This window comes from Delphinus delphis, chromosome 19 (assembly GCF_949987515.2).
Source record: "Delphinus delphis chromosome 19, mDelDel1.2, whole genome shotgun sequence".
NCBI classification, from domain to species: Eukaryota; Metazoa; Chordata; class Mammalia; order Artiodactyla; family Delphinidae; genus Delphinus; species Delphinus delphis.
The window spans coordinates 25,692,462-25,936,720 of record NC_082701.1 but is presented as its reverse complement, the minus strand read 5'-3'; the positions used below and the strand labels follow the sequence as shown (position 1 = coordinate 25,936,720).

The following is a 244,259-nucleotide window of genomic DNA, read 5'->3' as shown; positions in this document are numbered from 1 at the left end:
GCGGACTCCCAACCACTGTGCCACCAGGGAAGTCCCTTTTCCTCTTTTTGAATTTTTTTAAAATTAGACTATTTTAAAAGATGGATATACAAAAAGTGTTGCTCATCATCAACCCCTTAAGTTTGTACCACCGTTCATTCATGCATTCTTCACTCAGCTGCCATCTCCTGAGGTCTACTAGGTGTCAGGCCCTGGAAGACCTAGAAATAGAGAAACAGAAAGCAGGATGGCTCCTGCCCTCCAGGAAGGGCCTTCTCATAACAGGGACAATACAAACCTATGATTCCAATAAACTACTGAACATGCTAGAATTGGAGGGTGCAGAGGGTGGTCTGAAAACACAGAGGAAGAGCACGTAGCCTACATGAAGGGTAGAAGGGTTATTAAGGAAGTCTTCCTGCAGGAGATGCCTCCTAAACCGAGCTTTGAAGAAAGAACAGGAGTTAGCCGGGGGAGTGTATATCGGGAACAGCATGCTCCAGGCAGCAAGGGCTGTATTTGCAGAGACCGGGAGAGAAGAGGGTTCTGGGAGTTTTTAGTGATTCAGTCTGGCTGGTCTGTGGAGTTGCAGGGGTGGGGAATGGTGAGAAGTGAAAGAAGTAGGCAGAAGCCACATTTTGAAAATCCTTGTGTGCCTTGTGGAGGAGTTTGGATGTTAAATTTAAAACAATAGAGAACTTCTGAGGAATCTAATCAAAGGAGTGACATTTAGTTTTTTATATCCATTATCTCTTTTAATCTGGACAGCCCTGTGAAATAGATATTGCTGTTATCCACATTTTGTAGATTGAACACTGAAGCATGGGGAGGTGAAATTCTTTACCATGTTCACGCAGCCAACTAGGGACAGAAACAGAGCTCACAACCAGGCCTTTGGGCCAAGCCCCGTGTTCTTTTTGCAGTGTCTGTGGTCTCCCAAACTTGAAACAGAGAACTCCCAGGTCTGCGTTGTTCTGGGGCTTCTTTCCAAGGGTCCTTCTCTACCACAAACTGACTCCAGATTGACTCCTGTGCCCTCCTGCCTTCCAGGCTTTTGCGAGGATGATTATCTGCCACAAACTTTAACCCTCACTCTATGTATTTAGGGAAGACAGCAGGTACTTTTCATACATCAGCTTTAGCAGAATGCATCTGGGAAGGTCTTAGTAGTGGGTCTGTTTGCCCCTGATCCATTCCTCGGGTCCTCACTTGGGGAGCTGACCCCTGCAAGCTGGTTTCAATTTCATCGATTCCCTTAGGCGGTAGCTTCCAGCTAGAATGGCCAGGGAGCATCTCAGTGGGAAATTAGGTGGTAGAAGAAAGGGAGGATCAAGGGTTATTTCTCCTCCCCCACCACCCCCGCCCTCTGTCTGCCACAGGAGGTGTCTCAGGCAGCACCTGTCTTCTCCAGAGACCCAGTTTCACTTGGTGACCCTGGTTCTTGGGCTCCAGAACCCTACCCCTCCCTTCATCCCTCCAGCCTATGGTTGGTAGAGTCTTCTCGCTGTTGATCATTTCTGAGTTGCCTCCACCCTGTTTGGCTTCCCAACTCTTCCACCACTGGTGTAGGGCCTTGTAGGACACCGCAAGGACTGTGAATTTACTCAGAATGAGAAGGGAAACCAGTAGAGGGAGCCATTTAGCAGAGCGCCAATAGGATCTGAGCTATTTTACCAGGATTACTCTGGCTGCTAGCTTGAGAACAGATTGTAGGGGGCAGGGAGAGGTTATTACTCCCACCACAGTAGAAACCAGCCCCCAGTGATCTTTTGCCTCTTTCAAAATCCTGTGGAACTCACAATTGGACCACATAATTCAGGGCTTGCCTACCTGCTTAGAGACCAATTTGTTCTGTAGTTGGGTTGCATCATTCATCTCTGAACCCCCCAGTGCCTCATACAGCACCTGAAATACAGTAGGCACTGAAAAAAGGGGGTGGGGGGGACTTAAATGAATGAATAAATAAATGATGAAAAAAATGGCATGACTTGTCTAGAAACTCCTCAAGCTCAAAAACCTCGTCCAGGACTTCCCTATGTCTCCCATGGGGCACAGAGTAAGTGTTTGGTGAGTATTTGTTGAACACTGTAGGCCTGCTCTGTGCCAGGTGCCCTCATCACCCACCCGCACCCCACAGAGGGGTCCCTGGAGCCCCACACCTCCAGCCTTCGTAGAGAGCAAGCCTCCCACGGGGGTGAGACTGACACTCCGCTGCGGCAGGGCGGGAGGAGGCTCCTTGTGAGTGACCTGCTCAGGCACTTCCTGTTTGGGGTGGAAAGGAACCAGACACTTTCCTGTTAGCAGGTCTTTTAAGCAAAGCCACAGATGCTGAACAGGTCCTGGCCCGGCCTTTCAGGCCAGATGCCTGGAGGTTAGACGGCCTTTATGTAGAAGGGAAGTGGGGCACAGGGCCAGATTGGCCAGCCTTTTATTGTGTTCCTGGCAAGTCCCCTGGGTCCTGGTGTGAGTAAAAAACAAACCAGAAGAGGCTGACGCCCTGCAAGCTGTGATGAGGGTTAGGGTTGATGGGGCAGCTCTGAGCCAGAAAGCATTGTTTGGGATGAGGTAGGTGTTCATGCAATTGTCCTGGGGCAGGACAGGCTTGTGTATGTCGTGTGGATCTGAGTGCATTTGAGTGTGAAACCCACGTGAAGAATACATGCAAGTCGCTTATGTCTGTGCACACAATCCCCAGCACTTGATAAGACTGAACAGTAATTGTCTAGCTTGCTCCCCATAGCAAATCGGGGTAGTAGAAAAGGCAGGAATTATTATTGTCCCATTTTAGACGGCAGACACAGAGAGGTTAGTTGACTTGTAAGGGTCAACAGAGTGTGAAAAAGGCAAGATTCAAACGCAGGTCTGTGTTGCTCCAAATTTCTTGCTTCTTCCAGTCCCCTAGGAACGTGGCAGGTGTGTATGTACAGGGTGGTAGAAAGGGAGGTATACTTGTGAGTGTGACCCAGGCTGATGAGACCACATCCACCTGTTCTGGAGAGAGGAGATCTCTCTTCCAGAAGTGGAGGTGTTTGCTAGAAAGTTAGGGCTTCCAAAATTGAATCACAGCTTAAAATGCACAGAGGTTATGGTCAATAATAATCCAGATTATCACAGCTAAAGTCCTCGCATCTCTGGAGAAAGCCTCCTCGTCAGCCCTCCCAAACTAATCTCACATCCTCATTATTCCTCTGATTATTCCTATCATTGTGGTTTTCAGAGGTTGATCATTCCATTAGTGCTTTTCTCCAGAGCTCAGAATTCCTTCTGATAACATCTACTTTGTGTTCTGCACATTTCCTGGGGTGAAGGAAGGGGCAGAAACAAAGCTGATTGTTTCTCATATTATGAAGAGAGAAACTGAGGCCCAGAGGGGCCTTGTCCAGGTCCACACATCCTGACTGATTCAAGGGGTCCTGGTCAGGAAGAGGACTCAACGGCCAGCTGTTGCCTTCTATCAGGCAGGAACGGATGACTGGGCAGCTGCCAACTATTCCCCTGGGCAGGCAACTTGCCCAGCCCCTGGCACAAGTTCCTCAGAAGTTCTGTCCACTCTGGGAGGGCTGGGAGGCACTGTGGATCTAAACCGAGCCCCAGTCCAGGAGGAGGGAGGGAGGGGAAGCAGCTCTCTTTGAAGAGGAGCTATGGAGAGGACTGCGGGCTAGTTGGGTCAGGAACCTGCTAAGCCAATATGTGGAGGGAGAGAAGGAGAGAGCCAGAGTTTCCTAAAGGAAAACCTAGACCTATTTTCCTCTTAAACTTTTTTTCATAAATGTATTTACTTCTTATTTATTTATTTTTGGCTGGCTTGGGTCTTCGTTGCTGCCCGCGGGCTTTCTCTAGTTGCAGCGAACAGGAGCTACTCTTTGTTGCGGGCTTCTCATTGCGGTGGCTTGCCTGTCTTTGCTGCGGAGCACCGGCTCTAGGCCCACGGGCTTCAGTAGTTGTGGCTTGCGGGCTTAGTTGCTCCGCGGTATGTGGGATCTTCCCGGGCCAAGGCTCGAACCCATGTCCCCTGCATTGGCAGGCGGATTCTTAATCACTGCACCACCAGGGAAGTCCCTCCTCTTCAACATTGGTATCTAGTATTTAGTGATCCAGCAGGTCTGGAGTGGGACTCAGGAATCTGAATTTTTAACAAGTGTCTCCAGGTGATTCAGTGCAGGTGTCCAAGAATCACATTTTTTAAAAATGAAATCTACAATTGACTTTAATGTACGTCCCTAAGTAAGAACTTTTTCTTTTTCTTTTCTTTTCTTTTTTTTGGCCGTGAGTCATGCGGGATCTCAGTTCTCTGACTAGGGATCAAATCCATGCCCCTCAATTTCCTCATCTGTAAAATAAGGATGCTTATAATAGTAGCTTTCTCATAAGGAAACTGCAAAGATACAATAACATGATTTATGTGAAGCACATAGCACATACATGGTGCATGTTAATTCCTCAGCAAGTATTAACCATTATTATTTGTTCCAATTCCTCCTTCCCACCTCCACCCCCACTCCCACCAGAGGAAGATACAAGTCCCTATTGGATTAATATAGGGACTTGTCACCACAGTATTGTTTTGGTTGTGGGCAGTCTTTGGACCTTGCTTTGAGGATTCCTGCTCCAAAGCCGTTCTCCTCCCATCACTCTTCTGATACCCTTGCTGTGGATAATGTCTTTCCAACAAACTACCCTGCCTTTCTCATCTCTCTTTCCTGCTCAGTCTCCCCGCCAATGGCAAACAGCCCTCCTTCACATCATCCAAAGTGATTTGGCTCGGGATGTGTCCTGGAAAGTAAAAACATACAGCACGTCAGTTGTGGAGCTGCAGGTAGGCCCCAGGATTCCTGAAGATCACAGAATTTGGTGCTCTGGGACTTATGAGTAAGCTTCATAGGCGGTCAGGGAACTGAATCCCCCTGCTCCCCTCATTCTAACCATGGATACACACTGTCTTTTTGGGAAATAGACATATCCTGTACAGAGGTATGGTTGAAGCCCAGGGTGGGTGTGTGGGCAAAGAAAGCTCTGTTCTGCATAAACTCTTGCAGGCACTCGCAAGCAGAAATGGAGTGGGGAGAGGTGAGGATGAGATGAAATAATCCAACCAAGGACACAAAGGGAAAGCAGAGGAAGTCAACTTTCGAACACAATAGTGGTGCTAGTTTTCAGGTTCCTGGACCAGGGCTAACCTCGGATGCAGAGAAAGGCAGGGTCAGTTCTCTGGGTGGCTGAGCCTGTCTCCTTCCAGACACTCAGCCCTCCAGAGGACCCCTGCTTCCTGCCTTCCCCTGTCCTCCCAGTGCAGCTGAAATGGAGAAACCCCAGGGATGTGCTGGAGGAAGGGATGGCAAGATTCTCCCTGGAGAACAAATTGGCACACCTGGGTTTGACTCCAACTTGGCCCACGGTGTCCTTACCAACTGGTGCTCCTCAGAGCTTCCTGCCCCAAAGCAGAGCCACATCTGACCTATCAAAATCCATCTATTAGTCAAGGGCACCATGTGCCATGTCGTAACTGCAACCTTCTGACACTGTCCCCCACACACATACATGCACTCTCTAGGATTGCCAGATAAAACAGAGGATGACCAGTTAAACCTGAATTTCAGATAAACGATGAATAACTTTTTAGTATAAGTATGTCCCAAATATTGCATTGACACATACTTATACTTAAAAATTATTTGTTGTCAATCTGATATTCAAGCTACCGTACTAGATTTAGCAACCCTTCTCGATGCTCAGCCCTTCAGCATCTCCCTCCCCCAGGCTCACTGCAGGACTTCGCCTGAATCTGTAGCTGTGTCCATCTGTTCTGTCCTTAGCTGAGAACCTTGGTCACAGTCTGCCGCTACACTGAAAGCTCTCTGAGGGTAAGACCCAGGCCTTGTCCACCGTCTCCATTCCAGGCAGAGATGCTCCCTATAGATGTGCACAAGGGCACCGGCAGAGAGGGGGCATGAATTTACAAAGAAACCCTCCCTCAACTCTGCCCGCAGCGGAGCCCTTGCCGGATTGTGTCTGAGCCCTTGAAGGGCGCCTTTTTCTCATTGATCTGCCCAAACGAGCGCCTGTTTCTAATTGGTTCGCCCAGAATGAGTGTCCCCTTTTCATTGGCTAGTTGTGAGGTGAGCGTGGCCTATTTCCAAACAGTCCGCCCCAGGAACGCCTATTTCTGAGAAGTCCAATCAAAGAGGCGCCTTTTTAAAATTCCTCTGTCCAAGTAGCGCCTTTCTCTAGCAACACAAAAACATCTTGTGCACTACTAAGGCCCTAAGACTTCGGATAAGAACACTGCGTTACATTTGCTTAGCGCTTTATAGATTCCAGATTACCTTTACACACATTAACTCATCGAAACCCCACATCGACCCCCACAGGTGGGTATCATTGTGCCATTTGCCTTTTACAGGTTAGCAAACTGAGCCTGGAAGAGAGACAGCAAGCCGTCTGCAGTCACTAAGGCGGATAATGAAAACAGTTTACTTTTGCTCAGTACGAGTTTGACTAAGCTTTTCACGTAAATCATCTGTCCACCCTTACTAGGACTGTGTGGGATATATAAAGCCAGGCACTTTACACTCATTTTCTCAATCTTCATGCAACTCTGGAAACTAAATATGATTCACTATCATTTCATTGATGAGGAAATTGACGCTCGAAGTAAATTCTTTGCCAAAGGTCACACAGCTGCTGTCTACCTTTTACTGATATAAAATGCGGAGTGCATGATGCCAGGTACGGTGCTCAGTTATTTACAGGCATTCTCTCATTAAATATTCCCTATTATCACTTGATGTCGGTATTCTATTATCCCCATTCACTGCTGAGAAAAATAGGTTCAGAGAGGGTGAGTGACTTGCCCAAGACCACACAGCCAGCAGGTGGCTGAGACAGGATTCACACGGCTAGCAAAGAAGCAGATCAGGAGCTCAAATTCAATTCTTCTGACCCCAGCCCAGGGCTCCTTCTCTCACACCTCAGGGCCTCGGTCCCTGCCAGCCCGGCTGAAACCATCAATGACCCTCGGGTAGGCCAGAATCCCTCTTCATCGAAGCCTTAGGTAGCCACAACCGCCAGGAGAAGACGTTTCCTCCCCTGTCCTCCCCACAGAGATCCGGATCGACGGGAGGTGGCGGACTAGAGGACGGGTTCGCAAGACGACTGGCGCGGGGCGAGGCCACACAGCCTGCGGAAGAGGCTCTGGCACCGCCGCTTGTTCCAGGAGCCGAGGCGTGTGGGTGGGGCCGGAGTGCCGGGGTCCCGCCTCCTCCTCTCTCTTTCCCCTCCCTCCCTCGCCTCTAGGTCCTGGGCCGGCGGACCCGCGGGCAGGCACTACCGGGCTGGACGACCTCGACCCGGCTCCCGGCGAAGCGCCGCGGAGGAGCTGCCCGGCGCGGAGCCCGGGTACGGGCGAGCCCCTGCAGCCTTCCCCTCGGCGCTGGGCCGGCGCAGAGCTGGAGCATCCGCGGGGGCCCGGGCACGGAGGACCGACGGCCGGCTGCCCCGCGCCCTGTGCCCCGCGCCCAGCTGCAGGGGCGGCGGCGACATGTACGCGCGTGTCGGCCTCCTGCTGCGCGCCCTGCCGCTGCTGCTGTGGGGCGGCCTGGACGCCCAGCTCGCCCAGCGCGTAGGCCAGGAGCTGCGCAGGGAGGCGGAGGTACGCGGTGTGTGGGGGGCGGAGAGGGTCCGCGTGCTGGAGACCCGCCCGAACTTTGCAGTCAGGCCACCCAGCCGCCGCATCTGAGCTGACCATCGGCGTGACCCTCCCTTGTCCTCCTCACCCTTCGCACTTGCACACAAAGAGCCTGGGGCAGCATTCTCTCCCCTCCCACCCCATCACCCTACCCCACCCCCGAACACCAAGCCAGGGCTGGAACCACACGGGCAGGCGGATCTGCACTGATTTCCCAGGACAAGGGGAAGGGGCAGCGAAAAGATAGGATAGACATGCAAGAACTGAGGGAGAGGGAACCCCTACACCCCAGTTTAGCGGGGAGCCTCTGTCCCTCAACGCCTAGTCTGGGAGACTTAGCAGTTCATTCATCACGCGCCCTCCCCAAGTGTCGGACGCTGCGGAGACTCCCAGATTGCTGGCGAGAGCGTACTGCTGTCTGGCCCTGGCCGGGGACACAGGGAACAGCTCTGGCTTCCTGGGGCGGTGCTGCCCCTGACCAGCTGGGGCTAGTGAGCGCCCAAGCTCAGAACTTTCTGCATCTGTAAAATGGGTGAGAGTAGCACACACACACTCTCTCTCTCCCTTTTTTTTTTTTTTTTTGGCTGTGCTGTGCGGCTTGTGGGGTTTTAGTTCCCCGACCAGGGTTTGAAGCCATGCCCCCTTGCAGTGACAGCGCAAAGCCCTAACCACTGGACCGCCAGGGAATTCCCAAGAGTAGCATACTCTTAAGAGTTGCTTCTAAGGAGCTTTAAACAGTGCTTCAGGACTGAACTGGAGAAAAGGGGGTGGGGAAGTGGAGGTGAACCTTAAAGATTTCCCATTTCATTTTCCTCCTTTGGACTCAACTGCTTGGTGTAGGTTGCACAAGGGGAATTTTTGTGAGGTGGGGTTAGAGGTGAACTTGGAACGTCTACTTTCTAGATATAGGTGATTGTAATAATATACCAGTTTCATTTCTTTCTTCCCCAAAGGAACATCACTGTCTGTGTTCTTATCTCTTCTCTGGATTAGAAACTGGGGTCACCACTATTTTAAGGAGAAGGGAGGCAAATAAGTTTTAAATGACTGAGCCCAGCACTTTGCCCTGAGACTCTTAACAGAGCATCTTTCCTGCTGTAAAACTGCCAGTTGTGAGCTTCTCAGTATCCCCACTCCCCTCCCCTAGAAGAGGGAGACATGCTGAATTTAAGAACCCTGCAAAATGAGGAGGACTGCCGCTGAACCACTCTTCCTTCCACCAGCCCTTTCCCATTACTGCTCTGGAATATTTGGAAATGACCCTGCTTCCACAAGGGGGTCCTCTCTCCAACTCCTTCACTCCCTCCCATCCAAGCACTGGTCTCTTGCTCTGTGCTCTCTGCTTTTGCACATTCGGGAATCCCTTTGTTTCTCTGAGTTTAGAGTCTTACAACATCAAGTGCAGAGTCCTCCTGGCCCCAGGAGAAGGCTTCTGTGTACCAAGCCAAGTCTTGTTAAGAGTTCCATCCCACCTCCCCCCAGGTCTGGGTCCCAGGCAATCCTTGGCGAGAGAACAGAGACCCTATCTCTGCCGCCCATGCCTGCGGTGGCCCCAGATGGAGAGAATTTCATCTTGGGGTGTGCTTGGGAAATGTAATATCTAGCCGATTAAGTCTCTTTCCATCTATTTAACATAACTGGGGGAAGGGGATTTTTTTACCTCTGAGAGCAGGGAATATTTTAAAAGCATAAAGAACTCTGGAAATGTGTAATGGGGGTGTGTCCCTATATGCATAGATATATATGCAAATTGTGTCTGTGTCGGTATGTCTATGTGTGTTTCTGTATATGGTCAATTGCATGGGCTTCAGTGTCAGGCAGACCTGTGTGCAAACCATCAGTAAATTATTTAACCTCTCTGAGCCTCAGTTTTCTTCTCTGTGCTATGGGGGTTAGTAATGCTATTTTACAAGATTTGGGTGTGGTTTCATGAGATAACGTATGTGAAATACATTCTAGGCTTAGCATGGTACCTAGTATGTAGAAAGCAGTCTAACAAAGGAAGTTGCTCTCAATGTTGTTCTTGTTATTTTAGAAAACAGACCTTCAAATTAAAGTCCTGGCTTGGTGACTAGCTCTCCTAGAACAATAATACAGGACAAAATATGTAAGACAACAATTTTCAGCATTTGACAACAGGGCTATAATTCTTAAGAGATGGTGTTGCAGTTACTATGGCTACATTAAAATTACTTCAAAATGCAGTGAAGTAAAAGAACCACGTATTATGTCCATAGATATTGTGGGTTAGAATTTCAAACAGGGCACAGCAAGGCAGCTTGTCTCTGCTCTGCAGTGTCTGGGGATGGAACCATCTGAAGGCTGTTTACTCACCTCTCTGGCAGTTGACACTGGCTGTCAGCTGGGGGCCTAAGTTCTTCTCCATGTGGGCCTATCCACATGGTGTCTGCATGTGGGCTAGTTTGGCCTGCCTCCAAACATGGTGGTTGTGTCTCCAAGCTGAGAGCTGAGAGAGAAAGAAAAGAGAGTGAGAGATGCAGAAGTTGTATCTCTTTGTGACTTAGACTAGGAAGTTGCATAGCCTCACTTCTGCTGTACTCCACTGTCTGGAGTCACAAACTCCAGGTCAAGGGGTGGGAACACAGACCCCACAGTTGGTGGGAGGAGTGCTGACGTCACATCGTAAGGAGAGCATGAGGATGAGAGATGTTGGGATCATTTAGGGAAATACAACCATCCACAGAAAGGAACCTGCACAAAGTGAGCCCCCTGATCACCCTGGCTCTTTGCTCCGGTTCATTTCCCTGACCGCAGTGCAGGGAGCCAGACCCCCAACAAAGCACAGCAGTCCTGCTGAGCTCATAGACAAAGGTCAAAGTTCAGGAGATGGAAAGAAAGAAATAGTAAAACAGCTGTGTGATCTTAAGCTTGTCTTTTCCCTTCTCCAGTCAGCAGATTCCTCTTCTGTAAAATAAGGGAGTTAAATTTCTTAAATGATTTTTAAGATTCTCTCCAGCACTAACATTCTTTAACTTTGGTATGTTTGTACGCCTTTGCCTCTGTGTGTATGTGTGTACACATTTCATCTACGTATGTCCGTGTCTATCTATCTGGATGTCTCTGTGTGTATTCCTGTGCCCTGCATGCATGGCTCTATGTGTCCCCTGTGTGCACACAAAGAAATAAAATCGAGGGCTTTCCAGAGTGGGCTTTGCCTTGCAGGGGACTGACTGCTTACAAAGCTGCATTGTGAACAAGTTCATTGTTGCCCACTTAGGAAGACTAGAGCTGCTCACAACATTAGTGAATACTGAGTTGCAAGATTGAGAGTTAATGAATGACATCATCACCCTGGCCCCCCTCCCATTCCCAGCCAGGCCCTATCCTGTTCTTGGGCAACACAGACTGTCCCGAGAGATCTATCTACCATGCATTGCCTGGACCTTCTTTAGCACACCCCGGCAATGTGTCCAGGACCTGCCCTCCACTCAGTAATCATGCATAACTGCACGGCTATTCCCAGTGTGCCAGTGCAACAGGAAACTGGGTAGTTTGTTTCTCCAGGGAGACACTGGAGCTTCTGTGGAGTATCCACCACCAGGTGCAGTGTCTGTTTCTCATACCACAGATCCATTCGTTTTATTTTGTGTGAGTCAGAAACCCAGAAGCCCGGGCATGGAAACCTTTCCCAAGAGCTCAGCTCAGTGATTCATAGGGGGCAGACGAGGCTCTGAAGTGTCCCAGAGGACCACAAGTTGATGGAAAAGCAATTGCCAAGCCAGTCTGAAAACCAAGACATCTATTAATAGGAAAAGCTGGATGGTGGAAGCAGGGACATAGAAGGGAGAGATTGTTGGACAACTCCTGCTAAACACAATCTTGGTTAGGGCATTATTTTGTGCCTTAAACTTCGCCCCACACCCAGTGAGGACTATGGGTCCATACAGTCTGGTTATTTGGCATTAGAAAAAAATACAAGATGGGATCTGGATGGAGACTAGCCAGCTAATGTTCTCCAACTTCCTTAAGGATGGAAAATGAAAGAAGGCACGGGGATTACAGGAAGAGGTATCTAAGTTATACCTAGACAGAACTTTGTGAATATGGGACCAGGGACAAGGGAAAGGAGGAGAAGAGGAAGGGAGTCAGACAGAAGGGAAGGGGAGGTCTTTGCCCAAAATAAAGGAAAGGGGCGGAGCTTGTCCCACTGCCCTGAGAACTTCAGTAGGTTTCAGAAGTCAGAGAGCAAAAGCAATGCTTTCTGGAAGCAGACGTTTGTCTTTGTGAAGAACACACTTGGGTGCTGTTGAATACCTGTGGCTTGTCATGGGAGATGTGATCCTAGTCTCTTTGGAGTCCCCTGCCTGAGCAGGTTCTTCCCTCTGCTCCACCCCTGGGCCTGCTCGTGGAGGAGACAGAAGGGATCCAGCTAGAAACACCCCCAGTTTTACCTTTTTTATATTTGAGGGCCATCTCCCAGTGGTGAGAGCAGCTTGGACCCTGCTCCTTCGGTTTGAAAACCTCTGAGTCACTTGCCTATTAGGTGTCAGAGGATTTAGATTCAAGTATGAAGCACTACACTCCCTTGAGATTTACCTTCCTCATCTTTAAAATGGGAAGAACAACACGTGTCCTGCCTATGTTCTTGGAAGGTAATTGTGAAGCTCAAAGAAGGTGAGATACCCCGAAAAGCTTTACAATAGGCAAGAGCTCACTGTGCTCCTGACTACCGGAAAACGTTTTTATTTATGGGACATGGCAAGGCGGAACACCAGCTGCCATCCCCTGCGTCTTGACTTGGCTAATAATGCCACAGGTGTATCAGATGATAAACACGATCACACAGAGTCACTACAGAGAGAGTAGACTCATAATGAAACATAACATGAGAAGTAATAGATCGTAGGTGAAGCAACACGGTTTCTGCATGAGCTTGCAATTCTTTCATTCTTGGTTTCATTTTTTGCTGCTGCAATTCTTTGATATGGAGGATGTCACGGCCACTCTGTGGACAGGAGACTGGAAGCTGACCCCTCCTAGACTAATCTACCAAAGGTCCCTTCCAGCAATGAGGCTCCGCGACTATATATGGAAAAATAACGTTTTTAATGGAGCAACTATCATAAAGCTTTCCCAGAGCTGCTTCTTGCTGGATTGTCACGACACTCCTGTGAGAAACATAAAGCAGTAGTCCCGCCCCCATTTTATATTTGAGGCACAGCTTTATATATATATAAAATTTTATATATATATATAATTATAGCTTTGCCATAGTTCACATAGCTAATCAGTTGCAGAAACAAGGCTACAATAAGAGAAGGAGCTGGAGTAGATCTTAGCTCTAATCCAACCCCCCCCAATTTTATAAAAGAGGAAACTGAGGCCCAGAGAGGCACAGGACTTGCTTAAGGGCACACAGTTCACAGCAGCACCAAGAATAAAACTCAAGACACTCAGTCCAGGGCTCTTGCCCTGCCGGGTTAGTGACTCAGAGCTCCGGGGTTCATTTTGCTACACCTCATTGCTAGTCTAGCCCTGCTCAGTAATGTCCAGAATTTCCCCTTCCTTCAGGCACTGAACGGGCTGGGCTCTACACACACTCCCAGGACAAGTCAGGACGGATGAAGGACTAGAGCCCCTGGAATTCTGATGCCTCTCAGCTTTCTGGGTCTGGGGAGAACCGGCTTCATTTTCCCCAAACACCACAGCCACCCCCAGGGCTTTGCAGAGGCGACTCCCCAGGGAAGTGGCCCCAGCCCTGACCGAGTGGGTGAGGCAGGTTGGCGCAAGCTTTCAGACCTGAGCGAGGTGAATCACTGGGGGGCACAGCCCTCCAGCTTCCTCTCCATGCAGCTCCAGCCCTGGGCTCCGTGGGAGAGAGGATGGGTGGAGGACAGGGCAGAGAGAAAACCTGATGTTTGAACTGTGAGGCAAAGAGGAGCAGCCTGGGCACGGCTTCCATGAAGGGGGACAGCGGCGATCCCAGGTGGAGCTCGGAGAGCCCCCGAGAGAGCACAGGACACCCTCCCGATCCTGCATCTTCTCCTGGGATCCCTCTGCCACACTGTCACCTGCCCTACACCCCTGCTCTTTCTCCCAGGCAGACGAGCATTTCTCTAACCTTCGCAGGGGAAAACAGGCACGGCAAATGGGCAAGCAGAAGAGGGTTAGGGAGGCCTGCAGGAGCAGAGGGCATCTCAACCCTGCCTCCTCGTCACCCCGGGATGTGGGTCTCCCTCCACTCAACAGAACTTCAGGACACTCAGTATTAAGGGCCCCCTTCCTGTAATTAAAAATGTTTTAAGATATGTGCATAGTAAACATAGAATAAGTATAAGGGAGTTCTTAAGTCCTGATAACCCCCATTATAGCACTTCGTTGCTTTTATGGAAATATTAAGTGTCAAATTCTTAACATTTCTTTTACTCATTCTTTTGGTGTCTTTTGGCTGGTGTCCTGGATACTTGCTTACTCTGCCTTCTGGAAATTCAGCTCTGCCTTGAAACCCACAGGTCAGCCCAGGACTTCCCCTCTGATGGACCCCTGAAAAAAGCCTCCACCCCCATCCTGCCCTCCACCTACCTTGCCTGCCAAAGTCCCAGGCACGGCAGCCCAGCCAGGAAACAGGAGACGCCGCTAGTCAGTTTCCCCCGTCCTCCCCCCTCTGTCCAAGGCTTCCAAGTTCCTGAACGGGAGCCAAGTCCCTGATAAGGGCTGGGTGGGTTTGGGGGGAGAGGCACAGGGAGGGCCAGCCTGTTAGCCTGTGACCCAGTCTCTCCCAAGTCACTCACTCAGCAAAACTGCTTCTAAGGAAACAATTCGCTGACTTCCTTTAGAAAGCCACTCTGTCCATCGTCACCAAGGGAGAGGGAGGAGGCATGGAAGAGAACCAGGCACCTGGCTGGGGTGAGGCAAGTCTGAGATAAAGCACCTAGAATAACAGAGGTGTAACTGCCTTGTTCAAAGCACTTCCCGTCTTATAGATGGGGTGCATTCCAAAAGCCTCTTGTTAATTTCCCCACTAAGGTAAATCAACCTGATCAACTGTTTATTGAGCATTTACTATATACCAGACAACTATGCTAGATGTACATTGCTATATTTAATCCTTCTGAGAATCCTGTGGGGTTATTTCTGTTCTCACATTGTGAGTGAAGAAATGGAGGCTCAGAGAGGTTAAGTAGTTTGTCTCTGGCCATCCAGCAGGGTCATGGTTGGGAACAGATTCTTGATTCCAAGACCTGTGGCTATTCTATGATGCCACACTATGTTGAGCAGTAAAGAGTCTTCCAGATTAAGTCCCTAGAACTCCTTTAATCGATTTTGCATCCCCAAATGGTATACCTATGCAAAGGGAAAGAAGAAAACAATAGTGCTGAAATACTAATAAGTCAGCGCAGGAAAACAATAAAATGGACTTGGAAAGAGTTTGTCTAGAATAAGCGTTCCTTATGGAAAGTGACTTTATTGAGAAGAGGATGTGGAGGTCTCTGGAGACAGATATAACGAAATCCAGAAAAAGGAGGCGGGATACTTGCAAAGGTTTAGAGGCTTGCCGGTCCTGGCTCTTAGTGTCTGGCTTCATTCCCAACTTGTGCCTTTTCCTTGACGCAGCAGCTATGATTGGAGTTGATCTGAGTTAAGAAATACAGCAAAGAAGAGAACAAGGAAGACAGAAAATTATTTCTGGATAGGTAACACAGCACGGAGGGGTAAAAATGAAGAGTCGATGTGTGTCGCTATAAGAATTCAGCAGCCGAGGTGATTTTTTTAATCCATTGGTGGGGTTTATGGGTGAGAAGTGCAAGCAGGGAGCTGAGTGCATCATTCCCCTGAAGGGCAGGACTGCTGATAGGGATGGGCAGTGAGTCACACACTTCCTTCCACTGGCTTCCAAGAACTATATCCAGCTGATCTGTTGTTGGCCTGGAACTGAGTCCAGGTTCTGACTTTGATGCCAGGACTCCTTCTGCTATAGCTCATAGACCTTGTTGGGAAAAGGGATGAGCCTGGGCGTGATGTATGTGACATGGGCCCTCGGAGACCCAGGGAGGGGAAAGGGTGCCACACCGTGGGAAAGCTGACCTTTCTCTCTCCCCCAGGCATTCCTGGAGAAGTACGGGTATCTCAGTGAACCCGTCCCCAGTAGTCCCGCCTCCACGCGATTCAGCAATGCCATCAGGTAAGACAGAGGGATGTGGAGGACTTGGTGGTGCTGGAGTGCAAAGCTCCGGTCACCTCCTCCCTCCTATTAGAAGGCTGGTCTCCCACGTGTGCCCAGGGGGTCACACTCCATTGCTCCCTCCCTTGCCCCCAGCATCCTGCTGTCTCCAGGGAAGCTCCCTGCATTCATCCCCACCAGCCAGCCTTGCACTGTGGTCCTTTATCTCAATTCCTCCTAACAGGGAGTTCCAGTGGGTGTCCCAGCTGCCCATGAGCGGGATGCTGGATGCCGCCACGCTGCGCCAGATGAGGCAGCCCCGCTGTGGGGTGGCAGATACCGACAGCCAGGTGGCCTGGACCAAGAGAGTCAGTGCCCTATTTACTGGACGTCGGGCCAAAATGAGGCGAAAGAAACGCTTTGCCAGGCAAGGTGAGCACTGTTAAAATCTAGCTGGTCTGGGATTCCCCAGCGTCCTGAAGCCCCATGGCCAGAAAAATACGTCTCATCCTCGGACTGGGCTCTGTGAATAACCTCGCTCCCCTAGGGTGGGTGAATAGGACCTCTCAACCCAAGGACCATCTTTGTGAACACAGATATTTAAGTCAGAATTATGCCTGAATTGATGAATTTTCTTTTTTTTTAATTTTTCTTTATTTTTTCATTTAAAAAAATATTTATTTATTTAGTTTTTGGCTGCGTTGGGTCTTCGTTGCTGCGCATGGGCTTTCTCTAGTTGTGGCGAGCAGGAGCTCTCTTTGTTGTGGTGCGCGGGCTTCTCATTGTGGTGGCTTCTCTTGTTGTGGAGCATGGGCTCTAGGCCTGCGGGCTTCAGTAGTTACAGCACGGGGGCTCAGTAGTTGTGTCTCGTGGGCTCTAGAGCGTAGGCTCAGTAGTTGTGGTGCACGGGCTTAGTTGTGCCATGGCATGTGGGATCTTCCCGGACCAGGGCTCGAACCCATATCCCCTGCACTGGCAGGCGGACTTCTAACCACTGCACCACCAGGGAAGTCCCTAAATTGATAAATTTTCATGGTGCAAGTATTTTCCAGAGCAAACCCCATCAAACCCACTTAATGCCTTGATCAATTTGCTATGTAGGGCAGTTAAACCATTGCCAACATTTTCCTTTATATTTGACTGAAGTCATTTTCATCAGAATCGATGTTTTTTTCAAAAGCATTATTCAACAAAGATGGGATTCATCGATCAGTTTTATTTTGACCACAGCACATTTTTTAACAGCGTTATGGAAATACAATTCACATACCGTAAAATTTACTCAAAGTGTACGACTCAGTGATTTTTAGTATATCCACGGCATTGGGCAACCATCAGCACAATCTAATTCCAGAACGGTTTCATCACCTCAAGAAGAAACCCCATGCCCCGAATGAAACGGTCACTCCCACTCTCCCTCTTCCCAGCCCCAGGCAACCGCTAATCAGTCTCCTCTCTGACTCTGCAGATTTGCTTATTCTAGACATCTTCACACTACAGTTTCTGCCATTGTGATTTTCCTTGTGTAGTTTTGGGTTTTTCCTTCCCTTCCCCTCCTCCACTTCCTCCTTCTTTGTCCAAATCCAATCTTCCAGGATCAGATGTTACAGATCTACGATTTATGAAGGAGATTTGATTCTTCTGTCAATTCTTCATCAATGACAAGTTTAACTGTGTGTGATTTTTTAAAAATTTATTTATTTTATTTTTATTTATTTTTGGCTGCATTGGGTCTTTGTTGCTGCAGGCGGGCTTTCTCTAGTTGCGGCCAGCGGGGGCTACTCTTCGTTGCGGTGCACGGGCTTCTCATTACAGTGGCTTCTCTTGCTGTGGAGCATGGGCTCTAGGCACGCGGGCTTCAGTAGTTGCAGCACGTGGGCTCAGTAGTTGTGGCTCACGGACTCTAGAGCACAGGTTCAGTAGTTGTGGCCCACGGGCTTAGTTGCTCCGCGGCATGTGGGATCTTTCCAGACCAGGGATCGAACCTGTGTCCCCTGCATTGGCAGGTGGATTCTTAACCACTGCACCACCAGGGAAGCCCTAACTGTGTGTAATTTTAACATCTTGTTTGTACTAAGTCTAGTTTTCTCTGCTCAGTTTTCACAGTTTTCAAGATTCCTAACAAGGAATTGTTAGGGTTGCTCAGTCAGGTTCTCATCTCATTCATTTTACTGTGAGCGCTTAGGGCCATTGCCTCTTTTAATTTGCATTAACTACTCTGGCTGACAATACCCATTATGGACAGAATAAGTGGCACACTGTTTTTATTTCTTAGCTAATTCGTAAGGAAATTGTGACCTGTTCCCCTCAGCTGTTGGGGGATGTCTGTTTCCAGGTACTTGCCAATCCAGTTCCACTGTGTCTACACCCAGCCACTCTGGGTCCCCAGTACTGTATGACCGCATTCTGATAAAACAAGGAGGAGCGATGGGGTCCAGACTCTGGGCTCAAGATGTCCTTGGTGTCAACATGTTCTGCATCCCCCAGTGTTTCTGGATGGCAGAGGGGAAGGACAAGGTAGAATGGGGGAGCGGTGTGAACTGGAGCAGTGTCCCTGGATCCAGAGCTCTGAGTTTAGCTGTGTGACCCGGGCCATGTCACTTCGCTCTGTTTCCTCATCGGAAACAGCTCGTTCAGGTTGCAAAGGAGAGGCGCTGATTACTAAGGGGAAGGGCTTGTTGTGAGAATATGGTGGAAACTGGGGCAGCCCCGGATAGTCTCAATAGCGACACTTCCAGCCTAGAGTCCGTGTCCCAGAGAATTGAGACGATGCTTCCTGGGCACTCAGGACATGACCTGAGCATGAGAGATGTTTCCTCCAGGCAGCATCTCTTCTTCTCATGCCCTAAGGGAGGAACTGATGGAGTCCGTTTGTCACTGTCCAATTTGGAGCATCCCTTTTGGACGGAAATTCATGCAAAGGCACCTCCCTCTCCATCTCATTATCTGACACTGACCCCTGGTCCAGACAGCAGTGGCCAGACTAGACAGAGAATTTCTCTCTCATTCACAACATGAACCACAGCAGCTTGAATTCTTTCCCTCCTGGGTGGGAAGACATTCCCTAGAAAAGAGCTGCGAGCTTGGCAGGCACCAAGCACTTCCTATGCCTTAGGAAAGAAAATGTAATAATAACATTTAATACATACTGAGCCTTTATGATCGTGCCAAGCACGGTTCTGAATGGATTAACTCATTTAATCCAATAACAACCCAATGAGATGGGTACCATTAGTATCCTCATTTACAGATGGGGAAAATGAGGGACAAACGGCTCGAGCAACTTTCCCAGGGCCACATAGCCAGAGCGTGGCCAAGCCTTCTTTTCACTGGGAGGACTGTGTGATTGCCGGATGTGAAAAAACCCAGAACGTGGGTAGGGGCTTAAAACGGGATGTGGATTTCTAGGCCAGTGACTTTCCATTATGTGGGTCAATGCTATACCGATGAAATTGGGTTCCAGGTTTGCCAGATAAAATACAGGATGCCCAGTTAAATTTGAATTTCAGATGAACAACGTAACTGTTTTGTTTTCACACACTTATACTACAAAAAGTATTTGTTGTTTATCTGAAACTCACATTGAGCTAGGCGTTCTACGTTTTCATTTGCTAAAGCTGGCAGCCTCATTCCAAGCACCAGCTCGGGACTCTGCCTGCAGGGCTGATCTTCAAGGTCCCTGCTCCCTCACACAGCTGGTGGAGGTGGGGAGCCCCGGGGCGGGGAGGGGGGGTGTATCTGGATGGAAAACGAAGGAGCAGGGATATTTATTGAGCACCCACCACATGCCAAGCAGCTTTGTGCTGCCTTTTCATTTGCTGTTTCACTTTTACCAGGAGGTGAGTCTTACCAACCCCACTTTGCAAGTAAGGAAACTGAGGCTTGGAGAGAGTCTGTAATTTGATACGCGAGGTTGTAAGCAAAGGGGCTGGGATTTCAACCCACGTTCTCTCCACAATATCAGTTGCCTTTTGGGAGTCAGGATCCCAGGGTCACGCCCCCCGACCCCAGGCAAGAGTCTAGCTCTCTACCCTTCCCCATCTCCTTTTCCTTCCCTCTTCCCTTTTGAATTTTGGAGCAAGGGTGTGGTGGCTGCAGTGCCAGGTGCTGCTGTGGCCTGAGGGTTGCCATGGAAACCAGCCCTGCCTGGTCGGGAGTTTGGGACGGGGGCCTGAAGTGACCAGCCTGCTCCAAGGACACAGACCTACAAGAAGACAGGGATGAGGGCTCAGGCTGCTGGCCAGGCGGTTCCTTTCTCACCAGCAGCCCCACCAAGGACCCCCCCCATCCAGCTCTACTCTCAAAGAAAATTAGTCTCTCAATACCAGTCCTATCTGTCCTCCCTAGCCTCCCCACTTCTTGCCCATGGAGTGAGGGGCCTCCCTAGCTGCAAAGAGGCAGAAGGAGCTGCCTCACACTTTTCTAGAAGCTTGAAGGTTTTGTGGGGGGTGGGGGAGAGTCTGAGAGTTGGTCACCCATAGCAGGGTGTGAAAGAGCCCAGCGCCAGCCTGCCCTGTGCCTGGTGAAACTTACGATTCAATGAGAAGTGTTATTGGTACCTCGGGAACCCTCAGGCGGCGCCTCTGGCCTTCCTCCAGGCTTTCCTCCTCTGCCTTCCTTAGAATCCTTCCCTTTTCCCTCCCTGAGGGTTGGTCACTGGCTGGGAGGGGTTGGGTGGCTGCCAGGCCCAAAGGGGTGAGAGAAGGGACACCCCCAACCCCACTTCCATGGAGGATGGAGGGGGAGGGAAAGTGTGCTGAGCTCTTCTGCCAGCTGGAGAATTCAGGAGAATTTCAGCTTGCGCAGAGCCCCTGCTTTGACCCAGAGGAGGGACGTTTAGGCAAATTTATAAGCCTTGAGTCTTAGCAAACGGGCCTGCTTATCTGTGTGGTACAGTGGCCGGCGCACTGGATTTGGTGTCAGGGCCCGGGCTCAGGGCCTAGCCCCGCCACTCACTCGTTCTGAGGCCCTTCCTCCTGGCCTCAATTTCAGCAAACTAGAGCAGAGAGATGGATAAGGCGGTGGCCAAACGTCCGTGACGACACTCCTCCTGCCTGGTTCAGGCAAGGGTACCCCCAGGACAAAAAGGCAGGAGATCTGAACCTTCACCTGCCCCCCAAGGGGAGAGGGGGCCCTGTCCTCTGGCCTGGCCTCCTAGCACAGCCAGGCCTGCCCTGCCCACTCATCACCCACGCTCCAGGGACTCTGGTCCATTTGGGAAACTGAGACCCAAAGGCAGCATGATTCTCGGCTGCTCACGGGAGTCCTGCCTCCAGAGCTGTAAGTCTTCCACAGTTTCAGCCCCTGAGCTTGCAGGGCTCAGAAATAGCCCACGAAAAACTCTGGGATCTGGACCTTCTGAGCACCCTGGTCCTGGGTGCAAGGCGAGCTGCAGAGGGACACGGCTGACCTGGGGCTCGGGCAAGAGGCCAGAGTCTCAGGCCTCAGGGAGGAACTGCAGTTTGAGGCAAAGGAATAGGAACTCTTAACTAAGTGGAGATGGAAAAATCTCTCTCGGTCAGTGACAGACACACCCTTTGTTCTTATTTGTTTTCACCTCAGAGCTCTGCAGAGTCCCTGAGGAAGTGAGGGGGAGGGCCAGAGGTCAGAGAAGGACCTCGAATAAATGGGCCTGTGGTCTTTGGTCAGCAGCAGGCCCAGGGCACGGGAAAGGGAGCTGGCAGGAGCGTGTGAGGGGTGGAGAGGAGGAAGGGGGAGAGGGCAGGCATGGCTGTGGCCCCCGTGGCTCCACTCCGACACGGTAGACAGGGGCTGGGATTCGCTGCCAGCAAGAGACGCAGCACGGTTTTCCAGCTCAGCCCAGATTGTAGGGAGGACGGCCCCAGACCCAAGACTCCTTCAGGTTGGGGACTCTTCCTGGGTAGAGGCTGCTTATCCCCTGTCATACTGGGACCTCGCCAGGTCGAGCCACTGGAGTAGGGACCGTGCAGGACAAGCGTAGTCTTGTCAGTCTGAGAGCAGTGTCTCCACAGCCAAACAGGGGACTTCCCATTTGGGCTGTGGTTCCTCCGTCACATCAGGGACTTCCTGGAGGAGGACCTATCTCCCCATCAAAAGAGTCCGCAGGGAGCAGCCCCAGGCTCTGCAGCAGGTGTGACTGATGCGGCCTCTCTGGGTGGCAGGCAACAAATGGTACAAGCGGCATCTCTCCTACCGCCTGGTGAACTGGCCCCAGCACCTGCCTGAGCCGGCAGTTCGGGGGGCCGTGCGCGCTGCCTTCCAGCTGTGGAGCAACGTCTCGGCGCTGGAGTTCTGGGAGGCCCCGGCCACAGGCCCCGCTGACATCCGCCTCACCTTCTTCCAAGGGGACCACAACGACGGGCTGAGCAACGCCTTCGATGGCCCAGGTGCTGACACAGAGCCTCTCTCCCACACGGCAGGAGGGAAACCCAACTAGGAGAGGCAGTCTGGGGAGGGCAGTAGAGCCTTCACTCCCTCTTTGGCCTTGGCCAAGCTGCAGCCCCCTCTGAAGAACCTTCAGTCTTCCCATCTGTAGAATGGGAACAGTGGTCCCTGCCCTATTAGGTGCCTCATGGCTGAAGGGACGGTCACATGAGGTTCTCCATGAAAAGTGCTTTGCAAACTCTAAAGAGTATTATCTCTTTTGGGAGAACCTTCTGGGGTCTTGTCACCCATCCCCTGCCTCTAGTCAGGCCTGTGCCTCTCTTGTTCTCCAGGAGTGAATGTTCTCCAGACCAAGGCTCTAAAAACATCCAGAGGCCACCACAACCCCACTCCCGCCCTCCCACCACCCACTGCACAGTCACTGCCACAGGGCAAGAGGCCTTCTACCCTCTCCCTGCCACCTGCTTCACACACCCACAGCCCAGACTGTCCGCCCCTGACCTAAAGGCTTACGGCTGCAATGTAAACCGCTCTCCTCCCCTTCTGCCCAACACTAGCCTTCACAACCTGAATGCAGGCCATCTGTGCATCTCCTCCCCACTAGTGAGGTGAGGAGACCTGATCAGGCCCCTTCAGGGTGGGGACTTAAGCCCTTGTGTCCCCTGGGTACTTGGGGCCCACCTCCCCTGCAGTCTCCTGCTTTCCATCAAGCCCACTCAGAGCAAAGCCCACTTCCAAGCCCTGCTGCTGAGACCCAGGGTAGGACTGGGAGAGATTTAGGCTCTTCAAGAATCCACATGTAGCACCCACACGTGCTTGCCTGTAACTCACTTCACCCACAATATCTCCATGAGACATTGATATCCATACCCAGGTCCCCAGGTGGAGTCTGGTCACTAAGACGGCACTGGACTGGGAGTCAGCTCTCTGATTTGAGAGAGGTGTTTTGTCTGAGTTCATGTCTTCTCCCTTCGAAACCTGCCCATCTGTCTCCCAGGATTATTGTGAGGGTTAAACAGAAAGGGCTTACATGGCTCGAAACAGCTTGGGGCATATTCAAAATTAGAAGCATGTATTCCTCCTACAAGTGACCAGCTCTCCACGCCCCAGAAGGCTCCCTTTAAAGGCAGCCTCCCAACTTTTGTCAGTCCCCTCTGGCCTGGGCTCCAAGAAGGCAACGCCAGAAGGAACTTCAGGGCTTCTAGGCCAGCATCATTGCAGTGCTGTCTGCCGACTCCTGCAGAAAGTGAATTGTGAGGGGGTAGGACCCTAGAAACTGCAGAATTGCATCTGGGGCCCACTACCAGCTTGAGAATCGCTGATCCAGCCCATCTCCCTCTGCTCACTCCTATTACAAGCAGGGAAGCAGGGAAGTAGAGACCCACACAGGACCCTGGCAGAGGGAAGGCAAGAGTAAAAGAACGCAAGAATATATAGACTTTTTTTTTTGCCCCGCTGCGTGGCATGCGGGATCTTAGTTTCCTGACCAGGAATCCAACCCATGCCCCCTGCAGTAGACGTGCAGAGTCCTAACCACAGGACCGCCAGGGAAGTCCCCTACATACGCTTCTCTCTCTTTTTTTTTTTTTTTATAAATTTATTTATTTTTGACTGCGTTGGGTCTTCGTTGCTGCACGCAGGTTTTCTCTAGTTGCGGCGAGCGGGGGCTACTCTTCGTTGCCGTGCGCGGGCTTCTTATCGCAGTGGCTTCTCTTGTTGCAGAGCATGGGTTCTAGGCACGCAGGCTTCAGTAGTTGTGGTGTGCGGGCTCAGTAGCTGTGGCTCGCTGGCTCTAGAGCTCAGGCTCAGTAGTTGTGGCGCACGGGCTTAGTTGCTCCGCGGCATGTGGGATCTTCCTGGACCAGGGCTCGAACCCGTGTCCCCTGCATTGGCAGGCGGATTCTTAACCACTGTGCCACCAGGGACGTCCCCCCTATATGTACTTACTAATAAATAAGCTATACCTACCCATAAATACACTCAGCACCCAGATCAAGAAACAACATTACCAACACCCCAGAAGTCTCATTAAGCCCCCTTCGGGGGTAACCACTGTCCCTACTCCTAGATCTCTTCGAAAGTAAGTAATGGTTAGTACCTGCGGTAGACACTAAGTATTACATGTAACATACACAAGTACACACATCCGTTTTTAATACTCAGAACAACCCCGTGAGGAGCAACTTCCTTATCAACATGCCCATTTTTCAGATCTAAAATCTAAAAGCTAAGACACAGAGAGGTTAAGCTATCTGTCCAAGGTCACACAGCTAGTAAGGGGATAAAACCGGGATTGGAAGCTAGGCAGTTTGGCCCCGTGCTCTTTGTACACCACGCTCCCTCTTAGGCTTCCAGGCCCCATAGCCTAGTCATCTGTTCATTGCTCCACACTTCAGCTTCTGCCAGACTTAATTAGGAGGGAAATTACTCATCAAAAACGCAGCCATACACACGCCAATGGCATTTGCGCCGGGCGGTGGGAAGTTGGGGGGTGTCGCGGGCTGCGGCTCCGCCTGACCTCCTCGCCGCCTGTAGGCGGCGCCCTGGCGCACGCCTTCCTCCCCCGCCGCGGCGAAGCGCACTTCGACCGCGACGAGCGCTGGTCCCTGAGCCGCCGCCGCGGGCGCAACCTGTTCGTGGTGCTGGCGCATGAGATCGGCCACACGCTCGGCCTGACCCACTCGGCCGCGCCGCGCGCGCTCATGGCGCCCTACTACAAGAGGCTGGGCCGCGACGCGCTGCTCAGCTGGGACGACGTGCTGGCCGTGCAGAGCCTGTATGGTGAGCCCCCGGCGCGCTCGCCACTGCGCTCTCCCTTGTCCCCTGCGCCCCGGGATCCCCAGGGCTCGGACACCGGCTTTTCAAATAGGATCCCCCATCCTAAGCGCAGGAAGCTGGCCTCCCCATCACAGGTCCTTCCCGATACTGAAGCTTCGGGCTCCCCTCAAATCTTGAGAAACCTCATCTCCTGCTGTGCTTCACCCGCATGCCTGGCCTCTATCATCCCAACCAATTCCTGGGCACAGCCCTCCTCTGCGTTCCAGTTGCTGATTCCTGCCCGACCAGGGCTGCGCAATTCCTCGCATATCCCTGCCCCATCATCCAGACCCAGTCCTCGGTCCCACCCAGACCCCAGAGCCCTCATTCCTGCTCCCAGCTCCAGTGGCTCTCCCCCAACATTTCCCTCTCCGTGAGCTGATGCCCACTTTTCCCCCAAGCCTGGGCCTCTGCCTGGCGGTGGACTTAGACAAGGTCTTCTCCCGCAGAATGAACGACTGGTGCTTCCCAGAGATTTATCTGGACCCCAGCCCGGGGCTGTGACCCTGAGTACCTGGTGTGGTGGGCAGGGCCAGGATCCCTAGGAACAAGTACCATTCCATCGGGGTCAGCAGTTGCTCTTGGGCAAAGCACTTCCCCTTTTAGAGTCGTCGGTTTTATCTTCTGGGGGAAATAAAAGGTGGGGGGGATAATAATTGAGGCCCTGCTTACCTCCCAGGGTTGTTGTTCTGGTGGATATGAACATGCTTTGTAGTCTAAGAGACCTACACAAAGGTAATAATAATAGCTGCTATTTCACGAGTGTCTACCATGGGCCAGACACTTAACACACCCATGAGGTATCTTTTTATCCACAAATGAGGAGGATGGGGCTCAGAGACATTAGATAACTTGTCCAAGGTCACCCAGCTAGGAAGGTGCAGACCAGGATTCAGGAGCTGGTGCCGAATTCTAAGCTTGGTGGACTCTGCCTCATTCTCATAAGTGAAGTATAGTGACGTCATTATTATAACTGCTGTAATTATCACAGCCCAGGCCCCTGAACTCTGCCCTCACGCCATCTGCATTGTCCAGGACTCAGGGAAGAGGACCCTCTGCCCTTTTTAGTTCCAAACCCTTGTTTGGTTCCCCCACTCCGATTTTACCCTTTTCCAGACTGTTCGGCAGGAAAGAGGACTTCTGAGTTTGGTGCTATGGTTATAACACCAACAACCAAGGACAACTCTTAACCCCCCACCCCTGCCCTCCTTCCCTGCCCCTCATGTCAGATAATGAAACGAACCAAGGGGGAGGTCTCGAGCACTCAACACACCCCCAACCAGTGTGCGTTCTCTCCCGCTTCCCTCCTTCCCTGTGAAGGGAAGCCCCAGGGCGGCTCAGGGGCCATCCAGCTCCCTGGAAAGCTATTCACGGACTTTGAGGCCTGGGACCCCCACAGACTCCAAGGAAGGCGCCCCGAAACCCGAGGTCCTAAATATTGCCACTCTTCCTTCGATGCAATCACTGTAGGTAAGATGGTCCCGCTGGTTCCTTGCTTCCTTCTTCCCTCCTCCTCCTCCACATCTCCAGGGGTCTCCGGAGCTGGAGTACAAGGTTGGGGGATGAATTATAAAATCCAGAAATCCCAAGTCACAAGCATTCTGCAGGGCAGCAAGCCCACGCCAAGCAAAACGCTGCTTCCTGCTGCACTTTCCCCTCTGCCCCAGCTGTGCCTGCTGTATCCTCCCTGCCGCATCCTCTCTCGTCAGTTTGGGAAGCTGGGTTCTAGGGAAGCACCTTCCCTGGAAAGAAGGCAGGAGGCCGATGGTCACTCCTCAACTTTCTCTTGTCTCTGGGCAGATGGGCAACATCGACTGTACATATTTCAAGGGAACCAGTTCTGGGAGGTGACAGCTGATGGCAACGTCTCAGAGCCCCACCCACTACAGAAAAGGTGGGCAGGGCTGCCCCCCCATATTGAGGCTGCCGCGGTGTCATTGGAGGATGGAGACTTCTACTTCTTCAAAGGTACCAGCCCTGGGGCAGATGAGAAAATTGAAGCCTAGAGAGGGGAGGAGTCTGCCCAAGGTCAAAAGAGGGGAGGAGTCTCAATTCCATTCTGAACCTGTGGCCCCAGCAACTCTCCCAGGAGATTCCTTTAGTGATGGATTGGGGGGCACAGGTGTCACGGTTGTCCCAGAGAGAGCGCGGGTGGGAGAGTTTCAGAGAAGAGTCTAGAGGGAAGCAGAGGGTGGCTCTGAGCTCTGCAATGCAGCAGAAGGAAAAACCTTCCTTGGACTCCTGGCTGTGTGAGTCTGGGCCTGTCACTTAACTCTTGGAGCTTGAATTTGTTGAACGGGGAAAATAATCCCTCAGGCTTGTTGGGGAAGGAGGATTAAAAGAACATAATGTCTGAGGAATGTGCAGTATGAGAAAATTGTGTTCATTCATTGATTCAACAAATATTGAGTGCCTTCTACAAACTCGGCTGGAGGTGTTGGGATACAGTAGTGATCAAAACAAAATTCCCTGCCCTCACGGAACTGTTGGTAGTAATGGCCGTGGAGAAAGCCCCTGGACTTCCCTGAAGTCTACCACTCCCCTGGGAGGGCGCATGCTTCCTGCCTTGGTTGGGGAGGTTCCTTCAGAGCAACCTGCCCTCTGCGGACACCTGCTGGAAGTGGAGGCCACAAGAGTCCCTCCTCTACTGTTTACAACTGATCTATTTTGATTATCACAAATACTGACCACCTTGGACTCCAACATGAAGGGGAGTAGGAATATGGGGGGACAGAGGTGGGGTAGAGGACCAAAGGGCGAGCGCACCAACTCACGCTGGCTCTGCCGATGTCCCACAGGGAGTCGATGCTGGAGGTTCCAGGGCCCCAAGCCGGTGTGGGGCTCCCCACAGCTGTGCCGGGCAGGGGGCCTGCCCCCCCACCCGGATGCTGCCCTCTACTTCCCTCCTCTGAGTCGCCTCATCCTCTTCAAGGGCGCCCGCTACTACGTGCTGGCCCGAGGGGGGCTGCAGGTGGAGCCCTACTACCCCCGAGGCCTGCAGGACTGGGGCGGTGTCCCTGAGGAGGTCAGCGGCGCTCTGCCCAGGCCCGACGGCTCCATCATCTTCTTCAGAGACGACCGCTACTGGCGCCTCGACCAGGCCAAACTTCGAGCAACGCCCTCGGGCCGCTGGGCCACAGAGCTGGCCTGGATGGGCTGCTGGCATGCCAACTCGGGGGGCACCCTGTTCTGAAGATGCCCCCACCTCTTAGTGAATTGCTGGCGCGCTCTCGTGGCCAACGTGTATCCCCAGCCCCAAGGGCAGACCCTGTCTGGAAGCCTCTGAGCCTCCCTGCAGAAGTCCAGGCAGGAAAGTTCATCTGCATTTGTTCCCTGGAGAATGTCTTTGTGCTGTCAAGACATTGATCTTTGTGGGATCAATTCAACGAGAAGCCGAAAAGGATCCCAGACCCCACGGCCCTTTCCCCAAAGACTCATTCCTCCCCAGGCCTTGGGGATTTTGTTTCTTCCCCTAAAGGTGCAGTTCCTGTCCATGAGGCCACAGCACTGGGCAACCAGGAAGGATGCAAAACTCAATGGAGAAGTTGGGACCACTTTGCAAGACTGTCCCTTCCCCTCAGGGCCTCCCGGCTCTGTCCTTGGAGGATTGTGTCTTATTTAATCAGAGGCCCCACCCCCAGGAAGACTGAATGGATTGAGTACAAGGGTCTCCAACCTCAGGGGTCTCAGGACCCAGAACAAGAAGGAGGCCGATGCAGGCCTGCCGGGCCCTGTTTCTTTCAGGGGTTGGGGGGAAGGCTGGAATAAAGAGGTGCTCCCAGCTGGGGGGCCTGGAGGGGGGAAGCAGCCTTCCTTGGACACGTTTCCAGTGAGAGCAGGTGGGTGCGGATGCTACGGAGGCTGCAACCATGTTCTTCCGGTCAAAGCCGGGACCAGTGAGTTGTGCGTGTGTGTAGTTGTGATAGGGAGAGGGGCCCTGCCTCTCTCCTCAAAGATCAAAATATCCTTCGTCCACCTCATCCCCCAGGCCAGATGAAGGACCCTGTGTGGCAGGAGGAGGACAGGGGCCTCCCTGGAGGTCTGCGCAGCTGCAGTCGCTGGGGCCTCTGCAGGCCGGGAGAGCTTCGTGCTCACAATGGCCCCATTCTCCTGGCCACACACGAAGCATTCCAGGAGCTCCCGCTGGCCGGCCGAGAATAGCTGGGATTCCTGGAGAAGGACCCAGCTCTCCGGCCTTCCAGTCTTCTGTCTCAGCGGCTTCTGGGGCCGGTTCTCTAGTCCTGCCCCCTGCACACCTGCCAGTGCCTCCTCTGCACACACACTGACCTCAGCCAGACCGGGCTTCCCGCGGGAGGGGAGGAAGGTCCGGCCAGCTTCAGCCCTCAGCTGCCCGTGGGCATTCCTGGCCCGGCAGCTTCATTTTCTTCTCTGCGCGGTGGGGAGAATGGCCTTTGACTGCCCTTGGCTGCAAGTGCTTTGTTCCGCCCTCTCCGGGGGGAGTTGCAGGGAGGAGGTTCTCCGCCTGCCCTTTTCCCTCTGGCTTGAACCCAGGGGAAGGGGAGGAGGGTCGATCTTTATCCCACGCCCCACCTCAAGGCACTGACACTTTGATTAGGGGCTTTATTGAATGATTTGAGGGAAGGGGCAAGTTTCCCAGAGGGGTTATTTTCTCTAGGCGACGCCTCTGCTCACCGGGCCCGAAGGACGTGAAATACCCCAGAGATGAGCGTGAGGCTGTACCAGGGGGCGCGAGTCAGGTGGGCGGTGGGCACTGCGTGCTGACCCGGGCGCTGGGGCCCTCGGGAGGCGCTGTTGGAGGAATGGAGCTCCAGGTGATGTTGGGCTCCGCATTGATGACAGGTGGGCCCGGTCATCAGCGGTGGGCCTGCTGGGCTGCTCGGAGTGGGGCGCTCCGGGAAGGCGGCTCTCAGGTACGTATTGGAGAGCGCTCCGCGTCGGGGCGGGGGAGGAGAGGGTGGCGGGGAATTTGGAGTCAGGCGAGGATGGAGGGCCACAGAGACCGGGGATTGGGGGGCGCTCAAAGGCCCACGGCAGCCCCCGCGCCTCCAGAAGCCCGCGCCTCCGGCAGATCTGGGTGCTCCAGAAGGCAGTGCGCCACGTAGCTCTGCGAGCTGTGCAGGTTCCTGCACTTCTTGCAGAAAAGGATCTCGCAGCGCGCGCAGCCCCCGCCGCGCAGCCGCCGCCGCCGCGTCTCCAGCACGCACGGCTCCTCCGGGGGGATCCGCTTCCTGCGGGAGGGGGCCGGGGCGCTCAGGGCACCGCGCCGCCAGCTCCCGCCCGGGGCCCTGGCGCCAGTACATCCCGCCCCCGCCGAGCGGCGCGCCCTCACCTGTTGGCGGGAGGGGCCAGGCCGCCGAGCAGTGCTAAGGGGCTGAACCAGCCCCAGAAGCCGCTGTCCGCGCGCCGCAGCAGCGCCACCTGCAGGATGCTGGACTCCTGGCTCAGCGGATAGTACGACACGGAGCCCCGCTCCCGGCCCTCGCCGCCCTCCGCCTCCCCGCCCTCCGCCTCGCTCTCGGCCGCGCGTTCCTCCAGCAGCCTCTCCTCGTCCTCCTCCGGCGCCCCCTCCGCAGCCTCCGCCTCCGCCTCTGCCTCTCTGGTCCCGGGCTGCTCCAGCTCCTTCTTCCACAAGGGGATCTTCACGCCTGCGGGGGCGGGGGGCGGGGAGGAGGTCAGTGAAGGGCCTGGGTACCCTGGTACCCTGACTGTTGCCCACAGCCCGACCGCCCGCCCCCCCCCCCCCAAAAAAATAGGCAGGCGTTCGAACGACGGTGCGCACGAGATGCCCGGAGCCAGCAGGATTCCAAGAGAGGGTTACAGAGTGTGCAGGATTTCCTGGGCAAAGGAAGGCCTGGTTTCCTAGGTCCCCGCACTTCCTAGCTGAAGACTCGGGGCAAATCACGTCGCTTCTGTCACCTCCGTTCCCCTATCTGTAAAATGGGAAAAAGTAGTGCCTATCCCAAGGATTACTGTAAGGCAGGTATCAGATCGAGTGTGTTTGAAGCGCCTGGCTCAGGGGCCGCCGGAAGCCATCAACAAACAGGTGCAATGAGCCTTGCGAACCCGGAGGAGATGGCGGTTCATCACCACCTTCCTTCTAATTGGCTCCGGGGTGGGGACTGATCTCTGTGCAGGCTGTCAATAAACATTAAGTGCACTGATTGGAATTTTAATAGGTGGTTTATATTTTGTTTTCTGGATGGAACGGGATTTCCGTCTTCAAAGTGGGCCATACCTTAAGAAAGCCCAGCAACACCTGCGGCGGGGTGGGCAGGCAGGTGGGCACACAGCGCCTCTGCACTGTTAGAAATGGACGCCTCTGATGAGCAAAACAGGAAAAGTGCCCCTTATGAGCGGACTAAATAGAAGTTTTCTTGCCCTCCCACCCCATGGGCAGACCGATTAGGAAAAGGCTGCCCTAGGGGGGAGCCAATTAGGAAAAGACGTCTATTCCTCCTTCTAGGCTTGACCCGAACCGCCAGCTGGATTTCAGCCACAACTGTCCCCCTTGCTGGTGTTCAGGACACAAACTCCACAGCCCCAAGCAGCAGTCCTGGCAGGCGGGAAGTTCTTGGACTGATGTGAAAGTAACACGGCCGCCGCCGGTAGGTGTCCACCACTCACTCAGCAAACACTGACCCAGCCCCACCATGTGCCCTGCTGGCTGCTCGATCTGGGAAGCTAGACTTGTAATGAAAAAAAGGGGGAGTAGGGCAGGGAAGACACAATTCCTGGGGTTTGCGCTGGAAAGGTCTAGAAATTTTTCTATTGATCCCTGCCCATCATGATTAAAGAGGTTGGAGACAAAGCGGAATGATAATATAGTGTTCCAGCCCACATGTATTGAGCACCAACTGCACGTAGTCACCGGGCTAACCTCTTCATACATCATGCCCCTTCATCTTCCCGACCCTCTCAGGCAGGTGACGTGGTAGGTAACAGAGGGGCCTCTGAATTTCAAGACTTTTGAAACCTTTCAAGAAAAGTTGTTTCAAACATTCTGCCAGTTCTTGGTATTGCTAAATGTGGAGAACCAAGATCCAGTGTACTTTTTTTTTTTTTTTTTTTGGCCACGCCGCGTGGCATGTGGGATCTTAGTTCCCCAACCAGGGATCGAACCTGTACCCCCCTGAAGTGGAAGCCCAGAGTCCTAACCACTGGACCACCAGGGAATTCCCAAGGTCCACTGTACTTTTATTTAGGAAAACACATGAAGGAGCCTTCTGGTTGTGAAAGGCCAGACATAGTGCACAGCCAGAAAAGCGTGCTGGGAACATTTGGGGAGGATGAGGAATTGGAAAGGAAGGTTGGGATTTGGGGGCCCAGACTATGGAGTTTATAGACTGTCCTTCAGCAGTGGGGAGCCACTGAACGTTTTGACACAGGGATGTACTCAGAGCCATCCTTTAGGATGTTCCCTCTGACAGAAGGAGACAGAGAGACCTACTTAGGAGTCATTACAGTGGTCCAGGCCAGAGAAAAGATCTGAACAGCAGCAGGTGAAGATGAGAGAGCAGATGTCAAGAATATTCAGGAAAGAGAGAGAAGAGGGCTTGTACATGGATGGGTAACTGAGAAAAGGTTGGGCTTCTACTCTGGGATTGCCATGGTGATGTGTTGATTGGTCCACCCTGGAGTCAAGAGACCCTGCCCTCCGGCCCCACTCACCGTGTTTATCCATTCTTCCCAAAGCTGTGCTGCCCTCTTCCCTTGACCAGGCCCTGGGATGAGAGGGAGTTCCCACAGAACTTGGTCTGGTCTCTAGGGCCTCTGTTGGATTATGAGGGGGCGGGGCTAGAACCCCACCTGCCCATAGGGTTCCACCCCAGAATAGTTGCCTTTTCTAGAGCTTCCAAAAGCACCCCCAAACAGTACCTTTTCTCTTGGGAAGGTATTAAAGGGATAGAGAGCAACTTTGGTCCCCAATAGACTGGGGTCAAATCCCAGCTTTACCACATAAACATAAAAGCTATTAGCATATTACCTTTCTGACCCTCAGTCTCTTTATCTGTAAGTCAGAGATGGCAGTGCGGTACCAGACTTTACCTGGCCCACAGAAAACACTTAAAGCATTATGTTTATTTGCATCACATTTCCTCTTTCTGTTCTATCCGTGTCCTTCCTCACCCTTGCTCCCCAGCCTACCGACTTCCAGCACATTGCTTTAGCTCCGAGAAGCAGAGGACATGGTGTGAAGTCCTGTAGGAAGCAGAACTCGGGCAAGAGCTGGGTGTAGCTCCTGGATGTTCTGTATGTGTGTGAGAGAGCTGGGGCTGGGGAAGGGAATAAAATCATAGAAACTTGGGAGACTCCTTCTTTTCCTGGCCTGACAGTGGGGTGTGTTGGCAGAGTCAGGGGCATGGAGAGGGGCAGAGGATGCAAACCCAGATGTGGAGAGTCTCAGTCTGATGGCATACAGTTGCTGGAGTCAAGGAGATACCAGTCTGATAGGGGAACATGATATGGTCCTCCATCCAGGTCTGAAGCGGGGCGATGGGGTCTCTTCCTTCAGGCATCTCCTAGTTTGGTGGAGCCAGTTTGATGGGAGGTAGAACAAAGTGGGCAGACCAGTCCCCAGGAATCTCATGGGGGCAACACTGTCAAGAACTGTAAAGAGTCTAAAACTTTACCCTACTTGCAAGTTAGCCTGCTGTACTTTCATGGGTGCTGCCAAAAAAACATGAGACTCCTGGGTTGGAGAGAAAGGACCTCATTACTCAAGGCACAGCAGCATCAGCATACCTGTGTCATCTCCTCTTGGCCCACTGTCCCATGGGTGCTATGGGGATGGGTGCCAGGGAATACCTGCATATGCAGTCATTTGCATTATAAGAGAAACCCTGAGCTTAGGGAACCCTAATCTTTCATGCTGGGCAGTAACCAAACCTCTTCTTTGCTCCAGAAAAAGACACTATCTCTACTTCCAAGGTTGTTCACTATATAAACACCCTTGAAAAGTCAGTACCTCTGCTTGCAAGACATGCAAAAATAGGAAAGACCCATGCAGAATTGTCTCCCCTACAAAACCCCATTTTCCTTACATTTACTAAAAGAGCCTATAGCCACCTTGGCTCTTTTTTTTCTCAAATAATTTGGTAGCATGCACATTACTTTTTTTTTGAATTTTATTTTATTTTTTTATACAGCAGGTTCTTATTAGTCATCAATTTTATACACATCAGTGTATACATGTCAAACCCAATCACCCAATACATCACACCACCACCCCCAGCCCCCGCCACTTTCCCCCCTTGGTGTCCATACGTTTGTTCTCTACATCTGTGTCTCAATTTCTGCCCTGCAAACCGGTTCATCTGTACTATTTTTCTAGGTTCCACATATATGCGTTAATATACGATATTTGTTTTTCTCTTTCTGACTTACTTCACTCTGTATGACAGTCTCTAGATCCATCCACATCTCAACAAATGACCCAATTTCGTTCCTTTTTATGGTTGAGTAATATTCCATTGTATATATGTACCACAGCTTTATCCATTCATCTGTCGATGGGCATTTAGGTTGCTTCCACAACCTAGCTATTGTAAATAGTGCTGCAATGAACATTGGGGTGCATGTGTCTTTTGGGATTATGGTTTTCTCTGGGTATATGCCCAGTAGTGGGATTGCTGGATCATATGGTAATTCTATTTTTAGTTTTTTAAGGAACCTCCATACTGTTCTCCATAGTGGCTGTATCAATTTACATTCCCACCAACAGTGCAAGAGTGTTCCCTTTTCTCCCCACCCTCCCCAGCATTTGTTGTTTGTAGATTTTCTGATGATGCCCATTCTAACTGGTGTGAGGTGATACCTCATTGTAGTTTTGATTTGCATTTCTCTAATAATTAGTGATGTTGAGCAGCTTTTCATGTGCTTCTTGGCCATCTGCATGTCTTCTTTGGAGAAGTGTCTATTTAGGTCTTCTGCCCATTTTTGGATTGGGTTGTTTGTTTTTTTAATATTGAGCTGCATGAGCTGTTTATATATTTTGGAGATTAATCCTTTGTCCGTTGATTCGTTTGCAAATATTTTCTCCCATTCTGAGGGTTGTCTTTTTGTCTTATGTTTTCCTTTGCTGTGCAAAAGCTTTGAAGTTTCATTAGGTCCCTTTTTTTTTTTTTTTTTTTTTGTGGTACGCGGGCCTCTCACTGCTGTGGCATCTCCCGTTGCGGAGCACAGGCTCCGGACGCGCAGGCTCAGCGGCCGTGGCTCACGAGTCTAGCCACTCCGCGGCATGTGGGATCTTCCCGGACCGGGGTACAAACCCGTGTCCCCTGCATCAGCAGACAGACTCTCAACCACTGCGCCACCAGGGAAGCCCCCCATTTGTTTATTTTTGTTTTTATTTCCATTACTCTAGGAGGTGGATCAAAAAAGATCTTGCTGTGATTTATGTCAGAGTGTTCTTCCTATGTTTTCCTCTAAGAGTTTCATAGTGTCCAGTCTTACATTTAGGTCTCGAATCCATTTTGAGTTTATTTTTGTGTATGGTGTTAGGGAGTGTTCTAATTTCATTCTTTTACATGTAGCTGTCCAGTTCTCCCAGCACCACTTATTGAACAGACTGTCTTTTCTCCATTGTATATCCTTGCCTGCTTTCTCATAGATTAGCTGACCATAGGTGCGTGGGCTTATCTCTGGGCTTTCTATCTTGTTCCATTGATCTATATTTCTGTTTTTGTGCCAATACCATATTGTCTTGATTACTGTAGCTTTGTAGTACAGTCTGAAGTCAGGTAGTCTGATTCCTCCAGCTCTGCTTTTTTTCCCTCAAGACTGCTTTGGCTATTCGGGGTCTTTTGTGTCTCCATACAAATTATAAGATTTTTTTGTTCTAGCTCTGTAAAAAATGCCTTTGGTAATTTGATAGGGATTGCACTGAATCTGTAGATTGCTGTGGGTAGTAGAGTCATTTTCACAATATTGATTCTTCCAATCCAAGAACATGGTATATCTCTCCATCTGTTGGTATCATCTTTAATTTCTTTCATCAGTGTCTTATAGTTTTCTGCATACAGGTCTTTTGTCTCCCTAGGTAGGTTTATTCCTAGGTGTTTTATTCTTTTTGTTGCAATGGTAAGTGGGAGTGTTTCCTTAATTTCTCTTTCAGATTTTTCATCATTAGAATATAGGAATGCAAGAGATTTCTGTGCATTAATTTTGTATCCTGCAAATTTACCGAATTCATTGATTAGCTCTGTAGTTTTCTGGTGGCATGTTTAGGATTCTCCATGTATAGTATCATGTCATCTGCAAACAGTGACAGTTTTATTTCCTCTTTTCCTATTTGTATTCCTTTTATTTCTTTTACTTCTCTGATTGCCGTGGCTAGGGCTTCCAATACTATGTTGAATAATAGTGGTGAGAGTGGGCATCCTTGTCTTGTTCCTGATCTTAGAGGAAATGCTTTCAGTTTTTCACCATTGAGAATGATGTTTGCTGTGGGTGTGTCGTATATGGCCTTTATTATGTTGAGGTAGGTTCCCCCTATGCCCACTTTCTGGAGAGTTTTTATCATAAATGCGTGTTGAATTTTGTCAAAAAGCTTTTTCTGCATCTATTGAGATGATCACACGGTTTTTCTTCTTCAGTTTGTTAATATGGTGTATCACATTGATTGACTTGCATATATTGAAGAATCCTTGCATCCCTGGGATAAATCCCACTTGATCATGGTGTGTGATCCTTTTAATGTGTTGCTGGATTCTGTTTGCTAGTGTTTTGTTAAGGATTTTTGCATCTATATTCATCAGTGATATTGGTCTGTAATTTTCTTTTTTTATAGTATCTTTGTCTGGTTTTGGTATCAGGGTGATGGTGGCCTCTTAGAATGAGTTTGGGAGTGTTCCTTCCTCCGTAATTTTTTGGAAGAGTTTGAGAAGGATGGGTGTTAGCTCTTCTCTAAATGTTTGATAGAATTCACCTGTGAAGCCATCTGGTCCTGGACTTTTGTTTCTTGGAAGATTTTAAATCACAGTTTCAATTTCACTACTTGTGATTGGTCTGTTCATATTTTCTATTTCTTCCCGGTTCAGTCTTGGAAGGTTATACTTGTCTAAGAATTTGTCCATTTCTTCCAGGTTGCCCATTTTATTGGCATAGAGTTTCTTGTAGTAGTCTCTTAGGATGCTTTGTATTTCTGCGGTGTCTGTTGTAACTTCTCCTATTTCATTTTTAATTTTATTGACTTGAGTTCTCTCCCTCTTTTTCTTGATGAGTCTGGCTAATGGTTTATCAATTTTGTTTATCTTAAAGAACCAGCTTTTAGTTTTATTGATCTTTGCTATTGTTTTCTTTGTTTCTATTTCATTTATTTCTGCTCTGATCTTTATGATTTCTTTCCTTCTGCTAACTTTGGGTTTTGTTTGTTCTTATTTCTCTAGTTCCTTTAGGTGTAAGGTTAGATTGTTTGAGATTTTTCTTGTTTCTTGAGGTAGGATTGTATTGCTATAAACTTCCGTCTTAGAACTGCTTTTGCTGCATCCCATAGGTTTTGGATCGTCGTGTTTTCATTGTCATTTGTCTCTAGGTATTTTTTGATTTCCTCTTTGATTTCTTTAGTGATCTCTTGGTTATTTAGTAACGTATTGTTTAGCCTCCAAACGTGTTTGTGTTTTTTACGTTTTTTTCCCTGTCATTCATTTCTAATCTCATAGCATTGTGGTCAGAAAAGATGCTTGATATGATTTCAATTTTCTTAAGTTTACTGAGGCTTCATTTGTGACCCAAGATGTGATCTATCCTGGAGGATGTTCCGTGAGCACTTGAGAAGAAAGTGTAATCTGCTGTTTTTGGATGGAATATCCTATAAATATCAATTAAATCTATGTGGTCTATTGTGTCATTTAAAGCTTCTGTTTCCTTATTTATTTTCATTTTGGATGACCTGTCCATTGGTGTAAGTGAGGTGTTAAAGTCCCCCACTATTATTGTGTTTCTGTTGACTTCCTCTTTTATAGCTGTTAGCAGTTGCCTGATGTATTGAGGTGCTCCTGTGTTGGGTGCATATATATTTATAGTTGTTATATCTTCTTCTTGGATTGATCCCTTGATCATTATGTAGTGTCCTTCCTTGTTTCTTGTAACATTCTTTATTTTAAAGTCTATTTTATCTGATATGAGTATTGCTACTCCAGCTTTCTTTTGATTTCCGTTTGCATGGAATATCTTTTTCCATCCCCTCACTTTCAGTCTGTATGTGTCCCTAGGTCTGAAGTGGGTCTCTTGTAGACAACATATATATGGGTCTTGTTTTTGTATCCATTCAGCAAGCCTGTGTCTTTTGGTTGGAGCATTTAATCCATTCACGTTTAAGGTAATTATAGATATGTATGTTCCTGTGACCATTCTCTTAATTGTTTTGGGTTTGTTTTTGTAGGTCCTTTTCTTCTCTTGTGTTTCCCACTTAGAGAAGTTCCTTTAGCATTTGTTGTAGAGCTGGTTTGGTGGTGCTGAATTCTCTTAGCTTTTGCTTGTCTGTAAAACTTTTGATTTCTCCATCGAATCTGAATGAGATCCTTGCCGGGTAGAGTAATCTTGGTTGTAGGTTCTTCCCTTTCATCACTTTCAGTATATCGTGCCACTCCCTTCTGGCTTGTAGAGTTTCTGCTGAGAAATCAGCTGTTAACCTTATGGGAGTTCCCTTGTATGTTATTTGTCATTTTTCCCTTGCTGCTTTCAATAATTTTTCTTTGTCTTTAATTTTTGCCATTTGATTATTACGTTTCTCAGCATGTTTCTCCTTGGGTTTATCCTGTATGGGACTCTCTGCACTTCCTGGACTTGGGTGGCTATTTCCTTTCCCATGTTAGGGAAGTTTTCGACTATAATCTCTTCAAATATTTTCTCGGTGCTTTCTCTCTCTCTTCTCCTTCTGGGACGCGTGTAATTCGAGTGTTGTTGCGTTTAATGTTGTCCCAGAGGTCTCTTAGGCTGTCTTCATTTCTTTTCCTTCTTTTTTCTTTATTCTGTTCAGCAGCAGTGAACTCCACCATTCTGTCTTCCAGGTCACTTATCCGTTCTTCTGCCTCAGTTATTCTGCTATTGATTCATTCTAGTGTATTTTTCATTTCAGTTATTGTATTGTTCATCTCTGTTTGTTTGTTCTTTAATTTTTCTAGGTCTTTGTTAAACATTTCTTGCATCTTCTCGACCTTTGCCTCCATTCTTTTTCGAGGTCCTGGATCATCTTCACTATCATTATTCTGAATTCTTTTTCTGGAAGGTTGCCTATCTCCACTTCATTTAGTTGTTTTTCTGGGGTTTTATCTTGTTCCTTCATCTGGTTCACAGCCCTCTGCCTTTTCATCTTGTCTATCTTTCTGTGAATGCAGTTTTTGTTCCACTGGCTGCAGGACTGTAGTTCTTCTTGCTTCTGCTGTCTGCCCTCTGGTGGATGAGGCTATCTAAGAGGCTTGTCCAAGTTTCCTGATGGGAGGGACTGGTGGTGGGTAGAGCTGGCTGTTGCTCTGGTGGGCAGAGCTCAGTAGAACTTTAATTCGCTTGACTGCTAATGGGTGGGGCTGGGTTCCCTCCCTGTTGGTTGTTTGGCCTGAGACCACCCAACACTTGAGCCTGCAGGCTCTTTGGTGGGGCTAATGGCAGCCTCCGGGAGGGCTCATGCTAAGGAGTACTTCTCAGAACTTCTGCTGCCAGTGTCCTTGTCCTCATGGTGAGCCACAGCCACCCACCGCCTCTGCAGGAGACCCTCCAACACTAGCAGGTAGGTCTAGTTCAGTCTCCCCTGGGGTCACTGCTCCTTCCCCTGGGTCCCGACGTGCACACTACTTTGTGTGTTCCTTCCAAGAGTGGAGTCTCTGTTTCCCCCAGTCCTGTCAGAGTCCTGCAATCAAATCCCACTAGCCTTCAAAGTCTGATTCTCTAGGAATTCCTCCTCCCGTTGCCGGACCCTCAGGTTCGGAAGCCTGAAGTGGGGCTCAGAACCTTCACTCCAGTGGGTGGACTTCTGTGGTATAAGTGTTCTCCAGTCTGTGAGTCACCCACCCAGCAGTTATGGGATTTGATTTTATTGTGATTGTGCCCCTCGTACCGTCTCATTGTGGCTTCTCCTTTGTCTTTGGATGTGGGGTAACGTTTTTGGTGAGTTCCAGTGTCTTCCTGTCAACGATTGTTCAGCAGTTAGTTGTGATTCTGGTGTTCTCACAAGAGGGAGTGAGAGCACATCCTTCTACTCCGCCATCTTGGTTCAGGCTCCTACTTATTTTTTTAAATTAATTAATTAATTATTTTGGCTGCGTTGGGTCTTCGTTGCTGAGCACGGGCTTTCTGTAGTTGCAGCAAGCGGGGGTTACTCTTCATTGCGGTGCGTGGGCTTCTCATTGCGGTGGCTTCTCTTGTTGTGGAGCACGGGCTCTAGGCGTGCGGGTGTCAGTAGTTGTGGCATGTGGGCTCAGTAGTTGTGGCTCGTGGGCTCTAGGGTGCAGGCTCAGCAACTGTGGCACACGGGCTTAGTTGCTCTGCGGCATGTGGGATCGTCCTGGACCAGGGCTCAAACCCGTGTCCCCTGCATTGGCAGGCAGATTCTTAAACACTGCACCACCAGGGAAGTCCCAACCACCTTGGTTCCTGATTGCAAAATTCAAAAGTTTACTCTGGCTAATTTAAAGAAAAAAAATAGAGCTCAGAGAATGGCTGGAAGACTTGACAATTGGAAGTCAGGTTCTCCCTCTGGGGCTGGGCTCATCTTCCCTAATTTCAAGAAAGCCCTACCTAATACCTGAAAATAGGATTTTATTAGCAAGAATGGAAAAGAAATAGCTCCTCTGTATTGGGGTAACCAGTCTCTAGAATGGCTCCCAATGACCCTTGTCTCCTGGTAGTCACACTCTAATGTAGACCCTTCCCAAATGAAATAAGGCCAACCTGGGTAATTGATAGGATATTGTGGAAATGACAGAGTGTGACTTTCAAGGCTAGGTAATAAAAGACCCTGTGGCTTCTGTCTTGCTCTCTCACTCTAGAGAAAGCCAGTTGCCATGTCTTCAGCACACTCAAGCAACCCTATGGAGAGGTTCATTACACTGAGGAACTCAGGCCTCCTGCCAGCTTCAGTTTTCTTGTTTCCTCATCCATAAATGGGTACAACAGTCACCATCTTGATGCCTTTAAAAGGTAATTGAGGGCCTTCCCTGGTGGTCCAGTGGTTAAGACTCTGCGCTCCCAATGCAGAGGTCCCGGATTCTATCTCTGGTCAGGGAACTAGATCCCACATGAATGCTGCAACTAAGACCCGATGCAGTGGAAGGGAGGGAGGAAGGGAGGGAGGGAGGGAGGGAGGGAGGAAGGAAGGAAGGAAGGAAGGGCAGGAGAGAGAGAGAGAAAGAAAGAGAGAGAGAGAGGGGGAGAGAGATAGACAGAAAGAAAGAACGAAAGAAAGAAAGAAATTGAAAGAAAATTACCTTCCAAAAGGTAAAGAAAAGCCCTGCATAATCTGAGGCCCCATTTCCTCTCTTCCTCAGAGCCTACCTGTCACTGCTATTCCTGGGATATGCTAACCATCCCCCTGCCTAGAGTGTTTTTATTTTTTCGGCTGAGCCACATGGCTTGCGAGATTTTATTTCCGCAACCAGGGACTGAACCCAGGCCACGGCAGTGAAAGCGCTGAGTCCTAACCACTGGACCTCTGGGAAATTCCCCTGCCTGGAGCTTTGGCACTGACTGTTCCCTCTGCCCGAGTACCCTTCCCGAAGATATGCTTCCTCACTTCTCTTAGGTCCCTGCTCAATCATCACCGTATCAGTGAGGCCTTTCCTGACCCCCTTATAGAAAATACCTCCCCCTTCTCCTTTAGTCCTTTAGTTTTCTCCCTGGTGTTTATCACCGTGTGACTTACTATAGACTTGTAAGTTTGTTATCTGTCATCCAACACCCACCAACATATAAGCAGCCTCCATGAGGTCAGGGACTTCATTTATAGCTACACCCTCAGGGCCATAATAGTGCGTGGCACACAGTAGGTACTCAGGAAATATTTGTTGAATGAATGCATTGCTGTGGCCATGGGGTGAGGTACTATGATTGACAGCCCACTCTGGAGGAAGCACGTGGGTAGAGTGGGAGGGGTTCTCCAGAGAACTTAGGGAGCATGGTGCACAAACAAGGCTGCTGGGAGAATCAGTGAGAGCTGGGACCCCCCCAGTCTTAATAGTCTGATACTTCCCACATTCGCGATTCCTCTATTCTTCACAACACCCTGGAGAGGTAGATATTATTATTCCCATTTTATAATTGATGCAACTAAGGCACAGAGAGGCTAGGCAGTATGTGAAGGCCACAGAGGGCTTCAGGAAAGGGTCCAAGGCCAAACTCATGTGTATGGACTCTGTCGCTGCATCTATTTCATCCCTATCCTACGGTGCTCACTAAACACCAAGGGGCATGGCATCCCTGGCCCTGCTTCTCGCCCTCATTTCCCAAAAGCCCCCACCAGTGTCAACCAAGTGAGAGAAGCCAGCCCCAGCCTTCCTCTGCTCCCCAGGCTCCAGGGCGGGCAATGCCAGGAAGCGTTAACAAGGAGTGTTTGTAGCAGCCACTGTCTCCAAGGAGAGGAAAGCAGAGTGGAGAGGCCGCCAGCCAGACTCCAGGCTGGCCGGTGGTGGGCGGGATGCAGCCAGCACAGCCTGTCCAGCCCTGGGGGGAGAAAGGAGTATCCTCACCTCCATCTGTCCTGGGAGGTGGCGACCTCTGAGCGGACTGGGCAGCTGGGGTGTGAGGTCGCTGCAGGGCTACCGAGTAGGAAAGTTCTGGCAGGGACTGAGGAATGGGGCGGGGGAGGGGGCAGGCCTGGCCCAGCCCAGTGGCGGCAGTGACAGTGGCTGAAGCCAGCGGCAAGTAGCAGAGCCGTCCTGGACTCTCGGAGGACAAGGGGAACCCCTGAGTCAGGGAGAACCCAGCAGGTGGTAGGAGTGAAGACACAGCTGTGGGAGAGAGGAGACAGCTGCCCCTTCCCCGGCTGGTGGTCCAGCCATGGCCCAGCCTGGGGTTGGCAGGAGGAGGCCTGGGACCCCGAGGCCTCCGGTGAGCAGCATCCGGCCCTTTAAGTCCAGCGAGCAGTACCTGGAAGCCATGAAGGAGGACCTGGCCGAGTGGCTTCGGGATCTCTACGGGCTGGACATCGACGCGGCTAACTTCCTGCAGGCGCTGGAGACGGGCCTGGCGCTGTGCCAGCATGCCAACGCCGTCACTGAGGCCGCCCTGGCCTTCCTGGCTGAGGCACCTGCCCGAGCCCAAAGCATGCCCCTGCCCCGGGCCGGGGTTTCCTGCAATGCGGCCGCCCAGCCAGGCACCTTCCAGGCCCGGGACAACATCTCCAACTTCATCCAATGGTGCCGCAAGGAGATGGGTATCCAAGGTAAGCACCCTGGCCCCCCCCTCCCCAGACCCTTATCTTGTCAGGCGTCAATCTCCTCTCTAAGGCTCAGGCTGCATCAGGGGTCAGGAGCCACGGTCCTCCTTCCAGATTTGCCTTGGGCCAGCTCATTCCTTTTCATGCCTCAGTTTCCCAATCTCATAGGAAATCCCCAATAAATAAATGTGTTGATTGGATGATTCGAGCACCTATCTCCTTTGGGTAGAGCGTCGTGCTGGGCACCGAGCGCTAAGAGGGCTGAGAACAAGTGCCAAGAAGTTTGTGGCCCAGGGAAGAGAGACAGCTGAGAAGATGCATAAATTATAGCCCAACGTGGTAGAAGCTCAAGGAGAGGCATCTGTGCTGGGGAGACAGAGGCGGAAACAGCCACCTGATGGGCCTGGAAAGACCATATAGTGGATGGAGATTTGAGCTGAGTCTTGGAGAATAAAAAGAAGTTTGGCGGACAGGGAGTTCTAGGCAGGGGGGCACAAAGAAGGCGTGTGTTTGGGCTACAGTGGGGTGGGGAGGGGACAGGGGAGGAGGCAAGTGGATGTTAGGGAGGGGCCAGCCGTGTTTGGGCCTTCCAAGACTCTAGGACTGATATCAGGCTCCCTCATCTCCTTGGCCTTGGACCCAGCAGCGGGGATGAAGCTGGGTGCCGCACCATCCTTCAGACCAAAGGCAGTGGGGGTGTGGCAGAGGGAGGGGTCAGGCCTGGCCTACCGGCCAGTCGGTGGCAACACAATATGGAACAGGACTGGAGGGTTGATAAAGGCCAGTGTTTTATCGGGCACTTACCATGTGCCAGACATTGCCTGCAAACACATAGCTATCCCTACAACAACCCCATGAAACAGACTACTTTCCCGTTTTACAGAAGAGGAGACTGAAGCTGGGACTAGCCCAAGGTCATACGTCCGGTGGGTGGGAGCGTCAGGGTTCCAAAGCTGGCAGTCAGGCTCCAGAGCCTGTACTCACCCCAGCCTGGTTATGTGTGGGCTGGGAGTTGAGTCTGGGGTGCCTGGTGGTTACTGGAGGTGAGAGGCGCGGATGGGAAGCAGCACAGACTGCTTCTTGCTCCTGGACCCATCCTGGCAAACAGAGCGGGGAGAAGGGCTGGTGGAGTTAGGCTCCTTAGCTTGGCTGTGTCCCCTCTTCTCCCCGCCACCCTGCCCCGCCATAAGGCAGCCACCTCGTCTTGCACTCAGTACCTGAGCAATTCTGTCCAGATCCTCCTAGGGGCTGGCTTGCCGCCAAGAACCTGAGACGCAACCCCCTATCCCCCATGCCTGCGTCCGCGCCCTGGTCCAGGATGGCCCCAGGGCTATCCCACCTGTTCCGCTTGCTTGCTCCGGGCAGGTCAGCAGGGATCTCAGGCTGCCTACCCTCCTCTCCCCTCTCCTGCCCCGGCCAGAGGTGCTGATGTTCGAGACGGATGACCTGGTGCTGCGCAAGAACGTGAAGAACGTGGTGTTGTGCCTGCTGGAGCTGGGCCGCCGGGCCCGGCGCTTCGGCGTCGCGGCGCCCAGCCTGGTGCGGCTGGAGGAGGACATCGACCAGGAACTGCGGCTGGAGCTGGCCCTGCCCCCGCCGCCGCCCGAGCCCCCCACGCGCCCGCCCTGCCACTTCCGCAACCTGGACCAGTTGGTGAGGGCTCCGGACACGCCCTCGGCCCCGCCTTCCTTCGCCCCGCCTCCCTCTCCACCTCCGAATCCGGCCCCTCTGAGCCACCCCCTTCTTCAGCCCCAGTCCCCTCCTCGACACTCTCTCACCGCGTGGTTGTTAAGAAGGTCGTGTGCACTTGGAGCCTCGATGCTCATCGTTTTCTTTATGAATCCAGCACCCTACGCCTCCCTCGTTTAAACCCCGTGGGACGGTTGTTAAGAACGCAGAACCTTTTCTGACTGCTTGGTTTAAGTCTTAGTTCCACTGCTTTGCAGCCGTGTGACTGGGCAAATTATTTGCCCTCTCTGTGCCTCAGCTCCCTTATCTGTACTGTGGGGATGTAACCGTGCCTACCTTCCACGACGGCGGTGGCTGTTAGATGAGCCAGCGCACGTGAAGCGCTCAGCCAGTGTCTGGCACAGAGGGTCCTGTCCTGGGAGTTAGCTCTGACTGTGACTAGGAATCACTTCTACCACCAAGGAATCGAGCTCAGGGAGGTTTCTTACCTTGCCCAAGGCCTATAGTGCGGTGGAGGCAGGATCCCCACCCAAACCTGTCAGGTTCCAAGGTCCACCTTAACCATCACACTCCACGGCCTCTGTTAGCTGACTCACGAGGGTGCTGGGCCATAGGTGCCACTCAAGGTCTTGTTCTCGTTGAGCCATTAAAAGCCTTCTGTACTTGCTTCTCAGCCCCCAGCCCTGACTTGGCAGAAGCCTTGGGTCTGGGGGGCAGGCAGGCCGCCCGTTGGGCTTGACCCAGCGTGCAGGGGGAGCTTGGCTACCTGGGCAGAGGGGAGGGCTGAACCCATTGCCCACTGCCCGCAGGTTCAGAGCCTGGTGAGCCGCTGCACGTGCCCGGTTCAGTTCTCCATGGTCAAGGTGTCTGAGGGGAAGTACCGCGTGGGAGACTCCAACACCCTCATCTTCATCCGGGTAAGTCCCTGGTCGGGGGTGGAGGGCCCTCTCTGGGGTCGGCAGAATCAGGTTTCCTTCCGTGGGACTTTGCCCAGGCCTGAAGGCAAGGACAGGAAATCACCATTCATCGCCAGTTATCAGGCCTTGGGGCTTTCCTTCTCTCCCTTGGAGAATTCCAGAAGATTCCTGACAAAGTTGGCAAGCATGTCCCCTCCTTCCATGAGGGCAGCCAGAACCAGAACCCCCCCCCATCTGCCTCCACCTTAGTTTTCAGAAGGGGGTCTCCCCAGTCAGAAGTGAGGATGAAGCATACTCCCACTTTTCCACCCACAGGCTTGGTCACAGCAAGGGGCCTGAGACCCCGTTCCCCGCCCTCCCCGCCCAGTTTGTGTTCCCCGCAGGGCCCAGCCACATCAAGCCCGCGGTCCGCGGCTCACATGCCCAGCTTGGTGCCTTCTGAGCGGCAGTACAAGTCTGAACTGTGCCTCCCGCTACTCCCCACTCCCCACCCCCTCCACCGCGCCCCATGCCTGGCCACCTGGCCAGAAACAGTCTGCACCTGGGGGTGTGGCCAGCGGCTCAGGGGCACAGCTAAGCCTTCTTCTCCTTGGGTCGGGCCACACCTGGAGGCAGAGCCAGCTCCCTGGGCCCTCACCCAGAGCCTGAGCCAAGAGCTCTGTGAAGCAGGTGGGGATGGATTGTGGCGCCCCGTTTCCACTAAGGAAGTGGACGCCTGGAGAGGCTACGTGACCTGGAGTGGAGTCGGGCCAGGACTCCTGCGGGTCCTTTAACACACACACCACGAGGGCAAAGCCAGCGCCCCCCGTTTCTGATACAAACGTGCGCAGGCGTCAACCGCTTCCCAGCGAAGGGAGAGGAGGGAGTCGGGAGGTAGACTACACAGTGCTTGGGAGATCCCTTGTCTCGCCGAGGGGCAACTTGCTGTATGTCAGCTTGGCCTCCACCCTTGACAACATGTGCTCTCTGATGCCAGTCCTGCAGGGGACTCAGGCTGCAACATAGGCACGCTCCCAACTACACGTGTGCATGTGTACGTGGATGGGAGCAAGGGCTGAAGGCCTGCAGGCTGGTCCATGGAGAGGGGACTCCCTCACCTTGCCCTCCACCTCACCCTTGCCCCCTGCAGATCCTCCGGAACCACGTGATGGTGCGTGTGGGGGGCGGCTGGGACACACTCGGTCACTATCTGGACAAACATGACCCCTGCCGGTGCACATCCCTCTGTAAGTCCCCTGAGAGTCCCTTCCCTATGACTCCGGGTCGGGAGGCCGGAAGCAGACGCGGGAGGTAGGCCTGATCTCCAGGGGCAAGAGGTGTGCAGGGGATGGAGGAAGGAAGATACTGTAGAAGGTACAGGTGTGGGTGGCCTCTCAGTTCTAGGCGGAAAGCGGGCCAGCCACGGTGCAGTACCAACTTGAGCCACAAGGTGGCGCCAAATACACAGAGAATCAGCATTTGGTCATGAGGGCATGTGGGCAGGGCTTAGGTCTGGCTCTGATGGAGGCGCCAAGCATGATTTGGAAGGTCTTTAGTCTTCCCGTAACGTCCATCAGCACCTCAAGCCACCCCAAATAAGCATGCAATCTAAGCTAAAGACGTGGACTTGCAGCTTTAAACAAGTCCCCCAGCCAGGCCCTCTGACCAGATTTCATCCCCTAACCCCTCCCTTGAGGAAATTCTGGTGCTGTCACTGTCACAGTAGGTCCCACTGTCTCTAATGCGGGATTCAGGGTGTGGGACAGCTGGGGGAGGGAACGGTGGACCCCATCAGCAGGAGTTTAACCCTTTCCTCCTCTCCTGTCTCTGGGGGGCTGTGTTGGTAGCACACAAGACGGGCAGCTTCCTGAAGCCCCCTGTCCCACTGGTGCAGCATGAAGTGAGGGTGGACGATGGGCCCTCACAGCCCCAGCCTACGATGACCATCAGCCGCTCCCAGAGCCCCCTGCCCTCCGTGGACTGGACGACATATACCTCTTCGGGTCGAAAGCAGAGGCCCCCTGCCGCCTCCTCCCCTACACCCCACCGTGAACGGAGAGCAGGAGCAGGGATCCTCAGAGAGACAGCACCATTCCCGAGGTACTGGGGAGGGACAGGGCAGGGCCTCTTCCTGCTTTGGAGTCTACATTCTCAGAGGCCACCCCACCCCAAGATAAGGGGAGCAGGTCTCCCAGCAGTGCCCCTATCCCAGCAAGACCTCAGGTGTTCAGAACCAAAAAACACCCAGTACCTTTAGGATCATCTAGTTAACTTCATACACCCTCCCATTTCACAGATGAGGAGGCTGAGGCCCATAAAGGGAACAGATTTACCCACGGTCCCTCTGCCATTTCATGGTAGAGCAGAAACTAAGACCCTCCCCACCCAAGACTGGTGACCTGTAGCTGTGGGATCTGAAGCAACCTGGGGTCCAGACCAGGCTGCTTTCTATCTGCTACACAAGGAATGGGGGAGGACACACTTAAGCAGTATCTGCTGTAAGGAAGAGTCTCTGGCAGGCACGGGGGAGAGAGAGCATCTGCTTCCTTCAACATGAAGTCTGACCCCCTGGGAGTTCTGGCTGGGGAAAGGCCATCCCTTCGCAGAGCCAGGGGACTGGGAGCCAGGGGACTGGATCAGATAGCCCTGCCGATAACCTATGATTCTCCCTTTCAGGTGCCAGGAGAAGTCACTCGCCCTGTGTTGGAGGCAGCTGCCAGATGGGGACAGCCCCCCGAGCCCCCAGTCCTCACCTACTCCCAGGGGCCAAGGCACACAGTGCACCTCCTCAGGGAAGAGGGAGGACAGATACCCCCCTGAACTCCCCAGGAGAAGGACTCCCACATCTTGGGTTCATGAGGAGACAGACAGCTGGGGAACTCGTGCCAGGACCCCCATCCCCCAGGGACTCCAAGCCCCTGAGGCCACTACCACAGGGACACCAGTAGGAGGAGCATCTCCCCTGCCTTGTTCCTCCAGCCCAGCCAAGCCTGTGGGCCCCAGGCCACCCCCCGGGGATGAGGCCGAGGGTGCCTCCTCCCAGCTTAGGGAGACAGCATCTGTCCATTCTCCATCCCCTGTTAAAGGACCCACCAAGATCCTGGTCCGGTTGCCCCCAGCTTGCCCCCCGACTCTGGGAAGAAGCTTTCCAGGGACTGCAAGTGGAGGTCCCAGGACAGAACTGGGGAGAGGGCCCATTCCATTAAGGGCCGTCACTGGGGACCTGTCTGGGTCCAGACCTGGGGACTGCTCTGTGGAAGAGAGGCAAGAGGACCAGAAGCTGGATGTCCAGGTGACAGCAGAGGCCGGAGAGCCCTGGGGCCTGGGCCCACAGCACCAGGAGGGGAGGTGCACTCCCCTGCCCTCGGGTGGGATCAAGGAGCAAGCCATCCACCACAGCCTTGGGGAGCAGCTTTTGGCCAGCATGAAGCTGCTAGAGGTGGCCGCTGTCTGCCCCCAGGGCGCAGCGTCTGGAGTCGTTCCTCGCAGTGGAGTCTACGTGCCCAGCCTGGGTGGGCGGTGGCCTGAGCCTGGGGGTCCTTATGACAAAGTCATCCAAGAACTGGCTCAGGGCCCCCCACCCCTCCTTAAGGTGGACCTGGGAGCCTGGAAGGCAGCCCCTACAGGCTGCCCTAAGCCGGCTGTAAGTGCAGGCCCAGGAAGCCCAAAACGGAAACTGGGAGCCGAAGAGAGTGGGCTGAGGACGAAAGCAAGCCCAAGTGCCAAGGGTGCCGGGACAACGAAGGTCCCGGCTCAAAGGGGGCAGGACTGCTCAGCCCCTGCTGTGTCTGCCACCCCAGAGTCCTCCACACCTTCGCCCTCCGCCCCCAGTTCTGATAAAGCCAAGGCATGTCCAGGCAAGGGCAAGAGAACACTCCGGAAGCCCCGGAGAGTCCCATCCATCTACAAGCTGAAGCTCAGGCACAGGATTCGGCCCCGGAGAGACCACAGGCCCGAGAAGCAGCCTTCACGAATTCCCAAGCCGTTGACCTGCCTCCACCTGGGTCCAGCCAAGGCACCCCCCAGGGGCAGGCTGGTGAGAGCAGTGCTGGGCAGCAATGGAGGGAAGGCAGCCCTGGGGGCTGGAGCCTCGGCAGGGGAGAAGGAGGAGGGAGAGGAGAGGAAGGGGCCAGCTGCACCCCTGGAGAGCAGCTCCCCGCCTTTGGAGGGCCAGGGGCCTCAGCAGCTTGATCAAGCCCCCGCCTCACCTGAGGAGGAGTCTTGGGTGTGAGAAGGCGCTTCTCCCCCCCCCCCCCACCCCCAGCCTGTGGGTATAGAGGAGGAGGGAAGTGAAAAGATGCCCGTGTATTCGTTGCATTCCCAACTGCAGGAACAGAAAGGAAGGTCCCTCACCTCAATACAGGGCCTTGGCCAGGAGAGTTCAGAAGACAAACAGAGACGCCATCTGGTCGGTTGAGCAGGAGGGCAACCCGTGAGTCCCAGTCCAATTCCAGGGTGGTAGGGCTACTGTCTCCCAGAACAGCTCCCCAAATTCCTGTGCTCTGTCCTCCGGCCATGCCCATTTCCACAGCTCTTATAAGTTATTAAACATGAGTGGGTCTGTCCCTGAGCCCCCAGCTCTTGAGTCCTTCACTCTACCACGGTGCAGGAAGGTGTGGCAGCATTTTCCCGCCGGAGGGGAGGAGGGGGAGGGAGCTGGGGTGAGAGAGGTTTCCCCTCTGCAGCCCCAGCCGACCTTGCCAGACAGCCCTTCTCTCCTGGAAGAGGCTGCTGCCTCAGCATCACGGACAGGGACAAGGTCGCCCCACACGGGCTCCTGCAGGACTTCAAAACTTTGCTCTGGGGGCTGGGAACTGAGATCACCGAGTCAAGAGGGATGGCTGAGAGCATTCCTTAACACATCGACACGCCTGGAGTTATGATGGGTGTGGGCCAGCGGCGGGGGGGGGGGGGGGGGGGGGGGCAGTGCTGCAGAGCCTCGGCCATGAGTGGGAGGAAGACACAAAGGCAGAAGCTGGGATTGTGTCCACTTCTGAAAGTCTTCCCAAGAAAGTGGCAGAGGGAGATGTTATGCTTCTCTTCTGAATGGTTTTGATCACCTGGCGGGGTAGGTGGAGAGGAGATGAGTCCCCAGCTCTCTCCCCTTCCCTTCATTCTCCTGGTGGGCCTGGGCTTTAGGACTCAGGCCACCTCATCGCCCAGACTGTCTGTCCCTCCAGAGCTCAGCAGGCAGAAACCCTGCAGGGAGTCCCTTCCTTCCCACGGCAGGAACTGAGCCAACACCTTGGTACAGAAACGAGGGAAAACACTCCCTGATTTTTAATCTGACTTCTGATCACAGCGCAGTGGGCGTCACACACACTTCCAGACCCTGTGGTGGGAAACCCTGGGGAAGGGAGGGCAGGGTGAAGGACAGACACTCAGAACGGGGGCGGAAGGAATCAAAATCAAAGATCTGGGGTGAAGTGGGGGTGAGAGGGTGGGTGAAGGGGGCCAGCCAGGCAATACATTCCAACGGCTCCCACAGGGGGCAGCCGGAGGCCTGGGTCCCTCACTCTCACCTCAGGTGCCTCAGAGCTGGGGGGTGACAGTGATGGGGCAGGTGAGATGCTGTCACCACTCACCCCATCCCCCTGGTGAGTCAGGGGGCAGCCCCTCTTCCTTACCCTCCCAGCCACTCCAAGGTGTGGGGGGGAGGGGAGCCACCTCCTCTGCTTCAGGGGGAGGCTCAGAGAGGGCGGGTCACTTGCCCAAAGTCATGCAGCACAGCAGGGACCAGAACCCCAAAATACTGGACTGCCCAAGGTCAGGGCAGTCACTGTCGGGCTGCGTCACCCGCAGTGAGCAGAGTGGGAATCACCTGGGGAAGCAGAAGAGAACATCGAAGCTTCCCTCTCACGCGGGATCTGGATGAGAAGTTTGCCACCCATGACGCCTCCCCCAGACTCCTCTCCATCACCACCCGAGCTACCTGGTTTCCTGGTCTATACGCCACAGCTTGGCTACATCGAGGCTAGGCTCTTCTCTCCGTCTCTCTTCTAACAAGGGACCTCGCTATCCTCCCACCAGAGAAGGGCTGAGGGCTCAGCCTCAGGGAGAACTTGGCAAGGCGGCCGGGGACTCGCACCATTTCTCCCGCCCTCCAAATCCCCCAGTAATCCCGCAGGTCACTCCTAGTATCTTCATTACTTTTGTTATTTCTAAATCGGTACAAAACTGACAGTGATCAGCTCCGGTGACAAGAGGTAGAAACTGGCCAGGCAGCCGGAGAAAATGGGGCGGAGTGAGTCAAGGCATGGGGCCAACTGGTGTCGGGACGAGGGGGCGTCAGATCCTGAGGGCCTCCATCCAGGGGTGGGGATGCCGGTATATCTCCCCCAAGCATAGGGGTTCCCATAATTCTTTTCCCGGCTCTGCCCCTCCCCAGATTAATCGGGGTAATCTGAGATTCAAGGCGGGCAAGGTCTGGGGCAGTCAGCTTGGGGTCAGATGGGGAGAAAAAGTCTTCCCTGGCACGACCTGACTGCCTCCCTCCACACCCCGCCCACCACCAGACACCCCCACTCCCCCCCAAACATCCTCCAGTTTGGCAGACCACTGGACGCTGGCATCATGGAAATAAATCTATCATTTGTGGGCAATCCCTCTCCACACTCGGTCAAGAAAAAAATGTTGAACCCAGGGGGTGATCTGACTTTAGGGTCAGGAAGTGGGAGAGGGGCACCCGGCAGGGACGGACCATCGAGTTAAGGCTGGAAGGTAGCTTGTTGCGTCTATTGGGGCTGTTGGGCAGGGAGGTCTCCCTGGAAGCAGGGGGAGCTCTGCCTCCTCCCCCTGACTGATCCAGGACTTCAACCCTCGGACCCCGGTTGTGGGCCCTGGGCCACCCGCATCGCCCCGCCCCGTGCCGGTGGGGCTGACGGTCAGAAGGCTGGCCTCACGAAGAGGTGCTGCCGGGACCTGCGACAGGGGGTGGATAAAATGAGAGCCCTGTGAACGAAGCTGGAGGTGGCGAGGGTGGGTAAGACAGCTGAGGACCAACTGACGCTTGGGCAGACAGACAGACACGGGAGAAGAAGACGCGGAACAATGACAGCCACACTCTCTGGAGGTGACGGGTGCGGGCCCGGTCAACAATGCACCTCTCCACCCCCGCCCTCCGTGTCACGCGCTCACCCCCAACCCCCAGGGGCGACGGCGCTCCTAGGGGCCCGGCCGCGGTCTGCACGAACTACAGCACTAAAGGCGGCCGTCCCAGGAAGACAGACTGGGGAGAGGGGGGAGGACGGGGCAGCTAAGGGGAAGCTCCCTCTCGCCCTCCGCCTCTCCCGGGGAGGGCGCGGCTGCGGGGGCGGTCCAGGAGTTCTCTTCCTGCCCCTCCCCGCCCAGGCCTGCCGGGGCTGCGGCCCGTGGGGCGCGGCGTCACATGATGGCGCAGCGGTTGCGGCGCAGCGCGCCCTGGAAGCGCAGGGCGGCGTGCACGTGCTTGCAGCGTGCGCAGCCGACGCTCTTGAGCAGCTCGCTGAAGAGCAGCAGGATGTGCCAGTTGTACTTGGCCGAGCACTCCACGTAGCCGCACTTCCAGGTCTTGCGCACCAGATGTGACACGTTCCAGCGCGGGATCACGCGTCCGCGCTGCAGGTCCCTCTTGTTGCCCACGATGATGATGGGCGTCTCCGAGGTGCCGATCACCCTGCTGGGCGAGGTGGGAATCTCAGAACCCCACAGTCTAGTCTCACAACCTCCCCCCCGCCCCGGACTTCAAGAAGGGCGGGCTGTGCCTGGTCAATACTACTACTACCATCCATCTGTTCCAGGCGCAGCGCTGTAACTGACGCAACTGATGCAAAAGGTGGGTGTTAATGTTCTCCCCATTGTACAGATGAGGAACCTGAGCCTGGCTTAAAGTCATGCGGCTGAGGCGCCCTGGAAGTCTCCTTCCCCTAGCCTCTGCTCTTTACTGCACTAGACTAGCCACCCCATGGTAAGGGTCCCCAAATGAGTTAACAGAAACGGGGACGGCAAAATGTCGTGAGTGTGTGTTTGAGTATGTGTGGGAACCAGAGGCACGTGATCTGTTTCCCTCCCACTGCACCCTTTTCACGGGAAGTGGCCAGCACAGGGGCATCCACTGAGGTGGCAGTGGAGTGTATCCTGGCCCCTCACCTCGTCTCTAGGATCTGCTGGCGGATGGTCTTGACGTACTCAAAGCTGTCAAAGCAGCAGATGTCGTAGACCAGGATGTAGGCGTGGACGCTCCGGAGTCCCCTGCAGCAGGCGTCTGCCCACTCCTGCAACACCCCCAGCCAGCACCAAGGTCAGAGCAGCCATAAGGGCTCCCCGTGCCCCCAGCCACCTCCCGCCATACACAGCACTCTCACCTGCCACTGCACCCTAAGCCTTGCACACTCGCCAATCCCCAGGAGGCCAGGCCCAGGGCACAACGGCAGAGTTCAGGTGTGGCTTCCCCACCTCCAAGCCAGGATGGGGCAGGGCCGCTGTCTGTCTTGTGCACTCCTGGAGCTGAGATCTGCCTTGTCCCATTTTGTCCCCCAATCCATCCATCCAGTCCTTTGTTCGATTACATTTATTAAGCGCCTCTACGAGCCCAGCCCTGAGCTAGTTGTTGGACCTGTTGAAATCTTCTCTATCTTCCCAGGCCTCAGCTCAGATGCCTCTTCCTCCTCTAAGAAGCCTTCCCGCAAGCAGGGGACTATTCCCTTCATCTTCTGTGTTCTAAGAACAGTTCAATTATACCTTGGTCAGAGCTGTTTCCATTCCCAGGTCCCCACTTCTGCTGTGAGCTCCTGAGAGGACCAGAGTCCAGCCTTCCTCATTTTTACATACCTCCTCCTCCTAGGCTCTTTAATTGCACTACCTAGGCTGGTGAACTCTCCACGGTCCTGGATCCCACCTGGTCCGTGCTGGAATCAACCCAATTCCTGCCTGTAACACAGCCCTTAGATTGCTACCTGAGGTACCCCTTCTGTTTGCTTCACTCTGCCCTCAAAGTTGAGAAGAAGAGGCCTGAGGAGAAAAAGGTTGAGACTGGATGCCTAATGGGGGCTGATGTTGAGCAGGGCCCCAGGGCAGCTCCAGGGAGATGGAACTTCCTGAATGCCAGTGGCAAATTCTCTGGGAAGGGCCCGGGCTCAAGCTGAACAGGCCCCAGGCAAACCTGAGTGCACCAAAGAGAAGATTGCTTAAGAGATGAGTTAGCTAATTAACCTGCCAGCAGATGAGAATTGCAAGGGCAGCGGCAGAAAGCAGCCAGAGTGTGGAAAGACGGGCCTCCCAGGACAAGGGGAACTAGGGTTTTCTCTAGGAACTAGAGCCCCGGCAAAAGACTAGAGGGAGAGGCAGGCATATCTCCTGTGCCAGCTTAGGAGCTGAATTGGGGTAGGGATCAGGCATGGAGGACTACAGCTGGTTCTACACTGCAGAGAAGGATTAAAAGGGGAAAGACTTGGGCCACAGTGGTGGAGCGTTAAGTCCGACTCCAGAAAAGCACTTCCCGATTCAAAGGCTTCGAAGCTGCTGCAGTGGATTTCTCCAGGGAGATGATGTGGCATCTTTTCTTTGTGCTGAGTTTTAACTTTGGTGCAGGGGGAAGATGCTGAGGACAAATCTAAAATCATAGAAAACCATGAACTGGTTTCTCAGGCCAGGAAAGACTGTATTGCACTGGACACAGGACCTCTGGGAGCTTGGGGCCCCAGAGCGTACGCTGTTCCTCCTCCATTCCATGCATGGAGCGGAGATCAGCAGGAGTGGGAGGGATGGGGAAATAGGCAGAGAGGCTCCCATATTCCTCCAGCTCTCTGCTGGGGAGAGGGAACAGCTGCCAGCCTTCGAGGGGGACAGCCCCACCTCTCTCCCAACATGCTACCTCCTCAAGGGGGCCTCCAGGCTGCCTCCCACCCACTCCTCTCTGGGGGCTCCTAAAAGGGAGAGAAAGAAGGCTCCCGATTGGCTGGGTTGCCCCTTTACCCCTGATTGAAGGGAGGGAGTAAGAAAGCTCAGCTTGCCTTCCAGCTAGCTCCATGCAGAATTCCAGATGGTAAAAGACCATCTTGGAGCTGTATCAAGACAGAGAAGGAGCAATGGAAACTGAGTCCAGTTCCGAGGACACAGGAGCTGAGGGAGCCTCAGCCACCTGGGTGCCAACCATGCATTTGCTGCTTGTTCCTTGGGTGGGTTGCACACGCCCTCTGACATTAGCTTCCTTCTCTGATAGGAGGAGAGAGGCTGCAGAAGCAAGAGCTGAGACGACCCTAGAAACGCCGCTCTCCTGGGCTGGATCTCATCTGGCTTTGGGGAAGAATGTATTCTTATTTTCAGACAGTAACCAGTGGGATTCTACTATTTGATCTTTGGGGCATGCAGGATCCTGTCTCAGCATTTCTTTGCCCAAAGTCCCTTTCTTGTGCTTCAGGGGTGACGTCTTGGACATCCTTGTAGAGTCCAAAACTCAGGGTCAATCAGGAAGAAAAGGCCAATGATCCAACAGGAAGATGGGCAAAGGCATTAATAGTTTTCAGAAAAAGAAAGGCAAAGGCCCTCAAACATATGAAAAGATGCTCGACTTCACTCATAAGCAGAGATGTAAATAAAAAGTACACTGAGATTATCCTATCTCATCTATCAGACTGTCAAAAATCCAAAAGTTTGACAATACACTCTGATGGCTTTAGGGAAACAAGCACTCATGTAACATCCCTCACAGGAGCACAAACTATGCACCTTAATGGAGGGGTGTGTGGAATCTGGCACCTTCCAAACTCCAGTTGCATTTATCCTTTGACCTAGCAATGCCATTTCCAGAAATCGATCCCACAGATATGCCTTCCTGTGTACAAAATGACTATTACAAGGCTATTCACTGTGGCATTGTTTTGAAGCAAAAGTTTGGAAACAACCCACTTGTCCAACAAGAGGGGACTTCATAGTACATCTTTCCAATGGAATACAGTGTAGCCATGAAAAAAGAATGAAGACCTCTAGATACTGACATGGAAAGACCTACAGGTTAAAATGTCAAGCCAAATAAACAAAGAAAAAACCCAAACAAACAAACAAAAGGTGCAGACAGTTTTGTTTTTGTTTTTGTTTTTAATGCAAGAAGGGAAGTGGAATAAGAATACATTTTCTTATTTAGGTAAAGAAAAACTGGAAGTGTGAATAAAAAAACCAATGAGAATGGCTATAGAATGGGACAAGAACTGGGGTAAAGGGAGCAGGGGTGGGACTGAGATTTCTTTGGGTGTACTTTTTGTTTGTTTGTTTTAACAAAATTTGGGCTTTTAAATTGTATCTTCCCGATTCCAAAACCGAAATTACAATTTAAACACACAACAAAATGTGAAAAATAAACCCAGCTCAATGCACAGGACCAGAGCGGGATCTGAGCATCCACTCAGGCTACCGTTAGTCTCCTCTGGAGGAGAAATAGAACACCTGACCTTGGACCCACTGCCCTGACCTCACTGTTTCCAAGGTGTGATGTGTGGATCAGGCTTTTGTCTTTGGTGCTGATGCTCCCACACCTAGGATGGGAGAGACAGGTGTCCCCGAGGTTGGGCGAAGGTCCTCGTGCCCGGAGTTGCTGACACAGTGCTGAGCCTGAGCCCTTCCCCAGCCCCCAGCTCCACCCGAGAGATTGCTCTATTTGCACAGTTACAACTGGCCAAGCGGTGGCCCGTGCCCTCCGGGCCTCCACCGTGCCTAGCCTTCCTGGAGCAACTCTGCGCTCTGGTCAGGGGCTTCTTTGGTGAGCCAACATGTCTAGGGCTCAGCTTCCCCCTGCACCCGACTCCCGCTCAAGCCAGAGGTAGAGAGCAGGAAGAAGGACCCGGTCCTGCAGGCTGGACCCTGTAAGCCAGGGCACTGGGGGCATCTGAATCCAACCCCTGCAGGAAAGGCCGCCCCGAGGGCCAGTCCTGAGGTCAGGGGACAAAGCATCACTTAAGAGAAAAGGCCCTTGGGCAAGAGATCTGATTGGGGTCTCCAGTCTCTGAGAACACACCTTTCCCAGGTCCCAGCCTTTTCTTCTGTTGTCCCTTCTACAGATGACATGGGTCTGAGGCCATGGGAGGCAGCGCCCAGAATATTAACAGGCATCCGGCGCTCTATGCCTTTCTCTTCACTGACCCTTACCTGCCCAGATCCTACCTAGCTGAGACATCACCTCCTGTGACCCCCACCCTCACACACCTTCGTGGGGCAGATGCCCCTTCAGGGCTGTCTTAGTTCCCGCATCCCCTGCAATCATGACACTCATGGAACTACGTAATAGCTGACTGTTTGTCTTCTAACCAGGCTATGAGTTCCTCGAGAGCAAACTGCTCTGTCTTGAGCACCATTCTATCCCAGTGCCCACCACAGGGCCTGGTACACATCAGACGTTCGTCAAATATTTGTTGAATAAACCAGTGCACAAATGAATGGATTCCTGGCACGGCTCTAAGTAGGGCGGCCCGTGGTGCAGCGCGGAGTTCTCAAAGCCAGCAATAGGGCCGGAGCCAGGAGAGGGTTGGGGTCCAGGCTGTCCTCCACCCTGTCCCCCACCCCCACCCCCCTACCTGCAGCGTATTGACAGGGAAGGCGCTGATGGGCGGGAAGTCGAGGATCTGGAGGTCGTGCACGTGGCCGTTCATGACGACAGCAGGCAGGTAGAGGCGGCGGGCGGTGGTGGGCACGCAGACCTCGCTGAACTCGTTGTACAGGAACTGGCGCACGATGGCACTCTTGCCCACGCCTCGCGCCCCCAGCACGGCCACCCGGTAGGTGGAGACCATGCCTCCCGCCCCGCTCCGCCACCTCGTCCTCGCCGCTGCCTGGGGCTCCCCCGGGCTGCATATTCCAGGGGCTGGGGGCTCAGCCACCGTCAGGACCAATCATCGCTGCCCCTGCTCGCCCTGGGCCCTCTGCGGCCTCCACCTGGACTGTGGAAACAAGAGGTGGGCTCGGTGGGGCTGGCTTCTCCTTGGACAGATCCTGTACTTTTCTACCTTGGGGAATGTCACTGGAGCTGTTACTACTGCCACTTGGGATGCCTTCCCTTCCCCAGAGCCCCTATCCCATCTATCCAGAACCTCCCCATCCTTCCTTCTCCATTCTCCCTGCCGTCCATCCCATCAGTGGGAATCCATCTTTCTTGACTTGTATTATGACCTGACTTTCGGCCGGTCTGACTCCCAGACCCAGGCAGGCCACAGAGCGGAGTGGAAAGAGCACTAGACTTGGCTTCAAGTCCCAGCCTTCCCACTGAGCCCGGGGCAAGACAGCAACGCCTCGCAGCCTTGGTCTCCTGGTCCTCAGGAGTGAGACCAGGCCAGTGCGTCTCCGTGGAGGCAGTCCTGGCATTTTGTGGAGAGAGAATTCTTTATCGAGCAGGGCATTTCACATCCCCAGCTGCCTGGAGGTACTTGCCAGCAGCAGCCTCTAGTGACCATGATGACCCAAAATGCACTCCCCCCACCTTCCCAAGCACCCCCTGCTGAGAATCCCTGGATTGGCCGATGACCTTGGCTCTGTGGAGCGTGACACCTGTGGAGCAGTTACTCTAAGTCAGCATGCCCACGTGGTTATCCTTAGTCGATACAGTATCCCCAGGTAATAGGTATTCCCACTTTGGAGAGAAGACCCAGAGGGAGGGAGACACGAGCCCAGGCACACAGCTGGGAAAGGCGGGCTACTCCTTTCTACAACGTTGCATTACTTCAGCTTCCAAGTTTAGGGATTCTAGCTGGCGTAGGCCACAGGCCAAGGGCTGGGTCTGATTATCTGGCAACCCCCTGAGCTCAGAGGACCTGGCATGCAGCAGGTGCCCGGGAAAGGGCTGCTACAGGATTGAACCTTGACATGGATTCGTTAGCTCATTCTTGCTCAGTTTCAATGACTTTAGAGCATGGGTATAAATCCAGCTCTGATGTTCCCTGGCTGTGGATCTGAGCCACATTCTGCACACTTACAAAGAAGGATCATTAGCCTCTACTCCTGAGATAATCCAAGTAAGCCTCTTAGCCAGGTGCCTTCTCTTTCTGTTGAGGATGGTGACCAGGGAGGCTGGTACATGCCTGAGACCTCCTGTTTGGGGACTATTCCCAGGAGGGTGACACCAGTGCCTGCTAAATGGGTCCAAGGCAGATGGGTTCGCTGGGTTTGGATGGGGCCATGCTCTCCAGCACATATGCATGTTTTCTCTGTGGATGCATGCCCTTTCCACATATGCACAGCTCACAGCACAATGTCCCTCAGTCCAGTCCGTCCTGGTTCACAGGACCCAATCCACATGTGCACATGCAGCATAGTAAACCAATGGCAGGATCTGGAGTGAGGTCCACCGGCATTGGATTCTCCGCTCTGCCGCTCACCTAAAGTGTGATCTTCGGCAAGGAACGTCATAGGGTGTTGTGAGGCCGGAGTAGGTGTTCAATAAACAGTGGCCATTGTTATGCACAGGGGTCCTTCACTCATCGATCACAATGGGACCTCCTAGCCATCCCAGATGGGTCACTCTGCACTACTGCACTGTTGCTCATGTACATGTAGTGTGTGTGTGTGTGTGTGCAATTCTCCCCATTTTATTGAAGGTAAAAACAAAACCAAAAAAACCCCCACAGATTTAGGGATGTGAAGACCACATAGCCAGTTGAGCTGTCAACTAAGACTAGGACTCTCATCTCCTTCTTGTCCCATGCAGTGTCCCTTCCCAACAAGTGCTTCTCTATTTCTGTGAGCTCCCAACTGGGAGAAGTACCAGCCCCTCCTCCCCATAAATCCCTCCAGGGCCCTGGGCTTCTCAGGCATCCCTGGACACTGTCAGCATGGCAGAGAGCCTCAGCTGGGTTAATTACATAACCAGCACAAGCAGGTGGGGAGGGGGCACCTTAGGGGAGGAAGAGAAGGCAAAGAATGCCAGAAGTGTCCTGGCCTCCCCCTGGGTGTGGCAACTTAGAGGGATCTAGGATGTAGCCTACCTGCAGATTCTCCTGGATAACCCATTCCCTGCCCTGAAATCAACCCTTTCTGGGGGAATAGCTGGGAAATAAAAGCGGGGCACAGCGCTAGAGCCAGGGAGGGGGTGCCAGAGAGGCCCCTAGTCTGGGGACAGCCTCCTGGAAGTCACCAGGCCCTGACTCAGAGGTGACTGGTGCCCCCTCCCGCTTCCCAGGCGGGGGTCCTGGGTCTAAGTGTTTGTTAATGCAACATCCCCAGCTGGGTGGGGGTGGAAGAGGGCTGTCCGGAGAGGCAGGGCCCAGGCCCCTGAGCCTCCCTCCCCAAGGCCTGTGCTCTGCAGTGAGTCTGCAGACAGCGCCCGGGGACATACACTGGGGCCAAAGCCTGCTTCTGGTTCCTCTTCCCTGGACCTGGACGCCTGAGTCCCAGCCCCAGACTGAGGGCGGGGGCTTTGCAGGTCCCGTGGGCCGAGTCACACGTCTGCCCGCTGTCTGTCCCCATCACATTCATGTGGGAGTGGGTGGGTGCGGGCGTCGGAGGATGCTGAGCTCCCTATGACCTGATTGGTGGGAGTTCTGGGTGAGGGGGATGCCGGAGCCCAGCCTGCTCTCCGCCTCCAGCACCTCGCAGGCAACCCCCCTCACCACCCCGCCAGCACCAGCTCTCACGTGGCCGCCCCGCGCCACTTCCCCGCCAGTCCGCCGGCCCCCACCTCCCTCCTCGCCCCCGTCGCGCCCCCCCATTCCCCCACCGACCCACCCCGGCCCCGGCCCGCCCGCTCGCCCAGCCTCCCGCCGCTTACCCGGGGCCGTCCTAGCTACCCCCAGCCCGGGCCGGCCGGCCGGTGGGGCCGCGCTCCCCCCGGGCTCCGGTGCTGCCCCCCGGCTCCCCGGCCCGGGGGGAGAGAGGTGGGAGCGCCCCCGGCTGCGCAGTCTGGGCGGGCTCAGGGCGGGCGCGGGGGGAGCAGGTGCTGGCCGCCGAGTGGGTAGGACACCTCCAGCCCGGTTCTCCCTCCGGAGCGCGCCGCCCGCTCGCGCTGGGAGGAGGAGGAGGCGGGAGCGGGGCGGGGGGCGGGGGGCGGGGGGGGGCGTGCCCCGCTGGCGTTCTGCTGGGTCCCTGAGCCTGCCATATTCACTTGGGAAGCCCTGGACAAATTCTTTAATCCCGAGCCTCGACCTTCACCCCTCCCGACTCTCCCTGCGGTATTTTTAGCTCTAACCTGGAGGGCTGGGAGAAAGGGACCGGAGAGGCCCTAAAGCCTTTGGCTTCACTCCATATCCCACCCCCGCCACACACCCCAGGTTCCCTCTCTAGGTCTCTTCTGACCCTTCCCAGTTCAGTCATTGGACGGTCGCCCACTGTGTGCCTCGCACCGTGTGCTAGAGAGGCATCCAGACTCCTCTCCGCCACCGCACCGGAGGACTGCGAAGGGCGGTCATTTTCACCCGTCACTGCAGCAGGGAAAGAAGAGCAGAGCAGGCTGGCAAAGCAAAGCTCATCCCAGGCCAACGAATGACCTCCATCCCCTGAAACGACTGCTCCCCTCCCCTCTCCTCTCCAGAGGGGGTGATGCCAGCATTTGCCAGGGGAGAGGGCAGAATCGCCCGTGTATTTACTCTAAAACAGTCGTGGTCAGTGTCATTCCTCACGGGTAGCTAACATTTAATGAGTATGTGCCAGGCCATGTGCTCTCAGCTTTGCCTGCATCTTCAGAGTTAACGCTCACAATACTATGAGGTAGATTCTGTTTCCCCCGTTTTACAGATGAGATAGTTGAGGCTGAGAGAGGTTGAGTGACTGGTCTTACTGAAGTGTAAAATGCGGAAGACAAAAATCGGGAGTCTCTAGAGGGGCAGCCACTGACGAACTTGGCCAGGGGCCCACAGTTCATCAGGGAGGCCAGAAGCACCCACGTGGCGCGAATATGTGATGTGCGCAGAGTCAAGGTTCTGGGGAAGGGTAGAGGGAGCAGGCCAACTAGGGAGAGGAGTCAGTGGAGGCTTCGGAAGAGGCAACTTTCAAGGAAGAAACCTTGAAAGAAGTGGATTTCGGGTGCCAGGGTCGGGGAGGGTGTGGAAGAGGAGGGTTCAGATGAGAGAAGTTGGGAGCAATTACAGGGGTTTGAGAAGGGGGTCCAGGACACACACAGGCATGGCAATGGGGGCGGGGGGCTGGAAGCACAGGGAGAGGAGGCTGAGAGGTTGGTGGAGGTGAAGTCACGAAGGCCTTGACTGCCGAGGAAGGAGTTGGGATCTAGCCCTGTTTGGCTGGGATAGCCTGTAAGCGTTTTGAAGCAGGGCAGCAACCTGGTCAGTGGTGCAGGGAGGAGGAGGGGGAAGCTGGGAGAGATCTCCCAAGTGCTTTTACCCCTGGACCCAGCATCCCGCACTGCACTGTGACTTCCTTCCTATTCTTTCTAGTACTAGCAGGCTGAGCACCCTCCCGGTCACTCCCCTTCCCTCTCCCGTCCAGACAGAGAGTACAGTGGTTACGAGCCTGGGCTTCAGAATCAAGCAGATCTGGATTTAGGTCCTGGCCCTACCACTTACTACGCGACTGAAGGCAAATTACTTGAACGCTCCGAACTCTATGCCTTATTTGTAAAATGAAGAGGTGATCAGTTGTCCCCACAGCATAAATGAGCCTGTGGTGTGTAGAGTCTGTAACGCAGTGCCTGGCGTGGAGTCTCACTGTGTGGCCTTTCGTTTTTCTTTTCTGTTTTAGAGACACAGCCATTCAGAGGGAAGGTTGAACATGACCTTGGGAAAGCGTTTCCATTTCCATTTATGCTAAGACGCCTCCCGGGTGCTGGGTAGGGCTTTGCAGAGAAGGGCCAGGGCAGCTAGAAGCAAATGGAGGGCTGAGAAGGAGACAGGGGGCCCCCTCCTGGAGTGCCACTTTTGTTCTGGAGACATCAGATTTACTGGCCCTGTGGAAATGCAACGGTCAACCAAGTCAACCAAGAGACTCCTAAACTTGATTAAATCATCCAGGGCACTACCAATCCCCCCACTGTATTTGAAAATCTTTCATCCTTACCCCGCCCAAGGATCCCAGAATTTATGTCTACTCCCCCAGGCTATGGCCCGCCAGTCTGGTTCTATTTCAGCCCAAGGGAGACCAGAAACGAGAAATCATGCAATGCTCACACACACCTTGCGGCCAGGCTTCTCAGAATTCTCAACTTAGCTATACTAGGAGAACACAAAGCCACAGGTTCATTAAGGGGCCTCACACTGGCTTGCAGTGATGGGTCATTTAAAGCATTATATCTTACATAAAAAAACAAACCCATAATATTAACATAAAATGCAAAATGTGCCTGAATTTAAGACTCGGTTAAATCATCTTGGTTCGCTGAGAGTCACTTTGGTCTAAGGATGTACGCCCCTAGGAGCCTATTCACTGTCTTCTATGATTAGGATTACCTTGGTGAAAAAGCCTGAGAGGCTCTGTCCTTAGTCTGTGGCTCTGGTTCAGCTGAGGACGCCTGAGGTTTAAGGGCATGGAATGCATGGGTCCACCTGCAGCATCTGAAGCCCAGACACGGAGCGGGACAGAGAGGACGAGGACCCAAACCTGCCACTCCGCCGCCCTTGCTCCACCGTAGCCGAGGATCCCACTGGCTTTCAGAAGCTGGCTAGCCAGATCCTGGGGCCTTTGACCATAAGTGGAGAGTGAATGAAACAAGGGAGGGAAAGCCAGAGGCTAGGCTAGACTAGAATATCCTCCTCTAATACCTACCCAGTGGGAGAAGGCGGGTAGTGGAGTTCTCTCAGTCCCAGAGTATTGGGGCAGTCCTGTCTCAAAAGGATAATTCCGGAAATGAAGTCCATCTGGGTCTAAGCAATCCCTAAATTAGTCTTCCTCTTGTTGGCAGCATCAAGAACAGCAGGGCAAAAGCTAAATGGGAAACTGAGATGGCAAGTTTGGAGCCAACTCGGAAACTTTTCAAGAAACATTCTTGTTGCTAATAACATGTCTGGGGGCTGGTGGGGATTCTAGGATTAGTGTTCAGGAGACAGAAATGGGTAACGACGGGGGAGGTGTGATCTTTCCCAAGTGCCACACCAGGTATTAAAATAAACAGGCTCTTGCCTCCTGGAGCTGGGGGTGGCAGGAAAAGAAATCTGGGTCCAGGCAAAACCAGAAAAAGCATCAGTGCATGAGGTGGGAGTAGGAAGGCTCCAACCCGGGAGTCCTCAGCTGTTTTCTGGCCTCAGAAACAATGTACCTGAGATCTCTGGTGGCGGGGGGGGGGGGGGGGGGGGGGGGGGGGGGGGCAGAGAAGGATGGTGCAATCTCAGGTGGAGGTCTGGGGGCCAGTATACCCTGCTTTTGGAGACTGAACACACTGGGACCTCAGGAGCTTAGCAAGGCTGGCTTTTGGCCTGGTGGCACAGATGAAGGGAAGCTGTAGTAGTTAAGGACAGAGGGAATCAGAAGACGTGGCTTTGCCTTCTCTCACCTGAAAAACGGGGATAACGCTCTCCATTCACGAATGGGCAGGCATCTCGCGCGTCTTGTGCATGAAAGTGCTTTACCGTTTTTCAACTGCCACAAGAGCACCATTACTGCAGGAGAGGCAGGAGGCAGACAAGTGTGAGTCTTTCTCTGGCAGTGAGTCTCAATCCAGCACTTCTAGAAACATCTGAGGAGTCTTCTGAAATGCAGATTGCCCCAGGCCCCACCCGACTGGCCAAGAATCATCAGCCTTTTGTGAAAGCTCTTGGGTGATATCGATGTGCACCCAAGAGTTGGAAGTTTCTGTCCTAAGGATTTTCTGGGCCAAAATTGACACTCTCAGCTGGTGAACCCAATGAGACCTCAGTAAGGCCCCTCCCTCTTCATATCTCTGACTCTGACCCCACACCACCCTAAGTGTTACTCCAATTAGAGCGCAGCCTAACTGCAGCCAGCCCGTGGAGACAACCAAGAGCTCCGAGAGTTCCTAGCTGCCAAAGGCAGTTTGTTCACGGTGTCTGGACATCCACGTAATAAAAGCAGTTACTCTGCCAAGCATGGTGCAAAGCACCTTACCTACACTCACTCTACTGGTGAGAGAGGCTCAGGGCATCTGGGCATTGGATCCCTCAGCCTCCTTCCCCCACTCCAGGCTGTGGGAGACTTCAGACGCTGTCCACTCATCACAACCAGGGGCAGGGCCTCTAGCTTGACCACACCTGGCTCACGTGTCCCCCCGCAACACAAATGCAGGTGATTAGATATGAACTCCTTGGGAAGTTTGCTTGAAAGCAGCATTAATTCTATCCACTTGGGAACATGCAGGCCCTGAGTGCAGATCTGAGACGCTTTTATAAATTCATTAGTGGAACGTCCTGGGTAAGAGGACACTGACGAGAAGCTCTGCTGTGCTCCTTCTGCCCCTGTGCCTGGCTGGCTGCCTGCCCCTGGACCATCTGCTTTGGGTCCTAGCAGGGGACCTGCCAGGGAAGACGGATGGGCTCCTGCGAACACTCCCTGCCTGCGGCGAAATGCCTGTGTGGTGATGGTGATGGGGGCTTGGTTAAGAGGAGCCTCTGAGACATATGATCCTTCCTCAGGCCAATCTTAATTTCATCTGGCTAAATCCCTGGGAGGGTTAGGACAGCCAAAAGGCAAGTTCTAATAGAATGCTTATTAATGCCCATCCCTCCCTTGGCCAGCTGTGTCTTGTCCTAGATTGTCACTCTGGGAACAAAGTACATAGGCACAAACTTCATTTTATGTAAATGAGAGTTTATTGACGAAGACAAAGTCAAGCTTCCCCTGACCCCCACCCTCCCCAAGAACAGATCCCAACAACAAAAGAATGATAAGCCTTCACTGGGCAACGTTTACCACTCCCCCCCCACCCCCTTCTCTCCAGAGTCCCAAGGTTCACAACACAGACACACAAAATGGGCTCGGGCGAGGACAGACACTCAGGGAATCTCTGACCAGCAAGAGTTCTGGGTGTGTGTGTGTGTTTCCCTTGCCCTTTGTAAGACACCAGCTGACGTTACAAAGACATACTGAGGCAGAGGAGAGGGGAATGCAGGGCAATCTCCACTCCGATCCCCAGTTTGGCCAGGCTTGAGATGGGCCCAAAGGGAAGCTGTGGTGGAGGCAACAGGCTTTGTCTCCTCAGGAGAGAGGTCCTTTCCGTGGAACAGAATCCCTCCCTAACTGCTCAGGGGCAAACCGGGAGGCAGCCTCTCCAAGGAGTGAAGAGTTCGCACGCGGATTGGCTCAGTCAGGTCAGCTGAGAACAGCAGCTGTTTCCCCTCACTGCCGGGGAGGCTGAGAGAAGCCTGGTTTCAGGGGTGGAGGAACGTATCTTGGTGCAAAATTGTCTTGTCTGCTTACCCTGACACACGCTCTTCCTTCTGGAACTGCAGTTTGCTTTGAGATGAGAACACTGCATTTGTAGTGTGGACCTTCTTCACTGCTTGTATCCAACTGACTCCACGAGTGATTTCCCAAAAAGGGGACTTTACCCACCTGCTTTTCTACCCCACCTGTCACCAACTGACCCACCTCCCACACGCAATCCTGTGCTACTTCCTGATCTCCACGTGCCCGAGGGGTGGTGAGCGCAGGACATGGCTCCTGACCCTCACCCCAGAAATTCTTCTCTCGGAGATTCTCAAGGTTTAAGAAGCTGCTTTGGGGGACCTGCACCCCCAAACTTTGCAACTGGTATGAATCACAGTCATTTCACTTGCGACAGGGTTGGGGGGTAGTTTCTGCTCTTGTTTTCTATGATTCCTCCTTCTCTTGGACTCACTCTTAGGTCTGGGTCCTACATGAGGCCTTTGGACCCAAGTGCCTCTGATTTGAGCAGGGGCATCTGAGAAGCAGTCTTGGTCATGGACCCTGAATCCTGGGCACTGGTCGGCACAGGTGCCCACAGATGAAACAGTGTGAACTCTGCTAAACAGACTGGTGTTCCAGGCATGAAGCATTCTTTGACAGATCACACCCAATGTGTCCAGGGGGCAGGGGGTCCTCACATCTCCCAATCTTTTGAGAGATGAAAAGAACCGCTTGGCCCTCTAGGTGATCTCAATTGCCTTGGAGCCTAAGCAATACAAGTAAAGAGCAGATAGAGAACTGAAGGATCAAGTGAATCTGTGGCATCCCGAAGCTCACTTCATCCCTGCACCCATCCTGCTGGCCTCAAGAACTGCGGCTCCAGGAGACTATTAGCTACTCCTTCATTCTGGCATCAGGATTTACCTTCAAGTCCCTGGAAAGATACTCTGCTGCTACCGGATGCCAATGAATGGAGTGCCAAAATCTGTATGAAGTATGAGAAGAGCCACAAAGAAGCAGGCACAGAAAAGGTAAAAGAAAGGCATTGAAGGAAGAAAGTCATGGAGCCAGTCCTGCAGTGAAGACAACACTGATGAGGACTTCGGAGACCCACTCCCCCACCTCTGCTACTGATCATTAACAGGTCTTAGGCAATAACACCCTGTTTGTCTTTTATCTTTTTCCTTTTTAGAAAAAAAAGGTTGGGTAAGTTATTACTTAAAGTCTGTTTCAACTCTAAAACTAAGATTTTAGATCTGAATTGGACCTGAGAGTTAAAATAAATCCAGAGCGGGAGATGGGGGAAGGGCATTTTGGTTCCTGTTTCCCATCTCTATTCAAATTCCTTAATCAGTGTTATTAATAGATTAGATCAGTGGAAAGGAATGTAGTAAGTTCTCATTTTTCTCAGCCTCAATGCTGACAGGTCCTATTTCCTGCACCCTGCAGCACCATTCAAGAAAGACCACCATTCCTAACTGCAGAGCATCAGAGGAGATGATAATACGGGGCAGGGGGAATCACAAGGAAAAGGAGTTTGGAGAGAAAAAAAAGTGATCAGGGACAAGGCTGCCACAGACAAAAATCCCCTGATGGGGTGGGCAAGAAACTGCGTCTCTTCCTCCAGGACTGTGTGGTTGTTTTAACACTTTTTATCAGTTACACACTATTCCCTCAATTTCTCATATGTACAAAAATATAAAACAATAAAGTGCAGTTTACGTTTCAGTGACACTTTTCCTTGCTTTAATTTTTTTTTGTCTTTTTCTGCTTTTGAAACGGGCTCTCGATCACAAAATATCGAACTACACTCAAAAATGCCAGCCACTGGTACAGGATGGAGAGGCCCACAAGTAAGGACAGATAGCAGCAGGTGGCACGAGGTGGGAAGTGATTGAAGCAGTGGTTACAAATGGTCACAGGAAGCTAAAACTATCCAACAGGTTGTGCCCTAATGTTAGCACAGGTTAGACTAGTCACTACCTTGGTGGGTGGCCTCAGTGTGTTTGGGTTCAGATTCTACACGGCAATACAATTTTCTTCCAGTTAAGAGTTCTTGGCTTGCACCGATCACAGGGTGGCCAGAGGGCACCGGACCAGTCTATTAGTTTTTCAAAATGCTGTCGTAGACCTGATAGATGTACTGGGAGACTTCAGGAGCTCTACACTTCAGCGACAGCTGTTCGGAGGAAAAGGAGAAGGAAGGTTAGCACAGAGGCTGGCATTAACTCGAAAGGTATCCAAGTTCTCAGTACAAGGACACCTCTTCCTGATAAAAGGGGAGAAGAGCTTCTACCACTGAGTAGCCAAACAAAGAGATCCTGTTAATAGGTTACATGGGTTTTAGAATTTCGGTTTAATCAATGTCAAGCTGTGCTGTGTTTCTAACGACATTCTATGTGGGTCTACGAGGTTAGGAAATAATCCATATGAAAAAATGTACAGGAAAAGATGCTCTACTGCTTTCCTAAGAGTCATAGGGACTACTGCCAAATGAAAAGGGAAGGGTTAAAACCCTTAACGTGGTCGTCATTTCAGCTGCCTCCTCCAGTTTCTGTCTGACAAGGATGGTTATCTCGGTCCCAATTCAGGAGGATGTATATTCAAGTAAAATAAAAGCGTAAGCTAGATACTAGCTCCAATGGTACTAGCCTTTCCTGTATTACACTGAGGAGAGCATACACTGTTAAGGAGGGAAAACAAGAACCAACACAAAAAGACATTTACTGAGTGTAACTGTACAGCCATTTATGCCAACAGCATAATCTTCCATTTTCGGCCTGTTATTCAGGCCTATCAGGTACTGCTGATACTACTCTACTTCTCTACCACCACCTCTTCTTCTAGTCTAACAATTACCAAATTAAAATTAAAATGTTAAAAAGATTTCAATGTTGAACACTGAGATTTTCACTTTGTGGGTCAACAAGTGCAAAATTTAAACCCATATTTGGACTCCTGAATTGTACGAGATTAGGCAAAACACTATTAACAATAACATAACAGCAAAACCATGCAAACTGCATTTAGAACCAGAAAATTTAATACTTGCTTTTTGTATTACTGACATCATTGCTCTTGACTATTAAGGTAGACTAACAAAAGTTGTCTTTAACGATATATCACCATGAGATTTTAGATTACTTCCTTATTCTCTTATTAGAGACTCTGGATGATTTAACAAAGTACAAAAGGTGAGAATATTTTTGGCAAAAATGTCAAGAAGATGATTGGTCAACCCTGAACTTGAGAAAACTCACATCCTCAAAACTTAGTGATATTTTAAAAATGCAAAACGAAACAAAACCAAGCCAAACAAAAGAATATCAAAAGAGGCTCTATTTATTTGCAGCTTTAATATTCAGTCTCTAAGGCATTTCCAAAATTGCTGCTTGACATGAATCAGGAAGATAATTCTGATAAATGCAGAACAAAACAAATGAACAACTAATTTAAGAATATAAATACGAATAGAGGACTTCCCTGGTGGTGCAGTGGTTAAGAATCCGCCTGCCAATGCAGGGGACATGGGTTCAATCCCTGGTCCAGGAAGATCCCACATGCGGCGGAGCAACTAAGCCCACGAGCCACAACTACTGAGCCTTCATGCCACAACTACTGAAGCCCACGTGCCTAGAGCCCATGCTCCACAAGAGAAGCCATCGCAATGAGAAGCCCACGGACTGCAACAAAGAGTAGCCCCCGCTCACCGTAACTAGAGAAAGCCCACGTGCAGCAACGAAGACCCAACACAGCCATAAATAAATAAAGTAAAAAAACAAAACAAAACAAAACAAAACAATAACGAGCAGAAAACAGCTCCCTTCTTTGGTCAAAGTTGCAGCTATAGGCATTTCCCTGACTTTCAAGCTCCCTGTAGAGGCAATCTGTACCTCCTCCTCCACAGCCTCTTCACTGTCAGTGTTGTAGAAAATTCTCGTGGGAGAGTATGTGGGTTCAGAAAAGGAGGAGGAGAGGAAGCTAAAAAGAGTTAAGAACTGCCTAAGGGAGTTAACTCCCAGGCTAAAGAGAGGGTAGTTCCTCCCCTTCAAAATACTGTCCTGTATTTTTTCACATCTTGTAGCAATACTGGAACTTCCAACCAGCTGGAAATCCACTTCTTCGTTCACGAGTGATAAGGAAATGTTGCCTTCCTCAATAAAAGCCCTATCTGCCAAGGTTGGCACTGGCAGGGGTCATGGACTGACCACGCCTGGACCCTGAGAGTTTCAGCTGCTCTTTGGAGGGGGAAGGAGGGAGGCGAAGGAAGAGAAGGAAGAACCTCTCTTTCTGGACTGTTCTATCACCTCCCTCCCCCAGACATCCCAGCCTTTAACAAATGGTTAAGTTTAGACTTAAACCCATTCCTTGCTTTCCAACTAGTACAGCTAAAACACGCCAAATTTTAAAAAAAAAAAAAGATTTTTTTTTGTTGTTGTTGCTAATTCCTAAAGAAAGCAAAAGGGAAACATACATAAAGAACAAAGAGGCTAAAAAATCTCACTTAGGACTCTGGGTCTCATTTTACATGGCTCCTCAGGGAAAAGAGGCCTTACCAGGATTTTAACTTTTGAACCGCTAGCCTGCTTATGTGTGTGACACATCTTTAACACCAACCACTCAGGAATGCCACCCACCTAGACTCACCCCCCCCACCCACCCCCGCCTAGGTAAGCCAAGGACTTACACATCCACTTCTGGTTTATAGCCTGGAACACAGACTTCTTCACCTGGGACAAGTTATCTTCCCAGGTGAGATAGAGCTCCTTAGAGATATGAGGCCTCTTCCTCATGGGATAAACATACTTTCTTAATGAAATACAGTAAGGGGTTGGGGGAAGTGATTTATCATGTAGTGCACCACTACTTGGTCATAAAAAAAACACATGCAACGACTTAGATAGATGTCAAGGGTATTATGTTAAGTGAAAAAAAAAGTCTCAAAAGGATACAGGCTGTAGGAATTGAATTTATATAACACTCTTGAAATGAGAAAATTACAGTAATGGAGAACAAACATACCAGTGGTTGCCATGGGTTAGGGCTAGGGTGAATGTCTAACTATAAAGAGATAGCGAGAAGGAGTTTTTTTGTGGTGATGGAACAGTTCTGTATCCTGACCGTGGTGGTGATTATACAAATCTATATGTGTGATAAGATTTCATAGTACTGTACACTCCTTAACTAAATAAAATAAAGTAAGAGTAATGATGTAGAAACTGGTGAAATCTGAATAAGGTCTGTAGCTTAGTTAATAGTATTGTGCCAATATCAATTTCCTGCTTGAAAATGTACTATGGTTGTAACATGTTCTCAATGAGGAAAACTGGGTGAAAGATACATGGGAACTCTATGTACCATTTTTAAAACTTTCTGTGAGTCTTAAATTCTGTGAGTCTTAAACTTTCTGTGAGTCTTAAATAAAAAGTTTTTAAAAATTTTAAACAAACTATGCTGTTACTAAGAGGTCCTTCTCAAAATTCTCACTATCTTTATAATGAATAGAAAGAATATGGTAGGAAGTGTTGAGATACCTGAGTTCTACACACGACTCAGCTACCAACAACTTATATGATCTCGAACAAGTCACTAATCATTCTTAACCTTGGTTTCCTTACCTGCAAACTGGGGGTAATCATGCTTCTTTAACCTAGCTGAGATGGAATACTATATACAATAAAATAATGGATGATAAAAAATAAAACACACACAAATATATATACTTTGAAGAAATTTCTGGGGAAGCAAATGGAGTTATTTTACAAGACCTTGATTTTACAGTGAAAACCTGTCCCTCCAGGAAGAGTACAGAGGAGTTTTCCTTTCTTAGGGAGCTCAAGGAAAATGACAGAGTAGTTTCTTACAAAAAAGACAAGGCACTGGTCATGGAGGAGGTGGGTGGGAGGAGCATACACTTTATGAGGGAAGCCTGAAGTGTCTCAGCTCACAAATGCTTGGACAAACATCTAGCTTGGTGGAACTCAGTAGCTCACACACACACATGCTAGTCCAGTTTACTTCAAGGGAGGGAACTAGTGGGGAGACACCAAGAATTTTTAGTTCTGGTGGTATTATTTCCTTAATGTATGCTAATGAAAACAGACTTCCCTTAAAATTAAGGAAAGGAGTCACAGACTTTTCTCAGCTACATGGCTAAAAAGCTCCCTTAATCTACTGAATATGAAGCTTCCTCAGAGTTATTCAATTCAAAAGCCTTAAACATAACAGAAGAATAAGATATTTCCCCCATCGCAAGGGTTTTTCTTGTACTTGACAAAATGCAGATGACAAGCAGCATCCTATTGGGAGACTGCATTTCACAACAGCAAACAAACACTGAGTGCCTAGGTATTAAAGCTTTGTTGTTTAACAAAGCAACTGGCTCCTCCCCTAAAAATACTGCCAGGATTCCAATTTTAGTCCAGTGTGGTAATGAATGAAGTTTTCTAAACTAAAGTCCCCTTACAGGCTGTGAAAGGTATGTCCCATTTTGCTTTAACTTTTCAACCACCATTTAGGCCACACAACACAGCTAAAAAGGCTCATATGTCTGGGATTCTGATATCCTAAGAAAAGCAGGAATGAGCTTGAAATGAGCTACGAAAACAATCCTCTTAGCAGCTTGTTACGGTACCACATGCATAGATATGCTAGGTTAAGTATTAACCAATACTGATGAAGTTTTGTGAGCAGCTCTGTATATACCAGGAGGAGTCTGAGACTCGTGCTGGGAGGCACTGTGCCTGCTGGATGGGGCAGACACTACAGACAGAAGGTCTTCTAAGGAGGCAACTGGGGACTTCTTTACTGACTGCTTGTTTTGGATACCTGGTGTCTGAAGCACCTCTACCAGGTCTTTCCTGGATGCTGAGAAAAAATGAAAGGACTCTTACCCACCTCCTTGAACCCAACTCACCCATTCTGAGAAAGGCCTTACCGTGTAATTGGGGTTTCCTGGCTGGATACGTAGCTCAGCCAAAATCCAAATGCCATTAGTGAGCTTCAGGGATTGGTACAGCATGTCCTGCCCTTCCACATTCCTCTTGGCAATAGTATAAACATTGTTGTTTTGCAACTTGCTGGAAACAGTGTCTAGAAACACAGATTCAAAATCCAACACCTTCAGTTAAAATATCAAACAAATGTGCTATGAGCTATGTGTGCTCAAGTCTCCTGAGAAGCACTGTTACATGCATACATGCACATTTCAGAAAGCTCTTCTCCCACAAGAGCGAAGGATAAGGAAGAAGCTCCTGAAGTGCCTGTCCATCACATTCCAGGACAGAAAACAGAATAAGGTGCAAATAAGCATTAGTGTAAGAATTACCTGTGGAGATTATGGTGGGTCTAAGGAGTTGGTAATCTTAAACTAGGTGTTAGACACGTAAAAATGCACTGACGAGGACAAAGACAGAAACAGGTACATGGGTGTGCCACAGTGACTGCCACGTCAGATTCATTTCTCCAACGCTAGTCCCAGATTCACGGGGATACAAAACTGACACTCAAATGCACAACACTGCCTCGCAAGTTGCTACTACTTCACCGTAAGCCATTCTGGTCTCAAGTGCCAGGATCAGAAAAGCACCCAGGTGCAGAAATCCTGCAAGTCAAATTTATTAATCTGGATGTTTAAGATTTTTTTTAAAAGCAGGCAAATGATTTCTTAGGTCTTAAATTAAATTATTAATTTGGGGGAATACCATGCCCCAAATTAATAATGAAACAAACTGTCTCAACAAAAGACTCTGAGGAAGACTGAAGTTGTGCAAAGATGATTGCTCCAAGGCCATGTAAGCCCGGCTGCCGTTGCTGGTCAGAGTGGAGGACTTCATAGTCACCAACACAGGGTAAGAACAGGTTGGTGTCTGGGGTTTTCCTTGTGACTACAGCATCAGAGAGACATGACATTCTAGAATTAAAGGTAATTTCCCTCTCCTTGTTCTCTGACTGCTAGCATGAGATGCTGCAGCATCACAGAAAGAGAAACTTTAAAAACACAGATGATAAACACTACTTCTTTGTTGATAGTTTATTATGTTCATTTCTGATGAGAATTCAAATTACTCAGGGACTAAATTCTCTCCACATAAAATCCTGTCATGTTCTATTGTGCTCTCTAGGAAAAGGCTGTTGTGATGGACAGTCTTTCTGTTCTCCAAGACAGTAAGTAAGCTCTCTGAGCATAGGGATCCTAGAGTTTTTCATCACTGTATTTCCCACAGTATCTGGGACACAGTGGATACCTGCCATCAATACCTGTGAATAAGCCTCTGACTCAGGTGTTGGAGACGCTGATATGTACATAATGCCATAGGCATTAAAAAACATCTATTTAAGACACTTCTCCAAAGAAGAAATACAGATTACCAATAGGCAAATGAAAAGATGCTCAACATTTCTAATCGTTAGAGAAATGCAAATCAAAACTACAATGAGGTACCACCTCACACCAGTCAGAATGGCCATCATTAAAAAGTTTACAAACAATAAATGCTGGGACTTCCCTGGTGGCACGGTGGTTAAGAATCCGCCTGCCAATGCAGGGGACACGGGTTCGAGCCCTGGTCCGGGAAGATCCCACATGCCGTGGAGCAACTAAGCCCGTGTGCCACAACTACTGAGCCCACGTGCTGCAACTACTAAAGCCCACGTGCCTGGATCCCGTGCTCCAGAACGAGAAGCCACTGCAATGAGAAGCCCGCGCACCTCAACGAAGAGTAGCCCCCACTCGCTGCAAGTAGAAAAAGCCCACGCAGCAATGAAAATCAAATGCAGCCAAAAAATAAATAAGTAAACAAATTTATTAAAAAAACAAACAAACAAGTAATAAATGCTGGAGAGGGTGTGGAGAAAAGGGAACCCTCCTACGCTGTTGGTGGGAATGTAAGTTGGTGCAGCCACTATGAAAAACAGCACACAGTAGATTCCTCAAAAAACTAAAAACAGAACTACCATATGATCCAGCAATCCCACTCCCGGGCGTATATCCAGAAAAAACTATAATCCAACAAGACACACGCACCCCCACATTCACAGCAGCAGAGACATGGAAACAACCTAAACGTCCATCGACAGATGAAGGGACAAAGAAGATGTGGCACATATATACACAATGGAATACTACTCAGCCATAAAAAACAATGAAATAATGCCATTTGTAGCAACATGAATGGAACTAGAGATTATCATACTAAGTGAAGTCAGAAAGACAAATACCATATGATATCACTTATATGTGCAATCTAAAATATGACACAAATGAACAAACCTATGAAACAGAAACAGACTCACAGACACAGAGAACAGACCTGTGGTTGCCAAGAGGGTGGGGTGGGAGAGGAATGGAGTGGGAAGTTTGGGTTAGCAGATGCAAACTATTATATACAGAATGGATAAACAACAAGGTCCTACTGTACAGTACAGGGAGCTATATTTAATATCCTGTGATAAACCATAATGGAAAAGAATATAAAAAGAATGTATATATGTGTATAACTGAATCACTTTGCAGTATAGTAGAAATTAACACAACACTGTAAATCAACGACACTTCAGTAAAAAAAATCTCTGCTAAGAAAAAAACCCTTTATTTATTTATTTATTGGAAGTATAGTTGATTTACAATATTGTGTTAGTTTCAGGTGTACAGCAAAGTGATCTGGATATATATACATATATATGTATACACATACACACACACTTTTTCAGGTTCTTTTCCATTATAGGTTATTACAAGATACTGAATATGGTTTCCTGTGCTATACGATATATCCTTTTTGTTTATCTGTTTTACATACAGTAGTATGTATCTGTTAATCCAATACTCCTAATTTATCCCTCCCCCACTTTTCCCCTTTGGTAACAGTAATCTTGTTTTCTGTTTGTGAGTCTAAAAACCACCTATTTAGAAGTGGTCTAATTTTAGAGGTAGTTTTTTTTTTTAATTTTTATTGGAGTATAGTTGATTTACAATGTTGTGTTAGTTTCTGCTGTACAGCAAAGTGAATCAGTTATACATATACATCTATCCACTCTTTTTTTAGATTCTTTTCCCATATAGGTCACTACAGAAAACTGAGCAGAGTTCCCTTTGCTATATCGTATTGATAGGTCCCTATTGGTTATCTATTTTATATATAGTAGTGTGTATATGTCAATCCCAATCCCCCTTGGAGGCAGCTCTTGCCCTGATGTCTTTCTTCCACATTCAAACCAGTGAGAGCTCAAGCGAGGAGGCACTCAAGCCCATTCATTAAACAACTGCACCACACTTATATGACTTAATTTCCCTCCTTTTATTTCCAAGGTTTTCACTAACACCAAGCAGAGTAGTTAAAACTCAAGAATTGCTTCTCTTTGGGGAGCTAAAAAGTATATCTCAAGGTTGTTATATGCAAGACTGCTGAAGGAGAGGGCCTCAGTATGCTTTTTAATCACCTTTTGGAGGTTCAGGCAGTTCTGGCTGTCACCTTGGTTCCCACAATGAAGGGCTCTTGCAGCTCAGACTGGGTTGCCAGGCAACATCACCAGCTGGAGTTTGGCTAATGCCTTTTGACAGGACTGTCTTAAATACAAAGGAGGGGGGGGTGGCTTCCCTGGTGGCACAGTGGTTAAGAATCTGCCTGCCAATGCAGGGGACACGGGTTCGAGCCCTGGTCCAGGAAGATCCCACGTGCCGCAGAGCAACTAAGTCCGTGCACCACAACTACTGAGCCTGCGCTCTAGAGCCCGCGAGCCACAGCTACTGAGCCTGTGTGTCACAACTACTGAGCCCACACGCCACAACTACTGAAGCCCATGTGCCTAGCAGGAGCTTTTGTTGAAGATCTACCTTGTTGCATAGGCCCATGTTCTAGACAATATACACAGCAAGGCCCAGATGCCTACAGATGTCTCGTGATTTTACCACCTAAGTAAGAGATAATAGGCTAAGAAAAGGAAGCACACAGACACACATACACACTCGCCCCTTCCAGAATTAGAAAATGTGGCAAACAGCCAGGTAGAATAAGCAAGTTGAATGGATGTAACTTTACTGTGTTTGGAAGCATTCCAGTTAGGAACCTGGCTCTGCTCCTACTAAATGGCTGTTATCGTGATTTCTATCAGAAGACTGAATGGAGGGAGGAGGGTTCTATAACATAAGTATGTGTGAGTCAATTTTCATAAACCTTCGCTATCAGGTTTGAGTTAGAGGGTATGTAGATGGCAGGATAATCAGACTCTGCTAAATGAACCTATTAAGAATGGCAATGCGAGCCAATGTTAAGGAGGCTTCCTTGTCAGCCTGGGATAGACTTCTTTACAAGATGTCAGTTTTTTGCAGTTGTCGTTGTTGTTGTTTTAAATATACCTGAACTCCTGGGAAACATGATGGAATCTTACAGTTGTGAGACTTTGAGAATGACAATGCAATGTTAAGACACTGAGATTTTCCCTAAAGGACAGAATTTTACAAGATGGTCAAATATGGTTACAAGTGCATCAAGGTGTGATTTCTTTTGGTTCATTTGTCTCCTACCTCAAACCTGGCTTTGGGCCTGAGGCCTGAAGTCTGAGAAGGTGTGAATGTGGTCTTCCCTTCTTCATTTTCCTACTTCAGCTAAGGTCACATCTCTTCCAGCAGCCATAAGAGTGACGATACTCAGTGAGTGGGAAGGGGGAATCTGTACAGGGGTCCCAGCTGTGGTACATACTCATCAGCAAGTTCAAAACCATTATGCTTGCTGAAAAGGATACTTTCTACCATGTGAACAACCAAACTATATTTAAGTGCTGGCTGGCAAAGCATTTGCATTTATGAAATGTTCCGAGGGATGGGGAGAACCACGACAAAACAAAGAAACAGAATTCATCCTCACCTAGTCCCTGTGGCAGGAGAAATATTTGTCCCTTACTAGAGAGCCCAACTAGTGAATATAGATACAACATGTCTCTGAGCTCTTCACAGTATAATAAACACTTAATTTAAAAAACAGGTTTGTAGATTGCTTGCCAGAAAGATTCCTTTCTGGATATGGGTGGAGATGCAACTACTTCTTGTATACTTAAGATAGTGGTCCCAGACATGTACTAAGCCCAAATACAGCTATAATATAAGCTGTAAAACAGATTCATACAGACTGCTTGACGCCAGTAGAGATGACCAGTGCTAGGAAGCAGGGAGACCCAAACATTGGTGCCTTTCTGATCTAATATTTTCTAGTATTTACACAACTAGTGGCACCATAAGCACCCCATCATATACACCTTTCTATTAAGAACTGATAAATGATTAAGGCTTAGGAAGAGGGTTTCTTTTCTTCTTTCATCTCTAGAAGACATGGAAGAGCAAAAGTAAAAGCTCAACGCTAGGTGGTCAGCCCTTTAAGCCTGCGACTTCCTGTTGCCCTCAGTGTTAGCTCCATCTGTCAAATGTCTACTCTGGCACAAAAAAGCTATTTAAAGGGTTGGTGCTATTGTGATTAGGACAGATCAGCTGGGAAGGATGGTATTTTTAGCTCTCAGCTAGACCCAGGGTGTTGAATCAGAAGGCACTAAACCCAAAAATGTTCATGTTAATAGAGCCCTCAGACTGGACGGAAATGTAAAGGCCAGGGTACTCCAGACCTTGGGGTGGCGGCAGAGGAAAAGCTAGAAAGGATTAGTTGCAGGAAGTGGTCTTGTAAGCGATTAGCAATGATTCAGTGTGGGAAATGATGGCCTCGGGCTCCTGGAGAAAACGAAGTGGCTGTTTTTCCCTCTGCTCCATGTGCCGCACTGTGTGTCACTGGAAAACTGATTCGCTGGTATTTGGAGCACCCGAGGCAGGGAGGAACTGGCATGAGGCCATGGCAGAACTGATCAAAACTGAATTTGCTTTGGGAAACTGTTCCAGTTTACATCAGAAGCCAAAGACCCTTTGGGAGCAAGACCAGACACCCCTTCTTTGGGCAAGATCACAAATGTACACCAAGGTTCAATAAGGGTTCAGAACCCCAATCTGGAAGCAGGGGGATCTTTTCTATAACTCTGACAGGCCACAGTAAAGCCCTCAATCATCCAAACTTCCATTTTCTTTTTTGAAAAAGCATGTCCCTTTCACACCAGACCTCTGAAACCAAATCTGCTTTCCAATTACTCTGGCCTTTCTCTGCTCTCTATAGGCCAGAGTTTCCCAGATCGTGCATGTTCAAGGAACACCGGTGTTCCATAAGACGTTAATAATAAGCATTTTGTGACTTTAAATTCCACAGTGAAAAAATTCAGTTAATGTTGAGTTAAACTGGTTTCCCCGATGCAGGAAGCCTCAGCTTCTAGTGTGCTCATGTGCAATGGCAACACCCAAGAGAGGCACATCATACACTGTATTTTCCAAGTTTTTTGACCACAGAACCCTTTTCTGAGGGACAAGTGTTCTCAGGAGCATAATAAATGAAATGCCCTGGGACTGACTACACAAGGGTGACTATAACTCTCGCCATGAACCACTGCAGTTCTGCACCTGGAGCTTCCTGAAAAACAGCTTACACAATGGAAGACTGCCCGACCTCCCAACTCATCAAATGAGGCTTGTGGTAACTAACCAGTGAGCCTAGCACAGAGATAACACCGTCACCTACCTAGAATACGGCATAAAAAGCAGCTCAATTTAAGTATGACTTTTTTGTGAAAACTCAGCAAAAATCTGGTTTTGTTTAATAACTACATAACCAGTCAGGCTGAAAAACCCAGACCAAGAATATGTTCAAAAGAAGGTAGATATGTGGTATTCCTGAAGAGAATCGACAAACTAGTAGCGACAGTGGACATTACAGAAAACTATCTCCTCAAACACCTCTCCAAGGGCTCAGGAGAAGTCTATAAGAAAAGACTTGTCTGAACACAGAGGATGAATGCATCATAGAGCACTCCCACTCCCCGCAAAAAAACTTTTTAAAGAACAAGTTGAACTGAGAAGACAGTGAGTTGTTTTTTTTTTTTTTCTTTTTCTTTCTGTACTGCTATACTGCCTCTTTCCCCCACTCAATGCTCCAGCTACAGTGGGAGGGCGGCAGCCAGAAGGAGGAAAGGACGGGTGAATGAAGAAAAGAGGAAAAGAGGCGGCACCCAACAGCACCAAGGCTCACTTTCATTAAAACGCCTTTCATTTCATAAGGCCTTATACTAACCTCAAAGAGAGACTGGAACAAAGGCAAGACCCTGAACAGCTGAAGGCTCCTTCCACTCCTGAGGATGCTTCAGTGAAACAAAGCCCTAGGCACTGTCAGCTGCTATTGTTTCTCCTCCTGGGCTCCCCAGTTTGATGTTCTAGTACAGTAATAAAACTAACTACTAAGGGGGCTGGAGCTTTTTCATGGTGATTAAAGAGGTCAGTATAACCATATGAAAGCTGACACAAGGCAAGAAAGAAAAAGGCTACCAACTAGGCTTTAATCAACTATGATGTAGTCTTATTTAATAGTAAACACAGGATTCCAAATAAGGATCTCGGAAAGAGTCACTACTGAAGGCTGATGTAAAATGACAAACAGTCCTTTTAATTTTTAGGAGAGTGCATATCTTCAAGTGCCACTTCAATTACCTAATGCTTAGAATGTTCAAGTAACATGACTCATACATGTTCAACTACTAGAGAATTGGGTGGGTGGATCCATTCTAGTTCTCTTCTTAAATCTGTTAGTTTGTGAGTAATCTAGTACCTACATCAAAACATCCCAACTTTTTAAAGAGAAGTTTGCAAAGTAATACCATATACTCACTAGAAATAAGGTAGGTGTGAAAAGGTAGGTAAAGAAAAGACAACATTTTCAAATATCTAATATAATACACTAAGATGAAAATGAAATTTAGACTCATCACTCACCAGCATTTAAATGACATTCCTTAATCTGAAACTGAAGTTCATTTTCATTGGGAATATCCTTCCATGTTGCAAGGAAGACCTGGCGCTCTGTATGGGGAAGCAGAGGGAAAGGAAGGATGTGCACAATCTGTCAATATTCTGACATCTAAGCCCTTGTACCATTTCTCCTTTGGAGTGCTGGTTCTAGCAATACAGCCAGCAGTAGCCTGGGACTGGAGTCAACTCCTAGCTATGCAGAGGTGCTACACTCCAGGTCAATTAATCCCTCATGAGTAGCACTAAGATACACTGGAAAAAAGTCAACATCTAGGGTTTAGTTTTGCCTCCACTGTTTTCCTATTTGGGTGACTTTGGTAAGTCTTGTGATCTTTCTGATCCTTAATTTCATCATATATTATTACATCTGCCTACCCTACCCAAAGAGCTACTGTAAGAATGAAACCAATGTTAAGTGCCAATACAACTTCATATGTATCAATACAAGCTAGTTTTATTAGATGGTGGTTTCCTAAGTAAGGGAAGAGAGAAATATCAACAACCACAAGGGGAATACCAATAAATTTATCACAAATTATTGAATTCTTATCTTGAGACAGTAAGAACTCAGGACAGGGCTAAATGCTGAATTTCCATGTATTATCTCAAGTCATTATAAAAACGATTTCTGCTTTGGAAACTGAAACTCAAAAAAATTAAGCACCTTGCTACAGTCACATAGCTGGTAAATAGCCAAGCTGAGATTCAAATCCACATCTACTTGTCACCAAGCCACTTACTCTGTATGCTGTGGTGACTGGCTTATTTGGACAATAGGCATTGTGACTTGGAGACCAACAGCAAAGCAAGATCAACTGTGACTCAGGAGAATATATAATTAGCAATTATTAGAGCTTTAGAATAGCCTTCCTCCATTTTTTTAAACCTCAAAATAGCTTGTCCTTCCGGGGCTATGCTCTGCCTGACACATTCAGAGAAAGAGCAAAGGTATATTTGCAGGACAGGAGGACATACTTACCCATTTTGCCATCTTCTACAAAAAGCACGTTGAGTGGGATGAGGCAGCTGAAGTAGAAGACATCAATATTGTTTTTCACAGCCACCTGCCAGTAAAGTAGCAAGGGAAAATTAGGACATCATAAGAAGCCAGGTAGGAGGGAAAGAACAGTTATGTGTCTAGAAATAAATCACCCAATTTCCTTCCTATTTATTTTTAAATATTTATTTATTTATTTGGTTGCGCTGGGTCTTAGTTAGTTGCGGCACATGGGATCTAGTTCCCTGACCAGGGATCAAAGCTGGGCCCCCTGCATTGGGAGCACGGAGCCTTAGCCACTGGACCACCAGGGAAGTCCCAAAAATCTGTTATTTATTTATTTAGCCTCACTGCACGGCATGTGGGATTTTAGTTCTCCGACCAGGGAATAAACCTGCGCCCCTTGCATTGGAAGCGCAGAGCCTTAACCACTGTACGGCCAGGGAAGTCCCTCCTTCCTCTTTTAGACAGGTTAGGAAACCCCAAATCAAGACATACCAGCCCATACACTGCAAAGCATGTCCTTATTCACTCCACTGTCAAGAGCACCGTGGACAGCCTGCAACTCTGCCTTGCTCCAGGAGGGGCCCCAGGAGGAATGAATTCAAGGCACAATTCTATACCTGCGATATCCAGTCAGTTGTTTTAATAGTAGTTTCTGCTACCACTTACTAAGTACCTATTAATGAGAATATTTCTAATCCTCATTATACCTACCCCAAACAAAGTACTGTTACTACCCTCTCATTTTACAGATGAGGAACTGAGGTTCAGAAAGATTAAGTAACATCCAGTATCACACTGTCAGTACACAGAAGAACCAGGATTCAAATGCAAAATTGACTCTAAACCTTGTTTTTTTTCTCTCCACAATAACTGGTGGCATACTGCCCCTTATCTTTTTTCAGGTATCAGTTTTAAAGCTCTTTCTTTTATAAAATCTTACTTTCCTAAGTCACATGGCTGGAAAAGCTTGCTGGGTCAAACACTCGTAAATCTGATGACTCTCGGAAGGAAAAGCCTTTGAACAAATGAAGAAATGAGTTTTCTTCTCACAATACAAACTTCTGGATTTGGGCAGGCTGTGATTCTACCATGGCCCATTCAATCCAGGGCACGCTGTTCATATTTTTTAAAAAGCTATAATAAGTACCTGTGTTCAGGGGCAACACTGATTGGTGTCTCTATTCAGAAACAGGCAGACTCCACCGTGGCAGATTATAAGAGCCATATAGTGTAAGAGGGGAGAGTAGGAGAAGAACTGCTCGAAACTACCACTTCCCACTGGTTCCTGTCACTGGTGACTTTCCTATCTATGCTCTTGGCACTGCAGAAAACCATTTCTCTGGGTGAGTTTTATAATCAGTAACCAAGTCTATTTCTCTCTAAGAAAATAAAGGTAAAAAGTGCTTATCTAGCACCACTATTCTCTCCCTGCCCCTTCTTGGGGCAAATGCCTATAACTTCAACAGCATATTGAGATTGAAATATCCTCTTTCCGAAGTACTTCCAGTTCTTTTACATTTGTTATCAACTCATCTTCCCCACCTTTTTTTCTTTTGTCTGCATTGGGTCTTCGTTCCTGCGCATGGGCTTTCTTCGTTGTGGTGGGTGGGCTTCTCATTGCATTGGCTTTTCGTTGTGGTGGGTGGGCTTCTCATTGCGTTGGCTTCTCTTTGTTGCGGAGCATGGGCTCTAGGCACGTGGGCTCTAGAGCGCAGGCTCAGTAGTTGTGGTGCATGGGCTTAGATGCTCCGTGGCATGTGGGATCTTCCCAGACCAGGGCTCGAACCCGTGTCCCCGGCATTGGCAGGCGGATTCTTAACCACTAAGCCACCAGGGAAGTCCCTTCCCCACCTTAAATAGTACCTTTATTTCACCCTCCATAATCTGGTTTGGGTATGTCTACTTGATATCTTTCTGCCCTCTTTCCTATAAGAATTCATCAAATTACTTTCCTTGTAACTTGTACATTTAACCTTTCAATGACCCACACCCAGGAGTTTCTGACCTATATCACATAATCAGATGCCCAAAATGCTGAGACAGCAGGAGTCTCAAAAAGCTTGAGTCTGGTGAATACAAGCAGAGTAACTAACCTCAGGAAAGAGGGACCTTAGACATTCTTTAAGATGTACTAGAGCACCACTTCAAAAGATCTATACCAGCTGTGGGCTTCTGGGAAGGAGGTATTTTCTAATTCATCTGGTACTCAGCAATGAGAGAACGGGAACTCTTATTTCAAATAAGGGCACCAAGAAGACCTTGAGGGAGTGCCAGGCTCTGTAAAGGTCATTTAGAAGTGAAAACTGGAAGTGGTTCAAGTGGGCTAGCATGGGTCATATGTCCTCCAAGAGGTAATATTAGCGGTTCTCAACCAAAGACTTATATTAGAATCATCTGGAGAGATTTCTCAAAACAGAATCCGGGACTCCATCCTGTATTAAAAAAACAGCAATCCCTAAATCTGGGACCTGGAACATGTATTTTGGAAAAAGTTCCTAGGAAGATCAATCAGACAAGTAATTAATTTACAACAATGTTACCTAAGAAGTCTGTGTGGGCTTATAAATAGATTGTTCATCTGAGGGAATCCTTATTCCAACTGAAGCCCTTTAACAATGGAAAAGACATGAAAATCTCTTCTAGGTCAGCAGTGCTAAAACCATTCTGCCCCAAGGACCCTTTTGACAAACAGATGAAAGTCAGGGACCTTCTTTCTGAAAACCGTACATGCAATGTTTCCACAAAAACTTCAGGGGTTTCAGGACACCCTGAAGACTATCCCTGGACTTCTGCTCTAGAATAATTCTCTGAGAAGCTGGGACACCCAAATCAGAGGCAGCAGACACAGTGGCTCTGAACACGGACTTGGGAACCAGACCAGACCACCTGATTTCAAATGCTGACTCTGTTACTTACTAGCTGTGTGACTTTAGGCAGTAGTACTCAGCTCAGTCTCCGGTCTGAAGGATGGAGATAACAAACAGGACCAAATGCATGGGGTTGTTATGAGGCTAACGAGTAAATGTTTGCAAAGCACTTACAATGGTGCCTGACTTACAATTAAGTACTATTAACAAATGTTTCTCAAAGAAAAGTTCCCTCTTCTTTCACCATTTTCTGCTTTACCTTTTTACTCAGAATTTTTCATAATTAAGGATAACCACATTAGGCTTATGTGACATCTTACACATGCTCAAATGTAGTACTACAACTATGCTAACAAGAGCTCAGTGAGGAAGCGTTTCATCTCTTTTACATTAGATTTTCAAAATCTGCATCTTGCAGCTCTCAAACTTTTACTCTTGGTTATTTTTTTAGGACCACATTTATTTCAAATGTATATGGTTCCCTTGGATCTGGGCCCTGCCTACCTCTCCAGCCTATTTCCTTAACTTCAAGCACATCAGAATTACTTCTTGCTCCCCAAACACTGAAACTGACACGCTGTTTCTTGTCAGATGTTGTTCTTTCTGCTTAATATGTTCTTCTCCTAAAACTTTATCTGTCTGGAAAATATCTATTTAATCTGAAGATTCAGTTCAAGCTTGACAAGGATTTCTCAGGAAGGCTCTAGTTCCTCTCCATAGCACCCAATCCATGCACCTCTATATAGAATAAATAATTGTTTATCTCTGCCTCACCCACAACACAATGATCTCTCTCTCAGTGCAGGGGCTCTCATCTTCATTCGCATTCTAGTGACTCAATAAGTATTTGCTGCATGAAATTTAAGGGGAAGAAGTTGAGCAAATGAAATGAAAAACTGGTTTCTCAACCTTTTTTTTTTTTCCTTTTTAACCTGTACATCGTTCATATGCAGAACATAATTTCAGGGACTTCCTTGGTGGCACAGTGGTTAAGAATCCGCCTGCCAACGCAGGGGACACGGGTTCAAGCCCTGGTCCGGGAAGATCCCACATGCCATGGAGCAACTAAGCCCATGTGCCACAACTACTGAGCCTGCGCTCTAGAGCCCGCGAGCCACAACTACTGAAGCCCGTGTGCCACAACTACTGAGCCCATGTGCCACAACTACTGAAGCCCATGTGCCTAGAGCCCGTGCCCTGCAACAAGAAAAGCCACCGGAATAAGCCTGCGCACCGCAACGAAGAGTAGCCCCCACTCGATGCAATTAGAGAAAGCCTGTGCCGCAGCAACAAAGACCCAACGCAGCCATAAATAAATAAATAAATTTATTTTAAAACCCCCATAATTTCACCAGTAACATGGCTCATTAGGCACACAGATACTTCATGAGGCAAGGATGGGGGGATAGAATGATACGTGGGTTCTTCTGGTTTCAAATACACTGGGCTAAAATAATATTTAGATGTTGAGGAAGAATAACATAGGCAGTAGATCACAACCCAAAGAATATTAGTTTCTCCAAGGATATGCCAATAGCTCTTCAGGAGTCTCAGCAAAAAAGATTCAAGGAAAACACAGTATGAAGCCAGTCCAATTCCAATCCAGACGGCAGCTCTCTCTCTTTTTAAATTTTTATTTATTTATTTTGGGCTGCGTTGGGTCTTCCTTGCTGCGCGCAGGCTTTCTCCAGTTGTGGCAAGCCGGGGCTACTCTTCGTTGCGGTGCGCAGGCTTCTCACTACAGTGGCTTCTCTTATTGCAGGGCACGGACTCTAGGTGCGCAGGCTTCAGTAGTTGTGGCACGTGGGCTCAGTAGCTGTGGCTCGCAGGCTCTAGAGCACAGGCTCGGTAGTTGTGGTGCACGGGCTTAGCTGCTCCACAGCATGTGGGACCTTCCCAGACCAGGGCTCGAACCCATGTCCCCTGCATTGGCAGGAGGATTCTTAACCACTGCGCCACCAGCGAAGTTCCCAGAAGGCAGCTCTCTTAAACAGAATTGAGTAAACCTTAGAGTATGATATTGACTGCTTCAGCGGGAGAGAGGGGAGTTCTTTGTTTTCTTATTTTGAAATTCACCATCCCAACAGGTACAGAACAGAAAGACACAATCCAGACAAGGTGGAGAAGTATTTTCCAAGAGCTTTAACATCAACGTCTAGCTTGCCTATGGCAAATCAATTATCACATATATATCCAACTGCCTACTTGGTATCTCTACTTGGATAACTAACAGATATCTGAAAATGAACATGTCTAAAACCAAATTCTTGATCTCCCCATCTCATCCCTAAATGGACCCTCCTGCTGACTTTCCAAACTCAGTATATGAAACCCCGCCAAGCTTTTTATGGTGTCCCTGGTTCTGCACTTGTCTCTCCCCACCCTCCCCACCTAGCTTCCCAGTCTACTGTCAACAAGGCAGAGTGATCTTAAAATGTAGATCAATTCATAAATACTTCCCTGCTCAAACTTCCAATGACTTCCCAAACTTACAACTGCCTATAGTTGGATGTCTCTTACCTCTCTGTCGTCATATGCTATGACTCTCCCGTCAGCCACAGGAGCTGCTGTTGTGCCCTGCACATACCAGGCATACTCCTATCTCATAGTTTTTTGCCTTTGTTGTTTCTTCTGCTTGAAATTCTCTTCCACCAGAAATGTGCAAGGCTCATTCTGGCCTCCTTTAGGTCTTTGCTTTAAATCAAATATTATCTTCTCACGTAGGTCTTCCATGACCAACATATTTATAAAATTATACCACCCAACCTCCAACTCTAGGACTCCCTATCCCAACCTCTGCTTTGTTTTTCTCCATCGCTCTTACCTGACATATTATTTTCCTTATTTGTTGGTGCACTGCCTGTCCCTGTGCCACATAATCCACCTCGAGTAAAATGTAAGTTTCACAAGGGAAGGGATTTTTGTCTCTTGTTCACTACTGTATTCTCAGTTTCTAAAACAGTGACTGGCACAGAGTAAGGGCTCAATAAGAATAATGACTGTAAAATACACTACTCAAAGTTCCTGACAGCCATTTGGGTTTAGACAAGATATGAACTTGGTCTAAAGTTTCCAAAAGGACAGGACTTCTCAAGTTTTTTCCAGTGTACTTCCCTTAACAGAGGAGGAAAGAATGGACATATATAGTGGTGTGGAGGTAGGGGTAAGGATCAGGATTAGGGGCATAATATGAAGTAGCCCATCATGAGAACAAAATTTCTTTGAAGTTCCATGCTATTCCATAATGAATCCAGGTGTTCTAATATGAAAATGTGTTTCTCCATTTTCCTTTAAATAAAACTGATGCTCCAGGCGAACACACCGTGTGTATTCTTCAGCCTCACGTACCTCCTAACATGGTGGTTTTAAAACCGGTGTTTTGGGGGTTTTTTTGGCAGTATGCGGGCCTGTCACTGTTGTGGCCTCACCCGTTGTGGAGCACAGGCTCTGGACGCGCAGGCTCAGCGGCCATGGCTCACGGGCCCAGCTGCTCGGCGGCATGTGGGATCTTCCCAGACCGGGGCACGAACCCGTGTCCCCTGCATCAGCAGGCGGACTCTCAACCACTGCGCCACCAGGGAAGCCCCTAAAACTGGTGTTTCTTAAAATTAATTTAGTGGGATGAAACTGGCATAAAAAATAGAATAGAAAATGTCATAGTGTGTCTCACGAAGAGTCAGTAATGTTTCCTGAAACTTTCAGTTTTATGTATTGTGTGTATACACTATGTAAAATGTATCTCTTACTGTAAATTGCAGTCAAAAAAGTATAACAACCATAATACTCATACACCAAATTAAAAAGGAAGCAGTGAGGAAATGGGCTCAGTGAGCTTAGGAACAGAGTGCACACCTCAGTTTCTGCTTTGAGGATGCCTAAAGCAGATCACAGATGGTACCAAGGAGCTGATTACCTAATCCTCTGTTCCTCTGGTCTGTCACGTGTGACATGCGGACATAACAATATTAACTTGCCTCTCAGGGACATCAATAAGAAGAGCAAATAGAAATGATTATAAGGCACTTGGAAAACACAAAAGCGGGCTATAAATGCTTAATAATAATAATGATTCTTAAGAGTTACTTTCAGTGGCTGCTGGGGAAAGAGCAGCCTGTCAGCTTCAGCCTGTAACTAGCAATTAGTTTCTTTCCACAGTATAGGAAGCCTGCTGCAGGAGCTGCAGCCTCTTTATGGTGGCACAGCTGGAGAGGAGCAGACTGAATTAATATTCTAACCTTGTTTCAGTGTGCTCAAAAGTACTATAAAAAGGTACGAGATGAACTCAGTGTGAACTCCGGCAAATGCGGCCTCTCCCCACAGATCACCACAGGAGGCACTGCCACAAGAAAATTCAAGCCAAGTGGTATACAGCTCACCTTTGACAGTATATCATCTACTCTTCCGTGACGTCACTTGTGACCTTTCCAAGTGTCTGAGAATTTTTTTTTTCCTCCTCTCCATTTAGCTTTTAGAAAGATTATTTGCAGGCTGGTCCAAGCCAGGACCAGGCAGTGACGCCAACCATCGCCAGTTGTCTGAGGAATGATGATTCAGATGTGTGTTAAGCACCACACCACCTAGTCAACAGAGCCTAGGGGAATGGCTCTGAGTGACAGGTTTATAATGACACTGACTCCAACTGTGTGATATGTCATCTGAGACTCAAGCAGAAGAGGCTCTCTGCTAGCTGCTGGAGTTAAATCTACCTGTAGTTCTGCATTCCTAGTCAATGCCAAAAAATATCTACCATCTTTAGTTTAAATATGGTCTTCCATTTCAAACCCTATTGACTGATACATTATCTGAGACTTCTCAGAGACGTCCTGACAAATCAGGGCTATCTATAATATTTGACAATGTCTGAATACACTTAAAAATATAGCAGAAATAGTCATGCAACCCACCATAGAAAATGTCAATTTACTTTCCTTCCGATGCTAATTACATTTTAACTTGAACAGCCATCTTTAGTTTACTTCCAGGGCTAAGACTCAAACAAGAAGCCTCTATTTTCTTTTTTAGTTCACCCAATAGATCAGATGGACTGCACGGCAGCTGAGCAGCCCTCAAACACTGCCAATCTGCTGTCATTATAGATAAAAGCCACACTCGTTGATTTTCATTGTTAAGAGCATGTGGACGGTGGAGCCTCTTACAGGGAAAACTTGACAGGTTCCTCTCTTCCTGATAAAAGCAGTAGCTCCATGTCCCTAAGCTAATTTCTCCTTGGGCAACAACATGCACTTCAGCATCTGAAATTTCCATGTTAAAGTGGCTCTCAGAATGGAAAGGAAAGCTCTGAACAGACCCTCAGATAGATGATCTCTTAAACTTAAATCTTCTAGTGGTACACATGATTACTGGGTTTTAGAATGGCAATGAGGGGGCTTTCCCTGCTGGTCCAGTGGGTAAGACTCTGCGCTCCCAATACAGGGGGGCCGGATTTGATCCCTGGTCAGGGAACTAGATCCCACATGCATGCCACAACTAAGAAGTCCACATGCCACAACTAAGAAGCCCGAGCCTGCATGCCGCAATGAAGATCCTGCATGCCTCAATTAAGACACGGCGCGGCCAAAAGTATATATATAATAATAAATATTAAAAAAAAAAAAAAGAATGGCAATGAGAACCTAAGAGACAAGCTCTCTTGGTGGGCCCTGGTTTGAAAGGCAAAGAGAAACCAAAAGATACTGAAACTGATATAACTATGACTCCTCCTGGAGTCCCCATTCGGTCATGCAGTTTTGCTTAATCTCAATCTCAGAAGCCTCCCACAGAGTTAACACCATGAATTAGAATGTAGGCAGATTAAATCTCCAGAACAGCAATGAGAAGACTAACATTGTAAAGTGGTATATATACACAGACATTAGTTTAGAAGAGGAAGGAGTATATCAGAATGATAGTCTCCAAGGCTGTACACTGGAAGAACCCTAAAGCACAGGAGGGTTAGAACTACTGGAATCAAATTCTGTAATTCTTCTGCAACTTAAGCTAGACTCTCAAGTATTGCTTTAAAAAGGAATTCCCCCTCTCCGTCAAAGCCATTTGGAAAAGAAGTGGAAAGGTCACAATTTTCATGAAAGACTGCCTCTGTGGACAGAGGCAGTCTTTCATGAAGCTTCTTTTTGAAGCCCACCCATAGCCACCACTAAAGCCATCTGAACTGCAGAGTCAGCCTGAACTCACACCCTTAAAGTCCCAGCACAACCTCCAGTGCCAGCATTGTGACACCTCACCCCAGAGTGAATTTCAGTTTAGGAGTCCCACCCTTTTTACTGCTTACCTCTGAACTTATAAACAATCACACCCATTCCCACCAAAGCAAACTCTTCTGATAGGAAGGGTGGAAAAACCTGGAACTGGGATGTGCTAGACCATTACCTTTTTAAATAAAAAAAATTTTTTTTCCCTTTTAAAGGCAAAAGTTAGACTGTTTTGAGTATTATTTGAAAAAACTGTTTTCTGAAAGCAAAGAACTGAGCGACAAGATACAATGATCATCTACTGGCAGAAGGCAAACCCTTTTGCCCTTCCTTTTAAAGCTTGCCTTCTCATCACTTCATATCCATCAGAATTAGAAAAAAGTCAGGCTTCTTTCTGGTCTCATAGAAAAAGGGGCTTGCTCGGCTCCATTTCCTGTCAGACAGCTAAGTGATTCTGGTTTTCCCTGGGGCTCCAAGACACACACAGAGCATCCTTAAGCTTCCAAATTTACTCTGAGAATATGATACAAAATAGTCGGAGGGAATTAGGATAATGGCTTAATAGTTGTGTGGTGACAAGTTGTTTTTATTTTGAAGTGGCACACAGACATAGGTTAGTAACAGAAAAAGTTCCCCAGATGTTAGAATAGTCACATGTTCTATTTTCCTAGTTATCGCCAGCCTTGGAAATAGGGTCCATTAACATGTTGTGATCTTGCCTTTTCAAATATCAATGAACAGAGTAATGGAAGCAGCAGCTTCTGTTTGTTCCGCCCATTTGAGAGAAAATGAATCTGTGACTGTAGGTCCTCAGATTAAACTTGGGATCAGGACCAGACCCACCCAGGTAAAAGGGTATTGAAACAGGGGCAGGGGGTAGACTGCAAAGCCACTAAGAAACAACTGGCAGACAGAGTGTTTAGGGATACCCTGTTTGCTAAGATGAGGAGATGCCCTTGCTGAGTTTGGTCAAGAACCAGATGCACCTGATATTTGTAAACACTTTCTTAAATGAAAGCAAAAAGGGTCATTCAACAACAAATATTTATTAAGCACCTATTGTGTGCCAGGTATTGTTCCAGGCACTAGGAGATAAATCAGTGCAGGAAAAAAACGAAGACAAAAACTGTTGCCCTTTTGGAGTTTGCAGTCCAGTGACGGGGGTGGGGTGGGGTGGGGTGGGGGGGTGGGGGTGGGGTGGGGGTGGGGGGGGTGGGCAGGAGAGTAAGAACAATAAACAGTATTTAAAATGGGTAAGTGCTCTGGGGGAGAGTAAGGGTAAAGGGGATCAAGAATACTGGGAGTAGAGTGAGGTGGCCTTATCAAAAAGGTCCTACTTTAGCAAAACCCTGAAGGAGGCAATGAGTCATGCAGATATGGCAATTGGGAGAAAGAACATTCCAGACATGGGAAACAGCCAATTGAAAGGCCCTGAGGGGGCAGCATACCTGTTTGAGGATCCATGAGGAAGCCAGTGTGGCTACAGTGGAGTGAGGGGAGGAGAAGGAGATAAAGTCAATGAGGTAAGGGGGAGGCAGAAGGCATGGCTAGATCACACAGGGACTTGTAGACCATTGTTAGGACTTGGGCTTTTCCGCTTAGAAAAAATATCAATGCAAGTTGTTCCACACTGGCGATGTAAACCCATGTATAACAGGGCAGTGGTACAGCAAGAATTAAGCAACTGCCACAACTCTGATAGGACCATACCTAGGTAGAGAGGGTCACTGGCAGCTGTGTGCCTCAAAAGGAACACAGGGTCAAGGGAAAATAATGCTAAGATATACTGCATCCATTCCTGCTCCAGGCAGCTTCCTCCAAGTTTTACATGTTAGGCAAAATAAATCAGAAACTTACAGCAAAAAGCGTACTTGATCTCTTTCTGTCAATACAGAACCCACCTGCCGTGCTATACTGACCAATCTGGTTACTACCCGTAAGTAAACAAATGCTAACCAAATTAATCACAAGCCCCTAATGCTCTCCTCCAGCAGCCTACAACAGAATTACTCTATGCAGTTTCAGCTGCCAGAAAGAGCCAGCAATATTTTCACAGGCCTTTCAGCCTGACAGACAGATAAGTTCCCCAAACCCAAGGTCTTACCTTAAACAGGTTCCGCCCGACCTACATAGGCTCTCACCCTAAAGGCACGATCTTTCTTTTTCCCTTTAATGACAGATTTGTGCACCTTGCTAGGACTGGGTGACGTGCCCCTGGTTGCAGCTGTTGCACCATAGAATACTATGAATACACAGAATACGAGTACACAGAATACATCAACAGCACGAACTATTTGCTATGCAGGGCTTACTGTTAAACTTTAAAATACATTTCGTACATACAGTACTGAATCACAAAATGGTGAAGGCAGGACTAATAAACTATCAGTTAAAGTTATCAGCTATTCCACACCCCAGTCTGGTATATCATGGGACTGAAGACCCAGTAAAAACTCAACAGAAGAACAGACTTCAGTAATGAGAATGAATGAATATTATTCATTTTTAAAATCCTGAGGTGAAATTGATCTAGAATCTAATCTAGGTTCTAGGTGGTAAACACACAGATTAGTTCATAGGAAGTTAGAAATCAAGAGAGTTCACAGGTGTGCCTATGTACTGCCCACTATATTATTTAACCTCAACATGGACAAAAAGGCAGGCAAAGGTGGCTGTCAAGATGACTGGGTACATGGGTAGCCCACTGTGCACAGATGCTACCTCTGGGCAGTTTTACTGGGGAATCAGGCCATATACAGAAGGGGCAGAAACTATTGTCAGAAGCACAGCATGAGCTATGGAATTGAGAAGTTTGGTGCTTTCATAGTTGGAGTATCTGCCTTCCATCTCCTTCAGTGGCTCCTGGAAAGGATTGTTGCCACTAAGCTGAGGACCACCATTCATTCACACACTTTTCAAAAATAATTAAATAATGATTTCCTTTGTCTCCAAACTGTAACTGAGTCTAAGTACATTTACCAGTGTCTCCACTTCTTTCTTTCTTTTTTTAAAAAATATCATTTATTTATTTATTTATTTAGGCTGCATTGGGTCTTCGTTGCTGCACACGGGCTTTCTCTAGTTGCGGTGAGTGGGGGCTACTCTTCGTTGCAGCGTGCAGGCCTATTGCGGTGGCTTCTCTTGTTGTGGAGCACGTGCTCTAGGCACGCAGGCTTCAGCAGTTGTGGCTCGTGGGCTCAGTAGTTGTGGTTCACGGACTCTAGAGCACAGGCTCAGTTGCTGTGGCTCACAGGCTTAGTTGCTCCGCGGCATGTGGGATCTTCCCGGACCAGGGCTTGAACCCACGTCCCCTGCACTGGCAGGCGGATTCTTAACCACTGCACCACCAGGGAAGCCCAGTGTCTCCACCTCTAACCGTTTTTTTTTTTTTTTTAATTAGAACAATAAAACTGATATCTATTTGCAGAACACACAAACATATGTCCTTCCATAAATTTAGGCCTTCCTGAACTGGAATAAAAGGGAAAATGAATTCAGACTGAGTATATTTTCATTATAGGCCCACCTGACTGATTTTCAGGCCCTATGAACCTTGATTCAGAGAGAAACTTGTTCTATAAAACCTCAAACTGTAGAATTAGGATCTACAGATAGAATTTAAAGACACATAAATTTTAGTTCAATATAAATAACTTCCTAAGAGAGTTTCAGGAAGATGGAATGGGCCATTTTAGGGTAGTAAATCACTAGTAGTATTCATGTAGATGCTGAGGCTCCAATCACAGCTAATACAAGGCAAATTCCATCAGAAATAGGGTTTGAAACAGACAATATTAAAGGTCATCCTTACAACCAGGAGATTTTACATTCTTTCTGTCTGCACACTCATACAGCTCAAAGCTTTTCTCAAGTTTTATTTTCAACATGTATGAACCTCAATACCTATGTATAACCTCTATATTAAAAAATTGTGAATAAAAGAAATTCTTTTCCTATCTCACTGAACATGACACCATAGCAAAATAGCAATATAAAGAGAACAACATGAATGAGGGCAAGATATGGCTCTCAAGTGGGCTTCAATCCAGCTTAGGAAAATCCCAGGGTGTTTCCTTTAATTCCAACCTATAATACACCCTAAGGCTTTGCGTAAAAATTATTAGCCATAATGAGAACATAAGTACTAGAAACAAGTACCGACTTTTTATTCAGAATTTAAAGTCCCCTACTGCAAAAAAGATCACATGATTCAATCTATTTTCTAATCATTTATCAAACCAGAAATACAAAACTAATTCCATTTTTCATCATCAACTCCTGACTTACTATCATGATATAAAGATGGCTGAGATTTTAATAGACGAAAATGCACAAATCACTTCTATTACCCTGTAGAACTACTTTGTGAAATTTATTACCATTTGCTCAAGATTCTCAGCATGGACTTCTGTTACTTGAGTAACCTTAGCTCACAGGCTCTTTTCAATGAGAGATTAGCTCCCAAGCTTGGGTGTCCTACGAACTGAATTCTGGGTTTCAGGAACAACCCGCACCCCCTGCAGTGATAGCACAGAGTCTTAACCACTGGACTGCCAGGGAAGTCCCTTAGAATACAGAATTCTTATCTACTGCTTATGTGTGGTTATTCAAGCAGGGCCGTCGCTATTAACAAACATATTCCTGGGACTTCCCTGCTGGCGCAGTGAAAAACAATCCGCCTGCCAATGCAGGGGACACAGGTTCAGTCCCTGGTCCAGGAAGATGCCACATGCTGAGGAGCAACTAAGCCCGTGTGCCACAACTACTGAGCCTGTGCTCTAGAGCCTGCAGGCCACAACTATTGAGTCTGCTGCTACAACTACTGAAGCCTGTGCGCCTAGAGCCCATGCTCCACAACAAAGAGAAGCCACCGCAAGGAGAAATCTGTGCATTACAACGAAGAGTAGCCCCCGCTCGCCACAACTAGAGAAAGCCCACGTGCAGCAACGAAGACCCAACGCAGCCTAAATAAATAAATAAATAAAAATTAAAAAACAAACATATCCTAAAAGAGAGTCCCAGAAGCCAGTAGTTGAGTTCCGGTTATAGAAAGACAAAAGATACTGTCTAGCAGAATCCTGATTATCCAGACAAAAAGGATAAAGAGGGTTCTTACTAAGGCCAACCTAGTGAAAAAGGAACATCTAGTATATAAGATACCCTATTTCTCAGATGAGATTAAAAGAAACATTTATAGTCCTGATGTGACATGAAAAATATATCAAATTTGAAGCAGCAATCAGAAAAAAACAATTTTTCCTTTGGTGGTAAAATATTTTCATCTTTCATAACCAAGATCTTTCATAACCATTACCTACATACTGCTAATGGAATATTTCAGATTCTGTCCTGTCTACAGGGGTTATTTTCAGCATTGGATCTATCTGTGACCTGGGAATCTCTTATAGTTCTCCTAAGATCCACCACTTCAAGGACTCAACGTCTATTCAAGCAGCATGTGGTTCCATAAAAGCAATCAGAGTGCACTGTCCTCAACGGTGGATCCCGGAAGACCAAAGGAGGCTTTAATACTGAGGTTGTTTGGCTTTGCACAACAGTCAAGAAAAGTCAGTAAATGCCAAGCTGGTTTGCTTCCTTTCATGGAAGCTGCTGAAAAGGTCTTCCGTTTGGAAGCATTTACCAGTTTTTCTGGTACAATAGCTACAGCTGTGGGCTTTCTGAGTGTGAACAGACATATGGAAGACATGAAATATTAGGGACAGGCACCATCTGCAACTGATTGTCTCACAGGCTGGGACTGCAATATAGGAGTAGCAAGGGACACACTTTTCTAAGGGCCATACACTGGCAAAAAAAAAAAAAAAAAATTGGGGGGACTTCCCTGATGGTCCAGTGGTTAAGAATCCGCCTTCCAAAGCAGGGGATGCGGGTTTGATCCCTGGTCAGGGAACTAAGATCCCACATGCTGTGGGGCAACTAATCCCGCACTCTAGCGCCCGGGTGCCGCAACTAAGACCTGATGCAGCCAAACAAACAAAAAAACCCTTTTGGCTGACAAAGATCTTAAAGATATGAATAAATGGGATTGTAAGACTGTGTCCTTTGCCGCTAGCATCCTCAGCACTTCCTGCCCTAATCATTCAAAGGTTAAATGAACACAGTTGATGAATACTGCCTTGTTTTAGAAGAGACATTTAAAGAAAAAAACAAGACATTATGGCTTTTCCCTAATTAATATCCATCCTCTTATTAAACAACACTTATGTGGGGTATCAAGGGCATACAAAGATAGATAATAAAAATCATATACACTAAAGGACCAATTCTTCATCCATAGGTTAACCTCTAACCATAAAGTAGTATAGAAGGAAAGAAGAATTTTTATGAAGGGGCCATCAGGCTTTCAGGTAAAGATAGTAGACTGAAAATCCCATTTAAATTTTCTTTCTCTTGGAAGAAATTCTGCCATAATTAAAGGGAAAAAATTTAAAGGTATAAATTCATAAAGACGGGGAAGAGAATATACAACTGCAACAAAATCTCAGTAACTGTGAAACAAATGGTGTTAGCAAAAATACCACAGAATTCTCAAAGGCTTAGGACTGGTAGCGCCTCTGGAACTGTATGGAGGGGAAATGGGGGGAGGGGATGTTAAAAAAAAGAGGATCAAGAAACTGTTACAGCCCTAGATCCCCCCACCATTCTAAGCTACCTCAGCCCCTCAGCCCCTGAATAAAACTGAAAGATTGATTCTTTCAGAGAAAATAAGATAGATGGCACTTTGGGACTTCCCTGGTGGCGCAGTGGTTAAGAATCTGCCTGCCAATGCAGGGGACGTGGGTTTGAGCCCTGGTCCAGGAAGATCCCACATGCCGCGGAGCAACTAAGCCCACGTGCCCCAACTACTGAGCCCACGTGCCACAACTACTGAAGCCTGTGCGCCTAGAGCCTGTGCTCCACAACAAGAGAAGCCACCACAATGAGAAGCCCGTGCACTCCAACAAAGAGTAGCCCCCGCTCGCCACAACTAAAGAAAGCCTGTGCGCAGCAATGAAGACCCAATGCAGCCAAAAATAAATAAATATATAAAAAATAAAATAAATAAAATAGTAAGATAGATGGCACTTTGAAGGGGATGCCAGGCATGGCTGAGGGGTGGTGAAGGAAGTGAATTTATGCATATACTGAATGCTGAGACTCTCCAGCCCTCTTTCCCAATTTAGCTCCCAGGAGGCTGGTAGACACTCTTTATATTCTAAACAGGAGAGGCAAGGATAATTTTTTGAAAAATTAAGCCAGCCCCTAAAGAAAGACATGAAAGTACTGACATAGAGGATTCTAGCTACCCTCGGTGATGGGTAACTGGAGCTCCTAACCTGGCCCTCATGGTTTAGAGGGCCATACTCTGATCTTCCTCTGGCCTCCTCAGAACCGCTGTATAGAAGAATCCACACGGCCAAAGAGACATGCCCAGGTAGAACACATAGAATTTCCTGGCTAAAAAGCCCTAACACTGTTTCCAGGGCCTTCTTGAAATACTTCTACTGGTCACTTTTCCTGAGGGTCAGTAAGCATATCCGTAGGCCCAAGGGATGGCCAAAGGGTGGAAGTTGAATAAAGGAAGAGTAGGCTGTGAAACAGGGTTCTTCAGTTGCACTCCTGAGTGAACAGATGGGGAATTTTAGTAAAGAATCAAATGGAAGTCCTAGAACTGAAAAGTACAGTATCTGTTGTTGTTTGTATTTTTTTTTTTTGGCCGTGCCGTGCGGCCTGTGGGATCTTAGTTCCCAGACCAGGGCCTGAACCTGTGCCCCCTGCAGTGGAAGTGCAGAGTCTTAACCACTGGACTGCCAGGGAAGTTCCGAAAAGTACAATATCTGAAATGAAAGTTATACTGAATGGATGTAACAGAACACTGTAGCCTATAAAAGGAGAGTCTGTATACTTGAAGACAGATCAACAGGAATCACCCCATCTGAAGAACAGAAAGGAAGAAACCAATAACAACTAAAAACCACCCTTAGTGATCTGAGGGACAATATCGAGTGGTTACACATATGTGTAAGTGGAGGTCTGAAAGGAGGGAACAGGGATGCTGAGGCAGAAAAAAATTTAAAGAAATAATGGAAAAAAAAATTCCCCAAATTTGGCAGAAACTATCAATTTACAGATCCAAGCTCAGTGAACCCGAAGCCAGATAAATACAATGAAAACACCTAGGTACATAACAGTCAAGCTGCTGAAAGCCAGATAAATACAATGAAAACACCTAGGTACATAACAGTCAAGCTGCTGAAAGCCAAACATAAAAGAAAAAGAGAGGGTGCCCATAGATCAGCACTGTCCAACAGAACTTTCTGTAATGATGGAAATGTTCTACTTCTGCACTGCCCAATCTAGTAACCACCAGCCATGTGAACATCTGAAATGTGGCTGACGCAACTGAGGAAGTGAATTTTTAATTTTATTTTATTTTAATTAATTTCAATTTATACAGCTATAAGTGGCTAGTGGCTATCATACTGAACAGTGTAGCTAAGAAGCCTTATGAGATATCAACCCATCATAATATGTGCACTTTACTGATTCAAACCAACAGTAATAATAAAAACAAACAAAAAGTTTAAGATATGGAGATAATTAAAAACTTGAGAACTGACTGGATATTTGATGTTAACGAATTCATTAATTTTTTAATGTGCACATAATTATTGTGGTCATGTTTTTAATAAGACACCATCTGTTTTAAACATATATATTGAAATATTTACAGATGAAATGATATAAATGTCTAATATTCACGTCAAAACAATATGCTGCGGACAGGGGTATAGATGAAACAATATTAACTATGGGCTGATAATTATTGAAGCTAGATGATGGGCACACAGGGACTCATTACACTATTTTGTTTACTTTTGTAGAGTTAAAAATTTTTCATAAAATGTTTCTAATTAGAAAGTAGAGCAAAAGGAGAAAGAGATGGAGAACAGGACAAAAAAAAGGGAGATCGGTCCAGGAGGGTCAACATTCAAATAGCAAGACTTCCAATAAGAGAGACAGAGAAAATGGAGGGACATCTATAAAAAAGAAAAACTCCCAGAACTGAAGGATACAAGTTTCTACATTGAAAGAGCCCAAAAAGTACCTAGTAAAATGTGTGAAAAGAGACACACACACCAAGGCACATCACTGTGAAATTTCACAACATGGAGGATAAAGAAAGGATCGTACAAGCTTTCACTGAGAAAGAACATGGCATAGAAAAGGATCAACAATCAGAATGGCTTCAGACTAGGAAGCAAATTATTTTCCTAACCTAGAATGATATACAGAAACCATCAGACAAGTGTGAAGATAAAAAAGACATTTTAAAACATGTGAAGTCTCAAAAACTTTATTCTCTACATACTTATTCTTAGGAAGCTACTAGAGGATGTTTTTCATCAAAATGAAGGAGTAAACCAAGGAGAGAAAAATACAATAGGAGACCCAACATACCAGACAGGCAAAGGGAATGAATCCCCAAGGCTATTATGAAGGGAGATCCCAGGATGACAGTTCCAGGTGTTGAAGGAAGTCAGTTCAGACTGACACAGTCAAAAGACTCCAAAAGGAGACTATAAGAAAGTGAAACCGATTAAGACTATCTTGAAGGGTCTGATCTCACTGCAATTTGGGAATGAATTACAGTTAACACAAAAAATTAAACAAACAAGAGCGGCCAAGCAGTGCCAGGCCAGGTGGGTACGTCTGTCGGTCCTGCCATGCCTGCACCGGAGACCAGCCCTGGAGGTGGCCTGGGCCCGTCCTGTGGCCGGCACCGTGAAGCAGGAGTTGGCAGCCCAGAACACCCCACCCCCCAGGACGACGGCGGCCCCCAAGCGCTGTGGATTTCCGGGTATGGCTCCCTGGTGTGGAGGCCCGACTTCACCTACAGCGACAGCTGTGTGGGCTTCATGCACTGCTACAGCGGCCGCCTCTGACGGGGAGACACCTTCCATTGGGGCAGCGACAAGATGCCTGGTCGTGTGGTGACCCTCCCTGAAGATCGTGAGGGCTGCACTTGGGGTGTGGCGTACCAGGTGCAAGGTGAGCAGGTCAATGAGGCCCTGAAGTACTTGAACGTGTGGGAGGCAGTGCTTGGTAGCTATGATACCAAGGAGGTCACCTTCTGCCCTCAAGATGCCCCTGACCAACCACTCAAGGCACTGGCCTACGTGGCCACCCCGCAGAACCCTGGTTACCTGGGCCCTGCGCCTGAGGAGGCCATCGCTACGCAGATCCTGGCCTGCCGAGGCTTCTCTGGCCACAGCCTTGAGTACTTGCTGCGCCTGGCAGACTTCAGGCAGCTCTTTGGGCCCCAGGCACAGGACGAGCACCTGGCAGCCATCGTGGATGCTGTAGGCACCATGCTGCCCTGCTTCTGCCCCACTGAGCAGGCTTTGGCACTGGTCTGAAGGGCTGAGCCCCTACGTGGACACAGGGGCCAGGTCCCTACTCCAGTGCACACAGACAGACTTGATATAGCTGGAGCCCACTGAGAACACTTGGTGGGCCGACTGGGGCCTCTCTCAAGGCCCTGCCTGTCTGCCAGCCCCCAGATCTCCTACCTGACACTGACTTACTACTTGAAACTTTATTTCTTGCACCATGTTGGTGTGGTGGGCAGGGTGGGGGGCCTGCCCTAGATACAGGGGCCCTGCTGAGCGGTGCCCCACCCCAGGCGCCTGTTGCCTGATCAGATTCCCCCCAGTGCTGCTGCTATCCCCATACTACCCAGGCTTCCACCTCCCCAGGGAGCCTCCAAGAGCCTTGACCCTCTGCCCCTGACTCCAGACCAACCATTCCCTAGCCCCAGAAACAACACCCGTCAAAGGTCCCAGCCTGCTGGTGAGGGTAGGAGAGAGTGAGGAGAGGGGGCCCTACAAGAACTGAGGCCCCTGCCAGCCGTGCTCATCCCCCAGGTCCCCAGGGCAGAGCTGGATCTGGAGGCCAGACACAGCTGCTGAGGCTGGGCCTAGGCCTCTTACCCATTTGGCTTTGTTTCCCTGTCCTTCTGTCTGGGCTACTCCTGTCTGTTTGTTGGTCTATTCCTGGGAAGCTCATCACTATAGGTCCTGGCACCTTCCCAATCTGTCCCATACTATAATCCATAAACTGATCTCATTAAAAAAAAAAAATTAAACAAAAAGACAGGTATTAATGTGTAAATATCTAATTACTTATAAAAATTTTATGGAGAAAAAAATAATCACACTATATAGCTCAGCTATGAGGAGTATATATAATCATAACAACATAAACAATGAACACTGATGAAAGCAAATTCTAAGACAGCTCTATCAGGAAAACAGGAGGATTGGAAATATGTATGTAGATGACGGCCGTAAGTGGTGAGAGAAGGCTGGGGACTGCGTTTTTCTTTAACTACAGAACTAGTTGACTCTAAATTGTATTTTTATAATCCCGATAAAATTAAAATTTGAAAGAACGGTGCTATCCATTTTCTCACAAGAGTTTATAGCCTGGTGAAAAAGGAGGCCAAGCAGCTGTGAGAACACTACAGCATCTATACAAAGATTGGGATGAACACGTGTTATATCATTGTTATACTGTCTTTTTGCAGACACTGACTTGAAGAAGCAGTCAGCTGCCAGGTAGCAAGTTTGAAGGAGTATATTGGGAAAATGTTTCTAAGCAACTGACACAGATGATATGAAAAACGAGGATATCAAAGTTGGAGAAAACTCAGAGAAAATTCATTTAGACATTTGTTAAGGTTTTTGTTTTATTTAAATAGAGGGGATCAATTCTCTTTTCTTTTTAAGGAATATAATTATATGATATAAATAAACTCAAGAGAAGCTCCCAACGGAGGCAAGCTAAGCTTTACTTTGTGTAATATTGTTACGTTGAATTCACAAAGGCTTTTACAACCAACATTATTAGTACAGCTGAAAAAATTTTCTAGGTTCAAATTTCTAGTAAGTATCTAAGGTATAACCTATTTTACATTTTAAGAGGGAACAGTGTCTTTCAATAATGTTTCAAAAAGACTATAAGCCAATAAGTAGTTTGACTATGTTTTTAATGAAAAGTTTTTGTACTAAATGTTACATTACAGTTTTGGCGACTAGGTTTGATTTATCTGTCCTACGTTGATATCAATTTAGCCAAAAGAGCTAAAACTCACACTGCTTTCAAAATTTCATTTCCTAAACCCCCATTTTTTCTTTCCTGATTTTATGGTCTGGAGTACTAGAAAAGTACTAATTTTTCCTGCATGAGCTCTTGAATTTAAACATTATGTTTACATAACATTTAAATGCCAATCAATCTTTACCTGGCTTTATCTGGATCTTTATGGTCTAAGCTTGTTGAAGTTAAGATCTGATTCTTTTTGTTCATACTAGGACAAGAGCAGAATGGAAGCTGAAATCTAAAGTAGCCCAGCACTTTTAGCTAGTCATTAGTTTCACCTTGCACTAGCAGACATTAAATAGAGCTGCTCACAGCGGGGAAAAATAACTTCACCTCTTTTCAAGTTTTTGCTTATCTTCTCCATTGGGCAATACCAATTAATGAGAAAATAGCCATTATTATGACATCCCTGCAAGAAAAGAATCCATGGGGAAAACATGGAGAATCAATAGTTGACTACAGATGGAAACTGCTTTATTACATTCTGCTTAGATAGAAAATTTTTAAGATTGCTTTTTATAATGTCACGTTTGTGAAAATGAAAACTTGCTAGTCCTAATATCATAACAATACTTTTGAGGGAGGGGTTTGGACTAAGATTCAATTTCTTTTATGAGGGTTCCTATTTGGGATGTTCATTTCACTGAATGTGAAATGGAAATGCAAATAGGGAAGTAAACTGACATTTATTTATTTACTGTTTCCTTTTGGTTTTAAGAGTAGGAAATTTGCCCTCATTTCTGTGACCCAAATTCCCTTTCCTAATTCTAAAGTAAAGCATTCTCACACCCATGCTGACTGTCCTCAAATATTTGGCTTGAGGCTCTGTGGGCCAACAGGAGGTTAGATTTCAATGAAAAGAGAGGAGATGTAAATTTGAGTTAGTTTCTTTTAGGATTCTGTGCTGGAAAAGCCCCTTAACACATTAGTCTCATTACAGCAACAGAGCCAATTCCTTCTGCACAGAAATCCTTGTTTTGTTCTTCTAGACTGAGCCAAGTTATATTGTGACTCACTCATTGTCACTCTAAATCATTACACCCTTTGCTGAGAAAGAAGCAGTCAACTGCTGAGGCAGCAAGGTAGTTAGTCAACTGGCAAGCAGGCTTGGTGCACTGGCACTTAAACTCTTGGAGAATGTTACTTTCAACTCTAAGTAATTTTACTGTTGATGTCTCACCATAAGTACTAGTATCCCACACTGGTATTTCCAGGAGATTGAGCAATGGGATCCCACCTGTCTTGATTGGAAAGTGGAAGGCTGAAATATTTTGCTCATCATTTGAAACATATTTTATAGTCTCATTCATACTATTCTATCATTTCAAGTTCTCGATAGAAGGGGATAGCAATCCTCTTTGTTGCATCTTCTGACTGACTGTCAGTCACAGTGCACCTTTCCCTCTTGTTTTTTTTTTTTTTTTTTTTTTTTGGTTAAATTGTGAGCTGACTTTCAGTAGAGATTTTCTTCTCAGATGGGAGTCCTGATGGCCTTAAAGTTCAAAACCATTGCATAAAGGCCGTTTTGCATTTGCTTCTGCCAGGTACCCTGGGTTTCACCAGTTCTGGTCCAATTTTACATTAATTTACTGGTTAGGAGAATTCTTCACGTACACAGTATAAATTCGGGCCCTGGATTTCTCACAAGAGGTCGCCCAGAACCCAGGTCAAAGAGAACTCTCTCATCACTTGCCCCTGTGGAAATCTTTTTCTAGTTCCCCTTTCATTGAGGGACTTGCCCTTCCAGGGTCTCAGCTTTGTACAGGGATCAGTTACAGTTCCCCATCTCAGGTCAGCCCAAGGTGGTCTCTTCTGTCCTTGTGAGCATTAAAACCCTCAACTTCTTGGGCTTATATCTGTATTTTATCCCTTGAGGGTTGCTACAGCTTCAGCTTACATGCTTACTACTCTGCCTTCATGTTGCTTGAACCCCAGAAGGCTTAAATTTCAAGAGAAATTCAAAGTGGTGAAAACGAAACGATACTCTAAGCTAGGACCTTAAGCATTCTAAAAATTCAATATTTTCAAGATGGAGAGGCTCTTATAAACTTCATAAAGTTCTGAGCTTCTCTAAGATGCTGCTACACTTACCACACACTTATATTTAAATACAGATAACCCAACTATTTATAGCTGTGTGTTCAAAATGACCTCCACACAGCTCTACTGAAATCTATTCTTGTGACATTCAAATTCCCTATGAAAGTCTTAAGAAAGAAAAAAGTTTGTACATAACACCTTGAAACGTTTGTTTGTTGACTAAAAAGAAAATAACTTTGTGTCAATGAGTGACTTCTGTGTGTATTTTTAATGAAAAATAAAAGTCTTCTCCACAGATTTATTTCAAACCCTATTCCATGACCAAATCTAATATAAGAAAGAGAGGGGTTGCTTTACAGATAACATTGGCAAGACATAAACCTGCACCCCCTGAGTGAAGTAAAAGTCTAACCTGCAGGTTGTTCAGAGGCTCCATCTTCATGACTGGGCCCAAGGTGTTGAGAGGCAGGGAGACATCAATGCTCTGGTTTGGCATCAGTGGTGTATGGATGGCCAGAGGAGTGCTGGGGATGACACCAAAGCTAGGAGAGAGGATGAAGAAACCCCAGAGGTTAATCAGGAGGCAGGATTTAGTCACGTCTTTAGGTTTCGATGGCTTTTTACTCCACTTGAAGGAAACAAATTCTAATTTGCTGTAACACTAGTTACAACATAACCTCTTTTTTCCATTAAGAAGATTTGAGGAAGGAGAAAACATTCATAAGCACAGAACTGGTTTGCTAATGCTCTGATTCTGAAAGTTTCTTATGTTTATCTTGCCACTAGAGGGACAGGTTTGATAAGCATCTTTTTCTTATACATCTTCCTTTAGATAATCTTTGGGAGAAAGAACACTTAAGAATACCCACCCTGTAAAGTATAATGATATTATTTCACTTGCTTGATAACCTGCCTGATCAGACCAGAGGATGATTTACTGGTAACTCTCATTTTCTTTCTTCTTTATTTACTTACACAGGATACGATCATTGGGAAAGAGCCAGTCTAAGTAAAGCAGAGTTGATTGGCTTAAACATTCCAAACAACACCCCAAAGGATAAACTGCAGACTCAAATCTGGCCACTTTCTTCACCTAAGGCAGGCAGTGAGTACCCACCAGTTTGACTTCTCAGAGAAGCCTGCCTAATAATAATACAAGAATAGTAAAGAGATGGGAAAAGCCTGAGTCTGAAGTTACAAAAAAACCCAAAAATATATGAGGGAAGACGGACATGTCTTATGTCTCAGAAACATAAGAATACAATTTTAAAAAGATGGAGCAGAAAGGGAAAAGTAGGCCCATAGGTATAACAAATAAACAACTTAATGATATAAATTTGTAATGAATTTATGTTCTAATGAGCCTCAGGAAGGAAGATGGGATTTTAATATTTATAAAATAATTATTGAGTTTATATAGGTAGTATCAATTTCAAGAGTCACAGACTAGCAGAAGAAACATTTTCCTTCTTGTAGATAAACTACACTTTAGAGTCCCAAATGCAATAAAGAAATGATTTTGAGTAGACACATCACTCATTTTGGTATCAACGTTTATGGGTCAGAAAACCCTTTTGCCCTTTTGATCTTGCTCTCATTATTTATCTATGTGTAAAAACATAAGGAATCTAAAAAAAAGGCTACTAGAACTAATAAGTTTAATGAAGTTTCAAGATACAAGTTCAATGTACAAAAATCAGTTGTATTTCTATATACTAGCAACAACCAAAAACTAAAATATGCTTCTTACTATAACATCAAAACTATAAGGCACTTAAATGTGACAAAAGATGTGCAAGATCTGTACACGAAAATTTATAAAACACTGCAGAGAGAAGTTAAGGATGACCTAGATAAATGGGGAGACATGCTATGCTAATGGATTAGAAGACTCAATATTGTTTGATGCCAATTCTTCCTCAAACTGATCTGCACATTCACTGCACTCTCAAGCAAAATTCCAGCAGGCAAAAGACCTAGGATTGCCAAAACAATTTTTGAAAAAGAACATACATAGTAGGAGGGTTTATACTATCTGACTTCAAGACTTACTACGGAAAAAAAGTTTACTTTGACTCTTACTTTACACATATTATCTCACCAAAAGTACCTCAAAGTGAATTCTAAAAGGTAAAGGTAGGAGCTAAATCTATTAACACTTCTATTAAAAACATTTTAAAAAAATTGTAACTGTGGGTCAGGCAAAGATTTGTTGAACAGAACACAAAAAGCAAAAGACATTAAAAGGAAAAAATTATAAAGTAAACTTTATTTAAATAAAAAACTTGGGCTTCCCTGGTGGCGCAGTGGTTAAGAATCCTCCTGCCAAAAAAAAAAAAAAAAAAAAAAAAAAAAAAGAATCCTCCTGCCAATGCAGGGGACACAGGTTCAATCAATCCCTGGTCCAGGAAGATCCCACATGCTGCGGAGCAACTAAGCCCGTGAGCCACAACTACTGAGCCTGCGCTCTAGAGCCTGAGAGCCACAACTACTGAGCCCACATGCCACAACTATTGAAGCCCGCGTGCCTAGAGCCCATGCTCCACAACAAGAGAAGCCACTGCAATGAGAAGCCCGCACACCTCAACGAAGAGTAGTAGCCTCTGCTCACGGCAACTAGAGAAAGATGGCACGCAGCAACGAAGACCCCATGCAGCCAAAAAAAAAAAAAAAACAACAGTGTATATGTGTCAATTGCAATCTCCCTAAAAAAAATAAATAAATAAAACAAAAAATAAAAAACTTGTTCTTTGAAAAATACTGTTAAGAAAATAAGGCAAGCCACAGACTGGGAGAAAATATTTGCAAGACATATCTGACAAAGGACTTGTATCCAGAATATATAAAAAAATTTATTACTTGATAATAAGACAATTAAAAAGAAAAAGGAACAATTTGAGCAGATACTTCACCAAAGAAGATATAAGAATGGTCAATAAGATTATGAAAAGAATGCTCAATATCACTAGTCATTAGGGAAATTCAAGTTAAAATGAGATACTGCTATACATGTATAAGCATGGCTGGCATTGGTAAGAGTATGGAACAGCTGGAACATTCACACTTATTACCATATGACCCAGCAATACCACTGCTAGGTATTTATCCAGGAAAAATGAAAACATATATCCACACAAAGACCTGTACATGAATATTCACAGGCGCTTTAGTCAAAAAAGATAAAACTGGAAACAATCCCCAGTTCCACCAACTGGTGAAAGTGTAAACAGATCACGGTATAAGCATCGACGGAGTACTACTCAGTAAAACAGAACAGACTGCTGAAACGTCTCAAAGCGTTATGCTAAGTGAAAGAAACCAAATGCAAAAGACTCCATACTACGTGATTTCATTTACGAAACATTATAGAAAAGGTATGATTATAATGGCAAAGACAGTTTTCTTATTCCATATGGATGAGTTTTCCCAGCAAAATTCCCTAGGGCCTCCAGTGTTGAAGCTGACCACTGAACAGATGTGCAACAGCCTCCACTCACTCTACATCAAACATCTGCCAACACGAGAGTTTTTACCCACTGCTAAATAGAACACTCTCTTGTTGGACACAAAGTACACTGCTGTCTCAGGATCGAGCTGGGGAACTCAGATTTCTTACCTATTCTTGTTAAACTGAATTGCAAAGTCTGTCATGTGCTGCAAAGCTTTGTTGGTGAAGTTCATTTCCATATAGATGTGCCCTTGGCGGTGAGTAAATGTTCCCGAAATCTCCAGGCCCTTAGCCTTTACTGCAGGCAGCCAGACCTGAAACACAGTATAAAGCCCAATGAAACCAGACAGGACGCTTCTGAATAAAGATGAAATTAAGATTTCACTTCCTTAGGCAACTAAGGTGATTTTTATACCATAAATACCAAGCCAAATGCAAAAGGCTCTGGATAAAGTCATATTTGCTGAATTTTGAGATCATTCTCAACTATTTAAGAACCAAAAAGAACCCACCAAAAATCAAAAAAAAACCCAAAAAAACCCCAAGCAAACAAAACAAAAACCCAACCCAAAACCAAAGCCAAAAACAAACAAACAAAGAAAAACAAACCCCAAAATAGTCTATGGGTAACCATGGCGAAAGGAGAAATTCCAATGAGCATAACATGGGGTTTCTTTGGCTAGTAGCTTTGGTAAAAGGCTTAAAAGGGCAAAAAACTGATCTAATGAAAATCGCATGTTTACAATATTTGAAGACTTTTAAAAATCATTACCAAATTCCTTATCAGTAATCTGTTAAGGGCAAGGACCATGTCTTATGTATATTTTTAACTCTCATTATAGTCTCTGGGAAATAGTAAGTATTCAGATGTCGTTTAAGTAATCTGAATGCCTATTTTCTCTATATAATTCATTCGTGACCCACCTCTGGCCCCAGAATCTGTGATACTCCTGGAGTGTACCAGTTTACATATATATATATATATATAAACCAACAGGAATTCATGAACTGTCCTGACTAAAGACAGAATACCCATTAGTCAGTGGGTGGCTAGTAAACATGAGAATATACTCAACCACATTACAGGAAAAAAAGGAAAAAGAAAAGAAGAAAATGACACTATTTAATAGTACAAGATACTATTTTTCATCTATCAGAGGGTCAAAAATTCAAAAAGTCAGTAATACTCAGTGAAGGAGAATATAAGGAATCTGGCAATATTACATTCTGCTTTGGAGAACACAATTTGATGTCACCTTTTTGGAGGGTAAGCTGATAATGTCTTATTTTAAAAAAATAATTTATTGTTTTATTTTTGTCTGCGTTGGGTCTTAGTTGCAGCACACAGGAACTTCGTTGCGACAAGCAGGATCTTTTTGTTGCTGCACAGGCTCTTCGCTGTGGCACGTGGGCTTCTGTCTAGTTGTGGTGTGTTGATCTCTCTCTCGTTGTGGAGCACAGGCTCCAGAGCGCATGGGCTCTGTAGTTTGTGGCACATGGGCTCTCTAGTTGAGGTGCGTGGGCTCAGTAGTTGTTGCATGCAGGCTCAGTAGCTGTGGTGCGTGGGATTAGCTGCCCGGTGGCATATGGGATCTTAGTTCCCCAACCAAGGATCGAACCTACGACCCATGCATTGGAAGGCGAATTCTTTACCACTGGACCACCGGGGAAGTCCCTGTAATGTCTTTTTCTTTTTTGCGGTACGAGGGCCTCTCACTGCTGTGGCCTCTCCCACTGCGGAGCACAGGCTCCGGACATGCAGGCTCAGAGGCCATGGCTCACGGGCCTAGCGGCTCCACGGCATGTGGGATCCCCCCGGACCGGGGCACGAACCCGTGTCCCCTGCATCGGCAGGCGGACTCTCAACCACTGCTCCACCAGGGAAGCCCCTGTAATGTCTATTTTTAATGCTTAAATGATCAAGCACATTCCAAGTTTATCCTATAGATATGCTTACAAAAATATACCATGATACACATAAACAAGAATGTTCATGGTAACATCATAATAACAAAAAAGGGGGTGGGGATAGGACTAGATGAATAACCTAAATGTCCATCACCAGGAGAAAGATTAAATACGTTGTGGCACACATCAATAAAGTGGATACAGCCATTCAAAAGACTGTGGTAGAGAAAAAACAAGGTGCAAAACAGTATATCCCACTGACAGTATTTAAAGGATACAAACATACAGGTATATGCATGATCTTTCTTTCTTCTGAGAGGACACAGAAAAAGTTAATAGTGACTACTTATGGGGAAGTGGGGACAGAGGGAAACTTAATTTTCCACCTGATCTTTCTACATTATTTAAATTTGTCATTTCTAGGTATTACTGTAATGTTAGTAAACAAGTACGTTGCATAATCTCTTAATCAATTAAAAGTCTGTGTGGATAATATCCAATGCAGTAACCTTACAACAAAGCTACTAAGCTGTGCCAAAACACTATAGCTCAGTTTTGAATCATATTTCTGGTTACTCTACGTAATGGGTGTGTACACAAAGACAGGACTCCTGTGAAGGACAACTGGTTTACTATCTGCAGCAGGGATCCCCCACACTGAGCTGGTTGAGCAGGCAGAGAATTCAGAAAGCAACCAGGCGTGCTGCCCCTCAGAAAGGCAAAATTAAAAGAAACCTAGCTTAGCCTGGAAGGCACTATTCCCAAGGGCCGAAATATGCTTCATTTACAGGGAGTTTCCCCTTCCCCTTTTGAATTTCAGTCTGAGCATGACATCAAGTAAGGCTGAGACTAGAGGGACACCAATGACACTAACCTAAATCAAAACTCTAAAAAGGTGTAGTAAAATGCATGAAAACCAAATCTGAGCAATGGCACTCTAGAATCCATATGCAGTACCAATGGAAAAAGGAGAGTGGAAAGAATGCAAAGTAAAATGTTACTTCTCTATTACATCTCTTTCCTCCTGCTGTTGCTCTGTATATCACATCTACACTAGACTGACTCCAGTGTTGACAAGCTAGGCAATATTTCTAAACTAGAGAACAAATACTAAATGCTTAGTATTTCCAATTTTAAGTCTAATTATACAAATGGTTAATAAGGATGCTATGGTGCTTCCTATTGCTAGGTTTAAGGCCGCCTTTCATCCTCCTCGTAAATCCTCTAGAGAAAGAGCCCCAACCTTGGATTTATTATCAGTGAGAGTAACACAAATGTCAGATGCTAAATAATTCAGGTCCTGTCCACTAAGAAAGTGTTGTTTTACTTACAGCCTTAGGAGCCACATATCCACCAGGTGCCATGCCTATCCCCGTGGAGAGTTCAAATAGGTCATTCAGACCACTGCTGACCACAGCAGGAGTAGGTGAAGGAGCAAAGGTTGCAGGCACTGATGATGGGATGAAGGACTGTCCCACCTGCAGGGAATAAAAGGGAAGGGGAGCAGGGAGATCAGGAAGAATTCATTAATAGTCCTTAAAATGTTGCTATATATTTTAATAGTATTGATAAATCAATAAGAACACACCATAATTCCAATATTCTTAGGCGTTTAATTCGTATATTCTTTGTCCTTCAAATCATCATGGTTATTTTTCATCATTGAAAAGATACACACACTCTTTAGAAGTTCTATCAAGAGAGTCATCAGTAGGATCAGGAACACAGTGATCCAAAGTTTTTTATGTTTGTTTCCAATTTTAGCTTCCATGATTCTGTGCAAAAGGCCTACAGGTACCCTAATGAAGGGGGAATCTGTTTCTATAGGAAGAAGGAGAAGCATCCAACTTAGACAGCAGTTCCATTTCCACTTGGGCCCAGGCAAGTCTTATTTCCGCATTTAGGCATAAATATCTAGTAGGAAACTCTCCTGGGGGAGATGGATACTCACACCCCCCTAACTCACGTACGAGGAGAGTCTCACTCTGAGTCCAGCTGACGCTCAAGCTCTTTCTAGACGACAGAAAAGAGTATTCTCTCGTCAAGATGGGAGGTTCCGTTTCCTTTAGCCCTTTAATGTCAGGAAGACAAAGAACTCTGTAGACACCAGAGCGCCAATCCCTAAAGAGACCCCTACACCACATGTGGTGTATGGTCCCAAAGAATCCAAGTAACCCTACGCTACTTTCTACTCTTCATACACTGCTACAGAGGTTCTGGTGTACAGGGCTAGATAGCAGCAGTGGCTGGTCTGAGAACGTGTGCATAGGAAAGGCATCAAACAGGGGGCAGTGCATCCCACGGTGAAAAAAACCGATGGCACTTACTGCCGGACTTCCTCCAATGCCCCCGCCAAGGTCACTGCCAAGCTGAAAGAGAGAAAGGAGAGAGAGGAGAGAAAGGTAGAGTTCATTTAGCTAAGTACTAGATGCCCATACAGAATCTGTAAATTGCTCTACCAAGTTGCGGGGAATACATGCTATTCAACTTGACTCCCAAAGCCTAAAGAAATTCTAGATTGCAAAGAAATATAACCTAGGGGAACTGAGTAGGGGAAGTGATGGTGTGTGGGAGTTTTGAGAAAACGTGGAAAGAAGACGGAGCTGGGACATCTCAGGGATGTTTCAGATCCAGTCTTTCCACTGGGGTACATAGGCACAAACCCAAACAGGATTTAAAGAGTTTACATATTCCAAGAAGCTATATCTCTAAGTCGTAATGTCCTGAATATGTTTTATTTTTTCTTTAAAAGGAAATTTAAGGGGGGGAAAAAAAAGAAAAACTAAAATATGTTTTGAACTACAAAACTTGCCGCCCCACTGAGTAAGTGGGAACCAAACCAGTAATGAGCTGCAATTTCAAGCTTCAAAAATTATAGCTTGAACAAGAGTGATTTTTAGAGTTTAGAACTCTCCTAAGAAAGCAAACGGCTGGGTTAGGAAGATATCCTATCTGGGTAGGAAATGCGAAGGCATGCAATTCCTCAAATCTCTCCCACAGTCAATACAGCTACGCAGAAATGCTGTGATTTATCTGGAGTAGATCATTTAAAAGGATGCTAACTATTGGAGAATTAGACTAATGCAATTAGCTAGGTGACAGGAAAATAATTCCACATGGTCTTACTTCTGCCTCTTTTTCCCGTCAGGGCTCTGATATAATTCACCCTGAATTCCAGGACAAAAGCATTAAAGAAGAACTGAAGCTGAAAATAGCTAGCATGAAGAAACATAAAACACACATATCCACAACTAATGGTGCTGTTCAGAAAGCAAACAATACGCTTTTGTACTACGATTCTATACTGCTACTTCCCTAGTTCTCACTGTGCATCTAACATTCCCCTCTGAATCACCAAATGCCTTGTATGCTTTACAAAACACTGTTTCCTTTATTGTCTGTCATTTAGTGGTAGAAACTTGGAGAGCTCTAGGCTGTGGTTGTGTTAAAAAAAACAACAACAACTGTATTTGTCTTCAGGATTTGAGAGAGGGGATTTATTACCTTCTCAATGGACAGATAAATAAAACTGGGTTGCCAAAATCTCAAAAATAATATATGTACTGAAAAATAATGGGACTTATTTCCACCACGACAGAACAAAAACCCCAGGCGTTTCATAACTGGCATAAATAAGCATGTTCTGCACTAAGCTACAGAACACTCCAAACCTCAAAGAACCAACATTTGCAAAGTCTGGTTCCTGAAGACTATTTACTGGTTGGACGTGGGGCGAGAAATCACAGGCATACAGATAAAAAGGTCATCACAACCAAGAATTCGAGTAACTGGAAAAGAATGACAGCAAACAGAAAAGATATTACACACCTACCTTCTCCCTGTTTCTAGAATAACACACATCCATAGCATGACATCTGAAAAGCATGAGATTCCTTTTATTCAAACACACACTCACATTTGCTGGACATAAGGTACTATGGGGACTATAAAGATGCCGGGCAATGAGGGGAAAACAATAGATGAACAAGATCCAGGCTTTGCAAACTGGCAAAAAAACAAAACACGAATGCAAAAACCATACAGAATATACTAAAGCAAAAAAAGAAAGTTCTGAATAGAAGAGCCTCCTTTTGGCTGAAGGATAATGAAAAGAAGCTTCAAAGACATGGTAGTGTGAAATTATAGAATGCAAAAATGGGGGAGGTTATTTCTCAAATAGCCTGAACAAAGGTTAAGAAGTAGGAATAAAAGCATGATCAAGAAGGATGAGTAGGGACTTCCCTGGTGGTCCAGTGGCTAAGACTCCATGCTCCCAATGCAGGGGATCCAGGTTCGATCCCTGGTCAGGGACTAGATCCCGCATGCTGCAACTAAGAGTTTGCATGCCGCAACTAAAGATCTCGCACACCACAACTAAAAGATTCCCTCATGCCGCAATGAAGATCCCACATGCCACAACGAAGATCCCGCATGCGGCAATGAAGATCCTGTGTAGCCAAATAAATAAATAAATAAATACTTTTTAAAAAAAAAAAAAGGAAGAAGGAGTAGTAGCCTAATTAGACTGGAGCACAGGGTAGATATGTGTTAAAAAAAAAGTCAAAGAAAATAAGTTTGCAAAGGCAAACTGATTATGGTTAAGTCTTTAGTTTTCAATTCCTCCATCACAAAAACCTGCAGGTTTCTTAGAGTAAGATTCAATCTTTCTAAGATTACTAATAAATACTTCAATTGTGTTCTATTAACTATGGTTTTCAACCTTAGACACACAATGGAATAAACCACCTGCGTGTGTATAACTGTGGGGAGGAGGGGGATTTTTAGAAGTACTGATGCCCGAGTCTCAATCCCAGCCATGGTGATTTAATTGTTCTGAGTTGTAGCCTGGACATCAGAATTTTAAAAAGCTGCCCTAGTGATTCTAATGTACAGACAAGGTTGAAAATCACTGCCTTAGAGAATTAACTATGATCTGGAATCAGACAAGAATATATGCTCAGGAATTACTTTGGCACTAACTCCTGAATTGAAAAGGAAGCTAGAACTTAAGAAGAAAGAAAACCCCATTTATTTATTTTTAATAAATAAATAAATAAATAAATAAATTTTTGGCTGCGTTGGGTCTTCGTTGTGGTGCGCAGGCTTCTCATTGTGGTGGCTCCTCTTGTTATGGAGCACGGGCTCTAGGCACACGGGCTCTAGACACACGGGCTTCAGTAGTTGTGGCTCACGGGCTCTAGAGCCCAGGCTCAGTAGTTGTGGTACATGGGCTTAGCTGCTCTGCGGTATGTGGGATCTTCCCAGGCCAGGGCTCGAACCTGTGTCCCCTGCATTGGCAGGAGGATTCTTAACCACTGTGCCACCAGGGAAGTCCAAGAAAAACCCTTTCTAAGGAAGGGTATGATGCAGAATGTCTCACTTGTCCTGATGCTGGTTTTGATTTAGTTTTATGACTTTCTGATGGGCTTACACATCCTCCCCCCAGCCACTCTCCTCCCTTCTGGCCTATGTCACAACTGAAGCTTGAAAGAGATGGAATTCTTTATGGGCCTTGTTGGCACTCGACGGCAAGAAAGAAAAAACACACTGGAAGAGAAATGACAGTATTATCAAATATGCTACATTCAATAAAAGGCATTGAGAAAAGGCACTCACTAGTGGTGTTATTTCCAAAGGAAATAAAGCCCATTTATAGCCCTTATTTTCTTAGATTTCATTCTTATTATACATGAGTATTATATGAATATTATCTTAGCTGGACAGGATCTAAATGTACTCCCACCCCCTCCCCCCCACCATGCTGCTTGTCAATTTTATTCAAAAACATGTAAGAGAAACTAAAAAGTAATTCTGATACTCCTTTGTTTATGTTCAGCTTATCAAATACAACTCAGCTGCAACCCACAATCAAGAACTCTTGATCTTACAGAGATAGAATCCAAAGGGTGTTAGAGACATGCAGCCAGAAATATAAAGGTTCACATAACTGTGCTATGTCCAGAGAGCAAAAGGAAAGGACAATTTCAATATGTTTTCTAACTAGCAGAACTATAGCTTACTCAGACTTTATTCAGCATCTTTCCTTTTGACTGAAAAGTTTCTAAGGGAGGTTATCATCTTCCTCTCTGAAAATATGACACAGGTGACAGCACAGTGTTGGGCAAGAGTAACTAACAGGGAGATGTCAGCAAGGATGGGAGCCAATTCCCCAGTAAGGGCCTCTCCTATCTACAGGGACAAGCAGGATGATGCAGATATTAATCGAGGAGGGGGCGGGGAAGGCAAGAAAGCTTAACAAAACACAGCAATGTCGTTGTCATGTTGGCCTGAACTAGCCACTAACCATTTCAGTTCAGTTGCTGATATCATCTGGAGTCAGACAAGATTCATCTGTTTGGTAATACTTACTAATCAGGTAGGGTACAAAATCAGTCAAACTGGACTAGTAAAATTTCAGTGATATCTATTATCCAGTAAGCTGGGAGAGGTGAGTGAAAAGTGCCAGAGGCATAAGGCATGGCTTTAATCTCAATCTTAGGTGTCAAAATACTGTGTACGTTTTAAGTGTCTTTTGGAGCTGTCCATTTCCCGTTAATCCCTGGACTGCCTTAATGAGGCCGCTATTTTCTCCACGAAGGAAATAATGTCAACTACAGACCAACTAAATCAGGATATAGGAAGATGAAGGAGAGGTGCCAATTTCAGGAAAAGAACACTTCAAATGCTGAAAACTGAGCAGAATTTTCCTACAGGTCCATAGCTGATACCCAAGTCTAAAATTTCTGCTAGTGGTAAAGATTCCCCAGCCCCCAATCTAAATCACATTAAACGGCACTAAGAATAACATTAACATTTCGCTACTGCCACAGAGTGGGTGCTTTATCATGCCTGAAGAAGTGCTGAAATAGGTTCAGTTCATGTTGAACTAGGGAGATGTGTCGCTGCACTGTTCATTCAGTAATTGGATGGAAAGTAGTGATTTCATGGTGACTTATTTTATGGGCTAAGGGAATTTCAGCACGGTTGCATGAGCTCTGCTGCAGAACAAGGCTGAGTCAAAAGTTTGAGAGCTGAGTCTGCATACCAAAAGGAATTACCTTCATCCAATGGCAACATGCTACAAAAGCAGAAGTACAGAGAAAGAACTCAAGACTGAGGTTCTGTAAGGGACCAAGTCTGCCTGACTCCAAGAAAAGGAAAAGCCTTGACATGGCCACCAAGCAGACCGAAAACAAAACAAGAACAACAACAACAAAAAACCCCACATGGGATTTCCCTGGTGGTGCAGTGGTTAAGAACCCGCCTGCCAATGCAGGGGACATGGGTTCAATCCCTGGTCCGGGAAGATCCCCACATGCCACGGAGCAACTAAGCGCGTGTGCCACAACTACTGAGCCTGCGCTCTACAGCCCGCGAGCTACAACTACTGAGCCCAAGTGCCACAACTACTGAAGCCCGCACGCCTGGAGCCCGTGCTCCGCAACAAGAGAAGCCACCGCAGTGAGAAGCCCGCGTAGCACAACGAAGAGTAGCCCCCACTCGCCACAACTAGAGAAAGTCCCTGCGCAGCAACAAAGACCCAATGCAGCCAAAAATAAATAAACAAATAAAAATAAAATTAAATGCAAAAACCCAACCCCCCCACAAATGTTCACAATCACTGCTCTGGGTTAGCTAGCCCCTTTGAGGTCCATCTGACCAGTCTAAAATATACCTGTCTGCTTCTGAAACTGGAGCTGAGTATCTGAAGACATTCTCTTAATTAGAAGTGTAGATCTTAAGCTCACACATTTCTTTGCTCCTGTCTAGAATTATCACCTCCTTTATTTGACACTTTCCAGAACTGATTTAATTGAAGGGAGTCTAAGGAATGCTTTAGGTCATATAGCTCTGCTAGTTAGGAGTCAAAACAGAATGATGTAAAAATAGTACACAATGATTCCGATCACAAACAAAACTTATACCAAAATCCTACTGGTGTCAGAAACATCAGTCTGTGTTTTTCCTATTAGCTTTTAGATTTTAGAAGGCACACACTATCTTCTAGGTAAAAGTATGGTTTTCCAACTGCTGGGCTACAAATTTTAATTTAATCTTCAAAAAGCTATTTAGAAAAGCACCATAAAATATAACTAATCAAATTGGTGAAAAGAATAGGTAACCATGCAAAAGCTATTAGACAAACTCATGGTGAGAATAGACTTCATGTGGAATAGCATAAATGAGTTGAGATCATACAAAATCATCAGAAGACTCCTTAACTTGAAGGGAAAAAAGTCTTACATCAACGGAAAAATAGGGAGATATAATAGATTACTTCCTGAGATGGGACAGGGAATAGAATGTGACAGAAAGTCCTTAGAATGGCCACTGTTGGTCTCTTAGGTCAGATATAACTCAATGTTCAAGGCAGTAAAAATTCACAGGAGAAGCTCTGCATCCTGTCTCATTTTCCTTTGCAGTAATTACTACCTATGTACTTGTTTGTCATTCGTCTCCCCTCACTAGAATGTATGTTTGTAAGGACTCGCCACAACTATATTCCCAGTACATAGAATAGAGCCTGACAAGGAATAAGCACTCAAATATTTACTGAGTGAATGCATTTCCATATAAGCACCACTATGGCAGTATTATTTCTTGGGGAGACAATTTGGAAATGAAACATTTTATTGGTGAAAATTATCACAAAATGGACAGAAGGCTGACAAAACTGTTTCCCCAACTGACTTAAGAGCACCATATCTGCATCAACACTGCCAACACATATGAATACAACCAATTAGAGGAAAAAGTGACCCCACCCCCTCCGTTCCCACCCCAAGGCCAAAGATCTTTCTAGAAAGGAAATGTATTGTCTGAGTGGTTTTGATTGCCAGTTTTCAGCACAAGAATGTCCTGTGCATCATTTATTTGCCTTGAAAGTACTTGCTTTATATCACAATTCACCACCAAATAGATGGGAACACAGGATTTTGTGGCTCTACCTGAAAGCAATCTTATTCCTTTTGCTGCGAGACAGATGTGTAAACTTATCCAATCCCTCTCCTCATTAATGAATAAACTTCTAAAGTCTTTCTCAAACTTTCAAGTGCCTCCTAATGATAAGCTAGCCCAAACTCACACACAGGGCATCTGGGAGGTATAGCATGGAGAGGCCTAGGGCAAACAAGCCTTGTGTTTTATCTTAAACATTCATGCAATTTTACATTCTAAGCTGTAATACAGTGTGTTTACATTCCTTACCATCAAGTAAGACTGACACTGCAAGATGATGAACCAGGTTTATCCTGCAGCTTCAAATGCACCCTGTACTCTGCTGTGTACTCCAGAGACTGTGTACCCTAGTCTGAGAAGGACCAAAGTTAAGTGAGACTGAATTCTATTCTGGAAAATGACAATAACAAAAAAACTGGAGGAATCACAGGACAGTGGAAAAGTGCGTATAAACTGTAAAGTTTTGAAGAAGTCTGGGTTCAAAATCCTAACTCTGAGTCTTACTTGCTATGCAACCTTCAGTTTTTTTGTAAAATGGGACCCAATGCCAATTACCTTGCAGACTTATTTTGAGGATTAGGAATTATAAAAGTTCTAGCACAGAGACTGGCACAGAAATAGGCACTCAGTATTTGGTAATTATTCCCAACACTGCCTGAGGCCAGCCTTCACTAAATCTATGCATTGATAAAAAAGACAGTGGTTACAAGAGCCACTGAAGAATTTACCAGGCAAAATTAGGCTACAACTTACAAAACTGTCTTCACAAGACTACCAACTCTAAAAGTTAAGCTCTTAAATCACAGCAACTCTTTTCCAGAGGAAGAGATATGAAGATGCAAAACTAGTATGTACAATGGATTTCCCACGGGCTAAAAAAACCCTCAAAATCATTACTACAATAGTTCATGAGCTGAAATATCTGGAAGGTAAAAACCTGTAAGAAACAGGGTAGCAGGTTCTGAAAAACATACACTGGAGTCAGGAGAAGGCAGTTTCTCCTCTCTTCTACTCCATCCTAGCTGGGCACACTGAAGCACATATCTCTGGCAGGAAACCCTTCGTCAGCACACAGAAAGGGCACTCTGGATAATGCTTCCTTTCTATTCTTGATGCACAATAGCACCATTTTTCTAAATAGAATAATGCACAGCACCTTGGATAAACAGAAGGCCGTAATTTAGCCAAGGCCTGACAGTCTGTTGACAGTCTGAAAGTAATGGCAACAAATAACTGAGATTCAATTATTACTCTAGCGATCCTCAGCGATGTCAGACTCATTAGCAGATGGTATATCTTTATAACATGTATGCAAGATTTACATACTGCCTGCCGGGTCACCTCTCACACTACACCAAACCAGAAGGATCTGCACCACCGTCAGAAATGTCACACTACCCAAGATGAGCAGTTTCTTAGATTTGGTAGCAGGGGCGTAAAAAGACACCTGTACTGCTTCTAAAACAAAGAAACAAAAACCCCAATAACATTTAAATAGTATACTATATTGCTCTATACACAGATCAGAGTTTCATTACCTGAATTCATTCCACATCAAGGTGACAGTTAAGTTTACACTAACGGGAGAAGGAAACTATCTACATTTAGGCAAAAGAGAATACACTAAAGGGCAAGCAAAAACTAAGGAGGAAAGTGAAGAGTATGTAGGAAATCCATTTTGATTTGAGTTTTGTGATGAAGAAGCAACATTTTTACAAATCTGAAGCTCTGCCTACATCAGTGATTTTCAAAGGTACCTGTCTCCAAAAACAAACAAAAAACCAAACAACGAAAAACACCATCTAAGAGTCACCTGGGAATAGTGTGCACGTGTGTGTGTGTTTTTTACATCATAGCAATATACCTACTTCACTCTCTTTGGTTCAAGAATCACAGTTGTTATATATGAGTCACGATTATTGATGGAAGAAGGCTGGAGCCTTCAGGTAGCTTGTGACAAATAATAATAATGAATAAATAAATTGATAAGTATTTCCTGAATGACAGTTCTAGAAAAGTCACAACTCACTAAATCTCAAAACTTCACAAGTGCAATGATGAAAGAGGGCAAACAAGATCTAATGGGAGGGTCACCAGGATGTGAAAATGGAAGAGTAATATTATCCTCTAGTGAATATCAAGTTTTAAAACAGAGGAACAGAAAATGGGTAGATAATCCAAAATACAAGACAATTTTCAGTCTCCAATTATGGAACATGAGCAAGGGTGAGAAGAACCCTGGGAATGAGCAACTAAATCTAGATCGGTCAAATTCAACTCTTGGTCAATTTCTGGTAGGCTGGATCACCTAACAGCAAACCACAACAGGAAAATGTCCTGGGGTCAGGGGGTGAGGGTGTGCAGGGGTAGGAGGCAGAACAAAGGTAAAGTCAGAGAGGTCTGTTTTGTAGGAGGTGCCAGGGGCTCACCAAAATATAATTCTTCTGTGGAAATCACTGCCTTGGTTTAAAGATCAATTTTGTAACATCTCTACCTAACTTCACCTGGAGCTTCATTTGGCTCAATATTCTCAGTCTTGGCTGCAAAATTAAAATAACTTCGATTTTTTAAAAAAAATACCAATGTCTAAGGTCCTGTCTCCCAGAAATTCCATTTAATTGCTCTAGGGTTGGGTCCAAATGCTGACAATATATATTTTTAAATACCAGTTATGCAGCTAGAGTGAGAACCACAAAGCTTGAAATAAAAGGTTAGTAGCTGCCACGCTTCATTAGCAGCACACCACTGACCTCTACGGGTAAGGTTCTGTTAGAAACCAGTGATAAAAGCAGCAAAAACGCTGCTGGGAGCTGCTCTGAGATGAACACCCACGTAACCTGAGTGCTGCTTGCCAGACAATCACATAACTCTAATCCAGGCCATATTTTAAATGGGGACCTGGGTCAAATTCTACCACACCCAGCAACATTCTTCTTCCTAGAGAGTGAAAGACAGACCTTTAACAAAATAATTTCAAGAGTTTCTTGCCCTCTCTCAATCTGAGGCAGAGTAGGAGCCCTCTTTCCAGGAGTGTGTTTACTACTGAAGCCAACAGAAAAAGGCATCTGGGTTTACCAACAGCTATTCAAACACTAAAGTGAACTGGTTCACAGTGATCACAGATACTCTATGTCTTTACTATGCAAAATGTGGTCTACAGACCTGGGTGTTTGTTAGAAATGCAAACTCCTAGGTCTCACCCCAGAGCAACAAGAATCTGTCTTGTTCAAGATCTCCAGTTGATTTATGTACACATTAGCTTGAGAAGCACTGCTGTAAGGCAACAATTCATTCAAGAAACAGCACTATCTGTATAGACTAAGTAAAAACTTTGAGAACGATTTTCCTCTTTAAATTAGATAATTTACGTAAGAACAATAAAAGCATTTTAAAACTGGCATAGACTACTGCTGCCACAGAAACTCGTCATTCACACAGCCAGATTTAGGCCTCTTCCTTGTGATATTCTCTTAAAAGGAATCTTGGTTCTTTGAGTGATATATATTTAACTACATACAGATCCAAAGCAAAAAGAAGGGCTTTTACTCCTCATTTTGATTTCTGGGACATATTTATATCACAGAATAAGCTGAAGAAACCTGCATGTAAACACTTTCTGGGGCTATAACGCCAATTATACCATTTTAAATCCCAAAGTCAGAATAAGCTAAAATTTAGAGTTACACAGAAACATTACTGGGCCTACCTAGCAAAGGCTGTATAATATTTTGAAATCCAATTATAAAAACAATTTATTCTCCACCCCAAAGAGAATATCCTTTGCAAAAAAAGAAAATGAAAAAAGGCCCATGTGTGACTTGGGCTACTACAATCTGAGAAAGTTCTAATTGTTTTTCTATCTGATGTAAACTTGCCAGAATTCTGACACATGACTGGATTAGCTGTGTAAAATATAAGGAGAAAACTCACTAGTTTTAAGGGCCAGCAAGAGCTGATACAAAGCCAAATGGAAATAACATGTTTCTTTCCCTTCCATGCTAAAGTGGGTTAAGAAACAAGACGACAGAATCCTGGGCCAGTCAACATCAAAATATAGAGCCTCTTTCTCCCCTCCATCCTTCAAACTTAATTTCTTTGTCTTCTTAGGTTCAGCAAGTCCACTATGTCGTAAACCACTAGGGAAATAAGCAGGGTTGGTAAGGCATAACCGTGGGGAGGATGTAACATTTAACTTGTAGCTCATGTGTCAACAGAATAGGATGAGCTATTTCAGTGTTTATAAGGGATTTCTGAGAGTCTCCATGAATATTTCAATATTCATTTGTCAGTCTCCTGAGTCTATAAAGGAGGTTATACAGCAACGCAGGATATCACACGAGGAAGCTATTCAGTCAACTCTATTCATTAGAGATATGAAAATGAAAAGCAAATGCTTTTATTCCCAAGGAAGACAAAAGCAGTGCTCATTTGTGTCACCATTAGCTAGAGTCCAGAGCTTGGTCAGTGTATAGACTCTGGAAGCAGTGACTTCCATTAGTAAAATGCATCACCCACAAAGATATGACGGTAACCCTATCTCCTTAGGCTCTCTGTCAGCCAAAAGTAAATGTACCTGTACCAGCTGGCATAAATCCCAGACATAATACTGCTCGTAAAGTAGAAGAGAAAATGCCAGTGTATGAAGCAGAAAGTAAGGTCGTTTTGTTTATGTAATCTCTAAGACATATGTATTTTTGTATCTATGGCGTTGCCTTCCAATTTCTGATGCTGGGAAATAAATCAGTTTGTTGGGCATATTTATAGTCATCAGGTTGATGAACAACTTATTTTCAAGTGTTCAGCTAAAAAAGCCCCTCTAATTCCACCACAGTTAAGTATCTAATTTGCAGGGAGCCGTGTGATGAGACCTGCTATTTTTCTGGCCTTCTCTACACAGATGGAAGGTCATCCTTAATATTTCTCATTTATCTTTTACAGCAACAGTAACTAATTGGCTTCCACTGGTGGCACATATTCACAGATACTCTGGACATTGGAGCCTTTTAGTATTAGAATCCTGGAAGCTAATTAAATTGGAAGTATGACAGGGTGGAGTGGGGGGGTGTGGATGGAAAAGGGGAAAAAAGAACCAATCAAGAAGTACTTCTCAACTATAAGTAAGATACATTTAAAATAAAAACACAAATGGCTCCAATGAACCTTTTGGAATTAGACAAGGCATAAGCCAACAAAATACAAAAAAGGCAAAAGTCTGAAAGCCTCAAAATAGGATGATCACTATGAGGTCATCTGAACGATGTTCAGGTCAGAAGGGGAACTACAGGGGCTATCCAGAGTTAAGCAGCAGGAGCAATAATAAGCTCTGGAAAGGTGACTAGGTTGGTTAAACATCAAAAGTTCCATTTAGAGGCAGGACAACAAAATAATCATGTACACTTGTAGACATATCCCATACCAATGATGAACAGTATCAATTACATCTCTAGAAAAAATAATCCTGTCCTTTATCAAAGGACATTGCTCTGCTCGTCAAGGAAAGGTCTAGTTCTAAAAAGCAGAATAATTTAAAGTTCTTCAGCATATCAAGAATTAAAAATAACCCCAGAAATTTAAAAATAAAAAGAATTTAAATATCCAAAAGAAAGAAGAAAGATGCTTACCAGACTATCTAGTCCTCCTCCCAAGAGATCCACTGCTCCCATCTGCATGGAGGATACCTGTGGCACATTGACTGGGGGACCAAGGTCAAGGTTTAAAAGATCCCCCAGAAGGTCACCTTGAGAGGGGATAACCTGAGGCTGTTCCAGGTTGGTGGCAGTGGTGGTGCCAACAGGGCTGTCACCCGCATCAGTGCTGCAAGTCACACACAGAAAGAGGGGAAAAGAGAAAAGTCAGTTTCACCCGGGACATAGTAACAAGGCAATGAGGTGAAGGTCAGATATACAAAAACAGGAGGGGGAAAAAACTCTTATACTATATAACTTCATCAGTCAATCAATTTTAATTGAGCACCTACTCTATAAGGGAGCACTGTAATGAGAACTCTGGGGAAATACATCTTTTTTTTTTTTAAAAAAAAGGAAATATATTTCCTGTCCTCAAATAACTTATACTCAAACAAACAAAAAACCAGCATTCACAAAACAAGTGAAAAGCACACTCACTGTGTAAAAGCAGAAATGAGTATTGTGTGTCTGCACACTGACAGGATACAGATGAGAAGCAAAACAGAACCAGGTGGGGCTGATCCCAAAAGACTCTGAGAATGGTTTTATGGCTAGATTTTCAAAAACAGCGTAGTTATGAGGAACTACCAGGGAGAGACCTTCAGAAAAAGAAAGGATAGCTTGTGCAAAGGCACAGAAATGAACAATTTGACTTTAGGGGTGGTGAAAAAATTATACTGGCAGGAGCAGACACTGTAATTGGTAAGATTTGGGGGAAGTGAAGATGAGGGAAATACAACTCTGAAAACAGGTCTGGAGAGTTAATTTTTTATGATAGGCAATGTACAATCACTTTTATTTGATGAACAAAGAACTAAAATGAACATTTAGAGGAACATTACCCAAGCAGCTGTGTGTATAATGGACTGAAGTTGGGAGAATGGACATGAAGATGAGCTAAGAGTGACCTAAACCGTTACTGCCACAACACTGTAAAAATACAAACGAAGTGGTGAGTTCCAAGAGATGTTAAATGGACTAGGCAGGGGGAAATGATCTTAATAGATGGTGCTGGGTCAACTGAATAGCCGCATGGGACAAAAATGAGCCTTGACTCCTACACCTCACAACATAAACAAAAATTAGAGATAAATCAGACATAAACGTGAAGGGGAAAACCAAGAGGATTTCTATGACCTTGGAGAAGACAAAAGTTTCTACAAAAAGCTCTAACCAGGGCTTCCCTGGTGGCGCAGTGGTTGAGAGTCCGCCTGCCGATGCACAGGACATGGGTTCGTGCCCTGGTCCGGGAAGATCCCACATGCCGCAGAGCGGCTGGGCCCGTGAGCCATGGCCGCTGAGCCTGCGCATCCGGAGCCTGTGCTCCGCAACTGGAGAGGCCACAACAGTGAGAGGCCCACGTACCGCAAAAAAAAAAAAAAAAAAAAAGTTCTAACCATAAAAGAAAAAAAGTGATGAGCTGGATTTCACTAAAATTAAGAACATTTCTTCTTCAAATGACACCATTAAGAGAAAGTGAGAAAAGGTATTCTCCACAGACTGGGAGAAGTTTGCAAAATATCCATCTGACAAAATACCTGTATCCAAATTATATACAATTCCTACAAATCATTCAATCGTTACATAAAGAATTCCTACAAAGATGATAACTCATTAAAAAATAAGGAAAAGATCAGGCATGACACAAAAGAGGATATACTAGCAGTCTATAAACATGAAAAGGTACTTCCATCTTTACTCATCAGGAAAATGCAAATTAAAACTATAAGACACCACTACAAATCAACCAGAATGGCTAAAATTAAAATGATTGACAATACCAAGTGCTGCTAAGGATGTGGATCACCTAGAACTCTTATACATTTCTGGAAGGAGTGTGCACTGGTACAATCACTTGGGAAAACTGGCAGTATCTCCCATAGCTAAATATACATCTATTCTATAACCCAGCAATTCCACGAAGTGTATACACAAGAGAAATGAGTATATAGGTCTACCAACAGAAATATATACGAATATTCGCAGCAGCTTTCTCCATAAGAGCCCCAAACTGGAAACAACCCAAAGATACATCAACAGCAGATATAAATAAATTGTGGCATATGCAGCAATGGGATACTATGCACTAATAAATAGGAACACGCAACTGATAACACGGCATTAGAGTAATCTCAGATATTATACTGTGCAAAAAAGCTAGAAACAGAAGAGCAAATGCTGTATGGTTCCATTTACATGATGTTCAGAAGAGGCAAAACTAATCTACAGTGACAGAAATCAAAACAGTGGTTATCTCTGGAGGGTGGATATAACAGCAAAATGGCATGAGGAGTCTTCTGGGGTGCTGGAAATAGCCTATATCTGATCAGAGTGGCAGTTATATGAGCGCATGCACACGTAAAAATCTATTGAGCTATACACTAAAGATTAGTGCACTAATACTAAGATTATTATAAATGACATATTCATTTAAAAAGTGAAAAAAAACAATGAAAATTTCAGGCTCAGATGGCTTCACTGTGAATTATTCCAAACATTTAAGCAAAAAGTAAAACCAGGGCTTCCCTGGTGGCGCAGTGGTTGAGAGTCTGCCTGCCGATGCAGGGGACACGGGTTCGTGCCCCGGTCTGGGAAGATCCCACATGCTGTGGAGAGGCTGGGCCCGTAAGTCATGGCCGCTGAGCCTGCGCGTCCAGAGCCTGTGCTCCGCAACGGGAGAGGCCACAACAGTGAGAGGCCCACGTACCGCCAAAAAAAAAAAAAAAGTAAAACCAATCTTAGATAAACTTTAAAGTAGAATAGAGAATGACAATTGAAAAAATCTGAAAGTATTTCAGTTTTATTGAATGTGAAGGAATTACCCCTAATTTTGGCTTGATAATATATTGTGATTTTTTTTTAAGTCCTTATCTTTGAGAGATACCAAGTTAAGTACTCATTGGTGAAGTGATATGAGGTCTGGAATTTAATTTAAAATACTCCAGCTCCCTCAAAAAAAAAATGTGTGGGGGTGATAAATGAAACAAGATTGGCAAAATACTGATGACTGTTGAAACTGAGTGATGAGTAAACGTGTTTGTTATACCATTCTATCTTGTATGTTTCCTAAGATTTATATAATTTTTTAAAAACTAAACAACGACTATAAAAATTCCATTAATAAACAAATGCTTTCTTAAAAAACGAAAACCCTACGTAGGTTCTGACAACACTTGAACAAAGAAGAATGAAGAATCAAACTCAGAAAAAACAAAAATGAAGAAGTGAAAGACTAGTGTTGCTCCTTATAAGAGGAATCTGGAGGGATGATGGGGAAAATAATATGCTGCTTTCAGTTCTGTTAAGTTTCAAGTGAGAAAAACAAGTAGGGAAGACCAACAGACAGCTAAGGAAAAGGGACTGGCAGTCAGAGTTACAGAAGTAAACTTGGGAAGAAATTCACACACATGCCTCAGGTGACATGAGCAGAGTAACTCGGGGGTGCTGTGCTAAGAGCGGGGCATCTTTAACAGAATATATCAGTGGTAACTGCCTAAGGGAATACATAGAGAAGGTTCAGAATGAGCCTTGTGATACAACCAGAGAAGAGAAGGAACACAAAACTGCAAAGATTAAAAAACAATCTAAAAAAAAAGAGGGCTTAGGAGGAAAAAGTGTCAAGGAAGCCAAAAGGAGACCTATCTAGATTGGGGAGAGGGTGGGTACAAATAAAGCCAAAAATTAATAAGGAAGTCAAAAGGGGAAACAATTTCATATACACCTAGCAAGAAATATATGAAATCTCCATAAAGGGTATCCTCTGCCCGTGAAATTCTATCATCTCTCAACATGTACCGTTTGGGAAATGTGACAAAACACATGGATTTATCAGCACCTTTAAATAGAAGGCAGAAAAGGCACATATTTTCCTCCACTCTAATAGACAGGTAAGAGTATTATGAGAAGACAAAAGTGAGTTAGATGAAAAGAAATAAATGATCTTACAGTTTCTACAAATTAAGAACATGATAAATCGTTATTATGTATTTTTTCTAAACTGAAGACACAAGAAAATAACATGAAAATCTTTCCCCATTGTGAAGGCATGGGAAATAACTGCATAAAACTGTCATCCAAGCAGTATTTTTAAAAGGTGAGATATTTCCAAGTTAGACGACTATTTACCATCTCATGCCCACAGAGCAGCTGACAAGTATAGTAAGCAATACTCAACTAAAAGGCACTTTTCCCTTTCCCAAGTGATTTTAAAAGACCTCATGAAGTAAAGCATTTTTAAGCCTCTAAGGTTTTATGGTGCAAACGTATTTCATGTCAGAGGCATATCACTTATTACCCTTAGGACGCAGAAGCTAGGTGATGTCAGTACTCTTACAGACATGCCATTTGCAGCAACATACCCATATTTATTTCAAAGGGGATTTTTCTGCACTTGTGTTTCTTTTTTAAAAACAGGGCTTCCCTGGTGGCGCAGTGGTTGAGAGTCCGCCTGCCGATGCAGGGGACACGGGTTCGTGCCCTGGTCTGGGAAGATCCCACGTGCCGCGAAGTGGCTGGACCCGTGAGCCATGGCCGCTGAGCCTGCGCGTCCGGAGCCTGTGCTCCGCAACGGGAGAGGCCACAGCAGTGAGAGGCCCGCGTAGCGCAAAAAAACAAAACAAAAACACAAAACAAGCACAAATGGACAAAAAAGTCATCCAAAAAGAAACCACATAAGGAATTGTGAAGGTAACAAATTGAAGGCTATTAATCTGATAAAGACCTTATGTAAAAGACTGTGCTTCTTTTTACATATTGGTTCTCTCTTTGTGTTCTAGGAAGAGGTGTTTTTGTTTGTTGATTTGTTTCACTTTCCCCATCCCATTTGAGGGTCAAAGTTATCAGGAGAAAGGTAATTTAAATGGCAAACAACAGAAAGTCCATATCTATTTATCAAAACTTGAAGCACAGACTGGGAGATGTACTTAGAAGTTAAATGGTCATATCTAGTGAATGTTAAATATGCTTGCCCGCGAGGTCAAACACCCTGTAACGAGGCCTGATCCTCATGAAACCACAAGTTTCCTTTGGGTGAAAATCACAGCACTGCCCTAAAACCAAAGATTCAACGCAAGGGCTAATGAAAGATTAATAATCATTTTCTTGGGTACTGCCCTTTTCTTTTTGTTTATCTGTGCCCATAGTCTGTCAAAACAGAGCTACAGTATTGTAAACGTTGACTACACTAATTTGTAAAGCAATAAATCCTACACTCTGGCTATTCATGAACCACTGAAACAGCAATATATATTACACAATATGAGACACTCAGATACGGTGCAAGTGCAGATACTCTAACCACTCAGAGATCAAATTCTACTTAGATTTGAGGTTTATTATAATTAATGAAGGGAGATTCTGAAAAGATTCCAAGATACCCATTATAAGAGTTTATTAGAGTACTGCCACTCCCAAATTAAAATTTTAGGGTTATCTACAAAGCAAGAGTTCCATGTTACCTGACAGTCTGTTCATAATAGCATTTCCTTACTGATATGGAGCAATTTATTTTGGTAAAAAAGGTACAGGCAACTGAACAACTATGTCTACGCAGAACCTAGGCTGCTCTTATAAAACAATCCTGCAAACATTATTTCATTAACAGCTAGCTTTACAGCATAAGAGAAGCAGTGTCTGCTAACTTCATCCATAAGCTTGAACCAAAGTTACAGTAAAGGATAAAAATAGCTAAATGTATACATGGGCGGACCTCATTTTATTGCACTTTGCAGATATTGCAGTCTTTACAAATTCAAAGTTTGTGGCAACCCTGCATTGTCAGATGATGATAAGCATTTTTTAGCAATACAGTATTTTTTTTTTTTTTTTTTTTTTTTTTTTTTTTTTTTTTTGCGGTACGCGGGCCTCTCACTGTTGTGGCTTCTCCCATTGCGGAGCATAGGCTCCGGACGCGCAGGCTCAGCGGCCATGGCTCACGGGCCCAGCCGCTCCGCGGCATGTGGGATCCTCCCAGACCAGGGCACGAACCCGTGTCCCCTGCATCGGCAGGCGGACTCTCAACCACTGCACCACCAGGGAAGCCCCAGCAATACAGTATTTTTAAATTAAGGTATGTAGACTATTTTTTTAGACATAATACTATTACACATTTAATAGACTACAGTATAGTATAGACATAACTTTTATATGCACTGAAAACACAACAACAAAAGAATTCATGACACTTCATCGCAGTGGTCTGGAACTGAAGTGCACTATCTCTGTGGTACGCCTGTACAGGCTTTTTACCAAGTTTTCAACTCTGGGAAAATTTCTAGCCTCATCTTTCTGGAAACTTTAGCAACTTTCAAACTTTATCCATTTAGAAAATCTTCACCACAATTTTCTAAAGGCACAACCTTACCTACCCTGAGATTAGAACACAGAGGGGCCTTTTAACCCATTGTTTGTGTGTGGTCACTAGTATTCAGATGAAGCCTCCAGGACAGTAGACTAGGTTTGCCAAATGCATAGCAAATTTTTCTAGGCTATAAAAGCTTGAGGAAGACCAACTTCGTCTAAACAGAGAATCACTTCTCACTCAAACCTAGTTTACCTGCTTACCTCCCATGATGTACTGGCAAGTGTTTGCGATGGATTCCATGACTTCCTTCCACAAAAGCATTGGGCGGCTTATGGTACACTGAGGCCAAAGAACCAATGTGGCAGATGAGCTCATCCAACAGAGTTGGCTCAATAAGATCTGTCTCCTCAGAGATCAGTGGCTTCTCGGACAAGACTACTTCTTTGGCTGTGACAGGATCAGTTGAGAGAAGGCGCCAATAAATATAGCCCCGGTCTCGAAGGTCAGGATTATCAGAATCCTAATGAAAAGACAATGGCAAGAAGGTTTAAATGTAACCTTTCTCCATACAGAAAGCCAAACTGCTGGATTTATTATCAAGGCAATGCTGAAGTGATTTACACAGAGCTGGCCGTTAAGAAGATATTTAGACTCAATATATTGTTAATAGTCATAATTCTATAATCTCTAATGTTTCCAAGAATTTAAATATAAATTGAAGTGGGTTAGTTCTAAGACTCAAATTCAAAATGAAGTTGGGAAAAGGAAAATAAATTTTAAGCCAGTAAAAATCAACTGCTTACGATGGCCTCAGGACATAAAAATAATGTTTTTAACTGCTTTAATATTAGCAGGATTATTCATGAAACACATCTTACATATATTTCACTCATACCTTCTTTCTTCATTCAAATATTTATTAAGTATCTCCTATGGAGACACTAGCTAGGCCCTGGATATAAAGAGACAACAACACAGTGCCTGACTTCAATGAGCTCAAAGAATATTAATTATTACAATATAGTATGAGAGGTACTATTACCTAAAAAATAAAAAAAAACTGTTCAAGAGAGAACATAACTAAATGCTTCTAAAAGGGGTGACACTTGAATTTAGTGGTCTCATTTTTTTTTTGTGGCTGTTTAAAAATAATTTTATACGTGGTCATGGCTAAGAAAAATTTATTATCAATGACACATCACAATTTAGAAATGTATAATATAAAAATAAGTCTCCCCCATCATCTAACCCTACCCCACCTTAACTCCCCATCCCCAAAATAGCCATATTGACAGTGCACTATATATCTTACCAGAGAGCTCCCACACATATATATTTATTTTATACAAAACCAGTTTCATAGTATATATACTGCTCCTCAAGCTGCTTTCCATATTGGCACATACAGCTGCCATTTTCCACTGTATATGCAGCACTGCATCATTATTTACTAGTGTCCTATTGATGAACATTTAGGCTGTTGCCTCTTTCTCCCTCCTTCCTACTATTTATTTTTGCAATCATTACAAAGTGGCAATAAATATCCTGGTATCCACCTCTCAGAATGTCTGTATAGTGGCATTCATTTACGCATGAATTGTTCCAGTGGTATCATGTTATTAAAGGCAACAATCAGTCCCATTTCAATTTCTGTATTTAAAACACATACAAAAATATTTTCTTTAAACTAGGCCAGGGTTTTTCCCATGAGTTTCTACATAAGCAGATGAACTGGTTTATAATTTAGCCATTTAAGGCACGTATCATTCAGCTCAATACCGGAAGTGACCCTGATGGTTTTATATATATTTTCTTAATCATGTATATTTAATTTGCACTCAAAATGGAGTGCTGGTTAAAAACAAAAAAGTATAAAGAACACTGAGATACAAGTTAATACAGTATAAAAAGGGTAAATTTTACCTCAAGATAATCTTTATCACATTCATAGGTTGCATTATTCTAATAGAAATGCACATATACATGTATTATTCATATCAAAATGTTTGTAGTATTTGAAATGCCAGGGTTAAAAAAAGGAAACAGTGATACTATCCAATCTAAATGAGTTTGTTTTGTTGCTTGCTGGGAGGGGGGCTAATTTGCTCCTGAGGAAGTGTTTATAAATAGCAGCCTGAAACCTCCTCACTTGGATTTTCATTTGGAAACAAAGCGTGAATATTATGAAACATAAACAAATTGAGTTTTTAAAAGAGCAGAATACAAGTTTCTCCAAGTATCACATTAGGAAAGCAATCCCCTGCCCAGCTTTTATTGCTATTTAAATTAAAAGTTAAATTTTAATCTGTATATTCAGTCCCCAAAGCATGTCATTTAAAATTTGTAGACTATGCTTTTTATTACACAATGAACACTACACATCACTTAACTGGGAAAACTTAATTTGCCTTTATATAGTAGTAAAGTTGTTAAACATATTAAAATAAACTACATAATACAGCTTAATAATATACTTATCAAAATATTTTTTTTTTTACTTTAAACTATTTCTCTCATATAGCTGGTACATATTTAACCAAATGGCCAAAAAAAAAAGATTCCTGTGGGGATTCACAAAATATATACTTCCGTGAAAATAGCTTGAGTCCCCCCACAAACTCAAAACACTGCAACAGGACAAACTTCTGAAGATAGAATCACTGGATCAAAGGGTATACGTACTGTAAATCTTAACACTGACTTAAAAATTTAGTCCTATGAGAAATGAGAAAATGCGTGCAAATTTTCCAGGACTAGAAGTGAAGAGTGGGCAAGGATCTCCACTGTCCAAACTCAGTTATCCTGAGGGGTGATCTGTTAGGACTACTATCAGCTGGCCTTCACTGCCTCACTAATTCACATGGAGACCACAATAAATCAGGCCCAGTCAAGGCTAATGACAAGAAAATAGAAACTTTTTATGATTTTAAGGTGCCATTATGTGTTTGGTGACTCAGAAAATTTGGTTTCGGATCTACTGTACTGCTAGTCTGATAGGCTCCCATAAGGATCTCGAGAAAATAGTGTATTTTCCAAAATTTGAGAGCTTCCAAAACAATTCTTACCAAGCAAGCTCTGAAACAGTAATTCTTAAACTATAATGTGCATCAACATTTTAACACACCAGGAAAGCCACTGAAAGTGCAGATTCCAGAGTTTCTGATTCATTATGTCAGAAGTGGGGCCCAGGAACTTTTATTTTTAACAAGCAGCACAGGTGATTTTGATGATGACGGTCTCTAGTTCACAGACGGAAAAACTAAGGTGAAGACTTCTTTTCCATGTACTAAAAATAGTAATTACTAAAGTTTGGACACTTCTATGAGTATTCTTTACTAATTCCTCTAAAACTATCAAAGCGAAAAGACAAATCTTTGAAATAAAGCCATGGATTCAAGGGTTGGTTTTCTTTTCCCCTAATTATATATATATATATATATACACACACACACACACACACACACACACACACACACACACACACACACACACACACACACACACATATATACACACATATATATATAGTTTTTTTTTTCCTAACCTGTTGACTTCTGTCATTTAACTGGGGTGTTTAGACAACGTTTAATGTACTTATTGATATGGTTAGGTTTGGAACTGTTGTCATTTCTTTTTTGTCTTATTTGTTCTCTGCTCCCCTTTTATTCTTTTTTCTTTATTGTTGTTGTTTTTATAAATTTTTTTATTTTTTGGTGCATTGGGTGTTCGTTGTTGGGTCTTCATTGCTGCGCGTGGGCTTTCTCTAGTTGCCGCGAGCAGGGGCTACTCTTCGTTGCGGTGCGCAGGCTTCTCATTGCGGTGGCTTCTCCCGTTGCAGAGCTTGGGCTCTAGGCGCATGGGCTTCAGTAGTTGTGGCACGTGGGCTCAGCAGTTGTGGCCCACGGGCTCCAGAGCACAGGTTCAGCAGTTGTGGCGCATGGGCTTCGTTGCTCCGCGGCATGTGGGATCCTCGCTCGAACCCGTGTGCCCTGCATTGGCAGGCGGACTCTCAACCACTGCACCACCAGGAAGTCCCATAACATTTCTAATCATACCACCATTTTATTTAAAATTAGAAGCACAAAGATTTCACATATACTTCACTGAATTCTCAGCATAGATAAACAATAGGATTAAGTCTACTATAAAGACAGAACAGTAGTATGACAGAGAAATTTGCCCAGTCACGTCCTGAACCAGGGGATGTAGCAGAAACAGAACCCCACCACCCAATTCAAATTAATGTAACTCAGCAGATCATGCTGCCCTCAACTTAAAAATTCATGGCTGGTAACGTAAATATTAAATTAGGTTCTTATTTCACGAACTTGAGAAAAAAATTCCAGAGGAAAATTCCAGTGGAAAAGACTTATATAAATGTGCTTATTCTATTTATGCTAATGCCTCAGATTTCATTAACTGGACAGAAAAGGCAAGCCTAGAGAAACTGTTTATTATTTATAGCCAAATATGAAATAATCATCCACAATAATCTTAAAACCTCTAAGTTCACTTATTTATACTGGCTTATGCACAACAATGCTTCAGGCAGGGAAGACAGGAAATGAGTATTCTCAAAAGTCATTCTTAACTTTCAGACTTGAGAAGCAGCATTAACAGAGTAGAAAAGGGCAAAGACTCTGGAGCCAGGCTACTTGGGTTTGAGTACTAGTTCCATCCCATATTAACTGGGCCGGTCTCTCTATGTCTCAGTTTCCTCACCTATAAAATGGGAAGAGTAACAGTATTAACCCTTACTGAAAGCCTGGCACATAGTAAGCACTATACAGATGACTGTTGTTACTAAGATTCTCTACTAGTCCTTGTACAGAAAATCTAGAATTAGGAACGTCTGATGGTTTATTTATACCCTGCCCTGTTCTAGAAATGGATTTAGCAAATCTTATAAAATACATCTAAGGCTAGAGAACATAAATTAGAAGCAAAGGCAGAAAAATGCAAGCCACGATGACCCACACATTTTCTACGGGAGATCCTTAAATCTGATTCTAAGGTTTCAAACATCTGATATGAAAAACAAGTCTAGTCAGATAAGCCATTCAGAGGGGCAGTTAATTACACACTAATGCATAAGAGAATCCAAAACTGGTTAGGAATTTTTTTATGGGGTTTCATAGAGAAAAAAATATATAATGGAATAAATACTTTGATAACAGACCTAAAGAGGATAGTTTCTCATGACAACCCTTACTACAGGATGATGATATTAGTGTAATTCAGTAAAAACTATTCTAATAAGGGTCAAATACAATGCAGTCTAGATCCCCAGCTCTCTACTAATCTGGCTTGATTCAGTGGTAAATTTCAACATCTATAAGAACATAGGGAATCCTCCCTAAACACTTTATCTCAGGCAAATACTGTAATAAGAGTGAGTTTGAACTCTGACAAGAACCTAAAACACAGCTCTCCTATGCTGCCTGTTAAATACAGATACAGAGGCCTTAAGAGACAATGGAGATGAAGGCAGGGTTCAGAACTTGTGAATACAATAGATATCTACCAAAGACACTCACTTGATTATGAGGCTAGCCTTATCTATTCAGAAGTGAGTAGACAGGATTTCCCTGGTCACACAGTGGTTAAGAATCTGCCTGCCAATGCAGGGGACACAGGTTCGAGCCCTGGTCTGGGAAAATCCCACATGCCACGGAGCAACTAAGCCTGTGTGCCACAACTATTGAAGCCCACATGCCACAACTACTGGAGACCGTGCTCCGCAACAAGAGAAGCCACTGCAATGAGAAGCCTGCGCACCACAACGAAGAGTAGCCCCTACTCGCTGCAACTAGAAAAAGACCGTATGCAGCCAAAAGTAAATAAATAAATAATTAAATTTAAAAAGGGAGTAGAGAAGGAGCAAAGCCAAAATTCTTTTTAGAAAATTGTTCTAACTCCATCTTAACAGAGATACAAATGGGTAATAAAGGGTCTAGACTAGGAAATCTAGAATGCTCAATATAGATAATATTAATTGCTTTGCTTCAGGCAAAAGGAAGTTTTAGAAAAAACACTTCAAAGAGCTCTAACAGATAAATTTTAAAAGATGTAAAATTAATAATAGGAAAGGTGTATCTATTTTCCAAGGTGGATGAATGTCAAGTGGCCTCTCAGCAGTTAAGATGATTTTGACTATTCCACACATACATAAACACAGAATCTTCAATTTGGCTGAGGCATGAATCTGTCACACAATGTAAGCCGAGACAGTCTCTTACCTGCCGAGTGATTCTAGGTCACCACCCAGCACTCCCATCTCTACATTTTTTCTTTCCTTATTTTCTACTTCTTGTGGTAACTTTCATGGAGAGCCAAATATTGCTGATGCTTTGAAATGTGGCCGTCAGGGGAGAGTTAAAACTTGAGATAATTTAATAAACAGAAATCCCATGATTCTTGAAGAAAATGAGATTTCTGAGAAAGCTAAGAGACTGTATAAATAGGTATTTATCTGTGTTCAGGGAGTTTTCTGAAGTGTTAGTACATAGGCCTCATTAAAGTCAAGTTTACTATATTACCATCTAGAATAAACACAAGACTTCTTTGAATCTGGTTAACTTATACAGAGCTCTTTCTTTCATAAAGGAGAGAGGCTCCAGGGCCTGTAGCAAAAGACAGAAATGAACTTCAAGGCCCTAAGATGAAGTCAAATACATGGCTAATTTAATGGCAATCACCCTATGGAGTCTGTAATAAGCACTACATGATTAAGAAGGGGCAATTTCTATTCAAAATGGCCCCCTGTAGATGACCTATTAAACGTTAACGTGAAAATTAACGTCTAACCTAAACTATTTTGATTCAGAAGATGACCAATTTCTGCTCTTAGTGCCAAGACATGCCTCATCAGTGATGGACAACCTCCCAGTCCACTTTTCATGGACAGATGGTGAGCCATGGCCTGCCCTTGACTCCACATACTCATATGGATGCTTCTTCACACTAACCATAATGGGGTCAAGTGAAGGTTTAGAGACTTGGGGAAATAGCACATTAAAAAGTTCATTCATAATTTGTTGGAGAAATGGAGAAAACTGAGAGGTACAAGGGGTGGAGTGGGACACCTCTATTTTCTGTGAAGTGAATTTTCTGACATCCTTTAACTCAACTACTGTTGGTCAACTGCTCCTTAAAAGATAATCAAGTGATAATTCTCAGTAATGCTTACTTGCATCAGTAATCAGACAAGACAATTATCTTAATTTTTAGTTTCAGGTCTTCTTCACATTTGAGTTCACTGATTGTAAAACATCTGTACTTGAATCAAGTGTCAGAAAGTAGCCTTTGACTCTAACAGTTTTCTTGGCTGTATTTTTTTCAGAGTTGTATAGCATATCCTATAAACAACTTATTTAATAATGTTGTCTGCTTTATAGTATTCCATTAAGTATTCAAATGCCTTATCTGCCCGTCAAACTTCTTTTCCTTAAAATGGATTCCTGGCATTTCTAAAATTAAATTCTGTCAGAGGAAAGAAGAACTTTGCATTTATCATGTGCCAAATGATGAGCTTTGACCACTTAACAGATGACGTATTGGCAACTATTCAAGGTTCACATTTGTGGTCTCAGTTTGGAACTGGTTTTCAAGAAGTGTACTAAGTGCACACCCCAACCGTACTAATTAATTACAGGATTTACCATATTTAGTCCTCCAATTGTGCTCATTATTGATATGAAATAAAGCTCCCCAGAGCAAAAAAAAAAGGAAAGATGACAGCTCAGAACTAGGTTAAATAACTATAAAAGAGTTCAAATGCTGTTAATATACAACTATAAAGAGATGAAAGGGGAAAATGGTAAATTGAATATCTGAATCAGATTCCATGTGTAAACACACATCATAACTCTTGACAGCCTGCTAAAGCCAGCCTGTTCTCAAATCTAATTAAGAACATTACTGGATCATGATGGACTGATCATTATACTAGTTACGTCAGAAAAAGTAATTACTTTGATTTCTGTGTATCCAGCTGGTTGCCACATTCCTGAAATCAGAACCCTCCCTAAAAGGACCAAAAATACTAAATAAATAAGGAAGCAGCATTAGCACTTTAAAATTACTTAAAGAGAAAGGCAACTTATCTAGAAGGCAGAACAGCACACGAGATATTTGTCAAAGCATTTACCATCTCTACAGGGTACTTTCATTTGAAAGCTGAAATTAAGTCCCCCAGAAGGAGATACTGTGAGACTCAATGTCATTTTCACTAAGTCATGTCCTTCGTTAACACTAAAGAGTCTAAGTTCAATTTTCATGAATTATTATTAAAACTGGAGTCAGTCAATTCATTTAGAAGCCATACAACCAGTTCTAATTCAGCAGAATATGTAAAAGAGGCACTGTTTTTATTTTTTTAACAGAATCTAAACTCCTTCCGTTTAAAATCTCTGCAAATGAACCTTCTTGGAAGAAGTTTCACAATTTCCTAGAATTTAAAACAAGACAAATCAACTCCATGCTTTTTTCAGACTTCTTACCTGTGTTGCCAAACTCAAGACCTGCTGTACCAGCTCCTGCGTTTCTGATGGTTTCTTGAGAAACAGCTTCACTATGGCAGTAAGCAGAGTGAGCTGTACCTAAGCAAATGTAATTTAATAGGTAAAGTGAAAGACATTTGCATTATTCCACACCATGAATTCCAAAGTGATATTTTCCCAAATATGACTTACTATGAGGTCTTTCTGATTTTGATTAAGAAACAAAGGTTAAAACTCAGCCAATATCCACAATAGCAGCCAAAGGTTTTCATCAACTGAAAACTCACTAGCCTCCTATCTCCAAATTGCATTTTTTGGCATCAAAAACTGCTGGTTTGTTTCTGGCCCAGATAATCACCTGTATTTCTTAAAGTACATGCTAACATACTGATGGCAATAAAACTGGTTCCTGACCAAATTCTTTATTATTTACTTCCACCAAAAGCTACAACTTCCAGGGAATTAGGGAATCATTTATCATACTGAGGCAAGAGCCAAGACAGTAGAATTATGCCAGATCACAACCAGTTAAGAGTGGCATGCTAGGGCTTCCCTGGTGGCGCAGTGGTTAAGAATCCGCCTGCCCATGCAGGGGACACGGGTTTGAGCCCTGGTCCAGGAAGAACCCACGTGCCGCAGAGCAACTAAGCCCATGCGCCACAACTACTGAAGCCTGCGTGCCTAGAGTCTGTGCTCCGCAACAAGAGAAGCCACCACTATGAGAAGCCCTCGCACCGCAATGAAGAGTGGCCCCCGCTCGCGGCAACTAGAGAAAGCCCGCGCACAGCAACGGAAGACCCAATGCAGCCAAAAATAAATAAATGAAACAAATCAATTAAACACACAAAAAAAGAATAAAATTTTAAAAATAATAATTAAAAAAAAAAAAGAGTTGCCTGCTGAACCATGAAACTACTGGCTGGTATATGTTCCTTGTAGGGCCTATTAAAATTACTATGATAGATTACACACATGAACTTCAATTTGCAGTGAGTACAAATGCCGGGGAAAAAGCTTTAATAATTTATCTGCTTCTCTGGGCCTTTGACTCGAAGGTCTCTCAGTTTTGGTAGAAGACAGACAGAAGATGGGAAGGAGTCTAACCACCCACAAAGAATCTTTTCAAACTGCACATGCCAGCCTTCACCCCAGACAGAAACCCCAGCTCCAACTAAGCCACAACCATTACTAACAGCAGTGGGTAATCATCTTTAGGTGACAGAAAATTAAAAAGTAATAACTACTGCTCTAAGTCAGTAGTTGTCAAAGTGTGGTTCTGGACCAGCAGCAGCAATAGCATCACCACCCTCAACCTTGTAAGAAATGAACATGCTTAGGCCCATCTCAGACCTACTGACTCAGAAACTCTAGGGGTGGGGCCCAGCAACCTGTCCTTTAACACAGGTTAAACACCAGTGCTTAGGTGCTTCTTAGGCTCATTAAAGTCTGAGAACCACTGTCTAAATTAGGCAGGCTTGTTCCAACAGAAGTTAGCACAACAGAAAAGGTTACCCCTTTTTGGGAGAAAAATGAACATACTATATGTGTATATAAATTCACACACATGAAACTGCCTAACCTTTACCTTTCCTGAAATCGTCCCCAAAACATCTAATACATAAGATATAGATGGGAACTTACCTGGGTGCTTTCATCATGAAAACCTTCCAGGAAGCTCTCTAGTAACTCATCTGCATTGTCAATTCTTTCAGCATATTCTCCCACAATCCAAATCATAGCTGCGCGAGCGTCTGGTTCATCCAGTGAGTCTAAGTTCTCACACAAAGTGGCAATGATACTTTCATATCTGATATAACAAAATGGACTATGGTTACTGAAAGCAAAACTGAGAAGTATATTTAACAATGAAGCCTAAAAAGCAAAAAACCATGGACAAGGTACCCTAAACCACCACCAAACTACAAAGACTTTTAGCCAAGAGAATGTACAGGCTTTAAAGCCAGAAAATTATAAATGTCTTCAATTTTCCTTCAATTATGTTTTAATAACTAGACCATAAATCTTTGTAAAAGCTTATCAGATATTCTTTTCACAAGGAAAAACTAACCTATGGTTTAAGATAATACCACTACCTTACATTTCTCACAGTCCTTCTCATAACTAGATCAGAGAATTTTCCTATTACTTCATTTTACCTTCATCGTAGAGGAACAGAAATTCCACTTTACTATTAGGAAAATGGAGTCAGACAACAATAGCATCCAGAAACAGTAATTTTGCCTCTTATCCACCTATCTCTGCTTTCTATAGAGATCTTTATGTTCCTTCCTCCCAAGGCACCCACACTAATGACCTGTTTTTCTAAAGAAATAAGCAATTCGAGTATTTATTTTTACAGGTCTATAGCTCTCATTCTTTACCATGTTAAATCCATCTCCTTGGCTAATGTGTTTTTTTTTTTTTTTTGCGGTACGTGGGCCTCTCTCATTACGGAGCACAGGCTCCGGACACGCAGGCTCAGCAGCCATGGCTCACGGGCCCAGCCGCTCCGCGGCATGTGGGATCTTCCCGGACTGGGGCACAAACCCGTGTCCCCTGCATCGGCAGGCGGACTCTCAACCACTGCGCCACCAGGGAAGCCCAGCTAATGTAGTTTTAAACATCAGAATGAAATTGTATAATAAATGAGATATGGACAACTGAATAATACACTTAATTGTTTGCCCTATTTCCACTGATTAAACCAGGTTCTCGATAATGCTTTCTTAAAATTAAACTATCATAATCCCTCAGTAATACAGACCAGAAATGGACACATTTCTTTACCAAGCATATTAAGATATACACCTCCCCACTTAATCAAGAAGTTTAGAAACCCAACCCTCCTCTTTCCTGGGAGAACGGTAAAAGTATATGATCCTTTTTCCAAAAATACCATTTCTAGAATTCAAAAAAAAAAATATATATATATATATACAGTATATATAATGCTTAATAAACCACTGCCTTATTAAAATATTTCTTCTAATTCTGAGTCCACCACTAAGCTAACTAACTGTAAGTCACTTCATTTCACATTATCTTTAACGATAATCAGAAGCCTTAGCACAGTTCATCTCTATGATTATAAGGTAAAATGAGATTTAGGATGCTTATAAGATCTGCTCTTATTTCACTCTTTCAGATTCCTTAATTGTTTGCCTTCAAAAGCAAATCTGAAAAAGTGTTTTTGTTTCATAACTAAGAGGCCTCAATGTGAAAATTTTTATGGAGTGAAAATGTAGATTTTGTATATCTTAAAGGAAGCAGCTACAATACTTCAGAAAAGGCCTGAAACTCTGACAGTTTATTGTTGCATGTTCTATAATTTTCTACCAGTACTACATAACATACTAAGTGAGTAGTGAAGCTGTCACCTCCCTGGCTTTTACAATAAGGTGACCATATAATTTATTATTCAAACTGAGACGTTTCTGAGAGTGAAAAGGGGCACAATTATTAATTATGCCTGGTAAGAGGCATAAAATGGATTATGCCCAGACAACGTAGAATATATGGGTATCCTTATTTAATAGTAACTTCATCACCAAAGAATCTGGCTAACTTTAATATATGGCAATTGACAATGCATATTCAGACAGAACTTCAATTCTTCTAAAAGTGATAAAGCAGAGTGAAAAATCAGATTTTAATCCTTGTGCTAACCAACTTATACGTTTCTGATTTTTAATAATGTATTCAATTATGACCAGTTACTTTACAAAGACTAATTCTTACCTAGCCAACCTCAAAGTGCCTTACTTAGACATTTCCTAAATGATCTGAGGAAGAGGGGCAGAAGTATCTCAACGTACTTGTTGGGGTATTTGCGGAAGATATCCCTGATGACAACAATCGCCTCTTGAACCACATAATTTACTTTGGTTTGGATGAGATCAAGCAATGTGCTTACACAGCGCTCTGCAGATTGCTGCAAAGAGGAACATAATGAGAAGTCAGATGACCTATCCAATAACACAACCTCAACATAAAAAATATTTTTTTGGAACATTCAGGTGTATCAACTAAACTAGACTAAAAGATGAGGCACTTAATTTGACCACACTATACTAGAGGCTGGGTTATCTGATGGAGATATACAGAAGTTCTAGATATACTCCAAATTTGACTCATTACAAGAAACAGTTCAAGTGAAAAAAATCATCTTGGATAGCCAGGATGACAGAAATGAGAAGAAAGCATAAGTCAAGGTAGAAGGAAAGAATAAGAATGAAAGAATAAGCCAAGCGAAGAGGTCTTTATCTGAAGTTCATGAATGAGCACAGACAGAAGGCATCTTTAAACCTCTTGAAATGAAACTGCCAAATTTCATTTGTGCACACAAGCATATTTTCCTGGGAGAAGGTTTACAGTTTTCATTATATTTTCAAAGTTCTCTGTGACTCAAAAAACTCTAAGAAAAATTTGCCATCTTCTGGGCTATATAACTGCAAGTCTATGGCCTTAGGTAAACTGCAATTTTCCACAGCCTATGTTTCATCTATAAAATAGAATTTAATCTATTAGTCTTTTATTAATGAAGGGAATATGGAAGAATACAAGTGACAAAACTAATGTATTGAAACAATAAGTCATAGTTTTTAAAAGGGTTCCAGAAGAGAGATCCTAAAAACCAAGGACTGATTTATCATATATTACAATGTATTATGATGGGTCATTCCATTATATGCCTCCTGATAAGATGCAACAGGAAATTCACAGCAGCATCTAAGAGGTATTCTTGCCAAAAACACTGAATATGAATATTACCAAGCCTCTAGATTTAATTTTCTAAAGGGGATGAAGGAATGAGATAAACAACATCACTAAAATACTATCAGCCAAATCTAGATTCTGCAAAATTCTACAAGCCTAATGAGCTAGTCCTTTCAATAAATGGCACCCAAATAAATAAGTAAAGACTTAAGAGACATATTAACCAAATGCAATGTATAGCTAGCTCTTGTTTAGATTTTGATTTGAACACGGCAACTGTAAGAAGATATTTAGACACGTTAGGGAAAACTGAACATGGACTAGGTATTTAATGAGATTAAGAGTTACTGTTTGTTGAGTGCGGTAACGATATCATGACAATTTTTTTTTAGAGGACCTTATCTATTAGATATACACATTGGACTACTCTAATAAGATCGTATCTGAGATCTGCATTAAAATATAACAGTAACCCACTCCCTTGAAGGGGGAGGGAGAGGGAGAAGATCAAATGGGAACAGCAATGTGTTGATATTTGTTCAAGATGGATGGTGGGTATATGAGAGCTCATTAATCAATTTTACCTTAGTGTATACCTAAAAATTTCTGTAATAAAATCTTTTAAAGGTACTATAATTTAAACCATTCCAAGCAATATAACGAAAACAAAATTGCATCTTGAGGTTATTTATATGAGGTCATATATATGACGATTCTTTTCTCTTTTATCATTGTAGTTTTCCCATTTTTGAATTCTATTTTATTCATTTTCAACTAGTTATTTCCTGTGCTGTTATTACAACAGCAAAACAGTTGGGAAATTTTAAATATAAAAGTTATGATAAATTATAAAGCATGTAAGGGTTAAATTATCAAATTAGATAGTACAAATAAAGTACTCAGTATTAAGGCTTGATAGAAAGCTAACATTTACTGAACCCTTAGTTTCATTATTATAATAAAGATAAACAAAAGGCCATCTCCCATGATTCATCAATATTCAAAAACAATTAAGTCTAGGATAGTAATTTTCAAGCAAATTGTCATCTCACCTATATTGCTTTTGATTAAATTTTAAAAACACCATTAAAGCAGTATGGCAGAGGAACAAAAGTAAATATCCAATCATTGTATATACAAAGTAAGTCCAGAAACAGAGAAGGGCATACAGACATATAAAATTTAGTATATGATAAAGGCAACATTTCATAACAGTAAGGAAAGGATGAATTGTTCTGGTGTTTGATCTCCACACTCTTATCTTTAACCAAACCATTGCCATTAAAGTAGAAAATAAAAGTGAATTTTATATAACTTTGAAGTGAAGCACAATTTTCTAGGTGGTCCACTAAAGATATCATTGGGAGAGGGACTTCCCTGATGGCTCAGTGGTTAAGAATCCACCTGCCAATGCAGGGGACACGGGTTCGAGCCCTGGTCCAGGAAGATCCCACATGCCACAGAGCAACTAAGCCCGTGACCACAACTACTGAGCCTGCGCTCTAGAGCCCGCGAGCCAAAACTACTGAGCCTGCACGCCCCAACTACTGAAGCCCAAGCACCTAGGGCCTATGTTCTGCAACAAGAGAAGCCACAGCAAGGAGAAGCCCGTGCACTGCGACGAAGAGTAGCCCCCACTCTCCGCAACTAGAGAAGGCCCACACATAGCAACGAAGACCCAATGCAGCCCCAAATAAATAAATAAATAAATTTATTATTTTTTAAAAAAAAGATACCATTGAGAGAAAATGGATAGAACTCACTACATAAGGAAATGTGAACTCCTATGCATCAAGAAGTCAAATGAAATCAAAAGGAAAATAATTGGGAAAATAACTATTAATGAAATGAAGGGGTATTAAATGAATTAATACCTTTAATTAATTATAAAAAACTTTAAAAAATCAATGTGGAAAAGATAACACATTGAAAAAAGATACACATGCCATGAAAAAGCAATTCCAAATGGCTAAGCGTAATGAAAAAAATGTCACCTCAACTAGAGATCAAAGATTTAGCTACAAGGATCCTCCTTATAACCATTATTTGGAAAAAGAGCAGAAACAACTTTAAGGTCCATACAGGAAGGGAAAGGCTAAATAATTATGAAGCAATCACACAGTATGTCTACAAACCACTAAAAATGATGTAAAATATTATCAGTAACCTGGGAAAATGTCCATGTATAATAAGCAAAAAAAGCAGACTACAAAACATAATAGCATTTGTAGAATGATCTTGTTTTTGTAAAAAACACACCTGTTTATGGAGGACTATGTAAACAAAGACTTAAAATCATGTCCACATCATCTCTGGAAGGGTAGAACAGGGGTAGGAGAAAGCAGAGTGTTCTACTTTTAACTTGTCTTTTTTAATAATTTTATGTAGTAAATACATATGCTTTTTGTTTGCATAAGACGTAAGTCAGTACCTTATCTTGAGCTACAAAAATGAGAAATGGTAAACACCAAAGAACAGAAGAGTGGGAAGTGAGGAATACCTTAACTTAGTGACTTAATCTCTCTCAAACAAAACCAAACATATAAATAAGTCTCGCAAACAAAATCATTTTATTTGTAAGAAAAGGAGAGCAGGGGTTTATTTCCTCCTTAAAGAAACAGGTATACACTGTAATATATACAGCTTTAAATCTGTCAATCATACCTCAATAAAGCTGGAGGTGGGGTGGAGAGTAAAATCTATTAAAAAAAACAACCAAACAAAAAAGAATAGGCAAAAGTTACTGAAAAAACAGTACTATGAAATTGCTTTTTCAGTGTTATTTATTGACTCAATGGCTTATGCTTAATCTTTAACCTAACCAACTTAATATGATAAAATTATACATTTTTTTCACCTCAGGATACTTAAAGCAACAAGGAAACACCTGTACTTACAGTCATGACAAAAAACAACTCCAACTCTTAACACCCAAATTTTACAATAGGCCCTGTTACCTTAGCTAAGCACTACACTAAAATTCTTTTTTTCTCATCTGTAATATCTTTGAAACCAACTACACATTAAAAAAGGGTCAGATGCCCTGAGAGAAAAGCAGCAGCTCAGTCTGGAAGCTACAGAGAAAGGCTATTACAATTCCCTCGCTGGTTCTTGCCCTTGTCCCATGGATACGTTAGTTAAAAACAGGCAATCACTGCCTCTCCTGCCCCAACAACTGTGTCTGGACTAGGCAACTCTTTCCAACTAATAATTTTCATGATTTAACCAGTTCTAAGAAAAGTTCTTAGGCAAATCCAGGTAACTGGAGATAAGAGAACACTATCTAAAAGGCAGGATTCTTGAAGGCTGATCTTAAGCTTCCAAAGGAAGTTCATTCCTCACACACTCATATTCCCACCAGGGCACCCTGAATCAAAGGAAGAAGTGAGAGCCACCAGTTCATCTCTTCCAGAAGATGATGGATAACTTTTCCAGTTAGTCACAACAGACGGTACTAACAGCCGCTAGGAATCTAGATGCTTTGAGAACACTTTCTAGTAATTCCAGGGATAGAAAAATCTCTGTAACTTTGGAATGAGACTCTTTGCAAGAGCACTGTCAGAGAGGTTAGTAAGACAATGACATTCTGGCAGTGAAAAGCACAAAATGACTCTTCTGCTACCAAAATAGCTCTGAAAATTGTCTGCATTAATACCATAAGCAGGTGGCTATTCCACAATGAGAAAAGAAAAAGAAAAAAGTTAAGTAGTGGTGGTAAGTTAAGAAGTGTGGTAGTTAAAAAAAAGATGTAACACATCAAGATCCAATAAACAGATTTTCCCATTTCTCAAATGGAGAAGCAGAAGTATATATTAAGTATGTGAAGCAACTGAGCTGGCAGAACCAGAAGTAGAAACCAGGATTAATTGACTTCTTGCTATAACAACTAGTCTACTAAATGATTTATCAGTAGTAACTATATGAAGCAGCATTCAGTAAATAAAAACAAGGAAGGCCAATTAGGAATTTGGCTTTCAGAGACACTTCTCTGAAACAGCATCTGTTTCCTTCTGTTCCTGTGAAGCACTGGTCATACTGTACAAATTATTTTAGTAACTATCCTTGTGAAATCATATGGCCCAATCTGACTCAAAGGAGAACTGTAGGAACTTCCCTGGTGGTGCAGGGGTTAAGAATCCGCCTGCCAATGCAGGGGACACGGGTTGGAGCCCTGGTCCAGGAAGATCCCACATACGGTGAAGCAAATAAGCCTGTGCACCACAACTACTGAGCCTGTGCTCTAGAGCCCACAAGCCACAACTACTGAGGCTGCGTGCTGCAACTACTGAGGCTCGTGCGCCTAGAGCCCGTGCTCTGCCACAAGAGAAGCCACCGAAATGAGAAGCCCCCATGCACCTCAACGAAGAGTAGCCCCCACTCACCGCGACTAGAGAAAGCCCATGCGCAGCAATGAAGACCCAACGCAGCCAATAAATAAATAATTAAATAAAATGTCAAAAGAAAAAAAAGCAGAATTGCACATAGTCAAGTAGTAAGAACAAATATGGAGCTCTGAATCCACAATATCTTTGTGAACAGAAGCCATCATTAATTGCAACAAACTTCTGAATGAGGAAAAACAATAGAGGCTTGGTAACTGATGAAGCAGTGCATTGTAAGTTGTAGCCCTTAATACCTACTGGAAGGCTGCAACCAAGCTAGAACCAATCTGCCCTCTAAGACCACAGAGAAGCTCTTCAAGAGGACTTCCAAGTAAAGATCAACTCCCTGCCCTAAAGCAGAAACCTGCTAGTCAACAGTCCTGCCTATGTGCACAGAAGTCCTGACAACTTTTCTGTCATCTCATTTTTAATATAAATAGGCAGCAATTTACTGTAAGTATGGTATACACTTCAATTAAAAAATCATATATAAACATGCAACCATCACCATAAAATGCTCCAGATAGTCAAATTCAAACTGCAGAAACAAAACCAAAAACTGTAACTCACATCACAAGAGATTTAAGAAACTATTGCAACCACAAAAAAAGGAATGCTATGAAAAAGTACCCATAACAAGAAACAGCAATGAAGGGAGGCTGTATGGAAAGACGGCTGTGCAGAAGACAAGAAAGCAACCACCCAGACTGGAGTAAGGACTGGAAGGACAGAGGACTGGAAGAGAGAAGGGTCTAGAACAAAAGAAAAGTTTTATTAATTTGATATTATGCTTGAAAAGCTGGAAGAAGATACGAGTGCAATGAAGGCACAATGAAATTTTTTAAAAAAAGGCCATTATAAACTACAGAAAAAACAAAAGCCTTTATAAGAAAGAAAACGCAATCATTTGATTGTGTAGGCTCTACATATTTACAGGCATAATACGCACAGCAAGCTTTGCAAGACTCTAGTTGATAGAACAAGAAACAAAGGTATATTATCTCAATTTACAAAGATAATACAGGAACAAAAACCTCATGATATAACTATACAGGCGATCTATACAGAACGGTAGAAGTAGAAGTGATGGAGTATATGAACCAAGTTGCTTCTCTCATAGCGGAAAGTTAATAAGCGATGTCTACAATTGGTAAATCAATAAATAGTAGCATAAGGATATTAGAGATATGGAAGTAATCAAAATAACTAAAACTAGGAACAGAGTTAAACATGATTCCCTCGGGAAAGAGACGGACCAGGGACAGCTGTTTTTCATTAAAAATTCTTTAATATTTTAACAATGTGCTTTATTATTTTGATAAACTTAAAAATGTAAGGAAAGAGGTGAAGAGAATACCCAGAGTCCCACAACGTGATCACAACTACCACGGGACACTTGCCTCCACCTTGATGGCACACCGTCCAATGGCCCGCACAGCTTTGCGCACAAAGTCGACATCCACCTCTGTGGCATATTCCTTCAGTTCTGCCAAAACCTGTTAAAAATCCATGAAGTGAACAATCATTAAGGATTCTCCAACAGCAATTTCATGGCCTAGATTTTTCTGAAGGCCAGATCTTAAGATCTAAGTTATTAGATCTTAACTTGAATCTACTTTAAGTCTGACCTGAGCAATGTTGGCTTGGGATGCCAAACGAATCATGATGTCCAATTTCTCTAGTTTCACATAGATGGGATCGTTGTACTTCACAAAGAAAACTTTGATCTCTTGCTTCAAGATTTCAGGCCTGTGGTACACAGAAACACAAGATAAGTAAGGTGAGGCATATATTGTTATACCCTTCTGAGTCTGCATTAATACCTAACCTGTGCTTCTCTGCTCTCCATTCACACACTCCACTCCAGGGGAAAAAAACTCACAAACTTCCTCTACACCCCTCTAACCAGATCCATCTGGCAGACTATTTTTATCCTTTTTAAGGAGTAAAATATATATTGCCAAGAAGAATCACTGGAAGAACAACAACCTGATCTAAATTACAGCCTGAACCATATTAAGCACACATTAGCTATCATACAACTAAGAGTTCCTTCAGAAAAGGAACTAAACTGTAGAGCAACACCAGGCATTCATTGTAGGAACACTCTAAAATCAACTGTTAGCCTCCTGACCCTGGGCAAGTTGCTCTACCATACAGTATTTTCATTTCCATACATTAAACAGAGTTTTAACACAGTCCTCTTTAATAATGTTATTAAGTTTAATTCAAAATTACAAACACTTTAATCACCAATTCATTTTTTCCCAACCTTTTCTGGACGATTAAGTTGATGTTCCTCAGGGCGACGTACTGCACCTCTGGCTCCCCAGACAGCAAAGTGACAAGTGGAGGGGCCAACTTCTTCAGCAGCATATTGTAGTAGTCAGAGTCCTTGGGTAACAACTCTAGAAATTTCATTAGGACTTTTACTGCTGAAAGCACCACTGCTGAGTTGGCATGAGATAGCCGAGGAGTTACCCGCTCACAGATACTGAGGACAGAGAATGAAAATTAGTACCTTAAATTATAATTTCTTTGCTCAATCCAATCTATAAGGTAATGTTGTCAGAGGTTCCCATGGCCCAGGTATAAAGAAATTAGAAAATCAGTTAGAAAAGTCAAAACTCCATACATAGGTAAATTTGGGATCTAACACTGCAGACGCCTCAATCCCAGCAAACTACAAACAGAGCAGGGATATCAGAAGACTTTAGGAAACCAGCAATAAGGGATGTTCAAACTGGAAGGGAACTAGCCAATACCCAAAACACCTGAAGCTCACACCATTTACCTTCCTATTTTATAGTCCTCTCTGTCTCCCCATATTATGTAAGGGCTCCCTGCCTCACAGCCCATTTCTCCTCAGCCTATAGGAAGTCAAATTAAGCATTCTGAGAGTTATTTCATAGTGAGAGATATCAACCAACTGTGGCTGAAGTTTCACTGTAAGATGCAGAAGGAGATGGGCTGACAGGGAAAACCACCCAACCTCTTGTATTCAGCATAATAGGGAATCTCGGGAAGGGTGTTTGTTTGTTTGTTTTTAATAACACAATACCACTGCAATACTCTCTCAACCTCATCCCCTTCTCCTAGTCCCTGCCACCTACACTTAAATGTCTCATAAAATATAGAATATTTAGTTATCCATTGAGGGTTCTTCAGAAATTAACCTAATTTTGATAGCTCTTAGGCAACGTGAGTGGCTAGCTGACTCAGTTAAGGACACAAGGTAAGTAAGCTGTGTTTCTCTCCCTTCCTCCTGTATCTACTTGGCTGACTCCCTGACCTCCTTTAGGTATTTATACAAATGCTACTTTCTCAGGGAGACCTTTCCTGATCACCCAGCATATTTGTTAGATCTCTTCCTTACTTTATCTTTCTTGTTAGCACTTATCATCATCTGACCTATTATATGCTGTATTACGTATACATATTATATATACTTCTGCCCTATCCCTCAGAATAAGTGTTCCATAAGAGCTATGATTTTTGTCTGTCCACTGCTATATCCTCAGAGCCTAGAACAATGCCTGGCATACAGCATGGGCTCAATAAATACTTGCTGAGTGAATGAGTAAGTGTGCGATGTCAATGACCAAGAGAAAATAAAATTGTAGGTAAAGTTCTTTCCAGAAGATATTTGTACTTTCAGCGATGGAAAGAAACTATCAGGGTGAGCTTTGGTTAAATCCAGAGGGAACAATTTCCCAGACGAGTGAAGAGCACTTACATTATAGTAGCTCGAGCTTTAGCCGGGCAAGGAAGGTTTCTATCTACCATAATTAAAATGAAGTGGCAGGGCTTCCCTGGTGGCGCAGTGGTTGAGAGTCTGCCTACCGATGCAGGGGACACGGGTTTGTGCCCCGGTCCGGGAAGATCCCACATGCCGCAGAGCGGCTGGGTCCGTGAGCCATGGCCGCTGAGCCTGCGCGTCCGGAGCCTGTGCTCCGCAACGGGAGAGGCCACAGCGATGAGAGGCCCACGTACCACAAAAAATAAATAAATAAATAAATAAAATAAAATGAAGAGCCAACAATTCTTCGGAATTATTTTGCCTAGTACAGTGCCTATATACACAAAATGCTCAATAAAAACTGATGATACCTCCGATTCTGTAAACTAAAATGTATGTATGTGTATGTGAAATTTAGTAGTCAGTATCTGATAGTCAAAGAAAATCTGCAACACTAAAGTGGTAGAGAGCTGAGCAGAACAATCCAGGTGTGCCTTCCAAAATCTTCTCCAAATTCAGACTGATGTGATTCCTACATCTAACGGAAGACATCATACATTTTGCTGGCTCCAACACAGTTTCTCTAGTACTAATTATAGGTATAAGGCAGCTCAATAACTAGTATCAAGCCACTTACTATGTATCTAAAAGAACGAAAATTTTGTTACTACAGTGAGAGACGCTCAAAAAACCTTTGCCAAATGGCTAGGAATTGCTGCATGGGAGATGTGAGACCATTATGAGGGAGAGTTTTTCAGAGGGTTGTAACTATACTGTTCAAAGAAGAAATGAAAAATACACATCTCCTCTTAGGAAGAGCTATTTTTTGCATGGTTTACTCTACCACCTAAAATGTTCCTAAATACATTGAGAAAATACCACAGGATAGCAATATATATCCCATAAGCCACTGATTTTCTCAATGTAACAGACCCTTATTCTAATACAGACTTACTAGAAATTACTGAACCAGGCAAGACTCCTAGATACTATCCAGAAAAACAGACTGACCTCTGAGCCTCCCGGTCATCTTTAGGGTTGTAATTAGACAGGCAGTCCAGGATGAAAATCTGGCCCCATTCGGTGCACTCATTCAGGGCTGTCAGTAGCTTATTAATGTTCTGTGGATTCAGATCGAGTAAGTTGCTGTTTGGGTGAGATTCACTGATTTCAGATAATGCTGCTACAGCATTAGCCACCACCTGGGAAAGAAGCAGATATGACCTTGATTTGTCAAGAACAGTACAACTATTTCTCTGGATCACTTCACAGATCTCAACCCATAACCGTTCCTGAACATTTTACGCAGTCAGCTAGAAAGAGATATACTGCTTTCAAAACGTATAATAAACCACCAATGATGGCATATATAGCTTCCTCATGGTCAGGCAACACAGAATTAAAACAATTCACATATTAGCAGATAGTCCCTCATGACTTACTATTAAAACAATAATAATTTTAATAGTAGTCAACACTATCAGTAGAATTAAGACACATGAACAGCTGTAAAAGAAGTGAAGGTCAGGGACTTCCCTGGTGGTCCAGTGGTTAAGACTCGTGCTTCCACTGCAGGGGGGCGTTGGCTCGATCCCTGGTTGGAGAACTAAGATCCCACATGCCTTGCAGGCAAAACAAAACAAGAAACACAAAACAGTGAAGTTTAAATATGAAACATGTACATTAGGCAATGGAAAGAAAAATCTAGGCCAAACAATTTTATAGGTGTATGGGTGTGCATGTACTGGGGGGTGGGGAGGTGATACTTCAGGTGTCAATCACACCTTAAGTCTCAGAGTAAGAAAATGTGACCTTGAAACCATAGTTCACTGTAACATGATGTTGGGAAAGCACATAATCTCCGTGAAATTCAATTTCCTCATCTGAAAATGGGATAATTTAATCCACCTCACAGATTAGCTTTAGTTTGAGGATAAAATCAGATGACTTATGTATAAGTGCTTTCTACAAAGCCTTATACAAAGTTAAGGTGGCAATATTACCATAATTCATCAAGACTAAGTTGCACAGTTTTTCATATTAACATCTCTGAAGTTGGGATATATTTACTAATCAACAGCATGTCAGTTTAATAGGAGGTATTTTTCTTTCTACGTAATACAGGAAATAATAATGCATCTTAGAATCAATGAAATATAGTATCTCAAATGTATCCTTAACTCAGGCAGTATGATAAATGAAAAATTGCTACCAAATATAAGAAAGTACACTTGTATCCTGACTTACAGACCCAGAAATCCATACTAGCTGCAAGAAAAAAAAGTGGACACTTTATCAAAATTACAGATTATGTCTAATTTAACTAAGAAATCTACAACCAATGAATGTTTAAAGTAATTTTAAGATTATAAAGACACCCAAAAATAAACAAAATAGACAAAAAACTATAGCTCTGTACAAATGAATTTAAAACCACATTTTGCAGTGAGGCTCTCAGCTGTCGCTAAATATTAGCACAGTAAGGCTATATATAAATATTCTGTAAGCATAAAGAGATGCAATAGGTAGCAGCTTCATTAATTATGTATATTGAAAAGATTCTCAGAAATGTCAACTCATTTTTAGTTCTGACTGAAGTCCCTGTTAAAAGCTTGAGAAACTAAGAGCTGTATGATTATCCTTTTGCTAGCAAGAGAAGAAACATAGCGGTTACAGTTTAGCTATTGATTTTAATATCCATATCACTTGGGTACTCCACAGATTATCCCAGTATATGATTTTACCTAGAAGATAAATTCTAGAGAATATGGTTTTTTAAATCAAATAATACATTCATGACAGTATCCATTAACTAAGATAATGATGCCACAAATGGAATCGCCTTCAGTTATAACTTAGTGATCAGGACAAAAAATTCCAAGATGAAAAAAAACCAAAGGTTCACTTGGTAAGTATGATTATGGATATAATATTCTATTGTTATTAAGACAAATCGAGAAGGATTATCTAGTTCACCTATCACATGATAGCATGCATGAGGTTCTTTCCTGACTTAATTTTTCTTTGCCAACCACACCATCAAGCATGGCCTTTAGTAAAAATTAAAAAGCATGAAAAGTGAAACAATAATCTCCATCATCTCAGTGCTTTACATGCAGGGAAAAGGTACTGTGTTTCCCCTGTATAATACAATTAATACACTGGATTACAGGATAAAGGATCAAAATGTCACACTGGAAGAACAAATGCCTGTTTTCCTCTCTTGCTGCCAACACATGCCCAGTCTTGGTTACCAGTTTGTCCAAAACAAATGTCCTGTCACAACTTACCATTTCTGCCAGTCAAATTTTTTTAATGTTAAAAAAAATTAAATATGAGGTCTGTTAACAGGAAATGTTGAACAGAATGAACAATTAGAATTCCTCTGCTAACATCACAGGTAACTGGAAATTAAACCACGTATATAATGCAGCTAATGAAGTATATGTTCTGGTGGTAAAACAGGCAATTTTCACTTACTATCACATTAAAACAAGAAAAGAAACAGGGAAAAGTAAATCTAATTAAAAGATCCAGAGAGATCAGATTATATGATTATGTTTAGAAAAGTCTGCATGGGGAAAAAAGATCACTGCCAAATGGTCACTGAGCCAATGACTGACCAGAGGAGATACACCCCCAATAACAAAACTCTACTGCTATTCCTCTAAAATTCCTTCTATTCTACCTTTCCACTTTCATCTCCTAATCTTCACATTCATACTGCTAAGTTTTCAGAAATATACTGAGTGAGCCCATAAAGAGCTGCTTAGAGTTCTCCTGGTCAGTAAGCCATGCTTCTCTCACTCTAATGGAAACTCAAAATGAGCATCGAATCTCAAGCAGGCAAAGACTGACTTCAAGACAGCAGCTGGGTAGCTGGGGTATACAGGACAACTCACCTGTCTCTGTGTTTCTTTGGAATTTTGTATAGAATGTAGTACATATATTATCTGTTTGTAAAAATAAACTTTAAAAAATAATGGCTTGAAACATGATTTACTTCCTCTTCCCTGAGAGTTTTCTCCAAACAATAATTCATTATCAAAAGAAAAAATCTGACTCTTGCAGTAACTGCCCTGGTCTACTAGTGTATTAAAACAAAGGTTATGTCTCTTTCTCTTGTACCATCACTTTGAATCTGAACTAAGACTAACATGCGTAACATTTTCCCCCCTAGAAAACTGGCAGTTCTTTTAGGAAACACTGCCATGAAGAGAACAATGGCCTTTTAATTATAATCTCGGAAAAACTGGAGTTCCCAAGAAAGAAAGGGGTTTCTAAAGGAAGTTTTGCTTTAAAAATGGATTTATAAATAGGATTTAAGTGAGTTTTCTCAGCACACTGGTTGAGTTACAAAAAGCTGGCATCTAGGCTACAAAGGAACATATCCCATAGCATCAAAAAAAATTTTTTTTAATTCATCTTGCCTCCCAATTATGGTAAATTCTGTTCTTTGGAAGATTGCAATGAAACATTCCTCCTCCCCATCCCACCCCTACCCCCTGTAGACCTAATATAATATGTATACTTTACAGATACAGATATTAAACACAAACATATACATACATACAGAAGTATGCGTGCACGTGTGTGTGTAAAATCACACTCAATATTAGACAAATTTTTCTCTGCCCTAACTACAGACTCCCCTTCAATTTGACAGTTCACTGTGGACCCTTGGAGTCTGCTGATTTTTTTTTTAACGTAAGCAGTTTGTGTTCTGACTTACTTTATACTATGCCTAATAGAATTGGACAAAGAGATAAAAGACAATAATAGCTAAAACTTACTGAACACTTACTATGCCATTTACCTTCCCAGCAACTCTAAGGTAGTTGCTATCAAAATCCACCTATTACAGATAAGGAAATAGGCTTTAAAAATGAATTTATAAATAGGATTAGAGAAATTCAGTGACTTGCTTAGCCAACAAAGCTGGAAAGGGAAAATGCTTGAATACAAACTCAAGGCCTGGGGCTTCCCGGGTGGCGCAGTGGTTGGGAGTCCACCTGCCGATGCAGGGACACGGGTTCGTGCCCCGGTCTGGGAGGATCCCTGAGCCATGGCCACTGGGCCTGCGCGTCTGGAGCCTGTGCTCCGCAGCAGGAGAGGCCACAACAGTGAAAGGCCCGTGTACCGCCAAAAAAAAAAAAAAAAAAAAAGAAAAGAAACAAACTCAAGGCCTGTATCTGATTCTAGTGTCTGAGTGCTAATCACTCTGCCGGCTGCATTTATAGAAGTTCCAAGAGCTGTGAACTTCAAATGGGGGAAAGGGAAAGAATAATCGGAGCTGGGGAGAATAATATAATCAAAACATTATTTCCAGGCAGATTTATACAAGGAGAAAAATGTATTCTCCTACTTTATATATTTCAGAGATAATCACATCCTAGCAGCACTTCAAAGAGGCAAGATTTACTATCCAGCTATAAAATCTGATTTATAAGCTACCCCTGTCTCATATGCAGCAATTCTGAGGACATAAATTTGACATTACTTTTTTTATTTTTATTTTTTTGGCTGCGCCCTGCGGCTTGCGGGATCTTCTTCCCTGCAAGTGGAGTCTTAACCACTGGACCACCAGGGAAGTCCCAGACCTCATTTTTTTTTTTTTTTAAGGAGCAAGCTGGAGTGGTGGGTATGATTAAAATAAAAATGATCCTGTAAAAAAAGAACTCTAGAAGGAAATCTAGATATACGTTGGGAGTAGAGTATCACAGACAGAAGCTCCTTTAGGAGAAATCTCTCACACATTTCCCTGTCCCTTTGAATGATCTCTCTAATTTCACTCATTTTCATAGCCTCAGAACCCAAGAAAGATAGCACTTCCCAATATAGTGACTTCCTCCTATTAACTATATTTAGAAGACTTTCATTTCTAGCAATGACCTTCAAGGTCACACACTCTGAACAAACACTTCAATTTTCCCACTCAATTTACAATCGTTTTGGCTGCTGCCCCTGAAGACCTGAATAAATTGAACGCAGTAGAATAACTGACCAAAACTATTATAATGGAAAATAAAGGTGATTTGCATACTTTTATCCTCTTGAAAATCAGCAACGGTTCAGAATCTCACTTTCTTCTTTATGGAGTTGCCTCAAATAACACGTTAAAGCACAGGGCATTTATTCTAAGCATGTTTCAGTCATTATCATCTCCTTAAGAATAAAATGACTGGACTTCCCTGGTGGCGCAGTGGTTAAGAATCCGCCTGCCAATGCAGGAGACACGGGTTCGATCCCTGGTCCGGGAAGATCCCACATGCTGCAGAGCAACTAAGCCCATGCGCCACAGCTACTGAGCCTGTGCTCTAGAGCTCTCGAGCCACAACTACTGAGCCCGTGTGCTGCAACTACTGAAGCCCACGCACCGCAACTACTGAGCCCACATGCCACAACTGCTGAAGTCCCCGTGCCTAGAGCCCATGCTCCGCAACAAGAGAAGCCACTGCAATGAGAAGCCCACGCACCGCAACGAAGAGTAGCCCCCGCTCGCCGCAACTAGAGAAAGCCTGCGTGCAGCAACGAAGACCTAACGCAGCCAATATAAATAAATAAATAAAAATTTTAAAATGCATTATTTAAAAAAAAAGAATACAATGACTATACGGTACCAGTTAATTTTACAGTCATGCTTTAATCCAAGACACTGTCCAGACTGCCAACTAATAATATGCTGACTACATGTGACATTCTGTAATGTTCCGTTTTTTTCCCCATCTTCTTTCCCAGAATGAGGAAGCTAAGTGAACACATCTACCTAGTGGAGTCAACACATCCCATTACAGCAAGAAAGTCTGAATATCTGGTAACAAGTAAGATTTAAAAATTAGACTCAATAAAACTCATTACTTACTTAAGGGGCTTACATAAGTAGCTTAAGATGTGTTTTGATGAAATGCGAATATTCACAAAGCTAAAACACTACAAATAAATATCTACAAATGGACAAAAGGCACTCCTAAGAAGCCAAGAGTTACTTGGCACACCAGCCCTAAATCACACAAAAGCATGCTGCAACATGAACAAAACATTTATTATCACACCATTATCTCCCTTTTGAGAGTAAGTAATCCCCTGCCAAATTAGAGCCTTGAGATCATTTTAAAAGGGACACTAAGAAATGAATAAGCCGTGATCTTTCGGTACACTACTGAATTACTATGTACAACAGATCCAGTTTTCAGGAAGTTGCCTATGAAAACTGCTTTAGGCATATCCTTGAACAATTATCTTTTAAAAGTAATCCTGTAATGATGTGTTAAGTAATATTGTAAATAGATTTACTTCATTTGTGGATAAGCTGCCCTCAGAATCACCCTAAAAAATAATGCCTGGCTTTAAATAATGTATACAAAAGAAGTAAATATTTTGGGGACTTCCCTGGTGACACAGTGGTTAAGAATCCACCTGCCAATGCAGGGGACATGGGTTTGACCCCTGGTCCGGGAAGGTCCCACATGCCGTGGAGCAACTAAGCCCGTGTGCCACAACTACTGAGCCTACGCTCTAGAGCCTGCATGCCATAACTACTGAAACCCGTGAGCCTAGAGCCCCGTGCTCTGCAACAAGAGAAGCCAATGCAATGAGAAACCCGCACACCACAAGGAAGAGTAGCCCCCACTCACCGCAACTAGAGAAAGCCCACACACAGCAACGAAGACACAACACAGTGAAAAATAAATAAAATAAAACTATAAAAAATAATAAAAACAGCTTAATTTAAAAAAAGAATTAAATACCTTTAAAAAATAAATTTTCCGTTGAAATATTAACCCTTCTAAAATCACTAATAACCAGCACCACGATCACTATACAATAAAGAAACCTTTGTTGTTATTAAGGGCTTACTCTATACCAGGTTCACTATTAAGTGCTTTGCAAGCCCTCTTTTATTTTTCACAACGTTCCAATGATAGAGGCACTGTTTATAATCTCCATTTTGTAGACGAGGATACTGAGATGTTCAGGGAGACCACCAAGCTAAGAATGGCAGACCAGGATACAAATCCAAGTCTGGTTGGTTTCAGAGCCTGAGTTTTAACCCTCATGTGTTAGTACTGGAGCGGAAAAAAAAAAAAGTTCACAGTTACAAAGCACTTTTCTGTTTTTGAGATACTTTCGTGAAGAGTGAGTCAACTCTTTATAAAAGGAAGTGATTAAATGCAATTTGGTATGCTGGATTGAATCCTGGAATAGCAAAAGGATATTTGTGTTGAAACAGGTGAAATAAAGTCTGTACTTCAGTTTATAGTAATGTACCAATGCCAATTTCTTAGTTTTGACAAAGGTACCATGGTTATGTAAGATGTTAACATTAAGTAAAACTGTGTGAAGATAGGTATATGAGAACTTTCTGTATGGTCTTTGCAACTTTTCTCTAAATCTAAAAACCCGCCCCCAAAATGAGATTTAAAAAAAACCCAAAAACGTAAGTTAGTGATAACTGATAAAATGAAAACTGATGATTAAAATTCCTAAGGTGAGAATACACATAAAAAGATCTCCACAGAGTTTATCATAAAGGAAAACAAAAATTGTTTCCTTCCTCTGCAAGAATTTAAAAACCGAAAAGCACTGAGATGGGCACTTGCCCTTATAACAGAGCAGCCTCCAATGATTCCACTTACTCAACACTCTGATCCTGCAGAAATTACCAGCAACTCATCTTTTAGTACCAAATACAACATTACTTACTTGGGGCATCCAGACACAGACTGAGTGAACATGTTACCTCCTACATCATTCTTACCCAGTGCCTACCACATACTGACACTCTCACACATGTCTAAAATTCTACCAGCTCTGGTACTCCTTTATGGACGCTGGGCATGAAGAGCATCACGCATTTCTAATTTCGCTTCTATATAATATTTTAATTTTATAACTATTCTCCTATTTATTGATATATATTTAGGGATAACAGAATTCATATAATTGAAGTACTAAATTAAATGAGGTCATTAATAAATGATTTAACGTTGCCCACGAGGACAACAAACATATTCTGACAAAAATCCTTCTCAAATTTACAAAGTGATCTAGAGAGACTTCAGTTTTTCAACATTTATCATCTCAGACAGACAGCAAACCACCACAAACCTTCTAAAGTCTAACTAGAAATTACAATAATCAGAAAGTACGTCACGTTAGATCTGTTTCTCAAGAATAGCTGTCAGTTATTAAGCATTTACTATATGTCAGGCATTATTTAAGTTTTTAAAACAAATTAGTCCTTCATGTTGTTGTAGGGGGCTCCCTGTGCACTGCAGGATGTTTAAAGTATCCTTGAACTCTACCTACTAGATGCCAGTAGCAACCTTCCCATCAGTTGTGACAACCAAAAGTGTTTCCTGACAATGCCAACTGTCTCCCAGGAAGCAAAATCGTCCCCAGTTGAGAACCACTGTCATAATCTCACGTGGCTTCTACATGCTGGCTAGCACATGGATAAAATACATACTTTTTCTGAGAAAAAAAAATGTTACTTTTCATAAAACAGCTTTCCAAAATAAGTTCATATTAAAAGAAGCTGGCAGTTTAACTAGAACCGTTGCTAAAGGCCATACCGGGCCAAGTTCTGAGAGCATGCTGCTTGTGCAGAAAAACCCTCAACAAACGAAAATATGTTTCTGGGGTTGTTTTTGTTTTGTTTTGTTTAACTAATTCAGTAGTCTGTGCTTTGGCAGACAGGATAGAGCAATGGAAGAAGGGCATTCCCAGGGGCAGTTCTCAGAGTGATGGTAGAACTCAGAAGGCTTAGAAGACAAGATCAAAGGGGCTAAGGCGCTGAGCCAAAGGATTTAGGAGACCTGAGCTCACAAACAAAAAGCAAAGTACATGTGGTGGGGCTGTCAAGAGAGTCTCTGGAGTGGCAGATTCTGGTGTAAACATTAACTGAAGTTGGAATACCTCAAAATGCCTCTAAGAGAGAAAAGGAAAACCGCAGTAAGGAGGGAAAATCCTAATGCATGGGCAAAAGCTAGAGAATTATCACTATCACCCAAAAGTGTATCTTTCTTGCAAACGTCAATTTAGTGAGACAGAATTCTCAAAACTCTGATTATTTGTGAAGAAATCATAGGAGCTATTTTCCTCTCGTGCCAAAGTGCTTCCTCATTCTGAATACGTTTACTTTCAAAATAATGGACTAATAAATCTGTGTCTGGAAATAAGTTTAGCTTTAATTCCCTCAGAAAGATTTTACCATATGAACCTGTATAGCTATCAAAGGGGTCAGAACCCTTTAAATTAATATTGTAGCAATAATGTTAACCTTTGCCTAATGTCTACTTCATAATCATGGCAGCAGCAGCCATCATTTCATGAACTCTCATAAGCCAGGCACTTTCACAGATGCTTTTTATGCAACAGTTCAATTAATACTCCTAACGACTCTCTAAGTTGGTACCTCTCACTCTACAGAAGAGGAAACAGACTCAGGGAGGTTAACCTAGGACTTAACAGTGAGAATTTTTTTACTTCAAACTATCTTTTCTCTTTCAAATAGTATTTCATGGAAAGTCAGTTTTAACTAAAGTATAAAATGGTAGAAACAACTGCAGGAAAATGAGGTGTGTGAGATTCCCCCATAAAAGACACGTAATGAAAATATAATAAAGTCCTATTACTTGTAGCAACGCATACTACCAGGAATCAACCTGAAGGTCAACATAACCCCAAGAGTAGTCAGATTTTTGTCAACATGCTACCCTCCAATTTCAAAGTAATTTCTCCAGATGTTCTGGTGCTTTCACATCTAGGATGCCCTTCTAAAGTGAGCTACGAGAAAACTACTAAGGCAGAACACCCTAGAAGCATTAATTCCTTTTGCAAGAGGTTCTGATATTTGCTGGTACAGTGCTGCCACCATGTGGAGCAACTTCTGAAAAAGTGGAACAAAATTCCCCCTCAAGAACAGTAAAATAGGACCCATACCCATCATCAGATTAAGAGGATTTGGAGGATTTCCATAGTAAAACAGTTCTCAGATAATTAATGCCTTTATCCGTTCAAAATTTTAACCATTTTGAGAAAACGAAACAGTTCTAAACATGTTGTATATATATACTCATGAAGGCAGTGACCAGTAATGGCTATTGGGACTCAGACCTAGGTTAGAATTCTGGCTACATTACCACTAGCTGTATGACTTTGTGATTATTCTTTTTCTTTTTTTTTTTTTGCAGTACGCGGGCCTCTCACTGTTGCGGCCTCTCCCGTTACGGAGCACAGGCTCCAGACGCGCAGGCTCAGCGGCCATGGCTCACGGGCCCAGCCTCTCCGCGGCATGTGGGATCTTCCTGCACCGGGGAACGAACCCGTGTCCCCTGCATCGGCAGGCGGACTCTCAACCACTGCGCCACCAGGGAAGTCCTGGGATTATTCTTTAGCCTCTTCGAGTATACACTGCTTGATCTCTAACGCGGAATAACTTTTTTTTTTTTTTTTTAGGTAAGGAGTGTATTTATTTAAGGAGAAACACACTCCACAGAGTGTGGGCCATCTCAGAAGGTGAGAAAGGCCTAGAATAACTTCTAATTCAGAATAACCTCTAGTTGAGAAGATATGAGGACTATAAAAAACACTGTAAGTAAAAGCATCTGTCCCTGTGCCTGACACAGAATGCACTTAAATTTAAATTTCCCTTCTCTTAATGACATTAGGAAGGTCATCATTAGCCTCAGGACCTTCTCAGATGTTTGAGTCACTACACCTTATATCTACCACTAGATGTTGGAATTTACTTGACATTCTTGCACTCATCCATTTCTTATCAGCAGCATTTGACCCAACTGATAAAAGGAAAATCAATGATCTAAAGACAGTTGTAATACTTCTGGCAAAAAAACAGGACATACAGTTGAGATGAAAAGTATGGGTTCATGGGCTTCCCTGGTGGCGCAGTGGTTGAGAGTCCGCCTGCCGATGCAGGGGACGCGGGTTCGTGCCCCGGTCCAGGAAGATCCCACATGCAGCGGAGCGGCTGGGCCCGTGAGCCGCGGCCGCTGAGCCTGCACGTCTGGAGCCTGTGCTCCGCAATGGGAGAGGCCACAACAGTGAGAGGCCCACATACCGCAAAAAATAAACAAAAAAGTATGGGTTCAAGAATGAAAGTAGGCACGTGGGTATATGTGTTGGTTATCTCTTAGTCCAAGATTTTCAGTTCTTCACTTAAGTAACAAGAATGAAGAGCTCAAAAAATGATTTGAATGTATGTAAAATAAGGCCAGGACAGAGTGAGGCAATCGAGGTATCCCACTCTCAGGCTTGTGCAGGTAGAGTGGGCACCTGAGAATGAATGCCTCCTTAAATTCTGCATCCCGGGCACCTTACTAGCAAGACGTCAAACAATATCAGGGAAAAGTTTTGCTACTAATAAGTCTGACAAGAATAAGAAAAATTTCCTATTTAGTTAGAGGGGAGTAGGTCCAACAATTTAATCTCTAATGCTGACACCTGTCCTAGGAAAATCTGTAATAAAGACACAATAAAACATAAGGCATTCCTGAAACAGTTTCTCACAAACCTACCAAGTAACCGTAAATTTTCTCTAAAAGTTTTCTAAAAAATACTTAAGAAAATCTCCCCAAGTCACCTCCTGATTTGTTGTATAAAAACAGGTTAAGAGGGCTTCCCTGGTGGCGCAGTGGTTGGGAGTCTGCCTGCCGACGCAGGGTCCGGGAAGATCCCACATGCCGCAGACTGGCTGGGCCCGTGAGCCATGGCCGCTGAGCCTGCGCATCCGGAGCCTGTGCTCCGCAACGGGAGAGACCACAAAAGTGATAGGCCCGCGTACCGCGCAAAAAAACCCAAAAGAACAAAAACAGGTTAAGAATTATTAAAAGCATTATGGTTTACTATAATATCATGATACTTTAAATTCAAATAGAGACCCATTCATGTGTGGCCTCTTTAAATTACCTATATATAGATAGGGGATGGAAGAAGAAAACAGGTAAAAAACAGGCATATATTAATAATTATTGAATCTGGTGATGGTAACTGAGTTCATTTTATTTATTCATTTAGTCACTCTAATTTTGAATTGTTTGAAAATTCCCATATTGATAAGTATAAATAAATTAATGGCATACATATACTACTTGAGTACTATGGACTGGACAAATGCCAACCCTTCTACTACAGTGAAAACTTGGAATAAATCAGACAAATTAGGCTTGTTCCAGAATTGTTCCATCCTCTCAACTGATTTGGATAAAGATCTCTAAGTGCTACGGGGGTACCAAAAAAAAAAAAGCCTTTACTAAACCCTCAGTTAGTCCCTTACCCCTGAGGATCTAATTTTACAGGTTCTGCTTTGAAAAATTTACATTAGTGTAAAGATGCCTTTTTCTCCCTGAACTGGAATTGCTTATATGAGCTAGAACTCATTTTTACCTCACTCCACTCCACATTCATAGGCCCACTGAATATTTTAAAAGTTTCCACAGGGTACATGATACTCTGCTCATCTGGATGTCCAAAACTTGGAGAGCAAAGCCCAAACACTTTCAATCTTCTCATCTGTCCTCAGGTAGAAAATTTCAAGAATATTTGCTCAAAATAACAAAGTGAATCAAAAGCAATGTCAAAGATACAACTTAGTACCAGCTAAACATTCTAAAAACAGATACTACTGCTTTATAAATTTGTTTCTTTATGGAATTTTTAAAAAGGTAACACGGGCTTCCCTGGTGGCGCAGTGGTTGAGAGTCCGCCTGCCGATGCAGGGGACATGGGTTCGTGCCCCGGTCCGCCTGCGCGTCTGGAGCCTGTGCTCCGCAACGGGAGAGGCCACAACAGTGAGAGGCCCGCGTACAGCACCAAAAAAAAAAAAAAAAAAAAAAAAAGGTGACACACAGGGCTGCTTGAGTGAAAAACGTAGGGTTGAATCTTCTAATGATGGTGGTGATTATACCCTGTAAAGTCACAGTTTAAGCATATACACCCACATCACTTCTATGCCTAGAAGGTGGCTAAAAGATTGCTGATAGTAATTACAACAACAGTATCTTTTCAAAAATGTGGCTTACTTCATTTTTTGACCTTGATACTAAGTTTCAAAGATAATAAATAGAAGCCAAGGTTACCCAAACAGTAAGATGAACCAAATGAAGTATCAAAGCAGAGATCTGAGCAGGTAATTTGCAAGTGAGACACGTCTATTTCACAGCAAATCCAACTCTCTCTTTCAAAAAGTTCAACAGTGAAATATTCAGAGGTTATCCACTGATTAGCTCAGTGTTATTCAACTCCACATAAAGAATGCCTTAGGCAAAAAAAGGAGAGAAAGTGGCTAAGTTCCTCCATCTTCTCAGTAATGATACTTAATGACCAATCACTCAATTCAAATGAACTTCAGTTACTAGCAGAGCCAATGTACCACTTTGAGACCTACTCTCCTTCATTATATAGGCAAAATTAAAAATGTCAATAGGAGAAATAAAAGGTCTCAAAACTTTAAGGTAAAGTTTCTTTAAGAAAATGATGAAAGAACCGGTTTGTTTCTGAGCAAACACAGGGGTAAGTATTATACAAAGGTTTGCTTTAAGACCCCTGTATTTTAGATACATGCACCCCAATGTTCACAGCAGCACTATTTACTAAAGCCAAGACATGGAAACAGGGGCTTCCCTGGCGGCGCAGTGGTTAAGACTCCATGCTCCCAACGCAGGGGGCCCGGGTTCGATCACTGGTCAGGGAACTAGATCCCACGTGCATGCCGCAACTAAGAGTTCGCATGCCACACCTAAGGAGCCCGCGAGCCGCAACTAAGACCCAGCACAACCAAATAAATACATAAACTAAATTAAAAAAAAAGTCTAATCTTTAAAAAACAAAGACATGGAAACAACCCAAATGCCCATCAACAGAAGAATGGCTTAAGAAGATGTAGGGTGTGTGTGTATATATACACACACACAATGGAATATTAGCCATAAAAAAGAAGAAAATAATGCCATTTGCAGTAACATGGATGGACCCGGAGAACATGATACTAAGTGAAGTAAGTCAGACAGAGAAAGACAAATATTATATCACTTACATGTGGAATCTAAAAAATAATACAAATGAATCTATATACGAAACAGAAACAGACTCACAGACATAGAAAACAAACCTATGGTTACCAAAGGGGAAAGGGGGGGGATAAATTAGGAGGTTGGGATTAACATATACACACTACTACATATAAGAGAGATAACCAACAAGGACCTACTGTATAGCACAGAGAACTATACTCAATATTTTATAATAACCTATAAGGAAAAAGAATCTGAAAAAGTGTGTGTGTGTATATATGTATGTGTGTGTGTGTGTGTGTGTGTGTATATATATATATATGAATCGCTGTGCTAACACAATACTGTAAATCAACTATACTTCAATTTTAAAAAATTTTTAATAAAAAATAAAAATATTGGGCTTCCCAGATGGCGCAGTGGTTGAGAGTTTGCCTGCCGATGCAGGGGACACAGGTTCATGCCCCGGTCCGGGAAGGTCCCACATGCCGCGGAACGGCTGGGCCCATGAGCCATGGCCGCTGAGCCTGCGCGTCTGGAGCCTGTGCTCCGCAACGGGAGAGGCCACAACAGTGAGAGGCCCGCGTACCACACACAAAAAAAAAAAAAAAAAAATTAACCTAGAAAAATTAAAAAATAAAACAGAAAAGCAACAGGATTTACTGTATAACACGGGGACAACAGTCAATATCTTATAATAATCTATAATGGAAAATAGTCTGAAAATACGTATATATAAAAAACAGAATCACTTTGCTGTACGTGTGAAACTAACAATATTGTAAATCAACTACACTTCAATTAAAAAAAAAAACCACCCTTGTATTTTAGTACTTGGTTTTCAGCTCAGAAACATGTAGGGTGTGAGACAGACAATCTGTGGGACACAAAGAAGTCATGCTTCACATAGCTAACCTATGGCTCAATGTCCCAAAGATAAAATTTATTTTAAACATGCTTTTTAAAGGGACCCATTTTAAATACTGCTCTCTTATAAACGCAGAAACATATTACCATTGGATTTGAATCTGCTATGAGATCCCGCAGAGAGTCCAGAAATCCCTGATCTTCCACCATTTGGGCATTGATGTCATGGAGTTTTGCCACACAGACTGCTGCTGTCTTCCGAACATAGGGATCTTCATCCTTTAAGCACTTGCGGAGGGGCTCACAGAGATATTCTGTAATCTTGTCCACCCGGATGCACCCCATGGTTCTGACTGCCAAGGCCCGAATCAGAGGATTGGGATCTTCACAGTCCTATAAAAAACAATCATTGACAACTACAGGTGTACATAAACCAGAAAACTAAACAGTCTGGTTTATATAAGCAACAAAAGAATATTTAATTAATGTAGGCTTCCAGTTTCATTCTACACCAGAACCCACATCTCCCATACGATTCCTTTCCTAAGTACAACAGTTGCCTATTTAAGAGTTTAGGCTAGGAATTCATTTAACTACTTTACATACACAATGAAGAAATGCCCTATAGGATTCATTCCAGAGCTGGGCAGAAGCTTAGATACCTGGTGTTACCATCCCCATGGCCATTGTTGGACCTGCACTAAAAGCAGAAAAGGGCTTTGGGCTTGTATTCTGGTACAGGATAAAATCAGAAATTGGGGCTTCCCTGGTGGCGCAGTGGTTGAGAGTCTGCCTGCCAATGCAGGGGACACAGGTTCGTGCCCCGGTCCGGGAAGATCCCACATGCCGCGGAGCGGCTGGGCCCGTGAGCCATGGGCGCTGAGCCTGCGCGTCCGGAGCCTGTGCTCCGCAACAGGAGAGGCCACAACAGTGAGAGGCCCGCGTACCACAAAAAAACCCAACAACAACAACAAAAAATCAGAAATTGGAAAGATATGTCCCACTCCACAAATATTAAGCAGGGAGAAAAGAGGGCTGGATATCTGGGGCCTACAGCCAAGAAAGCAAAGGAGAATCTAGAAGCTGGTTTGGGCCCAACATAAGTTCCTTGCGTGAAGCAGCAGAGAGGGCCCTCTGAAATCCTGATTAACATACATTCTCCTTTCCTAGCAAGTGCCTCCAAACACAGTACAAGTAGAACACTTACCAAGAAGGAACACCCCTTAAATTGTTCTATATTAAAAAATTTCTTTAAACATTATAAACCTATGCACATGCTAACTTCCAAAAAATGTAAACTAAATTCTTTCCAATGATATCATCCATCTATGAATCACCAGACAGAAAGAATGAAATCTTATAATGATCCTGTACATTGTAGCTGAACACAGAAAACGAACAAAAATTCCATGAGAAGGAAGAAAGCATGTTTATTTTCCAAAACAATTTAATAGAAGCTAATTTTAGAAATGCTGTCTGATTTTTGCTTTTAATGTAGACTAAATTCCAGGCAGAGGAAAAAGAAGTAAACAAAACAAAACAAAAACCCTAATAAGAACAACCTTATTACTGTGTTCATCAAATCTAATGATAGAATTCTGACTGGATATCCAATAATATTAAGGACTTTCTATAATGATCAGCTGATTAAATGATTTTTTCATTCTTAAGATGTTTGGGATTTGCTTTAAAATCATCCAGTAGGAGAGGAGGTGGGGGTCAGGAAAGCATGTATGGAGAGTTTACGTTAAACAAAACTGGCCATAGGTTGGTAACTACTGAAACTACAAGGTAGATATTTAGGAATTTATCATACTATTCCCTCAACCTGAATATGTTTGAAAATTTCCACAATAACAAAAAAGTTAATCAACTATTTTAAGACCTATTCAATAAAACAAAATTAAAAGGTAGCTCCTGTAGTTTCCACTACGTCTGAACCATAAACATAATTTCTACAAAGATAAAATAGGTAAAGCCCCAGGTTACTGACACTACAATGATATGCCCAACTTTTGTCAGCCTTGGAAGATAAAACAGTGAGGTTTCACCTGGCTTTCTTCTCCCACCTGGCAAGGATGCACCAAGCCCAGCTGACAGAAGGCTCACCATATGGTCTGAACTGGAAGACAAACTCTGGCATACAGAATGCTTAAATCATGAATATTCCTACTCAATGGCCAATACTTCTCTAGAGGCCCTCTTTTGGAACAGAGGTTGCTTATTTGCAATGCAGACACTAACCATATCAAGAGACACTTCTGAAAAGGTTTTCTGAGGTAGAAGAGACTGTTCTTAAGCCCCTGGGAAAAAGTTACCTTCACAAAGCTGTTGACAGCCATGATGGCCATGTCTGGCTGACTCTTGGCATAGTTCATCAAGTAGAGATACACGAGCTTCTTTAGTTCCAGGTTGTCAGTCTGCATACAATTCACTACATCTGGAAAGAGAGAGCTGAGAAAAGAGGAAGGGAAAGCGAACAGATGTTGGTGCCAGGCTGTTGGACAGAACACAAAGAAACAGCCTTAATTTAAAAAGTGATTTGATGTGAGGACAAATGTCCACTAGTGATAATACTTACCACAGAAATGAATTACTAAAGAATTTATAATAATGGTCCCAAGAAGATGTCTAAAAATAGATTTTTAAAAAACTTTTTACTATGAAAATTTTCAGATTAGAGACAGCAGTTTAATGAACCCATGTATCCATCACCCAGCTGCAAACAAATATTGATACATACCCGATCTTGTTTCATACACAACCTCAACCCACTCGCCTTCCCCCAGTCCCTACCCCATCTAGTTGCTCTAAACAATTTCGAAACAAATCCTGCACATACATTTCATATATAATATTTTAGTGTGTATCTTTACAAACTTAAAAAAAATCACTATGTCACAAAAAATTAACCATAATTTTTCATATCAATTCTTTGCAGTTCAAAGCACTACAGTTGTTATGCTTTTTAAGGCACATATTCTTCCATCCGTGACCAGTGGGAACTTATTTGATTAGTTTCCTTATTAAAACAGTTCTCAGATAATTAGGGTCTTTATTCAAAATTTTAACCATTTTCAGAAAATGAAACAGTTCTATACGTGTGTGCCACGTACACATTTAAGTTCTATTGTATATATACACCCATGAAGGAAGTGACCAGTAACAGATATTGGGACCCAGACCCTAGGTTAGAATCCTGGCTACATTACCACTAGCTGTATGACTTTGGGATTATTCGTTAGCCTCTCCAAGTGTACACTGCTTGATCTCTAACATGGAATAACTTCTAATTCAGAATAACCTCTAGTTCAGAAGGTATGAGGACTATAAAAAACACTGTAAGTAAAAGCATCTGTCCCTGTGCCTGACACAGAATGCACTTAAATTTAAACTTCCCTTTTCTTAATGACATTAGGAAGGTCATCATTAGCCTTAGGACCTTCTCAGATGTTTGAGTTACTACACCTTACATCCACCACTAGATGCTGGAATTTACTTGGCCTTCTTGCACTCATCCATTTCTTATCAGCAGCATTTGACCCAACTGATAAAAGGAAAATCAATGCATTTCATATTAACATAAATATTTTAAAGTAAAAGTCTACCTATTTTACTTATTTTTTTAAATTAGGATGACATTGTTTTAATTTTTGCCAATCTCTTTAATGTCTACTTTAAACAAAAACAGCTGGATTCTCACACATGCTCCTGCATTCAACCTGTTGCAGAATGTTGTTTAGCTGAAGTGTAAGAAGAAAATCCATTTGCATACACGTATATAAATTGGAAAATGGAGGAGTATTTTAATAGCTTTTTCATATAACTGGATGTTCTCCTTTGATACATTAAAGCTAGACAAATGGTTGCTTTTCTTTTTGTTTTTAGTCCACAAATGGTAGTTTCTTAAAAGTTAGGTAAAATATGGAATCTGAAACCATATCAATAAACTTTCTGTACTTGGTTGCATTAAATTCCATTCATTTATCACTTATTTTGAATGGATATTTTACCCATGCATAATTTTGTGATGTATGCACTGGTCATTTGGAAAATATTGGTTCAATGAGTTATGCAGATCTTCTCTATGGTGGCATATTTCATTATACAGCAGCAAATAATCACAGTCATTAATTTCACCACCAATCTCATCAGAAAAATCTCTAAGTATTGGGAAGCTATCAAGCTCACGATGGAAGATACAAGTTTTCCAACACTCTAATTTTTACTTTAAAGTCGAAATTTATCTACTGTCAAATTTTTTCCCTTGAAGTGACAGGTTCACTTTGTTCATTTTTTATAAAATGTCTCCCAAATACTGAAGTCTGATTAACTACAGTTCTGTCTGTTAATCTTTCTTTCACAAAGAAATGGTGTTCCCAAGTCAAACAATTGTGCAAGGGCTTTTTTTCAAGTCAACTGTCACACTTTGCTATGCAGTAGAAGTACTTTATGCCTAATTCCTATTTTATCACACAGAGTATTAAAAAGACCTGAACTCAAGGTTCAAGGTTTACTGAAATAAATTTTTAGTGCTTCATGCAGGACAGTCCTAAGGGAAACTGCCCTTTTTTCCTGCAAGCACATGATGGTGAAGAATACAATGACTACTTTTACAGTTTGGCACCACTGCCTTAATTCACACTAAGGCACCAGCCATGCAAATGTCAACACAGTGAAAAGGGTAAATAACACCTAAGTATTATTACAAGAATAGCTTTGACTTCATGGATTTCATGGAAAGGATCTCGGGAATCCTCAGGGGCCTGCAGACAATCCTTATTTATTTCCAAATGGCCTTCCTAAATTACAGGAAAAAAGAGAGGGAAAAAAAAAGACCCTTTGGATTTTGTTACCACTGATTTTCATCTTGAATTCGGCAATTAAAGGCAGAGTTGTAAAGTTGAGGGCACTGGCTTGAGCCAATTGAAGTACACATGGGCTTCTGCTTCTCAGTATATTTTTATCATCTTCTAAAACTACCTCAGCAACCGATTTGTAACTGTGTCAGCTCTCAAGAGGTTTTATGCTAGATCTGTATGCAAGTGAAATCAAACTCATTTCACTCTTAAAAAAAACAAAAAAAACTTAGTCACAGAGTTAATATAAAAGCAACTACACTTCCTGATGTTTCCAGTGGGACAAACTCATTCTTATATGTTCTGACTGTAATAGCTTTAAATAAAAAGCAGTAGGGCTTCCCTGGTGGCGCAGTGGTTGAGAATCTGCCTGCCAAGGCAGGGGACACGCGTTCGAGCCCTGGTCTGGGAAGATCCCACATGTCGCGAAGCAACTGGGCCCATGTGTCACAACTACTGAGCCTGCGCGTCTGAAGCCTGTGCTCCGCAACAAGAGAGGCCACGATAGTGAGAGGCCCGCGCGCCGCGATGAAGAGTGGCCCCCGCTTGCCACAACTAGAGAAAGCCCTCACACAGAAACGAAGACCCAACACAGCCATAAATAAATAAATAAATAAATTTAAATCATATGGGCTTCTAAGAAGACCTCTGCTTAAAAAAAGCAGTAAAAGCCATAGAGTAAGAGTCTAAAATGAGCAAAGCAGAAGAGATTACCCTTACCTCACATCTTTCCCCACAGTCATAGCAGCAATCACTTTCTTCACAGCCTCTTTCCTCTTTTCTTTCTTTTCATTGTTGAGTTCAGCCTTTAATTCAAAGATTTCTCCTAAAAGACAACAAACGGGTGAGGTCCCAGGATCAGAAAACTAGAGCAGAATACTGTACTATATAGCAAGTAACACAACAGCTGACCAGTGGCAGGGCTGCAACTGAAATAAGATTATTTAAAAATTATAGGATAGGTACAGTTCAAATCCCTAGAATATTAACCAACGCATTGATAAGGATGCTATTTTGGGGTTATCGCCAGAGAGGAAGGTGTAAGCCAGATCTCAGGAAGCATAGAAGTAGGAAAAAGGAAAGATATCTCATGATATCTTACTACGATGGGGAGAGAACGGCATCGGAGGGATGATCTCCCGTCAGAATTTCAAAGTCCTGGGAAAAAAATAAATGCAGGCAGCAAACAGGTTCACAAATCAATGTTTTCAAACCAGAAGAGACTCCTCATTCACCTACTCTCAACTCAACAACTGAGGCTCAAAGGTCACTAAGTGAGCGAGTGACAGAGCTGGCCTCAGAACTGTTTCTCCCGACTCTTTAATCCAGTGTTTCTCAACGTTGGCTACACACTATTACCCGGGAAGTATCTAGAAATGCCAATGCTCAGGCTCCACTCTGGACCAAATAAATCAGAATGTCAAGGAGTAGAACTCCTACGTTCATATTTTTTAAAGTTTCCTCAAGTGATTCTAATGTATAATCAGGGTTGAGAATCACTGCTCTAATTAGTACTTTAAGATGATAATGGGCTTTCAGGCCCTATCCTGTTCAATCAATCTAAGAACAGAAATAATAATCTTGAAGCTTCAAGAATGGTACAAACCAGAGTCATTTCTAAAGGTATAATCTTAAATGACTGACTGCTCAGGCGCTGCGCCGTGAAATGCCAGGACTGTCACCACTATTTTAAGGCCCAGGCTCACCTATCTTCAGAAAGCTGGAGCTGAAATAAGAAAAAAGGTTAACCACCCTCAACTGGTTTTAAAAGAAAGAAGAAAATATACTATAAGACCACGAAAAAGAAGTTGACTATTGTCACGTCAACTTTCAATCCACAGAATTGCCTCATTTTCTTCCACCTTTATGACTGTTCTTGATGTTCACTTTAACCTCGTTCACCAGTACAGAAATAGTGGGGGCAGCAAACTAGGTGATCTGCTGAAGCCTCTAAATGGGAAGGATGAACTGGCAAGAAGCACAGAAGTTGAGCACTAAAAAAGCCTGTTACATCAAAATCCATCGCTAACAAAGCAAACAACCTGTTACAAAAATCACCCTTTTATTTGACAGCTGCAAAAATAGCACAGACAGAAAAGCTGGGCCCTTTAAAGAGTCACTCTCCTCTTCTCCAAGTCCTCTGCTGCCAAATCCAGCTCTTAGGGTTCCCATCATTTACTTCTGAAAACAGTAAAGGACAAGCAGCACGGTTTCAGAAAATCTGAATTGTGAATAGCAGCAGGAGCTGAAGAATCAAAACAGGATATAACTGAAATTATTCCAACTCCAACAGCATAAATTTAAAGAATATGCTCCAGTGGCAGTTCTGGTGGGTGTTACAGGAAGTAAAAGGAACACAGTCTATCCATTTTTTAAAATGTGGTATTTACCCAGCCATGATTCATCTGTAAGTCTCAAACCTTTACAAAAATCCCTGAATTAAAAAAAGGTTACCAGGACCCATTATAAGTGAAGGTTTGAAAACTTAGGTGAGTTTTAAAATTACATCTTTTTGTGTTATTATAGAAACATCTTGGCCATCAAAGCACACAAAATGTTAACAGAAGAAATAAATACATTTCAGAATGATAAGAGAATAAGAAAAAATGCTGAAAATGAATGCCAAGGGGCTAAATGCTTTTGTACGCTATAAGCAGTAAAAACAGCAAGAAGTTGGGTGGAGCCAAGGAGGAGCACGGAGGCAAGGTATCTCACACATACTGCAGCTTTATTAAATTCTTATCTTCCCCCCTCCTTTTCCCCTGAATCAAATCTACCAAGCATTGCTAGCAGCTAGCAACAGTTCTCAATCTCGGCTACACATCAGAAAATTCTGGGGAGATTTTAAAAAAACCCCACGTCTAGGCCATATCCCAGACCAAACAAATCAGGATATCTGCAGGGGTAGGACTGGACATCACCTATTGTCTTTTACTTCACTGGGCAATTCCAATGTGCAGGCAAGGCTGAAAGCCATGGACTAGTAGTAGCTAATGTAATTAAGCAACTCTCTATGGTGTTTTCTGTATTATAATAGAAGTTTACCCTTAAATAACTCCAAACGACAGAAATATGCTTGTGCTTTCTAGAAAATTTTCTGGTGCTCCAGGCCACTATGTGTGCCCTCCCATTTTCTTTTTCTTTTGAAATCATTTTAATCTTAAAGAAAAGTTGCAAAATTCCCCATCTGCTAACATTATGCCACATTTGCTTTATCATATTTTTATATATTTATACATTTTTTTCTGATTCATTGAATAAGTAAACTGTAGACATCATGTCTCTTCAACTCTAAATATGTCAGTGTATAACTTCTAAGAACAAGGAATTATGTTACATAACTATAATACAATGATGAAAATCAGGAAATTTAACAATGATATACTGTCATTATCTAATCTATAAACCTTATTCAAAGATCTTGATAAAGTCTTTTATAGTAATTTTACCCCCATCCTCCTTGGGCCAGGATCCAATGCAGGATCATGCATTACATTTACTGTCAGGTCTCTTTAGTCTCCTTTAATCTGAAACAGCTGGTCAGCCTTTGTCTTTCATGATAATGACAATTTTAAAAAGTACAGGCCAGTCATTTTATAGAACACCCTCAGCTGTCATGGGTGTACCTTCATGATTACACTGAGATTATGCATTTTGATAGCCATAATTCAGAAATGATGGTATGAAATCATCATGTGTGGAAGGATAAGAAAATATCAAATTTCCATGCATTGTTTTGCATAATCATTTTTTGTTAAAAATTTTAAAAATCATATGTATTAATACATGCATAGAAAAGATTGAGGATACATAACGAGTTCCCATCAGGAACAGGAGTAGGGAGGGAGAGAACTTTCATTTTTACTTTTTATTGCTGTATTGCTTTAGTAGTACTCCTTGTAATAAAATGTTTATTTCCAAGTAAAAAATAAAAGAATTTGGTGCAACCACTATGGAAAACAGTATGGAGGTTCCTTAAAAAACTGGAGTTACGGGCTTCCCTGGTGGTACAGTGGTTGAGAGTCTGCCTGCCGATGCAGGGGACACAGGTTCGTGCCCCAGTCCGGGAAGATCCCACATGCCGCGGAGCGGCTGGGCCCGTGAGCCATGGCCGCTGAGCCTGCGTGTCCGGAGCCTGTGCTCCGCAACAGGAGAGGCCACGACAGTGAGAGGCCCACGCACCGCAAAAAAAAACAAAAAACCAGAGTTACCATATGATCCAACAAACCCACTCTTGGGTATATATCCAGAGAAAATTCTAATTCGAAAAGATACATGCACCCCAATGTTCACGGCAGCTCTATTTACAATAGCCAGGACATGGAAGCAACCTAAGTGTCCATCCACAGATGAATGGATAAAGAAGATATGGTTTATTTATACTATGGAGTATTATTCAGCCATAAAAAAGAATGAAATACTGCCATTTTCAGGAACATGGATGGACCCAGAGATTACCATACTAAGTGAAGTAAGTCAGACAAAGAAAGACAGATATATGGTATCACTTATACATGGAATCTAAAAAATGATACAAATGGACTTATTTACAAAACAGAAACACCCAGACACAGAAAATAAACTTATGGTTACCAAACAGGAGGGGAAGAAGGGATAAATCAGGACCTTGGGATTAGCAGATACAAGCTAGTATATATTAAATAAACGACAAGGTCCTACTGTATAGCACAGGGAACTATATTCAATATCTTGTAATAACCTATAATGGGAAAGAATCTGAAAAAGAATATATATATGTATACATATACACACACACATACATACACACACACACACACACCCCTGAATCACTTTGCTGTGTACCAGAAACGAACACAACATTGTAAACCAATTGCACTCAATTTTTTTAAAAAAGAGAAAATAAATGTGCTTCTTCCTTTTACCCTCCTCAGATCCATCAATCTTCAACGGATCAATCTTGGATCTCTTCCTTTCACTAAAACCTTCAAGTCAAAATGATGTGCATCACAGCCGTATCTTTAAAAACCCATACTTTAATAATTTACTCAATACACTTTTCTGTAGAATATCCCCAATGAGATGGTCCAAGACATACATGTCTGAAGAGGTCAGGAGCATTCTACTTGGAACAATCTTACACCATGACTTTTGAAGAATCTTCAAAAAAGGTTGTGATCAGGTTCTCATACTGACCTTTTTTATTGGTTGTGAAGTACTTGGAGTCAGTCATGGTTGTGGATCTTTAATGTGCACCTATAGCAAGAGAAGAGAATTCCTTTAACCAAGTTATTTATGTCCAGCAAGGCATTCAACTAATTTTAAGATCATATATACAAGAATTTCTGCATTCAGAAAGTATCTTCATCCTTACCACCATCACTGGTGATCCAAAGGGATGCAAGGATAATTAAGAATGTAATCCTTGCCTCAAAAGCTAACTGGAACAAAATCCAAAGGCCTAATGGAATAGAGTGATAATCTGAACCTATCATAGTTTTATGATTTTATCCACAATTATCTCCTCAGAGCCTCCAAGACCTAAAGCTACATTTTTTTACAAATACATCTTCAGTTAGTCACTCCAATATTTAAAATAAGGAAAAGTTTGTTTCAAAAGATCTCCCCATTACTTTCCGTTAAAGCAAATCTGATTTACTTCCCTGCCTCAAGATGGAGTCACTCTAAGACATATATTCTGAAACAGAGTAAAACTGAAAGAGAAAAAAATTTTATCAACCTATTCACCATTACATGCAACTATCAATAAAAGGAATTTCTTTCAGAAAAAAAAGAAAAGCCTAGATTAGTAGGACAATACTCTTTCATGACAAACACCTAGAGAGGCAAACATCTTAGAGAGGTGTTATGAATGGATTTTTAAAAAAATTACGGTTTTCATATTTCCAACAACCTATAATTCCCCAAAATAAAAAATATCAGTTTACAGTTAAAAACAATGCAAAAAACTGAGATATTTGTTTAGTCACACTGAGTACTAAAGAGAATCAGAACTGGTGTTAAAACTTAAAAGAACATGGATCCCAGCTTCAACTTTAACTTTTCTGTTCCAATTTCCAGAATTAATCCAGTTGACATAAGGCTCCACTGGTAAAACCAAAACAGCATGGACTGATCACATTTCTCCCCAACTAATGAGACAGTGTTTTCTGATTTGAGAAACCCTAAGATTTTGTCCAATGTACTTGACTTCTTTACATACATTAAAATTTTCTTTTAATAAAGAAAAATGAGCACTCAAAAATGAGTACCTCAAAAATGAGTATCTTCTGGGATTTCCCTGGTGGCACAGTGGTTAAGACTCTGCACTCCCAAAGCAGGTGGCCCAGGTTCGATCCCTGGTCCAGGAACTAGATCCCACATGCGTGCCGCAACTAAGAGTTCGCATGACACAACTAAGGAGCCAGCGAGCCTCAACTAAGGAGCCCGCCTGCCACAACTAAGACCCGACACAACCAAATAAATAAATTTTTAAAAAAAAGATTATCTTCTTACTGACCACCATCATTAATAATACTTATGACCAAATTTTGGACAGATGCCCCGGCACCTACTCATTATTTTCTGGTCAAAACAACATGAGTGATAATACATTTGGCAAATTTGAGTGATAATACCTCCACACACAATGGCAATTATGGATCTGAGAAAAAAGACCTAAGCACTCAACACATCAATGCAATTAAGGAAAAAAGCCAGAAAATCATAAAATAATGAAAAAAGGTTGGCTCAAATTTGTTCTCTAAAATGTACTACTTGGACTATTTAAGGGAAATTAGACTCATTTGTTATCTTTCCAAGGAGCTACTTAATGTTTATAGTACTGATCCTTATACAATAGTGCTTTTAGGTTGTACAAGAATTTCACTGAATTTACCTCGTTAAAAGAAGAGAGCTAGAACTCACACAAATCATTACAGAATATAGAGATTTCTGATTTGACACTAATTGTTATAACTTAAAGTGAGCCTGTAACAGAGGCTTGTCTTTTTTGTTTTTAACATCTTTATTGGGGTATAATTGCTTTACAATGGTGTGTTAGTTTCTGCTTTATAACAAAGTGCATCAGTTATACATATACATATGTTCCCATATCTCTTCCCTCTTGCGTCTCCCTCCCTCCCACCCTCCGTATCCCACCCCTCTAGGTGGTCACAAAGCACCAAGCTGATATCCCTGTGCCATGCGGCTGCTTCCCACTAGCTATCTACCTTCAGAGGCTTGTCTTATGTAGTATTTTCATAATGTCTTTTCTAGCTGAAATTCAAAGAATTATAATCTTTTAATCCATTTAATCATTTAATCCATTCACAATGTAAACTAAATGTGAAGTAGGCAAACTGAAGAAAGGAGTCCTTCACATAAAAGACCTGGAATAGGGACTTCCCTGGTGGTGCAGTGGTTAAGAATCCACCTGCCAATGCAGGGGATGTGGGTTTGAGCCCTGGTGCAGGAAGATTCCACATGCCACGGAGCAATTAAGCCCATGTGCCACAACTACTGAGCCTGTGAGCCACAACTACTGAGCCCACATGCCATAACTACTGAAGCCCACAAGCCTAGAGCCCGTGCTCCGCAACAAGAGAAGCCACCGCAATGAGAAGCCCATACACACCGCAACTAGAGAAAGCCCACGCACAACAATGAGGACCCAACACAGCCATAAATTAATTAATTAATTTAAAAAAAAAGACCTGGAATAAATTTGAAGTTATCATCTAAGAACTTATATATACAAAGAGGAAAACCAGTATACAGAAATGATTACAGTACTAGAGCCTGACAGGAGGCCCATAGCTCAAGGCCATTATGGTCTATCCAGGATGTTGTTAAGCCACTCTAGTCCTTTGGGATCATCAAAAGTTAAAACTTGCTTAACATTTAAAGACAAAAGCTGCTTGGAATTTCTCACTGTTTCTTTGAAAAAGGGCCCCAAAATCGTTCTGTTTGCTAAAGCTCTCATACACATTCACATATATTAAATTTTTAACAGAAAATTTCAGCACAATCTGTTAAACATTAAATTAACCTAGTCTTAAATCGTACCTTTATTAGTGACCCACACATTTCATTACTTCCCCTAACAAATTTCATCATCGAGGAATAGATTTCTGTCCTTTTACATTGTGAGCACTAAGTTCTTAACTAGAGAATAATGTACCAGCCCACAAAATTTCAGGGAAGAGGAGAGAATCAAGTACATGATCTTAGACCCTAAATTAAGAACCCCTGCTTTTAAAGAGAAAGGAGAAACACACCACTCTCTTATCTCGCACTGTCCTACACAACAGTAATGAAATATCCCTTACACATATTGGCAGAGCAACATTTTATCATGTCAGTTCCTGACTTAAGCCAAAAGAAACTCCCCCAAAATAAAAATAAACTAGCCTAAACAAAAACAAATGAGAAGAGGCGGGGCTGCACAACACCGTGAATGTACCAAATGCCACCAAACTCTAAAATGGTTAATTTTATGTTATGTGAATTTCACCTCAAAAAATTGCATATGTATGTATTTTTTGGCTGCGTTGAGTTTTCGTTGCTGCACATGGGCTTTCTCCAGTTGTGGCGAGCAGGGGCTACTCTTCGTTGCTGTGCGCGGGCTTCATTAGTTGCAGGACTCAGGCTCAGCAGTTGCAGCACATGGGCCCCAGAGCGCGTGGGTTTCAGCAGCTGCAACGCGTGGGGTCAGTAGTTGTGGAGCACGGGCTTAGTTGCTCCGTGGCATGTGGAATCTTCCCAGACCAGGGATCAAACCCCATGTCCCCTGCACTGGCAGGCGGATTCTTAACCACTGCACCACCAGGGAAGTCCCTGTATATATTTTTAAATGAGACACTTTTTTTTTTTTTTAATGAGACACTCTTAATCACACATAGGATGGTGAAAGCTGTTGTCTGGGGCTTCCCTGGTGGCGCAGTGGTTGAGTCCGCCTGCCGATGCAGGGGACACAGGTTCGTGCCCCGGTCCGGGAGGATCCCACATGCCGCGGAGCGGCTGGGCCCATGAGCTACGGCTGCTGATCCTGCGCGTCAGGAGCCTGTGCTCTGCAACAGGAGAGGCCACAACAGTGAGAGGTCCGTGTACCACAAAAAAACAAAAAACAAAAAAAAAACTGTTGTCTGCTTTAGAAGCCAAAGAAAAAGCAGCCAAGATAGAGTTCAAAGAGTAAGTCAAGTATTTGCTGAAGAGCCTCAAAAATCAAGTTCCTTCTGGGAGCGGGGGGAATTTATTCCTCAGAAGAGTCCCACGGCAAAGCCAAGCCATCATGGAGCTGGAAGTCGCACTACCTTTTTACCAGATCAAACTAGAGAAGTCACCGGCCGTTCTGAGGACCTGAGGTATGACCTCAGGACATTGTTAAAAAAAAAAAAAATAATGCTGCCACAGTCAAAAGCACAATCACTCTAACTTTCCTAGCCCAGAGTATGATGTCACTGCATTTCAAAAAAGGTCTCCCTGTACAGGATTATACATCTAGATTTAACATAACCTAGTTTCTACTAAATATAGGTTCTAAAAGTCCCTTCTCAACTACTCCTCCCTCCTTCCGGTGCCCATAAAGAGAATACGGCCAGAAAAAAATTAATAGGGTCTTAATTTCAAATGGCTCTCTGGGAAATGGCAGCTAAATTAGAGCTGGTGAGGCCACTAAATCCCCTCTTCGCATAAAGTAGGACTTTACACAGTTGGTGCTAGTAGGGAAAAAGTGAACAGTTGACCAAATTATAAAGCAGAAAGGTCATCTCAGCAATCTTTCATTACAAGGGTGAGAGGTGCTAATCAGATATTTCAATAATGCAAAGACAATGGCATCTTCAGGTATCATTTATTGCCTAAGAAATGACAGCAGACAACTCATTACAACAGACACACCTGCAATTTCCATTTAAAAATGGCCACAAAATAATTTGTTAATATTATCCGGTAAGAAAAAAGCTCAAAAGTTTTACATTCAATTCTTAACTGAAATAAACTCTGGAAAACTTACGCCTGGAAGGAGAGAAAAGAAGTTAGAAAGGAAAATGCGTCCTACCTGATTCGTTCCCTGTTCAGCTTGGTTCGTAATATTTTAAAATACGGGTGTGTTAAAGAAGAAAAAGAAAAGATGGAAGAACAGGACTTTCTTGAGTCTCTTAAGTCACAGAACGTTAGCTTTGTATTAAGTTTACCACCCAATTTTCAGTGAGGCTATTTGCAGAACACACTATACTTTCTGCTTCTTTGGGAGTTTAAAACTATTAAGATACCTGCAAACAGTTCTCATCTTACCACCACGCTTAGTCATCATTGGAATGTGTTACACGTTTTCTTGTACAGCTTCATCTCCTTCATCTGCTGCTTTCTATTATGACTTTGTAAGTGTACCCTGAGGCTAAGCAACAGAATTATACCAGGGAGGTAATTAATAATTTAAATTGTTCCTCACTGAGACCACTTCCTTTGTCATTCTTCCTTTTCTAAACTTACTGAGTTTTCTTTACTTTCTCTTTTAAACCACATGATTATAAGTGTTTGGCATTTAAAAAACACTTCTTAAAAGTCAAAGTTTAATGAAGCATTCACACTTTATTCACACTGCTTCATAATGAAGCAGCCAGGTGAGTTTAAAAAAAGTCTGCCCCGCAAATGGGCACTGTTTTCAGTGCTCTGAAAACAAAGAGCATGAATCAATTCTTTGGATTCAAAGAATATGGAATAACAGGAAGTTCCAGTTTCTTTACCTCTGTCTTAATCTACAGTCTTTCTCAAACCAGACCGCTCCTTCTAAGACCAGAAAGAAAAAACTCCGGGCTAAGATTTACTCCCACCTGCTTCCCCCTCTCTCACATCGGGTCAATTCTGGAGGTTTCTCTTCCCTTTCTCCAATGTCAGGAATTCCTCTTCTCTCCCCAGGTGGTCAAGATTCTAGGGATATGTTCCCCCATTACGAGGTGAGGGAGGAGAGGTGTCTCAACCTCAAATTACAGAAGACGGGCGAGGTCTGCCCATCTATGAGCAAAACTTTGGGGGAACCCCTTTCCCCTTCTGGTACCTGGACACGTCCCAGCCTCTCAGTGAACGACGCCAAACCGGGAAGAAGGTTCTCCCCTCTGCCTCCAGTCTCTACCGGCCACACCCCTGGCCTCTGGCCCTCCTAACCCCCCACTTCGAACATATCTTTTCCCCAGTGCCCCCCAACTCCCAGTTGCCACCCCGCGGATTCCCTCACCCCGCTCCAGCGGTGGAGTTCCTTTCTCCAACCCTCTTCCTCACAACGGTCACACCCGACGGCTCACTCCATCTTCAACGGTCACGCTCCTAAGATTCCTCTCCTCCGCCCGTCTCCAACCAAGCCTGGCCCCCTTCCCCATGAAAGGGGGACACACCCCAAAGTTAGCCGCCCTGAACTCACCGGAGGCAAGGGCAGGGGTGGCAGCAGCAGCCACAGAGCACGGCCCGAGCGTTGTTGTAATGGTTTCCTGCACGTCACGACTCCTTCTCCAGGTCTAAGCCACTGCGCAAAACCCACTTTGCCAGGGACAAAGATGGTGGACAGGAAACTCTGACTTCAGAAAGCCTCGCCGTGTGACGTCATCCAGGCGCGCGGGAGAGCCAGAAAGGCGGTCATCTCTGTCGCCTTGGAGATGGAAAAATTTTGCGCAGTCGGGAAGCGACCTGAGGTCCGGGCCTCCGAGGAAGTTCACTGACTATCGGAATGGATCTTTTAAACAAGCTGACATTCCCTGGATTTGTTTCCTCGCACAGGAGTTGTCTTAAAAACTTACACATAGGGATAGTGAAACACCCTGTTTTCTTAAAAAAAAAAAAAAAAACCCAGCTAATTTCCCTGGCCAGTTCAGGAATGTGGACAATGGTGATCCAGCCCAAGACCATACAAGGGCAGTGGGACTGGTGGAGAGTTGTGCAAGGAAAAGAGGTTGACATGGCCTCAGATCTGAGTTTGAATCCATCTGAGACCGAATCCCTGTCCTGAATGTGATTAGGAAAGTTACTTAACGTCTCCTCAACCTTAGTCTTACTTGTGAAATAAATCCAGTGATACAACTCTCTCCAGCCTGTGAAGCTTAAAGTAGGTAAGGCTCCCAGCATGTAATAGGCGTGCTTACACAAAAGTAGGTTCCTTTCAGAAACCGAGACCTAGATATCTCTGTACCTTCCCCTCTAAACGAAAACTTCCCACCTAAAACTGCTCTAAGTAATAATAAAGTCTTTATCCAAACAAAAAAGGAATGTGAAGAATGAGAGCCTGAGGCAGAAGCTGGGAAAAATCCAAAGTGCAAAGCAGACTGAGAAGTAGAGAGGTAGAAGGAAAAGCAGGTGGTCATAATCATTTAGGACGTTTTTAGAGTTCTATGAAAGTATAGGAACTATATACTATATCTCTGAGGCCTAGCCGCCCCCTCCCCAAAATCTGTTGAATGGATAAATGTATGAGTGGATAAATGTATGAGTGAGTGGTCAACAACAACAGTTGCTATAGAGAAAAGGAGGAAGGGCCGAAAAGTGTCCAAGGATTTAGCAGCACAAAGGTCTTTGATGTCATTGCTGAGACCATCAGCAGAGATAATGAAGGCAAAAGCCATGCTGTGGAAGTCTGAAGATAAATGGGAGGTAAAGAAATGAAAACAGATAACTCCATAAGAAAGTATGGCTGAAAGAGAAGAGATATAATAGGATGGTATCTGAGGGAGAAAGTAGCAAGCATTTTAAGTTCTATATTCATACATTTTCTTTACACTAACCCTTTAGCAATACCATGGGTTCAATCATTTTTCCTACCCATATGACTCCAAAATATCTATCTCTAGCCTTGACCTAGTCCCCAAACTTCACCACCAAATTGCTAACCGCACTGATCGTAAGTCTGCACATATGGCCCACCCAAATTAAGCAAATCATAAGAGTATGGGGGGGTGTTTAAAAAATGTGATTCCAGGTACAACTCATAGAAGACAGAGGTGGATTTTGTAAAGAGATGCCACCAGAAAAATCTTTGATTCATACCTCTCCCCGGTTCAGAAACTTTCAACAGCTCCTCATTTCCTAATTTGTACAGAACCTATCCTTCTCCCAGTTTTCCCCACTTCTTTGCTCTTTAGTTTTCTCATCTATAAAATGGGAGAAATACTAATATCCAATCATAATATTATTACAAAGATGAAATGAATTAGTGTACGTAAAGCACTTAGAACTATGCCTGCACATAGTATGGACTGTGTAAATATTTGCTATGATTGCAATTATTTGAACAAATTACACTGCCAGAAATTACTAGCCAGAAATTTGGGGGTCATTCTTGATTTCTCTCTCTCTTAACTGCCACATTCATTCCATCTCCAAGTTGTCAATCCTACCTTCAAAATATATTTCAAATTCATCCAATCCCTTCTATTCACCTCATTATTCCAAGCCACCATCGCCTCTTGCTTGAACTACTAGAAACCTCAACTCTCCTCCCATTATTCATACAGCAGCCAGATTTTTGTTTCACTTTTTTTTGAAGTATAAACGAACATTCCAAAAAGTGCACACCAAAAATATAAAGTTTGATGAATTTCCACAAAGCAAATGTAACCACATAACCATTAAGGGGTCATCTTAAAAATATAAACCTGGTCATGACTCCGGTGTATAAATCCTTCAGTGACCTCCCATTATACTTTGACTAAAATCCAGTTTCCTTCCCATGGCCTATGAGTGGTTAGGCTCCTGTCTACCTCTCTTAATATCATTTCATCCTTTCAGTCACTCCTCATTTCCTCTTCATTTCACCTCTTGCTAGCTTTTGCAGCTCTCAAATAGGCCAAGCTCTTTCCCATCCTAGGGCCTTCACAACTACCACTCCTCCTACCTAATATTCGTTTTCCCCAACTCCACACAGGGCTGGCTGGCTTATAATTTAGGTCTCACTTTAATTGTAATCTCATAAAGGCACTCCCTGATTACCCAGTCTAAAAGGTTCTTCTCACCCAGGTCCCACTGCCACCCCCATCATAGCTCTCTTATTCCATTTGTAAATTAGGTATTAGTCTCTTTATTTGTTTATTATCTCTCTCCCCAACTAGACTGTAAATTCCATGAGGGCAGATACCAAGTCTGTTTTTATTACTACTGTCTACCCAGCACCTAGCATAATGCTTGGCACACAGGATGTATTCAGTAATAAATGAGTAAGTAAATTATTCAGGAATAAATGAATGAATGTCCACAAGCAAAGTACTAAAACTAGCATTTAAGAGCCTCTATATTATGGTCAACAGTATAGACTATGTATTATTGGTCTATTTTCCTCTCTATATTTAAAGCAAACAATTTCCTCCTCAAATACAATCCACGCTGCTCCCTTAGCCTGGAAAACCCTGTCACCATGACTGCGACTTTCCCCAAATGTACTCATCTTTTGAGGTCCACCTAATCCACAAAACTTTCTCGGTGGACATCTGGTCCTGATGTAAGATGCAGGAGATACCAGGTTACATCTCTGTATTAGAAAGCAACTGGCAGAAAGAAGCTGAGATAAAACGTGAGGTTAGAAACGATCTTCCCTTTGGTTACAAAGGCCAATATAGCTTCTGTTTAAGCTGGTTTGAACGGCCTCATTTCTCCCAGCTGTTATTGTCTCTTCCTCTAAACTCACCATATTAACCTATCTGATGGCTCTTCACACCTTTTAACATAAGTGCAATCAATTTTTGTGTCTTACTTATTACACCATAAACCTGGGAGTGGGATTTGTGATGAGGTGTTTATTATTTATTGGCTGTAATAATTGACATTGTTAGTTTTGACTGCCTTTTTTCTCACATAACATCAGTTTACTTTTGGAATATTCTCAAAGGACTATTAAGGTGTCTTGCACTCTTCTGGCTAAGAGTGAAACAGGGAGTGGAGATGAAATCTGAACCAAGGTCAGTCAATAGGGATCTGAATCATAAGTACAGTGACAGAAATTTGTTGAAGCTCATTCATTGCAACAACGATGCCTGTATGACACTTTGCTAATTCTTGCTAGAAACATCCAGTAGGACTGTGTAATTCCTGTTCCCTCAGAGCTGGTTTTCCTTATTTTGTTAGCTACTTCATATTCTTCTAATAAATTTTTTAGTTTAAATTAGCCTGTTTTCTGTTGCTTGTAACCAAAGAACCCTAACTGAGACCAATGTTTAACTAACTTCCCACTCGTCTTAGGTGATGCTATTTTTCAACTTTGTCTTTTTGCTGCTCACTTAAGAAAAGCCTCTCTATAAGAGCTACCACTGACCAAGAACCTAAAGCTAGGTGTTTTATATAGATACATTATCTCTACTCCTTAAAATTCTGCAAGGTAAAATCTTCCATCAATGTGACTTTCTCCAGCAGGTATCCAATCAGACTATAAAACACTTTTTTTTTTTTTTTTGGCCACGCTGCATGCAGGATCTTAGCTCCCCTGGCCAGGGATCCAACCCATTCATCCTGCAGTGGAAGCACAGAGTCCTAACCACTGGACCGCCAGGGAATTCCCTGAAACACTTTTTGGAACCACAATTACGGTTAATTTGCAAGATTTTATTTCTCCTATTGAAACAACTAAACCCAAACCTTGTTCCAGCGTTCTCATTATGTGAAACAATTAACTATCTTTATACCATAACGTCCTCTATGGTATAAAGTAAGCAAATAATATCTTCCGTTTCTAGCTATTTAGCCCAGGGGTTGAGGGGAGAGGTTGGAGAGAGAGGAGATGAACTTTAACTATTATCCAAATTCAGTAAACCTACAGCTACTCAAGGCAATTGCATACGATGTAAAAGCAGTTTGCAAAAGGTCAGGTTAATAATTACATTAACTTTGGTATACAATGAAAAGTACCTTCTCTGCCAAGCCTCCCCAATTCATGCTAGTTAGAATTCAACAGCATCACTCCGTTTTAGCACTGTATTCATATCGCTAATGTGACGCAGCCTACCGTGTTCGAGGGTAGGAACCATTTTCATTTAGTGTAGCAAGTGCCTAGAGTTCTGCTTGAACGTAACCTAACCTAGAAGACAATTAAGGTACCAGCTTGAATGAAAAATAATCGTCCCAAATTCTGAACACCAGCAGGAAACTTTTTTTTAAATAATTGGCAGCCATAAGGCTAAGGCTTCTATCTCGGCTTTGTCGCTTCAAAGCCTTCCCGAAGGCGGCAAAAATAGTGAGCCACCACCCCCGCCGCAAGCAAAGTGAGCCTTCCATCTCCACATTCCCTTGGGTCCCTCGCCTCTATCTCTATCGCCCCAGGGAACAAAGGCCTCAGCAACAGGCCGAGCTCTGGCTCCAGGCGCCAGACGTCAGTGCGGCGACCCAACACCTTGCCAAAAAGACTCTGTAGAGAGATAGATATCAGAGCTGTGGCTTTCCAACAAGACAGCGATGCAAAACCAGCTAAGAAAAGTAAAACCAACCCGCGGGAAACTCCTCTCCAACCGAGCCCGCTGGAGCCTTCTTTACTTTCAGCTGGGGGCGGAAGCGGAAGTCGCTGTGAGATCATAGAGTTCTCTAGTTCCGGTCGCGGGGCCGCGTTCGAGGCTAGAGCGCCTCTCCACGGCCACAGGTTTCCAAGCGGCTTCTATTTCCGGTTGCGGCTTCTGACATAAAGCCGAGACCTTTCAAACGCGGCGTCGCGGGTTCCTCGCCCCTCGCCTGGGGTTAGCTCGCAAGGACTGGCGCGGGCGGGGGGATTGCACAGCCCACAGCTGAGCCAGGCCGTTGGGGCCGGCCTGCACTGGCACCTTCGATCCCTCAGAGCCGCCTGGCTTTTGAGCCCTCCGGATTGGGAGTCCGTGATTGGCCGCCTCCAGGACTGCCGCTCGAGGGGCCAGCGCTCCTTCGCCGTACCTGTCCCCCCATAGTCACGCTTTTCCCTGTGAGGTGCAGCATTAATCAACTCACCTCTCCCACACACTACTTCCCTAACGTGGGTGTCCGCGTTGACTTCATTCTTCACCTTCACTTGAGACCCCTCCCCTCTGCCTCCGGAAGAGGTCTTTTTTGCCCAGTTCCTGTAAAATAGCACCCATCTGGCACCCCCAGAAAGTTCATGCTTACTAGAGAGTTTGTGGGCAAAGTAAAACCCAGTGCACACACGAAACTATGGCTGAGCACGGGGCTCACATCACAACTGCTTCTGCGGTGGATGACCAGCCATCCATCTTTGAGGTGGTAGCACAGGACAGTTTAATGACAGCAGTGAGACCTGCTCTTCAGCATGTGGTCAAGGTAAGGATTTAATTCTCTGAAAAGTTTTAGGAACGTCCGGGTAAAAACCAAGCCAATAATCTGAATTTATTTGTTGGCCTAAGTTTTGAAATAACCAATTAGCATATAATGCACATCACATGATTTAATGGTTATGGAGTCTCTTGTTATGTGTACTGAATACCCAGCACTTCAGGGAGGTTAAGGTAGACCCAGAAAGAAAGGTGTGGAAATTCAGAGGGAAAAAAAGGAAATATAAATACAAGGCATAGTAGCTGTGTAATGGAATGAATTTCATTTATTTATTTTGCTTTAGGTTCTTGCAGAATCAAATCCTGCCTGCTACGGCTTCTTGTGGAAGTGGTTTGATGAAATCTTCACCGTGCTAGATCTTCTGCTCCAGCAACATTATTTGTCTAAAACCAGCGCCTCGTTTTCTGAAAACTTTTATGGCTTAAAGAGGATCGTAATGGGAGACACACACAAGCTTCAGAGACTGGCCAGTGCTGGTCTCCCAAAGAAGCAGCTTTGGAAGTCAGTTATTTTCCTGGTTCTTCTTCCCTATCTGAAAGTGAAGCTGGAGAAGCTGATTTCTAGCCTGAGAGAAGAGGATGAATATTCCATCCATCCCCCTACTTCCCGCTGGAAGCGATTTTACAGAGCCTTTTTGGCAGCCTACCCATTTGTTAACATGGCCTGGGAAGGCTGGTTTCTTGTACAGCAGCTTCGATACATCCTAGGAAAGGCTCAGCATCACTCACCACTGCTGAGTCTGGCTGGGGTTCGGCTAGGTCGACTTACAGTTCAGGATATACAAGCTCTGGAGCACAAACCAGCCGAAGCCAGCATGATGCAGCAACCAGCTGGGAGGTGAGGCTTAACATTTCCCCAACATATTTGATTAATAAATCCTAAAATCTTATCCCAATTTTATGAAATTTACCCCCCTCAGTCCACTTCGGGGTATTTCATAAAATCATCGAAAAATTCTTGTGTCCATAAAATAAGGATTGCCATCCTGGTAACCTTCCTCATCATAATGGCTACATTTTTGCACACACTTGCTATGTACCAGGCCCTTTGCTAGGTGTTTACGTATATTATCTCAATCCTCATCACAGCTCAATGAAATAAATGCATTAGCACCACTTAACAGTTGAGGAAACTAAGTTCTAACATTTGAGTACCTTGCCAAGGCCACACAGCTAATAGGCGGCAGAGCTGAGATTCAAGCCAGATCAGTACAATTTTAAAGACTGCTCTTAACCATGGTGCTACCCCGCTCCTAGTGTCTGTGTTCTCTGACAAGTTCAAATATATTCCTCAGTACTGCTGAGTTGTTTTTTAAGTGAGTGATTTCTTTTTCTGGATATACTATCTTCCACCCCCATAAAAGGTCTATATAATCAATGGCTCATTAATTTCTTTCTCAAAACACAAAGCAACAAAGCCCTAGTCATTAAAAACAAAGCTTAGCTCCTAGAACTCCTAAAATACGGTAGGTCAGAAAGAGGAATTGTTTCGAATAGACACTTACAAGAGAAAACGCCAGTCCAGCAACTATTCAATCCCCAAGCTGAATCAACGATTCTAATGAAAAGTGTAAGAATTACATGCGTATTAGTTGTTCTGTGATTGTACCTAAATAAACAGTTTCTCCTTTTGCCTCCTTGTTCTGTTCTCCAAACAGCGTTGGCGAGAAGATAAAGTCAGCTCTGAAGCAAGCCGTGGGAGGTGCCGCCTCATGCCTCTCTACTGGCCTTTCGGTGGGTGTATTCTTCCTGCAGTTCCTTGAGTGGTGGTATTCATCCGGAAACCAAGAAACCATCAAGTCATTGACTGCCCTGCCTACTCCACCACCACCGGTACATCTAGACTACAATTCTGATTCTCCCCTGTTGCCCCAAATGAAGACTGTGTGCCCACTGTGTCGTAAAAACCGGGTGAATGACACCGTTCTCGCCACCTCTGGCTATGTGTTTTGTTATCGCTGTGTGTTTAATTACGTGAAGAGTCACCGAGCTTGTCCCATCACAGGTTATCCAACACAAGTACAGCATCTGATTAAACTGTACTCCCCTGAGAACTGAAAGGGATTAGCACCTTGTCTCACAACGAAATGACTGCGCTATAAGGCCAGAGGGCTGGTTTTCCGCATGGTAAATAGCATTGTTTAATCATCCTCAATTAATAATTGTATGAACTTTAAACAGCCACATGGATTTCTTTAAAAGGATGTACTCGTTGATCTTAACCTTTTAGCTTGCTCCCTAGACCACTCTACTTAGAGTTGACCGAGCTGGTCAGAGTGAGAGAATCAGGACTGGCAGGGGATGTGAGGGTCAGCATAGAGAAGGGGATCAAAGAGGGTACTCGGCACAGAAGCTTTTCCTGTCCCCTTCCTTAAAGGACAAGAGGTATAGAAGCTCTCAGGAAAAACCCAAGTTAGACCTCATAGAGTGGGTAGTGGAGGGGAAGCAGGCCTTTTGAGAAAGGAAAGCATTTATCTGCCTATGAGGAATAGATTTTATCGGTTTGCAAACAGTATGAAATATGGACCTGCTTTTTTAATTTAATTTTATTTATTTTTTAATACAGCAGGTTCTTATTAATTATCACTTTTATACACATCAGTGTATACATGTCAATCCCAGTCTCCCAGTTCATCCCCCCCACCCCCGGACATGCTTTTTATAAAAATACTTAGAAACACTTTCTCCTTCCATATGCTGAGACTCATTTGTTAAGTAACATTTGCTATAGTTTATCAGCTTTTAAAGATCCCTTTGTGAACCACACATATCTTCCTTGGGAAACTGGTTACAGGAAAATAGGGGTTGAATGTGTATACAGAATAGTCTGAAGACTTCAGTGTGAAAGCAAAGCTATTAGTGAAGAGATGAAGTAAAATACTGCCCTAACTATGACTGTGTAAAGACAGGATCTTTTCATAAGCTCTTTCTGCTTGCTGTTAAGAGTTTGCTAAGCTGACATGAATTATTCTGGCTATTACTAAAGTTTCTATGAAACGCTTAAGTAAATTTTAAGAATAAATGTTTTATGGCAAAGAGCTCTTCCATGTCATGATTATGTGGAAACTGAAAGATTAGTCGAGATATTTAGAGTAAATTTTTCATTCAGGCCACCTTTGCCTTTTTTTTTTTTTTGCGGTACGCGGGCCTCTCACTGTTGTGGCCTCTCCCGTTGCGGAGCACAGGTTCCGGACGCGCATGCTCAGCGGCCATGGCTCACGGGCCCAGCCACTCCGCGGCATGTGGGATCTTCCCAGACCGGGGCACGAACCCGTGTCCCCTGCATCGGCAGGCGGACTCTCAACCACTGCGCCGCCAGGGAAGCCCTCTTTTTTTTTTTTTTTTAAGGTAAGTTTTTTTGCTTGTCTTTATGCAAATGATGTTAGTCCTTTTTTATGTTTTTTATTTATTTCATTTTTGGCTGCGTTGCCGTGCGCGGCCTTTCTAGTTGCGACGAGTGGGGGCTACTCTTCGTTGCGGTGCGCGGACTTCTCATTGCGGTGGCTTCTCTTGTTGTGGAGCACGGGCTCTAGGTGCGCAGGCTTCAGTAGTTGCAGCACGTGGACTCAATAGTTGTGGCTCACGGACTCTAGAGCACAGGCTCAGTAGTCGTGGCACACGGGCTTACTTGCTCCGCGGCATGTGGGATCTTCCCGGACCAGGGCTCGAACCCATGTGCCCTGCATTGGCAGGCGTATTCTTAACCACTGCGCCACCACGGAAGCCCTCAACTTGGTGCATTACTTGCAGGTTTCAGCTCACATACCATCTCATTTATGAAATCTTATCTTGTTCTCACAAGCATAGTCACTGTCACTCCTTAGAACACCCCAAGCACACTGTTCATATGTTTCTAGCTGTCCAGAATGGCACTAGAGTGTAGTGGTCATGTATATGGACTATAGTATTTGCAAGCACCATAAACTCTCTGTTCCTCAGTTTCCCCATCTGTGAAAAGGGAATAATGACAGTACCTACCTCACAGAGCTGTTACGAGAACTGAATGAGAACAATGCGATAACACCTGGTGTTATCACATATGTTGTATTGCAATGAGTTCTTTAATACATGTTTTCCCCCTCTAGATTGTGAACAGGACATGTGTCTTATTCTTCTTGCTAACAGTAAAGGCTGCATGGCAGAATGATAGTAAATGGGTTTTGGAATCAGATAGATAGGAGTCCAAATCCCAGCTCTGCTACTTACTAGGTGTGTAGTCTTCAACTTTACTTCCCTGAACTCAGTTTATTCATTTATAAGATAATGAAAATAATGCATGTCTTATAAGTTGTTACGAGGACAATTTGAGATCATCACAGTTGCAGATCTGGCCCAAAGAAGGCAGTCACTAAATGGTGCAAATGATGGGTGGCCCCAGGACATAGTACCATGTTCAGAACACAGTAAATGCTTAGTAACTGATTATCGAATGAAAAGCTGACGTTATATGCCAGGCACCATGCTAACCTTTTTATATACATCATCGCACTTCATTCTCACAAGAACCGTATGGAGAAGGCACTATTATTATCTCCACTTTACAAAGAAGGAATGTGAGGTTTGGATTATCTTAACGAAGGTTTCTAAGCTAAAAAGTGCTAGAGCTAGGATTTCAAGGCCCTTGGTGCTTTATAAAACAGCTGACTGAATGAGAGAACGAATGAAAGGAGACTTACCCAGAGTCAGGTGGTGGCGTGGTAGAACCAGCACTGTTACTCTTGGTCACCATGCTATCTAGTCTGCTATTCTAGCCGAATCATCTTGACAAATGAATTGAGAGTGAGATGGACGCTGGTATTTGGCAGTTTGTGTCTACTGACCAGGAAAGCTGTGCTATACCTATCTCGGCTGATAAATTGAAGTGCTCGGTGAATAAACACAAATAAATTGGGAGCTCTAGTTCTTCGCCAACTGTCAGCAGTGTGGCCAGATCATTTTCCCAAGACCTAGAAAAAACCCACTGTACAAGCTACTGATTTCAAGTTGCTTTGTATCATGAACATTTGCTTTGAGGTATCAGAGCCAGAATGTGAGCTCCTCGCTGGCCTGATAACGTACTATTCATAGCCAGAGGACTTAACTAAGGAACTCTGAAGAAGGAAGAGAAACCCTCTTTGCTCATCTTTCACATTATCCTTCCTTCTCCTGATTTGGTCCCTAATAGTGCATTAAAGAATAAGAAGGAGAAAACAATACAGTTCCTAGTTCTTCTGCCCCAAAAATGTCCTTCCTGTTGATTGGGAAGGAAAAAGGAGGTACTTAGGTAGATTTCAGATTTTGAAGACTCCAAAGCAATCCAGAATCCCAAACTTGAAAGGCAGTGGAAGGAGTAGGGGCATTTGTATTAAACAGACCTGGCTTTGCATGCCATCTCTTCCACTTAACTGGCCATGTAATCTCAGGTTCCGTATCATGTGCCACACTCCCAGCTTGGTCCCTTGTGCCCAAATGCATATGTCCAGTACATGACGGTCCTTTTTATCTTTCTAAAAGTAAGTGATATCAGAAGGATTTCAGTGTGAGAGTGAAGCTGAGAATTAAGGTAGGTAGTAGAACTAAAAATGAGACTGGGGACTTCCCTGGCGGTCCAGTAGTTGAGACTCTGTGCTTCCACTGCAGGGGGCGCGGGTTCGATCCCTGGTTGGGGAACTAGGATCCCAAATGCCGTGTGGCACAGCCAAGAAATAATAATCATACATTTTAAAATGAAATAAAAGTGAGGCTGAATTTGGAAATGACGTGAGTGAAAAAGGGTTAAAGTTGAAGCTGAGAGCAGACCTCTGCAGTTTACTATGTTGCTGTGCTGATTATTCCTCATAGTAGGTATTCTGCCTCCTATCCTGGAAATAACTTTTGAGCCAGACAGGTACAAAGTGTCATGCCAACAAAGCAGAACTCCATAGGAACAGTAACCTCAGTTTAAAAAAAAAAAACCCGAGGGGGTGTTCAGAAACCTATTTCAGAATGCCATTTCAGCATAAGCAAATTGGAGTAGAAACAAAGAGTTGTTTGATGGTTTGACTTATGCGGAGAGAAGTATGTTAGTTTCCTGTGGCTGCAGTAACAAATTGCCACAACCTTGGTTGTTTAAAACAATAACACTTTATTCTCTCACAGCCAGAAGTTTGACATACGAGGGCAGAAATCAAGGTGTCAGCATGGGCTGTGCTCACCTCAGACGCTCCAGGGCAGAATCCATTTTGTGCCTCTTCCAGCTTCCTGTGCCTGCCGGCATTCCCTCACTTGCGGCCACATCACTCCGATCTCTGCCTCTGTGGTCACATTGCCCCCTCCTCTTTGGTAGGTATCAAATCTCTCTCTACCTCATTCTTTTTTTTTTTTAAGATTTTTTTTTGATGTGGACCACTTTTTCAAGTCTTTATTGAATTTGTTACAATATTGCTTCTGTTTTATGTTTTTGGTTTTTTGGCCGCGAGGCATGTGGGGTCTTAGCTCCCTGACCAGGGATCGAACCCACACCCCCTGCATTGGAAGGCGAAGTCTTAACCACTGGACCGCCAGGGAAGTCCCTCTACGGAATTCTTATGAGAACACTTGTGATTGGATTTAGGGCCCACATGGATAATCCAGAATAATTTCCTCATCTCAACATCCTTTCTTAATCACATCTGAAAAGACCCTTTTTCCTTGTAAGTTAACATTTATAGGTTCATCATCATCATCAATAATTGCTGGCCAATATTCACTTGTTCCAGTTTAACCAGCATCCCCAAAAGAGAAAACTGTCTCTTACCTGTTTATTTTTTTTCACTTAATTGTTTTTTTTTAATTACGCAAACAATTGATGTTCATTGTAGGCCATTTAGAAAATACAGAAAAGTTAAAGAAAAAAAGGAAAGGAAAAGAAATTCAATGAAAAATCATCTGTAATCCTCTCACCCAGGGGTAGTCAAACCTTCACCAAAGAGTATTTTTCTAGGCTGGGTCTTGTGTCCAACAAAGAGGAAAAGTAGGAAAAAGAGAATAAAAGTGAATAGAATAGGACAAACGATTTGGAAGGTGATAGAATAGGTTAATATTGCTCATAATAGATATGTACAGGACAGCTTAATCTAAAATAAATGTAGAGCTTTGAAATGAAATTAACTGTGACAGGAGATGCTTGTATGATGTATAGAAATAACACTCAGCCCTTTAGAGGAGGGACGTTTTAGCTTTGGCCCCTCACTTGAAAACCCCTGAATTTCCCCACTAAGACTTCATTCTCTCCCAGAGGTCAGACCCTGGCCTGCCAATCTGCCGTCATAGGCTTTTCTTGAGTCCTTATCAGCCTTCCTCAGGGGTCAATGTTATGAAGACTAGGGGAGTCTGGCAGAGTTCCTACTCCTCCCAGGTGGATATCAAAGGGCAACAGGGGCTGTGACAGAAGGCAAACATTCAGACCAAAGCCAGATGTGGAACTGAAGCAACAAGAGGAAAAGCAAGAGCATCAGGTAAAAAAAATAAATAAATTTTTAAAAAATCTCATTCCTCTCAGTTTATGTCTGAGAGCATGAAGAGCTTAGTAAAATCATAGCTCAGGAGCAACTTGTAAAGGAGAATGAGTGAGAAATTTGGGGAAATGTGGAGCAGATGTTCATACGGAGCTAGACTCTCAGAAAACTTTGTATCTATCATGGTTGTCATCAGCAACCAAGTAACATCAATGAGCCTTGGGAGTCATGAGAGTATAGTTCTGCTAGTTCAAAAGCAATTAGATTTGTTTGTGAGTCCCAGCAGGTGGAAGTTATAGAGAGACAAATTATAGCTGAAAATAAGGAAGCTATTTCTTTTTTTTTTTTTTTTTTTTTTTTTTTTTTTTTTTGCGGTACGCCGGCCTCTCACTGCTGTGGCCCCGCAATCCCGTTGCGGAGCACAGGCTCCGGACGCGCAGGCCCAGCGGCCATGGCTCACGGGCCCAGCTGCTCCGCGGCATGTGGGATATTCCCGGACCGGGGCACGAACCTGTGTCCCCTGCCTCGGCAGGCGGACTCTCAACCACTGCGCCACCAGGGAAGCCCAAGATATTCGGACTGTTTTGAAACTTGGGAAATATAACATTTGAAAAAACAATTTTAATCTGGAACAAAATAACATTTGAAAAAAACAAGTTTAAGTTGGCAAATGGATGACACAATCGAAACAGCAGAAACCTGCTACAGTTTCTAAAACAAAGCCTGTCCGATGCAGAAAACACACATTTGAAGCAAATTAAAGAATTTGGACATTGTTGAAAACAGGGCCCAATATCTTGAAGTTTCACCACAAAATTTTGAAAAAGTGCAAATAACTTTTTTATTTTTTTCCAAAAACGGATCTTTTTGGTTTCTTGTTTTTTTGGGGTTTTTTTCTTTTCTTGTTGAATCTGCCCCAAGAGCTTCTTGTTTTTTGGTTGTTGTTGTTTTCTTTCTTCTTTCTTGATCCTCTTTTTTGTTGTTGGTTTTGAATTCTTGTCGCCCCAGCCCCCCTTCCTGCTCCTCCCCTTTCTGACTCCCCCTCCCCCCTCGCTGGGAGTGGAGGTGCTGGGTGGGGAGGAGAGGGGAGGAGTGAGGACGTTTAGGACAGGACCTCGGAGGGAAGGAGACCAGCCTGAACTGTTGGAAGGCCACTGGAGGTTCAGGAACAAAGGGAAGAACAGGATTGGGGGAGGACACAGAGAGGGCACTGCCCACCTAGGAGCTCCTGGCCAAAGTCAGGTGGAAGGAGTTGTCATAGAAGGTCCTAAGAGACAGGAGGCAGGAAGCTGTCTGTGGGGGGATGGAGGGGAGTGTCTCAGTGACGTGTTCGTTGACCTTCCGCCAGGAGGGAAGTTCCTAGCGGCATGAGGGAGGCGGGCAGAGGCACTGGGGACCAGCTGTGGAGGCCCAGGCCTGGATCTTATTTGCCCGAGTGCCCAGGCTGGTCAGAGACTGCAGGTGTCAAGAAAGAGGAGGGCCTGGAGGCCAGGGTTGACGCCAGCACAGGCACTGCGGCTGCATCGTGGAGGAGCTGCAGGGGCAGGGACCCCGGCAAGCGCTCTCAGACTCCCACCCTCTTCCGGAATTAGTTACCCCTCAAGGGGCCTTCTACATATGGGAGTGATCATGGGATCCTTTGGGGACATGGCAAGAGAAGGGTCCAGAACTCAGGACTTAGGCCAGTTTGGGGGGTCCGAGACTAGAGCTGCACCCTGGCTTCATTAGGCAGGCTATTTCCCACCCTGCCGCCTCCGGCCACAGTAATTAAGCTGGGGGTTGCCATGGTAACTGGGGAGGCGACCTAGAAAGGAATTAGGGTGGGGAGGAGACCAAGCCCCCAGGGACCCTAGGGCCTGGCACCTCCTCACCCACAGACCAGGCTACCCTGTGGAGCTGAGGCCCACGAAACGCCAGGACCCTCCCAGGATCTCTAGCTCCAGTGGCAGCCTTGGGAGCTCGCTCTTCCTAGGAGCAGGAAGGAGGTTTGCTGTGTGGAGGGGGCGGGGGGAGGTTTCCCCTGGGTCCAGCAGATGCCCTGAGGAGGGCCAGCCCCCAGCCCTGCCTCTGCTAGGCTTCTTGGAAGGTCTGCCAGGCATGGGGAGAAGTGCTGTAGGGCACACCGGCAGGAGGTGGGGTGGGATCTTCTGCCAGGGCTAGCTGGGGAGGGAGGGAGGGGAATCCGGTCTTTCCCCCCAGGGATGGGAGTGACATGTCCCCTGAGCTCAGGGCTGGAACTCAGCAGGCCTGGGAGCTGGGCGGTGCTGCTTCTGGTCTGACTGTGTCCTTGTCCCCCACCCCCCGGCCCACCTACCTGCCCCCTCCCCACGCAGATATCCGGGGGAAGAAGCCGGTGATGCTGTTTCTGCATGGTGGCTCCTATATGGAGGGCACCGGGAACATGTTCGATGGCTCTGTCCTGGCCACCTACGGCAACGTCATTGTAGCCACACTCAACTACCGGCTTGGGGTGAGTGTGGGCAGCCAACTCTAGGGGCTGGAGTCTGGGAGGAGGGCCTGCCGGCAGGGCTCCTCTAAACCCAGCAGAAGCAGAATGGCTTCTGGGTTGGACTGAGCTGCCCAGAAAGAGGGAAAGCGTGCTGTGACACCCCCAGGAAGCGCCCTTTCTTCCTCTACCCCCAGGTTTTCTCAGCACTGGGGACCAGGCTGCAAAAGGCAACTGCGGGCTCGTGGACCAGATCCAGGCCCTGCGCTGGCTCAGTGAGAACATTGCCCACTTTGGGGGCGACCCCGAGCGCATCACTGTCTTCGGATCTGGGGCAGGGGCCTCCTGTGTCAACCTTCTGATCCTCTCCCACCATTCGGAAGGTACCAGCCACCTCCTCAGCCTGTCCCTCTTGTCCCCTTTCTCACACCCCCAACCCCACCAGGTCTCCCTTCTCCTCCCTCAGGCTGATACAGCCCAGCCTGAAGCCTGCCTGTCCCACCAGGGCTGTTCCAGAAGGCCATCGCCCAGAGTGGCACTGCTATTTCTAGCTGGTCTGTCAACTATCAGCCGCTCAAGTACATGCGGCTGCTGGCGGCCAAGGTGGGCTGTGACCGGGAGGACAGAGCCAAGGCCGTGGAGTGTCTGCGCCGGAAGCCTTCTCGGGAGCTGGTGGACAAGGACATACAGCCCGCCCGGTATGGGGGTGGGAGAGGGCCAGGTCCAGGCCTCCATTCTCCTTGCTGGTTCCAAGGAGGTTGAGGGTGAGAGGTGCCCGCAGGCCACAAGCATTCCATTTAGCCAGGAGAGGTGGACTTCAAGGCCCTCCCGGGGCCCTGCCTTCTCCCAGAAGCCTTCCCTAGGCGGAGGTGCCTAAACAGAGCCAGTGTGCACGAGGCTCCATGAAGTGCTTGAGGGAGGACTTCCCGAGAGGCCAAGCACCCTGAAGGGCTCAGAAGGTTTTAACTAGGGGAGAGGGGTCTTCTGAGCAGAGGACTCAGCAGGCTGTGAGCTGAGAGGAGGCCGGTGAACAGGTGATGCGACCTTGACCCCTTCTCCCCAGCTACCATATCGCCTTTGGGCCCGTGGTGGACGGTGACATAGTCCCTGATGACCCTGAGATCCTCATGCAGCAGGGAGAATTCCTCAACTATGACATGCTCATCGGTGTCAACCAGGGAGAGGGCCTCAAGTCCGTGGAGGACTCGGCGGAGAGCGAGGACAGCGTGTCCGCCAGCGCCTTCGACTTCACCGTCTCCAACTTTGTGGACAACCTGTATGGCTACCCGGAGGGCAAGGATGTGCTGCGGGAAACCATCAAGTTTATGTACACGGACTGGGCCGACAGGGACAATGGCAAGATGTGGCGCAAGACCCTGCTGGCACTCTTTACTGGCCACCAGTGGGTGGCACCGGCTGTGGCCACCGCCAAGTTGCACGCTGACTACCAGTCCCCTGTCTACTCTTACACCTTCTACCACCACTGCAGGCTGACAGCCGGCCCGAGTGGGCAGATGCAGCGCACGGGGATGAGCTACCCTATGTCTTTGGTGTGCCCATGGTGGGTGCCACCGACCTCTTCCCCTGCAACTTCTCCAAGAATGATGTCATGCTCCGCGCCGTGGTCATGACCTACTGGACCAACTTCACCAAGACCGGGTGAGGGCCAGAGGGGCTGGGTCGGGCATCCCTGCAGGTCAGGGCACACGCCGCCTCCTTCCTCAGCCCTTTCTCTCCCTCTCCTTCACACGGCCATCATTCCTCCATCAAGGCACTCTTGCCTTCTCGACTCAGACACCTGCCAGACAGCTCCTCCGTGTGTGTTGGAGACGCAGAAGAGTTGGACAGGGAGGTCCCTGTCTTTTCTGGGGGGCGGGCTCACTTGGTGCCTTTGGCTCCGTGTCTGTCTCTCCTTCCCTCCCTTGCCCACCCAGCTCTCTCCTTCTCCTCCCAGAGCTCGGCCCTCTGAGTGCTCCCATCTGTGTATCTGAGTGTGTGTGAGGGTTTGTGTCTGTCTGTCTATTGCTGTCTCCGCCTCTCTCTCTTGAAATCTATTGATATCTCTGCTTGCTTTGATCTGGTTTCTCTGTACTCACTGGTTTCCCCCTGGCTGTCTCTCATGTCCTTTTGTGTCTCTGTTTCCATGTCTCTATCTCATTCAGTCTCAGACTCTGCCTCTGTCACTGGTGGTCTGTCTCTGCCCTCTCTGCCCCTCTGTCCTCATCTCAGACTGTCTCTGGCAGTCTGGCTTCATCGCTATTTGTCTGTCTGTCCGTCCGTCTCTGGCAGTTTCTCTGTCTCTTCGTATCCGTCTCTGTCTCTCTTCCCATCTCCCCAGCTCTCTGCATCTCTGTCCATCTCTCTCCCCATTCCTCCCATAGCACGCCCCCACCCCTGCCTTTCATGGGAGCCTCACCTTACTCCTCCTTTCCCTGCCCCCCTGTGTCCACAGCGACCCCAGCCAGCCGGTGCCACAGGACACCAAGTTCATCCACACCAAGCGCAACCGCTTCGAGGAGGTGGTGTGGAGCAAGTTCAACAGCAAGGAGAGGCTGTACCTGCACATCGGGTTGAAGCCGCGCGTGCGCGCCAACTACCGCGCCAACAAGGTGGCCTTCTGGCTGGAGCTCGTGCCGCACCTGCACAACCTGCACACGGAGCTCTTCACCACCACCACGCGCCTCCCTCCCTACGCCACGCGCTGGCCGCCGCGCCCGCCCCCTGGTGCCCCGGGCACTCGCCGCCCGCCGCCTCCGGCCACCCTGCAGCCCGAGCCCAAGCCCGAGCCGGGCCCCCGGGCCTACGACCGCTTCCCCGGGGACTCCCGAGACTACTCCACGGAGCTCAGCGTCACCGTGGCCGTGGGCGCCTCCCTCCTCTTCCTCAACATCCTTGCCTTCGCCGCCCTCTACAACAAGCGGGACCGGCGGCAGGAGCTGCGGTGCAGGCGGCTCAGCCTCCCCCCCGCCCCGGCGGCTCGGGCACCCGCGTGCCCGGCGGGGGCACCCTGCTCCCTGCTGCCGGCCGTGAGCTGCCACCCGAGGAGGAGCTGGTGTCGCTGCAGCTGAAGCGGGGCGGGGCGTCGGGGCGGAACCTGCGGAGGCCCTGCGCCCGCCTGCCCGCCCGACTACACCCTGGCCCTGCGCCGGGCGCCGGACGATTTGCCACTCTTGGCCCCCGGGGCCCTGACCCTGCTGCTCAGCGGCCTGGGGCCACCCCCTCCCCCGCCGCCCCCTCCTTCCATCCCTTTGGGCCCTTCCCCCCGCCTCCCCCCACCTCTACCAGCCACAACAACACGCTCCCCCATCCCCACTCCACCACTCGGGTATAGGGGGCGGCTCGGGGAAGCCCCCCTCCCTGGCCCTCCCGGCCAGCTCAGAAGGCAGGGAGGAGGACTTGGCGACAGGCCTTTGTCGTGTGGAGCTGTGACACATCGAGGAGCTTTAGGTGGACATGGGTTTCCTCGCCGGGATGTGTGCGCTTTTCCCGCGCGGAGTGGCCCGTTCTCTTCTCTGGACCTGGGCCTTTGAACAACTGGGGGGGTGTTTTTTCCCCTCCGTCGTCTGGACACCCGTCTTCGGTGTGTGGAGACGTGGAAGTATTTTCCCACGTGGAGGTGTGCTTTCTCACGAGGGGGTGAGAAACCATGTGCAGGGTGAGGGTTTTTTTTGCCGCCCTGGACACATGTTGGCTCCCTCAAAGAATTTCTGTGGGGATTTGTGCCCCCACCTCCTCCCTCCTCCCACCCCCTGGAGACCCTGGAAGTGGTGTGTTCACAAACAGCGACCCTTGGCCACCGGACGACGCAGGGTGGTGCCTGGGAAGTAGCGAGGAAATCACAGCCCCCCCCCGCCCCAGCGAAGCATGTGTATCCCCCCCGTGGCACAAGTGAGGTGAAGCACGGTCTCCCCCGGGCAGGCCTCGCCTTCTACAGATGACAGACACACATTCCCTGCCACGGGGAAGGGAGGAGATCTTGCATCCCTGTGCTGCCTGGGAACTTGTCTTCCCCTGGGTCCAGGATGCATTTCTGAGTGGAAACATGTTCTTGCATGTGGATGTACGTTTTCCCATGCAGACGGCCCCTTTCTCTCCAGCACTTCCCTGCATCTTAGGGCCTCAGGCCCAGCACTTAACTTCTCGCACAGCAGGTGTGAAAGGACTTCAAACTGACAGAAGCTGAGGGGGAGGGACAAACCCTGAGGAGATGAACAGACCCTAAGCTCTGCCCTTCTTTCCCCTATAGTTGGGGGGGTGGGGGGCTGCGTGGCACCTGCCACCCACAGAGGCCATGCATGTTTGACCAAAGCCCTCACCGCGGTCTGAGGGCAGCCCTTCCCTCAGTCCTCAGACCATCGCTCATCCATGCCAAACTGCTGAGGTGGGTTTGAGGGGCGAAGACCCCCCGAAACGTGCCAAGGATTCCTCAGCCCTGGGCCAGGGCAGGTAGGATACAGGAGAGGGGGAGGTGGCAGCTAAAGGGGTCCCGCCTGCGTCCCTCTTCTCGCCATGTCTCATCCCTCCCTCTCTGCCCCTGTTTTCCCTCCCCCCTTCGCCGTCCCCCTCTGAAGCCATCCCTTCCTGGTCTCAAGCCAGCTTCTCCCCTCAGCTGCCCACCCCCTCCTTTGACCTGCCCCCTCTCCCCTGGGCCCCCAGGGCTGAAGGAAAGGAGCAGTGGAGGGGGGAGGGGAGGAGAGCAGGGGAGAAAGGCTTCCCCGGACAGGTTGGGGGAGAGAACGGGGTCAGCTGTACTGAGGAACAGATGGAGGGGGCAGTGGGGCATGGCGCTTGGGCAGACACCAGCAGGAAGAATTTGATTTGAAAGGATGTGTGTAAGGTGACTGCCCAAAGAGAAACGGTTTGGGCCTCTGGGGAAAGGAGCAATGTCGGGAAGGGTTTCAAGGGACACCAGCCGAGAAGGAGCCAATACTCATCTGCTGGCATTTTGTGGGTTCATTGGTGCCAAATTTGAATAGGGGGTGGAGTGCTGTCTTCCACTGACCCCCAAATCCCTGGTCTTGGCTCCCCAGAACTTTGCCGCCTGACTGTCCCTTCTGCCCCCACCTCCACCCATGGAAACTTAGTTCTTTTCCCACCCCTTCCCCTGCCTGATCTAGCTCCTTTCCAAACAGCCCTGCCTTCTAAATGCTAGGGACCTGGGCCCTGAACCCTGTAGACAGATGCCCCCTAAACTGGGGCATGGGAGGGGGGCTGGGGGACCCCATGATTCAGCCACAGACTCCAATGCCCAGCCCCTGTCCCCAGAACAATTCCTTGACAATCCCGTGTCCCCACCCCAACCCTTCGCGGCTCTGTACACATTTTTAAACCTGGCAAAAGATGAAGAGAATATTGTAAATATAGAAGTTTAACTGTTGGTTTTGCCTGCTGTTATGTTGGGAGGTAGGGGTGGGGCTCTAAAGAAACAAACCTTGGAAAAGTGACTCTGCCAGTGAGAGAGGAGGAGGGGGTCCGAGCCCACAGCCCTTGCCAGTGAACAGCTCTGAGGTCAGAGAGAAAGGGGGAGTGGGTGCTGGGGTGAGGTTGTCATTGGTAATGGGGTTGTTCGGGGAGTTAAGATCAGGACCAGTGTCTGTGCAGAGGTCAGAGCCTGGTGTAGAGGACCAGGCAGGGGCTGATGGGGACAGACACCAAACAGGCCAGAGGGCCTATGGGCTGGTGCAGGTGGCTGGCTACAGGAGAGACATGCAAGGTGAAGGGTTTGGCCTCTGCTAAGCCCTGGCCCAGGCTGGAGGGTCAAACACAGGCCCAGGACTCTCCCTCTTGGCACATTTTGAGGGAGAGCCCCACATCATTGTGACCCACTTATCCCCAGGAGCCTCTGGGACAGGAAGGCGGCCAGTGGTACTGTGGGCACAGTAGGTTGGGGCCCTAGGGACCCCCATGGCCACGGCTGAGTGGCCCCGGCCCGGGTGGGCCTTGTGTCACAGCCCCAGCACCAACAACTGCCAGGACCTGGGCAACTCCATCCTGTTGCTGCTGGACCTCATCATCTGCGTTAACATTGGCATCAATATGGTGACACTGGTCAGGGTGGGGCCGGGTGGGAGGGTGCTGGCAGGATGGCTGGGGGGCAGGCCGGGTGGCGGGGGCCTGCCTGGAGTCACTGTGTCCTCCCCCACCTAGTTCTGGCGCAGACTTCGTGGCTTCTTACACCAAGTGTTTCATGTTATTTGTGAGAAAGGTAAGTGGAGGATGGGGAGGTTGGGGAATAGGAAAGACAGAAACCAGGTGTTCTAGCCCTGACATTAAGTGGGCCCCTTCCCCTCCCGCTCTCCCTGCTCAGACACCATAACTATGCAGCTTCTCTTCCTGCAACCTGCCTCTCCATCCCTGGAGGAGCCAGGCTCCCCACCAGCCTCTCACCTGTCCCCGATCCACAGAAGCTTCTAAGTTATGCTCACCTGGAAAGCAGACCCAGCCCCCGAAGCAGAGCGCCCCTGCAGTCTGCCTTCGGTGCACCATGGACCCTGTGAAAATGACCGTGTCCCCCCCACCCACTCGCCGCCGTCGCCGTCGAGACTCTTCAGCACGCCGCGCCCACCGCCCCGTAGCCTGGGCCCCTGACAACTGACAGCGATGACGAGAAGCCCCCACGTCAGCACACAACAATCTGCCCCCACAACTGGAATTGCCCCAAGGACTGGGAAGGCTTTCAGTCCACCCAGGGGTTCTGGACTCCCTGGGCCCAGGATGCCGTGGAGCCACCTACCCAGACCATCCGCTTCCAGCAAACTGTAGAGGGAAGGCCGCTCAAAAGAGAGGCAGTCAGAGCTGGGCCTACAGGCCTACGCGTACCCTGTGAACCCCCGCCCCACAGCCCTCAGGCCCTGAGCCACAAGAACAGGTGGGGGGTGCCCCAGGCAGAACAGGAGCAGTGCTCGCCAGCCCAGCCACCCATCCTGGGCCCGGCCCACGTCGCAGACATCCCCCGGCGCCACTCCTCAGGGCGCATAGCCTATAATGCCAGAGACGTGAGGCGGCAGCTGTGGGAGCTGACCAGGGAGGTGGAGGCCCTGTCCCACTGTTACCCCCCGGTCTCTGGATCCAGCATGGCTGAGGGGACGGGAAAGGCCTAGGTATACCGTTCCCTGGCAGAGAGGTGACTGGGAGAAGAATAAAAAGAAGAGAGGAGGTGGTTTGTGGTGGTGTGGGGGGTGCCAGGGCCCACACAGCACCCAGAAGCCTGGTTGCTAAGGAAATGATCTCCCTGGCAACAGGGCCTAGAGAGCCCTGAGGACCCTCATCAACCTCTTGGCCTCACCAGGCCCTGTCCTCAGCCCTTTCCCAGGCCCTTCTTGGTTCCAAGCCTCCCACCTGCCTCTACTCTGTTCTTTAGTGCCCAGGGAAGCCCCCCAAATCCCACTCCAGATCCCCAGGCAGTACTGCCCTTGAGTGGAGACCCTCATCCCCATGGCCTCAGTCTCTCAGAGGTCCAGCTCCTACCAGAGCCCAGGTTTAGGCTGTAACTACAGGTGAGGTGTGGTCCCTCTGAAGCCCTGGTTTCTTTGGGGAGGGATGGCTGAGAGTGAGGGTACCCAGGCCCTCACAGTTCCCCAGTCAGAACCCGAAGCTCCTGTATACTCGAGAAGGCTTGGAGCAGAGGATAAAATATTGAGGACACTCTCAAGGGCTGCCTCCACACAGCCCTGTGTGCCCTCACTCCTCTGATTAGCACTTCCATGTCACAAATGAGGAGACTGAGGCTCAGAGACGCCAAGTGACTTATTCATGGTCACGCGGACACCAAGGATCAACTTCATGGCCTCAGACGCTCCGTCCCCCTGCTCCCACAGGTAGATTCCCATTGCTACTGGCCCATCAGAGTCTCCTCCCGCCTTCCTCAGTTTCCCATGTAAACTCATCAGGATATTGCATCCACTGGACAGCAGGGAAACCCAGGCCCTACCTACTTCTAGACACTTGGGATCACACACACGCACACAACCTGGGAACAAGGAGCCAGGTCGAAGGGACTAGACCTCACCTTCCATACCAGATGGGTTCCTGGAATGTGAGCAGATGGGCCTTTTATGAATCACCCTGCTTCTCTGTTCATTTTCATTTGACTAACGTTATCGATCATTTTAAGCTGATTCCATTAAGTGGGTCTATATTGAGCACCTGCTGTGTGTTTGGAGTCTTGATGGAAAATGCCCACTGGCTCTTTCTATTTCTTTCTCTCTCTTTTTTCTTTTTGGCCATGCAGTGTGGTTTGCAGGATCTTAGTTCCCTGACCAGGGATTGAACTGGGGCCCTCAACAATGAAAGCGTGTAGTCCTAATCACCGGACATCCCGGGAACTCCCTGTTCCTCTATATCTGTTGAGATGTTCATTGTGCAAAGAAAATGACTTGAGGTTCCCCAGGTACCACTTTCACAGACCCCAGCAATGAAACCGGTTGATAACAGTAGATTCCGTTTGTCATATCAACAACTACATCTATTTTGTGCTCTGTGAATTTCATGTGGTTTTCTTAAGACAGCAGCTAACCGTTTTTCAACTCGGAGGGTTGGCTCAGTGGGAGGGAAGTTGGTTAGGAAGGAGAGAAACCATGGTTTGGGGTGGTCTCTGGCAAAGGCAGCAAACCCTTGCTCTGAACTAAAGGGGCCAGTGACCACCAACACCTAAGGCTGCAATCCCTGGCAGGAAGGGGTGGGTACGGTGGGTACTAGAGGGGTTATGACAGGGAAATCAGCAGGACAAGGAGGGGATGGTGCAGTGGGGCGACCCCAGAGGGGACTCTTACTGTCACTCATCCATCTAGGCACCCTCGCTGCTGGCCCCAAGCAGGCGTGGGTGGGGAATCACAACAGGCTACATAAGCTGCCATAATGTCTCGAACAATGAAATGGAGGAAATCCTTTATGCATGATTCAGTCCCTATGAAGACTGTCTCTCATCTGTAGCAACCATGCTTGCACATCAAGTTAAGCAAGGTCCCATGGAGACAGAAGGACCGACTGAACTCTGGGGACTAGGCTCCATGTAGTGGGAGCCGAGGGCAGAGATGGCCACATAAAGGGCCAGCTGAGTGGATGAAAGATTGGCCATCTCGGCATCGTGACTCCCTGCAACGTGCCCCATTATGACCATGCTCCCTCACCTGTTGGTGGGTGTCCGCAGGTCCTGACATGAGTGCACTGTGGGTCAGGGCCGGTGGTGGTGGGGGGCGGCCCGCGGCCCAGGTGGCCCTAGGACCCCCCCACCATGGAAAACCGGCTCTGGTATGACAACCTGGGGTGCTGCCATCAATACCAAGAAAGTACCCAGAATGCGGAGGACTTCCTACTCCTGCTGCTGGGCCTTGTCGTTCTTGTCAGCATTGGGATCAGCATGGCAACTATGGTCAGCGATGGTTGGGGACCACCAGTAGGGGTGAAGAGGGCTGAGGGTGGGAACCAGCTGCAGCCTGCACCTCCGTCTGCAGGAACGGTCTTGGCTGGGACGGGGGGTGAGGGTGGAGAGCCTGGCCTTCATTTTCACCCACCCCACCCCACCCCACCCCAGGTATGGCATGGGCTCCAGAATGCCTTAGACAAGACCATCTATTGGATTAATCAGAAAAGTAAGTATGGAAGACAGGTAGGGGGCACCACACCCCTGCTACTCCCAGGGCCCTAGAAACCCAGGCCCCCAGGTTCCCAACCCTGAACTCTTCTGACAGTTGCCCTGCCCTCACGGACTCTCGCCTCCGCCAGATGAAATCTCACAGGCTTGTGAAAGTTCCCCCAAACATCCTCCTGCCAAGGCCCAAGACGTCCACATCCACTGCACCCTGGACCCTGTGGAAGTGAAGATGGCCCGGCCCGCTTGCTACTCCCTGTCCTCCTACCATCATCTCCGCAACCGTAGCCGCAGCTGCAGCCGCCGCCCCTGCAGCCACCAGCGGAGGCCGAAGAACCGCAGACAATTCCCCTACAGCCGCTCAGGCTTCCGTAGGCCGCATCGCAGCCACGGGATGTCACAGCTGCGGCCGATGCCCTCCTTTGATCGGGAGGACCCGGACTCCTACCTGGAGGAGGAGGAGGATCTTTCCTTCCCACAACCCAAGTACCCGTGGGGGTGCTGGGGAGGGCTCTACCAGCAGATGGGCCTGCCCTCCAACGTGGGTCTCTGGGGCCGCCAGGGTGGGATCCTGGCCAGTCTGCCACCACCCTGTCTCTACCTGTCGCCCGAGCTGCGCCGCATGGCCAAGCGTGTGGAGGCCAAGTCCGAGCTAAGGCTGCAGTCCTTCGGGGCCCCCTGCTCACCAACCCGCATCTGGAGCAACGTGGAGGCTGACCAGTGGACCTCGTCTCCACCACCTCCCCGACGGCTGCCCCCAGCCCCTCGTGGGTCCCTGGGGGGCACAGCACTTACCCCTCAAGGGGCCAGCTCCCGTATGACTCCTGGGATCAGCGGCGGCGTGGTCTGGAGGGCTCTGGGCCTCCATCCGCTCTGGTGCCTCGGCGCTGCCGGCCCGAAGCCTGGCAGCGCAACTCGCCACCGGCCCACGGACGGAGCCTCCCCTGCTGTGCTCACAGCCAACCCAACCGCAGCCCGCACCCGTCCACGGGACACTTGAACTACTCCCGGGATCCCCACGAGGTGCGGCGCCGGGCGGCCGAATGGGCCGAGATGCTGCCCGTGCGGCGCCCTCTGGCCACCTCCGCCTCCCTCATGGTGCTGGCAGAGGCCTCGTACAAGCGGGCCCCGGCTCCCCCCTCAGCACTGCTCCTCCGCCCCTTCCAGTCCCTGCCCGACGTCCAGGCTACCGAGCACCCTCCACCCCCACCCACCTTCATGCCACTCAGCTGGAACCCGGGGGGCAATGCCAACTACCAGGTGTATGACAGCCTGGTGCTGAAGCGGCAAGTGTAGGAGGGCCAAGCGCGGGCCAACTCGCTGCTACCTTCCACCTCGGCCTCGAGGCCCTCTCTGCACGGGAGCCAGACTGGGAAAATGAACTGACCAGCAGCAAATGGGGGCGGGGGCGGGGGCGGGAGCGGCAGGGCATGGAGAGAGGAACAAAGAGCGCCAGAGTCCAGGAAACACTGGTAGTCTGTGGCTTGGAAGCACCACTCCTTCTGCCAGCCTGGGTCCCTGCCCTTGGCTTCCTGCAATAAGAAGCCAGTGTCCCCTTCTTGGCCTGAGGGTCCCCTTAGTTTAGTGGCCACAGTCCTGCCAGCAGGCCCCTTCCGGTCCTATACCATGCACTAAGTACATCTGCAGCTGCAGACTCCAAACCCCTGGTCTCTGGGCACCTCCTCTGTGTCTCAGCTGTCCCTGTCCCCAAAGAGCCTCATACAAGAAGCTGCTTCCAAACTGGGAGGTTCCACATCTGGGCAGGTCCAGCTCCACGCCCAGTGAAGGGCATGAAGAAGGCTGAGGCTCTGGACTCCAGCCAGGCCTTCTGCAGGGCTCTGAGGCCAAGGTCTTCCTAGTCTCAGGAGGGGCCAAGAGATGGAATGTGTCATTTGAACAAGTGAGTCAGCGGGCGGTGAGCGAATGATTGACTGCTCGAGGGGAGGTGTGCCGGCCTACAGGCCCTGTTTGACTGTCCAGGCTCAGCTTACCTCACCCTGGTAACCAGGGAATGCCCCTCCCTCACTGTGACCTCACCACCTGCCCCATTATGACCCAGTCTGACTCCCAGTTAAAAGTGGAGGGCAGGGGGCCCAGGCAGTCCTGGGACCCCCGGCCATGGGTGAGGGAACCTGCTACACAGCCGAGCCGGCCCCTAGCCCCGAACCCAGGAAATGCCAGGACCAAGAAGACTTAATTCCTCTGCTGCTGCTCAGCCTGATCTTCTTCATCGTGGGGATCAACGTGGTGACTATGGTCAGGGCAGGATCTGGGCAGCGGGGTTGGGGGAGCCCTGGGGTCTTGAAGGGGCCGAGGTGAGGGGGCTGCTGGGGTGTGGCCGGACAAGGGTTGGATTTCAGGGCTAACCCTGCTCCTGGCCTCCCCCCTCCCCTTCTTCCCTCAGCTCTGGAGGCATCTGAAGAGATTCTTGCGGGCACTCTTCAATCGAATTTTCCCCAAAGGTGAGTGGGCGCCAGCGTGGGCTCATGGGATGTGGGCCTGTCCCCTTTCTTCTATCCCTGCCTTGATTCTCAGCCCCTCATGAACCCAGGCCCTGACCCATCTCGCCTTTCCCCGCAGACAAGCAAGCCAGCTGTGTAGACAGCCATCGCATGCGCAGGCGCTGCTGCGTGGATCCCAAGAAACCGCGCTCAAGAGTTTCTTCCCGCCTCCGCCATCGCCCAAGCTTCCTGCTCGGGCAGCCAAACCACCCTGACTCCTGGATACGAGACAAAAAAGATGAGAAGGCTTCTAAGTACTGCCGGATGCCGCCTCAGTGTGGACGGGCTGGGGCTTCCACGCAGGTTCCACGGAGACTGTGGAAGGAGCGGGTAGTGAGAGCTGCGGAGGCCCCTGCAGTCACAGCCTTAAAGTCCCAAGCCAACTTTTACTCCAGGTAAGAGACATCTTCCAAGCTCCGCAGGATGAGCAAGGTGGACGTGTTTCCACTCCGCCTGCCCCAAGAGAGCAAGACTAAGACCCCAGACTCTGACCCAGCCCAGGCCCCAGCCCGGGCCCAGACCCGCCCCCCAGTTCAGCCCCCTGCGCATGCTCCTGCGAAGGCCCAGACCTTCTCCTCAGCCCACCCCACTGAGCACACACACACCCCTCCCCCCCCCCCCCCCCCCCCGCCCCGTCGGAGACCTGCTCCCGAGGCCACGCCCATGAGCACACTTCCACCCGGGCCCAGGCCTTCTCCCTAGTGCACCCCACTGGGAACACTCCTGCCAAAGCCCAGACCTTCTCCTCCACCCACGCCTCTGAGCACGCCCCACCTCAGGTCCAGACTTGCTCCACATTCCACCCCCCTGAGCACACCACCCCCCAGGCCCAGACCCCCTCCCCAGCCCTCACCCCTGAGCACAGCCCTGCCCAGGTCCATGGCCCTGAGCATACTTCAGCCCATACTCCAGCCCAGGCCCAAGCCCAGGCCCCCTCACCTGCCTCAGCCCAATCCCTGGGCCACACTTCTGTCTGCAGCCTGACCCATGCTCATCTGACCTATACCCATGCCAACACTCTGGTCCCTCCCCCAACTGCTGCCCCTGCTACTACTCCTGCCCTCGCCCCTACACCAGCCCCTGTCCCGATCTCTGCCACAACCTCTGTCCCAGCGCTGGTCATGGCTCTGATGACCACTCCAGTCCCTTCCACCACCCCTACCCCCATCCTAGGTTCTATTTCCTCTACCTTGTCTGCCTTCAGCCAAGGCCTCTCCTCCGGCCATGTAGTCTGTGATGCCCGCAGGGTAAAGCAGAACTTATTCCATGTGTGTCCCCCTCAGAACTCTGGGTATTCCAGAAAGGACTTGGGTACCCTCTCCAGGCCCCAAGAGAGGCATGGTCTGCTGAGCTCTGGTACAGCAGAGCAAACACTCAAGCAATGTAGTGGGGACAGTGCTAAGCCCTCCACAGGATCCATACTGGGTTACCCGGAGTTGGGGAATATGGAATGGAAGATCTCAAATGATTCCAAAGACAAATTTGTACTGTCCAAGACCTTCCCTTACTGCAGCTTCCATCCTTGCAGGTCTGAGAAGAGAAACACGAACCCCCAGACTCCAGTCTACCCCACATTCCTGTACTCCAAGGATGCTGTACCTTCCCAACCTTACTTCCATTCTCAAAACAGTGCCCAGAGGTCACCATGCACCATGCCTCCACCATGCACTCTTTATCTGCCTCTTGTTTCTCCCAGATCCTGGGTCCTTCATCAACACAGCAACCACCAGAAGCCCTCCACCTTAATGCAACCCCCCACCTTGCCCCCAACCTCCAAGTCTTCTCAGTCTGTCCTCTCTTCCCAGGGCCCCATCCCTCCCCAGTTATCCACTACTTCCCAAACCCCAAGCCAGGCCCAACCCCCTGAACTTCATGAGAGTCTAGACCTCAACCAAGGCTCTGTCCTCCCAAGGACCCCAGGCCTTTCCAAAGTCTGCAGAGTTTCCAGAAACCCAGGCCTTACCACAAACCCAGGCACCCACAAGAGTCCAGGCCTTATCCAAGACCCAGGCCTCCCCAAGAACACAGGCCTTGCTCAAGATCCAGGCCTCCACAAGCTTCCTGGCCCCCATAAGGGTCCAGCCCTTACTCAATACTCTGGCTTATCCCAGAGATCAGGCCTCCATAACAACTCATGCCTTATCCCAAATCCTGGCCTCCACAAGGATGCAGGGCAGCACATACCACGGACTTCTATCCCACCCAGGCAGAACTGCCGCTCTCCCAAGGCTCAGGTGGCCTGCAATGACCTGCTAACCTTCTCAGAGGTACCTATGCTGATTGTGCTGCAATCACCCTCCCAGCAAGCAGGCAGCCAAGGCTGGGTGTACCACCCCAAGGATACAGTTCCTCCAGCCTGCCAGAATCATCGCCAGATGTCTACGCCTCCCAAAACCAGCTGGAAGCCCTACCACCCGTCAGGCACCCGGCTCGGGCATGTGGTCTTTGACGCCCGCCAGAGACAGTTCAGAGCAGGCAGGGACAAGTGAGAAGCTCTGTCTCCCAGGCGCCTTCACCGAGAGACCTCCAACAACTCACCGGAGCCCATCAAGGAGTGGGGATATCAGTGTGCTCAGAGCAACTTAGAAAAAGAGGGGACAGATATGCATGAGGAATAAAGAGACAAGAGAGTGTTCTGTGGTTGCTTGAGGACATCCACCCCAGCCCCATCCCACAGGGCCTGATGCGGAGGGTATCCCTGCTTTCCCTCCATCACTGTCTAGCTGAATCCTTCATCCCCAAGGCCCTAGAGCTGCATTGTCAATTACAGTAGCCACTAGCCAAATGCCTATTAGAATGTAAATTAGTTAAAATTAAGGAAAATTAATTCTGTTAAAAATTAAGTTAAAAAGTTAAAAATTCTGTTCCCTGGCGGTCCAGTTGTTGGGACTTGGCGCTTTCCCTGCTGTGGCTGGGGTTCAATCGCTGGTCGGGGAACTCAGACCCCGCAAGCTTCATGGCTTGGCCAAAAAAAAAAAAACCTCTGCTCCTCAGTGCCACGACCTTCTAAGCGCTCAGTAGGCACATGGAGCTAGCGGCTACTGCATTGCACGGCACAGATTTAGAACATTTGCATCATCATGGAAAATGCTATTGCAGAGCAGTGCTTTAGAGCTTACAGCAATTTCCCTTTCCCTGTCACCCACCCCCAGCATCTTAAAGCTCCCCCAGAGTCCAGAGAACTTAGCTCTTTTTAGGGTGGCTCAGAAGCCACCCTCTGGGGAGGAGGTAAGATGTGGGGATGGACAGCCAATGCCTGATTTCCCCAGACTGTGAGAAAGAGCCCAGGCTTCAGCTTTCCTCATCTGGTCTCTTGGGTCACGACCAGATGTATGGAAACTTGCCTCCCCCGTTCTGGGCTGTGTTTGGGGCTCTTGGTTACTGAGGGAGAAGACCTCTCTTTGTCAGTGACTAGGAAACCTTGTGTTTTAGGCTCCCCAAACTGAGCCCTGGATTCTGAGGGTACCCTCCTTCATAGGCCTCTAAATATTTCGAGGTGTCTCCACTTAATTTTCTTGCCCATGGACTTAGTCCCAGTTCAGTGTGGAGACAGACCTCTGGGTAAAAGGCATGTAAGAATTCCTGGTCCAGTGTGCATCGGTCTAATCTGTGAGCGTGTCTCTGGTGTCCTGTCTTTCTGTCCTATTATTCTGGCTCCTAGTTTCATCCTGGACCCTAGCTGTGTCCATGATAACACTGGTCGCTGAAAGCCATTTCCTTCCCCTGATAATTTTTCATTGCCCTGCCCTAGCCCAGCTGGAGTTTCCTCTGGACTTGATTTTCAGTCCTGATAACTCTTCTGTATACACACATAAGCTGCGAGATTCCAAAGCGTTTTCCCTGCCACCACTTGTGTGTCTGAGGTGGGCAACACTAATATGTCCCTTCCCTGAGTCAGATGTCCATCCCTGGGTCACTACATGCACACTATCGGTGTGTTCTTGTCTAACGTTACCACCGCCGATTCCAAGGAGATACGTCCCAGCCGGAGAGCCCATTTCCAACACCTCTCTGGCTCAGCTCTGACCTTGGACAAGTCATGTGCAACCTTTCTAGGCTTGCAGTCTCATCTCTAAACTGAAGTTATAATTGCATGCAAGAACCCTTCTAGATTTAAATGACCAGGGCTCCTCTACTCCCAAGTGAGATGTAGAGTCCCCTATTTCTCCGCATGCCCTAGTGTATGTCCCTCATTATTGTTTGCTATTCAGATCCATCCTATTAGGCCTCTGTTCTGACCCCAAGGAGTGTTTGTGCGATTCACCTGGCCTTGTAAAGACACAGAATAGTTTATCATAAAGACACAGAATAGCTTACCTCCATAGAAACTACAACTTCCATCAGGCACTACTTCAACGGAACAGGAAAGGATGTGGGGGCGTGGCCCCAACGCCCTGGTAGCTTTGAAGACAAACTACAACTCCCAGAACAGCCGCGAGATCTCTGCAGAGCAAAAGGAGTGACTGAACTCTGACTGGAGGCCGGGCTGGTCCGGAACCACCCCGACAGTCTCCAGAAAGGGGCGTGGTTATAATTTAAGGGCGTGGCCTTACAGGCAGCAGGAAGAAGTTACCTGTTGAATCTTCCTATCCATTCTCTTCCCAGCCTTTGCAGCTAACCCTAAGAGGGAAGCCGCAAACCACTAGCCTCTTCTGAAAAAGAGATAAGGGGACGTAGACAAGGGGCAGCGAAGGAGGCTATTGCATTCCTTAGGAGGGGCCAAACAGCTACTTTCTACCTGCTGAGTCAGGTGAACCGTTCCATGGGGGCGGGGACCAGCATATGAGAAAAGGGCAAGGATGGAGGAGGTATTTATTTGTTCTCTTTCAAGACTAAATTTAGGGCCCTTCGTCTGCAGACCCATTGGCGGACTGTGTCTTGGGAACCCTCTTGGCCTCTGGAAGAGCAAAGAACGGGGGCCAGTTTTCCGCAGCAAAAGGTACGGCCCGTCTGGGCTTCCTCCCGTCTGTGTATTTCCTAGCCCCCAAACGACAGAGCCATATGGCTTCCGCGGTCTGGGGGAGTGCTCCCTGGTGGGGCCCACCGCCCCCAGCCCCAGCCCGGCCGCTCACGGACATCGACTTCTGCTCTGCGGCGCAGCTGCAAGAACTGCGCCGCAAGAACGGCGCAGCTGCAGGCGAGCTGGAGTGAAGGTCCCAAGCCAGGACCAGATCTCCTCCAGGCCAAGGACTTTGTTTTCTCTTTGCTTGGTAAGTAACCCTCCCAGCCTTCGGGAACTTGCAGCTCTCAGCTCCGCCTCACCCCGCCCCGGCTCTGGATCACGACTTTACGGTCCCTTCTCTTTCCTTAGGTCTCGTTCACTGCCGGGACCCTCGCTTTCCTCCTCAGGCAGAGCTCCTGCAACTTCGTTGCGGGATTCGCGAGGGCTCCCTGGATCTGGGGCCTGCGCCTCTAGGTCCCTACGCTCGGGGACCTCACTACGACTCCGGCTTCACACTCCTGGTGCCCGTGCTTTCGCTAGATGGCACTGGGTAGGAGCTGCAACCGGATGTGGGATCCTGTTACACATGGCTCTTCCTCCCAGAGCAGGTACGCGGAACCTCGGTCCGGGAGGCATGACAGGATTGCCTAGGACCCCCAGTCCCAGGAGGACGTGATTCGATCCACCCAGCCCAAAGCAAAGAAACTCCCAAGGATCCGCAAATCTCTGTGGACCAGCTACACGTCACTGAGCCTGAGGCACACGAGTCTTTGGAAAACTCACCTAGTAATGTTTCAGTGCCAGAGTTGCCTCAACAAGACGTAACCGATGTTGACTTTCCCTCACCACTGAAAAAAACGAATGGTGACGTCACCAAAGCAACCGACGTTAGCCCAGTGCCACAGCCGTTGGAGGCTCCGGAGGCATGGCCCACATTGTGCCCCGCCCAGGTGGCTGCCCGGTTCTCTGCTTCGCTGGCTGCGGTCACTGAGTCCCCGTTTCCGGTTCCGGGTGCCCCGCGCTTGGTCCAGGCAGCCCGCCACGCGGGGATCACCACCATCCTCCTGGCTACGCCCGGGCCCCCGCGCCGCCTCCTGCTTTTCGACTTGATCCCCGTGGTGTCCGTGGCCGGCTGGTCCCAGGGGGCTCGGAGCCACTCGTGGGCCGGCCCGCTGGCCTCGGAGTCGTCTTCCTTCTCCCTGGTGCCCGGCGGCGGCGGCGGCACAGAGCGGCCGGACGCCTCCTGCTGGCAGCTTTACTTCGCACGCCAAGAGCTGGCGCTCAAGACGCGCATACCCGTTCCCCTGCTGCAAGCGCACGCGGCGGCCCAGGCGCTGCTGCGCCCTCTGGTGGCCAGGACTAGGGTCGCGGCGCCCTACCTCCTGCGGACGTTGCTCTACTGGGCGTGTGAGCGGCTGCCCGCGCCCTATCTGGCGCCAGCCGAGAATGCGGGCGCCAGCTGCCTCGAGCTGCTGGATGAGCTGGGCCGGGTGCTCGAGGCCGGGATGCTGCCCCACTATTTTCTGAGTGGCCAAAAGCTCCGTGCGGGGGACGGGGCCGCTTCGCTGCTCGGGGCGTTGGCTGTGCTTCGCAGGGACCCTGCCCGCGCCCTGCGCGCCGCTGTGGAAGAGGCCAAGGCTGCACGCAAGGGGGGCGGCTTAGCCGGCGTGGGAGGCGGGGCCCATTAAAGACGCTGTTCCTACTAACCTGGAATGTGCTTCTGTTGGCCAGCGGGATGTGGAGGGCACTGCTCTCCCCTCACCTGGGAGACAGGCTGAGCGCTTTGGGCCCGAAGAGCCCGTTCTAGAAGGCCTCCTCGCCGGTTCCTCCGCTTCCTCCCATCCTCCTCCCGCCCCATCCCTGGCACAGGTCGTTCCATTCTGGCCTCTCCACTTTCCAAATCTGTGGCCAGCACCCCTCCCACTCCGGTGCAGCCCCTGGCATCCATCTCCCTCCAGTTCTTATGGTCTTTTCTCTTAGGAGTCAATCGGGATGGGGGTAATATATTTGCTGAAAAAACGTGTAAAGGAGAAAGGTATGGAGACCAGGGACTGACCAATTTGTCTCACACAAAAGCAGAGACATTAAGGAGGCCGGATTTCACCCCAGGCTAGACCTCACCACCACCGCTACCTCTTCAGTTATTCCCGCCACCTTCCTCATCCAGTTCTGCCCTCCATCCCAGGCAGTAGGGTCCCTTTCTCCATTCTCGGGGCATCCGCCATTCCATCTATCTAAGCCCAACCTCTCCCCCCATCCAGAGTTCCATTCAGTGGAGTCGCCTCCTTGTCCCTCCTCCTCTGAACCCCGAGACATGCGAGACATGCGGCCTTGCCTCGGCTCCGCCTGTCTCTAAGACCGTCGCCGCTCCCTGCCTCCAAGGAACCCCGGGGTTCCGCCCGCCCAGCTTCACCTCCCGCTCTTTCCCGGCGTCTCCGCCCCCTGCCCCGCCCCCGGACCGGCTCTCGGAGGAGGGGGAAGCCGCTGTCGCCGCCGCCGCCGCCGCCGCCGCCGCCTCAGCTTCCCAACCGCTGCCGCCGCTCCGCTTGGTCCAGCCGCCAGGCCCAGTGCTCACTTCGCCAGACCAGGGCGCTCTGCGGACACACCCTCACTCCTTCCTGGGGTCCGGGACGCCTAGCCGGGCGTGGGGGGAAGCTCCGCTTGTGGGGTACAGGGAGGGAGGAGCCTGGAACCGGAGCCAGCGCCAGCCGTCCCCGGATCGACAAGACAGGACAGGTTGAGGGGCCTTCTCTCCACAGTGTCCCTGAGACCTCCCCTTCCAGTCCCCCTGGCCCCTGCCATGTAGTCCCCGGACTGGAGGCTCCCTTCACTCGCCACCACCGCAGCCTGTCTCCCAGCCCTGCTTCTGGCCCTGCTCTCACCCCTGCTGCCACACTCATGCCCTGAGCAGCCACGTCCCACCAGGTGCTCTACCCTGAGGGAGCCTAGGGGCCGGCCATGACTTCCGGGGCTGCTGAGACCCTTAGATCCTTGGGCCCGGGAAAGGGGTCAGAGAGGGGGATGTCTGAAAATGGTCCTGGCTGATCACTTCTTTCCTTCCACACTCACACCCTCCAAAGCCTTTTCCCGAGATGGCGCGGCGGGTTCCAAAACTGACAAAACCAGGGCATAAATGTTCCCCACCCCGGGCTCAGCCAGTTCCTGGAGCCCTTTGCCCTTTTCATGGCCACCAAGCCATAGACTTACAGGTCCACTGCAGCTCAGGATTAGTTTCCTTCTTTCGCTACTGCACCTTTTGCCTTGTTGCAGACAGGTTCTGGAACACCAGGCACCCCAGCCAGGGCCATTTCTGCACCCAGGGTCTGTGCTGGAACACAGGCATGCTGCCAGGCTCTGTTCTGGATCCATCAGCCTTCTGTCCTTCACCCAGATGGACCCCTGTTTTCTAACTAGAGAGAGGCTGGATTTGGGCCCTGTCCAGCTGTTGGTCTTGGCCTGAATTGGGCCAGTCTCAGATCACCACAGGTTTAACTTTCTTACCCCAGAGACACCCAGTTCTAGAGCGTGGTGTTCTAGACACATACGGAGCCATACTTCCTTCTGAATCTCAGCTCTAGGACATAGACCCCGACTCTCAGCCCTTCCCTCTAGGATGGAACTAGAGCCTATATAGGCATGTTATTGGTCTAGAGTAAGAGTTCTAGACCCACGCTCCCACCTTGTCTCGTGATACCTGTTAAGCAGGTGTTGTAGTTTCTTAGGACAGGGGCGAAAGTAAGCTCATCACACGAGATGAATTGTGCCAAAGCACAGCAGTAGAGGGCTGCCGCTCGCTCAGGCAAAACAGCGCCGTCTGTCTTGTTGTGGTAACTTTTATTAAAGTATTATCTAGGTTTACACTTTGAGACTTGTTTTTTTTTAACATTTTAGAAGTGCCGAAACAGCAAGCTATGTTTTTTATTAATTATACAAGCAATAATTGGCTTTTGTGAGCACCTGCCGTGCTTCATCCTTGAGCGCAAGAACAGCAGAAAGTTCCCACCATTATTTTGATTATACTGAAGTAGCAGAAGGACATTTTCTTGCGTTCCCACCACTCTGATTATACTGAGGACATCTCATGGATCAGGGCCCAAAGCACGCAATGCTTCTTTTGCAGGCCCCCAGTTTGTCGGGGGGGGGGCGCTCGAAGCAATCAGAACTGTTCACAACTCTGGCTTATTCGCATGCCTCCGGTTTGCCGGGGAGGGCTCAAAGAAATCAGGACTGTTTGCAGTTCTGGCTTATTCGCCAGCCCCCAGTTTGCTGGGCGCGGGGGGGGGGGGGGGGACGCTCGTGGGTCACGTCTCCTTTCCATGTCCTCAGTTATCCCACTACAGCAGGAGCTCTGGAAAGGTCCCAGCTATGATTCACAAAGAACTAAGTTCTGGATGGATCATCCAGAACTTCTTGTTTTCCCTAGACAATTTCCCAAAACTCTCATTCTTCCTATAGAATGCTCACCTTATTTTTTACATGCAGTTTCTAGCTCCTGCAACTCAGCTGGGGCCCTGCCAGGGAACAGAGGCTGAGGAAGGGCAGAGGAGTTTTGGAAGGAATCCCTGGCTCATAGAAGGGCAGCTAGGATGGGAAAGTGGCCAGAACCATGTCATGACTGGACCTGTGCCTGGGTTGGGGGGACATGAACACTTAGCTACCTCAGCAGGAATTCCTTCCAGGTCTCCTGTAAAGCTGAGGTCTTTGGGGTAATGGGTCTAGAATAGAAAAGACAAATGGGACATAGCTTTGACCCCCCTCAAATGAGGAGACACCAATTCAGCAATAAGTCCCACCCTTCTCCCCTACAGGTCAGGCCAAGGAGGGTGAGGGCCTCTTGGTCTCTAGACCTCATACACCCCTCCAGCTTCTAACTGAATAGAACTTGCTTTACCTCAGCTGGGTGTTAGGTATCCAGAAAGGCTCTGCTCCCAGGGGACCAGTCTCCACTCCGTGCTTTCTCAATTAAAGACGATTTATACAATTGAAGTGTTGTCTGCCATCTGTGGGTAGCAGGCTTTGGCAGTCGCTCGGGGAGGGATCAAGCCCCAGGGGCGGGGCGGGTAGGCTGGCGGCTGCCCCCCAATAACAGGTGCACATTCCTGGGCGCCTCGTCACTTCTCCTGCGCTGGCTGTCCTGGCGGCTCACCCAAGCGGACTCACTGAGCGACGCGGGCGGGCTATGATCCCAGGGGCGCTGCTGCTGCTGCTGCTGCTGGGGGCGTTGGGGGCGCCGTTCGCCCCGGGTAAGTCTGGGCGTCAAAGGGGCAGTGACAGGGCCAGAGGTCGTGGCCGAGCACCACGGCTTCACTCAGTTCTCTCCTCCTCCAGGCGCCCGCGGCTCAGAGGCGGAGGGCCGACTCCGCAAGAAACTTTTCTCGGGCTATGATAGCTCGGTGAGGCCGGCGCGGGAGGTGGGAGACCGCGTCGGGGTCAGCGTTGGTCTCAGCCTAGCGCAATTAATCAGCCTGGTGAGGGCGCACGCGGGGAGTTGAGGTCTGGCCCACTAGCCGGCTGGGGAGCGTGGCTTTAGGCAGGGCGGAACCCAGGGACCACTGGGGGCGGGGCCCGGGGCGAAGCCAGGCTGGGTGACTGACGGGCCGTTAGTAGAGGTTGGGTCGAAATCGGACCAATGGACAAGCTGTGGGCGTGGCTGCTGGACCGGCCAGGATTGAGCCGGGCAGGATGATGAAATGGCCTGTTGGCTGATATCAAAGTGGAGCTGGGGCCGATGGACAGGCCGGAGAGCGGACCTCGATGGACAGGCAGGAGAGCGGACCTTGAGGCGGGGTCACAGGCTGGGGCGGACCTTGGTGCCGGACAGGGTCAATAAACAACAGCGGGCAGAGATTCACTCCGGCCGGGGCCGGGACTGGTAAATGAACTGGCTGGCTGTACGGCCAGCAGGAAGTTTACGATAGAGGCTGGGCTTAAGCCAACGCAGTTTGTAGGAGGTGGAGCTTGAACCCAAGAGGGTGCGACTCAGAAAAAGAGGGGAGTTTCCAGGGAGAGTTTACCCACCGAGCCCCTCATTTCTCTACACTGACATCATACCTACCCTTTAAACTTTTCCCTTCTAGGACGAGAAGGATGAGGAGATGAGCACAAAGGTCTACTTAGACCTGGTACGGAGACCCCCGCAGGGTGGGAAAGGGCGGGCATCCCGCTGCCTTTACAATTTCCTCGAAAGTTCCGCCCAGTAAGTTTGTTTGTTTTTTTTTTTTTTTTGCATCACGACCTCAGAAAACACATTTATAACTGAAACAGAAGCTTCAGGAAACAATACCTATCTTTGCTATGGGAGCTGCATTCCATGCATTTTTAATTCTAAATTTTTTTTAACACTGGTTTGGGGCCACTCATTTGATTCCGGACCTATGAAAAGGGTCGTTAACTGCAGTTTGAAAGCCGCTGTTTTAGAGGCTAGCGTGCAACCCCCTCGTTTTTACAGAAAGAAGAAATTGGGGCCCGGTGAGAGAGAAGGGGAAATTAGTTGATAGGGTCCCAAAGAGTGCAGGTGTAGTCTTAAACAGAGCCCCGGCCTCCAGAACCACAGACCATGCCTGCGCGGCTCTCCTCCCTTGCATTCCCTGCCCAGGCTTCCTCAGCACATCCCAAGACTCCTTCCAGCCTCCAGCCCCAGACGGCCCCTCAGCCTCTGCTTCCCTAGGAGTGGACTGACTACAGGCTGAGCTGGGACCCTGAGGAGCAAGAGGGCATCGATTCACTCCGCATCACTGCCGAATCCGTGTGGCTACCAGACGTGGTGCTCCTAAACAAGTAAGGATGTTCCCAGAGTCTGGGAGGTGGGGCAGGGCCTTGGAGGGGCGCGGCCTCCGGAGGGAGGGGCCTGATCCCAGATGAGAAGATTCTTTCCCGGCAGCAACGACGGAAATTTTGATGTTGCTCTGGACATCAGAGTCATGGTGTCCTCCGACGGCTCTGTGCGCTGGCAGCCCCCGGGCATCTATCGCAGCAGCTGCAGCATCCAGGTGTCCGGGCCCCACCTGGGAAGCTCAAGGCGCTCCTAGAAACCCTCACTCAGATATCCCTCCTCCATTATCCCCATGACCCTCACGTCTCTCTACCCTTCTGATTTTCCGTTGAGTTTCATCTTCTCTGTCCACTTTCATTGACTTCCAGTCTTCCTCAGTGACCGCCCCCCTCCATTGTCCATGACCTCCCCGCATAACCTTCTTATTCCTCTGTGACTCCACTTCTCTGCGATCTCCCCCTGGTGATCCCTATCTCCCTGGTGCACCATATCCTCTGACCCCTGTCTGCCCTGTGACCTCCCCAACTCCCCCAGCCCTGACCAGCTCTCTGGCAGCTCTAGTGACTCTCCACTCCATCCAGGTCACCTACTTCCCCTTTGACTGGCAGAACTGCACCATGGTGTTCAGTTCCTATAGCTATGACAGCTCAGAAGTCAGTCTGCAGACCAGCTTGGGTCCCGATGGGCAGGAGCGGCAGGAAGTGCACATTCATGAAGGCAACTTTATTGGTGAGTGGGCTTGGCTCCCATGTCCATGGGCTTTACGATTTCCAGTTTCTAACAGGCTGATAAATATACTCCCTCAGTGAGTCCCTGTGGGTTCAGCAAGATAGGTGTAACTGTCTATATTTTGTGGTTATGGAAATTGAGACTTGCTCAAATTTATTAGAGATGGGCTGTCCAGCCCAGGGACCATAGCTGGCCCCTTATTACATCAGTCCCCCCTGCTCTAGGATGTGGCAGAGAAAGCCATATCTGGGAATTCCCTGGCGGTCCAGTGGTTAGGACTCCACACTTTCACTGCTGAGGGCCCGGATTCAATCCTTCGTTGGGGAACTAAGATCCCACAAGCAGCGCGGTGGCGCAGTGAGGCACACACACACACACAAACAAAAACAAAAAAAGAAAAGAAAGCCGTATCTGGCACAAACAAAGACAGGTTCCACATCTGTGTCACCTTCTCTTCTCCCCCCACTCCCCCCAAGAGAATGGTCAATGGGAGATTATTCACAAGCCTTCTCGGCTAATCCAGCCTCCAGTGGATCCTAGGGGAGGGGGGGAAAGACGGCGTGAAGCAGTCACCTTCTACCTCATCATTCGCCGGAAGCCTCTCTTTTACCTGGTCAATGTCATTGCCCCATGCATCCTCATCACTCTTCTGGCCATCTTCGTCTTCTACCTGCCACCAGATGCAGGTAAGAGGGGAAGGGGCCCAGCACTCCTTCTTACCAATAGCTCAGGTTCTTGCTCTTCACCCATAAAACAGGGAAGGTTTTCCTGCCAACTCAAGCCTTCATGAACTGTGCCTCAGCAATCTCACCCAGGTTTTCCTTTCAGGAAGAACCTTTGCCTCTGCATCCAGATTTCCCCTCCAACCTCAAGCTCTACCTCCCCTCTGCTGCTCACTTCTCTGCACCCAGTAACTTCTGAACTCTTCCCTTCAGAATCCTAGGATCTCACCCTTGGAACTGCCACTCCTCTGACCAACAAACTCCCAGGCTCAGCTAACGCTTCCTTTCCCTTTCCCCATTCCTGGCATCCTCTCTCCCCCACTTGTCAAATGCCGCCTACTAGTCCCTTAACCTCCTATGTCCCTTGGAAATAATAGCCAACATTTCTCTGGGAGACAGCACAATATGCTAACAGAGTAACCTTGGGCAAATTCCTTAATCTCTTAGTGTCCTGATCTGGAAATAGGACAGTCGTTGTGCCTCCCACATAGGACTATATTGAGGATTAACTGAGTTAATAGAACTATGCCTGGTACTCTGTAAGCTTTGTGTAAGTGTAGGTATAGTCTTTTCTAATTTTGAGCACTTGCTATAAGATAATACAAATAATGTGTTACATATGTTAACTCAGTTCTAATCGTCACAACTCTGTGAGGTAAGTACTGAATTGTCTGCCCGTTTCACAGAGGCTAAGTGAGTTTAAGTCATTCACCTGACATTACACAGAGAGAGGCAGTGTTGCTATTCCAACCCTGCTTAGTACTAGTCTGATTCAGAGACTGATATCCTAAACTCTTATATTCAGAACATGCTTTCCTGGGAGTTCCGTGGTATCCTAGTGGTTAGGATTCTGGGCTTTCACTGCTGTGGCCTGAAACACAAAACAAAACAAAACAAACAAAAAACACACGCTTTCCTTCTCTCTGTAATCAAGCCCTGTCTCAGTCTAGGGAAGGAGAGTGATGCATCTCTAGAACACACTTCCACATGTAACTTCTCCTTCTTCCTGGAGCAAGGCAAATCTTAGAACCCAATATTACAGGACTAAAGTAGAACAGACCATAATAGTTACTTATTTCAATAGCTTCCATGAAGTTTGCAGCGCCTGTTGTATGCCACAGTAATAACCAGTCACCTGGCATAGTCTTATATACTTGGTTTCATTTTTAGATCCTTCGATTTGCTATATAGTTCCTGCTACAGGGGTTGGTCCACTCCCTCATTTAACAATATTTGTTGAACATCTGTAATGTGCAAGGCACTGGGAATACATCAGTGAATAAAACAGACAAAAATCCCTGCTCTCATGGAGTTTATATTCTAGTGGGGAGACAGTCAGCAAACATAATAAATAAACCCATTGGATAGTATATTATTATTTTTAAAATTAATTAATTAATTAAGGCTGTGTTGGGTCTTCGTTGCTGCGCGGGGGCTTTCTCTAGTTGTGGTGAACAGGGGCTACTTTTGTTGCAGTGCACGAGCTTCTCACTGCGGTGGCTCCTCTTGTTGTGGAACACAGAATCTAGGTGCGTGGGCTTCAGTAGTTGTGGCACGTGGGCTCAGTAGTTGTGGCTGGCGGGCTCTAGAGCACAGGCTCAGTAGTTGTGGCGCACGGGCTTAGTTGCTCCATGGTATGTGGGATCTTCCCTGACCAGGGCTCAAACCCGCGTCCCCTGCAGTGGCAGGCGGATTCCTAACCACTGTGCCACCAGGGAATTCCTAGATAGTATATTAGGAGAGGTCAATTCCTAAGAAGGAAAAATGGGAAAAGGGTTTGGGGAGGATGAGAATGGGGGTAGGGGTTGCAATTTATTTATTTATTTAAACAATTTTATTGAAATATAGTTGATTTACAATGTTGTGTTTCATTTCTGCTGTACAGCAAAGTGACTCATTTATAGATATATATATTTTTTCATATTCTTTTCCGCTATGGTTTATCACAGGGGTTGCAATTTAAAAATAGGATGGTCAGTGAATGCCTCACTAGAAAGGGAATGTTTGATCAATAGTTGAACAAAGACTTGAAGGAAGTGAGAGAATGACCCTGGTAGATATCTGGGGGAAGAAATTAGCAGGAGGAGTTAACAGTGAGTGCAAAAAGCTCTGAGGTGGGCGTGTGCCTTGCATATTCAAGAAATAGCCAATGAAGTAATAACTGAATGAAGTAAGCAAGAGAGAAAACAGTATGAGATGTAGTCAGAGAGCTAATGGGAAGGCCTTGTAGACTTCAGTATGGACTTTTATGCTAAAGGCGATGGGAAGCCACTGGAGTGGTATGATCTGGTTTACATTTTAACGGGGTCAATCTGGCTGCTCTGTTGAGAACAGTCAGCAGCGGGGCAAAGGATGAAGCAAAGAGGACGCCTTTATAATAACTCAGATCTGAGGTAATGGTGGCTTGTGCCAGGATGGTAGTGGTAGATGTGATAAGTCATCAGTTTCAGGATATATTTTGAAGGTAGAGCCAACAGGGTTTGGTATGGATTGGATATGGGATGAGAGAGAGGAGAGCTGAGAATGACTCAAAGGGAGTTGGCCTGAGCCACAGGAAAGATCGAGTTGTCATTTGTGAACTGAGGAAGACTATGGCGGGAGTCGGTGGTGAGGGAATTAAGTTTTGGACATGTGAAGTTCGAGATGTCTAGTGGACACCCAAATGGAGAGGTTAAGTAGGCAGGTGGATACAAGTGTGGAATTTAGGGGAATCAGTCCAGGTTGGAGGTATAAATGTAGGAGTTATTTGCATGCAGTTGGCCCTTCCAAAAGCCTGTCCTTGAGTGGGCTGGAAACACGGTCACTGATTATGCCAGGGAGATTGCTTTCTGGCAAAGCCTAATCCTTTCGCCTTCCCCTCTGTCCCCCAAGGAGAGAAGATGGGGCTCTCCATCTTTGCCCTGCTGACCCTTACTGTGTTCCTGCTGCTGCTGGCAGACAAAGTGCCTGAGACCTCCCTGTCTGTCCCCGTCATTATCAAATACCTCATGTTTACCATGGTCCTCGTCACCTTCTCAGTCATCCTTAGCGTCGTAGACCTCAACCTACACCATCGCTCACCCCACACCCACCAAATGCCCCTTTGGGTCCGTCAGGTAAGAAGATCTCCTCTCCAACCTGTGTTAACTCTCAATCCTAGTATTTGGCTTTTTGTCCAGGTATCGCTCCTCCCTCCCACCAACTTCAACCTTCCCTTTCACAGACCTGAGGGAGAACTACAACTCCTGGTAGAGTGTCAAAGTGCCAAGGTCTTTGAGTGTTGAAATGTTGCCCAATTAATTTTATCCTCCCATCATTGACGTTGCGTAGATCCCAGACTCTCTTCATCAATACTGCCCATCGTGGGTCCCAAGGAAGCATTCTAAGGGTGAGGTACTATCAGGGTTGAAGCCCTCAGAACTTTTCTTTCCAGTCAGGATGCCTCCTAACCCACTTAAGAACTCTTGGGCTGTGTAGTTGCATTTCATCTGTGGGACGCATGGACGCATGCGCAGGAATGGGCACGTGCCGTGGGGGTGGTTGGCGGCTTCCCTTCTGGTCTGAGAGCATAAGAGCCCCCTCCAATACGCCTCTTCTTCTACTCTGCAGATCTTTATCCACAAACTCCCTCTGTATCTGGGTCTGAAGAAACCCAAACCTGAGAGAGACCAGATACCGGAGCCACCTCCTATACCTCTCAGAGATTCTCCACGAAGTGGCTGGGGTCGGGGAACAGATGAATGTTTCATCCGCAAGCCACCAAATGATGTTGATAGTCCGCCTGACGATTCAGGGGACACGGGTTCATGCCCCGGTCCGGGAAGATCCCACATGCCGCGGAGCAGCTGGGCCCGTGAGCCATGGTCGCTGAGCCTGCGTGTCCGGAGCCTGTGCTCCGGAACGGGAGAGGCCACAACAGTGAGAGGCCCGCGTACCGCAAAAAAAAAAAAAAAAGAAAGAAAAAAAGAACCGTGTAAGAATCCAGATCTATTTCCACTGCAGGGTACCCATTTCTGACCCTCTATTCACAGAGGTTGTTTCTGACCTCAGGTGCCCCTTCACAGCCACTGAGCCATAGGTGACTTGTCAAAACTGCGTTACGAAGATGCTCATTGGGAAGACACGGAGGAGAAAAGAAAGAGAGAGGGCAGAATGAACACTTCCTTAAACAGCACAGCCAAGCTGCTGGAAAAAAACAGCTGCTGAACTTGCATGACCTAAAGTTTCGTTTTAACTTTTATGATGGGATTTCTCGAATTCAGTTTAAAAACAAAACAAGAGAGGGAAATTTCATAATCAAAGTGACTTACCACTTGAGATCTCTGAGCTCCCTGTAGAATTAAGACCTTGGTGCCCCTCGGTGTGTCAGGCTTGGAGTCTGACCCCCATCTCCTCTGGGGCCCACTCTTCTGGTTCATGGCAGGATCCCAGGACTGCACTTCTCTGCTTCTGGGAGACTCTTTTTCTTTCCTCACCTATAGCACAGATATTCCCAGAGGTCTATCCCTACCACATATCTTTGTTTGGAAGCAATTTCAGAGAGAACTTGTACAAGAGACCAAGAACCACACTCTGGGTCCCTTCCTAGCATGTCCTAGACACCATACCCTTCTTATTTGACTATTGATGACAGCTAGCTTATTGATCACTTGCCATATGCTACTCACACTGCAAAGCAAGTTTTGGGTATCAGATAATTTAATATTCACAATAAACCCCATTTCCACATAAATAAAAAATAGGTAAGGAATTTGAAGTACAAAGAAGTTATATAACTTGTGCTTTCTCTGATACAGATATTAACTAGTGTTCATAGTATCCAAATTCAGAATTTTAACCACTATGCTATTCTGCCTTTCCTGACAGCTAAGAAGCTTCTCTGCCAGGCCTGCTAGCTTCTCTTGTCTCTGACTAGATACTTTGCAAACAATCATTAATGAATTAAATTAAAGTTTAAATATTATTTAATCCAGGAATAGCAACTATGTTACATAGGTAGTACCACTTTCTATTGCTGTACCCATGGCAGACATCACTAATCAATCACAGCACTGCATTTCTTTTGCCCTACCCAGGTACGTGGGGGGTTTCTTGCCTTCTGGGAGGTCTGAGGTCTTCTGCCAGCGTTCAGTAGGTGTTCTGTAGGAGTTGCTCCACGTGTACATGTATTTCTGGTGTATCTCTATCCACACATTTTGATTGATTAATCCCTTAGCTATGGAACTGAATGGAGACATTAATGATAATATTACATCAGTTTTCTCATAATTATTGTTTATGATTGTGAAAAAATGGAAATTATATAATTCCCAACTGAAGTTCTTCAATTAATTATGGTGCCTTTATATATGGACTCCTGTGGAGTCTTTAACATTCAAGATTATTGGAGAATATTGAATGATTTGTGGAAAATCTGGAAATACTCATTGAAAAGGTGATATGCAAACTTGGGTTTGATGATGAGATTTTAGCTATAGTACCAAAAGCAACATCTATGAAAGAAAAAACATTGATAAATTGGACTTTATTAAAATTTAAAACTTCTGCTCTATGAAAGCCATTGTTAAGAATATAAGCTACAGCCTGTGGAGAAAATATTTGCAATGCACATATCTGGTAAAGGACTTGAATACAAAATATACAAAGAACTTCTTAAAGTCAACTGTAAGAAAAAAGAAATTTTTTTTAATGGGCAAAAGATTTGACACCAAAAGCAAAAGACCCTTTTCAAACAGACCCATTCTACCCGAATCTGCATGATATATTGGGCTTCCGCATATCATTTCACTTGGAAAGAAACTTTAGTGTCTAGATAAAATATTTGGAAATCACCACCCTAAAAGATCGGTATTTGCTGCCCAGTTCTTAGGCTACACAACAGAACATTCCAGGGCATTAAGACTTGAAGATTCCTGGATTCTATCGTTCTGCTAAGGTTCTATCAAGCTACCTGTACGAGGTTCTAAAGGAGCCTGACTGATTTAGGATGGCAGGGACACGAATCTGATAAAGAGACCAGGCAAAGCCTTAGGGCCCCATCCCAGACCTCCCGGGACATGGGGAGGGTCAGGCACTTGGTTCTCTTCACTCTGTTAGCAACTCAGCTTCTACTCTTCCTTTCCAACAGATCATGTTCCATTTCAAAGAAATCAGAGCCCTTCATAGGCCAATAAGGTCACTTCCTACACTTTACTGGGCATAACCACGTACCCTTCCACCACTGCCCCACCATCTAAACAAATGATGGAAACTGCACGACTTCCTTTTCTCGGTGTTTGGAAATCACCACCAGGATCTGGTACCTACTCACCACATTTAGGGGCCTATTTTATCCTTCCTTAGACATGACCCTGCCCATGTGCTCTGCTCTCTATAAAAGGCAGGCAGATCAGCCAGAGGAGCCAGAGTTGCAGAGAAGCTGAGACCAACTCAGAAACCTCCAGCTCTCAGGCTGAAGCTCCCGTGCTCACCCTCTGGTATGAAGGTCTCTGCAGCACTTCTGTGTCTGCTGCTCACAGCAGCTGCCTTCAGCACCCAGGTGCTGGCTCAGCCAGATAAGCCTCCTCTCTTCTTAAGCCTTAACATTTTAACTACCCCAGGTACTAACACCTGGCATGAGTCATCCCATGCTTGCTGCATAGCCTACATTAAAAAGATGGAGAGAATGAAATCCAGAGGGGAGTTAAGAAGAGCTGGCATGTCACAACTGGTCAGAGGCAGAACCAGAACTAGAAGCCCAGGCCACTGGAGCCAGGCTCCACGATCTTTCTCAACACCAGCTTTGGGACATGAAATGCAGCTGCTATCTCAACAATCCTCACCTTGTTTGGAGATGTGGCACAGAAGGAAGAACCATTTCTCATCGTGGGTACGAAGGACATTTCAGGAGTAGTAGAGAGGAAGAAACTCTTGCTGGAGGTTTCAAATGTTGGATTACGGTCCAGGGTAGCTCCCAGAAGGGTGGCTGTGTAAGGAGGATAAGGACCCAGAGGCATCTCAGCATGTGACTTAGGTTGGCTCTAAGCCCATGGGGACAAATAGCTGGGAAGCAAGGTCTTAGAACTTATCTTCCCAGGGTCAGAGGTTTTGGATCTGTAGACCCTCCAAATCACGCTACAAGGATTAATCTTGTTACTCAAGATTTCGCCATCTGCAGTCAACAATGAGGGGCCCCATAGTTCAGCAGAGGAAACTGACTCACAGATAACATTTTATCTATGGGATCTGGACTAAAGCTCTGAACTAGGGAATGGTAGGTCTTAGTTAGAACTTGTGTATTTGCTTTGTCTTCTACCTTCTCCTTCTTCTCTTACAAATGCAGGCTGACAATACACTATAACTCTCTGATGCTTTGCAAAGTGTTTTTCAGATTCAGTTTCCATCCCAATCACTTGCTGCTTTATTGTGATCAGTAAGAAGATCCCCTTCAAGAAGCTGGACAGCTACACAAGAATCACCAACAGCCGGTGTCCCCAAGAAGCTGTGATGTGAGTGGACCATGCCCGGGCACCGTCAGCCAAACATTCTATCTGAGTTCTATACTTCCAAATGAGTCAGATAAATATGCCATCTAATCCAAAGGACCCTTTACCCCATAGACAAATGAAGCCCATGAGAAGGAATCCATACTCACTCCAGGCTCTTCTGGAAGCTTGGTCAGATCATCCAAGTTCCTTTAGCCAGGAGCTAAAGGAAGGCTTCCCCTGGAGCAGTAGCAACAGAACTTCCTTTCTGGAAGAGAGGCCTCTTCCTCCCTTTTCCCCTTCTTCCTGTCCCCATCCAGGCTCCTCACCCAGGGAGCAAGGGCTAATCATGTCCAGGGGCCAACGGGCCAAGCTCCTGGGCAAAATCCTCAAGACACTCCATTTAACTGTGCCCTCTTTTCCCCACAGCTTCAAGACCAAAGCGGACAACGAGGTCTGTGCTGACCCCAAGCAGAAGTGGGTCCAGAATTCCATAAACTCCTGGATCGAAAGCCCCAAGCCCTGAAGGCTTGAACCTTCGTACCTGGACTGAGAGACAGTCAGAGCCCTGGAAAATCTTATTTATTTCCCCCCACCCTTCCCCAGCTGTATTATTTTATTATCATGTCCAAAAAGAGGTCCTTTGTTTAATAATTTAAAACACATAGTTTCTTAAACAATAATTATATTTAAGTTATTGATGTTTTAACTTTATCTGCCATAAATCCTAATGAATGTAAAAACACAACATCTGGTGATGAGTTTTCCTTTGTGAGCTCCATTAAGCTCATGGTAAGATGGCACTGTTCTCCCTCCTACCTGCCTGTAGTATCCTGAGGTCCTTCCACTGATCATCAGAGTGAACACCTTTGGATTCTTAGGAAATCAGTGCTCCTGTAAGTCGGTGTGTGCTAGGTAGTATTGTGATGGAAATTAATGTTATTAAATGACTATGGTATTTTCAAAGAAAAAAATCTATATAATTTTAAACTACTTGGTCTTATTTTTCATGGGGTAACATTTGGCAGGAAGGGAGAAAATGGCAGCAGTGAGTGACAATTGGGGGTGTGAGGATCATCCTCTAACTTGAGTCTTTTGGACTCAGCTGAGGATTATGGAGAACCTAGAAGGACCAGACCAGACTGTTCCAGCCCTGTGGCTCCAGTCCCTAAATCACCTGCCCTTATTTAATAGAATCTAGATTCCTATTGCTTTTCTCTCCACACTTACCTTTGCCTGGTCTCTCTCTTGATCTCTTGCAACAGTCTGCAAACTTTTCTCCATAGCCCCAGGTTTTCTCCATCTGATTAATTCTCAAACCCAGAGTAATGTCCCAGAAATGAAACTGAGTCTAACAGGAAACTAGATGTCTATAACTTAGAGGTCCACTTAAGGTTCTTTACTGGAGATGAGCCTTCAACAGGACCGGTCTTGAGAGATTGGAATATGATGGGAAATGAAAGGATTCTTCAGAACTGATACAGGAGGGAGATGAGGGGAGGGGGCCAGAGGAAGGAATCCCATCTGGCTGGGCTCTGGGAAGAAAGAGGAGTCAGAGTTTTAGAAATGCAGGTTGGAGCCAGGTTGTAGGGGCTCTTGAATTTCAGATTGGGAAGTCAGCAGGTAATAGAGATGCACCGAAAGTTTTGAAATAGGAGAGAAGGAGAACATTCAGAGGCGAGCATCAGGAAGAATAACCTAGTATCTGAGTTACAGGATGGAGTGTGAGAGATAGAGGCCTGAGAGCAGGCTGCTGCCATGGTGTAGGGGAAATGATGGGGACATAAATGGTACAGGGTGGGAGTGGAGATGAAGTGAAGAAGAATGGGCCAGAAAGAGTGATAGGTTAAATGTTGTAGAAGGTTGAGAATAATTGACCAAGACACAGACCCTTCTCTTATAATCTTGCAAACCAATATCTACAGGGCTTGCACCCTTGAGACACAGAATGAATTCATCTCTGTCACTATACCCTCAGCCCCCAATCTCAAGAATTTGCAAAATCCATTTGAAGACATGGAATCTCCTTTCCTTAATAGCCTCTTAAGGTCAAGATTCTCTTGTACTTCGTGAGCATGGCTGGCTCCTTTTTCAGACATGAGACCCACAGTACCAAGGCACAAAGACCAAACCCCTCATTAAGGGAAAGAAGATTATTGTCCTGCTGACCCAAGTCCAGGGGGGCTGTCATTGGTTGGAGAAATACCATGATTCCAGTACAAACATGGAAACATAGCAAGGCAATGTTTCTGGGCTCTGATCCCAGAACTGACCCTGACTCTCTGAGTCACTTACAGCAAGTCAATTTCTCTCTCTGGCATTAAGATGCCCCATACAAAAGTGGAAGTTGTTCTGTGTCACAGGCAGGAAGTGAGAGGATCTGGCAGACAACCTCATAAACTCTCTCCTGCTCTAGGAGCCATGTCTCCTGGGACCTTGGCCACATCTGTTGGCTAGGGTAGGGCCAGGAAGAAAGTGCCTAGAATTAAAACCACTGAGCCAGCCAGGAGCCCAGCCTAATGGCAAACACCTGCAAGTCAGGTATATAACCTGTCTGAAGATGAGCTTTCCATTGAAGTCCAAGGTAGCACACCTAAACCCCAGGCATCTAAATAAGGCACCTAAATGTCAGCTGGGCAAAAGGAGTGCTTTCCAACCACAGTAGGCTCCATCCAGTTCTAACCACTCTCTTCCACAGCCTCAAGGTCAAGCTCCCTCTGGAGATCTGGGCCCAGGGTTTCATGAACCACCTAGACACAAATCCTAAATTCCAAAGGCAAGAGACTCACCCTAAACTGGCACCAGGCCACAGCACAAGACACAATCCATTTGTTTTCCCTGAGCATTACCCAGAGGCGCTCTGGGATTATGTCGTTGTATTTCAAATCACAATGAACTTTATTAATGACATTAAACATAAATGTGTTAAGTGATATGTCATCTTATTTAAGTTGTTGATGTTTATGTGCCTTAACTTGGATATTAATGTTTTGAAAATCCCCATAAAAATAGAGCTAGCATATGACCTTGCAATCCCACTCCTGGGCGTATAGCCAGAGAAAAACGTTGTCTGAAAGGATACATGCACCCCAGCACTGTTTACAAGCCAAGACACGGAAGCGACCTAAATGTCCATCGACAAAGGAATGGATAAAGAAGATGTGGTACATATATACAATGGAATATTACTCAGCCACTAAAAAGAATGAAACAATGCCATTTGCAGCAACATGGATAGACCTAGAGATTGTCATACTGAGTAAAGTAAGTTAGGCAGAGAAAGAGAAATATCGTATGATATGCCTTGTATGCGGAATCTAAAAAGAAATGATACAAATGAACGTATTTACAAAACAGAAACAGACTCACAGACCTTAGAGAATGAACTTATGGTTACCAGAGGGAAGGGTGGGGTGGAAAGGATAGTTAGGGAGTTTGGGACTGACATGTACACACTGCTACATTTAAAATGGATAACCAACAAGGACCTGTGTGTGTGTATAGCACAGGGAACTCTGCTCAATGTTATGTGGCAGCCTGGATGGCAGGGGAGTTTGGGGAGAATGGTTACATGTATATGTATGGCTGAGTCGCTTTGCTGTGCCCCTGAAATTATCACAATATTGTTAATTGGCTCTACCCCAATATGAATTTAAAAGTTTTTTTAGAAAAAGAAAAACACATCCTTCCACGAATGGGTTCATATCTGTGAGCACAATTCATTCCCTTGTCAACTGGGGGCAAAGAACTGGTGAGGTCACTTGAAGCTGACAAGCATCCTCTTGGGCTCTCCTCTGATTTCACCCTGGGCTCGGGCAGGGAGCTTGCTGCGGGCTTGGACTCATTTCACTCTCTCAACAACTGCTCTGTGTCTCCTCACTTCTTGCTTTCTGCACACAGGCTCCTCCTTGGGTGTCATCTCAGGTCAGGGGTTGGCTCAGCCTGCACATTTGCCTGAGGCTCACAAGGGCGGGGCAGTGAACACTCTGGGTGACAACTTTCCACCAATGCAGGGTGGAAGGCAGATGTTTAAATGCTTCTGCCACCCTTCCTTCCAGCGGCTGATTCTGGGAGCCGTTCTGCAGGCATGTCAGTCAGTTCGGGAGAAGCTATCCCCATCGCCCACTATACCGACCTTATCCTGCACGCTTCTGTTCGAGCCTCCTCCTTTTCCGTCTCACTCAGCTGCCTCTCAGTCATGATCTCTGGGGTCACTTCCCAAAGGAGCTATGTATGAGAGAAGTTCTCATCTCAGGCTCTGCCTTATTGATTCATTGTTTTATGCAGTCAATATTTGTTCTCCTTCTCCCAGCCAATGCCTGGATTTCAACAGGCAATTTCGCTGGCTCAGGGCCAGGGATTTAGCTGGGCATTTGTTTGGTGTGTTTACCAAGGCTGGGGCTGGGGTCAAGATCAGGGACTCACCCAGTATGTTCTTTGGGACCAGGGCTGGGGCCAAGACTGTGGACTCAACCAGCATGTTTGGTAGAACTGGGTTCAATAGGTCAGCCCACAAGTCAGGGTCAACCGGATGAGGACTGAGTTAGCCATGTAGCTAGGAGAATGGTGACCTAAAGAAGGATTCAGCAAATAAGTAAATGTATTGAAGATAATGGAAGCCATCTCCCTTACTGTTGGAGAAGCTTCCATAGAAAAATATGGATGGTGGAAGCTAGAAAAACCCTGTGGTGTTGGACTGCAATTGGAGGTATCAGTGTGAACTTGAGGTTTTACAGGTAGATGGTACATATAGATAGATAGATAGATAGACAGATAGATAAAGATAGATGGATAGATAGATGGTAGATAGATGGATAGAAAGATTGATAGAGATAGATAGATAGGTAGATAGATAGATATACACACATGGATGATAGGACATGTGTATATTAAGCATATGCTCAACCACCAAACACCTTTCCAGATATGGCTAAATATTTTCCAGAGTTATGTCACCAGTTTACACTCACTCCTACCAGCAATGTATGAGAGTTTGAGTTATTCCATATTTGAGTTATTCCATATTTCCATATTTGGTATTTCAACACTGGGTACTGTCATTCTTTTTAAGTTAGCCATAATGATTATGTGTATAATTCCACATACTTATGGTTTAAATTTGCATTTTACTCCTGACAGATGAGGTTGAACATCTATTTAAATGTTTATTAGGTATCTTCTTTTATGAAGGTCCACTTCATATCCTTTGCCCATGTTTAGATTGTTTAGATTTGGATCTTGTCTATTTTCAGATTGCCTGTCTTTGTATTATGAATTTGTAGAAGTATTTTCTATATTCTGAATAGGAATCTTTTGACAGACATGTGAATTGAAATATCTTCTCATAATCTGTTATTTTATTTTTCACTCCTGTTTTGCCTTTTGATAATACAGCTTCCTGATTTGATTTGATTTATTTATTTATTTCCATGGAAGGGCTTACAAAGACCAAGATGTAGGTAACTAGAGAGATACAGGATCAGGGTGCTGTACACATGTGTTGAATTGTTCTTAGGTAACAGGTTCAAATGTAATTAATTGGCCTAAGAGAAATTTCTGCCTCAATCTTCAGCGAGTAAGTAGATCAGAGCCTAGTTTTTAACCCCATTGAGTTGGAGCTTCTCTGTATATATCTCTTGGGAGAGAAATGTATTTCAATTCAGCATCTTCTACTGAGTGCCACTGTGTGCTTGGTGCAATGCTGGCACTGTGGAGGGTGCCATTGCGGTGGTAAAAGAGACTCAGCACCCCCATCAGGACCTCCTCATCATGCACTAATGAGTATCACTGGGCAGAGGCCAGAGGATAGTTGGCCCAAGATAGGCCTTTGCTGATTTACCAGAGAGAGATGGGGTTAAGAGCATCCAAGGAGGGGGATACTTAGAGCAAAGGCCTCAGATAAGGAAAAGTCCAGAGGGATTGGGGAATGGCAAAGAGACCTCAGTGGCTAGGGTTAGTTTCAGGCTTTGCATTGTGTATTGGATAGGGAGAGGCTAGGAAGGGGAACCCCCGTCTTGTTGACCTTCCTAACAGGAAATACAGCTTCCTAATTTTAAAATAGTCCATTTATCAATATGTTCCTTTATGGTTAGTGCTTCTGTTTTCTGTTAAAGAAGACTTTTTTTAAGCAGACAGCACAAAGTTATTCTCTTACATTATCTTCAAAAAGCGTTATTTTTTTGTTGTTCACATTTAGAACTACAATCCACCTTAACTTGATTTTCGGGTATGCTGAAAGTTAGCGATCAAGATTTTATTTTTCCATATAAATATCCAATTGGTTCAGCATCAGTTATTCAAAAGAGTACTTTTTCTTAACTAGTCCACAGTGCAAACTTAGGTTATATCCAATATCAATGTATGGTTCTATTTCTGCACTCTTTAATCTGTTCCCTGGCATATCATCCACTCTTGGAACAGCGGCACCATGTCATAATGACTACTGCTTTCTAAAAACCGTTATCATCTGGGAGTGTAAGTCCTGCAACTTCGTTCTTCTTTAAAAGTTGTCTTAACTATTTTAGGTTTCTTATTTCTCCTTTAAAAGGAATCAGCTTATCAATCTCCACAAAATTCTGGCTCGGATTTTAATTGGGATTACATTGAATTAGGAGGAAAATCTGTTACCGAATCAAATTTGGGTCCACTCGCCTGTGGACAGAAGAACTTCCGTCTCTTTGGCCACTGCACCAGGGTGTGCCAAATACAAAGCTTTTTCTGCCTGCATTTTTTATTTAGTCGTGGGAAGGGGCAGCCTCAGGCATTCATCCTGGGAGTCTCCCCCAAAGACAGGACAGCAGAAACTAAAAACTATAAACACCTGAATTAGCAATGCAACAACAGGCAAAATGCTAAGACCCCAGTGGGTAGGGAGACCGCACACCTCAGTTTGCCCAGGACAATTCTGCCTCACCCCTGTCTGGCTTGGAAAATCAATTACATGATAATCTTCCCACAGAGGAGAACCCTTATGTCTTTTTAGGCTCCTTGGATCATTGGTAAGTATTCATTTTTTACTATATGCTGGTCCAGAGCATGACCAGAAAGATGAATCTGTTTTCTAGAGTAGAAGTAGGAGGGCTTGAGCTGGAAGGTCATCAGCCATCCATTTCAGAGCAAGTTTGGTTCCCTATGAAATCTGTGAAGCCAAACCCAATGTAAGCCAGACCTCACATAAAAGAAAGAAAAAAAGAAAAAAAAAAGAATGTTTATTTCAAAGAGGATAAAAAGAAACACCCAGAGAGCTGAAGGAGTGTGAATGCCTGATTACAGTCTTCTTTGGATAAAACAGAAACTTTGCTTCTGTGGTATGTATGTGTGTTTAGGCAGATTAAATTCGTGTTTGATTACAAACCCCAGGGTAGAAGGAAAATAAATATGTTCTTGAAGACTAGGCGTTCCCAATGAGAGGAGGAGAAAAAAAAGTCATTAGCTAATACCCTGATGGCTGCCGTCTCTAGGAAAGTCTAGATAGATCTTATCATGGTACCCCTGTGCTCAGAGACCCTCTGGGATGGCTCCCCATCTCCCCAGAATATCCATGCTCCCTAGCATGGCACTCAAGACCCTCCTATCTGAATCCAAAATATTTTCTCTTCCTCCTTCTCCTCTTGTACCCTCTCCTAAGTCACACAGCAGAGGGCTTACCGTGTGCCAACACCTTCTGAGCTTTGCTGCCTGAGGGCCTTCATCCCTCCCCTTCTTTACCTGTTGGAAAATGCTAGTCAATCTTTAAAGCCCAATTGAAACGGCTAAATGCCCTCTAAGTCCTTTCCTAGCACCTTTCTTCTGCCCTTTTTTTTTTTTTTGCGGTACACAGGCCTCTCACTGTTGTGGCCTCTCCCGTTGCAGAGCACAGGCTCCGGATGTGCAGGCTCAGCGGCCATGGCTCACGGGCCCAGCCGCTCCGCGGCATGTGGGATCCTCCTGGACCGAGGCACGAACCCGTATCCCCTGCATCGGCAGGCGGACTCCCAACCACTGCACCACCAGGGAAGCCCTGAAATAAACATTCTTGTAAAATAGTGCAACCTCAGAATACAGATCAAGGGATAGAGCTCAAAAAAAAAAAAAAAAAAAAAGATGGGTGGAAGACCTAAATAGACATTTCTCCAAATAGGATATCCAGATGGCCAATAGGCACATGAAAAGATGCTCAACAGCGCTAATTATCAGAGAAATGCAAATCAAAACCACAGTGAGGTATCACCTCACACTGGTGAGAACGGCTATAGTTTAAAAGTCTACAAATAACAAATGCTGGAGAGGGTGTGGAGAAAAGGGAACCCTCCTACACTGTTGGTGGGAATGTAAACTGATACAGCCACTATGGAGAACAGTATGGAGGTTCCTTAAAAAACTAAAAATACAGTTGCCATATGATCCAGCAATCCCACTCCTGGGCACATATCTGGAAAGAAACTCCAATTCGAAAAGATACATGTACCTCAATGCTCATAGCAGCACTATTTACAATAGCCAAGATACGGAAGCAACATGAGTGTCCATCAATAGATGAAGAGATAAAGAAGATGCGGTGTGTGTGTGTGTGTATATATATATGACCTTCAAGATGGCGGAAGAGTAAGACGTGGAGATCGCCTTCCTCCCCACAGATTCATCAGAAATACATCTACACGTGGAACACCTCCTACAGAACACCCACTGAAAGCTGGCAGGAGACCTCAGACTTCCCAAAAGGCAAGAAACTCCCCACGTACCTGGGTAGGGCAAAAGAAAAAAGAATAAACAGAGACAAAAGGATAGGGACGGGACCTGCACCAGTGGGAGGGAGCTGTGAAGGAGGAAACGTTTCCACACACTAGAAGCCCCTTCGCGGGCGGAGACTGCGGGTGGCAGAGGGGGAAAGCTTCGGAGCCACGGAGGAGAGCGCAGCCACAGGGGTGCAGAAGGCAAAGCGGAGAGATTGCCGCACAGAGGATCGGTGCTGACCGGCACTCACAGCCCGAGAGGCTTGTCTGCTCACCCGCCGGGGCGGGCGGGGCTGCGAGCTGAGGCTCGGGCTTCGGTCAGAGCGCAGGGAGAGGACTGGGGTTGGCTGCGTGAACACTGCCTGAAGGGACTAGTGCGCCACAGCTAGCCGAGAGGGAGTCCGGGAAAAGTCTGGAGATGCCGAAGAGGCAAGAGATCATTGTCTTGGAGAGCGCGAGGAGAGGGGATTCAGAGCACCGCCTAAACGAGCTCCAGAGACGGGCACGAGCCGCGGCTAAAAGCGTGGACCCTAGAGACGGGCATGAGACGCTAAGGCTGCTGCTGCCGCCACCAAGAAGCCTGTGTACGAGCACAGGTCACTCTCCACACCCCCCTTCCGGGGAGCCTGTGCAGCCCGCCACTGCCAGGGTCCAGGGATCCAGGGACAACTACCCCAGGAGAACGCACGGCGCGCCTCAGGCTGGTGCAGCGTCAGGCCGGCCTCTGCCGCCGCAGGCTCGCCCCGCACTCCGTGCCCCTCCCTCCCCCGGCCTGAGTGAGCCAGAGCCCCCAATCAGCTGCTCCTTTAACCTCGTCCTGTCTGAGCGAAGAACAGACGCCCTCCGGCGACCTACACGCAGAGGCAGGGCCAAATCCAAAGCTGAGCCCCGGGAGCTGTGCGAGCAAAGAAGAGAAAGGGAAATCTCTCCCAGCAGCCTCAGAAGCAGCGGATTAAAGCGCCACAATCAACTTGATGTACCCTGCATCTGTGGAATACATGAATAG

The 244,259-nt window shown here is 46.1% G+C and overlaps 10 protein-coding genes and 3 pseudogenes across 22 annotated transcripts; 10 read left to right on the top strand and 3 right to left on the bottom strand.

Moving 5' to 3' along the window:
- The first annotated feature begins 7,294 nt into the window (after positions 1-7,294).
- Positions 7,295-31,102, top strand: MMP28 (matrix metallopeptidase 28). 2 transcript variants are annotated; one of them, XM_059996979.1, is made up of 8 exons: positions 7,295-7,627; positions 15,727-15,806; positions 16,030-16,217; positions 21,929-22,153; positions 24,687-24,932; positions 26,289-26,438; positions 26,769-26,936; positions 27,767-31,102. In XM_059996979.1, the coding sequence occupies exons 1-8, from the start codon at positions 7,517-7,519 to the stop codon at positions 28,159-28,161; spliced, it is 1,563 nt and encodes a 520-aa protein (XP_059852962.1). In that variant the 5' UTR covers positions 7,295-7,516; the 3' UTR covers positions 28,162-31,102. The 2 variants fall into 2 exon arrangements, with proteins under 2 accessions (XP_059852962.1, XP_059852963.1); XM_059996980.1 differs by lacking the exon at positions 26,289-26,438.
- Positions 29,968-33,466, bottom strand: C19H17orf50 (chromosome 19 C17orf50 homolog). The gene is made up of 3 exons (XM_059996627.1): positions 33,391-33,466; positions 30,280-30,595; positions 29,968-30,178 (listed from the first exon to the last, which is right to left on the bottom strand). Exons 1-3 carry the CDS (start codon positions 33,464-33,466, stop codon positions 29,968-29,970), a joined length of 603 nt encoding a protein of 200 aa, XP_059852610.1.
- A 9,472-nt stretch (positions 33,467-42,938) lies between these two features.
- Positions 42,939-50,133, top strand: GAS2L2 (growth arrest specific 2 like 2). The gene is made up of 6 exons (XM_059997101.1): positions 42,939-43,323; positions 44,738-44,970; positions 45,816-45,923; positions 47,053-47,149; positions 47,750-48,002; positions 48,579-50,133. Exons 1-6 carry the CDS (start codon positions 42,939-42,941, stop codon positions 50,131-50,133), a joined length of 2,631 nt encoding a protein of 876 aa, XP_059853084.1.
- Positions 50,134-51,159: 1,026 nt separating this feature from the next.
- RASL10B (RAS like family 10 member B) lies at positions 51,160-61,823 on the bottom strand. 2 transcript variants are annotated; one of them, XM_059998327.1, is made up of 4 exons: positions 61,627-61,823; positions 58,445-58,807; positions 54,030-54,154; positions 51,160-53,559 (listed from the first exon to the last, which is right to left on the bottom strand). In XM_059998327.1, the coding sequence occupies exons 2-4, from the start codon at positions 58,658-58,660 to the stop codon at positions 53,286-53,288; spliced, it is 615 nt and encodes a 204-aa protein (XP_059854310.1). In that variant the 5' UTR covers positions 58,661-58,807; positions 61,627-61,823; the 3' UTR covers positions 51,160-53,285. The 2 variants fall into 2 exon arrangements, with proteins under 2 accessions (XP_059854310.1, XP_059854311.1); XM_059998328.1 differs by having other exon boundaries at positions 51,160-53,556.
- Positions 61,824-66,542: 4,719 nt separating this feature from the next.
- On the bottom strand, positions 66,543-191,175 carry AP2B1 (adaptor related protein complex 2 subunit beta 1). 10 transcript variants are annotated; one of them, XM_059997921.1, is made up of 24 exons: positions 191,121-191,147; positions 187,699-189,205; positions 186,086-186,310; positions 179,863-179,922; positions 175,408-175,513; positions 172,147-172,282; positions 169,976-170,221; positions 154,941-155,131; positions 152,463-152,684; positions 151,819-151,939; positions 151,591-151,686; positions 144,908-145,023; positions 142,734-142,899; positions 141,093-141,191; positions 132,852-133,111; positions 126,225-126,417; positions 113,973-114,014; positions 112,977-113,123; positions 109,906-110,051; positions 106,702-106,831; positions 82,985-83,069; positions 81,970-82,056; positions 74,059-74,213; positions 66,543-69,300 (listed from the first exon to the last, which is right to left on the bottom strand). In XM_059997921.1, exons 4-24 carry the CDS (start codon positions 179,897-179,899, stop codon positions 69,226-69,228), a joined length of 2,856 nt encoding a protein of 951 aa, XP_059853904.1. In that variant the 5' UTR covers positions 179,900-179,922; positions 186,086-186,310; positions 187,699-189,205; positions 191,121-191,147; the 3' UTR covers positions 66,543-69,225. The 10 variants fall into 10 exon arrangements, with proteins under 10 accessions (XP_059853904.1, XP_059853902.1, XP_059853901.1 ...); XM_059997919.1 differs by lacking the exon at positions 187,699-189,205 and having other exon boundaries at positions 191,121-191,175; XM_059997918.1 differs by lacking the exon at positions 191,121-191,147 and having other exon boundaries at positions 187,699-191,098.
- LOC132414933 (glutathione-specific gamma-glutamylcyclotransferase 1-like) lies at positions 101,615-102,805 on the top strand. Its single transcript, XM_069540048.1, has one exon. The coding sequence runs from the start codon at positions 102,065-102,067 to the stop codon at positions 102,503-102,505; it is 441 nt and encodes a 146-aa protein (XP_069396149.1). The 5' UTR covers positions 101,615-102,064; the 3' UTR covers positions 102,506-102,805.
- Positions 191,176-194,978, top strand: PEX12 (peroxisomal biogenesis factor 12). The gene is made up of 3 exons (XM_059997929.1): positions 191,176-191,934; positions 192,230-192,783; positions 193,604-194,978. Exons 1-3 carry the CDS (start codon positions 191,809-191,811, stop codon positions 194,001-194,003), a joined length of 1,080 nt encoding a protein of 359 aa, XP_059853912.1. The 5' UTR covers positions 191,176-191,808; the 3' UTR covers positions 194,004-194,978.
- A 6,633-nt stretch (positions 194,979-201,611) lies between these two features.
- LOC132414225 (neuroligin-2-like) lies at positions 201,612-205,176 on the top strand (annotated as a pseudogene).
- A 2,573-nt stretch (positions 205,177-207,749) lies between these two features.
- LOC132414578 (spermatid maturation protein 1-like) lies at positions 207,750-209,171 on the top strand (annotated as a pseudogene).
- Positions 209,172-210,833: 1,662 nt separating this feature from the next.
- On the top strand, positions 210,834-214,071 carry LOC132414093 (uncharacterized protein SPEM2-like). Its single transcript, XM_059996394.1, is given in 4 exon segments — positions 210,834-211,215; positions 211,378-211,435; positions 211,569-212,192; positions 212,195-214,071. Coding segments are annotated over 4 exon segments (1,446 nt in total). The 5' UTR covers positions 210,834-211,077; the 3' UTR covers positions 212,821-214,071.
- Positions 213,553-216,521, top strand: LOC132414224 (uncharacterized protein SPEM3-like). Its single transcript, XM_069540059.1, is given in 5 exon segments — positions 213,553-213,690; positions 213,839-213,896; positions 214,015-214,265; positions 214,577-216,478; positions 216,480-216,521. Coding segments are annotated over 5 exon segments (2,391 nt in total).
- Positions 216,522-218,382: 1,861 nt separating this feature from the next.
- Positions 218,383-220,921, top strand: LOC132414092 (transmembrane protein 102-like; annotated as a pseudogene).
- Positions 220,922-224,056: 3,135 nt separating this feature from the next.
- LOC132415095 (C-C motif chemokine 8-like) lies at positions 224,057-235,068 on the top strand. 2 transcript variants are annotated; one of them, XM_059998213.2, is made up of 12 exons: positions 224,057-224,120; positions 224,206-224,345; positions 224,955-224,999; positions 225,545-225,654; positions 225,758-225,866; positions 226,231-226,378; positions 226,855-227,064; positions 229,972-230,195; positions 230,689-231,052; positions 233,459-233,630; positions 234,489-234,566; positions 234,972-235,068. In XM_059998213.2, exons 1-12 carry the CDS (start codon positions 224,057-224,059, stop codon positions 235,066-235,068), a joined length of 1,761 nt encoding a protein of 586 aa, XP_059854196.1. The 2 variants fall into 2 exon arrangements, with proteins under 2 accessions (XP_059854196.1, XP_059854197.1); XM_059998214.1 differs by lacking the exons at positions 224,057-224,120; positions 224,206-224,345; positions 224,955-224,999; ... (4 more) ...; positions 229,972-230,195; positions 230,689-231,052 and having other exon boundaries at positions 233,546-233,630; positions 234,446-234,566.
- The last annotated feature ends 9,191 nt before the right edge of the window (positions 235,069-244,259 follow it).

Bases quoted from the DNA above. Each gene is read 5' to 3' on its own strand.
- RASL10B (XM_059998327.1), bottom strand. From the start codon at position 58,660: ATGGTCTCCACCTACCGGGTGGCCGTGCTGGGGGCGCGAGGCGTGGGC. The intron at 54,155-58,444 runs GTAGGGGGGTGG...GGGGTGTTGCAG, and splicing joins TCCCTGTCAATACGCTGCAG to GAGTGGGCAGACGCCTGCTG. The intron at 53,560-54,029 runs GTGAGGGGCCAG...CACCTCGCCCAG, and splicing joins CAGCAGATCCTAGAGACGAG to CAGGGTGATCGGCACCTCGG.
- LOC132414933 (XM_069540048.1), top strand. From the start codon at position 102,065: ATGCCTGGTCGTGTGGTGACCCTCCCTGAAGATCGTGAGGGCTGCACT.
- MMP28 (XM_059996979.1), top strand. From the start codon at position 7,517: ATGTACGCGCGTGTCGGCCTCCTGCTGCGCGCCCTGCCGCTGCTGCTG. The intron at 7,628-15,726 runs GTACGCGGTGTG...TCTCTCCCCCAG, and splicing joins AGCTGCGCAGGGAGGCGGAG to GCATTCCTGGAGAAGTACGG. The intron at 24,933-26,288 runs GTGAGCCCCCGG...TTCCCTGTGAAG, and splicing joins GGCCGTGCAGAGCCTGTATG to GGAAGCCCCAGGGCGGCTCA.
- C19H17orf50 (XM_059996627.1), bottom strand. From the start codon at position 33,466: ATGCCTGAAGGAAGAGACCCCATCGCCCCGCTTCAGACCTGGATGGAG. The intron at 30,596-33,390 runs GTATCTCCTTGA...CCGCCCCCGCAG, and splicing joins CATGTTCCCCTATCAGACTG to GCGTGAAGATCCCCTTGTGG. The intron at 30,179-30,279 runs GTGAGGGCGCGC...CCCCTCCCGCAG, and splicing joins CTGGCCCCTCCCGCCAACAG to GAAGCGGATCCCCCCGGAGG.
- PEX12 (XM_059997929.1), top strand. From the start codon at position 191,809: ATGGCTGAGCACGGGGCTCACATCACAACTGCTTCTGCGGTGGATGAC. The intron at 191,935-192,229 runs GTAAGGATTTAA...ATTTTGCTTTAG, and splicing joins CTCTTCAGCATGTGGTCAAG to GTTCTTGCAGAATCAAATCC. The intron at 192,784-193,603 runs GTGAGGCTTAAC...TTCTCCAAACAG, and splicing joins ATGCAGCAACCAGCTGGGAG to CGTTGGCGAGAAGATAAAGT.
- GAS2L2 (XM_059997101.1), top strand. From the start codon at position 42,939: ATGGCCCAGCCTGGGGTTGGCAGGAGGAGGCCTGGGACCCCGAGGCCT. The intron at 44,971-45,815 runs GTGAGGGCTCCG...CACTGCCCGCAG, and splicing joins TCCGCAACCTGGACCAGTTG to GTTCAGAGCCTGGTGAGCCG. The intron at 45,924-47,052 runs GTAAGTCCCTGG...TGCCCCCTGCAG, and splicing joins ACACCCTCATCTTCATCCGG to ATCCTCCGGAACCACGTGAT.
- AP2B1 (XM_059997919.1), bottom strand. From the start codon at position 179,899: ATGACTGACTCCAAGTACTTCACAACCAATAAAAAAG. The intron at 170,222-172,146 runs GTAACTTTTTCC...TGTTTTTTATAG, and splicing joins CTGTCAACAGCTTTGTGAAG to GACTGTGAAGATCCCAATCC. The intron at 82,057-82,984 runs GTAAGTATGTCC...TTCCCCATACAG, and splicing joins TGTAGAAGATGGCAAAATGG to AGCGCCAGGTCTTCCTTGCA.
- LOC132415095 (XM_059998213.2), top strand. From the start codon at position 224,057: ATGATCCCAGGGGCGCTGCTGCTGCTGCTGCTGCTGGGGGCGTTGGGG. The intron at 227,065-229,971 runs GTAAGAGGGGAA...CTGTCCCCCAAG, and splicing joins CTACCTGCCACCAGATGCAG to GAGAGAAGATGGGGCTCTCC. The intron at 231,053-233,458 runs GTAAGAATCCAG...TCTCTATAAAAG, and splicing joins AGAAAGAAAAAAAGAACCGT to GCAGGCAGATCAGCCAGAGG.